Below are 270,905 nucleotides of genomic sequence, written 5' to 3'. Positions count from 1 at the left end.
TCTATGTCGACGAAACAAGGGCTCAGATCGCTACAACCGCATGCGAAATACTCTGAATGCCTGCCAGTACACTTGTTCGGCGTCTCCGTGCTTGTACTGCGGCAGGAGACGTGACGGCAAGTGGGCGCGTATATCACAGTGGCCGCTTTCCACTCTTGGTATACTTTGCCGCAATACAATGCGCATGCTTCATTGCGCGACACTGGTGCCCTGCAGCGAAGCTGGCTTTAGGCAAACGGCATTATGCAACGCTCGAGCCATCTTGTCCGTCACTGCGGATAGAAAACGCATACACGTTCAACCTATTTGAGCTGCATCATTTTGTCGATGTTTACCCCTCTATACTAAATGAAGAGGATAACGTACGCCAGTGTGGGTGATTTAGACTACATTGACAGCGATTATTTGTGGTCGGCAGTGACAAATGCATTGCACCAAACAGTGAGACTTCGTCTTAATCCGCAATGCTTACGTGGCGAACAGGAGAGCAAAAGGTGAAAACAATGTTTTCATACAAGGCAAGTCATCCATGTAGTGGAATTGCATTTATCGTTGGTGTAGTGTTGATGCACTTTCTGAAGTCCAACCTTTAATGCAGCTTAGTTTCCGTTGGTGCAAGTGCTTCTACTGGAAACATCCAAAATATGATTTATCAAATCAGGTTGCCGTCTTGTAATTTTTGAAATTTTCCTCTGGTCTTAAGTCTTTTCTGAATCTGGAAGAGCTGGCTGATTGTACATTTCATCTCGAGATAGTTTACACACTTCCAGCAACACAGGTTACCACACTTTGTTGAGTGCAGATGAGCACTGCAAATTCTATCATTTTGATGAGGCACCGATCTAATGCCACTCACTCTTGCCACAACGCTTTCTCAACTTGTACTGTACTTGTTTCTTCCACCTTCCATTTGCAGCACCAGGGCTAAGGCACAACAGCAATAACATTTCTAGCAGAAAATGCTTGCTCCTTGGCATCTGATCCCCCGTTCATTTGCTACTTTCTTCCAATTTTTTTTAATGTGATGCTCCTGCCTTCACACACTGTCAGACTGTTCTCCTTCATGCGTTTCCTTGTACTCTTTCTGTCCGCTTCTTGCTCAACATACCGTGCATGCCTTCAGTCTTGTCCTTTTCTATCTCTCCTCCAGAACCTGCAACTTTCAACAACCTGGCATTATTTTGCTTCTTTTTGTGATAGTGCCTGGCTATCTGTTGCTGATGCCACACATTCACTTTGCAATGGTTTATTAGACCACATACATAAATTAATAGCTGTATAAAACCTTGACCCTCCAGCACTTCCACAAAATTCATGCAGAAGTGGAAACAAAGATTACTTAATTCCTCACCACACGTTACTATGTCTGCATCAAAGCTTGATATTACCAACATGTGTGCAGTGTCGTTGCCCATGCTTCCTGGACAGGAAAGCCAGTTGCTCCAGTTCACAAGGCTAGAACAACTGCGAAGTGATTGAGCTATCTGCTTGTGCTGCATTTTTTTGCCACAAGCTGTACAAGGTCATGGCTTGTGCTGCAGAAACCGCATCTTTTTGCCTGCTGCATTCCTTTGTGATGCATTGAATGTGTCTGCTTCTGTTTCCCCTGCTATTTTTACAGAGAAGCTGTATATGGCTAGGTTCTGACCATGACCAATAGTGCATACATCGACAGGGTGTGTAGAAAAAAGTTGCGTCGACAAAATTGAATCCACAGTAGCCTGCTGTGCGCCAGCAGTGCTCAGTGGCTCCGGAGTGCATGGCAGAATAATAAAACGTCATTGTGTACCCACCAATGTCTGTGCCTCGTTTTCTTGTGAAGTCGACATCGCTCTAGCGACGTTATCAGCAGTTTTACTTTGGTCCTGCTATGGCCAGGACGCGTCTAGTTCGTACTGAAGAACAACAATGTGCATGTTAAGAGCACCGGTGTGAGCAACAGCGTGAAGGCAACGGGCAGTTGCTATAGCCAGACCCGCCTTGTCTGCAGATCCGTAATGTCGGCTAGCTGCTCTGTGACCGATGAAGAACAGCGTGCCCGTGAGGATCACCTTTGCAAACAGAAGCGGGAGTGGGCACGAAAGCATCGGCGACCAATTGCAGTATATCACAGTGACCACAAAGCAATGGTTACCATGGTGACAAAGTAAATAGAAGATCAAAGATAACGAAGTTGTGTGTATGTTTCTTTATTTAATCAATATAGCAATTAACCATATATAACTCAATATACTTGTCAACAAGTACAGCTTCAGCTGGTCTTCCATCTTCACATAGTGGAAGGGCTCTGAATTGTATTTTTTTTTATCATTTGTCATCAAACTTGTGCATTTTCTTTTTGTAATGCTACAGCCTGTTTCGTGCCTACTGTTTTCTCTGCTTTTGCCTATTCTGCAGCAGTTGCTGGCATTGTCTCTTGCCTAGGTGTTGGTCCGCACAACATGCTAGAGATGCCATAGACAGTTTAATCACAGGGTGTTCAATGTAAGAGAAGGTCAAAATTACTGGTGTTTCTAATTTTTTAAGCAGCGATTTTTGAACTCTTGTGTGATAAAATCTCGCTTTGTTGATAAACAAGTGATTATCTTTGACAAGTTGTTTCCTATGACAACATTTTTTCTGCGTCGAAAGTTCACACATTTGCCAACAAGGTGCACACACGAGTCAAAGAACTTTGAAACTTTATAGGTCTTGCTTCATGCTTTGTCACTTGGTTTGACATTTTATTCTCATTTTTGATCTCATTAACCTGGCTGCTGTGTGGGAATACTGAACTTGCTACTTAGTACTCAGCATGAAACAATGCTTTAAAACCACTGTGTTGTCCACTGGCCTCACCATGCCACTGTGTGGTTTTGATCAGAATTTTCCATCATAAGTACACCGTTACAAACTTGCACATGACAAGTATGTTACCCTATATGCAAGCAATGCACTGTTTAAAGCCGAGCTAAATACTTCACCAAAAGAACTGCTTTCACCTCCAGTCCACTCTTTTTAGTCTGTTGTCTAAACATCCTGCCAAATACTGTCATTGCTATTGCGTCCTGCTGCAAATGTTCATTGTCAGTATACCTTAATTGTGTTGCCTGCTAGCGCAAGTAATATGCCTGAAAATGTACTATGGTGGTGTCCTGTCCTCTTAAGGATGACCAATTTTCCTGGAAACCATAGTAGCCAGAAGAATGGTATTTAAAATGTGCATCACCAAGCTCTGCAGAAGAGCAGAGCTCAGTGTTTGAGCTTTGACATCACTCCATAGAATACCTGCATATAATTTGTGCTCAATTAACCTTGCTGCAAGACTTTTTCCAAGGGCAAGGCCTAGAATTTTAGTCAATTTTTGATGCTCTGACCTAGTTTGATGTGATTTTCTGTGACATTTTTCTCTATTCCTTTCTTGATTATCTTGGATAGTGGCCTTCTTAGGAGCTATTGCTTCATTAGATGTTTCCTAGGAAGGAAAATCTTGGAAGCCATTATACCACACTAGTGCGCATCATCTGTAAGGAAACAAAGCACTGCATGAGCAGAGGTCTGTCTGCGGCAGCTGCTGTGAATTGCGCCCACGCATCACCCATGTGCTGCTCTCGTGGTCTTCCAATTAGCAACGCAGTTGCACCACACCTTGCTTTGTTTGCGAAGTGCCACACGAGATAGATTGTCCATGCTAGCCAATATATTGCGAAATGGAAACCTGTATAGAGCTGCACTCAAATTTCGCATTAGGCAGTAGGCGAAATATTTTGTAAAAGTAACAATTATATAAATACCATGCAATGAAACCAATCAATATGTACTGAACCAAACTTGTCACCTAATCGCACTGCAGGGAACCCCTGATCATTCTAAGTTACACCAAAGGCTTGTCATATTTAAATAGTCTCTTGTGCACGCAGTGTATGAATGGGATATCATTGAAAAATATGTGAATGCCTAACGGAGTGTAATCAGGACTGGCACTTTTTCACTGTAACTGTCAGTTCCCTATATGTTGCTTTGCTATAGGGAGGTTATGCTCTAATAGAAACAGTTGGAAGACGGTTCTGTCCACATTGTCACTTCCATCTATATTTGTGCATTCGTTTAAGACCCATCAACTAGCCCAAATTAATTTACATATCTCATAAAAGCAAGTGCACTGCAGTTGGAGCTTTGGAAATAGGCCTGTGTTTAAAACAGATTCGAGTGGTCGACACATGAAGTGGGCTCGTTCATGCGAGTACCCATGTCAGTGCTGTATTGTCTTTTTTTGAAGAGGATCGATCTATTGTTCCTGCTTTAGATAAAGTCTACTGATCTAGAGAGCATATTTTAAAAGGCTGATGAAAAGGGGAACACTTTTGGATTTTGCGTGCTAACTACTATCTTGTCAGCTGCTACAGTTTTTGTAAATATTCAGTAAATATATTTGGTGCATCTCTTTTCCTCTGTAACACTTTCATGGAGGTTGCGGACGCTTCCAGACGCAAGACTGATTTATGCAGCAGGTGCTCCTTGGCTGCATCTGCAATGCTAGCTCAAGGCGAGAATGCTTTGGCCACGTTGCCATCTGCATCCACAGTCATCCTGGCACAACCGCCATGGTATGTTGGCCACAGAAACGTCACGTGGGTTGACAATATGTGTAGGCTGCTGTGAACACAGTTGGCAGGTGGGCTTTGCTTGCCTTGCATGGTTTAGATTCCAGCTTATGATCTTGAAAATCTCACCTTGTGCTTCTATTGAAGCATTACAAGCAATGGTGTCTGTCCTTTGGCATCATTATCTAAAACTTTTCACCTGTGTTGCCATCTGTTTACAGCAATGTTTCTCTAACTTATCTTATGTTCAAGTGCCATTGTAAGTTAATTCTGGTTCACACATTTGACCCATCCTGTCATGTCTCGGCACCAAATGTTACGGAACCTGTATCTGTGAAAATAGAGGGTTTTCACACCATTTTCTCCTCTAACACAGGATACTGATGATGTTTATAGCATCAGCAAATGTCGATAGCGTCTTGTTTCTGCAGAGAAATCGGCAAGGAAATGCTCTGTCCTGACAGACGCATGTACCGTGATGGGGCCGATAACACCTGTGTGAATCAGGCCTTTGTGAGGAACATAGTTGTCAATTTACCTTTTGACTAGTCTGGCCATGTCAAGAATTGCTGGATAAAACATACTTCTCTCTTTCAGAAAGATAATTGAAGTGTTTTGGAGGTTTTCCTAATTTCCTGCCTCTGGCTTGAGCAGGTGTGCAAGATGCAAGCATTAGGTCCATAGAATTGACTGCACCATTTGAAGGTGCACCACTGTAAATGTTCGGTTTGCCTGCGAGACTGTGAAACATGCTTTGTTAAGAGTCTTGTGGCTTTGGTAAATATTACATCTCAATGTGCAGAAATACGTCTCAAGATGTTGAACTTTAAAGGGGTACTTACATGATATTTTTGACTATTCATTTCTTGCGTTAAATCAAGGTCCTAGACTTCTAAACTCTAGAAAAAATTGTGACAAGCTTCAGAGCGCAGTTAGTAATTAGTAGTACTGACTTTTCTACAGCCAATTTCAGTGTCGTTTTTTTATACAGTGGAACCTCGATACGATTCTGCTTAATACGTTTTTCGAAATGTTTTTTTTTTTTTTCTTGAAAATCCGATTTGGTTGGATAATATGTTGGATGATATGATTTTCCTATGGTACACTTTATTTTCCAGTTCCTGTGAAGATCGTATCAATGAGGTTCTACTGTATTTCAGTTTTTAATTTATTTCTCATTAACCCTTATTGACAATTGTTGCCTACAGGCAACATACCAGAAAAAAGAATGTTTGTCTTGCGTAGTTTCATTATTCAGTACCAAGTTTCTGGCTAGGTGTCTTTGGCCAACACTGAATGAGAGGCAACAACTGTCATTTGTTAGTTCAGAGCAGACGAGGAAGAAGTTTGGCATGTGACTCACTGTCTTTAAAAAGTAAGGTCAGAGGATACAGGCCGATGTAAGATATCCAACTGCGGTGGTGTCACACATCTGAAGTAAAGCAAAAGAAATGTACACCTATGGTTCATATGTGACGAGAGCTGTCTATACAAATTGAAAACAAAGCCTCAGGTGACTTGGGGTGAGGCCCACTTCCAGATTCCTGCCTGGGGCTATTGTATTATTATCATAAATATTTACCCCTTCATATCAGTAAAATCATAAAACTTTCCACATATTTATTCATGAGGTGGAAATGTGCACATCAGCTGCTGTGAAATATAACCTCACCGAGCATTCGACCTCAGTCAACCTCAAATTTGTCCATGAGGTTGCCACTGCCATAGCTAAAAAATTTTAACAGCCAACCAATGTCGCATCACTTAGGGAGGTTGAGATCAGCTTAGGTTGACTTCATTACGTCAGCCGTGTGAACCTTGTGAGGTTGGCCATCTTTGCATGGAAGCCTACATTCTATGGCCCCCTGTAGAATCCTGGGATGCTATAACATAAAATGATTCCAAACTTTTCTATTCCAATTCTGCAATCAGCCCACCACGATTGGTCAAAACTTTTTCAGGCCACTCCAAACTTCACCCGTCTGTCACGAAAACCGTGATGGCTCTCCATCTGCTATACATGTACACACTGAGTATGAATGATTAAACTGCACAAAAGAAAAATAATTATTCCTGATTCAACGCCTTTTCACCATTGGCCCTCTGCTATTGGTTCAATGTTTTTGGGTAACACCCACCTCGCCTGTCTGTCACGCGACCTCACAAAACCACAAAAACTGACTGCATCAAAGTGACGTGTACGTGGAAAAAAAATGCATTAATATGCTGAACAAAACTGAAAATTTTTCTGAATAGCCAGAGACTGCCCCGTTCTGAAAGGAATAGAAGATGGCTGCCCGCCGATTGCTCAGGCCCTCGCTACTCACACCTGCCGGTCAGCATGTATTTGCACATTATAAACCTTTTTGCACGGCAGTAAAACGTTATCGAGCCCTTGCGGCATGTATACAGCATCGCTCTGCCAACTCTTCCTTGCTGAGGATTTGTTTTAGCGGCATTCTTATCCTTCTGTTGCAAGCCGCCGCGATTTTCGACCAGCCACCGCAAGCTAAATAAGGTGAAGCGGACCATTCGGAGAAGCCAGCACCACCCTCTTCATGCGGTTATCTATTTTCACTGTGCTGGCTCGGCCCCATCGAAACCCTCTCCACTAGACCGTACACCTCGCCTCTTGTCAGCTAATTAGATAAGAAAAACCGCTGAGTGTAGGCAATGTTATTGGTTTTGGAAGTGAACAAAGGTGACCTCCTATAAACGAGGAGAGTGTTTGGTTGGGTTGCTCAGACAACGCTGCAAGTCACTGCCCGATGCTTGCGCCGGTGGTTACATAAATTTGATGTCAGGAGATTGGAATCAAAACAGTTTGAAATCATTTTATGTTATAGCACCCCTGAATGTGCTTTACTTTAGGTGCGTTCAATTCGCCTGCACCGCCTGAACCAGTTCACAAGGTGTTGCACCCTGCCATTCGTTCCAGTGGTGCAGCAATGGCACCCGCTGAACCACTCCGTTCGTTTCAAAAGGTGCAGGGCTGGTTCATGATTTTGCTGCACCTACCCCGCTGTCGGTGCCGACTTGGTGCAGGCGTACAGGTGCGACGCAGCAGTGCAGCAGACAATCCAGCACATGGGTGCAAGCACCATTAAAAGCCCGCTTACACACGTCTGATGTGTCTACAAGTGTGGTTTGTAGTTAGGCCCACAAGCTGATAATTCTTGTAGTTCACAATCTTTCAAATGTACGCACTCTGTGCACATTAATCGGGCATAACATAACACCTGCACCGCATCTGCACCTTGGCATTTGTTTCGAGTGTTGCGCTGTGCCTGCACCGCAGAAACAAGCTGCACAATTTCTGAACTTCTCGTGAACCTCCGTTAACTGGTTCACAGTTGTGCAGGTGAATTGAGCAGACCTTTTAAGTGCTTCCACATGAAGCTCTTATTTGCCCTTACGTTGCTTGGTGGCCTGATGGCTGCTTCAGGTATTGTACAAAATGTTCGATTCAACATTGAAAGAAAATTCAAGGATATGAATGCTCATGAAGGCCAAAATTCAGTGACATACAAATGCATTAATTCTGCACATAAACTAAAAATTGTCAAATTTCCTTCTTCCTAGCTGCATTCAGTTAAGCATGCTACTAAGTTGGAATTGCTGGAAAAGTGTAAAAAAAGGCAATTCTCTTTTATAGTGTAGAGTGTCGACTGATAACTGGCCTTACGGCCAGAAATGATGTGCTTACCTTGAGGAGGATGCTCTAGTTCAGTGCCAACTCTAATCTCTTCATTCAAATACATGTAAAATGCAGAAATGCTTTTGAGACTACTGGAATAATTTCAATGAAATTTGTTGCATTTGAGAGAAAAAGTTAAATTTTAGTCATTCTAGGCTGCATAATTTTGATTTAGGACCTTGAATATTTAGGAAAAATTGCTGAGAGTCAGTAAGCTTACAAATATAAGCACAAAGTTTACAATTTCATAGCTTTTGTATCAAGTTGTAAACTTCATACGGAAGTCTTTTTAATTTCACAATTTTCAAAATTTCCTGCCACAGAAAATTGCCCCCTAAAACAGTCTCTACATTTCAGCTTTTTTTTTTTTTACATGTAACCAACCTCATCGAATTCTGCTGCTGGCTTCAGAGAAAAACTATTTCTCTGTTCCCATGTATTCAGATAGGAGCTCCCAAGATAAAACTGCCTCCAAGTCAGGTAAACCATTGTATTAAAGAATATTATAAGGAAGAGGAGGAGAAGGAAAAACATTTATTAAAAGAAAGAAAGGAAAAGCAGGTGTCTTTCTGCTTGTGTGGGAGGCGCCCTTAGTCCAGGACTCCTGCGGCTCTTGCTGTCTCCCGGGCTTGCCACACCTGGTGTAACAAGAATTGTGTTCTCATTTGAATTACTGGAGTATACTTTTTCCTTTGTCATAGGTGGAAAAGTAAAGTATCAGCAACGTTCTCACACCTACACTGTCCTTATTGGTATGTAGTGTGACTAAATTCTGCTTTTGCATTAGTTGTGTTGATAGCATGCTTGTTCCAAATTCTTATTTGTTCCTTTTGCAAATTTTCATTTTGTTCAAGGAACTTTCCAAAAGGGGAACGTATCCAATAAAATAAAGCACTATTTTACTTTCATGCTGAAGATTCATAACTCTTACAAATGGATGTGGTTTCTACCTGGTGATCTTCACTAAAGAGTTATGAGCTAGGTACTAGGGTATCCCAGCAACATCATGAGCAAGCAACACCATCTTCTCTCATCTCTTAGAGAAAAAAAAAAAATCGTTATAACTTTACTTCACTCTGCAAAATGCTTAAAGCATAAAAATATCACTCGTTTTTTTTATTTTTACATGTTATAGTACACAAGCGCCTATTAAACAATGAACAGTACACCTCATTGTCTTCTCCCATCCAGTCATCCCTGGCCCAAGACTAAGCGACTGCCAGGTCAGCAAGCCAAATTAAAGAAAGTGTACCACACATGAAATAGGACGCTGAAAAACTTTTAGATAAATTGTGTTGTAGTTTAACCTAACCCCTCCTCCTACATGACAAAAACTTGTTTGCATGTCAAGGTAGCATCAGAAAATACTAAATTTCTTTTCTGATTGAAATTAAACCTGGAAAGTATTCTATCAAGTGCAGAGGGCAGAAGGGCATTAGCAAATAGCATAGCTTTCAAGATTTTTCACGCAGTGCCTATAGGTTGCCTTGATGCTGCCTCCAATCTCCCTTGTACTGAAGCATGCACACACACATTATACCTCCATTGATACCGAAGTCCCACTCAAAAGTCTCTGGCCAACGCAAATCATCCTGCATGTACCGCTGACGAGGTGTACATCTTTGGCGAAGTTATTTCCGATTCAAACATCTGATGGGCCAGAAAACTATAAATTTCGTTATGTCACCATTAACCAAAACACGAATTAATATTCCTGCTTGCAGGGACACAAATTGACTGCTGTTACTGAACAGCGCTCCGTGGCATTCAAGTGAAGAATGATCTTGATCGTCACTTATACGAATAATCATTCGGTTGTATGGCTGGGATTCCTAGGTCATGTGAATTGTAGTGGAGCTGCTTAGTGTAGTGACTGATTTGGGGCTGCTCAATATTTTTCTTTTTTTTTTTGATGCCACTCTAATGTCCGCCAAATAAAAGAAAATGTTTCTTTCTACATTGTGTCTTATCATTGCTTTGCAATTCGCAAGCACAGTACAGCAAAAAAGGGGCCTTGCCTTACATTGGTTCTATTTGAAATAGGCAATAGCTGTTTATTTCGGCATACATGCTGCAGCTTGTGCTCTCCAGGTCTCCAAGCATGAGTACCTGCTTCTGAGAAGATGACAGCTGTAAGAAACAAATGACTCTGTGTCACACAACTACAAAAACATGAAAGTGCCTGCTTTATGATAAATACAAAAAAATGACAACTCAGGCAGACTGGCAGAGCAGTCATCAATAATAAAACAAGACATTGCACAGTTTATTTGCCTAAGAAATGAGGTCTGCACATCAAGCTTAGCAATTCTCGGCAGCTTGCTCGCTTTATACAATCAGTCCACATTGTTAGCTCAACATATCCGTTTGATGGATTTCACAGTTCTCTTTAACACTCTGCCTGTCCCTTACTTCACCAAATCTGTTGTTGCTGTGAGCACCGCTGAAATTACAGCGGAATCTCATTGATAAGTGTCCAGGAAATTGTAGCTGTCATTCGTTTTAACATCTATTTCAACAAACCAGTTGGGCAAGGGCCTAAAAACCAGCAATTTGGAACCATCAAGTTACAGTGCACAGGGCTGGGCAAACACTTTGAAATTGGGTGCCAACAGCACAGAAGGTTGCACTACCCGCCGTGGTTGCTCAGTGGCTATGGTGTTAAGCTGCTGAGCACGAGGTAGCGGGATCGAATCCCGGCCACGGCGGCCGCATTTCGATGGGGGCGAAATGCGAAAACACCCGTGTACTTAGATTTAGGTGCACGTTAAAGAACCCCAGGTGGTCGAAATTTCCAAAGTCCTCCACTACGGCATGCCTCATAATCAGAAAGTGGTTTTGGCACGTAAAACCCCACAATTTAATTTAATTTTAATGTTTGCACTAACTTTCCAAATGCAGGCAGATTTAGGTGAACAATCACATTTAAGGTGGAGGTTATGTGCTGCTGATCTATGGTGTAAAAACACACATCTTGCTTTTACGTTGGCCTTGTTAATCAAAGAAACATATGTGCCATAGAATCTTGACTGTGGGTAATATTAGTGATAGCCACATTAGACAACTGCACCCGTCCTTCTGGGGAGCTTCTTTGCATTCTTATGAGAGGAACTTTTGAAGTTTAACCATGTTATAGTGCTGCACAGCGAGGGCAATTTCGTTTCAAGGCCAATGAACCAGGAATGCAAAACATTTCTCTATGGAGTGAACAGCGTACCCTACTTTTTTAAACTTACCAAGCTGATTGAGCGTATTTTTTCTGTCCATATCACCAACAGAAATCTGCCAATATCCAGAACGAAGATCAATAGAAGAGAAATAGCTGGAACCATGGAGGCAGTGAAGGACATCGTCTATATTTGGGAGCAGGTAGACTTCCTTCTTAGTAATTTTGTTCAGATGACGGTAGTCTACACAGAAGCGCCACGTGGCGTCCTTCTTAACCAAAACCACAGGTGACGCCCAGGGACTTGAAGAAAGCTTAACGATGTTTTTATCTAGCATTTTGTTCACTTCACTTAGAATTACTCGGCGTTCCGATGCAGAAATTTGATATGGTCATCGGTGAGTAGGCGTAGCATCGCCAGTAGAAATCCGATGCTGGACCGCGAGCGTCTGGCCTAAAGGGTGATCCTTTGAAGTAAAAAATATCTCGGTAGGAGGATAATACGTGGCAAAGGTTGTCAGCCTGCGCAGAGAACAGGTCCACCGCAACCATTTTCTTTATGTTGGCATCGGTGCCCGAGGCTGGTGCAACGGGCTTGCTAAGCTCAGAAGAACCATCGGTTGATAAAGCTGCTACGTGATAGTCGCCGAGACAATCAACGTTGACAAGGCAAATACCTTGCAGTAGGATTTGCTTTCCCAATCAAAAGTTAAAGATAGGCATGCGAGTATGGTTAGCAGTAACAGTCAGAATGCTGTGAGGCACGGTGATGTCATACTGTGGTGGAATGTTGGGCAGAGGAGTGACGAGGTACTCGCCATCAAGAACAGGTGGGCAACACAACAGTTTAATATAGGCTATTGACTTCGGTGGCAGGCGAATAAAGCAGGTGAGGCGTAAGCGACACTGGGGTGCGTTAGAAGGTTCTACGAGAATCGGCAACTCAAGGCAAAGGGTACTGGCAGAGCAGTCAATAAGAGCAGAATGCGCAGAGAGAAAATAGAGTCCGAGAATTAGGCCATGGGGCAATGAGCAATCACGGTGAAGAGGACAGGAGTGTGGCGGCCGGCGATGCTCACACATGCCGTACATATGCTGATGATAGGCAGAGTACCGCCATCCGCAACGCAACCAACGTGTGCAGACACTGGGGTGAAGTGCTTTTTCAGTCGTCGTCGGAAGGCAGCACTCATAATAGAAAGATGTGCTCCTGCATCGATGAGTGCAGTGACAGGTGTAATGGTTGGAGTCGGGCATGAAATAGATGGTAGCTGGCCCATGCGGTCATCGAACTTATCCACGCTGAGGACGTTGTTGAAGGGAGAGACTTGTTCTCATCAAGAATGAGGAATCTGGGATTTATTTACAGTATCTGCATGAGAATGTGACAGTTCATCAGTCTAACATGACTGAAAAAGGAATGCACCCTGAGGAGCCGCCAACGGCTCCTTAAATACACTGTCCTCCCGAAATCCCTAGGTGAGGGAAAACGGCAGTTCACCGCCGACTAATTCGGAGCGTCCAAAGTCATCGTAACCAACCCGCCTTTGAGGGGGAGGGTTTATGCACTCACTTCTGCACAGGTTGCACTGACCACACCAAGGTGAGAGGGTTTTCGCAGACACTGTGCTTGACCCGAGCAGGCGCCTCTTTATTCCAGAGTTGACCCTGCAGTCAGTGGCCGCCGCATCTGTCCATTGATTGATGCGTGAGACGGGTTCTAAGCTGCCTGAGACGGCACCGCAAAATATCTTCCAGGAGCTCCCCTGCTCCAAGCAGACCTTGACGGTGAACACACTAACAATACTTGCTCCGTCCACTGTGTCTAGCCATCTCGGCACCCTTCCGTTGGAAACGAGGCGCATTGTCCTCCTTACAAAACCAGTCGCCGCCACAGCCATGGTAGCGCCGATGGGCTGGGGACTGATGTCTGGTCGTCCTTTCAAAGCGAGTCGTCACAGCAGACCTGGTGGCGCCTTTCCGTCGGTCCCTTCCTCGAAGATCGCCAGCACCTGCTGGTCGAACGTAGTAACACAGGATACCCGTCAACGTCAAGAAAGTTTTGGTTCGTAGGTAACATGAGCAGAGAATTTGAGGGCAGGGTCGACAACACAGCTTCACCTCCAGAAGCTGTGGTGCCTAGTTTTTTGGCTGCATCCAGGAGGCAATAGGCGGCGAGGAGAAGCGACAGGCCTTGGGTGTACGAGACTAATGGCATTGAGATGAGGGCGAGTGGCTGTAGCGAAGGTTCGGAGGTGGGGCATCAGCGGCAGTGGGTTCTAGGCGGGTGGCATAGGGAACAGTAGGTCCAAAGGTGCAGGAATAAGCGCAGGCGTATGTCCGAGGAGGTGGTGGCCATTGGTTGCGGCAGTGACAAGCGACGTGGTCGATGCGACAGCAGTGGAAGCAGATCGGCTTGTCATCAGGGGTACGCCATTTGGACGGGTTGCGATATGTGGCAGAAAAAGAGTGCCGGGGATGAGGAGGGCCGCTGGAGAACGAGGGAACGCTGGGTTGAGACGTGCAACACACGGAGTTCAGACCCATGTTCTCAAATTCCTGTCTGACGACGGCCTGAATCCTGGCAATTGTGGTTGCTGGCGGGTCGGGAGGTGTTGCAGAGAAGGCTGGCCAACAGGTGGCCTCGAGCTGGCGGCGAACAATACGGGTTCGGTCATCACAGGTGGTCGCCTGATGTGGTCGACCCTCACATGTCGACGTAGCAGCAGTGTTGGGTAGCTGCGTGATGTGGTGTGTGATACGGCGGCTTTTAGCTTGTTCAAGGCGACGGTATTAATTTGTCATGGCGCCGATAGGAAAGACGTTGCCGAAAACAAGAAAATTGAAAGCGTCGTAGGCGATGCCTTTTAGCCACCTTATCTGCTTCAGACATAGTATGGTGGGCTTTGTGGCAAAGAGCCAAGACGTCTAGGATGTATCAAACGTATGGCTCTGTAGATGTCTGGTCACGAGGCGCAAGAGCCTTTCTCGCGGCAACCTTGCACCCAGTCGCTAAACAGTTCTCGTAGCTTTACTTTGAAACTGTCCCAGCTTATTATCTCGTCATGCGTTCAGAGTCGCATGCGTGGGGTGCCACCGAGATAAAAGATTACATTAGCAAGCATAATTGTTGGATTTCACCTGTTATTAGCACTGGCGCATTCATAGAGCTTGAGCCAATCATCAACGTCCTGTCCCTCCAGGCCACAGAAGAGACCAGGGTCACGATGTTGGGCAACCATGACGATAAGAGCAGTCGGACAAGCTGAAGCCATTGCAGATGCGGTCTCGTCAATGGGAGGTACGGTGACAAGCTCGATGTACCGACCACTTTGGAGTGCCGTGACGAGGACGGGGATCGCTAACCTCCACCAGAATGTTGCACAGACACAGACGAAATACACAGATGAAAGAGGCTATTTACATGCTATTTACACTGGAGCCAGACAGCCAGGCCGACACTCGCTCACGCCATGAGCCCAGACACACTTCATCTCTTCCTCGCGGCGGCTCATCTCTTGAGCATCTCTCGATGAGATCGTAATAATATGAATGTCTGTACTACATAGTGTGGTGTGTAGTGTGTGACACTGTGCAGCAGATGGAGAGAGACAATAAGCAGACGAGAAAGAATGTGCGCGCAGAGGCGAATTCCGTACTGGATGGAAGACAACGTTGAAGAGCGTCCGGCACGTGAGCACGCAGCACAAGAAAAAAAAAAATGAAAATGCATCCAATCAGAAGAAAACACAGAGCTTCCAGGGGCCAATCAGGAAACGAAAAATCGACGAGAGCAGCAGAAAAGCGAGGTGCGCTGGCAGAAGGGAGAGTTCTAGGAAGCGACGCCAAGAGAAGGTCGGTTACCGGACTGGGAGTTCAAGACCGACCGGCAGGTTGCGGACCCGAGCCACCAGGACTTCACCCAACTGGGACCTCCTGCCAACCCGTTCCTGGGCTTCACCACTCTACCCGATCGTGAACGGCTGCTCGAAACCGGCGAGTTTCTGCGCCCATGAGCAGAACGAGAGCAGTCGGGCTATGGGCCCGAGTTCTACGCCCAGCTGCCTGGCCAGAACGCCATCACCATCTGCCGCCGCCTGCCTTCCCTCTTCAAACCGGAGCCACCACACTCTGGTCGCCTGTTCATCCACCAATCCCATCGACATTGTGGTGAGACATTACATTCTTTTCTGTTTTTCAAATCCCCTTCACCAATGAGAAATTTCGCAGCATCCCCCCTTCAAGTATTTATTGAAGAAAACTTTCAATCAAGAATTCATTCATGCTGATGTAATTATGCAATGAATTACACAACTTCATTCAACTTGCTTGAACAATGAATAAAGAAATTAAATGGAAATCATTAGTCGGTTGGACTACACCTTAACGTGCAACATAATTGGTGAATGCATATCCATAATTTATTTCCTTCCATGTCAATTCATTGCTCTGAGAAATTTTCTAATTTTTTTTGTGCTTGCATTACTATGACCACAGCTAAAGTAATGCAAGGTGGCAAATTATTCACTGCTGCCAAAAATTAAAAAAAAATTTTTTTTTTTTTTGCCACTTGTCGGCAGCAATGCAAGTGGAAAACTGCTTAGCAAGATTTGTATCTAGCAAATATGTATGCAGTTGGCATCTTCATAACAACAGAGAGGTGGATCATGCTACACTGAGGCTGAAGGGCTAACAGGACAAACCTAGCTGAGCTAGACAAGGGTGGACCAGTGCATGGCACTGGCTCAGGTCAGGCCAGGGAAAAGTGTCCATGCAGTGCTCTACTTTTATGCACTGTTTTCAAGTACTGAAATTTCATCCTTAAAATATTTCTAGGTATTGCAAGCATACTATGCTCTTCTATATCCATCACAGCTGCCTCTCATTTTCACAACTACCTAAGCTTTATAGCTCAGAATAGCTTTAAAAATAAGGTATACTGAAGCGTAATGTTTTGTTTACGTGTTCCTGTCGTATGTTGAAAGGCAGCGTTTTGGTTGCAAGGTGACTTTCAGTTGTGTTTTGCCTCGGCACCATGACCATGACGTATTGTCAAAAATTCATTCAACATGAGAGATAGCAGTTGATGCCATAACGTCACGCTTACTTTTTAAGTAGCCGGAACACATTTTTACACAAAATGAATTCGCTCAAGGCGCACGATCACCAGGTCACTACAGATGTTGGTAAAGCACTATTTATTTCACACAACTGTTGCACCTTCCTTGCAACTGTTGCATCTTCCTTTCCTTAAATTCTTTTCTTTTTCACACGGAAGGGGTGGTTTGCATAAAATTAAAATATCCGGATACACAAAAATACGGAGCAGTAAAGGTAAAGCGGCAGATGAGCAATATTCTCACACCAACGTAGTGACAAATGAGCTGCTGCAAATGCTTCTTAACAGTCATGCTTTAACGGTGCGAGTGGTGCCTGCATTATGTTTAGAAAAAATTTACGATGCACTACCGAGGTTTTGCTTCGTTTAACATGTTAAAGGTAAACAGCGGGACTCCGCTGTTATACTCTGCGTCGTCGCAAACTACTGAAAGGCGTCACAACGCATCTACAGCGCGTAAATGGATAAAGTAAGGCTATCAAAAGCTCGCCTTAAATGCAAATCGGAGCGCCGAACCTACGCGTCCTGTTGGAAAGACGAAGCGAGTGCTCTTCAAAACGCAATAAACAACGGCCACACATCGATTTATCAATAAAGATCGTTATAAAACGATTCTGTGTACTGGCGGTGCAAGAAATACTAGCTGTTTGAAGAATTTAAACCATTTAAACTGGGACTGAATCCTTCAATGACACGGACGTCCTGCAACAAACCAATAGAATAACTTATAACTTCCGAGCACTGAGAACAAGATTAACGCTTACAAAAAAAAAAAAAGAAAGATTGGCTTTGCTAGTTTCTGTTTCGGTTTCTGATGCATGAAGCGCCACCTGCTTCCTGAAAAAAGTGCCATGGCAGCTTCCTGTTTACTTTTCAAAGTTGGCGTAACTAACGCAGCTGAGTGTGGCTGAGTCTCGAAGCTTTCGTGTGCCGTTATGCATAACGCAATCTCATTGAATAGATGCTGTGAGTATTTGTGGAGCCTCTAGAAAGTCCTGCATCGATACGTGTGTGTCTTTGTATACGCGCCATCTCTGGAGGTAAGCAAACCCTCTCAGCCAGCTTGCGCAGACCTTCGTTGCAAGGGCAATATTTGTAATTTAATACATGCTTTATCGGTATACGGCTGCATCTGACCGCCACTTTCTTATAGGCCTGATGAAAAGTGGTATTGAAACCACTACATGGGTACTACCGTAACCGTAATCTCTACCGTAATCTACCGTAATCTTAACCTGCGTTTTCATTTGCTTCAGTTCTAGTTCGATTTCAAAACAAAATCCCATTAGTTGGTACTCATCGTACATTATATGCTTAGCATGTTGGCTTCGCCCGATTTGTCCAGAATAATATATATATCATCGCCTTATAACAGACACGTCGGTATCGGAGAAGCTCGCAGGTGGGTGTGCCGTTTTTACTGCCTAAAGTACGTATGAACGACGTAGATAATGACACCTAGTGATTCCTAAATAACCTAGAGTAAAGAAATGCTGTGTTGCTGCGAAATTTTAGTAATAAAGCAAAGATACGCCTGAAATGTTTTTCAGTGAAGTATTCGTGCACATACTTGGGGACGTATTCTGAAACGTTCCACTTCGGCGATAGTTTGCCTAGGCAACAATTTCGCCTTCAGGCGCGCGCTGAGATGCTAAAATTGCATAACAAAATACAAATTGCATAGCAAAATACAGTGGTGACTACCAGCTGATGCTTTTTGCGGGAATTACCAATATATGTAGCAATCAAAATGCAAGAAAAAGTAGCAACAGAAGAAAAAAAATTAAACACCTGTGAGTTTATTCAACCATACACTTGTGCATATATATGTGCTCACAGGTAGTTCTAGCTTTCTTTTATTGTGTGCGTGTTTTGCTGCACTACCCAGATACCATTCCATGATGACCGACCAACAAGCCCATATTGACACCCTTGTCAATTTCATTTCTAGTACAACAGGCTTTTTTCAATATGTTCCTCGGGATTTTGGGCATACTGTTGCCCTCATTGCCACGGCTGCTAGCAGCACGTGTGTCCTAAGGTTCCGTATTCATAACAAGCAGCTTCCACAGGATATAAAATCGTTGTTTACTGGTTTCGTGCTATTCGAATGTCGGTCACGGAAAAAGAATTTTGAAGATTGTATGTGCTAAACGACTTCAGCAGGCATGTCTCCACAGAGATTACCTCAGCGTGCAGATGTTTGATCAGTATGAGCTGTGCGTCGCAAGGAATCTTCTGTGGAGGCACCTGCACTTAGCTGATCAGGCCACCAAGTTCCTTTGGCAACCTCAAATAAGACTACTACGGGCTCACGTGGACAAGAATTGACAGAAAGCAACAAGTGATGTCTACGTTTCTGAAGGTTTCATCCTTCCCAACAGTGTGTGCAAAGTTCTTGGCCTCAGTCCAAAATTTGCCCAAGCTACCAGCTGGACTAAACCGGAACTTCCCTGTCCATCATAAGTAAAGTGTCCAGAAGAGCCCCGCAAGAAGATGGTGTGAGGATGAACTCGGAAGGTTTAGATGCCCTGTTACGATGTAAGCCCCAACCTTCTAAGTTACCTGTAAAATGTGTAGTGTTACCTGAAGAATAATTCATTGTGTGTTATACCAGCTGACAAAGAGGGTGGTTTTGCAGTTTTTTCCTTTAAATGTTTCTTGGAAAAAGCCAGTCAAGCAATTTCTGCAGTGTTGAATGAGCGCAAGCATGTATCACTTATGAAAGCAGCAGCGAAACCAAGTGAAATTTACAGAAAGTTTAATCTCGATAAACTAAGGAAAAGTTCAGAGATGTAATTTTTAGTAAGTGCACAAGGAGGATGTTCCTTTTCAGGTCATAATTTTCAAAAGGAGTACCTGGCAGAAGCAAGCTGCCCTGTACCTGGTTTCAAAGCTGAACGTTAGATTGATGACCAGTTTCTTGTAAAAGGTTCTGACAAATCCTTGATTTTGTTAGGTTTCACGGTAAAAAGGGCTTCAAGGCCTTCTCAGCTAAGGTCAGAGAATTATATTATTCTATCCTGCTCAATGACCTTATTCAATGTGTCGAGGATTGTATTGACAAATATGGTGCCGTAAGGCTTTCACAGGAAGCAGGTTGTTTCAGTAGAAGGGTATTTAGAATTATGGTGTTTTTACATGTCGTCAACATTTGCACAGTGGAACAATAGGCTGCATCTGCAGAAGAAAGGCATTTGCATAGGGTTGTGTCTGGCTCCTGTCTTTAGCAACCTATATTTAGCACAATTAGATAGGCACATATATGACCACCTCACGGGACTAACAGTTTTTCAGCGAGCTTTTAGATTTGTCAACAATTTTTTAGTGTATCTGGATTTCCCTAGTAATAGTTTTCTAGAAAAATGTCCTGATGTCTAAGATTTTTTGCGAGTGTTTGAGACCTCTTGAAGTGCAATACGTTTCAGTTTCTTGACTTTCAGTTCATCTCTACTGATAGTAGGACTTGCTGGGCTTACAGTCCATGAGCTAAGAAACCCCTTCTCCAATTTCGTTCAGCCCATTTGAATTTGGTGAATAGGGGCATAACTAACTAATAGGGATGGCTTTCTGCCCACTGCTGCGCATGTGGATGTAGGCCGAAATTCAAAACATGTTTTATCGTTGCAAAACACAGAGACCATGTTACACGTGAGATAATCAAAGCGGGAGAAATTCTACGTTTACAGAATGGTTGAATCAGCACCCCTCTATTGCTCTCACTGACGAGGAGATCAGACACCTCGGGCTATCACCACGTTGAATTTTGTGTGGCTTTGTCGTGGCGTTCTAAATATGGTTGGTGGGCTATTGTGTGACTATAAATAGCGATGCTTTCTGAAAAGAAAATAAACAGTTGGAAGTTCAGCACTCCGTTCTCTCTTCTATCCCTTCTGGTGGCTTTGCGCTGTTAACCTGAGTTTGAAGCATAATTTATCAACAAGCCCAATCTTAAACCCTTCGTAACTAACATGTGTTTCAAAAATATCCTGATGAAAACCAGTTTCCAGCAACAGGCTGCAAGTCTTAAGGAGGCTGGTTACCCTAACCATGTGTTGGTGTCAATGGCAGAAAGGCTGCTCAAACAGGAACGTTCGAGACGATGCCTCCGTGCAAATGCAAGAGCTAGCAGCCGTGACCAGGTGAAAACCGCTGTGATTCCGTATATACACCAGATATCACATAGCCTGAAAAAGATAGGAAGCCAAGGTAACGTGCGGGTGTTTTTTCAGCTCCAAATAAGCTAAGCACCTTGTGTAAAACCACTAACCCAATAAGGACAAAAAAGCCGGTTTGCGGTAGAATCGCAAAGATGAGTTCGTCGGATGCGCTGTAGGAGTGGTCTATCATATTCCACTGTCATGCGGTAGATGCTACATAGGCCAAACCGGAAGATGCATTAATGAGCACTTAAGAGAGCACAGAAATATAGTGTATCAGGTGATGATTTTCTTGCTTTGCATTGCAATACATGTCCATGTCGCCCTCTTCTAAATGACACCGCTGTTATATACAGGGATAAGCACAAGTGTGTAAAATTAATAGTAGAAACTGGGCAAATCCTCTCGGCCGCTGACCAATGTATCAGCGAACTATCACTATCATTGTCCGTGAGAAAGTTAGATTATTTGCGCATGCCATGAAAGTTGACTGCATTTGCAATGGATCATTTAGGTTTCTTGGTGTTTTCTTGTTGTACCGGTTTTAGACAGTGGTGGCTCTACTCATGAGCCATATATACAATCGACTTCCATTAATTTGATCACCTCTCTGGGGTTTTACTTGCCAAAACCAGTTCTGATTATGAGGCATGCCCGTTAATTGATCCTGACGGGACCATTGAGACTGGTTGAATTGAACAAAAGGCATAAAAGAACATTGAAACATGCCATTGCTTCACTTTACAGTATTTGCCTTTAAAATTAACTTTGGCCGCGTTTCAGTTTAGCGCTACACCTGCAACCATCAACAGCTACCAACTCGCCTAGTTTACTACTTTTCTTAATTTTAGCTTCACTGCAATACAGCCATGTTATGCATAGAACCATACCAAGCAGGGAAAGATGCCATTGTTGCAAGACAGCACGTGTTCCCTAGTTTACGTACATGCACATGTGCAGTCTCCAGTCACAGTATGAGCACCAAGACGCCTAATAGGTGTATGGGCAGGCCTTCAGAGTTTGATATATTCACACTCTTTTGTTGGCTTTTAACATCTCCTCGGCTTATCGCAGTTTTTTCAACTTACTGCCTTCCTTTTTGCTAGCTTTCCCAAAACACATGATTGTTTTCCACTTCTCTGTGCACGGCACATTTACTTAAAGAACACATACTAGGCCTCATTAATGGTCTCATATACGAGACATGCATGGAAGGTGAAAAAAGGACTCAAATCACCACTGAAACGTAAGAAACAGCTCTGAATGGCTGCCAGTATGCTTATTAGGTGGCTAGGTGCTCCTACTGTGACAGGAGACTGCATGCCTGTATAATCAAGGAACACGTGCTATGTCCTGTGACAGTGGCCCTTTTCCATTCTTGGTATGCTTCACCACAGTAAGTTGCATATGCTTCAGCGCTTAACACAGCTGTATTTGGGCGAATCTGACCAGTGAGGTTCGAATTATCTGACGAAGGCCAATTTTGAGATTGAAATAACAGAAGTTTGGGCTAACAGAAACATATTTCATTAAATAAAAAATCAACAAAACTTTACTTAAAAGGGGTGACTGACTACTTCTATATCATTAATATATATTAAAAATGACAAGAGGCCAAGCATGCTGCTTTGAGGAACACTGGAAGTAACTAGCACTTCATGGGAAGGGCAATCGCTTATGCTGACAAATTGTTTGTGCTTAGTTAAGTATGCAGAGATTCAGCCAATTAAGTATGGCAGAAGATTTGTGATTTCGAGCTTCTCAATTAGTTTTGAGTGTCAAACAAGCTCAAATGCTTTTCTGTCTGCAATACAGGAATATAGCATCAATCTGGCCAGGTTTATCAAGAATGCTAGCAAATGCTTGCATGTATAAACCCGTGATCCAACTTCCAATAAATCGTTGAAAGTACCACTTGTGTGTGGTCTCTTCTCTCGTCTGTCTTGTGTATGGTTTCTGCGCTAAGCACTAAAAAAATGTTGTACCAACAATGTTAAAAGTCCACCCTTGCAATGTAAAGTTTCTTTTTTTTTTTCAAAAATATTCCACACTTCTCTGAAATGTGAACATATTTGTTATTCAATATTCAATAGGTCAGTTTCGTCAAATATCCATATTTAATTCTATCCAGAAATATCAGAATATGAAAACCCCTACTACACATGGGCCTTGAGTGGAGCAGTATGGCCTTAAATGCGTGTAATCAATGCTACTTACAGGGGACACAAGAGGTGAGTCTGGGGTTTTATGTGCAAAAACCACGACATGATTATGAGACACACAATAGTGGGGGACTCCGGATTAATTTTGACCACCTGGAATTCTTCAATGTGCACTCAATGCATGGTAAACAGGTGTTCTTGCATTTCTTCCCCGTGGAAATGCAGCTGCTGCAGTCGGAATTTGATTCCGCGCCCTTGGGATTAGCAGCACACAATGCCAAAGGCATTATGGCGGGTTTTGAAACTCGAGAGGTGGAAAAGAAACCGCGGAAAGCTTTAGAAGAGATGTTTTTTAGATTGTTTGACACATGTAATGCCAGTCACAACCAGGCTTCTGGTCAACTGATAAGTTTGTAAATGAGAGTGACTGAAAGGTAATAGTATCTGCCGCACCAAGAGGACATCAGGAACATGTTCACATTGTCCAAATGATAATTTTTACAGCCTCAATTGAGAAAACAAATCTGTTGGTTGCCTAAAGGCGAGGCATCCCTACTGCGCGACTAGAAATTACTAAGCAAAGCAAAAAAGTACCTGCTCTATATGTCCACTCAGGAACTGCAGTTCCCTTTGAGAATGGTCACCACATGCACCTGACTTTCTCCCTAAAGATTCTAGTGTGTGTAATTATTGACAGAAAGGAAGATTTGATAACTTCTAATTGCGTGTTCTCCAATTGAATACAAGTCCAAATGGTCAACAACTATTTGATTTACATTTGACATTTTGAACATTCGCACAGCACAAGCCATACTCGAGAAGAACACCATCAGTGCAGATTGTGAAACACCTGACGAGTAGGGAAAAGAAAGCTTCGTTTTCAGGGCTCTGAAATTATTTTGAGTTTTGTGCAAGTGCACCGTCAGTAGCGTACCTTCTAGTGATCATCAAGGGTTCAGCATTTAATATATCTGCTCTTACCAACACTAACAATACGAGACATTCCTCTAACAATTCTTTCCTTCCTCAAATAAACACTAATTGTCAATGTTTACTGCTCTTTTATGGTGATTAAACACTAAATTAAACCACCCCCTATTAAAGCCTGCCGCACAACATTAACATTCAAGAGAGATATGAAGAAATATTTACTATCGACACTACTGGCTACAGACTCATTACTACGAACATATATTATATACAAATTTATTTTACCACTTTCAGTGCTTCTGTACTTGCCTAATGTATCGCTTTTATTCTCTATATCCCATTGTCTTTATTTTTTCCTTCCATATTTTTAGAAATTTTAAGTTTTTTGTCGCACAATATATATTTCACTTGTACTTTGCATATTGTAAGCATATTTTTGTTTCTAATTATCTCGTACATTAACCCTGTGTTCTTTGATATGTGTCATCCCTATGTTTCCATAACGTGCCAATTACTACATTTTTATTTATTCATACACATAATCTATTTCATTTGCTTGCATTTGTAAGCACCTTCCTTGTATTTGATTACTTGCTTCATTAACTTCGTGTATTCTGATGTGTATCACTGCTATGTTGCCATAATGTATTCATTACTATATTAACTACTAATAGGTCCCACTGACAGTTTTTGTAACTCTGGGACCTCCATCTGTACTAATGATGAATGATGAAATAAAATTTAGGTATTCGGCATAAATTGTGTAATTATTGGGTATTAAACATCACCATTGCTAGATGTCACAGCGGCACCACTTCCCAGGTTTTGAGCCACCTCTAGTAGAACGAACAAGTGATCTTTTTTCATGAAGTGTATTGGCTTCCCACATGACATCATTAAGAATACGCAAAGCAAGCCTCCTCATTAAGCTTATTTTTAGTAGGATATGAAGGCACAGTAATTGATGTACCTGTAAAAGTAAACACACTAATGTAAGACATGTAGATGTTTCTTGAGTCCAATGGTAGACTTGCCTGAGATAGCAGATTGTCTGCCACTGTTGTCTACACACATACTATTGACTAAGAAAGTTTACGGACCACGGGATCTCAGAAAACGCTAAATATCCGAGCAGCCTTTAAAAGTAGCCAGTAAAACCGTACATCACAATGTTCGCATATACTAGTAGAGGCTGGAAATGGGAATACCAGGCTTCGTTTTGAGGCTGCGGAGATATTCAGCTTTTTGTGAGATCCCTCCATTCGTTAACTTTTTGGGTCGATAGTACATTTGTATGTGTGTGGTAGGGAAGGTATGAATTAGAAAGTTTCCCCAAAAAATCAGGGCTTTGCTATAGATGTGCCAGGCTGTAGATGTGCAGGCAAAAAGTGAAAAAGAATGCAATAATGTTTAACAATAGCACAGTGACAACAGCAACCAAAGCAAAGCAGCAGAGGGGTACATGTGGTGGCAGAAACTTGCACTGTATCTATTGCACTTATATTCTTGTACTGCAGGTGAGTGCAGAGAGTAAGTTACCGCGACTGCACACTGTACAAAACATAAGCGCTCTATGTAAACTTCGTTTTGAGGCCTTCATCACCACAATAACAAAAAAAAGCTGCATCTCTAAGTGACACAGGAACACACTAGGTTCAAGTAAACTGCAAGTAGCCAACACTACTGTCATTGTACGATGTTGTGTCCAATGAGGCAGGACATAGCCAAGGCCACATAGAATAAAAGTGACATTGGAGAGGAAAGGCTTTAGAGGAGGGTAATTTTTAACCACTTGCAGCTCTTTATATAGCATGGTGACATGAAGCTTTTTTGAGTAACCATTCGAGGAGAGATACTGTGTACGTGTAGGTAACACACAACTAAAATAGTTTCAGGGACCCTTTGGGTGATGAGGTTAACATTTAGTCTTTTTTTCTTTATGCACCCACAAGGTTCTGTTACACATGTACAGTTTTTCCGTGAACATTTTTTTTCCTTATCAATTTGTGTTGTACCTGTTTTTTCACCAATAAACTTCCAGTTGTGAATAGGTGCTCGTGTGTGTTCCTTACTTTCCTTGTACGATTTTGTTCTGTTTTCTTTAACTTCAGTCTTTCCTCAGCGGCAATGCTGATGTCATTGTTATTGATTTCTAGTGCTTTAAGCTAATATGGCCAGTCCTACACAATAGAGAAAAAGTGAAATAAAGAAATGCGCAAGATATGCAGGCTGGGATGTGAAGTGATTGCTTACGATGGGGCAGGGTGGACACCTTAGGGAATGATGGCTGGAACAATGTTATAATTATTTTCTTTTTCACACTTTCTCATTGGTCTCAGCAGCATTCTGCTTACATTATCATCAGCAGGTCTACCAGTAAATGATAAACAAATTCTGACATTATACCAGCTAATAACTGCCTTGCTCAAGATGGACAACTGAGCTATTTCATGATAGGAGTGTTTGAAAACTTGCATCAATACTGACTGAACGAAATGCTATTTTGCTTCAGCTACCTAGAAAGAACTAGCATTATTGGGGTTGATCTCTTGATATGTCTTATGGTAAATGAATGGAGGTGCATTTGCCCATTTAGAATGAGAATAGTGGAAATTAATGGGACATTGAAAAGACACTTCAATATTCCGACGGTTGTTACAATTATGAAGGGGATGACAGTTCCCGTAGCATTACTGTTCTGCTTACCATTTAAAAGTTACCAGCTTACTGCTGTGGTTTGGACATTAAACTCTACATTCGACCTCACATTGGGTGTTGTTGTTGCACCTGCCTTGAACCCCACCCTTTCCATGCATATGAGGTGTGTTGAAAAAGAAACCGAACTTTTGCTATAACAGCTTTGCTGCTTATGGTACATCTTCAGTGCTGTCCCCTTCAAAGTAGTCCCCTCTACTGGCAATGCACTCTTCCCATCCTTTCTTCCATTTTTTGGAAAGCCTCCTGGAATGCAATTTCTGGAATGGCATGCAGGTCTCTTCTCGCATTGTCCTGGATCTCCTCTAGGATTTGGAAAGGGTCTAGGTCCGGAGAATATGGTGGGTGGGGCACAAAAGGAGTGTGGTGTTTCGCTAAGTAGCTGCAGACAAGGAGCCACATGTGAGCCAGGGCATTGTCATGATGCAACATTCAAGCCTGATTTTCCCACAATTCAGGCCTCCTACTGCACACACAATCTCTCAAACATGTTAGGGTTCCCTGGCAAACTTCTTTGTTTACCATCTAACCATGTGGCACAAATTCCTGATGGGCAATGCCTTTGCAGTCAAAAAACACAACCAACATCACTTTCATTTTTGACCGACTCATGCGTGCTTTTTTTGGACGAACAGAACCTTTGGCCACCCACTGCGACGACTGCACTTTCGTTTCAACATTGTAGGCATAAACCCATGTCTCATCGCCTGTTATGATGTTCTTAAGAAAGTTTTCATCGTCATTGGCAGCGGCAAGCATTTCCTGGCTTATTTCAACACGGGTCTGCTTCTGTGCACCAGACAACAAACGTGGCACAAATTTTGCACTGACACGACGCATCCCAAGTTTGTCACTCAAAATTTCATGACATGATCCTACGCTAATACCCACGTCATCAGCGGCTTTTCAAACAGTCAAACAACGATTTCCACGAATCATAATTCGAACTCTCTCGATGTGGTCATCATCTGTGGATGTGGAAGGTTGTCCAGGCTTGGGATCGTTACCGACCAACATTCTTCCCTCTTCAAAACGCTTGAACCAATCATAGCACTGCGTGCGACTCATATAGTCCTCCCCGTATGCTTGGCTAAGCAACTGAAATGTCTCTGTGAAAGTTTTCCCAAGTTTATAGCAGAACTTCACACACACACACTGTTCTTCCAATTCCTTCATTGTCACTTTGGCACCAATCCGAAGAGCAGCTTGTTCATGTGCTCACTTCAGCGGCTGTAGCTCGCCAAATAACAGCCAGAGCGAAACGCGGCGAATGGCAGTTTGTTGTCTAAACCTGCCGCTACATGCGCTCAGTAGCCGCAGCGCGCTCCCTCTGCTGATTGACACGCTATTTCAAAAGTTCGGTTTCTTTTTGAACCCACCTTGTATATATTACTGTACACACACACACACACACAAAAACCTTGAGTCGTAAGTGAGCACTGTGTCTGTCCCCTTTCCTTTTCCAATCAGTTGACACTGTTTTTGTTCTAAATACCTTCTAGGTAGTAGGCCATCAAGAAACTGTCTTGAAAGTGCCCTATATTATCTGTGTTGTAGAGTCCAGTTTGTCAGTCCACCTAAATTTAGCATTGTTTATAAATTCTGCTTAAGTGCTTCAAGATTTTATGTATTCTGTACACTTCTGCAGGTCAACACGACCACATATTTCATGTAAGTAAAAGTTACTATGCAGAAAATGCTTGTTTTATTTGAAGACTAAGCAGTTTAAGTGATAATGCATGTCCTGACTAGGTAAAGTTAATGGAAAGTGACCAAACATATTTTTCATGAAAGAAAGGCTATGTATATGTACTACAGGTAATACAAACCTCTATTTGCATGCCGCTGCTATAGCTCCCATGACCAGTTTGACTTGCTTTCTGTAAGCAGTACAGGCTGTACAGAGCTGTCAAGTCAGCTAGTCTTTAGCCTATCTAGCTTGCTTTCCTGGTGCTTTCATGTATACAAACCAGAAGGCCGCCTTCTACAGCATTATGCTGAAGATTATAAACGGTTGCCTGACACTTTGCCTTGCAATGTTCACAGGCATTCGGCTTACCAGGAGGCATCATTTGTGTTGGCAACAGTAGGTGAGAGGTAAATAAAAAGTAAAGTACACATTAATTTAAAAGCCTTCATCTTCACTACATTGTGCAACATGATGCCTTTCCAAAGGAATGTAGCCAGTGCCATCTGCAAGCACATTGCTCACCAGCTGCAGTGGCTTCATATCGACACAGGTGACACGCAAAGACATCATTGTGCTTGAAGTGAGGTGCATGTAAAGCACCACAATCCAATAAAACTGCTCATCTTTTATACATGTACTGCGTTTTTGCTCCCACTTTGAGGATGACATGATGAGCCTGAATGCCATCAGCCATCCCATACAAAAACTGTCCCAACTTTCATTCAAATGACTCAACCTAACTGTGATAGGCTAGCAATTTTCTTGTTTGGATATGCTGTTCAGTTTGTGCATGTTATAGTGCAGGCATACCACCAATTGAGTTAAGCATTGTGAAAATCAAGTACACTACATTGCCTGCTTAAGCACATGAACATTAAGCAACAAAATCTTTTTCTGCTCATGCAGTGACCTACAGCTGCAAAGGAAGACACAAAGACAGTGCAGACGTGTAGGTAATATCAAGTTTTGATGCAGACATAGTAAGCTGTGGTGAAGAATGAAGTGTAATCTGTGTTTCCACTTCTGCATGAATTTTGTGGAATAAACCATTGCAAAATGAATGTGTGGCATCAGCAACAGATAGCCAGGCACCATCACAAAAAGAAGCAAAATAATGCTGGGGAGTGGTTGTCGAAAGTTGCAGGTTCTGGAGGAGAGAGACAAAAGGACAAGACTGCATCGATCAATTGGACATGACTGAAGGCATGCACGGTATGTCGAGCAAGAAGCGGATAGAAGGAGTATTAAGGAAACGCATGAAGGAGAAGTCTGACAGTGTGTGAAGGCAAGAGCATCACATAAAAAGAAAAATTTGAAGAAAGTAGCAAATGAATAAGGAGATCGGATGCCAAGGAGCAAGCATTTTCTGCTAGAAATGTTATTGCTCTCCTGTTCGCCACATAAGCATTGCGGATTAAACGAAGTCTCACTGTTTCGTGCAATGCGTTTGTCACTGGCTGACCACAAATGAATCGCTGTGTAATGAGCATTAAAAATTTCTTTTCAGCTCCTACTTTGTGATTGATGAGCCGGCTGTGTTTATATAGGTGCGGATCCACCTGCAGAGGGTCATCACTGAATTGCATTTTTTTTACAGGAGCGTGGACGCCTGCATAAATAGTGTTTTTTGACTGACTGCACATGTTACCAGGCTTTTTATCAATCTTTTAAATCACCCACACAAGCGTACGTTATGCTCTTCATTTAGTACAGAGGGTTAAACATCGAAAAAATGATGCAGCTCAAATAGGTTGAACGTGTATGCGTTTTCTATCCGCAGTGACGGACAACATGGCTCGAGCGTTGCATAATACCGTTTGCCTAAAGCCAGCTTCGAAGCCAGCAATGAAGCATGCGCATTGTATTGCGGCAAAGTATACCAAGAGTGAAAGCGGCCACTATGATATACGTGCCCACTTGCCGTCACGTCTCCTGCCGCAGTACAAGCACGGAGACGCCGAACAAGTGTACTGGCAGGCATTCAGAGTATTTCGCATGCGGTTGTAGCGATCTGAGCCCTTGTTTCGTCCACACAGAGCGCCCCGTATATGAGCTAGACATCGTAACAGCCGGGATTATTCAACGATCTACGGCTCAGATTGCATGGCGACGCAAGTACACACATACACATACAGAGTACAAAATTTTTATTCCCACGAATCTCCAAGTGTGTTGTATGCTCAGTTACATTAAGAACTAATGCATCGGCACGGCAGTTAATTCATAAACTGTTTCCGTTCCCGCAATTCCCCTGCAGTGTGTGGTATGCTGACCTTGATCAACGACGCTAATGAACAATGCATCGGCACGACGTAATGCTTTGCCACTAAAGTCATCCGAGAAGACACCTCACTTCCAAACGTATCCCCTTGCGACTACAAAATTTAATATGCTACCGTCGCAACAAAATAGCAACAAACTCACCTCGGACGCGGCTTTTTCGCCTTGCCGGTCACGCATCCTGTCGATTCTCTGCAGCAAGCTCGGCTAGGGACAAACGGAGCAAACGGTTTTCTTCCCCGTAGTACCTAAATGACGAGAAATTTTGAGCACCTAAAGTCCCCACATTTCTCTCTCGCAACCACTGCTCCTCGCGCGTGCGCAGAAAGAGCGGTGAAATCCAATTTCGATGTGCTCGTTATCCCTGGCAGATCAAAGTACACGGGCGTTTTCGCATTTCGCCTCCATCGAAATGCGGCCGCTGTGGCCGGGATTCGATCCCGCGACCTCATGCTTAGCAGCCCAACACGAACAAGTGATGAACTGTGGGCATGCGCGACTCTCGCGCGTCCCCTGATGTTTTTCCCGCATAGCGCGTCTCCTGTAATCCGGCTTCGCCGCGTGGCCTGCGTGATGCCCGCGGCGGTGGATGTGGTTGGGGCGCAGTGCGAGAGATGGCGCGAGTGTTGCGCTGCTAACGCCGCCTCACGGCAGGGTTACTTGGGGGCGCAGGGGAGAACAGGCTGGCTCTTCCCCGGCGGGTCGGCGAACAGCGTGGACGTCCCGCACGCCGCCGACCCATGCTTCTGCGAGACCGCCTCGCGTGGCCGCCTTGGAACGCGCCACCGTCCGCGTGACCGTACACGCGAATGACCAGGCGTTGGGATCCAGCATGGGGCGAACATATTCGCTCGCTATCCGGTCGCGGTGAGTCGGACTTCTAGATTTGTCGCGCGCCCATCGGCATGTTTTGTGGATAGCAACTCGGCTAGTAGGCATTGATCTATGAAAGGTGCAATAAATGCCCTTGTGATTGTTTGCACTACTGTGTTGTCGTTCCTTTGTCCCAAGAGCACGGAGGAGAACCCCACACAACAAGACCACGACCAAGGAACAGACCCTATACCTACTTGATCACCCGCAGGTCAGTTATAGGAATCGGCTTACTTCGTATTCAGCTGAAGATCCAGGAATCTCGATTGTTAACACTATTACGCGATAGTGAACTTGATCGTTTAGCTCGATTGTCGTTGTCATATCCCCACACTTAGATACCGTACGTTGTTGGTCCCTATAAGTACTGATCATTCTGTTATTTTTATGGGTATATGCGAATATTAGAAATTTCTGTTATGAATCCGAATAGTGCTCGCTGTTCGATACGCATTCGATTCGAGAATACATTATTCAAAGTTGCCGAATATTCGTTGCGTTCGAATACTAAAGGACAAATCCTTTTGTCCTTTTTTGCAGTTTTTTTTTTTTTTTTGCAGTTTACAGTGCGAAAGACGGATGCCAGTGGATTCCCTTCCGAATGACTTTGTTACAAGACAGTCGCAGTTGTGGCGCAGATGAACCAGTTCTTGAGCTAACGCATGGATTAATTCACTAATGCACTATAGTCTCCGGTTGTTAAACAAGCGTGTCTCGGCTTATAGGCTGCCAACAAGAATTTATTGGCTACCTCGAATTAGGCAAAGCTACTGAATTATTATTTGAATCTGTTTGCAGTCCCTTAATATGATTTTCGGTGCTGTAGTATTACATTTAGTGCCTTCAAAGTGCACTACACTCTACTAAGTGCGCCTGGCGATGTGCTGCTTCTTTGTTCCATTACTCATGTCACTGTCATATAGTGCACCAATACGATCGGCATTTACAAGCTTCTCAGTTGAACTGAAACATCTAGTTGATTATATGCCATTATATGCACCAAATAACGCAAATGAGCCCAGACGGATGTGCTGCCAAACAGACTACTCGGAACCTTCATATCTCACTTTGTGTAGAAATTCGAAATATTCGGTATTTGATCCGATATTCGCAGGTATTTTTTTTCTCAAATATTCGTAAGATTCAGAAATTTGGTTATTCGAACACCCCCAGTCATTTTCATCAAAAAAATTAAAAGAAATTGTCACGCGTCGGATAACCCCTGCTCCGCGCTTGACGATCATAAGTCGCACACGTGATCAGCGAGCGGTCCCTTTCAAACGACAGCGTTGGCTCGGGGCTGAGGCTAATTTCCTTGCGTGCATTACTCTAGAGCACTTGACAAACGCACTCGAATCGAAGCCGCGAAGCGCTGCACCAGGGGCCCCGGAAAATAAAGGTATTTCGAGTGCGGGGGCAGGAGCCGCACAGCTTATTTGTGAAACCAACGATTAATTAATTTATTATACTGGAGGCAGGGTGTCGAACCGGAAAAAACAAACAACCAAACCTGTTAAGTTCGGTTTCAACGCACTCTGATTACGTTCCGGTTCGGAGAAGTGAACATTTATAACGACCCATGAACCGGTTCAGCTGTGCAGTCCATTCTACCCTGCACCATGACGATATGCTCCATAGTACCATCGGCTTGTCCGCACGGCGCATGTGCAAGTTTCATCAAGAGGAGGCAAACATTTTATGAATGAATTGCGCAGATACGGGGGAGTTTTCTTGTACTTGCTAAAGAAAAAGGTACCTAGAATCCCCGCCTCAGCTACGCTGAGGCAGGGAAACTTTGTCACAAGTGAGATTCTTTCAGCAAGTGGAAAGTCAACCTCAGCTGTCCCGACATACCCCCAGCTTGTGCGCAATGCCTCAGAGTTGTGTTTCACTGCTTTAAAGAGCATGTATTGGTTTGGATGAGGCAACACTTTGCTCTTTGAGCTCAAGCTCCTTCAAAGAAGAGTTGGCACAGTTACTTTTCCGGTCGTTCCTCAATGCGACGGTCCTTTCTGTTCTCGTCCTCGTTCAGCCACGCGTTCGCCCTATGGACCATTTGAAGCATCATCTTAGTCAGTTTTACATCAACATTAAATTTTCTCGACTGCCTAGGGGCTGCGAAAATGTCAAAAAAAAAAAAAAAATGAATGTCTCTTACTGCCAGTGGCGTAGCGACAGGGGGGGCCGGGGGGCCGTGGGCCCCGGGTGCACGGGGCCAGTAGGGGGGGGGGGGGGTGTCATATACGTCTGAAGACACCCGAAAATTGTCGATATCCGCGCCTTCCTCGACTACACCCGGGGGGAGGGGGGGTGACAGAAGAACTAAGGGCCCCGGGTGCCAGACGACCTAGCTACGCCACTGCTTACTGCCCTCAAAGGCTCAAACTGCCACAGCTCTGAAGGCGTGCCAGTACACTTATTAGGCATATCAGTGCTCATACTGTGACAGGAGACGGCAGGTGCACGCGTGTATAATTAGGGAATACGTACTGTGTCCAGTGAAAATTGCCCCTTTTCATGCTTAAGAGGAAGCTTTAGCTCGGGCCCAACTCCGACGCGGCCTATTCAAATACATGTAAAAACGCAAAAACGTTTTTCTGAGATAACCCCTGGACCGATTTTAATGAAATTTGTTGCATTTGAGAGAGAAAGTTAAATTCTAGTGACCGTTGGAAGCGGAATTTTGATTTAGGGCTTGAATTTTGTTAAAAGGATTTTCAAAAATTCAGACGTTTGAAAAAAATAGAAGCACGAAGTTTACAAGCTAATAGCTCTGCATCAAGAACAGATATCGCGATTCTGTAAACGGCATCCATTAGACCATTCAAAGCGGACAAATTTGATGCGTCAGTTTACATCTTACATGAATTTGTTACGTTGTTTACGAAGGTTCTGCAAAAGTTGTAATTACACATTACTCCATTTTTTGAGGTTCATGTGTAACATATCAATTTTGTCCGCTTTATATGTGCTATCAGGTACAATTCACAGAATTGCGATATTATTTTTTCTTGCTGAGTTACGGAGTTGTAAACTTCATAGTTTCGTTTTCTGAAAATTTGCGATTTTTGCCAAATTTTTATAAAAATTTGACGACCTACATCGAAAATTCGAAACCAACAGTCACTAGATTTTAAGCTTTTCTTTTAAATGCAGCAAACCCCGTCAAATTTGGTGCAGTGGTTGCCGAGAAAAATGAATTCTCCTTTTACGTGTATTTAGATAGGAGCACTCGAGCTAAAGCTTCCTCTTAAGCTTCACCGCTAAACTTTACGTATGCTTCACCGCGTAACATTGCTGTGCTCAGGCGAAGCTATCTTTTGGGAACCAACATTAAATGCGACACGCCGTGCTTTCTAAGATTCGAAGCCGATCGCGAGGATTAGAGAGGCGGAGTCCGCGCCATTGCTGAAAGCGGCGAATTCTTTGAGTGAAAAACACGGCACCGAACGGCAAGAACTTAAGCAGCGAACATCGAAGCCGCTAGGCCTCGCGTTGCCCCGGTGGTGGCCACGGCTGCCAGTGGATATGCGTACGAGACTATCAAAACGGCGGTGTTGCCTTTGATTAATGCCGTTTCGAACCTGCGGTCGCAGAAAAAAAGTCAGGACAATTTGATGGCGAAGAGTGCTTACGTCCGAAATTTCACACGTTCCTATACATTGACTCTACGGGATATGTGGTTGATGCCGCGATGCCGTCCGCATTATCGGACATGTCCCTGAAATCGGGACTGGGAAATCGGTCGTTGACTGTACATTGGCAACTCCTCCAGCCGACATGGCATCAACGACAGTCCGTTAAGATTCCTTTTACTCGAGCAAGCATTAGGGCAACTTTTGTTTCCTTTCAATAAAATGACAGCTTTTTCCCTGATAGAAGCACAAATTCCCGGAGCATTTCCTGCCTATTCAAAATCCCTAATTATTCCCCATTTTCCTGGTTGGTAGACCCCCAGAATCTATCATGGCCAGTTGGATGCAGCATGTACCAAAGAAATCTCCAAATGAGTGCCTTTATAAGGAAGTACTTGGGGACTCCAAAATCATTTGCTGTACAGGTTATTCAGTAGTAAAGGCCGCACACCACACTGCTCAACACAGAACCGGGACTCAATTATTCATTCATTACACAGGTCATTTCATTATAGAGGAGGTCATTGCAGTAGCACTCAACTTATACCTGCCTGCAGCTCCACTAAGAGATAATGTATACTCTACGTAGTGAAATTGCCATTTACGGACTACACAGGAGAAACTCCACATGCGACTTGGCAACTTGCGACGTTCAGGTGGGCCATGCCACACTATTGACTGAGCAGTGCACAGAAGTGATGTCCCGTTATCTCATGCAAATGTTGTGTAAAGGTGAGCTCTTGCGGAGTGCAATTATTCAGAGGGCAGGAATGCTCTTGAACTAGACAAGTAGGTTGCGTACAGCACCATGGGCGACGCCGAAGGTGCTCACATTACTTGGGTTTTTAACTGAGCGACTGACATAGCTACAAAGTGCAGAACGACATTCAGGCCGCGTCAATGTTGTCCAGTTCCCTATAAAAAATGTCCCATAGGAACCTGGCACTTGTCTCAACGGAAAGTTGAAAGCTACAGAAATAGTTGCAAGAACTGTGCTCCAGCCAGCATAGGAATGATAGCACACGGACCTGTCGAAATATCCTGGCTTCAAATGGCTTTGAGTTTTGAGACTTAAAATGATCAAATTTTATGAATTTTAAAAGTATTGCAGAATAGTACAATTTGCACTGATTATATGGAACTGCAGTCTTTATTACTTTTATGCATTTAGAAAATATTCTTTGAAATTTTAAACTAACAAATGCAGACGCAGCATACAGAGGCAGATGAAGGTGATCAGCATGAGATGGTGCCAAAAGCCTGAAGATGTACAAAACCACTTATGCACGACAACTGAATGATCACCAGCACAAGACATCACCAGATACTTAATCGTAGTCTGTTCGTGCCTCTGGGATCATTGCTCCTCAAAAATAACAGTATGACAGTAGTATTGGACTCCTTCAAAAACCTTGCGAGAAGAAAATTGGCGTGAAAGGCTCAGTTGAAGGACGCTATGCACGTAGCTAGGCATACAAGGCTTGCACTTGCGCAGCACTGCTTTAATGAGGTCTTGGAACAAAGCTGGCCACAATTGTGGTGCACTTTACTGCTTGCACACACATACTAAGTACACTTGCTGCACTATCACCTTTGACACCGAGTAGATGCACAAAGCTGCAGGTGCTTCCCTACCATGTTATCTCTGGGGAAGAGAGAACCAAGCGGGGCGATTGCACAGACTAGAAATAAACATGACATGCTAGATTTCAGAGTGCAGACAGATTCCTAAAGGGACACAGAAATATTGAGTTGTACTAGTAAACTACCCTCCAACAATAACAATAAAAAGCCACATTTACTTACGAGGCTTTGCAAGCAATGAAAGATGCAACAAAAAATGGGTAGCTATGCCCCTTTCAAGTTCCTGAAACTGTGGAAGATTTTGACAGCATCTGCCTGGGCCTAGTTAATTCTTTGTTGGTGAAGACTGTCTAGGGCCAGAGTAATTTTGACTCCCAGGTCAATGCACGGTAAACAAGCGTTCTTGCATTCTGCCCTAACGGGAACACAGCCACCACAGTCCAAATTTAACTTGAGACCTCGAGCTCATTATCACACTCGAACTAATTTAGTAATTGCACTGGGGTTTCAGCACGAAATTCAGTATGGACCTGTGGTGTTTATTTCTTCTAACCAATTATTTACGTATTAACGGTAATACAGTTGTGCAATAATTTATCAGTGTAAACCGAGTTGGTGTTTTGTTTAGGGTCCTTTCAAACAACCATATGAACCTTGCCACGTGGGCCTGCTCGGCATATGGGAATCGCAAGGAGGGAATGCCGGGATGAGAAGCTTGTGTGTTCACTCTAGCAAACCTTTCAGGGGTGTGCAACATACCTACTAATAAATGTCAGCATTTATTTACTTCCTTTTTTTTGCTTCAGCAATAAAAAAAAAAAAAGTCAGTTTTCTTATAAGATCATGAAAAGCAACCTGAATCAACAAATTCTGTGAGCAGATATTCTTCAGCTGTGTTAAATTTAGAGTGAAATTAAAAAAAAAGAAGCCTAGTTACATTCAGTGGTGTAAGTGAATTAGAGGCAGGAACAGCCTGCATCTGCTGTCATCACAGAAATCCAATAGTATCACAAACACACAAGTGGGTTTTCAATGAAAATTTATTTTTAGCAATTTAAAAAAAAATTCACACATGACCATTACATGCCATCATGTTTCCTAGCTTACACTACACTTATTGCCTCAATAATAATTAAAAAAAATTACACTTTTAATAAACTTCAGTGTTTTAATTTAAACCCTTACATCAGAACATTTCACTTCACAACTCTTAAAACAAAAAACAAAAAGAACTAAGCAGCACCGCAAGAGCACTGGTGCTAATTTGTATGAATATAAATACAAAAAACAAACACAAGAGGCTGGTCATGAAATGGTTACAAGGGCACAGATGGACACGTTCCTGGCACCAGCTTCCAAACAGCAGGACCAGCTGTGAGATGCAAAGCTAGATGGGCACCGCAGTCATTTTGCCAACTGAAAAACAAACAAACCACCAATACATGCATTTAATTCAATACATTACACCACAGAAAGCACAAGAGAGGCAACAGAAGAGGCAAACAACTGCACGCCTGCCTGGCGTTAAGGCACATGGCTCGCACAACAGCTCTTGGTTACCAAAGCAAGTACAGTAGACTTTTAACATAATGAACATGCACAGGGTTCGTACATAACATTTGACGCAATATTCAATGACAATTCAAGGATGCCGAAGACCAAGATTCAAGGAGGAGGAAACAAGCATTTTGCGTACACATACACAGAAAAACAGTGAAATTTCCTTAGTTGGTTTCTTTAAGCTAAGCAGCTGCTGAGTTGGACCCCCACTTCAAACTCTTCAGGTTGCTTCTTGAAGTTGACTAACATTGTATTAATGTCAATTGCCATTTGGCATGAGGGTTAGTAGAGAGACTTCAGCCAAATACTTGTATTAATGCCAAATCGCTAGAACTTACTTTCTGCCGGGCATTTCTAGAGCTTAGGGCATTAAAGTGGAGCCATGATGGCTGCAGTGTGAACCAGCTAGCAACACAGGCAAAATGGGAGCACGGCTTAATCGCTTGATCTGGCTTTGTGTAGCACTATGATGGAATGGCAACGGTGAATTGAACAAACCTGTCGATTCTGGGCATGCCACATTGTAATCGTTTAGCCACACTCAAAAGAAAATCTGAGAACGTTTCTTGAGAGACAGCGTCTGCAGCGAAGCCACTATGTGGAGCTTGTTACCTTGAATGTTCAAAAGTCGCCCTTGGCCTCAGTTTTCAAGGAAATTTAAGGTGTACAAGCTTTGCATGCAGCTTTCAGCACGTACCAAACACATGCTTATAACAAATATTGGATATAATGAAGTTATCTTTTAGTTGACTGAAACTATTACGACTACGTTTGAATGTACTATAAACACGTGCTTTGAGATCTGCATTACCCATGAGAGGTACACCATGTCAGAAACTAGTGCAGAATAGGGACGTGCAAACTAGATGCTCACTTTTCTCAGTTTTGCAGGCTTTCGATAAGTTTGGCAAGAGCATGCAATGCCTAGCTCTAGCTTGCAGAAAAAGTTGCATGCATCTCATGCATAGCCTCAGAAGCTACGTATAAGGAAATGAAACCCCAGTGCCAGAACCATCCACAAACAGTTAAACCACGTTGAGCTGTATGCTTCTATGTGTGTGTGTGTGTGTGTGTGTGTGTGTGTACCGTATTTACACGATTGTAAGTCGACCCCTTTTTTAAAATTTGAAAGTCTGAAGTTGGGGGGTCGACTTACAATCGAAACCAAAAACATGGCCCCGCCAAAAAAAGCCATACAAACGAGAGCTACAACGTAGTTACAAATTTATGTTTGCTCTATGGCCCTACCCGTATATTTTCGCTATCCCGCGTGTTTGTTCGCATTTCGGAAGGGTTTTTCAACATTTTTGAGAGTCTTACAGTGCATGCAACACTCAGGGGGGGGGGTGTCGATAGTTGATGGAAGCGCCGCTGTTCCCATTTGCGGCGGCACCCTCAGAACGGCGGCGCTTGCGGGGAGTATCGGTAGTTCATAGAAGAGCAGACACCGCTCGCGGGTTTCTTTTTCTCTGTTTAAAGGCATTGGTATTGGTTTGACTAACTTCTTGACGCGCTCCACTTCGGCTACGCGCTACTTCTACGCTTCCCCAGTCGTCATGAGTGCTGCAGGCCCACTAATCTTTCGGCACTCGTTCACAGCAGCGTTCAAGAGGGCTGCCATCCGTTACGCCGAAGAAACTAATCACTGCGCAGCGGGCCGCAATTTCGATGTTTCTAAACGGGTGGTGCGAGAGTGGCGACTGCAGCGAAGCGAAATTTTCACCTGTGTGGCGGCAAGTGGGAAATTTCCCATGTGCCGAAGTATGGACGCTTTCCGGAGCTGTAGGCTAAGCTTGCGGCGTACGTCGCTGAAATGCATGATCGGACCCTGCCAGTGAAGTGCGACGTGGTCATGAAATAAGCCCGGACCTCCGCCTTAATTTTAAGGTTCTGCTCCGCCGTGAGTACAACGAGTGGCTGGCGGCAGAAGACTGCGAAATTACGCCAACCGGACCTGTCAAAAGAGCCTCCCAGACGGCTGCGTGTGGTTGGGTGCATTTGGCGTGGACTGCAGTTCTGCAAGATGTCCTGGTGCGGTCGTTTGCCAAATTTGAAATTTCGCTGGACCACGACGCGCTGTGGGACCGCAGCAACGATGCCGATGGCAGCACTAGTGAAGACGAGTAGTCCAATGACCGTGTCAGCTACTAATAAATTTTCGTTATCGAATGCGCCCTCGGGTTTTTTTTTTTTTTTTCCCGGTCAAACGATATGGGGGGGTCGACTTACATTCGAGTCGACTTACAATCGTGTAAATACGGTATATATATATATATATATATAAAAACAGGGGTGCCCCTGCCGCCTTGACGTTACTTTACTAGCTTGCCATGACGCTGCAGCTCTTGATGCCGTCTTGTTTGAGCCTAGTTAGTTTCAGAGAGGATATCCACCCAACTTTAGCACGAAGCTACAACCGAAAAATAGCACTGTTTAACCCAATTTTTGTAATCTGTGGTCGGTCTTTCACCCCCAATACAAGGGCACTGAAACAAAGGGGTGTGTGCCTTTCTCGCTGACCCCGAACTATTACAGCTCTTATGCAAGTGCTGTCCACCTATATTACTACTACAAATGTTCCGTTTAGCAACTCCATTCCCTACAAATTTGTAGCGATGAAACAAAGCTACTTAAATATCTTCACTGCAAAAATTACGCATATGCCACTAAGCACATCACTCCTTAATAAAGCAAACTGTTTTCTAGAAGCGTCTGGCTATTCACTTATAGTGACAATAATAAAGTTTCTGCACAATTTATTATAAGGCAGACTATGTCGTATTCATCAGGAGCCCATGACTGAACTTGGCAGTAATTTGCTAGACCCCAGCAGGCCAAATACAAGAAAATATAAGACTGGCTTACATTTGCGAAATTAACAAAAACTAAGCTTTAAAAGAACGCTTATTCTAAACTGGTTTAGTATCTCCCTTTACACAGAGCTTAGGACAGCACTGGGTGGCTAATGCAAGCAGGATTGTGACTTACTTTTCTAAGCTGCCAGGCAGTGGTCATTTTGGCAGGAGGTAACGGACATAGGGCACCTCCACATCCTCGCCGTCCTTGTCATTGCAGCACAGCTCAAACACCAGGGCACGCACATGAGGATCGATCGGTCTCTGGGACACCTTTTTCACGACCTCGCTCATGCTGCAGAGGACAAACATGTGCGTCTTTAAAGCATCTCAACACTGAAACTAATGCTTGTCGGAGTACTGCTGCACTTCAGGCATCATGCATCGTACGTCATTTGAACTTCGGAACCTGTGCAAGCAGTAGCCATGGTGAAATCAATGTATAGTCTGCGACAAGAATGCAATGGCAAGTAGACTGCTGTCGAACTCGAAGTACAGTCTTTTAACGGACTGCGCTACAACGGACGATCAGCTACAGTGGACGAAATTAGTTACAATTTTTGTCAAAATCGGCTGTATAAAATGAACCTTTGCAGTGACCTATAAAAGGACCTTTGCACGCGGGCTGCCCTGGAAACCAACTTGCAAGGGTAATCTGATGATCGTCGCACATTATCGCTGATGCGAGGGAGGGAGGGGGAAAAAAGGGAGGCAGCGCAAAAGTGTGTAGTCTTTCGCATGTGAGGCCCGCGAAGGCAAAGAAGAGGGAGTGCTACTCTGGTGGCTACTGCTTACAGCGCGCTCCCCGTATCTTGAAAGCGATCTGTGATGTCGACAAAGTACGCCCAGTGCTGGTAGCTTTGTATGCGATAGACAACGCGAAGGTCAATTCACTCGCTGATGTTGCCGCACTTCCTGACTCCGTTTCGACAGCGACTTTCCACGTTCGAGCGAGACGTGTTCATGTTTACTTGCATGCGCATGACACTGTGCTTGTTAACTTAGTAAGCGAATGTTTACAACTTTATATGGCCGATAAAAGTATCCTTACTTCACATAGCTGTCTACCAATTTGTTAACGAAATTTATGCTTTGCCTTTCAGGGGAAACTGCAGCTGTGTTTTTCCTTTTTACTTGGACGTTCGTCACTCGCTCTTTGCAATAACGCTGCTACACAGAGAGACTGAAGTTTTAGGAGTGAGGAGTTTCGGATATTATGGACTTCACATAAAGCGGACATCTTTTGTCCGATTACCAGGGTCTGTTGTAACGAGAGGCGACTGTATCTGTAAAGGTGCAACAGCTAAATACATTTTATCATTTCTGTGACATCGCAGTAGAAATAAACGCTTTTAAGAATCAGCATCTGTTGTGAACTACGTTTGGGAGCATGGAGGCGCAAAAGTGTGCTGGTAAGCGAGTGGAGCCTGTACTGAATTTTGAGGCTGTCACCGTTCATGACAGCACTCATGCAGAAACCAGATACAGTCTACTCTCGTTACAACGGACCCCGATAATATGACAGAAAATGTCCGTTTTATCCGAAATCCTGACATCCGAAACTTACGTTGCGATGTCTAAGATGACAGCAAAGAGTGAGTGACGAACATTCAAAGTAAAAAACAGATAAAAGAGTCAAGTTTTTCCCGAAAGGCGAGGCATCGATTGCGATAGCAATTTAAGCAACATAAGCATGCAGCATCAGCGATCGAATTTACGTTCATGCCGTCTCTCGCTTCAACGTGAACTGAACGTCGAAAGCACAGCGCATATGAAGCTGCCGGCACTGGGTGCACTTTGTCCACATCGCAGATCGCTTTCAAGATACGGCAGTCGCTGAAGTAGAACCCCCGTCTCTCCTTCTCGCACGCGCGACATTTAGCCGCGATCGTCGGCTGACCCTCACTAGTCAGTTGTCAGCATGGCAAAAGTTTGTTTTATACGCCCAATTTTGACACAAATTTTCGCTCATTTCGTCCCCTATAGCCAATAATTTATTGTAGCGCGGTCCGTTAAACTAAGGCTAAAATATGGCCTGTAATTTCCAAAAGTCTGTTGTACAAGCGTAGACTGTAGAAGGGGTTAGAGCAGCCTAACTATGCAGTAATGCTCCCGTTTGAATGTCCCTTGAAAAGCAGACTTTTCATATGGTTTAATCAAGGGCAGTTGTAATAAAACTAATCATTATGGCTGCATGAGCTCATGTGAAATGACAGGTTAAGACTGCTGACATTGCCACAAAATTCACAGCTCGTAAAAACACACTACTACAGTAAAACCTTGCTAATGCGTTTTGGTGGGGAATGAGGATTAGGCACACTAAGCAATTCAGACATTATCAATTAAGCACAACTGACATATTTGCAGCTACACACTGGTCATTAAAGGGACACTAAAGGTTACCAGAAACTCAAGTTAAAGTGGTAGAGCAATGTTATAGAACGTCTAAGGCGTCAATATAATCACGAACAGAGCTTCAGTAACCGAGAAATTGAGGTAAATGCATGACACGATTTGAGACCCCCCAGCGACATTCCGGTACTAGCCCGATGACGAAAGGACTCCTCATAATTTGTGTTACTAATACTCAACTACTCGTATTAAAAATATCATTTCATTCGATTATAAGACGGAAAAAAATGCTACTTGTCTACGTCTATTCGATTCTAAGAAAAAATAACATTTTGACGTTACCCTTCAGTAATATGGGTGTTCGAAAGGTTTCGTTTTCGCTCGACTCTGCGCGCTCGACTCTGCGCCGCGCACGCTTTGGAGTTTCAGTAGTTTCGTTATCGCGTCGTGCTGTGAGGGTTCTGCTGGCTCGCGAAACTCATTTGGAACAAGCAGCAAGAATGCCACGTCCATGTGATGTCGTGGGAAGCCCGCGTTGCTTTCCCGCTCCGGAGAGCCGGTGCCGAGGCCGCCGTCGTAGTACGCAACGACGCTGGCAGTGCGAGCCCTCAGCAGCAGGTCGCGCTCGTCGGTGCTCAAATCGCTGAAGTTGAGCCCACCATCGCGAGCCAATCTGTCGGTGTCAGGGTCCATTGCGACGAGCGTCGAAGTTAGCGTCATAGAATGAAGTACCAGCTTATGGGCGTCTTGCGCTGGAGTTTGAGGTATAGTAGCGGCGCCTGGTGGCAGTGCGGGAAACGACATCTGGGTCGTGCCAGCTTGGGTCGTATTGAGCCCTAGCTGTGGCGAAGCAAGTTTCTAGGCCGAGTTTTGCGTCGATTCGCATATTTTTATGCCCTGTTGCGAGTGCGAAAAGGCTCGTCGCTTCTCATAGACCACGCCGACCACGCTGCGAGCTCGCCGCAGCCTATAGTTTAACGAAAACGGACTCTCCGTGTGCCGTGGGACGTAATGTGGGACGCAATTCGTTTCTCCTTCCGCTAGCCACCATACTCCCGCTTTCGCTCTGCTGTCGGCTCTGTCTTGGCTCTGTTTCTGGCCGCGCGTTCGCGTTTTGCGCAGAAAAGCCGTAGCGCCGTCTGCGGACGCCGTTCTACTCACCGATGGCGCAACGTCACTATGAGACCATGATGTCAGTACTCCTCGATCGGAGGGCGGGCGATTTGAACTGCGCTAGAGATACGCGGACGCTTCAGAACGCATTTTTTCTTAAAATAAGTCTCTCCTTGGCACGAAACAAGCGTTTCGAGGTTTCTGTGATGGTATTTCAACAGTCCACGTTGACTTAATAGTAACCTTTAGTGTCCCTTTAAGTAACTATGTCACACTTTACTGAAACACACACAGCCAGACAAGTTTTAGTTGTGACCAAGCAGCAAGAAAACCTAGTCTTCACTTGCTGCAGTGGTAGGGTTGGGATGACAGCATCATGAAATAAGGCAAGGCCTGTTTGGTCATCAGGCTCCCCTTTCTTTGTGAACACCCTCAAGATGTCAATGCGTGTGCCAGATACTGAAGGACGATCACCTGTTTCCAAACAGTCATCATTTTCGCTAAAAGCTGCACAATGTGCAAGAAAAGCAGCTACAATAGTGCTATCAACATTTTGGAACGTGTGGGAATTCAATTGCTTAGTGCCACCTTGCCGCTCCAGTACCTCTGCAATGAAGCTTTTGTAGCCTTCGGTGTCCTTGCCAACCTCATTTTCACCTCCTCCACACACAATGAATTTCGTTTGCACAAAGCAGTTCTGCAAGGTATTGGGCCAAACCACCAAACACAAGCAAACAAGCAGGTATATATGGTGCCCAGAAGATCTATAAGCACACCTCGTTCTCCATTGTAAGCTGCATCCTAAGAAATAGCTTTTTTTTAAAATATAGCTATGGTTTTAGAGAGCTGATCATGCCCTGATCAAGAGGCTGGGCAAGTTCTGTAACGCTGGGCAGCAAGCACAGCAGCTTGATGGCTGCCATGCTTTGTAAATTGGCATAGGCCAATGCATTATTGATCCAAATCGGAGCGTTTCTTTTTGGAGAAAGGAAACACTACCTTATACCCCACCCATATGGCAGATCAGCTCCTTTAAGCACTGGATTTCCCTATATGCCGATCACCAGGAATGGCACTTTCTTGTTTCCAGTCATGTTGACCCCCGAAAGCAACAGAGTGTTCTTTACCTGCTTTCTGCCAGTGCTCTGTCCTTAAAAGTCAGCGTTCTGTTAGGAAGCAGGCTGTAAGAAAGACTTGTCGAAGTTGAATAGAGTTAAGAATATTGCTCACTAGGTTAGTCAAGGCCTCTTGTAACTGGCCGTTTTGTCATTCTTTGTCTAAGTCTTCTGCAGAAGCCTCACCGCACACAGGTTTTGTAGCTACATTGTAGTGGATCTTTTAAACCTTGCCAGCCAACCATTGCTACAGGTTAAACAGACAGTTTAGCTGAGCAGCGAAATTCTGTGCATTCTTTATGAGAAAGGGACCGTTTACTGCGAGGTTCAAACACCTGGCTTTCCCGAGTCACAGTAGTGGCAATTCCACTTCTGGAAATATAGAATCTCTGAGGGATACCTCTTGAGATTGGTCACTGCAGTGCTCACCAAATTTTTATGAATATTCTGCACACTGTTCTTAAAGGCAAATTAATCTCATGGCAACTGCCCATTCGTTTGACACATTCTCAATGCAGCAGATAATGTCCTGTTTGTCCCTGCTGTACAGTCCTGTTATGCAACAGCACAGTTTGCACCTCAATATAACTGTACACATGACAGGCAGCTATCACGACGGCCATGGGCCGCGACTGCATGTGCGCAGCATGCACTGCAAAAATGGCAAAGGTATAAAACAAGACGAGCTCCAGTAGGCCATTGGATTGGATTGAGAGTGACTGATCTGTGCACGTGCACATTTCACGGAAATGGCTCTTATACGAGGTGAAAAATGAAGTTAAAAATACACACTAACGATTGGATGTGATAAGTGGCTACAGTATAACCTGTCAGCCACTACATTAAGTTCAATGGAAGCAAGGTGAGGGTTTCACATTTAAACCACTATTACACTTTAAACGGTTATGCATTAACTAGGTTTTACTGTACTAATCAGGCGACAGCTTCAATACTTTTGCTCTCAATTTTGCCTCGCTGCCGATGAAAACACAATGCTCAAACTTAAGCTAACCTATGTGGAAGCATGAAAATTAACTTCTGTTAAATGAACCCATGTTCCAAAGTGCAGGCTAAGGTGGACCCAGACAACTGCACCGAGGTCCACCAGCAAAATCACTATGGAATGTTTTTTGCTGTGCCCACCATGTCCACAGTGCCAGCTCAGGGAGAAAAAGAACAGGCACTTCTACTAAAAGTGGGCTTTTCCTTCAAACACCAAGAGTTTCAGTCAAGCGTGTCATGCACATAATCTGATAACAAGATGCAAGATCAGAGTCCGAGTACTTTATACATACTACTTTTTCATGCATATAACAAGCATGAAGCAGAGATGTAAGCTATATGCAAATTCTGCCTTTAGGTGCAAGTTCAAGGCAATGCAGAGTGCATGTTGCCGTGAAATTGCATCAGATTATGATCTTGCACAAAGGAACCCGCCCTCCTGAATTGCCAAAAAGTACAAGCCCACTTAAGCAGAGAGCAGACAGCAGCGGAAATAATGATTACGCAACACACACACGAGGACAGTTTCAGAGCTTTGCCTTGAGCCAAAAACTGCTGTTCCCCTACACAGATGTGAACATTTTTACACATGGCCATTCATGTGGCTTAAGTGGACTTTCGAATTTTCCCCTCGCTAAGGATTGCAATCAGGTATTTTACAAAGAGGCTGCTTACGCACATGGAAACACTGTGCTTAAACCTAAGCTGGTATTTTACACAGCAATGAAAAACCTATATTTGAATATATGCATTCAGCAGCTGAGTGCAAGGTTGCAAATTGCAATATTTTTAAACTCTGCTACCATTTGTACTTGCACTTACATGGCTGATTATGAGGTTCATAATAATGATCGATCGATGGAGAGAGAGAGAGAGAGAGAGAGAGAGAGAGAGAGAGAGAGAGAGAGAGAGAGAGAGAGAGAGAGAGAGCAGAGGCTAGTAATTAGCAAGAGTTTCTGCACCTGTGCATGGAAGCTCTCAATAATTTGCACCAAATGGAACTGCGAAATAAGTTGATACTACTCACATAAGCTTGAGGCGCTCCTCCACCTTGGCGGCAGGCATGAAAAACGAGTACAACATGCAGACTCCTTGAGACAGCATGGTGATCTCAATCCCATGCTCGTTCTGTGGAAGAGGGGGAAAGCAATAAGGCACAAGACACTTGGGTACCGACACCTCGCCTGGCAACAGCAAAATGAGCATCTACCTTGAAGTAGTCGATGAACTCCCGAAGGGTCATCTCTCCTTTAACTTCGAAGCGGTCCCAAAGGGTAAACTCGTGGTTATTGTACTGCAGAACAACAAGACGCAAATTAGGATCATGCTAAATGACACACATTCAAGCAAGCTACAAGAATGAAAATAGCCACATGAAGCAACAAAAAGCATGGGAAAATAAAAAGAGTGATCAATTGACATGCAGGATAGGGTTTTGCAGATGTACAAATATACCCAAGAAAGTAGATGATGGGACAGTTGCCACTGCAGCTGAACTGATAGAGCATTGCACATGTGGTAGAAAGGTCGTGGATTTGACTCCCACAGGAATAAAGTTGCCTTCCACTTTGCCTTCAACGCTTTCCATACTAAAGATGTAATGAATTAATCAAAGCTCACCTTATTCTTCTTTGCTGCTATAGGCTCTGAGAAGCCAAAGAAAGGTAGCGCCAGATTGACAAAGCCATTCTTGTAGAGTTCAAGCTTGTTGTGGCCTTGAATCAGCTGCGAGGAAAAAAAAAAAAAAAAGGAAAACAGAAAGGGCAATGCACAATTTTACAAGGGAGGAAATACCAGCTGTCCCCACGGCACTATGGTTTAGGACAAGCAAACAATCATGAGCCGCTGCAACAATATGTGCATGGAAATTTAGCCTAACTTTTAGAAACATGCATAAACTTGAGCGAAAATGCTCTCGAAGTTAAATACTATGTATTTACTCGAATCTAGGCCGACCCCAATTCTAAGCAGACTCCCTCAAGTCCGAAGCCAGCAACAACAACAAAAAAATATTACCTCGAATGTAGGCAGAACAAAAAAGTGAGGACAGTGTTCACAAAATGCAAACAGCATTTATTGAATCTGAACGTGCAGAGCTCATTCAACGTCGTCGCTGTGTTCCTTTTCACTGTCACCTTCAAACAGCGCACTATCTTTGCTACTGTCAAGCGCATTAGGTATGCTGCACTTTTTAAAGGCCCGCACAATCAAAGTACTTGAAATGTTGTCCCACGCTGCAGCTACCCAGCCCACCAGCTGCGATAGCGATGCACGTTTGATGCGGCCCATTGCCGTTAGCATGTGGTCTTCGTCAGTCAACCAGTCCGTGTAATATTTCCACAACGATCCTTGAAAGGTTTGTTGATGCAGACATTAAGTGGCTGTAACTGGCCTGTCATGCCGCCCGGTATCACAGCCTTCACATTGTCGGTCAAGTGCCCATGGTAAGAGTCGACGACAAGGAGAGAGTTCTTTGTCAAAAGGACTCCTGGACGCCGTCCGGGAGCTGGACTCTTCCACCATCGCACCCGTCATCCACCCGTTCTCATTTGCCCGCACAATGACATGTCTTGGGAAAGTTTCTTGAGCAGGCAGTGTTTTCCTTTTAAATATCATATAAGGTGGGAGTTTATGTCCATCAGCTGTGCAGCACAGCATCACAGTTGCGTGCTGCTTCTCGTAGCCCGCAGAACACACCTTCACCTCACCTTGGCACCCTTTTCATTCACGGTGTACGCCAGCGACATATCAAAATACACAGCCGTCTGGTCGGCATTGCCGATTTGCCCAAGGTTGTAGCTTGCCGCTTCTCTCTTTCGCAGCATGTAGCACTGAAAAGCTATCCCCTTTTCTTTGAAATTGCTTGGCAGCTTCCGAGTGATTGAAGTGTGACGTCGGAGGCTGAAGCTAGCCCCGGCTGGCTTTGAAATCCTTTGACGTTAGGCCTCGCTCCCTCGAAAGTTCCCTAGCTTTCACTTGGAGCACTTCTGTTGTCACTGGAAGGGCAGCTGCTCTCTGTGTCCGAACAAAGCCGGCCAAAACTGTCTCCACTTCTTGGTGACGGCCTTTCCTCGGTCCGCTAAATGCCATCCTCGTTGTGGCACACGAAAAAGCTGCTGTCGTTGTCCCCTCCAACGACAGACGTTTTTCTTGTCGACGCTGCAGTCCTCCCAGGCTTGAAGGTTAGACGATGCCTCTGTGGCTATCGACTTTTCGCTTGAAAGCAGCACTGCAGTAGCATCTCATGCTTGGTGCCATCGCGATGACACCACGCCACACACCGATACGGCTGACACGACACAGGTCAAAATGGTGACCTCGCTTGCGTACGGTTGGCTACTGGCACGGTTAGTAACGGCTACGATACCGACTTTTCTAGATTGTGCTAGCTATGCACCATATTTAGCAGTTTCAATGAAAAACTGGCGCTTTTTTAAAATCCTTGAATCAAAGCCAACCCTAGGGTTTGGAATATAATTATTTGAAAAAAAAAAAAAAAAAGAACTACCGGCCTAGATTCGAATAAATACGGTAAGTTGAATTCACAGTATAATGAAATTCGACTATATAAAGCTTCCCCCCCTCCGCCCCTCTATTCCTTTGGCCCTTCATTTGCTAATTGCTGGCATGACACCAGGTCTTTCCTAGCACAAGTAATGGCTACTCACTGTGACAGGTGATAAATAAACTGAAAATGTTATATAATATTGCCCGAGGGTGAGTTTAGAATACAAAGCAGCGGTACGTTGACCTTTTAACTGCATTTACCCCTGCTTCCAACAAGGAACATAGGAATCACCTTGTAAAGTTCAAGGCAAACAAGACCAGCGATGAGCGAGGTGGTGGTAGCAATAGCAGGTATGATCTTGCCCGCAATGAGCTTGCTGCGAAGCCGGTCTGCAGGCGCAATCTTGTAGTTTGTGGCGCGCAGGTTGGAGGCTGCCACGATGAAGTCCATGTGGAAGTTGGTATCGTCGTCCTTCTCGAAGTCTAGGGGAGTCAACTTCACGTCTCCAAGCAATTCTGCTGTGGGCAGCTCCCTCTGCAGGATGTTCAACCGTTCCTGGTCTGAAACAAGACACCAGAAGGTCATGATGAGTCTGTGGCGCGCGCACAGTTCAAAGAATGCGACAGAGAATGTGAGAATTGTCTACTAATGCATAAGCATTCTCTGGCTCTGCTGTTACTTCGCTTCTGCTCACTTGCATTTCCTAGGTAATGCATGTCTTACCCATTACTTTTCCGGTGCCAAATAAACGAAAACTGTGTACTGCATGGTGTGGAGACCAGTTTGCAGGAAGCTGTATGGTCCCTTCAAAGCGATCGTATAAACTGAGCCAGAACGCAGTCACAACTGGTTTCATCACAGCTGCCATCGTGCCACACGCTACCGTGAAGCCGCACCTTAAGGGCGAACGAGGCACTTCAGAAGCTTAGTTTTTAAACAAATTTGCGAAGTTAACATATTTTTACAAGCTCATTTTAAAAAATGCTATTTCTGTGAGATCCAAAGCAGGATGTTCTTTTTGTTTGGAGCCTAATTAGCCAATTAAAGGACTACATCCCAGGTGGGTTTTACGTGACCAAAGAAGATATTTAAATGTTCAAATGTTCACAACAAATGAAACTGAGTAGTTGCTTTCAGTCATCTCAGTGCCATTTCACAATAAATGAAGACAAAATCATCCTGTATATTGCACTTATATCTTGAAACATTGCACCTCATAAAAAAAATTTGTAATGGTTTTCTTTTGCAAAACTATAATAGATAGCACAAAACTACTTTATATCAGCATGACATAACATTTGCATGCCAAATTTCTGTATGGAGGAGATAGCTGAAGTGGAAGATTTGAAGACTGAGAAATGCACTTTCCAACGAGACCAAGATGGCTCAGTCGCACCATTCCGGAGATGTGGCTTGAAAAACGCTGTTCTTTATTTCTGCGAGATTTTTCGCCACCTTGGCTGATAAAACGAATTTTTTAGAGCACTTCTAAGTGGTTTACACTGATGATATTTGGGTATCAGATAGAAAAATGGTTATAGAAACTGAAAATGTGATTTAAAAAAAAATCTATTTTTTGGCAATTTTTCGCGGTGCGAAAGCTGCTTTCCCCCCTTAAGTTGTATCACTTTCACTGAGATTGTCATGAACATTTCTAGGCCACAGTGATCGTGCCGCCTGTTTCATGCTTTCCAACAAGCTATTATACTGTACCGGGTGGGACTTGTGGCTTTCCTCCGAGTAACTTCATCCTAAATGAACTCTACAATGCACAAGCACCAGAGCCGGAAGCCATCTGACAGAGCCAGCCTAGTTCAGTTCGCAAAGCACAATGCAGGCAAGGAAACCCAGGCAACAAAAGTGCTTCCAGCAAGACATACCAGTGGGTCCGCCCATAGTCTGCTGGGCCTCGGCGTCTGTGACAGCAATGCGCACTCCTTGCCGTGGCTCGAATGGTGGCACATTGACCCGTTTGAGGACACGGGCTATTTCCTCCCGGTCTGTGCACTTCGGCAGGCCAAACATGGCCGCTCGCAGGTTGGCTGCAGCCACTATGTAGTCCATGTGCAGGGGCTGCATTGCAAAATGCAAGAACATTAGGAGTGAGAGAAGGTCTTCAAAGAGCATGAAGTAAACAAACCTCTAGTGTGCTGTTGGGTATCCTCAGTATCTTAGTCAAAGCCTGTGTTGTGTATCTGCTCGCACAATGAATGAAAACCCACATGAAAGTAATAGCTTATCTTTTCCCACTGTGTGTTAACCCTAAAGTTTGTGCCGCATTTTGTGTGGAAATAAATGCATACATTATGTGAGTGAATATGCAATGTATGCTTTTCTTTACAAGCAAGTCAAATGCAGTCACTAGTGAATGTAAACAAGATCCATGCTAACAAAGCTTTTGAAATTGACTGCTTCACGACTTACATAGTCATGGCACTGGCTACTAATATCTCGAGAACATACATAGAGCCCAATTTGTACTTGCCTCCTTGGGGTCAAACTCTATAGGCCTGGGACAACGTTTGGGGCCTGACCAAAATAGGGCACCGGAACTTGTAGTCTGAAAGAAAGGGGCGCAGGAAAGGAAGATGGAAAAATTACTTTTCCTATGAGAGCTTCTTTATGAACTGAGAGAAACTGCATAGATGACAGGCAAGCAATGTTACAAAATTTAACTATGAAAAATAAAAACCTTCCAACCACCTTTCACCTGAACTTTTTAAATATTGCAGTTTTGTAATTGAGCGATAGCTTGCAAATCACACTGTCAGAGCTGCTTTGATGACTTCACGTGGCAATTGCAGTGCCTCCCATCTATAGTTGAAGCTGCACTTGTTCCTGACCAAACTTTCCGAAAAGCTGGCGTCTACAAGCCAACGAAGGCAACAGGACCACCCTCACCTGGTCTTCTGGAAAGTTGTACAGCAACTGCCGGATCTGGTTGTTGTACTGGTCCTGGAAACGCAGCCTGGCCCAGGCGATGCAGTCGGCGAACGACGTCGGCCGCTCATCCACCAGCATTTGCTTCACCCCTTCGAGCAGCTCAAGCTGCAAGGTGAGCGTGAACTCTTGACCCCACAGCATGCAGTAAAAGTTTGGAGGTCATGCACACTGGTGAAAAAGTGTACAAATCGCAGATATGCAACCGATGAAGCATTTTAATTACAGCCACCGGTATTATATCCGGGATCTTACGACTAGCTGGCGCGACAGTTCGAGGCGTGTTATCTGCGCTTTGAAGAAATGCATTGCTGCAGGATTCACGTCTGACAGTCGATGTGTGCTCATGAATCACAGCACTGATCACTGTTGAGATGCAGCATTTAATCTCACAGCGAGGCACACACTCGCATGGTGTCAGCAGACCCGAGTTCTGTACGAACTAGGCGGGCACGAAGTGGCCTTGACTTCAAATAAATGTGCAATCTCACTTAGAACATGCGGAGTCCATCATTAGCATGAACGTGTTTGTGGAGATGCAGCATGCAAATGTAGATGATTCCTCTTGTTGAATTTAGTTTTTAATGCTAATTTGTATGTTCTAGACAATAATCCAGAATGAATGATTTTCAGCAGTCCCATGAGATTCAAGATTTGACTGAGCACCCTGCAATTTATCTGTAATCTATGCAGTTATCTTTACATCTGTATCTACCATTTTTTACATGTGCAGCTACACACTTATATCACAAGTGCCTTGCGGCACTACTGTACGTACAGGTGTACATAGGCAAGATCTTTGTGCAGCAGAATATAGTTCCAGGTTTAGCTGTCCTATTACTGGCGAGATTAGGGAGTTATTTTTGCTTCACACATGATATGCTACAGTGATACGCAAGAGGTTATGCCTTTTGCGCATGCGCATCGTACATTGCAAGTTAACACAGAAGTTACTACCCGTAAAATTAATAGCCACCCTAGTCGTGATTATGCAGGAACAGGGCAGCGCCCCATGGCGACCAAACCGCCTGCTACGATCTGAATTCAAACTTGTTACTGGCTCTCTGCCCCAAAGCAACAAATAAATGGTAAAATCCATCATTGCTTAGTCTCATCCTACACTGAGCACAAAGCATTAAGTTTGTTTTGTCATTGAGATCAGCTGTTCGTTTTGATGCTGCTAGGACTACTGAGGCACTGCCGCGCCGTAAAAATGGTTTGCTTTCCATTTAGCAGATTGTGCCACAGCATCAGAGCTGGTGAAGCATTGGAAATTCGCAACGCTATGAAGGCTTAATTGTTTACTGCATCATTAACTTAGGGATGAATCTTAGTAGTGCTGAAATAAATCACTTTACATAGGCCAGCATAATTGGACCTGACAGCTGCGACAAAAGCACTGTGTATGAACACACACTAGAAGAAAAATTCAACCCTACACCATAATTGCCCGAGTAGTTCAGCGATCATTTGCAGTTATAGTTCATACCCAAAGGTATAAAAATTGTGCTCCAAGACAAGGAAGTTTGGAAGTTGACAAGGAAGGCAGCAATTAAAAAAAGAAAGCAATATTTCTGAGGGCGTACTGTACTAAAAATTAAAAGGAAAGAATCTAATGAAACATTACCGGCTGGTTTCCTGGAAGCTTCATTGTCTTCTCCATGAACCTTGGGTCTCTGAAGATGACAGTGAAAAAGAAAATAGCAGTTATTGATGCTACAGGTTTGATGCTTTGTATTAACGTAACACCTTCAATGAACCACACCCAAAATTCGGAACACCAAGTCCCAGAGCAAGAGGTTTTCTGTGTCATATTTGCGCAAAGTGCTGCCAAATTGTAACTGCTGACGCCAGCTTCAGTGCGGTTAATTTTTCAGGGTTTTTTAAGGACGAGCCCCAATAAAACAAACTTCTGATATACTGACCACTTTTTGTGCAACTATCAAGCTTGCTATAAATAGGTTTCACTATTTGAAACTGCCTCTCCCACATCAAAAAGTCGAACTCTGGGAACTTGCTCAAGTACGCATTGAAACCGCTTCGACGGTGCATGCACCATTTTGCTTTTGAGCTTCTGACTTGGATTTGCCAAAGTTGCTATGGTCAGTTGCAATGTAAAACATTGCAACAACCCCAACAGCACCATCGTATGCTCGTTTTTATGTTTCATTCTTCACAAAGGCAAAGCTAAACCAGTAAATGTTTATCTTTTAATGAGTACCTTAAGGGGGGGAACAGGGTGTCAGGGACTAAAAATCAGCCCAAGATTCAATATCCTCAATTTTTAATTTTCACGTTCCCGACGCGTTTCTGCGGCCATCTCCGAAATTTGGTAACAAAATGCAGCGTAGTTGTTGCGTTATTGTGATCAAAAGATGCAAATCCGCAAGCGTTGCCCTTTCAATTGAGAACAAATCATGCCCAATTTTCGTAGCACATAACCCAATAACTATGCACCCTGCCAGCGTCATTTTGGTACAATTCGAAAGCTCACGTTTCTGGCTTTCTTTATTCATCAGTTGGCAGCATTGCCGGCACAGCGGTCACAAAACACACACAAAAAGATGTTTGCTGCAGACGCTACTATTGCCCAGTTTGAGCATGTGATCAAGATTGTGAGTGATGATTGGCTCCAAGGACCACGGACGCTCAAATGCTGAAAACAGCCGCCATTTTGTTTTACTCTTGCAACTGCGACGCTGGAGGTCTGACTAAATTTTGTTCCGTGAATCGTTACGGGTGGAAACGTGCAAGACGCAATAAACTTTGGAAAGCAATTCTGTCGTCGCAGTTGACACGGTATACCCGGCAGCTTGCCACTAAAGTCATAACGCTGCCGAACGTCGACTCCTCAACTGCTCTGCCGGACCATACATATCCACCAGCCAGCTACACTTGCATAAGAACTGAACACAGCAGTCATAACTGAAGAGGAAATGGATAAGAGCACATGAGAAAGCTATGCTTGACAAGGTTGCATCTACAATGGCCACTGAGTGAAAGATTTGGCGTTTTGTTGAAGATTCGACTGCCGATAGTGCAACAGCCTCAGTCGCGAAGCTCGCTGCTCCATACTTGTCGTCGGACTTGCAGCAGTGAACAATCTCGGCGTTTTCTTGTTCAATACTTACGGTGGTTCCACATAGCTGGTGCGGAACTACCAAAATTATGACCTCGCTACTAAACTGACTGGTTTGAGAGATCTACAGTGAACTCGGGATGGAGCTCGCGGGGAATTGAGGGCCCGAAAACGTGTAATCCTTTCGAAGTGAATGCACTCGCAGTGCATGCTACGTTGTGGACTGGCAATGGCCAAACGGCCACAAATAATACCTAGTGCCTACTGAACGCTTTCGGTGCCTCTTCCCCCCCTCCAACTTTCAAAACATCAGTTGTGAAATGTTTTTTACTTTCTCAAAACTTCAATTTTGATGATGCCGTTGGGAGTTGCATTATCTCTGATTCTACTAGTGCTATCACAAATTCTTTTTTTCCAGAAAGTCAAAGCTGTGTAGAGTGCAAACTTACAAAGCAACATTGTTGCACTTATTAAGAAATTTTTAAAAAATGTTTTTTTTTTTTAGTAGATGGACTTTTCTCACTGAAGTTTACAATGTTCTCATTTGATATAAAATTGGGCTGGAACACCATACTTGCTTATTTGCACTCTGTTAGTTCCACATTATTTTCGCATCTCAACATTTATTTTGCCATATATAGTTTGGTAGATAGATCATCGTCATCATCATCAGCCTATTTTATTTTCACTGCAGGACGAAGGCATCTCCCTGTGATCTCCAATTAGCCCTGTCCTGCACCAACAGATTCAAACTAGCACCTGCAAATTTCCTAATTTCGTCGCACCACCTAGTCTTCTGCCGTCCTCTAGTGTGCTTCCCTTCTCTTGGTACCCATTCTGTCACCTTAATGGTCCAACGGTTATCTAATTGACGCATTCAAGGGCCTGCCCAGCGCCATTTTTTTTTTCTCTACCGCTCTCTTTCTGCCTCTTAAAAAGTTATGCCTAGCATTCTTCGTTCCATTGCTCTTTGCGCGGTCCTTGTTCTCAAGCTCACCTCCAAGCAAGGTATGCAATAAAGCTGAATTTATTCAATTTCTGGAAAGTCATTCACTCTTCAAGAAAACTGGTTGTATATTTAAAACTAGCACATTGAAATACACAAACTCAGCAAGCTTCACCAAAATCGATCAAGAATTAAAAAAAAGTTTTCAGGCACAGGGTCCCTCCTTAATATTGCTCACTTCAGATGATGCTGTCATTGACATCCCATCAAATGTCATTAGATTTGGATGTTCAGCAGTTCCACCAAAAACAATTCCGTTAGGGGACTGAAGACATTAAAATATTTTGAACATGTGTGCCACTGCTAGTCTGCATGTCTCGTACAATGCAATAGCATTAAACATTGATGTACACAATGGCCTACACTTGAGAAAAGGTGCGTCGGTAAGACCTCATTATTTAACCATCGTTAATTCAGAAATACATAATTTGCACTCACCCTCTAGTCCCCGCAGGCATACACATTTTTTAAAGGGGCCCTAAATAAAAACCTCCCCAAATTCGGTGCAGCGGTTGTAGAGGAAAACTATTTCTCCCTTCCCTCGTATTTAGATAAAAACCCTCCAGCTAAAGCTTTAAGCTGAATGAGAAAGGAGGACGTGCGCTGCTCTGCTTGCTTGGGCTTGGTCTCGCGTCCCTACACTTTTGACATTTTTTACGGTAGACGACAATGCCATAGCTAAGGGTGCATCTAACTTTCCCTCGGGTTGCCTGAAAAGCAGTTCATGGGAGCAAGCAAGTTTTTTCGAAACAACCATCGTGTGGTTGTTACGGAGTCCAAATATGATACAGTTTTTCCTCATACAAATATACTAAGGCCTCTGTTGGGGCGAACGGAGAAGTTCGAATTATCCGTCAACTAAGATTTCTAATTATCACGATTTCCCAACGTTAAATTAACACAATTAAATTAACACAATTAGAGCAACAGGCACTGCAGGATTGTACTCACTTTAAATACTGGACAGCATTGTCAGCACATTGCCTGAATAAGCCTTCGAACTCGTCACGAGCCCACTGAAAGAGAGCGATGTATTCATTCAGTAAGACGTTAACAGGACGCCAATAGTATCTGCGCCCCATATAAAGGATACTCTAGAAAACACTTTTGGATACAACAAACCATATTTCTTTGTTCAGCTGGCCCATACTAGCAATGAAACGTTTCTTTGACAGACCTTGCCATAAGGGACTATTCCTTACAATGGACAGAATTTCAATGCAAGAAATTTTTCAGACAAGCCACGCCCTGGTTTCCTCTTAATTCCTCTTCCCTCTTATTTTCATAAAATGCTAGAAGTATAGAAGTTTCAGCAGCATAGTTATAAGGTGTAGGTGCAATCACAACCTTGATCTCCCGTGATGCAACCAGACTTTCCATTTAACTCTTGAAACCATGCTGCACTTTGCGTGCATTTAGAACTGCTGCATTCTCAAGCAATTGAGGCCTCATACAGTCGAACTCACTTATAACCCGCTTCCTACAATGTCCCCATGCCACATTAACGCTTATAACAATGAAGTCTGGCTGCTGGGTGTACAAGCCGAAAGGTAATGGAATGCAAAATACTTGAAAAGAAAAAGGCGAAATGCAAGTCAATGCACAATCGCCCCCCACCCGAACTGCTGCCGTGTGCTTCTCTCTATGAGAGATGTACACGAGCCTCACACTGGTCTTTCCCGTCGTCCTTCTACCCCTCCGAATACGAATTGGCTGCGCCCATAGCTCTGTACCGCGCCACCCTCCGAAGCACGAATGGACTGCGCTTACTACGATGACAACACTGCCGGCAGTGCTTCCAGGTAGCTCGCTCGACCCTCACAGTTGGTTCTTTATTCTATGGCCCTCATTCTGCGCAATTCTGGTAACGGATTAAATCACTAGTGCTTGTATTTATTCTTTGCGTTGAAGTTGTTCCTGGCCACAATGTCTGTCAGGATCATTTGACTTGCCGCCGAAACGGAAGATGGCTGGTCTGCCTGCTGATCATTGGCAATGCATGACATCGGTCGGTGAAAAGAAAGCGCACCGCTATAGATTTGGAAATGAATGGCTTCTAAGAGATGAGGCGATCATCACAAGCGCACTTACATCGCATAGCAACAGTGACGGTGGCAGCGCTAGCACGGTAGGGCAGGCTGCCTCGACATTGTTTCCACGGGAGGTCCTGTAGATTATTCAGTCCTTCAGGGGCTTGTTTTCGCGAGGGGCCTTCCGCTTTACGTGGATCACGTGGCTGCCTTAAAGAAGGATGTCGGCAAGCTTCGCGTAAAGCGAGCCAGTGGGAAGTACGTGGAGAGATGTTTGTGGCAATCTTGCTCTAGCGTTTTTTCTGGATTTCTCAAGCCGAGATGCTGCAGTGGCAGCCTTCTCGCATTTCTTTAAAGGTGCCTTTTGGGGCCACCAATGCTATGCCTTGGCAGAGATACTATGTCACTTGTGCCCTGACCCTTCTTTGCAGTTGTTACAGCAGTGCCATTCTTTAATGCCGATAGCCGCAGCTTGTCAACACGGGATCAAAGCGCAGGAAGCAGAGTCAAACAGTTTAATAAGTCAACACGATCGGAAGCCAAATGGAGGAAGATGGCAGGGAGGAGAAGTGGCCTCCCCGCCATTAGTTTTCTTGGCACAGCTGTGCCATTCCCCATTCTGATTTTTTTTTTTCATGCAACCCGTTTATAACGAAATTTTTGTGCCACTCAAATATTGTTATAAGTGGGTTCGACTGCACTGCAATTTCCAAGTCCACAGCTACCATTTAATGGAGAAGTCCTTTCACACTTTCAATTCCACAAATTGGTTAAGAAGCATCATGGAAGAGGGTTGTGTAAAATTTTAACCATATTGTCAATACACAGCACACCAAGAATGATTCTTGATCATAAGGTGCATTGCACAAACTTACAAGCACAGCCTCAGTTTTCTAGAGATTCCACAACAGCTCGTGGACACCGAGGACAAGTGCAGAACTGGCTTGAAATTACAGATCTTTCATGGGAAAGCATTATCCATAAACTGGCGCAGTTAAAAATTTTCATGTCTTTCAGAAAGAAAATGCCAGTAACATCCAATACGAATCGAAACCTTAGATCTTTGTGTGTCTGCCTTCTACCACCATCAAAACACGGCTCCACCGCATGCAGCCAGGAAGAAGAAATCCAACCTGTACCCTCAGTTTCCAGCCATATAAGCCCACCGAACAGTCAAAACGTAAAAAGAGGCGCAGACCTGCAGGGTGTGCTCAATGGCGTTGGGGAAGTTCTTGAGCGTGCAGATGGGGATGGACTTCTCGGGTGGGTCCTGGGAGGATGAGTACGACTCTGTCAGGTGAGGGATCACCACCTGCACATTGCCCTTGGTGCCCAGTGTGCCAGACTCCAGCAGGGGCTTGCGGTAGTAGACACACCGCCGGTCCATGTAGATCCCTGCACAGTGCACTCCACCATGTACGGCTGACCCCGAAGCACCGTACACACCAGTACACACACACATCCAAGCGTGCACGTACACACAGACCGACGAGAAGGCTTGTCAGATAAGCTTGCAAAGTTACAACTGCTCTGGTTATCTAGAAGCTGGCAATGCCTTTGCCTCTAAGTTAACAAGAGCCACGTGGTTAGCGGGGTGAACTGGGCGCTAGTATGCTATTTACAATGATGGTTGCTGCGGTTAAAGATAACATGCTGAATTGTGAACACTAGCGACCTCAAGCTCTTCTTGCCACAGCTTTGGTCATTCTTGCCATCTGGGGATCTTTAATGTGTGCTTAAATCGGAGTACATAAGCATTTTGCCCCCATCAAAATGTGGCCGCTGTGGCCAGGACTTGATCCCGCGACCTCGTAATACCATATTTACTCGCATAAAGAACACACTCTTTTCCTCAAAGATGTGTGCAAAGTTGGCGTGAGTGTTGATTAAGAGAGGTAAAATTTGAGTTTTTCCGCAGACACCTCTAAAAAAGTCAGCCTCACTTGAAATGCTAACCATCGATTGCGATAGCAAATTTGTAGACCGCTACACGAAGTAAGGATAGTAGTTTTATAGGCCATACAAGCTTGCAAATATTCTCTTCCACGCAGACTGAGCGGCGAGAACGCAGCACGCACGATGGTCTGAGCCGCCACCGACTTTGCTCCCAATGAAGATCGCTTTGACGATAGGGCGTGCTGCAGTCCTGCGAAGTGCAGTTGCTGCTGGAATAAAATACCGCGCCCACCGGCGCCACGCGCGCGACGGAAGACGCCACGTTTCCTTCCCGCTTTCCTCCCTTGTACGCGGGAGATTGAGGCACGATCGTTGGCACCGTGCAATACGCAGTTGTTGCCCGAGTACAACGCCGTCTTTACTTTTACCACTGCCACATTGCCTCGCCACTGCAACTAGTCAGCGCCGCTTCGTCAGGTGTTCGATGAAATTATGGTTTGCAGTGTCTACACAGTGCTCGGACAGCCCAGAAAAGAGAAATTTCATAAATGAACCACAATTGCTATTATTTTTCACTGTTCAACAGCTAAGGCAAACAATGAATCAATCAGAAGAGTCCTGAGGGCACAAACAAGATGCAGAAATGCACATGGAAAAGCCAAAATAAGTCAAATACATGCACACAAAATATGTCAAAGCTCCTTGATCGCTAGACATGTGCTCCTTCGTCCACCATGATGGCAGTTCCTCCACTGACTCAATTTTGGCAAGCAGGAATACAGTGAAACCTCATTAAACCATAGCTGGCCGGAGCTAGGAAAAAGTGCGTACTAAATGGTAGTACTGCTTAACTGAAATAGCATGAGATTGCCCACTTACCTGTTAAAAACTGAGCTCAGAGAGAGTGCGACGAAAGGGCAAAAACATGCAGTATTTAAGGCTAAACCCCATGAGAGCGATCTTGTGCGCCAGGGCGACGAGTGATGAAACAGGCCGTGGCTTGAACAAATCACTTGGTCTTGTCAGTCGATTGCTTGATTCTGGAAATCTGGAATTTGTCACTAGTCGCCCGGAAGTGCCACAAGCGACTAGCCAATAGCGCCAAGCAGGAGCTGGATGTGCATTACTCAAGTACTACTGATATTTGAATGTGCAAGGATAAGAACCTACCGCAAAACCTTCAGAAGTATTTTATGCCACTTTTTACAGTAAAACACGTTAACTTAAGTTAATAAAGCACGAGTCAGGCCAGTTATGGCATGTATTTGCTGCCCTCATACTGGCGACACCGGGGAGACTGTCACTCGAAGTCATCACTCACATGGGGCACAACTTGTAGGCGATGAGCGAACGCAACAGCCATCTCGATCGTGTTGCTGTCACACGCAAGATCGCTTGCATGGGGTTTATATTTTAGTCACTTCGCATGACAAAGGTCTCGTTTATTTTGGTTTGATGCTGTGGCGGCCTAGCAGCGACGACAATGGCCTCAAACGTACTGAAGCTGCGAGTCAACTTTTCAGCCAGCCCCCTCGTTGGCATTGCATATTCTCTCTGCACAGGTTCAGTAGTTCTGCAGAAGTCGCGGGGCGCCTTTTTAATTGTCGGGTGCCGTTCTCATTGCGACTGCATTCACGAGGCCGACGTAACACGCAGCTTCTATCACTGTCGGGCCTGGATCACCCGTGCTGTCGCTTTCTGTGTCCTCATCACTTGTTAGGCAACACTTTGACAACAGAGGCAATGATGGCAAAAAGTACACTCGTAGCCGACATCTTTCCACAGCCGCAGCAGCGCTGCCGAGCAAATTCTTCGAATTCCAACTGCCATGCACAGTAGTCAACGGTAGATCTCCAGCTGTCGTGTGCCAGCACAGACTTCTTCGTGCCACGTTCAATGGCAACAACGATGTGCCATCTTTTTTATATGCAGAACACCCGGTGTTTTTTATCCAAGCTTTGGCATGATGAGAGTCCTTGCTTGCACGACGCCAACATGATGTAGCTTCATGCGCAAATGCACAGGACGCTTGGAGGCCGTTCTAATCTCTGAGGCTTGTTCTGACGGGCTGCCCGATAGGGGCAATGCACCGCCGTGCTTGCGCGACGAAAAGTGGAAACACTACGTGTTAACCGATACATACACAATAAACTGGTACGGTTGATCCTGATACAAAATGCATTATGTTCAACGACCATCGAGTCGGGGTTTTGACTACTACTTTTAAAATGTAACTGCTCTTTAAGCGAGTATGGTTTAACGAGGTTTTACTGTACGTTAATTTTTAAATTCTGGAGGTCTCCGTGCCAAAAACCCGAACCTGTCTAAATTTCCTGTCTTAACAGGGGACTAAGAGGATTAATTCTGACACCTGTAGGGTGAACTTGGGAGGGAGCGTTTTTGTACTTTGCCACCAGTGAAATGTAGCTGCCGCAGCAGAGATTGAACCTGCATCCTTCAGCTAAGAAGCACACAAGGCCACAGCCACTGAGCTACCCTGGTGGTGTTCCAAAGCACGGGCTAGGGCGGATGCAGAAAGAACAGACAACCGCCAGCAAATGCGATGGAGTGACATATGCTCTACCCACCACTTCCAGTGCCAGTCCAATGGAGTGAGGAAAAGCACTTCTACTAAAGTGGGCTTTCACTGAAAATTCACGTAAAACTGTCTGCCTGCAAATGCCGCCGCGAAGTTTCCCTGTGGTAATGAAATGAGAACGGCCTCTGTATGACCAACAATAGAAGATTGCGATGAGGCACAGTATGACACACTATTAAACTGAAACCCTCACTGGTATTCAAGACAACAGAACTTTACCATTTCTTTAGCATCCAAGGAAAAAGCATGTGGTTCCACAGATATTCCATTAAAAAATAGAATTTTTCAAGTCTTCATACAACAAGCTGAAACTAGTGCAGACATACTACACCTGAGCCTTGTTATAACGAACCTGGAAATAAAAATTAAGTCTGCCAATAGATAGAATAAACTATTTAATTAAGGGAAAATGAGATATCCACCGAGTCTTAGCAATTGCTACAAAGAAAACCCATGATTCGACTCTGCCAACCTTTACTCCGAGTTGTTGAGAAATTCCATTTCGCCCTGCCATCTGCTAGCCGCCTGGTTAGCTCAGATGGTAGAGCGGCTGCCCCAGAAAGGCAGTGGTACCAGGTTCGAGTCCCGGACCAGGACAACTTTTTCTTCAACTGCGAGGCTTTTCTTTCGAGGAACCCATATGGATTTCCTTTGTAGCAATTGCTACGACTGGGTGGAAGTCTCATTTTCCCTTAATTACTTCCCTCTACCTTGCAAGCTTCTGCAGAACTATTACGTCAGAATGAACTCGATTTGTAGTCGCAACTAAAAACATCTACTGCTACGCACCGAGCATATTGTAGTCAAAATTTCGATTGTTGCCCGGAAGCCTGTGCGGTGACTTTTGCCAGGGACGGCGGGATTGTGCAACAGCATGGCAGCAACCATCCCGCCCGCTTCAATCTGAATTCGCTGTTGCAACTTGCTCTGTGCCATAACAGCAAAACATAAATAGTAAGATCAGTCATCGCTTCGTTTCATCTTAAGCTGAGGCGAAAGTATCGGCGTTGTATTGCCATTCTTACTGCAATGAATCCTTTGCTTTGACGCAGTTATGTCTCGGGTGCCACTAAGAGCCATGAAAGCATTGAATTTTGCTCACCAGGTGGTGTCGTGCCACTGGCAATGACAGCATATTAAACCTAGCTTTAATACAGCTTGGTTGAAACAGCCTCGTGGTACGTTTGAGATTTTTTTACCTGTGTACAAATTTACTTATTCGGACAACAATGCAAGTTTGTTGAAACTTCTTTTTGCGACTTGATGTCCCTGTGGTTGCTCCACGCTGCAACGTGACAGGGTCTGCCTGTCGCATAGCTTGTTACTGTCGCTTGATTATCGCGTGCGTGAGGTTGCTAATTTAGACTTAGATTTTCTGACATTCGATTCGATATTCCTCCTCGCAGCCACCGCGCTCCAAGCTGGAGGATGATGTACACGTTCTAGTGCTCCTACGTACACATCACTTCGAGAATTATTAGAGGCAACATCTGTTATTTGTGTAACATGTTGCTAGAAAAGACAAATTAAAGCTTAGGAATGTCTGCATGTTTTTGTTTTACTGTACACTGCAGCAAGACAGATGAACTTCCGTTTCGTCTGCTTGTTCCCACGTCGTGCAGACACAAACTCATTTTCTACCCTGTTCCAGCGTGGGATCACGCTCTGATCCGCTTGTGTCTGCCCCTGTCTTTGTGTAGCACCCACTCATACCGCTAGTCAGGTGTCCTCGTGCACAGCGCGCAAAATCATGTGCTGTGCGAAACGAGAATCACAACTGCTCGGGCGCAACGCTGTCAGCGGAAGTGTGTCGCACTGCAAAAAAGCGACAGGGGGGAGGGGAGAGGGCCCGTGATGTACGCATCACGCCATCCTCGAGGACTGGTATGGGAGAACACAGGGAAGGAATTTTGCTTGCGAAGGCTAGACTGGGCAAGTGGAGCGAGCATCCGCGTTTGCGGGCAAGCTTGCCTCCTGAAATCACGGGTTTGCGGCACTCAAATATTTCTATCTCGGCTATTAGTGAGTCGATTGGAACAATTTTTGCGGCGAAATGCCTCCCTTAAGGGCACACAACTTCCAGTGTATAACCAACATTTGCTATGTGGCCAGGGTGAGGGGCTTTTTTAAGGTTTCCATGACAAGTTTCTTGCTCCCTAATTTTGCCTCAACGATATCATTGCTTTGTCACCTCTGCACAGCTGAGCTAGCTTCTAACTCCAACTCATCTATAACAACACAGGGTCATATGACAGAAACCATGCCTCAAAGAACAAGGCCTATGCAGTGTGCAGACTTCCTTAACTGCACTTGTGCTTCTAAAGGGTAATGGGCAACACTCACGTGTGTCAACATTGTCCAGCGCATTGGCCACTCCGTCCAGGGCCTCAAAGAAGTCGTCCGTGTAAACATTCTCGGTGTCCACCCCTACCCTGTTTTCGTGAGCAACGATTTTGACGTTGGGGTTCATCTTCTTCACAGCTTCCGCAGCTGTGCCCGCCTTCATACGCTGCAGACCAAAAAAATGGGAAAGGCAAGGTCAGGAAGCCTGAAGCTGCAATGAAGACTAAATTTTCTAGGGGTGTGCAAATATTCAGAACTTTTGAAAAACAAATCGGACAGTCTACGCTACAATTGGACAGTCTACAATGGAACCACGCACAACTGCTTTCAGATATAACTAACTATATTTCACCCTCAGTTTGTTCTACCTATTTTATTATTGCAACGAAGTTTGCTTTTAACGGACCGCACTACGATGGACGAAATTAGCCTCAATTTTTGTCAAAATCGGGCGTATAAAACAGACTTTTGCTGTGTCGACACAAACTGGCAACTGACTTGCGAGGAAGGGAGGGAAGCGGGGTGAAAGCGCGCAGTCTTTCACGCAAGAGGCACAGGGGTAAGCGAGAGAAAGAGGGGGTTCTGCTGTATCTTGAAAGCGATCTGCAATGTGAACAAAGTGCAACCAGCGCCGGTAGCTTTGTATGTGCTGTGTCTTTGATGTTTAGTTCACGTTGAAGCGAGAGACAGCACGAAGGTCACTTCGCTTGCTGCTGCTGTGCTTATCTTGCTTAATTTGCTATTGCAATCGATGCTTCGCCTTTCGGACGAAACTGATGTTTCGGATGTTCTTCACTCACTCTTTGCGATAAAGTTAGACATCGCAATGAAAGATTCGGAAGTGAGGTGTCTCGGATATTATGGACTTCGGATAAAATGGAGTTCTTTTTGTCGGATTATTAGGGTGTGATGTAACGAGTTGACTGTAGCCACTATTTGTAAATGCAAATATTTTTCAAATGCCTCAAATACTTATAAGTGTCAACTGCACCCAGTAAAGCATATTAATAAAGCAAAAGTACGGTTGGAGCATGTTACGTCACTTGGGTAGCCCTACTTTACAGGCTATTTGCACTTACTGAAGAATCCTGTGCATGTGAAAAAACTAGTTTGCTCCTAACGCTCCATTCGTGCATTTAATAAACAATGCTTCATAATGCACTATGTAATGACAAACTTGCTAACTTCAAGAATACTAGGATACATCAGTTTACATGAATTGTGATAACAGCTCGGCTTTTCATTATTAGGAAACTATTTGATATTTGATTGGATTTGTTTCTGGCATTATTCGATTCGTATTTGATTCTGTCTCATGAATAACTATTCGCACAACCCTACATTTTCCTATGTCGCTGCAAAATATCCACGCGCCTAACGCTTGTTCGCATAATCTGATGAGTAAAAAGCAGAAAGCTGTAATTGCATTCCACGCAAAGTCAAAAGTTGGAAATGCCATGCTAACACTGCAACACTGCATTACATACAACCACGAGCAACAGTACAGACCACAGGCTCGTTGAAAGCAGAACTTATTTGTAATTCAGATGTATAAACTGAAATCGAAAAGTGCACTGGAAAGCTTGCAATGTCAAGTTTGGACTGAAGCTCTCAATTTCTAATTACATTGATTGGCAAAAAAGAAAATCTGCTTTATTGCGGAACCCCTGGTACGTATACTACTGCTCAAGGAAATTCATCGTGAGCCTCAGAATTCGAGTGTCCTAAGCACAGCAAATGCATTGATGTTCCAAAGTCATTTGAGAAAAATGAAGACACAAACAGATCTGCACACTTGCTGTGAACGCGCCATGCAATGGGTTTATTTACCTTCCTACCCCAGAGGCCCACGCCCCCACGGGAAAGAAAAAAAAAAAAAAAAGGGGGGGGGGGGGGGGGCAGGGGAGCAAGGCCTCATGCCCAGGGGGTTGACTTGAAATAGCGTCACCCAGAAATACTTCGGAGCATAACAAATAAACATGCACATCTGCTTTTGCCACTGATCGAACTGTCAGATATGATTTAACAATATCTAAATCTTTACAAAGGTGGAGATCCAATTTTCAGGCTCACAGAGAAGATAAGCTCTTCTAAAAAAAAGAAATGCCCACTTTGATAATGTATGTAAAAGATAGTGCAAACAGCTTGGGTTCTTGTCACAAAGGCTGCTATTGTTTTCACAGTGGCATATTTGTTTAATGGGTTGGTCTAAGAAAAATCTTGCAAGCTTGTGATCCATTTTCAACACAACATACAAGTGGGTGCAGTAGAAAGAGAGGTAGAAGAGCAGGTCGTTCTGTGAAATTGTTTTTACAATCTTGCGCCGGGGTGCTTGCTACAGTGAACGTAAATTCAGCACATGGTGCAACACTCAGCACTCAGGCTGGTTTGAGGGGAGACCCTGCTCTCTGGAGCCGAAAATTGGCCCAAATATCTTTATGCGTCCCATTGCTCCAGATTGGTGTAGAGCATTCATTCTTGCTTCATTCGATCCTTGTTATCATCCTTGATTGACTTAGCCTCTGCTATAAGCATCATAAAGAGGATGTGGAATGTTTTTCCTCGTTTTATTCAGACAGCATTTCTGGTGGTGTCACTGATTTGGAGTGATGATTTCCAATTCTACTTATCCTATCAAATTCACTTGTTTGTCAGAAAGGTAGACAAATAGAGATTGCAGTGGACATATAATAGACAAATATGGCAGAAATATTTTAAAAAATACTTTTTCCTGGGTATTACTACGAGTGCACACTTTTAAAGTTTGACAAGCTGTAACTTTCATTCCAATCAGTCTAGAGCATTCTCTCGTACCACAGCATACTCCCGATTACTTAAGACCATTTTTATATGTCAATGCATATTACACCTTATACAGTTTGATGAATAGCCCACCTCGAAGCATGTTATGGATTTCTTAAATTTCTAGAAGTATACTTATTATGCAAGAAAACGGAATGCGTATCTTGAATTAGCCCACGGCAATACATAAACTCCTTAGTTTCATCAAAATCGACTCCGAAATAAACAAGATTGCTGATGCAGAGAGTACCCTTAACTTTGAGATTGCTAACAAAATACACTGCTACACCGGTCTGCTACCATAATATAGGAAGCACTAAGTGACCTGGTTCTTGCCTTCGGTTCAATAAAGCCTGAAATGAGTTGGGACATAAAAGGAAAGATTATGCAGCCGGCAGGCAGCAACAACCAGAGACAAGGCACTCACGCCGACATCCCACGGACGAAACAGGAACTGCCGGTTGAGGTTTGACCGCTCAATGACGTCCATGTCCGTGATGTAGATGCAACCGTCCTCAACTCCCAAGCCCATCATGGCAAAGTTCTTGAGGAGCTCGCAGCCGATGGCTCCAGCACCCACCTGCACCGGTTAACCCATTCACTCATGGTGCCCACAGTTGTGAATGCAAAATTCGTTTTGCAATTTCTGTGCAGTAGTGGAAAAAAAAAAAAAAAAAAAAAAGGAAACCAAGGAAACTGAGCTGTAAGTTAAGAGATACCTCACCTTTACTTTAGTTCCCGAGTTCACTTGAGGCTGCAGAGTGTAGCTATACACGTGCCTACTTCACTAAAGACAAACTTAGTTCTATCAGCAATGGCACCTTTGAATCTTTTCATGAAAAAATCCGAGGACTGTGAGTGTGGAAGCATTAATGTCCAACTGAACACCGCTGAGTAGTCTTTGGTGTTGTAACTTCTTGTGGGCACAATTTAGCCTAACCGAGGTGCAGTTAGACTTCAGGCAAGAGTTTTTGCGAACAAGGAACGTTCTGATAACACAGCCTTCTGAGAGGGAGAGACATTGCGCCACGATGTGTTCCCTTTTGCCTGCTCTGCTCTGTCGAGGCCCAAGCCAGCAAGCACGAGCCGGCATCACAGCTGATGGGAAGTTAGGTGCTGTTTCGCTGCTACAGATGCCACAGGCTTTTTCGATCAATGGGCAATTTGACGCTCTTGCATAAAAAGAATGTCTTGTTATTGATTGCACGCTTAGTCAAAATTCTAATGCTTGGACTACGAGGACTCACTAGAAAATGCAAAAAGTGTCTTCCTGCAATTTTTGCTTTCTTTCAATATAGACTGCAAGTGCATGTTAAAATATGTTTGGCTTCCTTCAGAAGCAGTACTCTTCTCTAAGCCAGGAGCTAGCTGAGTTGAAGGCTTAGCTTCAGTGATCTGATACGCACCAGCATAATTGGCTCGTCAAGACCTGCTGCAGTTTATGACGAAAGCTGCGCTTGGCAACCTTAATACTGCACTGACAATGTTGTTTAATAAAAGGGGTAAAACTTGCAGTACAGGCAAATTGATACAACCTAGGCTGAGCAGCAGTGCGCACACAACTTCGGCTTGCAATGAAGAATAGGCTATGCTAACGAAATGCGGTGAACAGAGCCGAAGTACTGCGACCATCCTATTGCAATTCTATTCCTTTCCTCATCTGTGAGTGTTCTGAGCTGTGTCCCCCACATTACAACCACAATTGGCCACCCGAGAGCAGCAGGTGCTAATGAAATAGAATTGCGCGATATACACTATACCAGCTAAGCTTAAAAAATGTTCCCACTATGAAAGCAAAAGAGAAGCTGGCAAACAGCATCGAGAAATGCTGCCCTCACCAGGAAGTACTTCTGGGATCCCAGCTTCTTTTGGACATCAGCACCGAGAACGCAAGCCTGAGCACCGTACCGAGTGTTTGCCTGCACAGAAACGTGTCGTTTTCATCACAATACGGCTCCCAAAAAATTATTTAAAAAAGGAAGGGCATGAATTAAAAACTAAAACACTTACCAGTGAAGTGGCGCTTTCCTCGGAAACTGTCCCCGACTGTGGCAGACACTCCAGTGCATCAAAGTAGAACCACTGCTGGATTGGGTTGAACTTGCCACTGCATGCCTGTGGGAACCGAGGGAGAAGTGTTGAATGTGTTAAAGTGCATTTCTAATTGTGCACTACTTATGTAGCTTTTGCAGTGTTGCCGGTTAGGTATGAAACATTACAGAAGCACTTATACTACAAGCAGCCGCTTCCGGCGGACAGCTCACCTTCATGATCTCCTGCGCAGCAATGCCTCCAATGACTGCCTGCATGGGGCAGAGGGAGCCAGCCGAAACATGGGCCAGAGTGGACAGCAGCTTCTCGTCGAGACTCTCCAGGGGTTTGGCCAATGAGGAATTTTTTTCTTTCACCAACGCCACCAGCTCGGCTGCATCCTCCTGAAAAAGGTTAACCATCAAGTGACCCTGCTTACAACCGAGCGGTACCAGGCCTGCCAACGTTTGAGCAAACCACACTCGCCAGCAGTTATGCTTGAAACATGAATTTAACAGCCAGGAAGCCCTAGAAAACAGCAAAACAACAACACTTTCGCAATAACGCAGCTCCTGAGTGGAACCATGGCACTGGTCAGCCAGTCAGGGGCTGTATTCGGTCAATGACTACCTCCTCTTTCAGGAATACTTTACTTTTGTGCAACATGACGCCTAGCAGGGTGTCTAATTGGAGCGATAGCTACCTGCATGCTGGGGTTCAATTCAAGAACTGTGCCCCAAAAGCGGCATCCCTGCAAGCTTGACTGCAGAATTCCTTGAACTGAGAACACAGCTCCTAGAGGGTGTTCCTGTGCCGACATGCAGATCCTTGTACAACATGCTTGCACATGCGACTTCATCTGCTCAGTTTTGAACAGTCTAGCACCAGTGCCTTATTAAAGGTGAGCGTGGGGGGAAATTATGCAGATCCGATGCACTATATTTTGTAACCTCTGAGAGGGTTGAGCATTATTGCCTCACATGGCACATCGCATCATTATTTGAATTATACGTTCAATCAGTAGACATTCAATAGCCACTTGTTCGGCTTCTGTGATGAGAAGCGTGCTGACGCGTGTTGCCCTCGACTTGTTGCTGGCCGCAGGCATCGCATGCGCGGCTGTAGCTTCGTTAGCTGCCGTTCGCTTGCTGGCGCATGTCACTCTGCTGATCGCCGTCGCTGCCGATTCATCCGACGCCACTTGGGGCATCCGAGAACGACGCTTGCGTTTTTTCCCGAAAGCATGAGCCGTCACGAATTTCCGTCGACCGCCAGCCATCGTCGCATTGCTACGGCGCACTAGACTGCGTCCAAACAATGTCTAACATGGCATCTCGCATTGTCGGAGAAACGAAACTCCCGGTCGTCCAATCAGATCAGGATTTACCCCACGGGGTACAAAGGCGCCAATGCCGTGCAAGTATTCCCCTTTTTTCAAAAGCATGTATCTTCATAGTAGCCAGACTGTGCCCTCTTCTCACTAAAAACAGAATGTAGAAGAATCCAGCTTTCGAATTATTCCAAAATGGCCGCGCTGCGGGTAACGGTTTGCATAGACAAAGGCATCGAATTCGCCTCTTTTCGAGGGGCATTTCCAAGCGAAAGCGATGATGAAGCTGACTTTAGAGCGCAGTAACAAAATAAGTACTCATCAAAACGCATTATTATTGCAGCAATAGCTTCTCTAGGGCGTCTAGATTGCGAAAAAAATTGTTACAAAACGTTGATTTCTAAAAAAAAAACATTTTGGGCCGGAAGACCCGTGTCTCCCCTTAACCAGCACGCTTCGTCAGCAACCAAATTGTGGTTTGGTGCCAAGTCAATCAAACACGTAGTGGCTATACGGTACATGGAAAGTGGAAGAACCACCTTGATAATAAAGTGAGAGCACAGGCAACACTCGAATGGCGACAACTTGGTCCGAGGTCGCCGTGTCTTCAACCCTACATACACCGATCAGTGTGCAAATAGGACGAGACACTGTACTGCATCTGAAATTTTGTTTCCGGTCGTTTTTAAATAAATTTTTATTACTTTATCTGCTTCATGCGAAGATCGCGGGCACTTGGACCATTCACTTTCCTACGTTAATAAATTTCAACAGATGCAAAACTCGCAGTTGCATGCTTTGATTCTCGGATACGTGCAACTGCTTGGTGTACATGTTTTGCACACATGCAGCCTTTGAACACATTTTGGTTATAGTGCGGTACCGCTTATAATGCGGATCGACCGACTTACGCTATATGCAGTCTATGCTGTATAAACTTAACGTGCATCCATTTGTTTCGCAATAAAAATCTGCAAGGGCCAACAGCGTGGTTTCGTCGTGTGCCGAACTGAACGATGACGCAATAATTGAGCAAGTTCTCACATCGTCAAACAGCGACTGATACCACGTGCTCCGGAGCCTTCCGCATGTAGATCTGTCAAGCATTTGCAGTCCTTGCATCCACATACAACGAAACTCAAAACTGGCAGAAATACAGGCGGACTTGGTTGCACATAAGTGTAAGTGTGTGCAGCAAGATGTCCCCCACTTGTTCCGTGCACAGGGGCCTTAAAGGGGGGACGACATGGGTTGTTGAGCTAACTTTGTTATGTCTTGATCAAATCTGATAAAACTGCATATACTCATGCAGTGTTTCGTGCGTATTTTAATATCTAATAATTACCTTCTATTGTTTGTTGAAACAAGTAAAATTTACATGCTAAAGGGAAAGCTGCAAACAACATACAGTTGGGTAGTGGAGCGCATAAGGATAGCAACACTGGAAACTGATTCGAAATTGAACAACTATTTGTCATTTTACAGCCAACTGAAGTTCCGTGTTCACAGTATCAATAAGAAGAGCAAATGTAAATAAAGAAATCTGGAGCTGAAAATAAAAAAAATACATTTAGCTATGTGCCGCAAAAGAAATAATAGCTCTAGCTGTCCCAGATACAAAGATATGGATACAGCAAACAAGCAAAGTGATCAAAAACCATGTTTTAAGGAAAATGCGAAAAGAAAAACTTTGCTCAGTGATGTCCGAGGCATTGCTATTTACATATTTGCATTCAGAAGTTTGTGCTGAGAAAAACAGACAGCTTGGAATAATTCAGGAATATAATCAAATATTTACAGGTTGCCAGTTAACGGGCTAGTATGCCCCTAGCTCATGCCCCAGCATGTATGCCCTAGTGCGAAACATTCGTTATGGAGGGGGAAAAAAAAAAAAAGTTTGCCAATTACCGGTGTTCTGCATTTTATGCGGAGCGAGATTGTTTACAAGGAATGGGTTGCATGTTACACCGCACATTGCGCACAAGATGAATATCTTTAATTGAAAAAAAAAAAAGTCATTTAAGTTCCGATGACAAATGTCAATGACGATTCATTGCGATTCGTCTATTACTGGAGCCAGCATTAAAGGGATACGGACACAAAAATTGGTGGGTGGTTTTCTGCGTCAGAACAAAAGTTGAACTGTTAAAAATGACGAATACAACAAGCTGCTTAGAAAAAAAGAACGAGAAACACCTTTCTTTTGCGATTTTCTGTTGCGCCTTGCCTCCAAGCGGCCGCCGGGAGAAGCTGAAACTTGACGTCATGACACCCCCGCGTGCCCGCGCGCGCGCGGCCAAGGTCAGCCACAGCCGGCGCAGTCTTTCCGGAGTGTCGATCCCTTGCAGCGTTTGTTTATCGCCGTCGGCTATGTTCGCACGTGGTCTGTCTGAAACATTATCCCCGTCAGCGCTCCATGCAGGTGGTGCATCTTACACGCGTGTTCGCACGGTCGTCGATCGGTATTGAAGCATTTCTTCGTAGCGGAAGAAAATTCCCAGACAATACTGCGTCCACGGCTGTTATAACAGCATTATCGGTCGTGACACGCCGTCGCGCACGTCTCCCAGAGACAAGGTGCGTGAACTTTGCATACGTGCCTGTCAGCCACCACACCCAGCATGGCGACTTCTAAAAAATGGCTTCACTTGCGCGGACCACTTCGTCAACGATGCTTATGCGACCGGGCTAACCCGGCTGTGCTCAAAAGCCTTGGCATGCCGCTCAAAAGGCTCCTGTTGAGGCAATGCAATTCAAAGAGCGGGTGCTTAGTGACGGATTCGTAACTGTTAGCTGTGTTCGCCAACTTTTGTTGTTCTTGCAACAGACCCTCTCTCTTTCTGTATGCATGTAGCCGCAGCGGTGACCGCAGGAGTGCCTGTTGTAAGAAGGGAAATTACCCTTTCATTGGCTGTGCAAGAACAGATATTCTCGGCTTGTGACAGAAATTGTTTACCCTGCGGATGCATGTGTTTATCACAAAACAAAATAGTCATGTTGTGTGCACTCTCGCTGCGTCTAATATTGAACGACAGCATACGAGCGCTCTTTTAATTGATCAAATATACAAAACACAGCCAGTGAATGAACGCCAGACAACAGCGTACATGTGTAGTAATCTAAAATGCGCAGCACATTTATCTACATTGCCGTTTCACACGTTGCTTTTCAACCTCAAGCAAAAAATTACGGATTTTCATAGGTCTCTGCATAATCATGCGTCGGGTTTCATGACTTGGTTGTTCGCGCAGCATTTCCCTATTAAATGTCACAGCTAAAGGCTTTCCTTTGTCTATGGCCACAGAATCTATGTAGCTAAGTGATCTGGTCGACGGGTCCCTAGCGCAGCCGCCCATCTAAACGAGTTCAACCAGTAAATGGCTTCTAATGGCGTGAATGTGAAAGTAGCCGTAAACACAGGGCTAGGAAACGGCTGGAAAATTCTACACATGCCGTGCGTCGTCGCGTAAAAACGAAGTGTGCAGCGATCGAAAGCCGACAGCGTAGGTAAGCACAAAGCGACGAGCTACGCTACCTACGATTCAGCCGTAATAGCTCCCTTTCTGCCTCAACGCGGGTCACGAAACTGGGCACTTTGCATCCTACGTAACATAATTTTAGGAACTGCTGCTGCTGCACTTCAAGTTTACTAGAAAAAGAAATTAACATTTTGCTGGCCCGGACCGCCTGACCGGCACGTTCAAGGCCGCCTGCTCTTCTTTGCCGCTTGACGCGGAAGGCTCGTAACCGTAAGCGATTATATTTCTTGCTAAGTTGGAACGGTCCTCATCTACAGACGTGTACTCATCGCTGGTAGAGGCACCAGAACCTGAATCCATGCTCGCGATTGCGGCGGCGGCGCACCTCGAATGACCGTGGCCGGCCGGCTGGCTATCCGACGGGGGTGTCGTGACGTCACGCCTTCCAACTCGCTTGGGCCGGGCGGCGTTGCGCGCGCTCACAAAAACGCCAAAAATAAAGCCATCCGCTGAAAAATGAGCGAAGTGACTACTTGTTTTCGGTGTACTCGCACACTGAGGACTCATTTTCTGTATTATCGTAAAATGTTCAGATTTTGTGTCCGTATCCCTTTAAGGGGGGAGGCTACACTTGAAAGACTATTTTTATTTGTGGACAGATCTGAACGAAATTTTCACACTTTGTGTATTTTAATGTGCAGATTCTAAAAATGCAATTAATTTTGCCATAGGATAAGTAGTTTCCGATATACTCTAAAAGCATTGTATAAGCTGGGTCCTTTGTTTGGAGGAAAATTAGCATCTAAACAGAAAACCCTAACACAGTAATTTGAATATGAAGACTATCTAGAACGTTCAGGGAGTGCCATAAGGTATTAATGTTCTAGGCTAATCTGAGCAAGAGTTAGAGCTCATCAAAGTTGTGAGAAAAAAATGCCATCCTGACGTGTCAAACATGCGACCCATTTCAAAAACTTTTTGAGAAGAGTACTACTTTGAAAAGGGGCATATTGCTTAATGCATACATTTCTCTTTCTGGCAAAAAAAAATTATGCTGATAGCTGAAATAGGACAGAAGCTATTTAACCTCCAAAATCGGAAGTCTGTCAGAATTGTTTTGAGAAATCAAGGAAAAACATTCTGCAACATTTTTATTGGCAACATGCCAATAAAATCTCATGGAAATGCACCAGGGGCATAATCTGGATGCATCCCATCTTTATGCCGCTTCTTAGCCAGCTTCCTTGCGGTCAAAGAGGCTTCTCGTTTCTTGCTGGAGTTGGCACTTCAATGGCAGTCTTTCTCCTTAGCTCGCTGAGATGCAGTGCCAGGAATATTCATATGCAGCTGCTGTGGGATTGCAGTGGACGCAAGCAGGTTCCCAGCGTTGAAGCATAGGACAGCTTCCGCTACAGCAGCTTGCACGGCAAAGAGAGAAGCGTGCTGTTCTTTTGAGACTAAACTCCAAATCAGTGAGTGAAGGCTCATTTGAATTTTGTGTCTTGCCTCGCTGGCATCTCTGGAGCAGAGATTTTTCGGATAGCCGCGTATATACAGGCAGCATTGCTTCTGCCACATGTTCTGGCAAGTTGTAGTGGTGCCTGGGTTCAGGCTCTCCTTTTGCTTTTGCAGCATTGTGAAGACACCACGAATTTTCGCCGTTTGGACACAGGCTGTGATCCGAACGTTCGTCAGTGGACGTGACATGCCTGTACGTCGCCATCACAGCCTTCTGCATGGCGTCCACATCACCGTCATTGGATTTTAGAGCCCAGCCATAATACATGCTGAGCCTGGTGATGAGCTCATTTGTAAGCCGGCCTCTCCCGCCAAGGCATTTCTTCCCCTCACCTTTTTGTTTCTGCACTAAATTACGCAGTGCCGTCCCCATGCGCTTTTGGACGTGATTGACACAGTCCTCCTTCTGGACATCAACAAATCCATAAACTTTTTCTTCTTGGATAGCAGTGAATGTGCGGCTGTCACCATCGCACAAGATGGTCTTGTATCTCAATCCACGGCGCTCTAAGGACCTTCGAAACAGTGTGAGGCCAGCTTCAACTTCCATATGACCAGCTTTGCTGTCAGTATTTTTTTGGCACTGGTGTGCGTCTTTCCATTTTGCATAGCCGTCAGAATCAGGCTTCGGTCCAAGTTCGCACCCTAAATAAAAGTTTGAGAGCACAACATAGTCCAGCACGTACCCTGTGAAGAGCTCTACGACAGCACCGACGCCTATGTGAGAGGAGTGACCACGAGTCATCCAAGTGCCGTCATAGCACACTGCTATGTTACCACTATAACCAAAACATAGGTCCTCATACAGTGTGGCCACTTTTTGTGCACACTGGCTCATAGCGACCTCGGCCGCTTGCGTGGCAGCAGGTTTCAACGTTTGCTTCAAGTGGTGCTGATAAGTCCTGTGATGCATCCCACGGTGGGACAATCCCATTGCCGCAAATACATCATTCATGGCTGTCTGGCCATTTCCAGTAGACATCATCACCCGCGCAGCCAAGAGGTTGATGTCGAATGGGTTGCACGTCTTCTTGCCATCAACTCGGGGCGAGCTCCATCCGGCCGCGATGTCTCCACAATTATTGCACACAACAGTCAGCTTCACTGCGAGGCCGTAGTCGCGATCACCCCTCACTACTTGCGCTGGTTCGTTGCACGTTTCACATCGCAGAACTCGAAGGAGCAAGTTGAGGGAGTTCAGGTTCACTATAATGTAAGGAGCGGTAGGCTGATCTGACGCTGACGCCGTCGCTGCACCGCTCGCCTATGCGAAAGGCTCAACCTTCCGTGCCGTTGCCGGTACCGACAAAAGCCGCTCAAGTGCGGCCTTTTCACGGGCACGCGCCTCGCGCACTTCTCCAACACCGATAACATCGGAGTCTACTCTCACGCGGCCGGAGTCGACATCGCGCGCACCTCGCAGTTGCCGATAGCATCGCTGCTCATCATAACGCGGCCAGAGTCCACGCTGTCAGGGGAAGCAATCCCACGAACCCCGCTGTCGCCGATAACATCGACGTTTACGCTTACACGGCCGGAGTCCACACAGTGCACGTTTTGGGGGGAAGCGTCCTCGGTCACGACGGCGTTATCAGGCGATGTCAAGGCCTGATTGTTCCTCACATCCTCCTGCGGCGCAGTATCAGCTCCAACACGCTTTCTGCCCCTGCCTTTCTTTCGTGTACGACCGAAAGCATGCAGAGATCGGAACTTCTTCGCACCGCTTGGCATAGTCAACCGCATGATCATGTTAGGGAGCGAAAATCACGATCACGTTCGCAAGCGAAAAACCTTTTCATAATGGCGGCATGTATGTAAAACTAGAGGCGGCGTTGGCAACACAAGCTTCCCTAGCCAATCACGAACTGCCATTTTGGTCACGTGCGCCAACCAACCAATAGACGCACACGCTGCGCATTATTTTGTCGTTGGTTTTTTCGCTCTCACGTGGTGAGCAGGGTTTCTTACATGAAAAAAATGAAACGCTAGAAACAGGAGCTTTCAAACAAGACCAAAATGGCGGCGGTGGAGCGCGTAGTTCGCGGGCTACGGATGGTTGAAATAGGAGAGTTTAGACTTCAATTTAAAGGTCCGCGAGCGCGGATTCGCAGTTTTGATCTCTTATAACTCATTAAATAAGCGTAATTTTGAAACCAAAAGTTGCAGGTCGGTGCAGAAGGGTCTCGGGAACGCGAAAATGAAGAGATTGAAAATGCGATTTTCGGGCCGATTTTCGTCTTTCAAGTGCCGCGTCCCCCCTTAACACGACTTTCTTTCCCTTTCAATAAAATTACAGCTAATTTTCCCTGATGGAAACACAAATTCCCTGAGAATTCCCGGTTGGTAGACACCCTGCTATTCCGCAGTCACAGGGGGGAGACTCCCGACGGGGCTTGGCACAGGTAGCAGTAAACTATTGCCGGCATCTTCCAAAACTGTGCACTTTTGAAAGCTTAAAACTCCTTTTCTGTTCACCGAATTTATGGCTTGTAGCAAACTGAATTTGACATCGTTTCGTGCCAAGTTTCGCACGCCCGAGCAGACTGTGCAAATCCGCCACTGGCATGGCGTTATTACGGTCACGTGCCTCACTCAATGAATGGAATTGCGCATGGGAACTACTAATTCGTGGGCTTTCTCTGCATAGCCATTTAGTGGACAGAGAAGCGGTGGTGTGAAAACTAAACTAGAGGAGTTGCTCTTTCAAACAAAACCAAGATGTATGCAATCAGAAACTGAGAACAGCAACTGCGCGTCATGGAAAAAAGCTCTTTCTTGCGCGTCCGTCAGTAAAAATATAGCTCGACGATGCGATATAAAACTCCATTACGACCAAAATATTGGTCCACGATGCGTGAAAATTTCCGAGATAATGCAACAGACACTGTAGAATCTAGAAATAATGTTTTCAAAAGAGCGATTTTTCCGCTATTTTCCGATCTCTAACACCGTGTCTCCCCCTAACAGTGAAGACTTCTTACCTTATTCCAAGGACGGGGCAGCCGCGAGTGCTTTGCCTCAAAGGCGTGAAGTGCTTGAAAGCCCAAGTGAAGCTGGTCCTGGCGATCCATCTTTGCGAAGTCGGAGATGACAAACTCTGGCTCTGCGAGGGCGTCCTTGAGAGACTTCTGCGAAGGCCCAAGAAAGCCAAGGATAAATCACGTGCGGTGATACAGACAGCTTATGTTGTAAACAATGTAGGCATGAATAGTGTCGCAAACAGGGCTACTCTTAGCAAGAACGTATTTCAACCAATGGTAGTAGAAGTTGACGGTGCAACAGCTTCTCAGTGTTAAAACTGCTATCGTTATAAGTAGGCTTGACCGTATTATATAAGGGCCAGTTCTGAAGAAACAAGAAAAATTTTATTCGGACATATTACCGGATCACACTAAGACATACTACATCATAGATTAGCACTGACTGAAGCTCTCACAAACTTCGGCACATGAATATAATGCCAGAATCAAATTTGATGTGCCAAAGCCTAGGAGAAAACTTAGTTTCAAATGCAGGTTTTTACAGTATTAAAGCAAGTTTTGATCATAGGTACATTATTGGTCCAGCTTGGTGCAGCCTTTGATATTTCCCAATTTATGTCGTGATGTACCTGTACCAATTGGACTGTACAGTGGTGCCAATGACATTTTGTTTTGCTGCTCAAACAGCGATAAATGATGTTTGGTCTAATCTTTCACAAGCAAAGACGTCACCACTCACAAACTTGATGTCCTTTGGCATCTTCACTTGCGTTGCGATTCCACCTCTGACGTAGTCGCCAAACTGTGTTGTGTCTCCCACGCTGAACGTGTATGGACCTTGAGAAAAAGAGGAGGCATGAAGAGAGCTAAAAACGACACCTAGAGTAGAACGTTACAAATGTGACCGACACTCTGGGGTGATTCTTTGCAATCACAAGCTCAACTCTCATTTGGCCAACAATGGTACTTACCAAGTACTTTGACTTTCATGGGTGGACAGCTGTTGATCTCTGTCATGCCAGTGACCTCGGAGAAAGTGACGTAGTCTCCATCCTCAAGTCCGTGCCGCGTTTCATCCAGGCAGGTCACTACCGCTTCCTTGTCCTGGGCAAGCAAACCAAAGCAAGGCAATTCATTATGCACAGGCAAATAACTCCTGCAATGTGGCCACTATAATGCTACATTCCTGCTTAAAGATGTGCTCACACACTTTAGAAGTTATAGAAACCCTACCACATGATCTGGACATAAAAAGGATGGCACTCTGAAAGTATGCACGTTAAGAAGCACCCATGTATATGAAATTCTGGGCTTTACATTCCAAAACCACGATCTGATTATGAGGCATGCTGTAATGGGAGGCTCCGGTTTAATTTTGACCACCTGGGGGCTCTGACGTGCACCCAAGTCTAAGTACATCAGTGTTTTTCATTTTGCCCCCACTGAGATGTGGCTGCTGCAGTCAGGATCGAACCTGTGGCAAAGCCCTGCATTCATTCGACATCAGATTGGTCTCAAAATGGCAGACCTGGCACCATCGACATTACTTCGTCATGACAGGACAAAATCTGACGATGTCCATCAACAAGACTGAACAGAGGAATGAAGAGATGAATAGGAGTGCTGCACGCATTTCTTCCGGCTGTGGTTGCACATGGCAATCACAGCAGCAAGCACAGGGATGGAGTGTATCAATGTATCACAACATGATGCACCAAACTCCTTGGTTCCAGAACCAAAACTACTTTGTAGAAACATGTATAACAGTAAAATATTTAGACCACTAGGACTCCAGCATTTTCTTTGTTTTAAAGGGGAGACCTTAAATGGCTTAATTAAGCTTTTAGTTTTTGCATAAATGTGGAAAGTGGAAAGAAAGGAATGTGGAATTTCTACGAGTACTCCTTTCATACCTCAAAGTCCAAAATTTTAAAACTGATGATAAAAGAAACAATGTAGGACATCAATGAATGCCAGAAGCACTGTGTCCCCTGCAACCAGCTCGAAGACAGTGCAGCCAGATAGAACAGAACAGAAAAAAAAAAAAAAAAAGGTGTCACCAGCACAGAGCACAGGTGCACTTTTATTTACTATGCTAAGCAAACTAACAAAAAATGCAAAAAATGCAACAGCAATATGAAATATGTATGCTATCAGTGGAGGGACATTTTTCTTTTGCCACAGCACGCACTGCTACTGAGTAAGCAAATTTGCCGACCCTTGTATTCCTCCCAATACGTTTACCTTGCAAGCTTTCCCATTCACACGGTCTATGCCACACAATGCACAATTCAAATCCTAATAGGGAAGATAAGGTTCACGAAACGGGAACATAAGGCGAATTACCAAAGTTCCAGAACATGCACTGCAGCAGAGCGACAAGAATCAAAGCAACTGAGGGGCTTAAGTTATTGTAACAACCAAATGAAGCCAACAAAGGCCATGAGGCCACAACCTCTGCATGTAATGCAGAGATTGTGGGTTCCGCTCCCACCGGTGACAAATTGTCCGTTCTTCCACTTTAGTTTCACCCCTTTTCATTACTTAGTTACCTCGATATAATGAAGCATTTAACTTTTCATAACCTCTTGTACATGTATTTAGAACCTCAATTTAACGAAGTGTGTGTGTGCGATTTCAATATAAAAAACTTTCGCCGCCGCCGCAAAGGAATTCCAAGACAATAAATGAAAACTTCCTCGGACGCAGATGGTCAAATGATTGAATTACGAGCGGCTGCTTATAAACGAACCTCTCATTTCGCCCCCAAGCGACAATAGCAATGGACGAAGTGGAGCCACATCATGTTCCATGCACTGTGTGCATTAGGTACGAGTGAGAGTGCGCAAGGGTGAGACAAGATGGTGACTTCACGAGTGATGCCTTCCCTCACGAGAAAGGAAAAGAGGGGGAGGGGAGCTCTCTCGCAGTAACGCAATCAAGCACGAGCGAGGTGGCGGAATAAGTTAGGTCTTTATTTCTGGCACGCGTCTCGACTGTAGCTGAGCGTAGCTGTAAATGCGGCTGAGCACATAAACAGCCACTACTGCGTGTACAAAGAGTGGGCGTGGAGAGACGGCGTCGCACCACGTAAGCAGTCTACCTGCGCATTTAGTATGGGGGGTTACGTAATCTAGTTTTTACGACCTGTTGGAGTGAGAGGCAGAGGAAGCATTCGCTCCTCGCTACCCGCATTTTCCTGATAGTGTTGTCCCAATGCGGGTGATGCTATTAGCTGCAGGGGCCAAGTGCCCGCGGAAGCGTGGCTGGCTTCGCTTAACTCGAGCCGCGGATGTGGCGCTATCAATGTATGTGGCATGAAACCGTATCATTCATGACAGACTCCAAAATTTATCAAAATAAATTGCTTTTTCATTCAAATTTGCTTTTTTTGAATGCCCAATAATTTTGAAAAATTCTGTGGCCTTTTTACGTATAAAAAGCATCGATCGGCAACTGTGCTTATTTGCATAAAACGTCGAATTGCAATACAAAATTTTGACGTAATGAAGCAAATTTCAGATTTCACGAGCTTCTTTATATCGAGGTTTAACTGCACATTTCAATGAAATATTTCTGGTTCAAATTTGTTTAATGAAGAGAATTGTATATAGTGCACACCTAAATGAGAAGACTCAGGAAAAAAATAAGGAAAAAATTACCGCTATAGTTTTTGGTAATGAATCGAAGGTTATCCTCATCAACAGCCAAAAACTGATGTAAGAAGCAAGTGGTTCCACGGACTAATTTTTAATGCACAATCAATGGTATGAAGTATGGCCACAGATTATTTGTTGACCACTCTTGTGCACCCCCAAGGCAAGCCATATGCATTAGGCAGGAAGCTCTAAAGATGCAGTATATAGGCCTGACCTCTGCGTGATGTCACACATGGTTATTGCAAAACTTTTGGGAGAGCCACATTTATTTCCCGCCCAATTATGACAAGTAATCAGCATTGCTAATAAATTTGTAGCATTTTTTTTTTATGTCTGATATTTCCAGCAAAATATTTTTACAGAAATTATTTGTCTTAATGGTTTGCTGGCTACAATCGGTGGCACAACACCAAGCATGTTCCAAAGCACGGGCTAGCGCAGATATCACAGAGCACTGATATCTGCTCGCAAAATGCGATGGAGTGTTATTTCTTTTTCCACTCTTTCCACAGTGCTAGTCCGTTGTACGAGGAAAAGCACCTCTACTGAAGTGGTTTGTTCACTGTTGCAAGAGATGCCACAAGACAGTAAAAATGCTACTTGTTTACTTTTGAAATAACTATTCCGATTCAACAAACCTCCTGCAATAAAAATCGCAACCATCAATTTGGACCGCTCTAGACAGTTTCAGACAGCCACACACAAAAGTGGAAGCCGTGAGCAAGCTGGCATTTTTCCACCAACTCGCTAAAGCCAGTGACAAAGAATCCATTAATAAAGGCTACTCATGTTGATATGCTGGGTTTAATGCCCTGAAGCAATGCAGAGGCTACAAGAGAGCTCCAGACTTATTCGGACCATCTGGATTTCTTTAACGTGCATCTGGTGCTAGGAATAGGAGCTCTTTTTCCATTGCATTTCAATCTGAAGGCAGCTGCCCACGGCGAGAAATCAAACCAGTCACCTTGTCTTAATTCTCCTATTGCTCACCAAATAGATGGCCCCCGCAAACTTCTTGTCGGTGTTTTGTGTACCAGGTACTAACCAGTTCAAAAGGTGTTCACACCATCACAAAGAAGGCATTAAAAAAAAAAAGCCCACGCACATCTTTTTTGATTGTTTTGAAAACGCACCTTGCTGATAGAAGCAACCATGACTGACACCGGCTGCTCCCCATTGGTGTCAACCACACGGAAGGTCTCGCCAAAATCGCAGAAGATCTGGCTGCAATGCAGGGAAAGGCAACATTCTCAATGCGCATCGCTTGTCAAAGTTTTTCACACACAAAAAACAACGCTTTCGTGCACTTACCCAAAGAGACCTCGAGTGTCGGCCACAATGAGGGCGATGTTTTGCGCATGAGTGAAAGACGAGATTGACAGCTGCTCCGCCAGCGGAGTGTCTGTCAACACCACCACCTGTCGAAACAACCAGCGGGAAGAGTGATTCGCTTCCTGTGCAGCGGGTGCCATCATTCTCAGTACAAGCTACAACACAACCGCTTTGCCATGTGCTTGCACCTTGTGGCTCACACTGAGCACGATCGTAGAAGCTGTGGCAAGCAGCTACAAAGCCAGGGGCCCCTTAAGACCTTTCTGCCTAGTCCAGAACTCTCATCTGTTCTCTTTTGTCCATACTTGGTTGCAAAGTTTGTGTGTGAACTTTTGAATGTCGTTATCCAGACTCATTTTTGTTCTTTCAGTCGCTATGCATCTTGCCTAGGACATGGCAGCAACTTTCGTGGTAGTCGCATCTGCCTGTTACATGGTGTAGGACTCATCGCCATCACTCCTGTGGACACCTGGATCGTTTTGATATTCCATTAACGAATGTTTACAGACAATCCCAAGCTCCATTAATGAAACGTGGCTGTACAGGAAGAAAAATGCTATTATCCATTACTTCTGAGGTCGCTTCCGCTAATGACCAGCAATTATCTACTGCTTGGGGAGCTTCACTTCGGCAAAAAGCTAACCTATACCCAAGTATAGGAGAATTGCTTTCAAAGTGCATAGCCTTTTCCTGGATCAGGCTGACAAAATGGCAACACGTCAGCAGTGGTAGGCAATAGTAGGCACCTGCATGTTTCAGACACTACAGCGCAAAGTCTTTTTTTTTCCCTTGCAGCTTCCATTTCTGTTTAATAAAAATGCTTACAAATATAGCTAACAGACTGGCACCATGCTGACAACCTGCGAACACTTCTTAAAAGGAATGAGTTCACACCAGAAATAAATCTAGCCTAAGAGCTGTCACAAACGCCTCATCACAAGCATGCAAACAACAAATGTGCCTTTGGCCCAAAATAGGGAAAGCCACTTACACTGAACCGCTTCAAAAAGTCTTCAGTGAGGGGCTGGGTATGGGCTGTAACAGGGACATACGTGTTCAGCTCCGTCAGCGCTCTGAGGCAGGCCTCCGCTCTGTTTTTACCAAGGGCACCCTCATTCAGGTAAAACTGCAAGTACCAAACATCACTCAACATGTGAACTGCGCTGGGGGAAGAAAAGCTCACTTTAGTACTATCACCCTCTGTAAATAAGGTACTGTGGACAAATGAGGTGACAAGTTGGGACTATCTAGATTTCTTTTAATTGCACTTCTGCTGCTGCAGGCCATGATCGCACCATTTCATCTTGTATGCACAGGTGGGGACATGCACAATGATTGGCAACTGCATAGGTGACAGCGCAAAACTGCAAGTTCGTGTTACTGCTCAAATAAGTCGTGCTCTGCACGTTCTTTATTACTTTAACATTGTTATAATGATACTATAATGTGGTTCAAATTAATGCCCAACTTGATAACAATGCCACAGGGGGCATTTATGCAAAGTGGCTTTACAGAAAGAATGCAACGGACCTGAGAGGAGAGGTCGGCAACAGTGCATACACCCTGGTCGTGAATGGTGACAGACTTGACGCCGCTCAAGATGATATTCTTGGCAATCTCCACTCCCAGGCCCCGCATGCCCGATATGAGCACGTCCGACCGAGCCATCCGGAGCATGGCGTCATGTCCGAGGACATACCTGCAAGGTAAGCTCAAGCTTTGCAACATTTCTGCACTGAAAAGGCACTCAGAACTTTCATCAGCTACACAAACAAAACCAGAACTTTGTGTTAACACTGCAGAGAAGTCTTAACAATACTGGAAACCACTGCATTTTATACAACGAGAATACCTACACCACCCTCGAGCAGATGAGCAGAATGACGTAAACATGGCAGCATTTTCAGTGTTCACTAGACTGCCGAGACAAGAAGCATGCCTGCTCACTGGCTCCTCACCCATTGCACACACAGTACAAGCCAACATAGCTGACCTTAGGACAGATTGAGGCAAATTTTGGTGCATTTGCTGTTATACTAACACATTTCTCATTCTTTACATGAATAAAATGGAAGTGATATACGCAAACGCCGAGCCGCTCCAGCGCCCCACAACATTATGCTTCTCGAAAGCCTTGATCGATTCATTAAGTTACAATTCTCAGCATCCCAAAGCAGCACTGCGAATTTAAGGAAGCAGTTCTAGAGGGCTCCAAATTAATTGATCTTGGGTTCTGGCAATGTACACCTAAATCTGCTGGAGCATTGTTTTTTATAATTATTTTATTAATTTTGTTTTTACATTTTTTACTCGCACTGAACTGGCGGGGCAGTGAACAAACGACCTCATATTCAGCGGCAGAATTTCACTCATGGTCACTCAGCCATCATGGCGAGTCTAAAGCCTTCACAGCAGATGTTGCCACAGGCTCATACGTCACCCATAAGATGCATCACACTTACAGCTGTCTTGAGTAGAGACTCTCATCGATGTCAGCCGCGTTTTGGGCTGCAGAGCCATTTTGGGCCATTTCCCCCTGCACAGACAATGTTTAAAAGAAAAAAACATCAGCACGCTTGCTCAGTGTTCTTGACTCTCAACAATGCCTTCATATAGCTTTAACCCCTTCGGGCTAGGCTATACAAACACAAGCAATATATATTCACAAAAAATTACAAAATTTTATTTAAAGCAGGTGCTGGATTTGCGGCAAAGGGACTGATAAATGTTTTCACTGGTAATAGAAGTTGTGCTCTTTGAAATCAAAGGATGTCTAGTTGCTTTCAAAAGGATGTCATACTTTCCTTGTGGTGCTACAGTCAATCACTTGTAGAATGACAGCAAGTATTCTGGCGTGGCACTTGCAAACTGAATCTGCTAACACTAATGCCGATTCACTTTTACAGCCTCATGACCTTAAATTTGTAGCTAACTAGTGGCACTTTATATAGTGTGTGCCATATTTCTAGTATTGGAAGCCCACACAATTTTTTTAGCAACATGTTGCACCAGTCTTGCTGCCAGATAGGACATTTATGCAGTCATACATCAGCCACCAGCCAAATTGGGCCACTGGTAGCATGCTGCAATCCTCATGTGGCTTAAGGAGCAGTGCAGAAAGCCACATAGAAACCCAGTGCCTTCTCATTTATGCAGGTTTTACATGAGAAACTACAGCTTGTAGTATGGCTCACAAAGCACGAATTGTTTCTGGGTCAAGGGTTTACATGAAACTGAAAAGTTGTGAGCTCAACAAACAAGTGAAATGACAAGCTTATTTATCCTCGGAGTAAGTGCAGATAAACTATGCAGATTTTGCATCAGAACTGTCCATCACTTGCGGCACGATTAAAGTATGTAATATAAAGTGTTAGAAAAAAAATCTCTCTAACAGCTTTAATTTCTCAATTGCCTTCTACGTCTCGTATACAGCTACTAGGTAAGAAGGCACTGAAGTGCTACACTTGACAACAAAGGGTAGTTCCGTCCAACAACTATATCGGGCCATTGCCGTTGCGTTAAAATGTTAACGCCAAGGCGCGACTGGTCCAAAAACGGGCGAATTACCGACGACGCTTCAACCAGAAATAAACCTGGTGACACAGCACTTCACGACTCACAGCAGTTTACCAGTTCAATCGCGGGGACGGTCGGGCCGGCGATAGATAAAACTGGCACAATGAGAGCGTCGGGTCAGCCACCCTTCCTGAGCGACAGCATAAAGACGAGGTTTTCGGGACATGAACGTCGAAACCAGAGGCAAGGAAAAGGTGCAAAATGCAACACGAACACACCTACGTGAAAGCCGAGCGGCGGCTCCTACGTAGACGGGTCACCGATCAAAAGTTCGCCGACTCTTCACCGAAGCATCGTCTAGTCACCGTTGCTTTGGCCAGCGTCTGTCTACGAAACTGTGCAGCCGCCAGTTCCAGAGCGCCAGTTGCGTACTACAACAAGCAGTTGCAGACGCCTCATTAGAGCATGAGGGGAGGCCGTGCAAGCTCTTATGCTCTTGCACTTTTTTTTCCTCTCGCAGGGCGCTAGTTCAAAAACTCCATCAGCTGTGCGGAGCGCCCGCGTACGAATCGAGCGGCGCCCGCACAGCGGCTGTGTGACCTCGAAAAGCGGCGTCGCTCGGACACGTCATTCCCGACGACAGGCGCGGAAACCGGCGGAAACAAAGGAGGGGATAGAGGAAAATCAAATGACGCTGACGGCGTCCGCGCAATACGTTGCCTTTCGCAAGTAATGCACGCGGCGGTATATAAGTGAGGCCGGCCACGGGAGGAGGAACGCGAAACGCTCCGTCTGCGGTTGCATAACGCCGGCCGAGCCGGGCTTCGGCGTTTCCCACGACGCGAGGCCTAGCCCTTTCACCGCGGAGCGCGACCCACCTGCCGAGACCGGGGACGTTGCACAGCGCGCCTGGACGGGTTCTGGGTCGGCGTTCGGCAGTGAAACCTGCCAGTAGTGGTCGCGCTCACGGGCGTGACGACAACGCGACCGCCGTTCGACGACGGCCTACGGAACGTGGTCCCCATGGCGACGTCTAGATAAACATTTTTGTCGCGGTCGACGTTTTCGGGTGACACGCGATACGGCGCCTCTACCTTCTACAAGCGAGGCGAGCTCGCGCGCACGAAGAATGCGAGGGGAGGGGTTGAAATTCTGTCGCACGTGCTTAGAGTAACGTGCTCTGCGCGGGGTTGAAGCTAACCATCGATGAGTTGCGCTGAGAAATATTAACCTCGCTGAGAGCACACTTTCACACCTTCCACAGCGTTTGAAAACAGCGGGTGCTTGCCCGCCGTGATGGTTCATTCCGCCAGCGACACTACCGTGTCCGAGAATCGTGGGAGCGTACGTGATCCTTACTATTAAAGATCTTAGAAGTCAACATAAGATTAGAGAAAATTACAAGCCGTTGAGTCTCAGAAAGGGTGCAAGTTAAATCCACAGACGAGGCCTGTTCTTTCGCACAGTGCCGAACTGAACTTCTTGCTTGAATTCCGCAGTCTAAGGCAGGCAGCAGTATCGGTCATCTTTCCAGATATGTTTATCACCTTCGCATGGGGCAAGGGGCGTGACACTAGAACGTGGCCAGCGTGGCTCACTTCATAAAATCGGAGGGTGTGTCGATTGGAATAAACAGTTGGTAGCAGCGCTCGTCCGCGTCTGTCGTGTCTTCATGTGCATGTATTTTTTGCGCTGTATTTGGACTTTACCATGTTAGACCCAACGTTACTACGTTGGTTGGACCGACTGGCCGAACAGACGGTCCTGTAGTGCAGACAGGAAAATTTTCAAGGCACAGCTTCAGTTACAAGTTACTGCTTGTGATTCATCCGATTTTGTCAGTCCCGTCTGTATCGCACTAACATTTTTTAACGTTCCTGAATGCATATCGGAGCCACACAGGCCGATACTTGCACAAAGGTTTTGACAAGAATTTGATGCGGCTAATAACGTGTCTCGCAAGAGCAATACCCAGGTCACGCGGCGTACTTTTGATCGTAATTGGCTTCGTTCACGGGCTGCGGAAGGGAGCCAATCGCTTTTCACAATTTCGATTCCAGTCGAAAGTGCACCGTGTCATACCCGTAATGCTAAAGTGGTAGCTAACAAATGCAGTAAAACTGAATAACTTAAGTATCCTTACGTGACGTCATACATTGTATCGTGCTCTTCAAAACTATCCACTATAATACCGGTGCCACACGAGCCCTTTCGGTCACGGTCGAGCCCGATTCGGATCGAAATTCTCAACCGCGATTGGCTCCCTCGCGCAGGTTGCCAAAGGAACCAATCGCGACCGAGAAATTCGATCCGGATAGGGCCTGTTCGCGATCAGGCTGCCGTGTGACACCCGTATAATTCATTTTACTCCACATTAAGTCAACTTGCTCTAGTTCTAATTCTGTATTACTACTGACGTCATACAAGACACAGATGACGTTACGGATGATCTTTGTTACCACTCGTTGCAGGCATCGCCGGCTATCCTGCCTGGTTGGGCGTATTAAGACTACTATTTCTAGTACTACAGCCAGAATGGTCATTGTAGGGAACAACGTGTTGTATCGATCCGTCTAAATTTAGCACTTCTACGTAGTTTGCCGCTTATAAACCGCATGGCTTCTTCCTCCCGTTTCTCCATCTAGTACACAACGCCAACAACAGTCTCCTGGCGCTTCTGCGTTAAATACATATCGCGTAATTATATGGCTGATTTGCTCGATAGGTGGCGGAGTGAGCTTTACAGGAGCAACTAGGTTGCCGAGTGTTACAGTCAAAGCTATCACAACGAAAATGTTTATTAGCACGCCATGCTTATCCAAAATTTCTTGCCACCAACACAATACAAAGGACGCGACCTACAGACAGCATGAGAAGAGAACTTGTGAATCTGGGTACTTTTTCCACAAGAACAGCACAGGGATTAACATTGTGCACTGGGTGGCACCAGCGCGAGTGTAGAGTCTTTTAAAAAGCAAACGCCAGCGTGATACGAGTCAAATAAGAAAGAAAGGGTGTGAGCTTGCTCACTCAAAATGATGTTTCTGCAACATCACCATTGCCAATTTTCACGAACTTTGAGCGGCAACGCAATTTCGCCACTGTTCAAGAAGTTTGCTGATGTACTCAGTAAAGTAATAACACTTAATTTGTTCACGCAGTGAACTTGGCAAGGACTATGCATACGCAATATAGTTGAAAGCACAGCATGAGCGTATGTGCCAGCAATCAAAACGATCTGTTTTAGCCTATGTACTACGAAAAAAGAAATCGCACAGCTTTATTGAAGCCTGATAGCGCGGAGAACCAAGTGTGAAGTAAACGCGTAATGTTTACGTATTTTGCCACACCGTTACACACCTAGAAGAGCGGCGAAGCAAACTCGCGCAACGAAACAGACCACATTGCTCAAATGAATGGGGAAATTCCCTACAACAAAAACTAGCGGTTGAGCGTTTCAGGATTGCATCTCCTTACCGAGAAAATATTGCCTTCACTTTGGCGTTGATTTGTACTGCAAATTAACACATAGATGTACAGCTGCATCCAACTGGAACTTCCACTTGACCTGACCGTTAAAAAAATTGCACATCGTCACCGCCCTAACGCCAAAGTGTGCACAAAAAATTTTTGCTCGGAGCGAGGGATGGCGAAATGCGATAGAGCCGACGCTTTCTGTTTTTAATTTCTCCCCTTTTCGGAACGAAAACGAAAGCCGACGAAAGCGCAGTCAGCCTGAAACTCCCCCCGCTCACGGAGCGAAGCGCCGGAGAGGCTATTTCTGGAGCGGATCAAATGAATAACAGTCAGTAACTGCAGACGGGCACTTGTATCCGCTACCGCACAAGCACGCTCTCGGGAGCACCACTATAACCTAACTTCACGTGACGAATGGAATTTGTAGTATACTTTTACGCCGGTCAGTCGACTGCACAAAATTAAAAACTAAAGAAAACATGCGGCATGCTTCTTGCGCAGTCTTCAGGCAACCAGCGACTGACCAAGTGGTGTCAAATATGCTACGTGGCGGGGTTACTCTGCAGCGACGTTTGCAATACGATTTAAAGCTTCGGCCCCGTCACGACACACACTACCGCTTGGCACGCAACGTAAATGGCGCTCGCGCAGCACGGGCCGAGAGAACGCGCCTATTAAAACGTGCGTGCGCGTGGCACGCGCTCGAAAGTGCCACACCACAGCTGCGATTCTTTCCAACCAGGCGGTCGTGGTCTCAGCCAGGCTCGGAACAAGGCAAACGAATGTGACGCATATGCAACTGCCAAGAGCTCAACGCCGGCTTGCAACTGTCACGATGCCGCTTATCCCGGGCAGAAAAAAAGAAGCGCATGTGCTGAAGACAACAGTATTACCGTGAGCAATGCAATGGTGAAACTTGAGAAGGCAGAGCAAGTAATGAGGCTGGGTGAAGCCGTAACGACTGTACGACAACCACGAAACTTGGCTGTTCAATGCTGTTAGGCCTAACCGCGTGCCAGTGAGACACCGTAGTAAGCTGAAAATGGTCGCAATAAGCAACGAAAATTGCTTGCGGTAAACTTTGTGGTACTTACAACTGCGTTTCCCGACGTTGCGTTGCCGGAACTATCCTCGGTCCTGCGTTTTTTTGCCGGAGGGCTTTTGGCGTTTTCAGAAACAGTGTCCTGTGCACAAGACATCTAAATATTTAAGAGCCCGGCACATGAATACAGCATAGGATCAGTTTTGCTTGCACTGTATGCTCTCCCCGACAAGACGAGCGTGCCTTCGCTGCAACTATAACAGTCTTGCGACTGCTACAGCAGCAAAAGCAAGACGCCGAAAGACGGGAGCGGCGGCGTCTCAGTGAAGATGGCCGACTCGCACACAATAGGAAGTAAAAAAAGGCGCGTTTCCGAAGCGAGGGGTGCCATGCGAGCAGCACGTGACATTTGCACGCGAACTAAACAATATTGAGCTCATAGTTTAAATTATTTTAACATTATTCTTTTTGCTGAACACTAATACAGCTGAGTTAAGGCAACTAATGTTTTTTAATACAAAAAGACTTTTACGCAGCTGTGAACTCGCGCAATTTGAGTAAGCTTTAACGCCAACATCAGTCAATATACTCTGCGGTCCACTGCGATCCAATCCAAAGCATGAACGTAAACGCAAAACTAGAATGTACACAAAACCACTCACGTGTTCGACCGAATTCAATGTTTACTTGCATGTAAAACCACTGTTGAATGACTGAAGCACGTTTGCCTTAAATTAGTGCGGAAGTCTGTACTCATGGAAAGTAAGAAAGCAAAATTTCACACTGTTTGTCGTACGCAGTACGTCTACATGGATGTTTCACTGTAAGTAGACTCGGATACCAATACATTGCCTTACGGGTCCCGATAAATATCAGAAGCAGCATGCGAGACACTGAAGCGCAAAGAAACAACAGAGAAATAGGTTCCTACACGTGATAAGAACAAAATAGGGTGAAGCAATCAGTTACTTTCGTCTGTTGATAAATGCGCGTGTTACGAATAAACTTCGATAATTTTAAAAAGTATACCGACGCGTGCAGCTCATCAGCAAAACGTTGCAAATTGGACATTATTCAAGATATGTCTGACGTGCTTATGTGTAGGCCAGATCAGACAGCACACCTTCTTGCGTGTTTGTGGTCTCAATTGGAAGAAAATAAAGTTAGATGCGCATGTTATGTTTGGCGTTTGTATTGCTCGAACGGTCTCGTGCATCTAGACACAGTTTCAGTGAGCATCTTAATTTGTGCCTTATAAATACCTTCTGCTGCAAGTGCAGTTCCACTATGCTCAATTTGTTAGGACAGCGGTTACGGCAACGTCGAGCAGTAGAAAACGTGCCATAATCAAGCGAAACAACGAGAAGTGTATCAGCACGCCTTCGTAGTACCTTCTCCGCGAGAATTATTCTATAGACGTTTTTGTGGAGCAAGTTCCCAGCCGAATGCATAGAGCCTCTTAATAGTGTGATCAGATATTTCTTCAGCATGCTTATAAAGTTATTGCGAACCTTGCAATAGTGGGAAAGTTGGCTGCGCTTAAAGATGAATGCTCGTAGCGAATTGGGTTCAGGTGGCACAAAACCTGTGGCTTGTGCTCGTCTTTCTGCACTGCTTTGCATGAAATGAACCAACTTGCTGAAGCCAACGTTCTGGCTTGCAGTGTAAAGTGAACACTGCAACATACGTGTGATGCCCTTGCTCCACGTGCGGTTTTATCTGTCTCGTGCTGTGTTTGCTTGCTTAGACTTTGTGTCTTACCTCGATGCGTCTTAAAGGTACCCATCAAAGTTGTTCTTCCTGTCTGAACACGAGCATGCAACTCTCTACTACAATTGCAGCCGTTTCGAGGAGCCCGGTGAAGAAGTTGATGCGACAGTATTCAAGTTTGTGATTCTGCAAGCATTAAAGAAGTTGTATGGTGAAGTAAGTCCGACGATTTTTCATCTTGCTGCTGGACTTTATTCGCAGCATCGTCACCTGGATCTTACCTTGCAGGTTGGTGCGTCTGTTGCTGTGGATGTTCTGAAGTTCAGGGAGTCGGACCTACGAGCTTACTTGCGTGTTTCGTCCAGGTATTTTTGTGAACCTGCCATGCTGCTACAAATAGCTGCATCCTCGAATGATCACTTTTGGGGACACCATTGTTTTGGCATGATGTAGCAGCCCGTGCGCCAGCCCACTGGAGGCATTCTGTTAATCTGCTCGACAGCTGTGCGACTCAAAATTTATGATGATCGGGAGGGGGGGGTGGGGGTGGAGGCATGCCATTCACTTCGTTGCATCCACTTCTGGCTTCACCAATCAACATGCTTTGAAGGTGACAACTACAAAAGTGATCGGTTGAGTTTATGGTTGTAGTTTGTTAGGGGACACACAAAGATCAGTTTAGGCTGATGAAGTATTCTGTTGAATTTATATTTGCATTTATTTGGCAAGGAAAGGTTGGTTACTAGGAGAAAAAGTGAAAGCCAAAGTTTACCTTTTTGAGTTTTGCATCCAAACTGTGGTGGTGATACGTTGAGTGTGATGTCACAGATTTCGAAGTATACTTGCAGGTTTAGGCCGTTTCCTGGTGGAAAATGTTCTTGGCTCTCAGTGAGGTAGTGTTTAGCTTCCCAAGAATCATTGGAATCCAGTTTTTAAAACTGATAACATACGACGCCACGGGAATATAGAGCTTCAAGGTAGCATTGCCACAATTGATTGTTCTGGTTTACCAAACCTCTGCTCATAGTAAGACTTCCTTGGTGTTCCAGAAGCTTAATTTATCAGTTAAGCTTAACTGTAGTGTTCCCTCAAAGGGACACGAAAATTCAAATATAGGGATAAAGACATAACTTGTGCTCCAAACAAACTTAGAAATTTATATTTCCATAGGACTGGATTAGTGCGACTCCTGAAGATATCTCTCACTTAATAGTAAGCAATCACAGAAAGCAAGTTATTGCTTTAGTTGAACATGAAGAAAATGCAGTTTTACCAATTCTTTTGCATTTTCCTAAAGAATAATTCACTGATGCCATATCTTCATACCTTCTCTATCAGTGCTAACTGTGGGAGTGTGATGAGCTTACTGTGAAATGCCCGACACATCAGAGGCTATAGCAGAACACGACTGCTGGCATTGTCGGCATAGCACAGGAGTCTAATACTACTGCACTGACATGTGGATGAAGTGTCCTTGCCCATTCTCTCGGGCAGCCTGCAACTGTGACTCACACAGAAACTGTCACCCCTTAGCACAGAGGCAAACATTCAGACCTTTAGGACCATATCACTCTATCCAGCCTTAACATTTGTGTCCATTTAAGCTAGGACTGCAAAACTCAACATCAGCGAGAACCAAAAGAACTTCTCAAAGAGCAACACGGGTCACAATTTCGGAAGAATAGTTTCATGTTTTACTTGTGCAAAGCCAGTCTGTCTAGTGTAGGCATAGGCGTAGACCTATGTAAGCAGTTCCAGAAGGCACCAGTTTTAATCATTATTAGTCATGTGGTTCCACATTTCATTATTACCGATGTGGTTCCACATTTATTCTTATGAAGGTTCTTATAAAAGTGATGAGGGATTGCTTCTTTTATATGCCTTTTAGCTCCAGTGAAGACTGCAAGTCGATGCAGCTCTAGCTGCACTGTATAGTTGCAGCCTTCCGGTGCTGCCGAGAAAAGGTAGTCAAACAGGAGGTAGTTCCGCTTTTCAATTGATATAGAATGCTGTTGAAATTCTACCAAAGCGGTTCTCAACATGTTCCGAAAATTTCTTTATGTGCATGAACTTTTACCATGTTATGCTAGAAATTATTGAAGAAGGCGTCATTCTCCATTCATTCTTTAACTATGTCACCAACACAAAACTTTGCGCCTTTCACCTGTAGAATGGACGAGAAGTGACTGTGTCTGCATCCTGAAGTTATTATGAAGTTAGTAGTTATGCAGAATTGAAGTTAGAACAAGTTAAAGTAACGTGACTTAGGATGGAGTAAAGTGAATGAAGACGAATTAAAGTGGATTAAAATAGAGTTGTGAAGTACATGTGACAATGTATGATGTCACGTATCATGCACATAACCAGTTAATTAGAGAAGTCGTAATGCTTTCGCATTCAAATTAGGCAAGGATGCTTAAGTGACTGTCAATTTGTTTTTGTGCCCATTTAAAAGGGCACTAAAGGAAAGAAATAATTTGAGCTGTATGAGTACATTATCCTTCTAAACTATAAAAAGAAAGCCACCTTTACTGGAGGGCAACATTATTAAGCCAGAAAAGACACAAAAATGAAAGATTGGTGGCATTGCAACCTTGGAGTTCCCACACCAGGTTGCCGCGATGTCGTGGATTTTTATAGCACATGCTCAGATCTAGTTAATTTACTATCTGGAAAGGTCAACCGCATTGTATCCTCAGAGTAAAAAATCTCGTTTTTTTTTCCTAGCTTAAAGAATTTTTGTTCAGCCACAACCATCCCAATACGAGAAAATGCTTCTAAATATGTGATGTCATGTTGACGAACCGGTGTTGGGGTTTTAGCGTGAACATAAAAAAAAATATGGAACTTTGAACAGAATTTTTTATCCTAATAATGTATCAGTTATTGTAAATTTAGTGATAAAAGAGAGTTTTTGAAAGAACACAATATCAGTCAAAACTGATCTTGTGTTTCTCTTTAGTGTCCCTTTAAGCTTTCCTCATTTTTTTTTTCTTCCAACTTCCTGCAGCAACGTGGTCAGGCTTTGGAGTTCGCTGACCTTGACCTCCTGCTACAATGGAAGGCCGTGTTCCTTTCGGGTGTACAAGGTATTGCGACACTGCAGCTTTAACGAAATCTCACCGCATAGCTTCATTGTGTGGCGTTCTCTTCTCACTTCAAGGTGTCTCCCAGCCTGGCCTCACTGAGTGTGTCAAGCTCGCACTACCAGCATGTACCTGCTGCAGAAGTGACTGCTGATGAATAAATACTGTGCCATAGTGAACCAAATACAATCTTCATGGCCTTGACTGCAAGGAGTGTGTTGTACCAGAGACTATAGAACACATCTTGTGCATCTGCCTGCAGTATGCCATGGAAAGGTGACCACTGGCAGAGCACTGGTACTTGGCACAAGGTCTCTTAAACATAACCCGGAACCTCCAAGAAATGTTTCTACTGGTCATTTTGAATAGTTGTGCGTACACACACACACACACTAAAATGTTTTGAGGCTACAACATTGGTCGCTACCATCAACTGAGCATTCAACTACAAGAGCAAGAAGATGGCCTAAAACTTTTCATTTTATCTTATATTACAAGTATAAAATATGTACAAGAGAAGGCAGTTCTTTTCTTCCTCCACGTTTGCAAGACTAAGTGTCACTTGAACACCTGCTCTACAACATCTATAAACGTCTGAACCAAGGCCCACTCGGAGACCGGGTCCAAGGGCGGGGTTTTCGTCCTGGACGTGCTTGGTGAGCCCTGGCCACCTCGCCGCAAATGTCTCTGCACTTCAGCCTTGATAGCAGCCTAAAATAAATAAGAAAAAAATAAAAGGTGAAGGCAGAGTTTTATCACACTCTTGAATTTTATCACACTGTAAATGTTACCTCACTGAAATCTCTTATCTACTGAGCTTGCCTTCTCATTCTACAGTCTCCTGACAGACAAAACCTCAATTGCTGATAAAAGTGACCAATTTAGAAGCTAACCAATTAGTTAATGAAGTTAACACCGATTTTAGCGACTGCTTCACAGTTGCTGTGATCATGCCTGCCGGGTGTGACCGGAGCACACATAGTGGAGATCAGCTATTGTGTGCATGACTGGCATCAGGCAGTGGTAGCAACAGCAAGTGTTAATGCCGTGCTAAAGGTTTTCATAGCAGACTTGACAATTCAAAATTATCTATTCAGGTGAACAAATTTTTATTGACCCACCATGTTTTCAAAGCATTGCAGTTAAACCTCGATATAGCGAAGTAGGTAAAATCGGCAATTTGCTTCGCATATCGAAATTTCGTTGTATTGAAATTTGACCTTTTATGCAAATAAGTACAGTCGCCAATAGATTTTTCTTACACGAAAAAGGACTGCAGAATGTTCCGAATTATCAGGCTGTTGGAAAAAGCAAATTTCAATGAGAAAATTCATTTTGATGAATTCAGGAGTCGGCAATGAATGATACTGTTTCATGCCACGTTGACGATATCTTCAGATCGGCGGTACGAATTAAGCGAAGCCAGCCATGCTTTCGCGTGCGCTCAGCCCCCGCAGCTGATAGCGTCGCTTACACTGCGAGGATGCTATCATGAAAAGCACCGGAAGCGGAAAGTGAATGCTTCGTCTGCCTCCCGCACCAACGGGTCAAGAAACCTTCGCACACTTTCACTCGCGCTTAAAGCAAACAGTGCACTGAGGGCGATAGGATCTTATTGCACTTGGACTTGTATAGAACATGATGCGGCTCCACTTTGGCGTACGCTCTTGTTGTGCGGCACGCGATTTAAGAGGTGCGTTTGCAAGTAGCCGCTTGTAATTTAATAATTTGACCATCTGCGTCCGCGAAAGTTTCCATTTATTGTCTCGGCATTCCTTTGTGGCGGCAGTGAAATTTCGTAACATTGACATCGCATACAAACACACTTCGTTATATTGAGGTTCTAAATACATGGTGTTCTATGGACAAGAGGTCACGAAATGTTAAATACTTTGTTATATCGAGGTTTAGCTGTATAAGCTTGCTTATTTCACCTTGCAAAGCCAAAACAGCATTTCACATCAGAATAACTTAACATGTTCACCTTTATTTCTGGCCATGGAGGTTTTATTTGTACCAAAAAAGAAAAACAATAGAACATGCGAGTTTAAAAGGAATTAGTGCAGTAATTAATTAGCAACTCGTTTTCTGAACTATCCACAACTGCTAACCACAACTGTAGTTTCACTCCAGGTATTCAGGTATCTGACATTGCATACAATAAATGTGCTGAACTTTGTGGGGTTAAGAAAGTCAATCAAGAATTTCAATTTACTTATAATTTTTGGCTTCTGAGGTCATGGAGATGCAGCGAAAGAAATCCTGGCAAAGACAATTCATAAGGCACAGATGCTCAAAACGTGTCCAAGTTTGGTATTTAGGCTGCTGTGAACATTGATGGTTGCTACTACTAGACAAGCAATAGGCAACTACGGCGTCGATCCTATGAACGGTAGAGGAGAGATGCTGGTAGAATTGGCAGAAAGGAATAAGCTTCGAATAATGAACACCTTTTTCAGCAAGCATAACAACAGAAAGTGGACTTGGAAAATCCCTAATAGTGAAACAAGAAATGAAATTGCAGCCATCACCTGTCCATCAACCTTCCTAGAAAAAGTTGGATCCCACCTGTCATCATGAAAAAAAATGTTTTACTTTCTCATGTTAACCCCTCCTCTTATGCAAAACCCCCTACAGGCGGTCTTTAAGGAAATAAAAATGAAATGAAATTGACTTCATACTTTCTGCTGATCCCAACATAGTGCAGGATGTAGAAGTGATAGGTTAGTAGTTAGTGGGGTTAGTGGGAAGTGATCATAGGTTAGTGAGGGCTAGGATTCACCTCAATTTGAAGAGAGAAAGAGCTAAATTGGTCCAGAAGAAACAGGTCAACCTAGAGGCAGTAAGGGTAAAAGCAGACAAATTCAGGCTGGTACTTGCAAACAAATATGCAGCCTCAGAACAGAGAGATGATGATGACATAGAGCTAATGAATGAAACCCTAACTAGGTTGGCCTCAGAGGCAGCATTTGGTGAGGGAGGCAAGGCTCCAAGCCAACCAGCAGGCAAGCTCTCCCAAGACACAAAGGACCTAATAAAGAAACAACAAAAAATGAAAGTATCCAACTCAAGAGATAGGATAGAATTCGCATAACTGTCAAAACTGATCAACACGGCGAAAATAAGGGATATTCCAAACTATAACGTGAGAAACACTGAAAGAGCCGTAAGAAATTGACGCAGCCTGAAATCGGTGAGAAAGAAACTTGGCATAGGACAAACCAAGATGTATGCACTGAAAGATAAGCAGGGTAATATCATCAGCAATCTCGAAGATATAGTAAAAGTAGCGGAAGAATTCTATACTGTCCTGTACAGTACCCAGAGGAGTCGGGATACCTTAATTAGAAACAGTAATGAACAGGATACAGGAACTCCTCCTATAACTAGCGATGAGGTCCCAAGGGCCTTGCAAGACATGAAACAAGGAAGAGCGGCAGGAGAAGATGGAATTATAGTCGATTTAATCAAAGATGGAGGAGACATAATGCTTGAAAAACTGGCGGCTCTTTATACGAAGTGTCTATCGACTGCAAGAGTCCCAGAAAACTGGAAGAATGCAAACATTATTCTAATCCACAAAAAGGGAGACGTTAAAGAATTGAAAAATTATAGGCCCATTAGCTTACTCCCAATTATACAAAATATTTACCAAAATGATCTCCAATAGAATAAGGGCAACACTGGACTTTAGTCAACCAAGGGAACAGGCTGGCTTCAGGAAGAGAAACTCTACAATGGATCACATCTATGTCATCGATCAGGTTATAGAGAAATTCGCAGAGTACAATAAGCCTCTCTATATGGCTTTCATAGATTACGAAAAGGCATTTGATCCAGTAGCGATACCAGCAGTCATAGAGGCATTACGTAATCAAGGAGTACAGTACGCTTACATAAATACTTTGGAAAATATCTACAGAGGTTCTACAGCTACCTTAATTTTACACAAGAAAAGCAAGAAGATACCGATAAAGAAAGGGGTCAGACAGGGAGACACAATCTCTACAGTGCTATTCAGTGCGTGCTTAGAAGAAGTATTCAAGCTATTAAACTGGGAAGGCTTAGGAGTAAAAATTGACGGCGAATATCTCAGCAACCTTCGGTTTGCCGATGACATTGTTCTATTCAGCAACAATGCAGACGAGTTACAACAAATGATTGAGGACCTTAACAGAGAGATTGTAAGAGTGGGGTTGAAGACCAACATGCAGAAGACAAAGATAATATGAATAGCTGGGCAAAGGATCAAGAGATCAGGATCGCCAGTCGGCCTCTAGAGTCTGTGAAAGAGTTCGTTTACCTAAGTCAATTAATCACAGGGAATCCTGATCATGAGAAGGAAATTCACAGAAGAATATAAATGGATTGGATTGCATACGGCAGACATCGCCAGCTCCTGGCTGGAAGCTTACCGTTATCATTGAAAAGGAAGTTATACAATCAGTGCATTTTACCGGTGCAGATATATGGGGCAGAGACTTGGACACTGACAAAGAAACTTGAGAACAAGTTAAGGACTGCGCAAAGAGCGATGGAACGAAGAATGCTAGGCATAACTTTAAGAGACAGAAAGAGAGCGGTTTGGATCAGAGAGCAAACGGGTATATATAGACGATATTCTAATTGACATCAAGAGAAAAAAAATGGAGCTGGGCAGGTCATGTAATGCGCCGGTTAGATAACTGTTGGACCATTAGGGTTACAGAATGGGTACCAAGAGAAGGAAAATGTGATCAAGGACGACTAAAGGCTAGGTGGAGCAATGAAATTAGGAAATTCGCGGACGCTAGTTGGAATCTGTTGGTTCAGGACAGGAGCAATTGGAGATCGCAGGGAGAGGCCTTCGTCCTGCAGTGGACATAAAACAGGCTGATGATGACGATGTTGACTACTACAAAATGGCGTTTGCAACTAGGTCACAGCAAGTTCTTTGAGAAGTGCGGCATAAAACTAGGTCAGGTCGGGACTAGGTCAGGTTTGCGGCAATTGAGTATTACACATATTACATCCGCTCTTGTAACTCTTCTCCTTGGTGAACATGAGTGGGTCTGCATATCCGTTTGAGTTAGCAGCCACAATTTCGCTTTGGGCCACATCTTATTCAACATCGACCAATGATTTAAGGAAAAACATGTAGCCTCGTGGACTTTTATTTTGTGTTTCCGTTCAAATCAAGAAATGAAGCTACAGCACTATCCTAACATACTCATTCTGATACCTCTACAGCTGGGTACAACATTAGAAGGCAGCGGTATTTGCCCCTCAACGGCAGATGCACACAAGCCTCCACTAATGGGCGCGCACTCTAGACTGATGTCAAGAGCTGGACGGCCAGTGATCCTGCAGGTGGTGGGGTCAATGGGCTGAGCTGAGTCACGGGAACTTGTCTGAGTCGCGTCAACGGGACAATTCTTTTAGTCGCAGAGGCAATCGGCTGCCACACTTTGGTCATCTGGGCGGGGCCTCTCCCGCCTTCGTAAGTTGTACGTGACTATAGGTTTGCTAATCGAAATGTTCCACTGAAGGGCCATGCGAACTGTGGACGGCAGACAACTCAATGGCATAAAATTGTTTCACAATTCCTAGGAAAAACCTGTATTCTAGACATTTTCTATACATTCTTGTTCGTGTTTACTGCTGTTTTTTTTTTCCTCTTGCACTTCTAAATTTGTCTGTTCAGGCTCACGTTTATCATCATTGTGCAGTTCTCTACATAACCACTTTGTTCAAGTGCTGTTCTAATTATGTTTTCAATAAACATTATAATAAGCAGTCCCATTAGAGATTCACTCTGGAACCTCTTTCTGTGTGTTGTTAACCACGGATAATGTCACATTTGAAGCTAATGAATGGAGATTGAAGCTTGCACACATTACTCTGCTCAAGAGAGCCACGAGTAGAAAGAGGCCAAGCTACTTACCATCTCGCCACTAAACGTCCTGGATAAAAGCTGCTTGTCCTGGAGGGCAACTGCTGGATGCAGTCGATACAGCAGGGCCTGGCCGAGTGCTATCGACAGGCTCATCTCCAGGGTGGCGAATTCCACAAGCCTGGATGTATAGACAAACCATAGCTTTCAATTGAAGCTGTTCAGGGTTTGGCATCTGTGACTCACAAAAGCTATCTCATTTAATTTTGCGATTCTAAGATGAAGCTTTGGCTGGAGCTGTACCAGTGACAATGAGACGGGCACACCCAGCCAGTCGCCTCCTTGCTGCTACTTCCAGCCCAGCCAATCAGCACCTCAGCAGCAGCCGAAGAGGACAGTTCAGTAGGTGGACATTTATAGAACACCCACCCTGTGCTGCCAATGAAACCTAGTGCACCAACGACACAGACTGGCTGAAAGCAGCGATTTAAGCAGTCTGAGAAAACAAATTGAAGACACCTATATGCATGCAAAGGGACATGCTCTTTCTCTGCAGTGTCTTTGACTGTTTGGCTGTAAATGTCTTTCAGAATTACTTGAGATCCAGTGCTTGTTGAACTTAGCCCAGATTGACTTTCAGCCACAGACGGCCATTTACATTGTATGCTGGTCTGAGCATCAGGAAAATGTAGAGGAAATTTGCCCTCTGCTACTTCACACTGTTTTTACACCACTAGTGGAGAAGAGGCCATGGCAGCACAGGCATTGACCGTGCTTTTTAAAGCTGCTGGCTCTCGATTCCCACATAATATAGCGCATGATGGTTCATGTGTCAACAAAAGCACCGCAGCAGCCATCAAGTCTTCTGCCTATGCACATATTTGTCATTTGTGTTTCTTCCACGGGACTTTGCAAAGAACTAGTAAAGACTCTTGACCAATACTTACGTGCTATTAACCTGCACACTCCGAATGTCCGTCAAAAATCGTGTTTTACCAATGCCAACTACTCCGTGAATATTTGGCACACAATTTGCACAGCTCAGTTGACGTGCACAACATGCTTGTTTTGTCAATGTGCTTTATTCAAGTCTTACATTCTCCTCTCTTCAACAAAATTTTGTTGGGAGTGCACACCTGTTTGACTTCTTCATTCTCCAGTGTATTATGTGCTGTTACATGAAACTTCTGATGGCTTTTTCTAAGGAGCATGCAGGGCATCAGCAGTAGTGAATGTTTCTCCGCTACTTCAGAACGGAAAAATGTGATCAATTCGTCTTACGAAAAATGGTACATGTGCCTAAGGGGTTTCGGCATTTCCAGACAAAGTTACTGAGGCAAAACCATGAACTCTCTAGCGTTCAAACATGGCCATGGAAGATGCCAAACACACCATTTCGATACCAACACTGAAGTCCCCCAGCTCGCCCAAGAGTGTTTAACCAGAATGAACTAGTAGCTCCACACTGTGTGCAGCTTATCTTGTATCAGCCTTGCAAAAATTATGCAAGATCGTGCTTTATAGGACCAGCTTTGGGCAAATTTGTGAAATGTATTAGCAGCACAAAATCAAATGAGACACAATGAGCAGACATATAAACGCAAGTGTCTTTGCCATCTTTGTGTCCCATTCGATTCTGTGCTGTAAACACATTTTACAAATCTAGCAGCCAACTAGCCTGTAACACTACTACCTTCAGGCAAGCTAACTAATTCGTACCACAATTACAGCAGGTTGCATATGTGGCTAAACTTGGCCCATCTACTGCATGCAGTTAGATTATTTGTGCCAGCTAATTCAACCATTAAGCATCTGACAAATATATGTACAGTACAGTTTACCCTCAAAAAGAATACTTAGCTAGCGTTAAACCAGATATGTATAACTGAAATACTTCTACCTCATCGAATGAAAATAGATAGCCGATGTTACGTATTAAGCTTACATCTATGCATTAAAAGTTAGTCTAGGCACCTTTATGCCATAATGCAGTTAAATTGGTAGTCAAATATCAATTAGACTTCCTCTTTAACAGTAGACCACACTGTACACAGTCAGCCACATAAGTTTATGAGACACAGGTCCCACGACCAATGTGAATTTCTGTTCTATTAAGGCACGGCACATTTCATTTAATAGATCACCGTGTAGGTTGCAAAAACTACAAATTTAAACTCTGAAAATATGCATGCGGGCTTTGTGCCAATTCAGCTTTTTCTCAAGTTCTGCGTCCTGTAGACTTTTGTGGTTGACCGTACATCCCTGTAACACTTTATAGGAATATGACATATCTGTCACAGGCTGCACACTCCATTGGAGAAACCCTTCGTGTTTGTTATATGTGGGAGTAATGCTTAGAAACGCATACATTACCTCTGTTGGCGGGGGCTCCCAGCAGTGGATGGTTGCCGGTCGACCTGCGTCAGAAAAGGCATCAAAACAAGAACTCAGGGCCAAAACTTCAACCTAAGGAGCCCATTATATGGGGCAACAAACTGTGAACCAGGTTTGACTATACTAGAACAGCCATATTGTGCAATGTGGCACCATGTGCTGGTTTAACCAAACCAGCACGCAATTCTAAGAAATTACATTATTTCTACATACTACTCAACTTAACTTTCAAGCTCCACGGCAGACAGAGTGGATAGAATGTGACAAACAAGTGTAAGGATTAGTTACAGGTAAACAAAAAGTTGCAGTTTCGCCCAAAAGGTGAAGCATCGATTGAGATAGGAAATTAGTAGACAACCATAACAAGTACGGATAGTAGTTTTATGGGCCATATAAACTTGTAAGCACTCGATTATTAACTATGTTAACAAACATGGTGTCAGCACACACAGGCCAACATGCACACATCACACTCAATGACCACGAACGCTCGCTGTCAAAGTGCTGGCGTGAGGAAGCGTGGCAGCAGCAGCAGCGAGCAAAGTGACCCTCGTGCTGTCCGTCACGTCAATGCCGATTGAGTTGTGAGAAGACACCACACGCAAAGCGATGAGCCATCGGCTCACCTAAGCTCTGCCACCAAAGAGGAACGCTTGCAAGATAAAGGCAGTGCAACCACGCCATACGCAGCTGCTGCCGAAGTACAATGCCCTCATATATCCCTTCCCTTTAGCTCCTTGCGTGCAACGGAGGATGGTGCGCTTCCTCCCCGTTTTCCTCCCCTGCGCATGTGAGATTGTGCCGCGATCATTGCTTCCCCTCGCAGGCTTTCACTCGCACATACAGCATATGGCGCGCGGCAACAGCGTTATCGGCCTCAAACTTTATACGGAACATCATGGCGACGACGACGGCAAAAATTCGCCCGAGGTGTCCATATAATTGCTGCTGCAATAATATAAAATCTGAATAACTTTGTGATTACTTATTTATGACATTTCTACTTATGCTGCACAGATGAACCCTATAAATTTACAAAGGTGCTTTTTTTTTTTTTGCTGCAAAAAAAAAAATTAAATTATGTGGTTTTACGCGTGAAAATCACGATCTGATTATGAGGCACACTGTCGTGGGTGACTGCAGAAATTTGGACCACCTGGAGTTCTTTAACGTGCACCTAAGTCTAAGTACACGGGTGTCTTCCCATTTTGCCCCCATTGAAATGTGGCCGCCGTGGTCCTTCTGCTGGAATTCTGGGAGAAGAGCCTTCAACAGCTATCATTGTAAGATTGCAAGGGACACAAGGCTGGGCTGAAATGGGCGAAAAATTTGCACTTTCTGTGTACCTTGGTAAGCGACTTGAGGCATAACTGCGCAGCTGACATGAGGGTTCCAAATGTCAGCTTCTCCTCCTGCTCCACTGATGGTGACTGAAACGACAGATGGGCTATCGGCCGCCACTCGTCAATGTCCAAGGCCTGTGAAAGACAGTGAAAGCACCAGCTAAGCACTTGTGTGAGAATGCACATTTCATTTCACATCCTTCTATGCAAAAGCAAAAACAAAAATCTAGAACAAGAACATATAATGTTGTGCATTAAGAAATGTTCCAGTTGGCAACTATGGCATGTGCTCATTTTGTGTTCCTATTTATTATCTTTTTTTTTTTTTGTAGTTTCAAGATAAACCTGCTGGTCCCAGGTGAAGTTCCTCCTGATTTCTATACCAAGTTGCGTAATTTTTCATTACTAACGAAAATAAAGCGGTTCGGTTTAAACAGATTGACTTGCAGGCTTCAGCAGGCCCCCATAGACGCTTTTCACAGCAATCACGCGGGCGCAGCCATGTTTGATCACGTGGCGGTGCGACCATTGTTTGCCTCCGTAGCTTCAGTATTTACAAAGGATGTGCTTGACGGCAGTGCGGCGCAGCAAGTCTCTGCTCTGGTAGATGTCGTATACAGTGATTGGGTGGACGACACGAAGCTTTGGCCACAGATTCACAGGACATGTAGGTGCTTTTGAAGCTCATTACACCTTGTTCAAACTGTGTGAGAAACATATACGGTGCTTGTACTAGAAGTGGGGCTCGAAATGTATTCCAGGTTGTCCAAACCTTCTGTTTCTGAATTGTATCAGAACCACTGTCTTTTGCTCTTCGTTCTTTACTTGCAGATCATATTGAAGCAGCGGCTTGCCATGTTTCTGACTCAGTAACGCTCCTTGGTGCGGTCACTATTTCATTGTTTATTTACTGCCTAATTGCTCACGGGTATGCTCAGTCCAAAGCAACGTGCTTGCACGTGCGGAGCTTCTGCTTTTGTCTTACTACACCAAGTAGTGTTAACATTTTGCTGGCGGTTTACAGGACCAGGAAAATGACACATGGACACCAAAAAGCCAAAGCTAGGAAAAGAAAGTAATGGAAATATTTTTCCTAAGCAAGCTTCTTATTTGTTATGAAATTAATAATGAACAAAAAATTAAAATAATAATTAGTATGATTTGTTTTACATTATATAACTTCCAGTTGCTCGCATTTGTGGACTGCATGCATATGCGGAGTAAAAAAAAAATGTGTTTCAGCTTCAAAGCTTCGGCTGCGCTGCCACAGAGAGCTGTCACCGGGTGTAGTAACAGCTTGTAGTAATATTCTAGTCGCTTGCTCCTGTGGACCGTCACAAAACATTCAGCTTCGAATATTCGTGTACTGTCGGTGTAGACCGCCAGCCATGCTTCAGCACATTGATTATAGAGTGTGGCCATTCACTTATTCTTGATACGTGGGCAACAGAGCAGGTGTATCTTGGAGTGTAGTTGGGGCAGATGTGTGTAGATAATGTGCAAGAAACTTACTGTGCCAGGAAGAGGCGTGACCCCCTTTGTCACTCTGTAATGAGCAGTACTCACTCTTGCCTACATTTCAAGTTCCATGTCCTTCCCATGGAGGTTAGCAACACAATGCCGGTGGATGAGTAAAGTTTTTTATCGTTGAGGAAAGCCACGTATCACGAAGGGTCGGCAACACTGGCAATTTTTTGTGTAGCAGCGGTCCGTGAACTTGGCCGCACAGATTCATTCCATTCCTTAATATGCCAGTCATTATTTTTGCAGCCAACTACTGCACAAGTCTTCTACCTAGTGTTCCACATTTTGCAGCATAAATGGAGCACAGTGTGTCAGCGATCGCCGAGTTGCATTTCCAAGAGCTGATTGCACAGCACCAGGGTAGAAATGGTAATGGTTTCACATTCGTGCACCCGTGCTTGAGGCAATGTGCAGCGCACCGCCGAAAGAGCCATCTTTTTCCTCTAGAGCAAACTACTCAGTGAAAACACACTAGCATAAAAACCCAGTTATAAAAAACACCTTGCACCAACGTTAAAGATAACGTTACTTTGGGCACCACCTTCTTAATGCCTAATTTTTTTTTACCTGATAAAAAAAAGAAAAACTGAATTATACATACAACTAGTACTTTCTTGAGTTCACAAGATTGAAAATTAGTTGCACAGCATTAACTGCTGCAGGGTGAGATTTGTGGGCTTCTTGTGGAAAATTGAAATTGGCATCTAAAGTTAAAGAATGCCTTTATATACGCACACTTTTTGACTATAGATTCTTTCAGATGGGATGCAAACTGCCTCACATCTCAAGGCAGCCTGTAAAACTGATATAACAGAAACGATAACTCTTAGTTGTGCATCTGAATCGATGTAGCCTGCACAACTTTCTTAAAGGAAAGTCCACGTGCAGAGTGTTGTTATTTTAAGGAGATGGATGGCAACATGGCAACATTTGTCTTTGTAAGAAAAGCTCATATGATGTCATAATCTGGCTTTCTCTCAATAGCTGCATACTGTTTGTACTTAAGAACACAGGAGTGGCCTGGCGTGATATCGCAACAACCTGCTGGAACGGTTTATTGCTATTGCTTCCTGTTGAGGCCCGGTGCAACTTCGTGGCAATGCACATCATCCCCTGCAGCGAAGCCACATTGCAGGACAAAATTTGTGCGTATAGCCTGTGCCCCCGGTTTTTGCCCTGCAACACCTTTTCTTCAAACCCAAGAAACACTCGAACGAGTGCGATGCTTTTCAATGAACATATTTCCGAACAAATTTTCGAAAGAAAGACCTGATAATAATAGAGGCATAAAGAGCACAATGTTTACTTTCCGCATTCTCCATCAGCATGTTTCCTTTAGAGTGATAGCAATGACCTGCCTACTGCTCCTTTCTTACACTTTCTCTTTTCCACTGAGCACTTATGGTAACCATTCAAGGTTGGCATCTGACAAAAGCATCGAAGATCGAAAAAGGCATGTTGACAGGATGGGTGGGACATGTTAACTGCCGCTTTCTAGTTTTCTAGAAAACTGGAAATTGAGTAACTCATGATCATGAACAATTTCCCATTAGCTGTGTCCATGGGCTGTCGAACCGTCTGTGACTTCATCGGTGGCAAAAATAGGGGCTTTGAAATCTGCAAGAGAGACCAAGCGATCTTCATGCAAAGTGGTGGGCTTCCTGCTGCAATACACCGAAAAAAATTATATCCAGCTATGATGTTCACAGCAGCATTGTCTACAGATTGCGAGCATTTTCTCACCATGTTCAAAAAGTGTTGCAGTGCCTGCATATAACTTCCTAAATTTCTACAAGTTACTCGTGTAGTAGTACAAGTAGTGCAAGAGTAGTACATGCAGAAAAATATGGTACAACAGTGGCAGACTAGTTACCTGATCTGACAGGGCTTCAGGCACGCTCGGACTGAACTGTTTACAGCAGCACAAGCAGATGAACAGCAACTCCTGGAGCCTTGGAGAGAAGAGATCACAGACACTTTGCAATGTTTGTTTTGTAGGCAAGTGTAAAAGAAATTGCTTCCAAGTGCGTAAAAAAAGAATATGCAAGTTCAAAAAGCTTGAGCAACTTCTTGGAACACAACGGCTACTGCGTACCCAAGCTTCGATTAGCTTCAACCCTTTCTGAACTGCTGATGAGCATAATTGTAATGAGCAAAAGTATTTTCAGTGTGAACAGACGATTGCATTCGTTTATTTGCTTCCTGTTGCAGTTTTGACACTAGATGTCCTGTGTATAGTCTTTCTCTTTATTTCCGGTTAATTGAATGCTTGCACTGGAAACATGTTTTGTCTGTGCACCACCATTCTGGGTAATGGGACAACTTTTGTCATTTCCTGTGATATGGAAAGGATTAAATAAGTCTGCTGTGTAGCCTTACTTACTCAAGCGTAAGAATAAGGAAACAAAAAGTGGCACAGGTATTGCAAAGTTGCAAGAAAAAACAGGCAGCCTTTTGAGCGAAATTATGGGCTCCCATCTGCATGTGCAGTAGTAGTATGCAGTTAAACCTTGATACAACAAAGTTTGTAAAATCGGCAACTTGTTTCGTTACATCGGAATTCTGTTATATTGAAATTTGACTTTTCATGAAAATAAGTGCAGTCACCCATGGGTTTTTCCTGCACGGAAGGGGCCAGAAAACTCTCGGAACTATTGGGCAATCAGGAAAAGCAAACTCGAGGGAGAAAAAAATTATTGAATTTGAGAGTTGGCGACGAAAGATACGGTTTCGTGCCATGTCGACGATATATTCACATCGGTAGTGCGAAGAGAAGTTAGCCATGCTTTCGTGTGCACTGTGCCCCCTATCTGATAGTGTCGTTTGCAGTGGGACGATGTATCATGAAAAGCGCTGGCAGTGGGATACGAATGGTTCGTATTCCTCCAGCTTCAATGTGTCTTCGAAACTCGCGATTAGGGGACCTCCAGCACTAAACACCTAGGAAGACAGCGCACATTATGCCACGCCATCTATGCAAGCCCGCTCTTTGCACATGTGGAAGATCACCTCTAAAACGGCGCACGAGCTGCATATCCGCTCTGCCACGCTGACAGCCATGCACCGCGACGGCTGCGCTAGAAAAAGGAGACACTGGCCAACCTTCCCCCGCTTCCTCCCCGCCTTTCTCCTTGCTTATGAGGGAGGACGGCGCTAATCAAGCCACCAACCTTCTCAGCTCACTCTCTCACGCTTTCACTCAGATCTAAAGCACACAGTGTGCGCCGCGCGATTAGATATCGCACTTGGACTTTATGAGGAGCATGATACTGCCTCATTTCGGCAGTCATTCTTGGTGACACGGTGCTTCAACCATGTGATCCATGTGATCGTCTGCATCTGCACTACTGTCTCAGTATTCCTTTGTGGCAGCAGTGATATTTCCTTATATTTAAATTGTCTACACACTTCATTATACTGAGGTTTTAAATACATGGTGTTCTATGGACAAGAAGTTACAAAAAGTTAAATACTTGATTATAGCGAGAATTTCGTTATATTTGAGTTTGTTATATTGAGGTTTAACTGTATTTGGCTACCTAGCAGCTAGGCAAGTGTTTTCAATGTTTATAATCACTGTGAGACTTCTTGACATCGACTTCTTTGGCTTCCTCACCATGTACGGTGTGGTGTACTGTTAAGGGGAATGCATAAGCATGCCGCACACATTGTGGGAGTACTCAAGCTGCGAATGCTGGCTAAAGTGGTGTTGAGATGCTGTGCAGATTTGTGGGATCTACCACATCAGCCCCAGCTTGTCTGCTGCAATGACGGGTGCTCCCAGGCCTGTCAAAGAGAAAGTTCTCGTCTCCCACACTTGTGCGTTCCCACTGAACCATAGTGTACGGCTCTTGGCAAGAGCATTCATAAGCTTACTTAAGCTACGGTGATGAGAGGAAATGCATCTCACTTTTTTCTCGCTTCTGTCAGCTTGGGTGATGGATCGGCGACATCGTCGGTAGAAAGCTGCCGCCTGGGCTGGCTGCCCTGCTCTTCAGAATGAGGTTGGGCGGTAGATTGCTTCTTGTACTGCGTTAAGGAAACGGAGATTGCAGGTTTCTAAGTTTTAGTTTCTGAAACAACAATTGGTGGTCCCTTGAAGTTTTAATGAAAATTAAGTGACTGCACTGCCGCGGTTACCTCAAGCATATGCTGTAGAAGGGTGGGTCTGCACAGGTAGGCAACTGCTGAAGACGTCACGCAGCAGATGCTTCTCTGAGAGTATAAAACAGGAGAAAACAAAGTAATTAGTGGTTGAGCGCTGCTAGCCCTGGAAGGAGGATTGCAAGGAATACTAGGATGCAAGCCATCAAGTACAGAGAACGGCAGTGCTAAGCAGATGGCTTACCATGAGCATCATCAAGGGATTCGTTTGGTTGCATGGATACATAGTCCGTAGAGAAGCCACTTTGCAGACAAGCCAAGATGTTACCAAGGCCTCCTCAATTTGTGTTGGGTTGGAACGGACTTGCATAAGACACTGTGAAAAAATACAGCAAAGCAAAGAGAAAAGCACACGTTGAGCTCTAGAGAGACAACAAGAATTAACCTCTACAAGACTAGAGTAGGCCTGCCATAAGCCATGTTATTGCAGAAATAAAACCAGTGCAAAAAAGATGACATTGGCAAGAAAGGCCACATGCTGGACTTACAAGTCCAGGATTTCTCCCGTCACCTTCTTCCCCCTTGTCCTTATCTTTTTTTTATCTTATCTTCATCTTTTTACCATCTTGTTACAACTTGCAAAGATGGTAAGACAAACGCTGTACTTGTAACTTGTAAGTCTCTGGTTTTCATGTTGCCTTCTTCAGCTTTGTCCTTGTCGTATTTAGGCTGATTTCGTATCTTTAATAGCTCTATGGTTCACCGCCGCAGAAGTGACTTTACTCACAGCATAGAGTCGGTCCACATGCAGTGCCATGAACCCCAGGGCACTGTCGAGAAAGAAGTAACGCTGCATGTGGAGCAGCGCCGTCACCAGCTGCACCAGTAGCCGGTACACGGACAGCCAGCCCTCGTCGCTGCCCTGGTAGCAAGCCGACAGGAATGGGCTCACCTGGTCCATAACTCCGCAGCACTGCAGCGCCTCGGCCATCTTGAAAGCCAATGTGAAATAAATGTGATTACTGTACTTCTGCATACATAACCTGCACCAAAACTTCAAAGAAGTTAACAGTAAGGTCTTGTTGTGAGTTATTTGCGAATTTCACCTTGAGGTGTGGCGTGATGAGTTCTCTGCCATTCAGTTTCATTACTTCCTGGGAAACCTCACCCTCTCGCCAACCCTGTGTATTAAAGCTCCCTTCTCCTTGCCAATCTGTGTTTAGTAGTTAGCGAAGTGCACGCAGCACTGGCAAACTAGAACTCGAATCATGATGAGCTGCACTCAACGGCCACCCTTTCGACCACAGCAGAAACTGAAGATTATCAGCATCGCCAAAGAGAGGGTTGGAACAGAGCTACTCGCTGAAGATAAGGCGTGAGCGTTGTTGCATGCACTTATTTTCGAAGGTTATACGTCCAGATTTTTTCTTTCTTTCTGGGCTGTCGTAATTGGGGGTGTGGCTTATACGTGGGAAAATACAGTAAACGAACACAAAAGGCTAACACTTAAGTCTGTTTATGCTGATGAAATAGTATTTCAAAACTATATTTTCATTAATTTCGTGGTAATTGGTTGATTATCAGGATACAACATAAAGTCCAAAAGTTACATTTGTAAAATTTGCTGCCAGAACCCTGGCTCCGGCACGTCAATGTGACGTCGTGAATCTCAAAGTATCTTCTCATATATGGGCCATAGTGGCTTAGCAAGTTTTCGAAACTTGCCACATTCCACATTTGGCCCTAACGCAATACAATGTAGTCCGTCTCTAGGGATCAGCAGATCCTGTCAAAATTTATGACATGGCGAGCTGGTGTGGGAACATCAAGGTGGCGTTGGCACCCATCTTACATTTTTTGCATCTCTTCTGGCTTACCAGGCCACCTCTCACAGTAAAAGTGGCATTTCTTTTGGTATTCTGCAAGCATAATTTACTAATACAGTTCGAACTACCTTTTCTTTTGCTGCACCTTTACCTGGTGGACTGACTGGGTGGCTTTCACGTACCGAAAATGCATGAGGGCTATGAAGGATGTTTTGTCAGAGAAATGACTAATGACTGCAACTTAGTAGTTCTCTTAATGTGTGTTAAAAACATGGAATGTGGGCACTTAGCACACATTTAGCACACAGGCCGCTGTGGCCAGAAGTAACATGCTGAACAGCAGAGCACAAGTTGCAAGACTTGGCGAGCTGGTGTGCATTCTTTCCAGGATGTGCAAAGAATGGAACAAGAAAACGAAAAATATGAGAGAAATGATGCCAAGAAAAGAATAAATAAAAAAGAAAACAGTAGTAGTCGCATGTGCACTCCTGTCTCGGCTAGTAAGAAAGAAAACTAGAAAGACAGAAGAAAGAAAAGAGAGGGAGAATTGCCTGCTCTAATCCTCGGATGATTTCTGAAAGAGTGACAGCAGCCGTGTAAAAAAAAATTCCCGTTCATCACGTGCTATCATCCATTCAGACCGATCGCTGTACTCAAATGATCCTCGGCTCTACGTTCGTCCTCCACTCTGCCGAGTTTATCACAGCATCGCCCCTGGACTGACTAAGCTTCTCAGGATTTGTCGTGGAGTGTCAATGGAACGCGGTGACCACTTCTGTCAAAGAGTGACACTGCTATCCAGTATCTTGTGTCGAGGTGGAGTGTTGTGTATAAGAATGTTATAAAATACGGGGTTGACTGTTTATCCTATCAAGGTATAATCCCATACCTGAGGTATAGCCGTGAGCGCAAGAAAGAAATGGCAGATGGCTTGGGCTAGGCGACTGTCCTTCATTGCCTGCAAGTATAAACGAGGTCATTGTTCATCAGCAAGTGAAAATATCAAGGCAATAAACAAGCCAAACTTGCTAAAGCTATTTCAAAGCTCTTATTAACATACGGGGTGTTTTAGTGATGACCACCATCAATTATGAATTAAAAATCATGATTTGAAAACAAAATTATTTGTAATCGTTGTGATTGATAACACTAGCAGATACATAAAATTCTGCAATAATTATCAGTAAAATGTTTAACTAAAATTTACTCTTTATCTTGTTAACATAATTTATATTTTGGCACCTGTTAGAATAAAGAAAGAAAGGGTCAACCAAATGTCGACGCTAAAGAGGATAAGGTCGACATACATGGTGTCTCCAATGATTCGATGATTAAATGTTGAATATATTTCTATAATCCTATGTATTTCTGTCGCTTTTTCATGTTCATTATTCAATCATCTCGTATCTTATTTGTATCGCATTTCACATGCCATTACGTTGATTTTCTATACTCTAGCGCCGACACTTGGCTAACCCTTCTTTTTTTTTGACCAAGAGGCCAGGTGGGCTGATTCCAAAGAAATATATATTTTTTTTTATTTGAACATACTGCAAGCCTGAAATGCTCCATGCAGGAGTGGTTACAGACATGGGAAAAAATTAATTAATTAATTAATTAATTAAAAAAAGCAATCACAACCAGAAATGAATGGTTTAAACTTGGGTAACAAAAGCTAAGCTGTTCCAATAAGAGATTGCTGAGGGAAATGGCAAGTATTTGTGTGTGTTAACATGGCTTGAATGGTTCTACTGTGGTTAGTTCTTGATCAGGGTAGAAAAAGAGTCAAGTAAATAATGAGGCTGCGGAATTTTTAACTCGCCATGATACAAAAGCTAAATTAATTTTAGCTTTGAAGTTGCTCTTTGCTGCAAAAGTAGTTCTAAATTTGCCTTCATTATTGGATTTGAGACACTGGGCTGTCTTGAATAATCAGACGGTGCAGTCTATGGTGCAATGTGGTTAATTTTCAACTCCATATTGGCGATAACTACGCCCAAACCATTATTTTTACTCACCGACTAATTCTTCCTTCTTGGTGCCTTTCAGACACTAATGCCACACGCGAACCCTGCTTAGACCAAGCGAACTCCCTCCATTTCCCAAATGTGCCATATGGCAACTTTGCCTCAACATGTCTATATTTACGGTGATGCATGTTTTACAGGGGATAGTGTAATGTGGTTAATTTTTGAGTAAACAGGTGCTAATTACATCTTTACTGTTCATTTTACTTAACCTGAGAGTTATTCTCACTGCTTGTCTTGTTTAGACTGACATTTTGACACATTCTGAAACTCTAACGTGCTCGAGGTACAAAAGGGCCTTTTTTTTCTGGGAGTGGTGACAAGATACCTAGATCCCAGATAAGCCGAACCCGTGCGACATAGGCTAACAAGATCTTGCCTTCAATAATTACAGTTTAATGTCCCCAAACTAAACACACACATAAGCTATAAGAGATGCTGTAGTAGAGAGCTCTAGACTTATATTAACGAAGTGGCATTGGGCTTTTTTAAAAGGGACATGAACAAGAAGCACTGCACCAGTTTAGACTGAAGTATTGTTTCAATACTTATTGTTCATTTGGTGGCAATTCGGTTGATTATCAGAATAAGAAATGAAGGTCAACATTTCATTTTTTTATTGTCAGACCGAAATGCGAGCGCTGGTATATCTGTTCGACGTCACCGATTTCAAAGGCTTTTTTTCGGTTTGCTAAATTTCGGCTTGCTAAATTTAGTCTTTGGCTTTTTTAGAATACAGTTCAGCCCAACTTCACAGAAAAAAGTTGACTAGGCCTGATCAGATGCCATAAAAATTTATATAATCACGGTGAGCTTGTGCAAGAATTTAAATGCAGGATCAGCACTTGTCTTCTTTTTTAAATCTTCTTCTGGTTTACCAAGCCTGCTTCAGCAGTAAGGGAATAACTTTTGGTATTCTTGGATGGTAATTTATTTATACAGCTCAACTTAAGCCTGTCTCTTTGGTGTTCCTTCAATGTGCACATGATGCTTGGTACACCAGCATTTTCTTTACTCCTCCCGTATTGAGAAGTTAGCCACTGCCGCTGGGAAGCAAGGGAAGAAACCTGCAACCTCTTGCTGAGCAGCAGGACACTGAATGCAGCAACTGAATGACTGCAATGGACCACCTGTTAGGAGCACTGAACTGGATTTCACAAGTTTGCAAAGCCAATCCTGAAACTAGCAGCAGTTTCAAGATGTTCGTCCTTGAAGCCCGTCATTAAAGAATTGTTGACCCGCGCAGCTTTGTGCTTAAGCAAGCAAGGAAGGCTTTAGTAAAGTGGACTATCAACAAGTATTGTAACAAGTTAGATGATGCGTGTCTCAATATGGGTGCTAAAGACAATAGGGGATTTCGGTTAGACGTCTTATTGGCAATCACTACTACACAGTCAATACTGTGTGCCCTACCAATCATTCTGCCTCACGTCTCTAATTCAGAATAACTGGAGACTGTTGTCAGTGAACCAACCAAAGTAGACTATGGGAATTACCAATTGCCATCTCTTCATGTTTATCAAACCTGACCTGTAGTGACGCCTGCAACAGGTTTGTCAGCTGGGCGACAACCAGGTTCTGCTGAAGTACAGGGATGCAGCCAGTGTTGTTCTCGGAAAGCGACAGGAGATCCTTGAGGAAGGTGGTCAATGTGGTACACACCTGATGGTCACACAGAAAGAACAGCACAACAGATGTGCAATAACATTTTTCAGACTGCAGCTCCTTGCAAACAAGGTTTCAACTCCCAACAAGAAACTAGATAAGCACTGAGGACCTCAGTCACAAAGTGGACTTTACAATGCATCCAGCCTTTCGTTAAAAACTAGGAATGTTGTTTCTTTTTTTGCCTTTAATAGTACTGCCATTCTGTCAAATATGAGAGAAAAAAAACAGGCTAATCGGGGAAATGCACGATCCGAAGTCGCTAAAACAATTTGACATACTCAACAGTACTGGACATCTAGGTAATGCGAAGTGCTGCGCAAATCGTTGCAGGATGAGACGCTGAAGTGTGCCATGCTGATGGGGCCTGAGCGGCCTGAGACGCATGTTGTGGTTTTTTTATTGTGCAGCGTTTTAAGACCGTGATACCGGAATACAATGTTCATGATGCCCATGATGCCGCCAGAGTGAAATGTGACTCTCACTTCGTGCTGCCTGCCGCAGGGAACGATGGCACATTTGGGTTACTGCCTATTAAAAGCATGCAGTATGCTTGCAATGGCAGTACACCCCACGCGCTGTGGAACAGATAGGTGAAGACACTTATCGCAATGAGATTGGCGGCGATACCTGCGAATGCGGAGTGTGACGTCCTGAGAGCAAATTTTCTGGTACTGAAATAGGAAACTGAGCTTGTCTGTGTTTTCACATCAGACGGGTGGGCTAGTAGTGCGGGGAAGCTGCTGTGGCGAGCAGTCACTGCTCTCAATTGCACGTGCCTCGTGCCTTTTCTTGTTTACACGGGATCTAGCAGACGGAAAACGTATCACACGAGAGCGATTTGACAATGTACTGAAAATTGGTGCCGAAAGATAGTGTTTTCTGGGAATGTATTTCAACTGCTTTAAAACATTTTCATGAATGGAATTTATTATTCTTAAAACTTAATGCGATATTCATAAAATTATAGAATGAGCTGAAATTTGCCAACATTACAAAACCTTCGGGAGAGTTGGCAGGTACGTACGAAGAAACCAGCTGCCTTGAAGCAAATGCAGGACATACCTGGACTGTGAGAGAACTTGGTGACTTGAGGCCTTCCTCAACACACTTCCTTCCATAGAAGGTTAGCAGAGGACACAGAGATGCCACCCATGAATGCACGTTCAGCTCATGTTCCTCTGTAAGAAGCAAAAAAAAAGTCACTTGCTTACAAAAAAAATGTCACTTATCTTACAGCAGCAACTTCTAATGCCTCTTTCAGTGGAAGATCTGGTTCTCACTGTCTGTCTAGCCACAAAACCCTTACATTGGCAGATACGCACCTTTACATGACAGGAATTGTGAAAATCTGAAACTGTGATGTGCCTCCAATGAATGCACTACTAGGGTGTCAAGTAAAAGAAAAAAAAAAAAAGAAACACAAGTTAGCCTAGCATCATTACTACCTGAATGCCAGCGGAAAAAGTATTCAAAGTGTTACAGCACTGCATCTCAGCGCGAACTGCAGGCGTGCAAGAGAAAAGGGTAAAAAAAAAAGGAAAAGAAATACTACTGTGTGCATTCATAGCGTGCACTGCCAGCCACTAATTAGCAGAGTGGTGCTGTTGGCATTTCTGGCCTGAAAGTTTACAGGTGGTGTGCCGAGTTACCAGACTGTCGCTGCATGCATGCTGACTGCAACAAATACGCCAAAGAGAAAAGCAACATATAAGCGCAAGTCAATGCTGCTTTAGCATGGCACTTTGTTATTTTCCAAAGGTGGCCCATTGCATTTGTTCTTAAATCTACTTTAGTTACCAGGCCTGAGTTGCGGTTATTCGACTGGCTTGTGCCAGCATTTCCTCGTGCTGCTCATGTGGGCCATAATTCCTTTGCTTCCCTTGCAAAGCTGCTGGTTCCGTAGTTCACACACAGTGTTGCAAGGATATGGGTCATCATCATCAGCCTCTGCACGATCATTGCACCTCCGGGCAATTAACAGTCACCCCTGCTTTGTGTCATCCAACGATGTCCTATGCCAGCATGTTTTCGCACTTCTACCCATTATTTTTTCACTTTCTGAAGCAGAAATGTCTCCAGAATGCCATAAACTGCGATGCATTGTTGCCACTGACTTAGCATGTAGAATAACGCACTTTCATCGCAAACTACGTGAAAACTCATTCTATCACCATCTCTTGATGACGGTGATGATGGCTCTGATGGTCGGTTGTTACGTGGCTGCTGCCCCATACCAATTCTTTACTAGGGGGTGCCAAAAGACAGTGGTTACTTGCATTTTATTCGATTGTCAACATTTCCTTAGCATCAGGAGTCCCAAGAGTAGCGTTGGACAATGGCTCCTGCCCCCCCCCCCCTCCCCCGCCCTGGAATCCTTACGTCCCACAAAAACTTTATTGAAGCAAAAATGCACCCATTGCAGAATTTGTTATGGCACTACTTTTGATGCATCAAGTTTTATGGGACACAGATGGGAAATAACAAAAACTTTGTTATGATGGCAATTTCGATGAACCAGTATACTTGTATTCGTTACGCGGCAATTCTATCGTAATATCAAACGATTGTTAACGTGTCATACTGTCGCTTGCATCCCATCATTGCGCTCCACATCCCACACAATATCCTTTTTTATGGTGGAGACTTGATTAGCCTCGAGCAAGAAGCAAATATTAGGCTCAGTAATCTTCCGGACTGGCTAAGAGCAAATAAGTTGGAATTAAACACTAAAAGCACAAAATCGGTCATTTTTTGGCCTCATAACAAGGGTACTGATGATAGCTTAGTACTAGTACAATTCTGTGATGAAGTCATTATACGTTCTACGTCCCAGAGGTTCCTTGGTGTTAAGTTTGAAGAAAATTTAAACTGGTCCAGTTATGTTGGTAACATTAAAACCACCATTGCAAGCTCCATCACTGTTATTAATAAATTAAAGCACCTATTACCTTCTAGATTAAAAAAGCAATTATACTATAGCCTAGTGCATTCATGCCTCCAATATTGTTCATCTGTCTGGTGTACCATGATGCAAACCAATATCCATAGTTTACTAACCTAGCAGAAACGCATGATTCGTGTAATTGAGAATGCGCCTTAAGAAGCCACTCCGTTCCGCTTTTCAAGAACTGTATTTTAACAATAGAAATTCTTATTAACAAAAAAACAGCCACTGCAATATTTAATGAGGTAAGACTCAATGAAAGTGCCTTTTTTAGAGCATACTTCCCGAATGAACATAAATATAACACAAGGCAATTAACCTACAACAAGGGCAAGGTCTGTACAAATTACGGAATGCAAAAGCAGGGATTCATAGTTGCTGATTTTCTGAATCATCACCCCGGCTTACTCACTATAATAAATGAAAATCCGTCCCTAAGCACTTAAAAAAAACAAGAAAAGTGAACACGTATTTGTCGTTCCTTCAGGTTCATTCTTTTGTACACAAATCGCATTCAATATTTCTGCTACGTATGTCATGTGCTTTTCATTTTTTTTGTGTATGTATCCACTTTGTGTACCATGCTTACCCTGTGTGCTTGAGTGTTTTGTGCACTAGGAAAGGGTTGGGGAAGGGGACTGACACTTAGGCATTCGTGCCTTTTCGTCAGCCTCTTTGACAGAGATACCTTGTATTTTTTTCTGCCAAAATAAACATTCATTCATTCATTCATCACTAAAGTAACTGCAAGGTCTATCCAGCCAAAAGTGCAGTGGTCTAACCTTTCTTGGCTGCCAGCTGTTGCTTCAGTATCTTCACCATGGAAGCACCAATGGCGCTCAGCATGAGGGCAAGCCGCGGATGAAGCGATGTGGTGCCGTTTTCCAGGATGCACAGCACGGTGCCCATGCTGCTGGCCCATTCCGACACCGTAGACGTGACGCCACTATTGTGGAATAAAAAGGAGACATTGCTACGTGTTGAGAATGTGCTGTGAAACTGCACTGATATGTTGTTAGCATAACAGCTGCAAAAGACTGTGAGTGCACGAAAACATAAACGTCAGGAACCCTTCGAAATGAATTAAGGCTTCGTGCCGTGCATCTTCAAGTTTGAAATGATTTCTTTCGAGAAAGCTGGCCTTCACAGACTGTGGAATCTCAGACTGACGCAAATGGAAGCGTTGCTAATGTTTTTGCTGATGATCAAGCAAACTTTCCCAAGGAATAGGTGCAAATGCTACTAGGTGAAGAGAGCGATCATGACAATAGTGCTGTTCCGTGGGTGCCAACTTGTGGCATAGGAAATCTCACACACGAAAATGAGAGCATCCAATCAGATTAAATATGCTTCTACGACAAACTGCAGATTTCTTGTGCACACCACTAAATTTGCATCAACGTCTTGTGAAAAATGCAACATTAATTTAAAAATTACATTCTGGGGTTTCAGTACATGCCAAAATGATGATCTGATTATGAGGCATTGATAATTTACTTGGTCAGTGTGTTATAAAACTGTGGACAAACTAAAAATGTATTAGAAGGGTCACCTGATATACAGGGTATATGACTGCAAGTAAGTGCCACCCACAGCGATTAGAATGATGAGGGTACAAGAAATAACGAGGAAACAGAACAAAGGACAACCTAAGTGTAACAACAAATCACAATGTGCATCACATTTTTCACCTGGTGCATCTGTGTTTACAGGCGCATTAACTATTTTGCCCCCTTCGCCAAGAGCAGTTGAGAATGTAAATCATCACTTAAAAGTGAGCGCAAATATCCATCTTTTGGTTCGTATAGTCGTCAGAACATAAAACCTTGACAGAAGAGCCAGATGTTGACTAATATAAGAAAGGTTGCTTCTTTGCTTGCAAAAAAGGAAACAGGTTCATCTCTGGAGTCTGCTTATTTTCGAAGTGCCGTTATTAAGATATTTTCATGCAAAAATGCAAGTTCAACATTTTTTACAACTCCAGCTGCACAGGAAATTTTTTTACAAGTTCTTGCTCCCTCTTGTGCTTCAGTCTACTTAAAATTGTGTCGTGGCTGAGCCTGCGGGAGTGTTTTGAGTTCACCTGTTGTGTGTCGTCGTGATGCTGTAAGTGCGACCTTGCCTGCGTGATGCCAGCGGTTTATGCTACGTTGCGCAAATTCAGCTTGATGCTTTTCATCAACGTGCGAGCTTAACGCATTTCGTTCTGCAAGTGCACAAATAATTAAAAAAAATGTTAAAACTTATCAGTAAAATCGAGGTGCGGGTTATATGCTAATTCTGACTTGACGTGTCACTTCATGGAAGTTCGAATCGCCTCAAGGTGTGGTGTCATGTCAGTGGGAGCTGCACTGCCGTGAAACCACCTTTAGAGCAAAGTTTACCGTTATCAGCGTCACTGAAGAAATCAGGAACAGAGCAGCTCGCCGAAGATATGATAGGGACGGTTTGTGTATCCAAGAATGGAGACTGTTCTTACAAAGATTCGGGCATTGCATGCCATTATTACTGCAGGTTATATGCGTGGAATTTTGTAGCTCTTTTCAGGGTGCTGTTAATTGGGGGTGTGGCTTATACATGAGAAAATACAAATATTCATTCATTTTGAATACTTTGAAAACTTCGAATACTAAAGTCTGAGCGAAAGTGAATATTGAAGAGCGTAATATTCGACTGGATATTTGAAAATATCAAATGCTTGCACAAGCCTATAAAAGACATGTAGAAAACTCTGGAGTAACATCACCGACAGTTGTGGCTCACTCGCTGTTTAAGAAATGCTTGCCTTTCAGAGCTGCCTGACCAGTTTTGCTGTGCTTGAAATGCACTCATTTGTGTATACAACAATTTTTCTTATGTAATAGGCCTATTGGATGTTTGTGCCCCCTATTCAGATAGCTTAACATTATCCCCAGGCTGTGTGCAGTGCTTATCAAGACATCGACATAGTCAAGTTTTTCTGCACGTTCTAAGACTAACGCTATGCACAAGGGAAGCTTCCAGCATGAGTTAAGCTGCATCGCTTATAACATCTAAAACATAAAAATAGAACTAAAAAATATCTTAATGTGTATGATCCCGTTTACAGACAATTTTTGTATAAGTCACAGTTTTTGTAAGGTCTGCTTTCTAATACATGTAAATAAAAAGGACAGCAAATATTTCATCTACCACAAAATATTTGCTAAATGTCAGACGACGACATTCTGTTGGCTAGGGGCTTTCTTGTTTTTTTTGTGTTCTGTTATAGATAGCCCAGTAGAGGAGTCTCCATAATTTCAGATATCTTCAGGCCCAACCTAATCAAATAAGAATGAAGTACACACCTGCTCCAATGCTTGAGTAGTATGAGATAAAGTTCACCAAGCAGAATGCTAATCTTGAAATTTGCCAGGACACCCTGAAAAAATAAAAGCCACAACAAAAAAGTCTCTCAAGAAATGATAGTGCAAATGAATGCTTGCACACACAAAATGTAATAATTGAACCCTGCATTCACATGCATGGATCTTTTGGATATGAGACTTACAGCTAATGCATGAAAATGCATAATTTATGAGTTTTTACTAAGAAAAAGACAGCCATGCCTTGTCTTGCACGACAAAATTTTTATGCTTTTGGGTAACACCTACAATAACAAGCCACCACCATCTGCAATTTAGCACAGCTCTTCGTGAGAAACGTGGAACTATGGAAAAACATTTCATGTGAAGCAGGTGCTGAAGATATCATTTTAATCTCAAATGCCCAAAAGCAACACAGAGGCATTAACCATGGTTAAACTGGTTATAGATTAGTACGCACTGTTAAAGGAATCTTGGCAAGGCTGTAGAGCTGGTAATTGCATAATTTTCATATGAACAGCCTTCAATAACAACTAACCAGATGACAAGGGCGCCTGGTATGTAGTTAGCAGACAGATGTGATGCCAATCCCAGCACATCGCCTCCAAAATTTTCGTTGAGCCGCTAACCTCGGACGTCATGCCCGACGACTGCTCTGGTTTACAACGTTCCAGGTTCTGTGTAATTTCCGGCAAGCGCTAAATGTGGCAGCTTTTTCAGTTTCGGCGTCAAAATGAGCACCTCTGTTTTTGTAAACTTTCTCGTGATGCTTCCACCGCAATTTCAAACAATGCTTTGCACAAAGGCTTCTCTACATTTATACTATGTATCTTTACACAATCAAAAAGTCTTTTGCAAATGACCTTTACTATGCACCAAAGTAGCACTGGTACATGGATGCTTCTTCCGTTCTGCCCATTGGAAGGCCGCTGCCGAAGTCAGCAATCGAACCTGGAACCCTGCACTCGGTGGCGGAACACCCCAATACCTGAGCCACCACAGAGATAGTGTAACTGCATCCACTTGACAGCTGAGACAGCAGCCAATTAGATTGAAAGGCATTTGGAGTGTCTACAGGAAGTGAGTATCACACCTGCCAGCATTTACGCATTTATTGTAAGCTGCCCGACTTTAAAAGCTTATTTACAAATGTTGTAATGACAGCAATAATTTTAAAAAATTTTAATTTGCATCCACTTTAGGGTAAGGCTGATTTTAAAAGAACACAAATACAGTAGCCAACCGATTTTTTTAGAGCATGATATATCAGATCTGCTAAATTATATGGACCTATCTGCACTAACGTCAACCACTCCATAGGAATAACGCAAATGGTGACTAACATTTTGGCCGCTGTTAATAGTGAATATTTTATCAATTTCATGAATATCTTTGTTTGTCTCTGGCACAGGTCGGTCTATCTGTCGGCAACTACACAGAAAAGAGCCTGTTCACCTTCAAAAAAATAAATACTGCGGTTTTATATGCCAGAACCACGATTATGAGGCATGCCGCAGTGAGGAACTTTAGACTGACTTTGACCACTCGAGGTTCTTTAAGGCGCACCCAATGCACAGAACATGGGCATTTTTGCATTTCATCCCCACTGAAATGCCGCCGCCGGGATTCGATCCTGTGCACCCCTCGGGCTTGTTAGCGCAACACCGTAGCCACTACGCCACCACGGCGGGTCGGTTGATAGTGTTCTCAAAGAACAAAGTCTGTGACTTTATTTTTACAAACACTCAAGAGATTCAGCGATGAAGCAATATTAAGTATTTTTAACTAAATATATTAGTATTTTTTTCCTTGACTATCGTAATTTTGACACTTGAAGGTTGGCAGGTCTGGGGTATTTAATAGGTGGACCAGTCAGCAGGGCACACATTTCGCATAGTATCTATCACTGAAATATAAGAATCAAAGCTGAGCTCACGTCTGTAACCAGGCTGGAAAACAAGTCCTGCAGAATGGCTTTCTTCTCTGCCGATGCAATCTGCATGTGACGGCACTGGAAGACAAACACACAAGGAATGTAAACAACCACTTTCGATGCATTTATGGCGAACAAAGACTGTGGCTGAGAGCGCAGCAAGCACACGTTACCTTGGCAAGGATCACGCAGAAGTCACGCCACCCTGACAACAGCACAAAGCTATCAGCAACAGGGTCAAACATTTCACTGACATCAGCAATGCTCATGGCTGAGGCATTCAGGCTTCCACCACCTCCTGGCTGTTTGGGCAAGCCGCTGGTCACAAGCTGAAAGAGAGTGACGATCTATCAGTATAACAAACTAAATCAGAGTTTTGTCTGTACTATCATGCACAATAAAATCTCCACAAGTTAGGATAGCTAGACAATTATCTTTCACTGGTATAATGTTGGTGAGACTACAGTTTCTGTGCTTAGTTTAAGGCCTAGTACACTATGCCCCAACCAGATCTGAAGTATCTAAAACTGAACTCTCTGGTTGATAGGCAAAAGCCTTAAGTGGCTCATTGCCATGGCTCATGCCCGAAAAAAGCGGCGTCTAGTCCAGTGAGACAAAAATATAACAATCAGGAATGGCTCGCGTCCCCGTAAGCAAGCAAAGATGCAATGGCTGAATATGAATGAAGAAATGAAAGGAAGACGGACAGAAAGAAAGACGGAAAGAAAGAGAGAACGAAAGAATCTTTAGGTAGTGCATTAGGTGCTCGCATGTGTCATTGAGGAGGTCGACCTACCGCACCATATGTTTACTTCACAATGCGGCTCGTTATGTCTAGCTAGAAGTCTGAGCCCTCTGATCTTAATGCACTATAATGCACTATAACTTAATGCACTGCTATGTATGAAGCAGGCTTTCACCTTCACGTGTTGCAGGAGTGTAACATGCTACCGAACTTTTCACCTGTACGAGACATTCTACTTTATGCTCTACTGTTTATGCTTCTACTCTTGGATTTCGAGTTTTTTAAATGCAGAGATACTATATTATATGATGTATTTGATGATAACTTGTGAGGTTTAAGTACCAAAAGCAACACTTGGGCTATGAGAGGCACTGTAATGGAGGGCACCATATTAATTTAAACCGACTAGGATTCTTTAACGTGCTCCTAAATATAAGTGCATAAGTGTTTTTGCATTTCACTCCGAGCGAAATGCGGCTCCAGTGGCCGGGAACTGAACCCGCAACCAGCGGGAGAATGCCACAGCCACTGCACCACTGCAGCAGGTAGATACCACATTTCATGATAGCACCTGATCACATACGTGAGACAGCTGCCATTACCGTGCAATCGATCATACACCGCAATGCTTGCAGCTCACCTTAGACCAGGCCTTTATTGGGGCCCCCTGCTTCGCCTTGTCGAGGACAGCTTTCACGTTGGGATCAAGTTCGCTTCTGCAAATGGAAACAAGTGGGCATTATATAACAGTTACAGCTTCCAAACGTGGTCTGGAAACAGAGATAAGGAGGAAAGAAGTGCTAGACGAAAGCCACCATAGCGCACTCACTGGCAGCAACAGGCAACAATTTGAATTATGTGATAGTTCTGCGGAAACCCGCAGGGTGGAGAGAGGTAATTAAGGGAAAATGAGACATCCACCCTATGGTAGCAACTGCTCCAAAGGAAACCCATACGGGTTCCTCGAAAGAAAAGCCTCGCAGTTGAAGAAAAATTCGTCCCGGTCTGGGACTCAGACCCTGGACGACCACTTTTCCAGGGCAGTCGCTCTACCATCTGAGCTAGCCAGGCGGCTCGCAGATGGCAGGGCGAAGTCGAATTTGTCAACAATTCGAAGCAGAGGCAAGAGTTTTTCACGTGATAGTTCTGCAGAAACCCGCAGGGTGGAGAGAGGTAATTAATTAAAGGAAAATCAGACATCCACCCAACCGTAGCAATTGTTGCAATGTGAACCCATATGGATTCCTCGAAAGAAAAGCCGCAGTTGAAGAAAAATTCGTCCTGGTCGACTTCGCCCTGTCATCTGCTAGCCACCTGGTTAGCTCAGATGGTAGAGCAGCTGCCCCAGAGGGGTGGTGCCCAGAATAGGACGAATTTATCTTCAACTATAAGGCTTTTCTTTCAAGGAACCCATAAGGGTTTCCTTTGTAGCAGTTGGCCTTGCCTTCGCCAGATTAGCCTTCGCCAGATAATTCGAACTTGACCAGTCGGCACGCCTGTGCCTGACCCCTGTAGTGACCCCAATGGTGACCCCCTTAGGGGCAGCATATATCAGCGGAGCTTAGCGAACAGTGAATGCGTTGAACACACGTCATGTTCCGTCAAAAACACCTATTTTTGGCCTGCCCGAGGAGTATTTTCAAGCAATAATCATAGCTCACAATATCTGAGCACGGTATTTATCGCATTCTAACATGCACCTTTCTTTTCCTAGAAAATTGGGCTTAAAATTGCCCGTGCGGTACAATTATAGATGAAACCAAACAGTCTTGGTGGCGTTTGTACGCTTTACCGCATAACACAGATGTATAACAGCGAAGCTGACTTTAGGAACCCGGCTGCAATTGTGTAACGCCCCCTAACCCATTTTTCTTTCTAAAACATCAGGTGCAGGGTAGATTTTAGCTCAGTTTAGGAGCTTTAAAGTCATTTCTACATTAGTTTTCTACCGTGGACACATATAAGGAGGTTGCCCGTTTTATTTGGGGCATGTGACAATCGTACAAATATTGGCAAATGAGTCAATGGTGTGTTTCGCCGTTTTTTTCTGCATCTTGTTTAATTTGACATGCCGGATAATTCGATCAGTTTCATTGGTCCCATCATGGTTGAATTAATGAAATTCAACTGCATTAGCATTTATCCTGTACAGACTAACATTAAATTAAGTGTGCACATGACATGCGTGTGATGCGGTGGTGTGTGTGTCATAAGGTCTGTTCGATTCAGCCAAGTTTCTCTGCACCTTCTGCACCTATTCACGGAGCACTGCACCTAGACCCTCGATTCCCCGAGGTGCAGCAGTGCAACCTGTACCCCCGTGCTCGATTGAACGGGGTGCAAGGCAAGGTGCCGCCGCGGTGCACTGCACCCTTGAACCTTGCAGCGAGTGGGTGCAGCCCGGCACCCCCTGCACTTTTTCGTTTGAGGTGCCGTGCACCTTTTTCTGAATCGAACAAACCTATACAGTAAAACCTCGTTAATTTGAACTCGGTTTATTCGAAATCCCGCGTAATTCGAAGTTTTTTGGCGGTCCCAACAGTTTGCACGCAAATTTTGCCAGATAATTTGAACAGCCAGCGTGCCCATATCCGGATAATACATCAGTTGAAACCATGGCCTCTGTGATCAGCAACAAAAAAGATTAGTGTGCCAGTCTCTGAGGCCAGTATAGTTGCCGGAGTGGCAGCCAGGCAGTACTTTAAATCAACTTTCTGTTTCTGGTGAGCGTTGTGCGCAGTGCTGTGGAGTGTAGCAACTGTAACAGTGAATTGTTGCACACTGTAAGCAGACTGGAGGACGCAGCCAACGGTGCGGGTAACTACCGCGCCAAGCAGTCACACATTGATGACTACGGTACTTCAAGTGACCGTTTTTCAGGCGAAGTAAAGGTGCAGTGTTGACACAGCCACATTTCGTGTGTTTATTTCTCGTTTGTCGTCCATTTTTGATAATTTGAAAACCCGGTTAATCCGATGATTTTTCGCGGTCCGACGGACTTCAAGTTAACGAGGTTCTACTGTATGTAATTGCGAGGTGAGAGATGGCGCGAGTGTTTCAATGCCAGCACTACCTGACGAGGTGGCTAACTCAGCCACGAGAGCAGCTCGCTTCTGTATTTAGGCTGTGGAACGCTGGCACAAGCGGACTGACTGCATGCTCGTCGATGCGCTCAGTGAGACTAACTGGCATGGAGGCTACCTGTTTGGCTTGGAGTGCAGCATTGGCATAGGCTAATAAATCACCCAAACGTGTTTCTGTCCACAGGACTGCACCCGTGACCGACATCGGTGTCCGGCATGGGTAAACGCTATTCGTGTGGTATCCAGGTGTTGTGAGTCGAACTTCCTCGACTGCTCAAGTGTATCTGATTGGAGGACTATTCCTTGCATGCATGTCGGCTAGTTGATATCGTTAAGCAAAAGGAGCAATAAATGTGCCTTTTAAGTGTGCACTCTGCATTGTCATTTCTTCTGTTACCAAGAGACTTGAGACCACACAACATAGATCTGTTTCTCACGTAACCACCCTTTTTGGAATGCGGCTGCTGCAGCTGCCAATTGAACCGGCAACCCAAATCTTAGTAGGAAAATACCTCAACCACTGGTCTATCGTGGCAGGTAGTGATGGGCACTATATGCAACCACACCTACGCTACTGAGGACCACTGCTCGTTTATTCGAGGCCTGCGAGTTACGTGAACAAGGAAAGCGAAGCTCACTCACTTGGACTGGTAAAGCTCCAAAGCCAGTGTCTTGAAGATGAAGGCCACCAGCCTGCATTCTTGTGTCGCCACCGCCTCTCCCATCAGGGGAAAACACACCAGGCTCCAGAACGACTTACTATAAAAACCATGGGAACCGTGCGGTCAGCAAACGATGATAGTACAGCAAAGGCAGTGCAACGAAGACAGTAAAAATAATTTCAGCGCAAAAGAAGCCGATAAGTAAAGGTAGCAAACGGTGTTGACTCACTTCTTACGCAGCAGCTCCATGGCCCGCAGTTGGTGGCATGCCCACAGGCTGTGTATGAACTCGATGCACGAGCAGTGCAGGTCTGCAGGACAGTAGTCCACACCCTGCAAATCAGTGTACTTGTCGTTACATTGCAACGAGCACGTCACGTAAAAGCTACATCAAGCCTCAGGCCAAAATGCTACTGTGTTAAGGGCAGTTTCCAAACACCGCCTAGGAGCCTTGCCAAAACATGCCACCTTACACCGGTCTGCTGCACCTGCTGGGCATGCCTGATTGCACATGCAGTCACACAACACCCTAGGTCGGTGCACTCATTCAAACTCAAACTCATTTCTCAGTCGCGAGTGTGAGCATGAGCAAGTGACGAAGGGTGTGAAGGGATGTGAATATAAATGCGAGTCAAGTGAGTGCCTCCGTTCACACCACATTCACAGCGGGTGCGAGTAGGAATGCGAGTAAGTGCTCACTTATTCTGCCGACTCAAGCACAGCACACAATGAATCTAAGTAACACAGAGCATGGCTTCCGAGATCGGCAACTGCTTTGTATCCCTCGTCATCGTAAAGCTGAACGCTGGTCAAATGTAACTTGGCTTTCGAGATTGAGAGCACACGCAAGCGATCTCAGAGGCCATGTTGCGTGTGATCCTTCTCTGTTGTCTGGCTTGTGGCTGTGTTCCATATGGAATATCCCTGGCAGGTGTGCAATGCAATGCACAGTAGTCCTACACAGCGCAGCAGTTAAACAACTGATGCAGTAAATCTATAAGCATTGCCTGGAGCAACAACAGTGTTGTGAACAATCAACCTGTAGTACAATTGACAAATTAATCAAAGAGCACAAGAATAATGAATGCGAGCAGATTACAGAAGAGCTCACTCACTACTGCTGTTTAGTTTGTAAAGGATGACACGACATACTGATACAAGAGACACATTACAAAAATGGAGTTTGCTTCTGCCGTAGTTCAAAAGTTGAGAAAGCTCACGCTGAAAATTGGTCAGGGTGCAGTTATGGTTAATGCAGTTACTGAGCCATTATGACCTCTTTATCATTTAGTGATGTGCCAACCGGCTCAGCAGACTTTCATTTTCTTTTGTTAACAGTCGTGCCTTCGAACGGTATGAAATTAATTTTGTTTGCCCATTTTGCTTCCTGTGCTTTCACTTTCATAGCTTAAAAATATTTTATTCAAACTGAGTTGAAAATTTCGCTGATGGCACAACCTTATTCAAAACAAATGCGCTGTTTGTTTTACAAAACGAAATTCCTTTATGACTAACTGCGTTTAGGAAAGTTCTGAAGGAAGAATGTTGCAAAACCAGTACCCACCTCTTGCTTTGTCTTCAAGATCTGTAAAACTTCGCCCAAGCACAAACCTAAACCTGAAGAGCTCTGTGAAAAAAAAGAAAGAATACTGTTACGCAGAGGATCTTGCAAAACTCAACACAAAATCAACTTGACATCTGACTGCCACCATGTGTTAGTGCAGATGTGAAAACTTCAAGTGTTCTCATTAACCCTTTAACTGCCATGCCCTAGTACTTGTCTAGGTGCCGTTGCACACTGCTAGACATGCCCGATTAAAGCTGTGTAACAATTTCAAGGCACTCCCTCCCTTTGCCAAGATATAATTGCCGAATGTGAAATATAGGTAGAATGGTTGTGCCATCTACAGAAAAGTTGGTTTAATTAAAATTGTATGACAGGTATTGTTTTTATGCAGCAGATGATGCAACAAAGCTTATCGGTCTGTTAGTGTTGCTTGTGTCCCTTGTTTTCTAACAAGGTAGATCGGCATGAAAAACCTGGACCTTTTTTGGATGGCAGAAATGAAAAAAAAAAAAAAAAACTTATGAACTTTGCTTCAGAAGACCTTGATGTTGATTACTAGCTTTGTTCAAGTGATATTGACTATGATGAAGCGGCCACATTGTCGGCTATGAAACACTCATTATCCTAACTAAAAGCATTAATTATCATTATCATCATTATCAAATATTTGTATAAAGATTAGAAATCTTTGTAAAATACTTTATAAACTCATTGTACTTTAAGTTTATTTTTTGTGAGTGAAGCCAGGAATTTAATGCTGAGATGCAAGTGGTAAAAGAATACTGCCGCCAGCATTACAAGAACCCAAAGATGCCTGCCGCATCCTATCTGTGTCCCAAAGAGCCGCCACACCGCAAGCGTAAGGCAACACTGGGTCGTGCGTGCCACCGCACCACATGCTGACAGACCGGCAGCTTGTACTCGAGAACCGTATGACTGGCACACGACAGGAGGTGACAAAGAAGAGAACGACATTCGAAGAAACGCAGCTCGAGTGCCGTTTTTGTTTGAGTGTTGAGTCTCTTGAGTTGACAGGCACAGGTTTGCCCAGAATAAATCAGTTTTCTTAGAAACGGCTGTCGTAACTGTTGGTTACCATATGCTGAAGCAACGAATTAATGAGCAGCTCTGTTTTGGATCAATTCGATAACAGCTACTGTCGCAAAACAATGAACCAGCAACCCAACCTCAACACTCAGGATGCCCAGGTAACATGTGCTGGTAGCTCCGACACAGCCCACAAACCCAGGCAACGTTCAAAAGCCTACCAATGAGGCATCACCAGAGAAACCAGAGGAGGAGGAGGAGGAGGGCGCAGACGTCGGGGACGGAGTGGTGGTGCCCAGGAGCAGCTCAAACAACCCAGGCTGGGTGCGTGTGCAAACCGCCAGGAGCTGCAGGAGAGCCACCTTGAGACGCACGTCCTCGGTGTCCTTGCTCAACCGCAGCAGCAGCTGGTCGCGGAAGCTCTCCGCATCACGCCCCAGGCACGCCAGCAGGGACATCGGGTACAGCTGCAAATGGTATGGGAAGAGGAATGTTGCTCCCTATGCAAGAAATGCGGTCGCACATCGTCAGACATGAAATCACAGCCAACATGAAAGTACCTCTATTTTATCTGATATTCATTATAAGCATACATTCGTTACATGCCTAATATCGGCAGTAAACGTTTTAGATTTACTTTGCCATGTGCGATAATCTGTTATATCAGAGTTTGTTATATAGAGCCCCGACTGGGTCTGGTGCAACAACATTTAATTTTTTTTTATGAAAGCAACCCAGCGAAACTGTCAGCATAAAGCAAAGCTCCAGGAATAATTTCGCTGTCATTGTTCAGTTGTCACTGGTGTCCTCTGTTCCAAGTGTGGAGGGGTTTTCACAACAATCCAATCCACTATTGCAGTGAAGCCACAACTAAAGGCAAAATTTTCATATCGCCAACACCTGCCCAAACATGCACTTGAATTTAACGAATTTGTGATGGGTCTTACAGGCACCAAAGAAATTGATTGATTGGTGTCACTTAGAATCTGAAAGACATCTGGGCAATAAAATCATGGAAATTTTTGTATTTTTAATCAAATTGATTTAACTTGTTTGGTTCTTTGACGTGCACTTAAATTTAGGTACTGTTCACAAGCATTTAAGCATTCCGGCACGCCAGCGCAATGCGACCACCAAAGCTAGGAATCAAACCAACGACCTTGTGCACAGTATTGGATTGTCATAACAACTACTGAGGTGGCTTGCGTGAAGATACCGGCACGCCAGCGCAATACGACTACCAAAGCTAGGAATCAAACCAATGACCTTGTGCACAGTATTGGATTGTCATAACAACTACTGAGGTGGCTTGCGCAAAGATACCGGCACGCCAGCGAAATACGACTACCAAAGCTAGGAATCAAACCAACGACCTTGTGCACAGTATTGGATTGTCATAACAACTACTGAGGTGGCTTGCGCGAAGATACCGGTAGCTGTCTGGAAATAACACCCACCTTGGCAATGCGCTTCAGCAGCTGCACAGCGAGCGTGCAGAGACGCGGATCAAAGCGCAGGTACAGAAAGCGTGCCACAGAGACGGTCAGGGACGGTGCACCACCAGCAGTCTGGCTGGGTGACACCAGCAAGCGCTGTTCCAGAGGGGAGCCCGCACCGGCGCCCAGCAGCAGCAGGCGGTTCAGTACCGAGAAGCACAGTCGCACAGAGTTGAGCAAATCTTTCGAGTGGCGACTGCATCGGGGTTGCCAAAACAGGGTTGCAAAAAAATGGTTACATAAGAAACTCACTGGTCATCCCACTACACTGGAAAGAGGGTAATGTGGTAGCGTTAAGGCATCTTGTGATTCAATGATTATTCATTGACATTGCTTTATTACAACCACCTGTGCAACATGCTACCACTTCTCCTGTTATGTGCCCGACTACGTCGCACCATTCTTCTGCTCCTCTTTCACTGCTCTGTTGCTCTCACTACGCCGAGGACACGTTACTTGCCTACATTGCCGAAGGTCAAGTTTTGAAACGATCACACTAAAATCCTCGTATGGACGCATATCATCAGGATCGCTCCACCCATGCTTTTGATGACGCTGCCTCCAGGATCGACCCGCTTTATTTTGCGTCTACACCGAGAATGAAGGCCAGTGACTGCATCCTGTACAATGCTATGACATTACAGATCAAACCTATTGCATTCAACAGCCACCTAGCTTTAGTGAAAACTCCACTTAAGTGAAAAGCTTGAGGAATGCAGATGCAACTTGGCAGTGCTACAGGGATTGCTTTAGTACGCTGTTTGTCGCTTGCCAGTGAAGCCACTAGTGAGCAACAGATGTCAATGACATTTCATCCGCCTTTAGTGCGCTTAGTTAGCAAATGTCTCTGTCATCAGCAGGCTCTTAGTTTCCACTCCACCTTGCTTTACTGCCAACAGCTAGTTTACAACTGCACCGTAAGCATCACTTTTGTAAGCATTGCACAAGTAAGATAGCATTGAGGATCAGAAAGTCGTACACCGCAGCTGAAACACTGCTGTGCACTAACCCTTAGGGGGTTGTTTCACAGACTACAGCACGTTTTTCCGACTTTTCAATGTGCATATAATTTACAAAAAGAGGAACAATATGAAGTCGTCATCAGCACATAAAAGTATGACCATCTCCTCAGCCAGCTGTACCCATTGGGAAGGCTTGCTTCATAGCAACCCACCAGAAGGAGCAATGATGTAAAGAATCCAGCTGGCATTTCAGTAGCTAATTGATTAAGGCCATTCATAAGTGATGTGTGATGCTTTCTGTATTTTCAGAACTGAGCAATTAAGCAATAAACGGCGAGCAATCATGCTGTGCCACAACTAAACAACTGCTCATTGCCAATGGGTAGTCATATCATATGCAACATTGGTATCACATGAAATATTAGCCTTGATGCATTACTGTCAAGGCCATCATTCACTTAATAGAGCAACTTCAATGGACACACTTATTGGTGAACGCATTATGATACAACTGAAGGTTTTAAATCGCACCAATGCTATGTGACACTCAACCTTACTGAAAAGGTAAACTGCTGGCAGACTCGCCTCACCTTCCTTCAAATTCAACAGCACGTGCAACAAATTCCTCAGCGGAGACGATAAGCCGAAGCAAAGCTGAACATGACTCGCCGTGAAGCAGGCCATATACACAGAGTTCAGTACTCCTGCAATAGAAACACAGGTGAGGGTATAAGAAACGCAAACAAGCAAAGAAAACACGTACAAGCAAAACAATAAAAAACAGCACAACTTTCTTTTCAAGATTACATAAGTCACTAGAGGGCCTGAACAAGTGTATGTTGGGAAAGTGACAGTGGCAAGCTGCCAAATTCCTTCGTTGATTGGGTGACTGATTGATTCGTGGGGTTTAATGTGTCAAAGCAACACTGGTGCTATGAGAGACAATGTAATGTAGAGCCCTAGATTAATTTTTACTACCTGGGGGTATTTCACATGCCTTTATACCTAAGTGCATGAGAATTTTTCCATTTTTCCCCCGCTGAAATGTGAATGCCGCAGCTGGGAATCAAGCTCACGACCTCACGCTCAGCAACAGAACGCTCTAGCCAATGAGACAGGTTTCAAAGCATAATGTTAAACTAAAGCAATGATGCAGCAAAACATAGGTGAGGAAAACAGCATTTTTTAAATAACTCTTACAAGCCGGGTTCAATGCACGAAAGGTTAAACTACGTAACAGCAGCTACAGAATCACTTAGTAGTTGAAGTGACAGTTCGTTGGAATCATGTGAAACCACCCAAACTCGTAAGCCTATAATAGAAAATTGCTAAACGTCATCAAGGCCCTAGCAGATAACATATTTTTGTGCCTACAAATTGGCCATGCATAAACATGCAGCCACAGTTACACCTTTACTTAGAACAAAAATTAATCATTACAGTATCATTCACTGCTGTGTGAAGAGTGTGAGTGGCTTGCTCTAATGTACGAGGCAACGGCTGGTGGCGATTGATGGGTCCGAGATATTGTGCCCAGGAACACGCACATGAGCGGCGATATTGATAAGTGTCCTCGTTTTGGTGGGTGCGCGCACTGCTTGCACTGTCACAGGGCAATGGTACCAAGCATGCGAGCTGATAATGCGCACTATTCCTCATGGCACTAGCACACCGCTCGACCGAGTGCACATCCGTAAACAAAGGCACTTGTCATGGTTGCCGCTTGTGAAAAGCAATCTGCGCAATTCTGCATGTATATTAGGCTGCGCATGCTTTTGGGTGCACTATTTCGAAGCCAGCAGCTGTCGCCTGCGTACACTGAAACTGGCCGCTTGCATGCTCTACACAGCAGTGAATTGCACTGTATGCTCGTGCACATGACTCACACCAGTAGCAGTGTACATCAATGTTACACTTAAATTATTACAAAAACAACATGGCACAGTTGTTAGTACTATGTAAAGCTCCAAAAACAATCTTATTTTGTATGTTCAGTCACCTGATCTTTGCTCTCACTAAAGTGCTTCGTTGAAATGCAATACAGCTTCACCGTAATGCAGAGGGTCTTCACAGTCAAGTTTTTACTTCAGGCGCAACTGTGTTACAGATGGTATGGTACTGCCGCAAAGCCATGACTGAAGGAAAAATGTGTACAGCCTGCCCTGTGCCACTTTTTATTAATGATGTAATGCGTGTTGAACTTATGCACAATGCTTTGTAATAATAAATAAACAAAACAGTCAGATTACATATAAAGAATGAGTTGTCTAGGTCAAGGACTGACCATGGGCCATCCTGCACAACACATTTCATAAACTCAAAACATAAACAGCAGTAATAACAAACCTACATGAAGTAATTTGCCACTATAGTAAGAAACGTATGAATACACAGAAATGCTTACAAGAGACAAAGAAATTAACATAAACAAAACTTGAATGCTAATATTTCAATTTCAATTTCAATTTATTTTCCCATCTTACAGTACAGATGGAGGGGTTGCAGAAAAAAGCTACACCAGGGTAGCTTGACAAGTCTGCAAACCTAAAATTCAGCAGGGAGGCAGTACTGGAACTTGTACAAAAAGAAAGAACAGATAAGTATATCAAGTAATCACTGAAGGATACACGAAACGGCAATATGTGCACACAAGTAAACTCAAGCCATGTTATTTAAACACATAGTACGAAGCTCCTCGCGCGAACAAGAAAACAAATTAAAATTAATGAGACTATAACCATTAAGAAGAGATGGAAGAATATAGTGAAGGCGTCTAAGTTTAAGTCGAGGTGTCAGTACTATCCATTCCTCGCCATGTTTTGTTGGACAGCTTAAAGTTTTTTTCTTTAGTTCTGCTAATTTCCTGAGATTGGTTATATTATTCCTTATTTCCAATTTAAAGACGACACTGAGACGATATTTATAGAGATTATGTACTTTAATTACTCTAGAATGACTAAATAAAGCTGCACTTGGATGTCGGTATGACGTATTATACACATGTCGGAGATACCTTTTTTGGATTAGGTGAATGCGTTCAAGGTTAGTGAAGGTTGTGGTACCCCAAACTAAGTGGCAATAATTCAAATGCGAGTTGAAGATTGAGTTGTAAACCAGCATTTTAGTTTGTGTAGGTAGGATGTTTTTTAAACGACCTATGGCACCAGTGATTTGAGCTATATTGTTTGAGATGTAATTAACGTGATGGTCCCATGACATATTGGAGGAAAATATAACCCCTAGGCATTTGAACTGCTCTATTATTTCTACAGGACGTGAATTCAAAATAATATCTTCAATATGTCCGACTTAATCTTGATAATGGATGCCACAGTTGAACCCATTTATAATGAACTCAATAGTTCTGGGAACAAAGCGTTTGTTCTATTACTAGTAGTTCGTTATATGTGGACATGCCCTTAAAAATATGGAAAAATTTACAACACTAGCTGGCATCAGCAGATACGATTCGGCACAACTTTGGCTGGAAATTAGGATTTTCAGTAGCTTCATTTTTGATCCTAGCCCTTTTCCGCATCTAACCACAAGTTTCTGTTGAATACATCATCAAAAGAACGAAATGCAGTGTTGTAGTCCTTTCAAAACAGCGCCTGGCCAGTTCTGATCACCTGCCATTTTGAAAGTGCGAGTGCATCTACACCCATTTTTTTCTTCTAGAGCGTGTGATATATTTTACTATCAGCAAGAGACGAGTGGATTCTGCACACAATAGCGAAGTATTCCAATTGGCTGAAAGCTGAAACTACCATAGGGCATTTTGTAAAGGTCTTGCCATAATGGCTGCAACATCAGTCACACGAGTACAGAAAGCCATGAAGTTCTTTAAGTAGCCTCAGCCGAAAAAGTGCGTAGTTCAAGAGGTAGAGCGCCATTGCGAACCAATATCAGCAACAATGTAACTGAAGCGCCGACAAACCATAACTGCCGACTCCTTGCAACTTCGCGTGGCAGCGGCGTGCTGTGCCATGTTTAGACGACTCGGGCTGTGTGAATATCAATAGCAACGCTTGAGCGGCCGTTCATTCAAATAGGTCCAAATTGTCCAAATAGCATACATAACGTAGTGCACATGATACCGCACGAAGATGTGCGCAAGAACGAGAGCGCCACCACCGTAGCTTCTGAGATTGCTTGTGGTGCCACCTAGGTACCGCACAAAGAACTCTGCACTAGTGTGCCGCAGTCATTGCCTCCGAGATTGGAGGTCACGGCTACCGTATGCTGTACTGCTTTGTCCAGAAGCATGCTGGAGACATGCCTTGAGCGTGCATTTGCCCTAGCATGGTTAAAAGAGTGTAACTTTTTTGTGGCTCCTGAAATCCACAAGCAGCGCTTGCTCCATCTCGGCCTTACTTCAAACTGAATTCTGGGGTTTTACGTGCTAAAACCCCTATTTGATTATGAGGCATGCCGCAGTGGAGGACTTCGTATTAATTTTGACCACCAGGGGATCATTAACGTGCCCCCAATGCACGGGACATCGGGTATTCTTGCATTTCGCCCCCATTAAAGTGCGGCCGCTGCTCCTGCTGGGATTTGATCTTGTAACCTCGTGCTTTACAGCACAACGCCATAGCCACTAAGCCACCATGGCAGGTTTGGCCTTACATCGTGTAATTGTCTCTATGCTATTGCCATCAGCCTTTCTGAAGAAACTAAAACTTTATTTTAAAATCTACATCTTTTTACACTTTCTGTGGGCCCTGGCCGGCTGTGAGCACTAGGCGCGGTCAGCCATGGCGTCCAAGTCCAGGCACTGCACGACACAACACATGCAATTCTCGGATGCCATGACTGAGCCATGTCGATGCATTGCTCTCAGCTCAATCTGCACCACACAGGTTGACGCTCATAACTGCACTTTTATGGCCCGACATTCTTGCGATATGTTTATAAGTGCTTATTAACAAGATACGATCCACTCGGAATGTCATGGAAATTTGTTAAGTTGTTATCACTGCTGAAACTTCAAAACCGTGAATTATTGAAATTCGGGATTTAATGAAGTTTCTTGCTGCAAGTACAGCTTCATTATATAGACGTTTTACCGTATATTGTATTGTTTAGTCAGCTTGTTATAAGCGGGTTTGGCTACACAGTTAAAACTCGATTTAACGAAACCCGATTTCACGAAGTTCCCAATTTCACAAAGAAATTTCCATTCACCGACAGGTACCCTTAGTGTTCGATGTTGTTATCTACCCGAATTAACGAAACTAACTTGGCCAAACTCGATTTAATGAAGTTTTTGCTGAAATAAATTAGGAAAAGAAAGAGGTGATTTCTTTCTAATTTTGACCCAGACAACATTTTCTTCGAGCGTGCGCCATAAAGCTAATGAGTTAAAACATCTAGGCGCCCTAATCACGACCCTAGCTTTATTCTGACGAAGCTGCTTTTGTTATTTCATGGTTTATGCGACAGATGGCTGGATTAGTGGCAAATACGATTCCGCAGTAGCTTTTGCGTGCCACTAAGTTACAATTTTAGATTTTGAAGTAGCAAAAAATTTCTTTCTTGATTTGACAAACTTTCCAATTTAACTAAATAATTCGAGCGTGGTAACCACTTCGTTAAATCGAGTTTGGCCTGTATTACTACTTTGTACTTAAATTCTAAAATTTCTAGAACACATTGTGTGTATCAGAGTAGGTATTTCGATCATCATGCAGCACTTACCCTACAGTTTCTGCCTTCAACTTAGCGGAGACGGTAACCAGTCGGTGGAAAATATTTAGGCAGCGATGGCCGATGACGTCCCTATCGTGTGGTCTGTTGTACCTCCACTTGTGAAATGAGGGAAAGATGTCCTGCAGCACCACAGCTAAGCATGCCAGGAAATCTTCATCTACAGTCTCCACAAATGTCTGAAACCAAAAAGGTCATTCAATGCTGTACTTTCTATGCCACAGGAAGCGCAGAGTCACTATTGGCAAGATATGCTCTCTAACTACAGTCTAACTACAGCTACCTGCTCAAACTACAGGCACAAGTTCCACAAGGCAATTACGCAAATTCATGTTGACACAAGTGAGATTATCTGTGAGATGTGTTTCACGTACAAGCATAATGTTTCCTCTCTGGTAGATCTGTAAAAATCCACACCTGCTCTAGGAAAGTGCAATGCTCCTCACTAGATTGCAGCGAAAGCAGTCGTGGAAGAAGGCGAGATTTATTCCAGAATTCAAAGCTGAATCCGTGCCCTCACTGCGGAGCAAGAAAAGAGTGATCTGATGTCAAACAGCCAATGGAAAACGTGAACCCGCTCCAAGCTGACTAATGGGAAAACGAATGTTTTGCCACGCAGACAAGCATTGGTGCAGTTCAACTTTTACGGAGACACTTTTACGCAGAAAGATTAAACCTTTTGTGAAACACAGTTGTTGAGCTTTTCCTGAGGTGCAAGTCTTACTGACAAGCATATGCATATAGGCATGCACTCTCTCCTTGTCCTTCAAGCACTTTCATTCAACACTTCTTTCAAAGGGCCTGCAGTTGTTTTGCTAATACCACTTCCCGTGAAAAAAAAAGAAAGAAAAATAATGCCACAGCAGGCAACTGTACCTCAGCAACAGCAGCAAGAAGCTTCAGAAAGGCGAGGCAGATAGGATGGTCCCCGATAACCCTTTCTTGGGATGCCATGGCTTGACTCAAAATGTTGCCTGTGACCATATAGCCTCTGTGAAACAATGAACAAGTCTATCATGAGACAGGCGTATGGGCAATTAGAATTTAAATCACAGGCAGCTACAGGCACAGGCAGCTACGTAAAACTGCATGCTGCAACAATTTACTGTCAACCTCCCATGGGATCACAAATTGCCTAAAGGGCCCAAAACGACTTCTGATAATTTGAAGACCTTTTCAATAAATACAGTTGAACCTCACTATAGTGAAATTGGCGGAGAGAACGAAAAAATTGGCTTCCTCAAGAATTTTATTATTGCGAAACGAGACAGCACAGATATGTAATGCGTTGCGGAACTAAACATTGCTGTCAAAATTCCGTTAGCCTAGTTTGGCAAGCTCTGCTCGAGGATATAGAACCACATTGCCGACAGTACAAAGTGCGCTGCATGCGTCTATCAGCAGTGGCAGCACTGCCATGGAGCAGTGTTCTCGGTCAGTTGCTTTCAGAGATACGATCACTTTTGCGAGATTTTGTGTAACTTGGCACCGGACAGAGCAACAGTGCTCCACGCATGCAGCAGCATTTCTCCAGTGCACACTGTCGTCTGTAGGTGCCAAAGCGTCCGGTGCCGAGCGCGAAAGTGATTGTATCTCGTATGCCCGAAGACAATCGAGATTACAGCCCCTTCGCACAAATCTACGTCCGGCGCCGAACCCGCACATGATGCCTGTCGGGTGGCACCAAAACCAGCTTTCTTGAAGCAAGGGATGCGTATTCCCGGATGATCGCTCAACCACAGTGCGATGCTGCTGCGACTGCCATCTCAAGTGCCATAAACAATTTCACATAGGTGGGACATAGACTGCTTTGTTTTTGCCGCCTCTTTCTCATCGAGGCGCACATTATGCACTGCACTAGATGTGCAAAAACTGTCGCCAGATGTTGGAAGCAACATGCGTGCTGCTTCAAACGGGCAATCAACAACCAAAATAACCACGCAATCGCTTCCGGCACTTAGTTGCTTTTGTACAAAAAAATGGCAGCACCCCCGCAAGTGTAATGTGGTGGTATTCCACGCAAATTTAATGCACTGCAATTGCATTTGACCACATTTTGGAGCCTGCTAGGTTTGTGCGAGTAGGTAATATGCAGGGTTACGTTCCGGCAAATCGTGTTGATGTGGGATTGTAGTACAGCAACATTTCATTGTCAAAAGGTACGTAATGAACTGAATCTTATGGCCGTTCGCTGGGGATACAAAAATATTTCGTTGTCGTAAGAATTTTGTTATCGCAGGTTTCGAGTGATATGAACGACGCATCGAATACTATGACGATCATCTGTGGAGAACATGGCAGTGCTGCATGCCGTGGGGAACCACAAATCGGCGTGTTTACATTGTTGCTATCTGCTTCTTACTAGCACAACCAAAAGCGACGTCTTTATTTTTTTTATCTGCCTTTCTTTCTTTGCCGGTACATTTTGCATCATTAACGTTAGCCAGCAAGTCACTGGCACAAAGCAATCCATTTCTCACAAATGTGATGCTGCAAACGATTGCGATTCAAGTATTATAATTCATGCGCAGTTCTGCAAGCATATGCCACACAAACAGAATGTGCACACAATCACAAACGTTATAGAAGTAATGGCGACTTCTTTTTTAGAAGTACAGTACCAAAATGGCAAAATTTTTGAGCGACCTGAAATACTTCAAATACACGTTTAAAGAACAAGAATATCCCTGAAAGCCTAGCGCGGCAAAGAATAATTTTTTATTTGCTATTATGAATTGCCCATTTCACTCCTTGGAACTTTGTGGAAAAGCCATTGTAGAGCAAATAAAAGAGACATAGAGACACGAGGCCGGATACCAAGGACACCATAAGTGTCTGGTCTTGTGTTGTATCTGTTTTATATGCACTACAATGGCTTCACCAAGCATCAACCATTAGGCCAAGAACAAGTTATTTCATGGAAAAGATTGTTTGGCCTTTAGTGTTCCTCCATTGATGCTATACAAACTACTGCAAACTACCAGTGGTATAACGCTCAAAACACAGCACTGCGAACTGTGCTTTTTTGCACAACCAATCCATGATTGTGGCTTCCCAGTGAATATTCTTCCCATTGCTGCCCTCTCTCACGCAACAGACAACACAGTAGTGCGTTTCTGTCGGATTCACTAGCAGCCATATAGTGTAAATAAAATCTTAAAGGGCCCCCTCACCAGGTCGAATAACAAATTTTGGTTATACGCTGGAAGTTATTACGTGGCCCCTGAGGACCATTCTAGCACAAGAACTTTTCAAACTGGTTATGAATAGCAGAGACCGAAATATTTGAAGTGTCATGAACCCATGATTTCAGGAGGCAAGCTTCACTGCCGACATAGAACACTCCCTCCGCTTGCCCCGTCTGGCCTCCACAAGCGAAATTCCTTCCCTGCATTCTCCCGTACTGGAGCTGGAGAATCATGTCACGTATATGTCACAAGCCCTGGCTTCTTTTCCTTTCTTTTACATTCAGAAATGCATGAACGAGGTTCTACTGTACTTTGCAAACAGAATTATTAGTGTGCATCGTACACATAGCGCTTGTCAGTTTAAAATGGCCAAACCTGGTGAAGGGCCCTTTAATGAAAGTGCAAATGAAAGAACTGCTACTGCCATGTATATGCTGTGGAAAAAAAAAAAAGCTTTGACAGCATTTTTCTGTCACAAGTCATTCAGGAAGCGGCGAAATAGCAATGACAAGGTGAGCTTGTCATCAGTCAAAAACGAGCTGAGGATGTCAAGCGCCCTTAACCTTTTAAAACCAAGACATAAAAATAATTCAAGGAAATGTTTATTTATTATCAAAATGTGCAAAGTGCACTGAGAATAAGAATATCAATGAAAAGAAATGTTTTTCAGAAAGTTCTTTAGCAGCACGTTTGTTGCCTGTAGGCAACACAAGGCAGAACAGTGAAAGCTAGCTTCACTGCAAGCCACATGTGGCTTTGTGTGCAAGTTGTACAGAGAGTTCTCATCGAATGTGAAACAGAGGAGCACATTGCGTTTTCATTACATCAACTGTGACATCACTGTGGCTGGAGGTACTGCATTGGGTGTTTCTCCTGTGACCATGCTTTCACAAGAAAATGACACCCGTCTTTCAGGGCTGCCACGGGACACTTGGCCACAAACTCAGTGCTCAAAACCCGAGTTGTCCAGAAAATCTTTTGTTTTGTTTGTTGCCTGTAGGCAACAGTCATCCATAAAGGGTTACCTAAGTGTATAGGGTTATACTTGTGTGACCTTTTACAATTTCTTTCCTGCACACTTGGACGCATGAGCAATCTGTAAACCAAATGAGGGACAAAAGATGCGCATACTTAACGAGTTGTTCCACAGACTTGGGCTGGGTGCTCAGTGCAGGAAGCAGACCCGTCGCGACCAGCCGCTTCCAGGATTTTTTGGGACTCTTAACAGCCAAGATGGCTACCACCTCAAGACACTCTCCGAGTACTTCAATTGGAGGGCTCATCAGGGGAGTGCTCAGCAGTATTAGCCTGAAAGAGAGAAAGCAAAGGAGATTTTAAAGGGGTACTAGAGAGAAACAATGATCAGTCTAGATTCCAGACAGATAATACTTTTGTAACTATATATTCATTAACTTAAGGTAAGAGGTTGACTGCAAGAACAAATGCCCAACTCCTTTTTTTTTTATTTCGCACCAAAAACTCAGCACCAGTACATCAGTGTAACGTTAGAAAATTAAAGGTGTACGTTTTTTCTCGTATTCGGGTCGTCGTGCCACATTTATAATACCAAAGGAGTGTTTAACTGATCTAGTTGGTTCATTCTTTGAGGATTGTAGCAGCAGAATTTGTAGAACATAGTCACAGAAAGGAAGACACAGCTGCGTCTACGTCTATTCGTTCTTTTCTGTGTCGGTGTTCCGCAAGTTCCACTACTACAATCCTCGAAGAACTTATAATACAATGTAGTCTATCTTTACCGATTAACAATCATGTCGGCCTGAGCAGACATCGCCAAAATGCACGCCGTCACGGTGAGCTGGTGTCACAACTCAAGGAGGCGGCGCCACACATCTTTCGTTCTTGCATCTTTTCGGGCTTATCAAGTTTCATCTCACAGTAAGAACAACCTTGCTGTATTGCAGAAAGTAGGAGTGAGTGAATACTCAACAGATTTTTCTTTATTTAGATGTAGGAACAATAGTACATTTCATATCAACTGTCGAATATCAGAAAATTTATCATGTAGGTTAAGGTAGAAAGTAGAGGTGTGGGAATACCGAATAGTAGAATGTTTTCTTTTTATTTAGACAAAGTGCGCGCCAGCGCTGCCACCATATTTTGAAAACGATCTGCGATGTGGACAAAGTATGCGGCGCCGCTGTATCTTGAAAGCGATCTGCAATGTGGACAAAGTGCGCCCAGTGCCAGCAGCTTCGTATGCACTATGCTTTTGATGTTTAGTTCACACTGAAGCAACAGACAGAACCAAGGTTAATTTGCTCGCTGCTGCTGTCACGGTTATCTTGCTTAATTTGCTATCGCAACTGATGCTTTGCCTTTCGGGAAACACTGCAACTTTTTTTCCCCCTTGTTTTTTACTTTAGACGTTCGTCCCTTGCTCTTTGCAATAAAATTGTTAGGCATCGCAACTTTAAGTTTCTGAAGAGAGGCGTGTCGGATATTACAGACTCCGGATAAAACGGACGTTTTCTGTCGTATTACCAGGTTCCCTTGTAACGAGTCAACTGTATTAATAACGACTGTCACATGGTCTCAACCCCCTAAGCATACGCAAAGAATCGCTATCAAAAGAATGAAGTTAAAGATACAAAAATTTGAGGTTGCTGTATGCTTGAGATGGAGGGAATAACAGTCAAATTAGCAGTAGAAATAAAGAAACCAACCACATTGCTGGGGGAAATGAGAAGACATGATACTTATCCTTTATATTGTTTGTTTTCCTGCAATAAAAACTTTATTTGACAGTCAGCACACAGTGTGGTGTTCCTTCCTTTTCTTAGTCCTTGTCTTCAGTTGCGCTGCTCAAGCCATGAATGTACACCAACTTGCCAAATTCTCAGTCCATCTGATGGACATTTCGCTTGCAGTTCAACTTCATGACACTGTCAAGTGCATTGCCATGAAGGGGCACCACGGTCTAACAGAGTACATCTGGACATATGAGACACGTTACAGACAAACAAAACAAAATTGATTCTGAAGTTTGGTTCACGAAGATGCGTTGGATAACTTCTATAAAGACTTTAATGTTGTATTTGGCTTACTCACACATGTTATATAGACAGATTTCTTTTCATACCCCTTTCCGAGGGTTATAATATGTTGGAGTGGTTAAGCCTACAAAAATGCAGTATTTTCTTTAATCGTTGCTTCATCATGCAGCTATTTGGCCAGTGATCATTTGAAATTTAGTTTGAATTCAATTATAGCAACTTCCCTGACATCAAAAAATAAAGGGAAAATTTCAAGCGTGGGGATCGCCACTGCGGCAGACAAGAACTAACCTGTGCAGTGCAGCAAAAAGCTCATCGATATTGTGGACCAGCAAGTCTTCTAGTGATGAGTCCGTCTCCAAAAGGCTGCGGATAAGGCGAGCTATGTGTAGCAACCGCTGAAGCCAGCCTTTGTCCGAGTCATCTGTTTTAGAAGCCCAACAATGTACCCTTCTGTATTATTGTTGGCAGATAGAACACAAACAGGAAAGTGTAAATAGACCATCTCATACAGGCAATAAACTTTACAGCATGATTCAATGCCACTACATATTCAGTCAGTAAGGATGGTGTTGGCCCGAAACAAAGTGCACAATCTGAAGTCAAGCTGACAAGACACAAAGGGGTGAAAGCAAAAATGAGGAATTGCATCTTACTCACACCTAATTTGCTATCTCGTTTGTCCAGAACAGTACATTTATCTCAAGCAGCAAGTTCACTATCCATGATAGCACATTTAAAATCCAGTCAGACGCCATTTGTAATGAAATGAGTTGATTGTAATGAAAACAAAAGAAATAACGGCTGTAATGAAGTAATCATAATTTCACTAGAAATTTTCGTGGAAGCCTATGCACGTAAGAATCTCCTTTTAATGAGGCAGACATATCATTTGAATAGATATGACAACCTCTTCTTTGTTCAGAATGAAAGTTTGCCGCAATTTTGTGCCTATTAGATCAATATCTGGTGATCTATGACCCTAAATTAGAGAAAGCAGTCATCTCACTGATGAAAATGCGGCAGAAAATATTTAGCGATCCTTTGCCGGTTCACAGCAGGTTTTTGCATTGGGTTAGCCAGTGGTTAATAACAGTATACCCTGCCCTCCTTTTGGAAATGACCTGGTAATGAAGTAATCGATATGAGGAAGTAAATTAAGCTTCCCCTCTAACTTTGTCATGGTGATATTTGAAAATGTACTGGAGTACATTTTCAATATGATCACCTCTTAGCTAACAGAACCAGCTGAGTGCTGTTAGCAATGCATCCAAGTCGGTATAGTTTATTATTGTGTCTTGTTAAAGTTAACTGCTTTAGCACTGAGGTACAGCTAAACCTTGATATAATAACAAACTGCAATATGTATAAAAAATCTCTCGATATAGCGAAGGCAGTATTTAACTTTAACTTCTTGTCCATAGAACACCAAGTATATTGAACCTCAATATAAGGAAATCTCACTGCTGTCGTGAAGGAGTACTGAGGCAATAAATGGAAACTGCCAAGGGGCGCAGATGGCCAAATGGTTGAATTACAAGCAAGCAGTTCGCAAAGGCACCTCTGCAACAGTGCGCTGGGTGACAGAGAGTGGTTGCCAAAGCAGAGCAGCACCTTTGCCAGCAGTGACGAATTCAGCTGGTCGTGGCTTTCAAGATCGTGCAATGCGTGCCGTGCCTCCTGATTTCAGAGGTTATAACTGGCGAGTACAATGTCGGCGCGGCATTTCGCTGATTTGTATTGATGCACTCTACGCCACGTATAGTTATTCGAAGCACGCAACGCGCAGGTGCCCAATTCGGTATTTTTTGGTCAGGGGAGCATGCGCCTCCTTCTCACTCTAGCTCGGCCGTGGCTGCCTGCGCATGGCTGTCAGCGCAGCTGAGCCCATACGCGGCCTGCGCGCCCTATTTTTAAGGTAATCTGCGGCAGGCACAACGTCAGGAGAGCCGAGCTGGCCGTGGCTTCATGTGCACCGTCTTGCAGCACATTTAGTGCTGGAGGTTGTGTAATCTGGAGTTTCGGAGATGGATTGAAGCGAGAGGCAGATGGAGCGTTCCCTCCACTCTGCCTGCAGTCTTCGTCATAAAGTCAGTCCACTTTGAGTGACATTATAGCCGCCGCGGCAGGACAGACACGTAAGTTTGACAGCCTTCGCTTTGTACCATCGATGGGAAGATACCGTCGACACGACGTGAAACGGTATCTTTAGTCCCCAACTCTCAAATTCAACAAAATGAAATTATTTTTCTCATTCAAATTAGTTTTCTATTTTCGACTGCCTGATCATATGGAAAATTTTACGGCCCTTTTTGTGTAAGGAAAATCCCTTGGCGATTGTATTACTTGCATAAAACTTCAAATTTTTATATAACGAAATTTCCACACAGTCGACTTCCATTAATTTGACCCTGCAATATCGACAAAACATCGAATTATCTGGTGGGTCGACTTAAACAAGATGCACAAGAAACGCAAAACAACCTGCTGATTCATTTGGAAGTGTTTGCCCGATTCTAACACACCCCAGAATTAAACATGTGCCCACTTTCTATCTGTCCAAAGTAGAAAACGAACATAGAAATCACAATAAAGCAACCAAACAAAGTAGAAATTTAGCACGTGCCCAATCTTGTAGCAAGAAAAATGGGCAAGGGTCTAATATGTGATGCACAATGGCGGCCGCTTTTTAAAGTCAGCTTCGCCGCAATACACCAGTGTTATGCAGTAAAGCATACAAACGCCACAAAGGTGGTTTTGGTTTTGTATCCGTTTGCACCGCACAGGCAATTTTCGGCCCAATCTACTCAGGAAAAAAAAAAGGCACGTGTCACAAACTGCTAAAAATATCGTAAGCAGGCATAGTGAGCCACGGTTATTTTTTGAAATTTTTCCTAGGGTAGGCCAAAAATAGGCGTTTTTGATGGATGATTTGATGTGTGTCTATTCACTGTCCCTCAAGCTCCCGACAAGACCAACGCCGCCATTAAGGGGGCCACCATAGGTGTCGGGAGCGTCCGTTGTGGCTAATAAAGTTCGAATTACCAGGCAAAAAAAGAAAAAGCCAGACGAAAATATAAGTAAGGTCCCAAAATCTTCAATACACCATATAATAAGATGCACACACATTGTAACTCAGCAATTTCTAAAAGATGTGGCATTATATCATTTTGGTGATGTATGGCGTGTTACCCAACAAAAGGTTTCCGTGCATCGCCCATCCTAGCAAATGCATTTTGTCATTTATTTGTCGTTAACTTCCAATGCTCATCTAAAGGCCAATAAAAAAACTTCATTTATATATCATCGGAAGAGGTGTAAGAGGTCACTACCACCATATATTAATGTTCGTTTGTGACCATAAAAATGACAATGCAGGAATGTATTTGAGTCATTTGTACTATCACTGGTGCCACCAGAAACTTGGCAAATAAGCAATCCAGCAAAACACACAAGTAAATCTGGAAAAATGTCAAGAAATGCGTTGCAGATGACACCAACTTCAGTTTCTTGGTAAAACAAAAATTCCCATGTCTAATCCTGTAACAACACTATTATTGCCCACAGGCTGGTAGACACCTCAGCGATCTGCAACTAAAAAGCTGACTTACAAGGCTTGCAGAGTTCGCAGACGATGACTTGCCAACCATTAATCTTCACCCGCCAGCGGACAAGTGAGCTATCTGTAGCAGACGACCCCAGAGAGAACAAAGAAGAGCATTTAGGTACACTTCCCAGTGAACACCAAAAAAAAATACAGTAAAACTAGAATGTTTTCACGTGACTCACTTCCAGATTTGAACACAGTCCCTTCTGTCCCAAGTGGAATGGACAGTGCATCTGCATGAATGCAGATGTACAGATGTAATGCACTATATTAAGAGCAGGTTTGCTAAATATGTACAGGGCGATTCATTCTTAGCACGCATCCTGTGAGTGCATGGCTTCTGCTCCATAATGTGCTTGCCATCGGTGCCAGCATGAGCAGAATTAGCGTCACCATGTCGTCTGCTACACAGGCACAGAACAACATGTAGCAGACAAGTCTTCTAGCTCACTATTGTCAATGGCCAGCTGTCTTATCAAGCCCCAGAAATGACTGTAAATGTGCTGTTGTCCAGGAACAGGCTGCCACTGCTGTGAATTAACAAACTTCCCTTCATGGAAAGTTGTGAAACACACACTCCTGTAGCTGACGACGTGTTGCAGCACATGTGCTCTGAAGCAGACAAGGTATTACTTGTACCACCTTGCCCGCTACAAAAAGTGCTAGTTCTGCTCCCTCTGCATGCAAAAGTTGTCGAACCCACTCCTAGCACGACATGGTTCACAGCATAAGCCACGCACTGGCATGTTTACTACAATAGAGTGCCACTCTGAACATGCAGAATATTACTATAGTTCAGACTCACGGATGCCGTAGGGATATCGAGTTGTTCTCAGCGAAACACGCAAGCCATCTTCTACAACCTGCAACACGTCACTTGGCACACTGTCCAGAGGTTCCAAAAAGCAAGGCACACCTCCAAACCTGGTTATTACCTGCACCAAAAACAGGAACGTTGATAAGCTTTCCATAACTTGAAGCTGTCACTGCCATAAAAAAAGAGGAGTGAGAAATGTGCTTGCCACGTGAGGCACCAACACATTTTGTAAAAAGGAAGCTAAAGCCCACCACATTTTTCCATACATGTGCATAGTGTTGCGTTTCGCCTGCGACGCGCGGTTTTGCCGGCGCGACTGCGGCGGGGCGGCAGACATTTTGGCCCGTTCGGCGTCGCCGCAACGCTCCCCGCCAGGCGTTTCCAGGCGTTTCCAGGCGTTTCCAGGCATGTTCCGATGCCACGTGTCTTCATGTGCGTGTGTGAGTGTATGTGCCATTGTGCCCGACCGGCGGCGATGCGACAGCAGGGGGTCACCCTCTCCTTCCAGTCATTGTGCCCGACCAGAGGCGCTACGAGAGCCGAAGTTACCTTCTCCTCCCAGTCTTTGTGCCCGACCGGCGGCGCTACGACAGTGTGCGTCACCATTAGCCCATTGTACAATCACGTGCTAGTCTATTGAGGGGTTCCTTCTTGCCCTCAACTGCGAGAGTATAAAAACAGCTGCCCCCGGACGCCAAAAGGAGGGCTCCGATTTCTTCTGTTGAGTAAAGTGCTCTCCCGTCTCTCTACTTCGGTCAACCTGACCGCCAACTCTTTGCGATGTTAAAATAAACAAGTTGTTTTGTTGTTACCAGTCGACTCATGCTTTGCCGGGACCTTCGGATGCTTCCAGTTGTACCCCAGGCCGCCAGGCCAACGCTACCCTTGGGGCTTGCGACCCAGGTACAACCACGGGCGTCAGCGCCGAGTTCCCAACAACCGATGCCATCGGTGGGATCCAAACAATAGCTTTGGAGCTATATGACCGTGTACATCAATAGCTAGCATGCACAATGTAAAGTTTACCGGAAAAAGCAGCCCAACCAGACGAGATGAAACAAGGAGCACACCAACTCAGCGACTGCTTCGTCCTATCTCATAACGCCACATTTCTTCTATATTCATGAGCCATCTTGCCCAACAGTCTTACTTATGAGTGGTAAGTTTAGCTGAAACATTTCTTTATTAGTTCAGAAGCAGCATACAAGTGTTACAACAGAAAGCTGTGGCTGCCAAATGTGTACCCCAATTTCTTTCGATTCCATAGTAAGAGTCATGCGTTATAACTTGCAATACACATGACAATTCCGTCACCCCCACATTGGTAAGAGTGACCATTCATTCAAAGGTTTTAAACAACAAAGAATAAAGGAAGGCTCATCCTTCTTGACTGGTTATTTTCTTTTGACTTTTCTTGGCCTGGTCCTTATTGCTACAGTACACTTCTGTTAATATGACATTGGCTAATTAGGTTTTTGGTTAATTAGATCCAGACTGAAGGTCCCGGCCAGCACCCACACATTTCTATGGACCCGTACTTTCGTCATTTTGACCCTAAAATTGGCTTTCACCGGATAATTCGCACTTGACTGATCAGCACACACGTGCCTGACTGCTCTATGGCGACTCCAAGAACGACCCCTTTACTTAGGTAGCTTTACTTGACATAGCTTAGGTACTATGAATGCATGAAACACACGTCAATTCCCGTTGAAAACGGCTATTTTTGGCCTGCCCCAGCAGTATATTTAAGTGAAAAGGGTAGTTCGCAATGAATTGCTACAATTTTTACGCGATTGAAATTTGTCCAAAAATTGGCTGCACAGTAAATCGAATACAAAACTAAAACCGTGTTCGCAGTTTTCACAACAGTTTACTGTCAAAGCCAGCCTAGGCAGCATCATCGCCATTGCCATCACAAGATGGTGAGAGATGAAGTTCTCGCATAGCATGACGGTGACAATACTCCCCTTTCATTCTTCAATTACAAAAGCTCATTTAAAAGGTAACTTATTTTATATGCTAAGTTGGCAGCAACAAGTTGCATCACGTCTTTTATGGTATTCAAAAGAATTGCATATGTTGCAGAATGAACTAGTGAAGTGGTTAGTCTAGACGAGGGCCACCCCGTTTGGGATTGTTCCAGAGTTGTTGGATAAGTAAAGAATGTGAAACATGCAATGGATCGTATGGAGGACATATTGTGGTTTATAGACAGCAATAAAGTGCTGTCTGAGACTGTCGAGGGCGAACATTATGTGTAAATAAATTTACATACTGTGAAGGTAAAGTTTGCTGGTTGCATCTTTTTGTTCTTGCAAGAATAAGGCATGCTACGTATTTCTTGCTAAAAAATGAAGGGCATGTTGGCTTTCTACTATGTTAAGGTGCTTTAATGTCCTTTTTATGTTAGTTTTCTACATTGATAACATAGAGGTGCACATTCAATTCAGGATTGTGTTAGAACTGGTCAAATACTGCCAAATCAATCAGCGGTGTGCTTTAGCATTTTTTTCTGCATATTATTTAATATGACCCGCTAAATAACTAGATCAATTTTATCAGTCCTGCCAGGGTAGAATTAACGGTACCTGGTTAGTCAATACCTGATTAGTCGTGCCATTTGGGTCGTCTGTCTTGGGAATTTTACAGTACTAGTTCAAAGTTCAGATGTTAAAGTTTTTGACCAGACAGCCTCGGTTCATCTTTAACGAAGCGGCATACTCACATTATGTGAGCTCTCAGGGCTTGCCCTAGCTAATGCAGCTAGCATTTGGATCAGTGGTTCCGCCTTCAAGGGAAACATTTCCTCTGCTTCGACAAGCAGATGGCCTAGTCCAGAAGTTTCACCCTGCGATAAGAAGACAGTGGGAAAGGTCAGCAGTGCGTTCGAAGAGTGGCATAGTACAAGCACAGTTTTTTACCATGTCACTAGCAAGTCATGTATTCTTTCCTCTCTGTTAGCAGTTTAGTTCTAAGTTCTTTGGAGTGTCTTTTTTCTTTTCTCCAGACACAGTGTGCAAGTTTTTCTCAAGAACTGTTGACACAGAATGCACAAAACAGTTTATTTCAAGATTAAGGTATAAAATGTGAATAAAGTATTTCAATACTTCAGTCACAGAAAAATCCACTTTTGATGTAGGTACTTCACCCATGACAGGCTCTGAATCAGAAACACCTATTACAAATCCTTCATCCAAAACGTTTTACTGCGCTAAGCACTCATGAGCTACAAATCAGGATTTCTCTGTAACATCACGCTCAAAGCTTTGGAAATGAAAGTAAAGCAAGAAAGGTTCATGGATATACATGGGTGTTAATAAAAAAAAACCACAGCTCTAAAGTGGGTGCTCTACCATCATGCCAAAACCACATTGCATATTCAGTGAAAAAAAGGAGTTGCATTATGTATTTGAGTTCACAAAACAGTTTTAGTGGGTCACATTAAATATAGCGCCCAAAGACACAAAAGTTTGTTTTTTATGGTTCAAATTGAACCTTAAAACTTATAAGTACCCAGGGCGTCACCGGGCAAGCAACACTCCTCCTAGCCTTCTCCCATTTCGCAAGGAAAAAAGTTTGCTTTATAATCTTACTGTGCCCTAGAAAGTGTGCTTTGTAGGTCACAGTAAAGGTAGCACCAAAATTTGAAATTCTTTGCTTATTTACATCAAGTGTTTCAAAACTTTCTAGCATACACTCATCAGTACTCTAACGCTTCCCAGCAATGTGCTTATTCATGGCATCGCGATTAATAGTGCATTGAATCAGACAAACAGCTACAGTAAAAGCTCGTTAATTTGAATTCTGTGGGGACGCCACGAAAATTCGAATTATACAAAATTCGAACTAATGAAAGTCAGAAAAACTGCTCGGTTAAAGTGCATATATAGTGTGACGTAGTGTGAGTGCACACGTGCGCACACACTGCGTCAGGTTTGCGTGAAAAACATATATAGTTCGACACACTGGTGCACCCAACGCGACCAACGCGGTTCGACATGCCCAACGTCAAGATAGCTCTTGCGCCATCCGCGCGTTCATCACGCTGACCCACAATGCATGGCACGGAGAAAAAATCATGACACACTTTCGCCCGAAAGGTGAAACATCGATTGGTGATAGCAAATTAGTAGATAGCTATACGAACTAAGGATATAGTAGCTTTATCAGCATTAGAAACTTGTAAACATTTGCTTACTAATTAAGTTCACAAGCACGGTGTCAAGCACGCACGGGTAAACATGAACCCATCTTGCTCAATGACTGCGGAAACTCGCTAAAAATGCTGGAGTAAGGAATCGCGGCAGCAGCAGCTAGCGAACTGACCTTCGTGCATCTCTTGCTTCAATGCGAACAAAACGTCGAAGGCACAGCGCATACGAAGTTACCAACACTACACACACTCTGCAAACATCGCAGTTTGCTTTGAAGATGAGGCCCACGCGGGCACACACTTTGGCCACATCGCAGATCGCTTTCAAGATACGGCACCTGCACGGCCGCACCTTGAGCAGCAGCTGCCAGAGAAGAATGCAGCCCCTCTCTCGCCTCAACCCCTTGCCTCGCGCGTGAGAGTTGACAGTTCATTATGCTGTACTTTAAATTATTGAGAAAGAGGGATAAAGTGTAAATCATTGTACATGTCCTCATAACTATTTTGCAGGTGACCACGTTGCACATAGGCATGTTTTTTTCTTATGTTACGAGTTATTAGGGCGTCAATAACACAAATAAAATGTCCAGCTGCCGGAGAAGAATGCAGACCCTCTCTCGCCTCAACCCCTTGCCTCGCGCGTGAGAGTTGACATTCCATTATGCTGTCCTTTAAGTTATTGAGAAAGAGGGATAAAATGTAAATCATCGTACATGTCCTCATAACTATTTTGCAGGTAACCCCGTTGCACATGAGCATGTTTTTTTTATGTTACGATCAGTAAGACAGATAAAATGTCCAGAATGAATGCCACATAAATGCAAGGCAACAATAACCCAAGCAGCACCACCACTGCCATATGAGCCTTAGGCCTCCCACAGATATGGTTCAGCGTGCATTACCCTTAATCACAAAGACAATTGCTCACAATAATACATAAAAATGTGAAACTTTTTCTCCCCCCTGCCACTTGGAACATTGCAAGACAGCATGTGAAGGCCATAAAGATGCCGCTCTACGTATCACGTGCCATGAAAGTATTGACGAAAATGAAGGCAAGTCACTTTACAACATGTGTACAAATGCTGCAAGTCATTCGCACTGTGGCACGGCCTTCAATATAAAAATTGCAATGCTAACCCTAAAAGCTGACATTGCCTGGCTGTATAAAACTGTGATACACCTTGCGCACGCTTCTAGCCCAGATGGGGGCATGCAGTGGTTTCGTTAAATCTAAACTCCAATGCTGGATCCGAACTCACCCAGATTAAGCTATATTTCAATTCAGGACAGGACGTCAACAAACACTCAGAGCAGCATTGTGGTGCTGTAAATACACAGCCGAGGCCATCGAAGAGTCAAGCATGCTTAGAAAAAATTGCAGGGCGTGACAAAATAAAGCACTCCACAAAATGGAATATTGGAAAAGGAACATCCCGAGGAAGACGGGGAAAAACCAACAGCAAGTAACAAACCTCCTTCCAGAAGTCTTGGGCAACAGTTGGGTACTCAAGAAGCTTCTCTGCAAGATGAAACAGTGGCTGCAATAAAGAATAAAAGCAAGAGCCATCGAGTACACTCGCAGCACCCAACAAAGCAAGGCAACAAGTGCTTCACTGTTCCTTCAAACATGAGCAAAACAGTAGGACGTGGTGTGTTCTCTATACACACAACTGTCAGAAATCATAAGAAAAAGAAATCAGCAGACTTAGGTGGTTCCTCGAGCTCATTTGCTGTGACAGCCATGGGCTCTCACAATGGACACAGGCATGTTATAAAACAGCAACTTACACTTTGTGATGCCCGCAACGTCAGCCTTGTTTCCTGCAGTATTGACTATTATTACCTCTGAAATACAGTTTATCCTCTACATAACGAACATGTAGATAGCAAATTATCGGCTATAGTGAAGTAAATCTCAAATGTTTCTTGTTGTTATCAGCGGGTAACAAATATATGCTTACAACTAATACTGGATATAATGAAGGCATTTTTGTATCATATGCGACTTTGTCATAACAAGGTTGAACTGTATATGCACTGAGGCCACCACACTCAGAGTCTACGTGGTGTATGGTTGGTAATATCAATGAAGGATTCATCGATTAAATGTATCCCGCAACACGATTCATCTTCATCGATGTCCGCCTTTCATTTAGTTGACCTGATCGCTTAGGCCTGTCCGATTAATCATTTTTGAGTTTGACAGGAGTTACGCGAAGATTTTCAAATCGTACTGGAATGGTGGCGCACGGGCAGTGACTGCGTTGCTGTGGTAGAGTGACTGTCGACTGTTTTTCCCAGTGATGCTGAGCCGAACACTTCCCTTCTCTGAAGCTGGAGGCTTGAGATGCCCTCGCAATTACAGGCATACTACAGCAACCTAGTCATTGATCTTTGTGCCACTGCCAGTCCACTAAAGACATGGTGCAGCATGCCTGCCAGTTTAGAGCATGTATTTGACATAGCGACGGAGTTCAAGTCGATTCTTGCAAATCTGTAGCATCCCAGCATCTATTTTCACATGCTGGTTGCATGGCCACTCGAAGGAGGTGTTGGTTTCCCCCAAACATCCCAGCCAATTGACATTCCTTCAGTCAGTAGAAAAGAGCATGTGGTTTAAAATCATAAACCAGTAATTTTCTTTTCCCTGTGCACACAACAATTTCTTGCACATAAGTTGGACTTCACCTTGCACTTTTACCATTTTATAATGTATACTGTTTATCTTTTCGAAAGCCAATAGTGCCAACTACATTTAGTCTTTAACAAGTTAAAAGATTATCCTTTATCAAACGTTTAAAAATTTGTGTTTCAAACTTAGTTCTATCTCTCAAACATCCATAATAGGGTCTTACAAAAGTAAATAACTGTATTTCACACTTTTTAAGTGTGCCCTGCAAGACTTTTGATTATTCAATTAATCCATGAAAAACCCTGCATCGAACCCAATTAATTGATTAAAGGCTAAAATGATCTATGATTCATCGTTAATCGCATAAAAAAATTAATCAACCATCCACAGCGCAAACAAAACCACGTAGAAATCGCCAAGCATGAATGTGGTATAATAGCTCCGTGGTAACCTTATCTAACACCAAACTGAACAGTGATGTTGGGGCATAGGTGTGAACCCTGATGAAACCGGTGGCAGCCACCTGAGCGACATGGGAACCAGAGCCGAAGAACGCTTTTGTTTACTCCTTTGGGTTTTTGGGTGCCTTTTTCAAAGTGCAACAAATTACATTACTGTCCAATTTCTGTCCAACTGGCAATATACTGATGAATGTTCTGAAAATTTTAACAGAAGTTAAGGCATGCTAATTAATTGATTTAATTAGATATAAAACAAACATAATTAAGATAATCAGTGTTCCTCAGCCAACATGGTGTCCTCGTCATTGTCTCGTCAAGACACCTCATAATCAATATCAATGTCCTCTGAATCGGAGTTCATAAGTTCATGAAGGCATGCATCGGTTAAAAAAAAAAGTGCAGCCTTTTTGTGTGGGTTTGCCATGTCAGAAAAGACATGACAAACATGAACAATTGATATAGAATTACTGTATATGGCTCTCTTTAAAGGGACACTAAAGGTTACCAGAAAGTCAAGTTAAAGTGGTAGAGCAATGTTCTAGAATGTCTAAGGCGTCAATATAATCGCGAACAGAGCTTTAGTAACCGAGAAATTGAGGTAAATGCATGACACTATTTGAGACCCCCCAGCGACATTCCGGTACTAGCCCGATGACGAAAGCACTCCTCATAATTTGTGTTACTAATACTCAACTACTCATATTAAAAATATCATTTCATTCGATTATAAGACGGAAGAAAATGCTACTTGACTACGTCTATTCGATTCTAAGAAAAAATAACATTTTGACGTTACCCTTCAGTAGTATGGGTGGTCGAAAGGTTTCGTTTTCGCTCGACTCTGCGCCGCGCACGCTTTGGAGTTTCAGTTGTTTCGTTATCGCGTCGTGCTGTGCGGGTTGTGCAGGCTCGCGAAACTTCCATTTGGAACAAGCAGCGAGAATGCCACATCCATGTGATGTCGTGGGAAGCCCTCGTTGCTTTCCCGCTCCGGAGAGCCGGTGTTGAGACCACCGTCGTAGCACGCAACGATGCCGGCAGCGCGAGCCCTCAGCAGCAGGTCGCGCTCGTCAGTGCTCAAATCGCTGAAGTTGAGCCCAGCATCGCGAGCCAATCTGTCGTTGTCAGGGTCCATTGCGACGAGCGTCGAAGTTTGCGTCATAGAATGAAGTACCAGCTTATGGTCGCGCGTTTCTCCTTCCGCTAGCCACCACACTACCGCTTTCGCTCTGCTGTCGGCTCTGTCTTGGCTCTGTTTCTGGCCGCGCGTTTGCGTTTTGCGCAGAAAAGCCGTAGCGCCGTCTGCGGACGCCGTTTTACTCACCGACGGCGCAACGTCACTATGAGACCATGATGTCAGTACCCCTCGATCGGAGGGCGGGCAACTTGAACTGCGCTAGAGGTACGCGGACGCTTCAGAACGCATTTTCTCTTAGAATAAGTCTCTCCTTGGCACGAAACTAGCGTTTCGAGGTTTCTGGGATGGTATTTCAACAGTCCACGTTGACTTAATAGTAACCTTTAGTGTCCCTTTAAGGAGCCAGTGTTGAGACCTTGTTTTCCCAATCGCCCCTCGCACTCCCATTCTTCGAAAATAGTCAAGTGGTTCCAAAGCAACCACACAACACAAAGAAGCCATCACTCTTGTCACCACAGTTCCATGCTTTCTTCAATGAGCAACGTCCAGACGACTGCTTCCAAAATTTGTCTATATTGTTTTTTTGTGTGTGTATGTGTGTGTGTGCAGACATCACACGATAAAACCCTTATTTTTTCCCGTATTTTGAAGTCGTCCAAGGTTTGCATGTGTTTCGACACATGGCGCCACTAAGCTGTGTGCAATGAAAGATTTAGCACTAGGTAACATCATCTAAATGCGTGCAATGGGATATTTCTATTCATTCAGAAGAAATCGAACAATTACCATAGCTAATATGTTCAAGTTTGCAATAAAGTTGTCTTAAATTGTCCCACATAAAGCAGGTAGGCCACAAGGGGGGGGGGGGGGGTTAGCATACATCAAACACAATCATTCACGTCATAATGGGCTCGACTCCTGTAAATGTGACGTGTGGCTTTCCCTCAAAAACATGCTTCGTTTTGCACACAAGATGGTGGACCTGTGCACAACCTTGGCTCCTAAAGGAGCCATATACAGAAACTCTAAATCAATAAGCTTTCTCACTCCATCTGTTGTATAAGAACAAAACCTACCATAAAATTTTAGTTTAACCAACTTCTGGTTAGATAAGAACATTAAAGAAGCGCGAGCTGGACATGGACAAAAAGAGCATGTACGTATATACACACACAGCCGTGACTTCCAACAGTTTATTCTTGTGATCCTGTTGCTACTTTATACACAACTGACATCAATTTATACTTAGCAAATCAGTGCGAAGATCTGAAAAAATGCAAAGGCTTGATGACCTATCAATTCTAAGTAGTTCGTGCTGGCACACCCAGAAAATCAAATTATCTTCCTGTTAGTGCAAAAGGCACAATGGTGCAATTAATCTACAGATGTTTCACGTTGAGAAATTATCTTTGGAATGGCCTCTTAAAGGGCTAAATCTTCTCACCTCAATAGGACCAAGGCTGCGATGATTGAACGATGCAACCAGGAGAAAGACGAGCTCGTAGACAATGGCATGAACCTTGTTCGGAAGGATCTGCGAAACGATGTCAAGCAGTGTACATGCCTCGGGATATTATTATATGTTTTAATAGTACAGCACTTCTCATAAATCAACTAAGTATGTTGGTTTTGTGCCTCTTTCTACCCAAACTCAAGTGCTTCCAAAACAAACCGTGTCTGGACTTTCCTAGCACATCTTGAGCTGTAATGTCTTCGAGGGCACAGGAAGCTTACAGTGGTCTGACCCTGCTTCCGCACTCTTTACCATTTATGAATTCATTCATTCGTATTAAGCATAGAAAGAATTTAAAGTCTCATTGGAGCAGCTGATTACAGCACATCTGACCTCGGTGAAAAATAACTGTAGTAAAATTCATACGTGTATTTGTTCCCATGTTAACAGCTGAAGTCACTAAATATATCATAACATTGTCACACTGTGCAAGTGACACTATTAGTGAGGCTTCATTACAACCTTGTCTGTTGCTTCAAGAAACCTCAAACACACAAACATGATCAGTCACAAAGTGCAGTTAGTTTTGCCCAACAAGCGTCTATTGTGAGGTCGTCAGCAACTGCTGTCACCACTGAAACAAAACATTTAATATTGCACCGAAGGTATAAGGTGGCAAGTGTGCCGTGCAAAGACTCCCCCCAAAAGGATGTTGCAAGAAGCGACATCAGTTTATTCGAGAAATTGAACTAAAATGCCCTCTGATGTCATGCATTTCTTTAGGCACACTGATTGTGTGAGGCACACCAATGAGTAAGCATGACTCACAGAAAGATGCACTGATTTAGGCACAGCATTCACTATGTGAGGAATCACAAACAAACTGGATAATGCACAAGCTCATGGTTTGTACAGTATTGGGCACAGCGCCAAAGACGTGCACATGTTACTGTACTTGCACAAGACATTATTGTGATCATACTGTTCTCTGGCATGCCAAAGCTGTACTTTTGGTAAATGGCAACATCTGTAGTCCTGGTCTGATCACCTGTCAACTCAATCATGCTACATCATCATCATCATCATCAGCAGCAGCAGCAGCAGCAGCAGCAGCCTATTTTATGTTTACTACAGGACCTGCGATCTCTACACCTACACGACCTAAACGATCTACTCTCCCTGCGATCTCCAATTACCCCTGTCCTGTGCCAACCGATACCAACTAGTGCCCCCGAATTTCCTAATTTCATCACCCCACCTAGCCTTCTGCCATCCTCGACTGCACTTCCCTTCTCTTGGCACCCACTCTGTAACCCTAATGGTCCACCGGTTATCTAGCATGCGCATTACATGACCTGCCCAGCTCCATTTTTTTTCTTAATGTCTGTTAGAATATCGGCTACACCCATTTGCGCTCTGATCCAAACCGATCTCTTTCTGTCTCTAAATGTTATAATACCTAGCATTTTTCGTTCCATCGCTCTTTGCATGGTCCTTAACTTGTTCTCAAGCTTCTTTGTCAGACTCCAAGTTTCTGCCCCTTATGTCAGCACCGGTGAAATGCACTGATTGTATGCCTTCCTTTTCAATGATAATGGTAAGCTTCCAGTCAGGAGCTGACAATGTCTGGCTTATGTGCTCCAGACCCATTTTTATTCTTCTGTGAATTTCCTTCTCGTGATCAGGGTTCCCTGTGGTTAATTGGCTTAGGTAAACATACTCCTTCAGAGACTCTAGAGGCTCACTGGTGATCCTGAACTCTTGTTCTCTTGCCCGGCTATTCATGGTTATCTTTGTCTTCTGTGTATTATTCTTCAACCCCACTCTTACATTCCTCTGTTAATGTCCTCAATCATTTGTTCTAACTCGTCTCCAGTGTTGCTGAACAGGGCAATGTCATCTGCAAATTGAAGGTTGCTGAGATATTCACCATCAATTCTTACTTTTATGCCTTGCCAGTTGAATAGTTCTAATACTTCTTCCAAGCACGCAGTGAATAGCATTGGAGAGATTATGTCTCCTTGTCTGACCCCTTTCTTTATAGGTATCTACCTACTTCTCTTGTGTCAAATTAAGGTAGCTGTGGAATGTCTGTAGATAATTTCGAAGATATTTAAGTAAGTATCCTGTACTCCTTGATTACGTAATGCCTATATGACTGCTGGTATCTCTACTGAATCAAATGCCTTTTCGTAATCTATGAAGGCCATATAGAGAGGCTGATTGTACTCTGCAGATTTCTCGATTATGTGCACCGATACTCTACATGGATGTGATCCATTGTAGAGTATTCCTTCCTGAAGCCAGCCTGTTCCCTTGGTTGACTAAAGTCCAGTGCTGCCCTTGTTCTATTGGAGATTATCTTGGTGAATATTTATATAGTACTGAGAGTAAGCTAATGGGCCTATAATTTTTCAATTCTTTAACGCCTCCCTTTTTGTGGATTAGTACAATGTTTTCATTCTTTCAGTTTTCAGGGACCCTCAAGGTCGATAGACACTTCGTAGAGAGCTGCCAGTTTTTCAAGCATTATGTCTCCTACATCTTTGATTAAATCCACTGTTATTCCATCTTCTGCCACTTTTCCCAGTTTCATGTCTTGCAAGGCCCTTCTGACCTCATCGCTAGTTATAGAAGGAGTCTCTGCAACCTGTTCATTATTGTTCCAAATGGAGTTGTCCTGAGTCCTCTGAGTACTGTACAAGTCAGTATAGAATTCTTCCGCTGCTTTTACTATACTCTTGAGATTGCCGATGATATTACCCTGCTTGTTTTTTGGTGCATACATCTTGGTTTGTCCTATGCCAAGTTTCCTTCTTGCTGATTTCATGGTGTGTCCATCTTTTACGGCTTCCTCACTCTTTCACACATTGTAATTTCGAATATCCCTTATTTTTGCCTTGTTGATCAGTTTTGACAGTTCTGTAAGTTCTATCTTATCTCTTCAGTTGGACACTTTCATTCTTTGTCGTTTCTTTATTAGACCCTTTGTTACTTGGGAGAGCTTGCCTACTGGTTGTCTTAGTGCCTCATCTCCCACTTTAACTGCTGCCTCTGAATGCAGCCTAGTTGTGGTTTCATTCATTACCTCTATGTCATCTTCATCTCTGTTCTAAGGCTGCATATTTGTTTGCAAGTACCAGCCTGAATTTGTCTGCTTTTACCCTTACGGCACCTAGGTTGGCCTTATCTTCTTGACCAATTTTACTCTTTCTCTCTTCAAATTGAGGTGAACCCTAGCCCTCACTAACATATGATCATTGCACTTTATCCAACCTAACATTTGCACTTTACCCTACCTAATCATGCTACACGCAATATTCACTCAATATTTTCAGGGTAAAAGAAGGTCTTCAGGACTTCCCTATCAGCAGAGCACATGGAACTTGTCTCAAATCATGGCAGTATTCTTTGCTTGGTTAAATATGTATACAAAATTAAATTAGAAGGTATTTTCATTAGAACAACAAGGCAATTCTGGATCAGGTAACCAAGAACTGGCATAGTGCAGTCTACGCTCGTTACAATGGACCCAGGTACAACAGACTTTTGGATACAACAGACCATATTTCAGCCTTAATTTGTTCTGCCTAATACTGCAACGATGTTCACTCTTAACAGACTGCGCTACAATGGACTATCAGCTACAGTGGACAAAATCAGCAGCAATTTCTTTTCAAAATCAAGCGCATGAAACATACTTTTGCAGTGTCGACATGGGCTGACAGCTGACTTGTGTGGGTCAGCTGACGATTGTGGCTCAATATCACAGACACGAGGGAGGAAGGCGGGGCAGAAATGCGCCATCTTTTATCGCACGCAAGACATGGAGGCGAGAGAGAGAGAGAGGGTTAGACTCCAGCAGCTGCTGCTTACGGCGCGGCCACCTTATCTTGAAAGTGATCTACAATGTGGACAAAGTACGCACCCATGTAGGTGCTGTATTTTGATATCAATCTACAAAGTGGACAAAGTGTGCCCGGTGCTGGTAGCTTCTTATGTGCTGTGCTTTCGACGTTTCACTCGCACAGCGGGAAGGTCAATGCGCTCGCTGCTGCTGCTGCGCTTATCTTGCTGAATTCGCTATCACAATTGATGCTTTGGCTTTTGGGCAAAACTACGACATTTTTAATTTGTTTTTTACTTGGAACATTCGTTACTCACTCTTAGCAATAAATTGTTAGACATCGTGACAAAAGTTTTGGAAGTGAGGCGTTTCGAATATTACGGACTTCGGATAAAACGGCCATTTTTTGTCGGATTATCATGGTCCGTTGTAACGAGAGTCGACTGTATATAGGTAATTGTAGGTAACCATTTTCAAGTGCCTTTGTTTTGTATAACCTCAACAACATGCACAGCCTTAAGTAAGCGAAGTTCTTCAGCGCTTACTGCTGTCCAGGCATAGTTGAACAGGTTTTTGTTATAAGTATGTTGCACCTCTTGCATTTTTTTTTTTGTTATGCAACTATTTCGTATCTTTCATATCCTTTATTGTTAATTTCTTTTTCTCCTTTATGCCATTTTTTTGCAATGTGAAATGCTGTAATAATGCCCTTTGGGCAAGTGTAGGTATATGAATAGACTAATTCATGAAAGGAGCACCATGAAACAGCACAACGATAAGGAGCACCACGAAGCAGCAAGCAGCGATGAGATAAAGATGTCGGTCCCGATAACCCTAAAACGTACCCCATCCCCAAAGAAAGCGGGGTGCCGCAGCGCACTGTTGAGATAGCCAAAGGCGTCCATTCGGAGAGCCTCTTTTCCCAGTCCGGCTGTCCGAGTGCCCGGCAGGATCCAGGAGCGAACGAGAAGCCATGACAGCAGCAAGGGGCCGTGGGCTGGGTTTCCACCCAGGCAGGACATGCTGCGGTCTAGTTGCTGCACGCAGACGGAAAGGACAACGCTGCTGTGCTATGGCGCCAACTACACTTGCACACATAGTGAAACAGAGGCGTCACATTTTGTAAGGAAGTGTACGCATCCAGTGCAGAGGTGCTTAGAAATTAGTTGATAGATGGTGCAATTGCAATTCACACAAGAAGCCCATACACACACACAGAGCACTACACTTGCAACAGAAGGGCTTATCTCCATGACTGTGAAATAAATATGGGGGAGAGAGACAGAGAGAGTCGAATTCCAAACCAAAAAATTTAAACAAGCTGACGCGAAAAAGATAGTATATATACATACAAAATGCACAGAAACATATGTCCCACTGAATGTTGTCTCACCTGCAGTGCGTCCGGATCTTTCAGCAGCTGATGGTCTGTCCTGAATGGGGGGGGGGGGGGAGGAAGAAGAAAAAGGAAAAAACAAAAAAGCTCAAGTTCCCAACTCGACTCCCAGCTTTGACAGTGAAAGATGAAGACACTCACATCATGCTCCCCTGGTGGTATCGATGTAGCCAGTCAAGATCAAGGCTCTCTACGAGCACAAGGCATTCTAAGTAACTGCAACAAAGTGCAACGAAAATTATAAGTGCACATACGCAGGGAGTCGGCATTTTCTGAGTACAATGCGCTGCACAAAGGTAGGCTTGCATTACCAGAACGTGCTTCTCGTTGGCGGTCTCAAAGTGCACTTAAAATGTAATGACCCAATCATCAGATTCACTTTAGTCAGATGCAAGTGCGAAATTTTGAAGCTCGATTTATCATATGTCCACCTCACATACCTTATAAGATCCAGCATGGGCCTGTGGCTGTCACCCAGAAGCTTCCTGAAAGAACGTCGCTGCCCAAAGTTGTGCTTCTGTTGGAGAACGAACAATGAGAATCAATGTAGAACACAAAGAACAGAGAACAAGGAATGAGAACACTAAGTGATTTTATTTATTTATTTATTTATTTATTGGGATTAATGTTACAAGGTTGACATTCGGACAAGTTTGTAGAGATCCATTACAAAACAAGGGTAGCGAAGCAGACAAAAAAAAAAAAAGAAGAAGAAGAAGAAGAAGAAACCACAAATCCTTTTGGCATCTTTATTTTTGTCCTTGTCTGCTGTGCTACGCTCATTTCATAATGGTTTCAACATTTCAAAGCGACACTCAGTAGGTGAAAGAGAGCTGTAAAGAGAGGAGGGGCTTTAGTATTTTGACCACCTGCATTCCTTATAAGAGCACCGACAGAAAATGTATGCCTCATTTTCATTTCTTTATCGGAGAGCTGTTGACCCACTAATTACACTACGGAGCCAGAATTCCTTGAATGTACAACAAATAACTAATTATGTTACCTTTTAATGCAACTAGTTGAAGACATGCACCAGGTGTAGCGTGGATTTGAATGACAAAAAGGAGATTATCCACATCACCGAAACCTGATGCGGCAGTCTTGCGGTACTAGACACCATTGATGCATACACAGTACATACACCATGACCATGCTGCAGAAAGCAGAGTCTATTCAGCACTCAACAGGACAAGAGGAGAAAGCAGGTTCCCCTCCCTTTTTGATTAGAAAGGCTAATTCGGCAGCTTTCAGTGACAGTCGTTATATGGGCTTCAACCATTACCCATGTTGACTGGCACCCTCTCAAGTTGCTTGTAATACCCCGTGACCACCACCTCCGCTTTTCATGATGTGAACAGTCTCCCTTTTCCCATCTGACAACAAGTGTATTCTGAACTGTCTGCGTAAAAGGCACCGTAATTAATTATTTGTGGTGCCCTTGAGCCAGTGAGGCTTCATACCGTAATCATGGAGAAAACAGCCAACTAACAAAGAAAAAGAAAATAATGAAAAAATTATGCGGATCCCAGTCACTGCGGGAATTGATGTAAGTGAAGCTTTCTGAGTTGTTTGCTATGAGCAACGATTATTAGTGGTGACGCTGATTGCAAATGTTTAATTTCTTCAACATTTTGTCCAACACGAGAGTGGTGAGTTGATGTTGAATGTTACCTTACGTGCACCACTGCTGTTTATCTGTGTAGTACACAGAACACACAGGGGAAGGTGTTCGCTTGAGGCATTGTTGTGTGCCACACTTCATAACCTCTGAGGGTTGAGCATATCCATTTCCTCACATGGCACATCGCATTGTGGCAGAAGTGTTAAACTTTAATTGAATTCTGGGGCTGCATGTGCCAAAACCACAATCAGATTATGAGGCATGCCATAGTGGCAAACTACGAATTAATTTGGCACCCTGGTGTTCTTTAACGTGTCCCTAAATCTAAGTGCATGAGCATTTTTTATTTCACCACCGTCGAAATGTGGCTGCTCCAATCAGGATCAAACCCGCAACCTTGAGAAATGCCATAGCCGCAGGGCTACTGTGACGGGCAAAGAAGCGTTCATCTGACGTGCGACTGCTGCCGCAGTGTTGCCTAGACCCTACAGTGCGCTTTAATTTGGCTCTGCCTCTGTAAACCCTGCGTTAAGTTATCCACTTTGCATGGTGTTTATTTTTCAGAAATAGCAAAAACATACCGTACCATACCTTAGACTCAAATTTATCCCATTTCCCTGCAACTGCTGTCATGTCTATAGTAGTAGTGTTTCCTTGCCTTCTCAGGAAACCTTTTCCCTATCACTGTTGTTTTTTGCAGCTCAGTAATGTGCACCTAAAACTCAGTAAACAAGCACTTTTGCATTCCACCCTTTAGAATGTGGCCACCATGGCTGGGAATTGAACCTATGACCTTTAACTCAACAGCAGAATGCCACAGTGCAGGGCTTTTAATTTATAAATTAGACTATGTGAAGTTAATTAAAGTGCAGTTATATCTAAGGACAGAATAACTCTTGTACATTGCCACCACCAGAATGTGGTAATATGGAAATGCCACAATCAAGGTTCCCATACCTGAAACACGTCGAGGAGCTGAATAATGTTTTCCAGCTTTGGCTGCATATCCTTATAGTAGAGAAGGACGATCTTTAAAAGCTCACACTGAAAGACAGCAAATAAAAAAATATATATTAAGGAACCACAATAAGATGTAAGAGAAACGAGATTGAAAGCGGCATGCTCAGAAGCACTCACTTGTTCTTGCAGTGTGTAGTTGACCCATTGACCAATCAGGGTGTTCGTCTGAAATGAAGCAGATCAGATGCCCTGAACAGAATTACGTCACCCAGCCCAGAAATCGTATTGAGTTGGTAAGTAAACCAGACAACTGTAGTGTAAAAGAAACAATGTCCTTGAATAACAACTGCCTGACACGTGTCGCTGTGTTCATAGGTTCAGTCAGCTGACCTTGAAGTACTAGTGACTTGGTCATTTTCTATTCAATTTTCTTTCGCCTAAAATGTAGATCCAAGCCTGAGCAATTCTAGAAAAATAAACTGGAAAGTGTCAGACTGCCCTAAATAATTTATTATACTTGTTTTAACGAATCAGTTTTGGTTTCAGTACCCAGATGGTGGATATTGTTATGACAGCATGATACACTGGCTTACTCTGTTCCTGCGATCGCAGCCATAAGAAATGTGCCACAACATCTTTTTTTAATAAGAAAAGTTATCATATCTAGCCTTATTGCTACATGACATTAGCAAATTCTGCTTTGTGCCATGTCAATGACGCCACGAGCATTTGAAGAAAGCTACAGAAATTCTGAGAATTGGCTACTAAAGCGTAAGCATTATTTGGCTCGGCTGTGACTTCGTTTTTGCTCATTTTTGCTTACTTGCCTTTCCCAGCTTATGCATGTCTACTCATGGCCTTTCCGGTTGCAAAGAGTGGTTAGGCTTTAGCGTACAATTGTCAGATTGTCTCGCCGGATCCGACCCCTTCAATGCAATCGTAGCAATTCAGCCAGAACACCGGGCACGAGCGCACTTCAACGGAGCAGAGCGGGTGAAAGGGAACACCAGCTGCCGCAGCATCGCGTGAGGCATTGCGTGAGGGGAGAGTGTATCACCGTGATGGTCACCGTGATGGTCGCACCGTGATGGTCGACTTTCACTGTCGCTCTTGCAAGCCTGTATCATGCGAGCATTCCTTGTCCACACAAGCTCTCACCTGCATTCTCACTGCACCTCAGCAAGGCCCAATGAAAACGCGCCCGCTCGCCCACGACGTGCTCATAACTTGGACCACTCAGCAGCATTCAACTGGACATTGGGCCACCCCAAAATCTCAAGTAGGCCCGACCCTAAACTTAAGTTGCCCCCCGCCCACACCCCAGATTTCAAGTTGGCCTACCCACAAATTTAACTTGGCCTACCCCTAGATTTCAAGCTGGCCCACCCCCAAATTTCACATTAGCCCACCCCACATTTCAAGTTGGACCACCCCCAAATTTCAAGGTGGCCCAGATGAAAATTTCAGTTGGCGCACCCCTACTATAAGCTTCTCCATGCGCTTTTTAAGAAGCCCTATGTATCTCTATGGGCATGCTCTTATATTTTTTCTTGCTTTAAATTGTTCTTTATTGCTTGAAAAAAGTTACCAATCTCCTACTTTTACACTATCATAATGATTAAATGTCTTAACTTTGGAAAATACTACGCATTTTTGTCCAGATACAAGGCAGTACACATTTCGCGTGACAGAACTGGGGAGCTCGCCAAAGGAAGCTTACGCCTCAAAACCCTAACTTCAGAATCAAATTACAATAACTTGTAAGTGCTTCCCAACATCCTTACACACGTAAGAAGCACATGGTAAAGTTTTAACAACTTCAAAAGTATGCGTCAGTACTCGTTTAAAGCTGTGTTCCACTGAAAAAGTCCAAACCTACCGCATGCATGTTCCAGGAGCCTCTCATCATCATCATCATCATCAGCCTGGTTACGCCCACTGCAGGGCAAAGGCCTCTCCCATACTTCTCCAACAACCCCGGTCATGTACTAATTGTGGCCATGCTGTGCCTGCAAACTTCTTAATCTCATCCGCCCACCTAACTTTCTGCCGCCCCCTGCTACGCTTCCCTTCCCTTGGGATCCAGTCCGTAACCCTTAATGACCATCGGTTATCTTCCCTCCTCATTACATGTCCTGCCCATGCCCATTTCTTTTTCTTGATTTCAACTAAGATGTCATTAACTCGCGTTTGTTCCCTCACCCAATCTGCTCTTTTCTTATCCCTTAACATTACACCTATCATTCTTCTTTCCATAGCTCGTTGCGTCGTCCTCAATTTGAGTAGAACCCTTTTCGTAAGCCTCCAGGTTTCTGCCCCGTAGGTGAGTACTGGTAAGACACAGCTATTATATACTTTTCTCTTGAGGGATAATGGCAACCTGCTGTTCATGATCTGAGAATGCCTTCCAAATGCACCCCAGCCCATTCTTATTCTTCTGATTATTTCCGTCTCATGATCCGGATCCGCCGTCACTACCTGCGCTAAGTAGATGTATTCCCTTACGACTTCCAGTGCCTCGCTGCCTATTGTAAATTGCTGTTCTCTTCCGAGACTGTTAAGCATTACTTTAGTTTTCTTTGTTTATTTTCGAAAAAGCTGTCAATTTGATCAAATGCACACAACACGGCAGGGACACATGATATGATAAAGCATGACACAGTCTGCTAGCAGGAGGAATGAACTGGGGCAAAAGTGCAAGTCACTGTGCTTCTAAAAGTGATGCTAGCTTACCATGTAAGGTCCATGAGACTCTCTTGAGGGCTGCTGGATTTCAACTATCAAATCCAACTGCTCAATAATCTGTCGGGGTAAGTCAGAGTTGACTTCATTGACCGTGCATTCCATGAGCCAGATAAAATGCTATAGTCAACACAACGGCCGCAATATTCCAAACACGAAGAGTAATAATATGATGAGTTCTATTAAGGCAAAGTTTATGCAAACAATTTCTGTTCATTCAAACTCTATGAGGCATGTAAATTCTGTTTGAATGGTATGCTAGCAAAAAAAGGAAATTGAGAACCTTTTGCAGCTTTCGAACATGGCTGAATTAGGAGAGAATTCAATTTAAACAACGCAGAGTTGAAAGAAGTTAGCTATAGCAGAAACCGCACAGTTGTACTGCACTTTTATGAAGTTACAAAGTAAACAATGAGAACTGTCAGACAATCACATTCAATGTTGAAGTTCACTTTTCATGCAACCAAAGTGACCCTTATCACTTGAGTGGATTCAGTCAGATGAAGCCAAGTTAGATTTCACAAGAAAAAATGAGTCCAAGTGTGTGGGAATAATTCTTTTTGAATACTATGCCCAGCACAATCATGCCATACACAAACTGACAGTCAGAGTCTATTCACTGACATTTTCATAAACACTGTTTTACAGGATGTTCTACTAAGACAGATGCTAAACTTAAAAAGATCAAAAGTGAAATTGGTACCTTTTTGATGATTATCTCATTTTCATTGAAGCGCTCCAAAAATCCATCAAACAATCTCTAAACAGAAACAAAAGACATTAAGGAACATTCTCTTCAATCAATCAAAACATCAAATAAAAAAAGATGATTTAAAAAATCATAGTTTCAAATTTCGAGTTTTAACAGTGCAAATAATTTTATACATTCCCATAAAGGTACTGTTGGTCAACATGTGCCAATGTACTAGCACACAAATGAGTACACAAAGTTTTCAACAATACTGGAGCTGATGCAGTCAATGCAGCTTGCCAAAAGTGACACCTTGAAGAAAATTAAGTGTTATAGGCATCAAGTTCACCAATTCACATCAAACACATACATGATGCTGGAGACCAGCGGAAAAAGCTGCCGACACAGCCTAACGAAGCCACAGGCCCCCTCAAAATACCGGCTGCACAGCTACGTGATGCCATATACATAAACCATAGTGAAACTTACAGAAACTTCTTATAAATGCGAAAGTACATATTGAATTGCGACAACTTTATGAAGAAGAGAAAAAAATAAAGACGATTTACATTATGGAAAAAAAAAAAAAAAAAAAGCTAATGTCACACCTAGAGACAGCTGCAGTGGTGCGAGACAAAGGTATTAAGGGGGTTTGAAAAAAATGCGTAATTCCTTGAAAGTTATGCTCTCTAATGTAAGCTTGTTTCTGTGTATTTAGTAATCTGGGTAACTTGTTTTGTAAGGTTTATTGACCGTAAGTTGTTTTGTATGTTTGCACTTTCCAAAGTTCATTATTTCTTGTGGAATATATGGCTTTGTTTTCTGCCAGATAAGCCAGTTGCTGCAGAAAGGGCATACCAGTTTTTAGTACTTTCTTATAAGTTTTACAAACTCTATAATCACAGATCCTAGTGACTTGTAAAATATCGTATTTGCGGAACAAAGGAGAAGTGTGGATGTAATTGAAAACACCCTCTATAGCTCGTAAAAAATGTTTTTGCAATATGTGTAATTTCTGGAGGTTGACTTGTGTCATTCCCCATACCATATGGCAATAGTTTCACCTAGATAGAAACAAGGTGTTATAAATAATTTTCATAATGCTAGAGGGTGGGATACTGCCAGTTTCTGGAAAATTAGTCCAACAAACTGCGACAGCTTAGCTTGCCTAGTGTCAATATGTGTATTCCATAGCACATTTTGATAAAAAATTATTCCTTATGTTTTAAAGCTTGGTATGAGATATACTGGAGATCCGTCAATTGATAGAAAATTATTTGTTGTAACACCTTCGTTTTTAATGCGAAAGAGTACTGCTTTGGTCTTCGAGACGTTTATTCTTAAATAGTTTTGGTTAGCCCATTCTTGTAGTGCTATTAGTAACATGTTTCCTTCATTAATTAGTTCAGTAGATGATTCTCCTGTTAGAGAAATGCTGGTATCATCAGCATAAACAATTAATTTAGCAGATAATATTAGAGACATAATATCATTTATATAAATGTTAAATAAAAACGACCAGAGAATGTCACCCTGAGGTATACCAAACGTAAGCCGCAACGGGTCGGAGTAATTACTATCTACGTTAACAATTTGAGTTTGGTACTGAAGGTAAGATTTGATCAGGATGCAGCTTTCCCTCAATAATCGTAATGTTCTAATTTATTTATTAGTAAGTCATGATTAAGGCAGTCAAACACCTTCGTAAAATCTACAAAAATACCAAGAACTAGTCTGCCTTCTTCAAGTTTTGTTAAAAAGTGTTCTTTTTGTGTAAGTAATGTATATTCTGTACCAAGACCCTTACGGTACCCAAACTGGGTGCCTGACAAAATACTGTTTGTTTTCAAAAGTCGTAAATCATTTTGCAATAACTTTTTCTAGAGCTTCTGAAAATATGGGAAGTACTGATAGCGGTCTATAATTTCCGAGGTCGTTTCTATCATCTTTTTTTTGTACAAAACAGTTACACGTTCAATTTGCATCTGACTTATGAATACAGCCTGGGTAAGACAAAAATTAAAGATATGAACTAAACACGGACCTAAAAATTATATACAGCTTTTGATGGGTTCAACTTGAAAGCCATCAATGTCTTTAACAGAAATGTTTCTTAAGCTTAAAAAATCCCAATTACTTCATTTTCTGATACAGGAGTAAGAAAAATTGAATGCTGGTTAAAAGGAAGGTTATTAATGGGGTTTCCACACTTAAAGCTACTACCTACTAAAACAAAGTGCCTCTTAAAAGCATCAGCAAAGGCCTTGCCTGTAAACTCTGAATTATTGATAATAGGCATGTGTACATCTGGTGAGAAAGTCTTGCACTTTAACACTGAGTTAAGTCTTTTCCACGTTTTATCCATAGATCCAGCGGCTGAAATAAACAAATTCAAAAAGTAATCGCGCCAAGCCTCTTTGACGTCTTTATCCAGATGATTTTGGTAAGTCCTGTAGGCTTTGAGTAAGTCTGGATCCTTGTTTTTGATGAAGTCATTGAACAACCTGTTTTTAATTTTAATTCTTTTTGAAAGTTGAGAAGTCACGCATAATTCTTGCGTTTCTTTATTTAGTTTAGAGCAAACATAAGGAAAGCTAGCTGCTCAAACTGGCTATAGTATTCTAAAAAAATTCTTCGTATGCATTATTTGCATCCTTGTTGTGAAATAGTATGTCCCACGAGGTTTCAGCAATTTTGTTGTGAAAGATAAAAATGTTGCGTTTCGTGACATGTTGTATGACTTGGAACAAAGAAATATAGGCAAATGATTGCTGATGTCAAATGCGAAAACACCAGTTTTAATTATATCAATGCCTAAGTTCGTGTGTCCATTAGAGACGGTGAGCTTTCAATCGCTCTCCTCGGAAGACTGATTTCAACAATCATAACATAAATACCACAACCACATAATTCTCATTTACACCATACTCGCAAGCACTCTGATAATTTCTTGTAATGCAAGTCTAAAAGCTTGCATGGCCCAGCCATTGAACATCAGCGAGTACCGGCAAATCTGAATGGACCTCAGCAAAGCCTCCATGAGCGTATTTTCAGTGTGGGCGCAGGAGCCAGGACTCATTTCACTTGAACTATTTTTGTTGCTGTGAAATCGTCTTTCGTCTTCTCAGTGTGCTTCAAAAAAACTTCTTAAACTGCCTTGTCCTGTCGGTTCTTTGTGTTTTTGTCTTCTTGGTGCACTTCAAAAAAAAAACTTCTCAATGTGAAATCAACGCTTAATTTGCTATATTTTAGGAGGGCCTGCACTCAGGGTGTGAGGGGGAGAGGGGGGCAGTGGCATTGGAACATGAGGTCTCACCTCCCCCCCCCCCCCCCTCAGTTTGAGAACCCTTGGACATGAGTACAAATGAGAACAAGTGCCAGTGTGTGTGAGTGAAAAAAAAATTAAGAAATTGGTGAGTAAATGCTAGTGATTGTTTTGTCATTCTGCCGATCTATAGTCTCTGATAAATGAAAATTTTTGCTTGCTTGCGCATGAATTTTTTGCTTGCGCATGAATTGGCAATACAGTCATTAATTATTTTGCTAACTATATTTGAATTTAATGACTTTGGAAGGAATGTTGCAATTGCAGAACTGTAGTCAGCTCGTATTTAAAGGACAATCATCAATTGTTACAAAGTCTCTGCACAGGAACTTTTGAGAAATGAACCATGTAATGAGCTGCTGTTCTAGTTAGTTTGCTGTGCTACATTTATTTTGCAGTGTGGAAATGCGGAAATTATTGACTGCATTAACAATTATCGCACAATTTACAATGTCTGCCATTGTTATAAAGCCTACTCAGCAAAAGCTAACATTTTGTCTCAGGTCGTCTATATTTATTAACCGTAGACCGTCATCTGGGAAAAATGTGTGGATCCTGACAGATGCTGAACCAACGAATAAATAGCAAAACAAAGCATTATGCTCACCATTACCATGTATTAGAGAGAATGCCAATATGCAAATACTTTGATGAAAAGAAACTATAGCAGAATAAAGCATTATGTCACAAATTGAGAAAGCAATACACTGTCATCTACGGAATCATTCTAAGGGAAATGTAAACTGTTAGATGATGAATTTCGTTTCATGCCCTACATTGCACATAAGTTTCCTTGTGAGAGTTTTCTCCGAGTTTTGTTCTTTCACGACACCGTAAAAAATACAAATGCAGGGTGCGCTATTAATGGCATATGGTATTTAGTTATTTCAAATGCTGCGACAGAAGTGTAAAAGTTTGCCTTACCACATAGACATGAGAAGGGTTCTGCCAGTGCTCAAGAATGTACCTCAAACAAAACAGGCTGAATAGGCGTTCCATGCGATAGTAATTCCACACCTGCAAGAGAAAGCTGAATATGAACACTTCAAAGAGAAATGAAAAAGAAAAAAGAAAACAAAGAAGGAAAAGAAAGACGGCAGGAGCAAAAATTTGCTTCCCCTAAGAAAAAAAAAAAGAAAGAAAAAGAAGTTACCTCATTTAGTATGTGGGGTATATTCCGCTCACTCGCCACTGTTGCCTTTGGTGACGTGAAGAAAAAAAAAACGAAAAAAAAAGGGAATCAGCACTGCACGCCAACACTTCAGAGCTCTAAAATTTGGGGAACTTGCCCACGAATGCGGCACACACTCACAAGCTTTTATGAAACGGTCGGAAAGAAAACATGAGCTGCACTTACCTTCAAGTCATCTGGAGTGCCTCGATACTCGTAGATTAGGTAAGAACAAAACAGTTCATAACTGCGCTCTTTGTCCAATCCCTGAAACAAACTAGCCCATTAACTACACCTCTGGGAAAAGCGGCAACTTCGTAATTAGGCGGCCACGCGCTTATTTAAAAAGATACACTCAGTTTTACTTACGAGAAGAGTGCTAAGCTTGGAAAGCAGTTCTTGGTTAAAGCTTTCAGGTACGGTCGTCTTCGACTTCCTAGAGTACAATGAAAAGCGATAATTCTATCAGCACTAGTAAGTAGCAAAACTACAAGCATATCACCTTTGGTCAGTGAAGTAAAGAAGTCCATTGAGAACTTGATCGGCATTTTTCGTGAGCTCGGTGCCAACCAATTCCTGAGGGCAAATACGAAGCGGTGAGCAGCGGTTACTTTACTCAGGTGCAACGCACATTCCAGAAAGGCTACATACGTTTGATCTGAGAAGAGTGTTTCCGGAAATGATGACCCAAAGGTCCTTGATCGATCTGCAAAGTCAATTCATCAATTTGCATGCTACAAGCATCCACGCCGGTGTTGGTGTGAATCGAAGTTTACACTTTGCCTCAGTGTCAGTAAGCACAGCAGTAGGGCAAAGAAGGGTACTTGCTGTTTCACTACACTTTCGTCAACAGCCTGACGGAACGTTAATCGCTAACGAAGCAAATTTGTAACGCAGGCTGCGCAGAAACCGGCTAAAGCGAAAAAAGCATCACGCACCTTTGAATGTCCGCCATTTTGCCACACAAGTAACATCTACGTGGAGCGATGACATAAGTGATCCATCTCCATGGCCCTTTAGTTCAAACAACCACAATAGAAATTAAATAAAATTACAACATTACATAACGAACTTTAGAATAATTCAAAAATATGACGGTGAAGTTAACTATAGAGTACGCCATAAGATTCCTTTCTCTAGTTTTATGAGTTTAGTGGCGCTTGCCAATTTTCTGATTCAAAGGTGCTTTTTTCATTTGTCTACGGTTTCATGTTCACCTCGTGCTTTTAGTTTGTTTTGGGCGCGCACAACTTTCGCGGTGCTTTCGTTTTGACCTATGTTTTGACGTCCTTAAAGCCGTGCCGCGATATTTTTCTCTCGTTATTTATTGGAGTCGTAGTCGCCATGGCATCTTTCACACCGTTCGACATGGCTGTCGACGACCTGAAAAGACTAAATTGTTATGTTGTGCAAGGGCTCGACGTCATCCTCGGTGTTGCTGCCGACGTTTGTGAAGTAGGCGAAGGTATATGTTTGTAGGCTGGTTTTTCTTAGTGATCTGCCGTAACATTGCTGAGTGTAGCGTATGTAGACTGTTGCGAACTTGAGCCGATGTGCTCAGGGGTCTGTGGTGGTGGAGTTCTGATAGTCCTCCAATGTTCAAAGGAATTAGTTGGGGCTCTCCAATTCAGTCAGCTCCCCGAAAAAACCTAACTCATTCTCAAGAGCTATAAAGCGGTTTGATATTCGATGAGAGCCTTGCGACACGACCCGAAGCCAGCTCTGTTTACGCGAGCAGTAATGTGCACGGTGTACCGCTCGCGGAGTTGTGTGTACACTGCACGTTTATATCTGTTGACGTGACATTGTTTTGATCGTATTACTGCCCTGTGCCCAGGTGACGCTTTGAACGAAAGCGTGGAGGCCTTAAAACTTTGCGCGAAGGGTATGATCAAGGAAGAATATGACGCCGACAGTTTCGTGGTAGCAGCAACTGCACTGAAGGCACAGGTACGTTTTGCTCGTGATTTTAATCTGAGCAGCTGTAATATAGTATATGAGAAAGTGAAGCCGTTGTTTACTACAGGGACAACCGATCCTAACTTGGCACAACAAAATGTTCAAAATAGAAAAAATTGCACTATAGTAAACTTGCGTATCCATGAGCGTCGTTTATGCGTAGTCTTTTTTTCCTGCCTTTCTTTTTTTTTTTTGTGTGTGTGTGTGTGTGTGTTTGTGTGTGCTCTACAATGGGGTTCAGTTATGTTTATTGATGCGTAGGCGTCCATGAGCTGCAGGTATAAGTTGAGCGATGATGAAGCAGAGGTAGCGTTTTTCATGAAATAAAATGTTAATGTAGGCCTATTGTTCTTAAAAATGTAAACAAGCTCTTATAAAGTTGTAGTACCATCACTATCATCTCTTGGCATCGAAATGTGGATTCTTTAAGTAGTATCTATCATAAAAAAATCTCAATATAAGGGGCACATAGTTGCCCGTAGTAATAAGGGCATAAGTTATAGTAGTTGTGGTTCTGTGTTTTTGGATTAATTTAATACCTGAAAGACGTTTGCTGGTAAAAATGAAATACGATTCGAATTTATGTGAAAATTTTAGAATTTAGGTGCCCTCAGTCAAGATCCGTCCAAGATATGAGAAATTAGCATTGTGACTGAGTATCATTTGGGTCCATGTAATTGGGATGCTGCGACTACAAGGTATGCTGTGTCGTGGTATCATTTCGTATTGTGGTTGGCAGCAGCATTGCCACTCTGTGTGTCTGCTGATGTGTCCATGAGGTTTCGCGATTCACGGTTTTATGAGGATATGCAGCAGGTTACACGAGGAAGCTACCACTGACTTTGGCAATCATCTTCGGTGGTTTCTGCCACAATTTTTTGCCTTCAGGCCAGACAGACTGCCGAAGCCAACCGACAACTAGATTGGAAGCAAGAGCTTGCCTCTACATACGAAGCTGCAAAACAGCGTCAAGGAGACCCAGAAAATCATGTGGCATTCAAGAATCTCCTTAGGATTACAAGCAGAGTAGAGGAAGGTAGGAAAACCTATGTTTTACATTATCAAATTTTGCATTTTGTATGTTCCTGTGAGTTGCTCAATCACAACAGTGTTTGCACAGGAATTTATACATTTGACAGGAAGTGGCCTTATGGTGTATTCTACCGAGTGGAGAAGAAAGACAGATACTGCATTGAACTGTTACTGTGTTTTAAGGGTTAAGGAAGAAAGCCAGGCATTCTCAAAGTAGTACAGGCCTCAAATCTGTTAACAATAACACGGGAGCGCCTGGCCAGAGATACCATCTGTGTCTTCTACTGCCACATTGGCCTTATCAGTGAGATTACGTGCCGCACTTAATTGATCGCACCCTGAGCAGCGGTGCCTAATCTTCGTGATAACGCCAGTGTGCCTGTAGGAGGTGAGGATGGTATGCCAGGCTACGGATTGACACATTCAACACTTCTGAAGACTGTACTGACGTGTCATTTTCATTTTTTGTTTTAAATGAAGGTCTTTGACATCGAAACCTTAGAGTAATTATCGGTAGTTCTTAGAGCACCTCAAATAATTTTCTACAGTCGCCAAATGATAATTTGGAGTCTGAAAACTTCCAAAAAGTTCGAATAATTGTGAGTCAGAAATAATGAACTTGCCAGAAAATAAATGACCATTTATTTGTGTTCGTATTGAGCATTACGTCTTCGCATTACGCGTGTGATGCTCTACCAATTAGTAGCTCAATTGGTAGAGCATCGCACGCGCAATGCGAAGACATGGGATTGTCCCCCACTTGCGCAAGGTGTTTTTTCATCCACTTTCATTAATTTATAATTTCTTTATTTCACTTAGTAAGTACAAGTAATTTCCCCTGTGTTGCCCTTGGTGTCCTTGTTTGTTGGCTTCTTATGACATGATTAATAAAAATCGGGCCCCTCGGTTAACCCCCTACTCGTTTATGTTAAGTGTCGTGACACTGGTACACTAACTGGGAAATTGAACCAATATTAGTATGTAGAAAAGCTGTTGCAGTAAATTACAGCTGCTGTGAGGCTTCCGAGTGTTTTTATTTTTTTAAGCATTAACACTTTTTTACGTCAAAGAAAGTAGAGGGCCAGGAGAAAATGGCACCATACAGCAGCTGACCAGGTCTCTGACCCCCTATGTTCTGTAGAAGAAGGGAAAAGGAAGTGGACAATGACTCTACAAAGCACTTAGCTTGGGCATTAAGTGGTGCAAAAGCACAGGAGAACCCTTCATCTGACATGGACTGAAAGCTCAGCAGCAAATTTATCAATCCAGGACTGGGATAATGTAAATGGTTCTATTTCAGATCTTTTTCCATGGTGCACTTTGTTGGTGGCCTGAGCAGAGCTCTGCCTGTGTTATCACCAGTACCAGCCTGTCGGGGATGATACGAAAGGAATAGGATTGAGTGAAAGGAATCCTTACGTTATGCTTTATCAAGTCGCAGTCTGCATAACACCTGTAGAGCACCACAGCTTCCTAGCACATCATCATCAGCCTATTTTCATGTCCACCGCAGGACGAAAGCCTCTCCGAGCGATCTCCAGTTACCCCTGTCTTGCGTTAGCTGAATCCAACTTGCGCCTGCTGATTTCCTAATTTCATCACCCTCTTAATTTTCTGCCATCCTCAACTGGCACTTCCCTTTCCTTGGCATCCATTCCGTAACTCTAACGGTCCTCTGGTTATCTGCCCTATGCATTCAATGGCCTGCTCAGCTCCATTTTTTTCTGTTAATGTCAACTAAAATATTGCCTACCCCTGTTTGCTCTGTTATCCATGCCGCTCTCTTCCAAACACATAATAGTGCCTAATTCAAGTTTGTCATCGAGACCAGTGTCTGTAAGAAGTAGCACACCAGACATGCCAACAGGCAAACCTCTTCAGTTTTTATTAACAAGCCTCTATTTTTCTCTCAGTGCCTAGTTATCGACCACGAGTAGAACGTTAGTGATCAAAACAGAGCAGAAAATCACATCAAAGCTGATATTTCAAGGTCTCAGTTATCAAGATGTGTAATGAATAAACATGTTTTAATATGTTAATGTCATTGTGGACTTAATTATTGCATTATTAATACATTAGCTTTTATATAAATGGTTAGGGTTTTGGTACATTAAGGACTGTGTCCCACAAGTACTTCTTACCTATAGAGTTCTGTACATATCTATTCTAAATTCATAACTTTCATTCACTAAAGAAAGGTTTGCTGAATTATGTGACCATTTTCCTTCCTTGTTTGCATAAATATAAATGGCAAGTTCCATCTTATAAATCCCGCCTCTTCCCTTTGATAAATAACTTGCGCAATGTTAACACTTTTCGAAGTATTTGCTCATTTGGACTGCTCTGTTCTGAAGAAGTTTGAGAAACTCACTAGTTTGAGTTATTGTCTCCTGTAAAACACAGTATTATAATCCTTGTCTGTAAATAAACTGTTAACTTGTTCCAAGCAGACATTGTCGAGTAGTTGTGATGTAACAAAAAGTTAGTGCATGAACTTCAAGCCACAAAATAAAGCCATATGGAGCGAGGTCAGGAGAGTAAGGGGCATGGGCACCTGACTTTGCTCCGTGCGATTTTTCTTTTGTTTCCTCGGATGAAGAAAGATATGAAAGGACTGCAATTTCACGACGTAAAAGAGGTGAGGGAGAAAATAACGAGAGAGGAGCTATTAGGCCATCAAAACAGACAGGTTTGAAAAATGTTTCGAATAATGAAATTGCAGATTGGATAAATGTATTAAATGTAATGGAGGGTACTTTCAGGGTGATGAGGCTGTTTAGTAACAAATAAATAAATACATAACTTTTTAAAAATAATTCCAGTTACTTTGGGTACCCCCTTGTATATTTACCACTATAATTTGTGAGCAGGACTTTTGCAAATATTGTAACTTTCCCATAAGCCGTAAACCTATACATACATATCAGATTTGTAAGTTTCATGCTTCAGTTTTTTTTGGAACCTGCTAATTTTTGTTAACTCATGTAAAAACTAGGACGCTTAGTCTGAATCAAAATTCTACTTCCTGCAGTCAGTAGAAGTCAGCATTCTTACTTAATGCAGCAGATTTTATTCAAACCAGTTCAGCAGTTGTCTGTTGAGAGCATTTCATCATTTCACATGTATTCGAATAGCGTAATTGGGCTTCATCCCAAGATGAAGCCTCCTGTTATTATTATTCTTTAGTTTTCAAGATTTGTTAATCCTTGTAACTACTTTCTGTTATACCAGTGCCACACGGGCACATTCTATTGTGATCGAGCCCGAGCAAGATAAAAAGGGAGCAGTGTGACACCCAACAATCAGAACTGTCATATAATCGCAATCAATGTTGAAGTGCCCTTCTCATGCAACCGAAGCGAACCTTATCACTTGAGTGGATCCAGTCAGATGAAGCCATGTTAGATTGCACAAGTTAAGAAAAAGTGAGTCCAAGTGGGTGGAATGTTTTTTAGATACTATGTCCAGCACATCATGGCATACAAACTCATGCAAACCGTATGAAACATAAGTATTTGTCACATCGCCCCCTCTTTAACTGCGTTTTCTCTCTTTGCAGTTTCATCATCCCAAGACCTCGAGGACAGCATGACCGTTACCGAGGACATTGAGAACGTTCAGTGGAAGGACCCCATCACCCAGAAAGACATTGAAGCACCTGTGAAAAACACGAAGTGCAGCCACGTCTATGACAAAAACAGCATCAGCCAGTACATCAAAAGCACTAGACATCCAAGGTATGCCACCCACGCCAGTAACAGAACGAGTCAATTCTGACAAGAACACTTTAAAGGCATTGCAAAACAAGAACGGTAAAGCAGTTTATATTGATGAACCATTCTTTCAAAACTGTATTTTTGTTAATTTCATGACGATAGGTTGTTTATTAGAATAGCAAAATGAATGTCGAAGTTTGTTTTCTTTAATTTTTGCACCGAAAGCCTAGTGCCACTACTTTGGTGTAACGTCACACATTCCAAAGTGTCTCTTTTTGTATTTGGACCATTGTGGCTGAGCAAAAGCTCTTGAAACTTCCAAAGTTCATTCTTTGGTTCCTTTGGAATGCATTGCAGTCCATCCTTGCCGATAAAAATTTAAGGAGGCCCAAATAGACACTTCAAGATCCATGACCTCACAGTGAGCTAATGTTAGAACTTCAAATGGGTGTCACCACCTGTCTTTTGGATATGCATGTTTTCTAGCTTACCAAGCTGCTTCTTGCAGTAAAGTGGCTTTTTTTTGTGTTGTAAAAGGGTAACTTACTAATACAGCTCAAGAAATCCATGCTTTGGGTGCACGTTAAAAGGTAATCCGACTTAATCACTACAGCGTCTCTCATAACCTGCAAGTTGCTTTGGGATGCTGAACCTCATAGTTTAATCTTAATGTGTGTCTGTTCCTATTCATATCCGGTCCTTCTCACGCAGTTTAAATTCTTGCAGAAATAAGTCCCTTCTTTCTTCTTTTTTTAAGTGTTTCTTTGAGGCCTGCTACACTGACCTAGGTCCCTCCACTGAAACTCATTTTCATTGAAGAATACAGGAAAGGGCTCAGGTCTATGTTGCCCCTCAGTTCCAACCTGCCTGCTTCACTGTTGCTCACGTTGGGGCTGACTCGTTGCGATGGCTCGGTTGCTATGGCATACTGCTGGTGAGCAACACGGCTGCGAGTTCGATTCCCGGCTGCAACGGCTGCATTTCGATGTGGGCAGAGAGCAAAATCGCCTATTTTCTGTGCTTTGGGTGCACCTTAAAAGGTCATCCGACTTAATTCTGGGTGCCCCTCACTACAGCGTCTCTCATCACCTGCAAGTTGCTTTGGGATGCTAAACCCCATAGTGTAATCTTAATTTGTGATTGACTTATAAGACTCTTCCAAGTTTGTTTTCTTTTCTTACATAGCGGAAGAAAGCAAAAAAGATGGAACAGAAGAAAAAAAACTCACGCAAATGTGGGAGTGGATTTACAAGTGAAGCTTTCTTTGATGTTTGCTGAAATGTTTTCACTTCTCCATCCTCATTTGCATGTAGCTCAGTGCTCCTCGCACAGTGAAAAGTATAGTCCCATTTTGTTTGCTTAGTTCTTTCTCCACCTCAGTTGCTTCTGTTACCAAGTTCTTCTTCACTTCTTTATAACTGACTTCTTCAGTTTTTTTGTCACAGACTCCTTCACTTGTTGCCTCTTGTTCTACTTGTCTATTCGGGCACTTGCCATTTAACCAGTGGCCCACATATCCAGTGGCCGAAGTTGTACAATCATCAAGACGCCAGAAACCAGCACCAGCAGAGTGGGAGGAAGAGGCAAATAAATTTTCACTTTGAAAATTTGCTGGTGGCCGACACATGTTCATGCTCCATATTTCACACCTTGGCAGTGCTCTCCACATTGTTGTCACATGCCATAGTGACAACTAAAAGAGGCTATGTTCTTAAATATTAAAAAAAATTATTAGCTTGCATTTCAAAAGAAAGAAAAGGCAATGTAATAAGTTTCATAGCCCTCCCCTTCACTGAGAAAGAAACAGTTAATGCATTTCAACCTTCTGTCCGGAGCCAAAAAAAGGTGACTCACCCTCGGAGAGAGGAACCAGTATATATTTTTAAAAAGTCTTTGAGCTTCGTAACACCATGTGGTAGTGCCATCGTTGTCACGGTTTGAATGTGGGAGATTTTGAAGAAGTTGAGGCTCATCATTTGCGATTTTCTACACTAACAAATCCACATCTGCCTAACAAGTACCAAACAGACTATCAAAAGAGTAATAAATTAATCTCGCCTCTTTTGCTAGTTGCCCTCCGTCTTAGAAGGGTAAACTGTGTAAGTTGGTTGCATTCACATTGAAACTTCAGCAAGAAAAGTCGACAAGAATGGGTAAAGACTGAGGAAATGTCACGTGGTCTTTTTTCTGGCCTACTGTACTTTTTGGGCCAATTTGCCTTTTGTGTCTCTTTAACTTGAATGAAAGATCACTGAATACAAATGCTAAAGCACTAATGTGCTATTGTTTTGGGGTTAAGGCACAAAATCACCCGTGCCACCCAAGATCAGACTTGTACGCATTACAGAAAAAAAGTAACTGATGACATCTTTCAAAATGTAATTAATTACTGTTACCAATTACTGCCCCACAAAAGTAATTGAGCATTTACTAAATAGTAACAGATTACTATAATGTTACTTTCCCCAATACATTTGTTAACATTGCACAAACACACTAAATAGAACGGGCTGGGCTGGCTTTTTCAGTGCGTCCTCTGCACCTCTTCACACATTGTTTATCTTCACTAAGAATTGCTTTTCAGAATTTTATTTCGTAATCTTCCCTAATTTTCTTGTGAGGACATCTGCAGCGACACTGAAAACTTGCTCTATGAGCCCTCTGGACAGAAGGGTGGTGCTATAGTGTACGAACACCTTGCCGAAAAGATTGTGGTCACTGAATGCCACGATGCTTGGGTTTGGGTTTCCTACAGAAGTCCAGCGCTTCATTGTTGCTGGGGCTAACAGAAGGTGCTTCCGATAGGGAAAGTGAAAAACTGAAAAATCGTATATAGGTGGTTCTCTCCCACCAATGTCTGAAGTGGCCATCGCCATCGAGCCACAGAAGCAACGTTTAAACTTGTCAGCCAACATCTGGTGGACCTTCACTCGCTACCAATTTAGACTTGAACGACTAATCGTGATAGACGCCAGCAAATGTTCACGTTCCTTGAAAAGGTAGCCAAGCCTGTAAAGTTTTTATTATAGAAATGCATATTGTTCAGCCCTGAAGCTGCTGTGTGTTACAGACACAAATATAGGTGTATTTGAGTCTTGTAATATCAAACAGACATATGCGTTTCACGACCAATTGGGGAGTTTTCGATTTTACGCACCCTAAGTTAGGGAGTGCAAACTGCCGGGCTTACAAAAAAATGCAAAGGCCCTACAATGAAGTTTTGGTTTTTGTGTGCACTAAGTCGCTTAGGCATGCTATTTCTAAAACCCCCTATTGACCAGTAGCTCTTGCTGCCGATAAACGCTGCCTATAAGCACTTTCAGGAGAGAGGGATAGAAATTTGCAAGAGAAAAGCTCAGAGGTCGAACTTCCAAGAGAAGTGCGCAAACAAGCAAGCCTGCCACGTTGAGGTGATCGATGTGTAGCTGCAAGACGCTGGTAGTGTGTAGGACGTAACCCATGTACATGTTTTCATCCCTCGAGACACTGTAGTTTTCACCAAATGCAAATGCTCAAAACAGCGTCGCCTGTCAGAACGTGTTTTGTCAAAAATGTAACTGGTTACATGTAATTGATTACTAAAAAAAGTAATTGAATTACTGTGAACATTACTGTGTAAACAATTTAAAGTAATTGTTAAATTGCAATATTACCAATAAATGTTATTGGTTACAAGCAACTATAATTACATGTAATTTGTTATGTACAAGTCTACCCAAAATCACCCAGTTTGCCTTTCGTTTGGCTTCATAATTTTAATGCTGCATGTTGTGTGTGAAATTACTCTGCTTATTGGTTCTCTTATGGTTGCAGGTGCCCGTATTTGGGCTGTGCGAACAAAGCCACTCTGAATATGAGAGACCTGGTGGATGACCACTTTGTTGCGAGAATATTGAATGAACGATCCAAGAAGAAAGACTGAATTCGTTGTCATCACCATACCTCATTTAGCGTGTTCTATCACAAATAAAATTAATATTGTGTGCTGCACTCTGCAGTGATAAAAACTGCAATCTGTTTCAATGATGCATGCTTATAATTTCTTCTTAATTACGTGTGGTCATAATTACTCTAGCTGTGAGCCACCGATTACCAGCATCCACGCTCTTTGCAGTCTGGTGCAAACATTGGTAGACTGATAGGATAGCAGAAAGAGAATGAACACGATTTTAACCTGGTTCTGACCAGCTGCAGTTTTTCATTAATAACTGGTTATCTTGTGTTTGTATAAGATTCTTTATATGTGATGTATGCGTAAGACAATACCAGTTGCGTCTGCGGCGCACAAAGGAGGTTATTGTACCCCCTCCGCCAAAATAAAATAATCATCTTTATAGCGTCGCAACATCTCCGAGCCGCGGGTCAAGGTCACTAATAAAAGTGGAGCATACCTCGTGGCGCGAGCTACCGGGAAATGCTAAGAACAAAAGCGCGCTGCATTATTCTTCTAGACGGCAGCAACGAAATATTGCAACAGGCAAGACCTGGTTATCGCATGGAACCTTTCCGCACGCGGAAGCTTAGATCGAAAAAAAAAAAAAAAAAGTAATCGCCGATGCCGCTACGTGGGCACACACGGGTACAAGCTGATCGGCGGGGAGCGCTGTCTGTACACAGACACACGCACGCGTGAAAACGAGCACCTCTTAAATCGCCAAGCACGGGCTCAGAAAGACGTGTTCCGGGAAGAGCCGCTTCCTTCCGGAAAGGCGTCGTTGTTTTCGATTTGAGTTGCGTAGGCGAGGGCGGAGTACATGGCGAGACGCGCAGCCGCAGCGCCCTGTGGTGAGCATCAGCGGAAGAAAAACGTAAACAGACGTGGAAGCGAGCGGTCGTGCGGCCCAGCCAGCGCCGTGATTTCCTCAGAAAAAAGGAGAGGCAGGATCGTTAAAACGCAGCGTTGACGTGTCCAGCCGAGGGATCACCGGACCGAGGAACCTGGCTCGCGAGGCTGCGGAGAGACAAGCTCTAGGTGAGCGACGTTCTCGAGTTATTTGCGACGCCCGCTATCTGACACGGGCATGGGTCGCCCCTGTGGTGGTACGGAAGGCAAACTCCGAAACGAGGGGAGGTGGGGGGGAAGCGCACAGTTTTTGCGGGGATTTGATGGCGTACGCAGGCTAGCATCGTCACCCGATGCAGGCCCGCTGGTGCGATTCGTGTCGCAAGTCTTTGTCAGGCGACCGTCCGTCCGTCCTTCGAAAGCGTGGACTGTTAACGATCTGCGAGCCGTCGACCGAGGCGAGCGCTTTTTACCACGTGACAGCGCCATTGCTGCCGAAGGGTCCGATTAGGAAGCGCCGCGGTAAAAAGCGTGCGTGTCGCACCGATTGTTTCGCGCGAGTGCGGCGGCGTTACGATCTCGGGCGTCTGAGAAATGTGGGCCAGTCGGCAGTGTCGTGGCGTAGCCGATTCAACATGGACATCTTGATCGTACAGGGGAAGGCGAGGTAGCGGAGGAATCGCAGTCGGGAGCGCGAGGAAAGAGAGCGAGAGACGGAAGAAAAAAAACAAGTGCTCGTACCAACACGGAGCTACTATCACGTTTTCATCTTTCTTTCCCTTGCGTTCGGTTTCACGTTTATCGGCCTGCATTTTTCGCATTCCGTGCACGCGCTGAACACGCCGTCTGTCTGAGCGCACTATTTCCGCCGCGACAGACGGATGGAATGGCGAATGACATTTTTTTTTTTTTTTTTTTAGCAGCCTGTTTGTTCCGGCGTGGACCCGGAAATCTGACCGTAATTTTCCTTTCTGTTGACCTCGATGTCTACTTGGATTGCTTATGACGCGTTTATTAAGCGCTTTGCTTCTTCAGCTAGTGTTCTATGTTTTCTTTTTTCCTCAACCGCACAGTGCCAGCAAAGCGGCTGTGTAGCTCTTTACTCAAGGTCAGGCGACTTGTTTACAATGTCTCGCCTTCTGTTTGTCTTTTGACCCGCTACAGCTACGTCACCCTACAGGAACACGCCGTTATCGCGGTGTTGTGACTCGTAGTTGTCGCCGCGCTGTTGCAATGTAGTACTTTTGGGGGGAAAAGCCTGTCAGACGCTAGAAACGTGACTGGGCGTTTGCTGCCGCGATCATAGTGAACGGAAATGTACTGCAGAAAAAAAGAAAGAAAAGGCGTGCGGCTTTGACTTCCTTTGCTGCAGTGAGCACCACCTAGCTGTAAGGATGTTAAAGACGCGCGCGTTTTTGCTCGTGCGCACTAATTGGATTGCGTTTTGTCCGGTTTTCCGCGCAGTTACAAACAAGTCTGTGGTTTGTGCTTAGCTTAGTTCGCGTTCGTGACCGGCGGATCGATTGATTTTAACACAGCTTCCTTGACCAGTCGGGTGCGTTTGTGTGTGCGTGCTTGAAGCCAGTAGGCGTTCGGAGTTGGCGCGCCCCTTTTGCCGAAGTTGGTGGCATGTTTACATGTCCATTAACACTTATTTTGATAATAACTAAGTCAACAGTTCAGTGCAGCTAGTTACGGGTGGTGTTAAATCCTGTCCACCATTAACCAATGCGTTAGTTTGAGCCATGAAAGTAACTAATTAGTGCTGCACTTTTCGTTGAGCTTTAATTTATTATTCGAAGTTCTGCTACTACTACAGTAGTTGTGAGGCTTCATTGATTTAAAATTACAAGTATTCACTTAGCCGGAAAGTGTGATGCGTGTGCACGATCGGTATATCTTGAATATGATTCCAAACAGAAAACAGTCAGTTGGAGAATTGGCACTAAGCATTTTTCGAACATCCTAAAGAATGTTTTCTAGTAGAATTGATAGCAGTGCTTGTAGTTCATTATTCAAGCACGCTTTGAAAGAGCATTCTAACCAAAGACAATTGAAATCCGCAAAGCCCCTTTGGCTACCTTCCATAAGTTTGTGCTAGAGCCAATCACATTGAAAAATTCCATCTCAATTAAGCTGGATCAGATCCAAAGTGTCCATGTGTCACTGGTATTACTCTTGAATATTGGCACCTTCTAATTGTTGTTTTTTGACAGGGTTTGTTTTCTGCAGAATTAGTGCTGAAATATCAACAAAAAATTATTAGTTTATTTCGTCGTGACTTTTTCTGAACATGCAGCCAGTCTGTTTGTTACCCATATGCATCAAATGTGATGACATTAATCATGTCATGGTGGAATTGGAATTCTTTGGTCAGGTGCGATATAATTTATCTCAATCACTTAGTGCATTCTTTGCTGGCCTTAACCTGTGAAGTGTTTTTAATCCTAAATTGCAATAATTTTTGGTCTTCACTACCTCCATGGCTTGGCATTGTATTCATTGTTCTAGCACCACCTTGCGACAAGGCTTCCAGTAAGCAAGCCTGAAGATGACTTGTCAATATTATTTGGAAAAACGGGTCACTGTGATGCCATACCACGCACTACTTTTGTCATGCAGATATGGGGCAGTACGCCCGGAGACACACGCTGCAGCCTAAACATGTAAAATCTGCAGTAGGATGCAGTGAGCTAGTTGGTCCCATTTCTTGTCCAATTGTCTTGGTTTTCCTTTTTTTTTCTTTCTTAGTGATGACGAAAAACCTGGATCTGCCATAAAAAAATATTAGAGCCACTCATGCTTCTATATTTCTTCTTCTGTGACACATTTATAAGTTGACATATTGCTCTTGTGTACCGTATGATTTCCTCTGGAAATGGCCAATCTTGGCTCCACCATTGTTCTCGCCCCAGTTAGGCGAGCGCTCTTATCGGGCCCACCACCCTGCTCCTCGATGTTATCTTGCAAACATGCGTGTCGTATTGATATGTGAGAGGGAGAGATGGTGTGCACAACGCTGGCGTCAGTCAGCCGGTCGATACATCGTTCAGCTCTACACAATCAACACTCGGTGCTGCCGGTGCAAAGTGCGTCTCAGATGTTCTTGAAGCGATGATCAGCGTAACGTGTGGCTCACACTTTTCCTGTGGAAAATGGAGAGAGAAACTGGGCATCTCAGTCGTGCCTTGAACAAATGATGTCATAGCTGCCGAATGCCCTCCATCCGGTATAGAATAAACTTAGTGCTCATGCGAACAAAGGAAGGACGAAGGCTGCGTGCAACTCCTGTGCTGCCTCCCCGTTGTGCTGTGGCTTGCAAGCTTTGTTTTGGTGGCAAATGTGCAGCATGACTTTGGTGAATTTCCTGTGGCAGGTGGTTGAATATGGGACCAGACTGACTGAAGCCATGTCGACAAAGATGAAAGACGCATCGCGGGGAAGCGGGGTGGTCTCCCTGGCCGAGCAGGCCATGGACATCCAGAAGACGGGGTACCTGAGAAAGCTGAAGGTGAGAAATTGATGGTGCAACAGATTATATTGAATGATAGGCTACACAAATGCTTAAGTTAATGACCCACTCTGCCTCTTTCGGCAGCAGCCAGTTGTGCTTTCTTCTGCACGACCTGTTTGCTTTACACCCATTCTTTTATTTTGTATAAGGTAAACAAGTAGGCTGTCTCAAACTTTTTCTCTCTCTCCTCATTGTGTTACCTCTCTGCTGAATTTATGCATTGTGCATTTGGATGTTCCTTCGTGTGGTAATTATTTGCTGTGTTTTTTTACACAGTATTAGTGCAGTATGTTTAATTGCATTGTAACATGGCTCCACAAGAAGAACCTCATCTGCAAATTACCATTAGCAATTTCTGCTATATATGTGGGTTGAATCTAACTTGTGTAATGAATGTTAGAGGCTTGATCAGGTAGCTAGCATACCAGTAATGTCACCTTTGGCTATTTTGTCACGTTAATGTTGTGACCTAAATTATTAAATAACTTTTCTTTCTTTCTTGCTCTTTTGGTTCCTTAATCCTGATAATAGGTTATTTAAGAGTTGATTTGGAAGAGTTGTGTATTTGACTCCATTGAGGAACCATACTGAATGTGGCATTTGCTTGTTTCTGTCTTTTTTCTTGAGAAGGCATTTTGCCTGTTGTGTTACTATCGAAAGATAGTTGTTTTATATTGAAACATGCGAGCAGAGGTTGGATGAAGAGATCGAAGCTGGACTGACTCGCGGGCGGTGCTGTGAACTTTTGCTGAGCGATATGTTTGCATTCTTTACCTTGTAAATAAACGCGATCCATCGTCACAATTGTAGTGGAGGTGCTGGATAAGCCAGCTGCTACCTAGTGCTACCTGAGGGACACCGTCTGCCAATGACGGAAGCATAACAGTATGAGCTTCGCCGCATCCGATGACTTGTGGGCTTGGCACGACTACCTCAAGAAATGAGTTCAAACAGAGACACCCAGCAACCGTCCGCGAGGGCATCCCCTTACCACTACAGGGAGCCACGGACCTTCACGGGAAAACCCGGTGACGATGTGGTTGCATGGTTCAGCCACCTTCAGCGGGTGAGCCGATCCAACGGTTTGAATGCTGCTAGGCAGTTGTCTAATGTGGGGTTGTTCCTTGATTTCACTGTGTTGGTATGGTTTGAGAACCATGAAGACACTTTGACAACGTGGGAACTATTTGTGGAGGAAATTAATGCTTTGGAGATGCAGAAATGAAGAAGAAACATGCAGAGCAGATGTCGCAGAGGGCTCAAGTCACGGGGGAGACTTGCAGAATATACATTGAAGAGATACTGAAGTTGTGCAAGTCGGTGGACGTCTACATGGCAGAAGAAGACACGGTGGGCCATATTCTCAAAGGTATTGCCGAGGATGTTTACCACATCCTCATTGGCAAGGAGAGTGGAATCAGTGGCAGACATGATTCATCCCTGTCGAACCTTTGAGGCCCTTAAAACGCGTCGCATTATTTCGAAGTTCGGACATCTGGCCAACGTCACAAAGGTCGCCACCATCGATGTATGCCATGATTCACTACCTGCTGACCTTTCCTCTATCATTCGTCTCAATGTATGCAAGGAACTATGTCGGGCGTGCTGTGTCGGCAATGGCTTCGAGTGCAGCTACTCCAACGGCGGACCTCGGCTGCTGGCTCCACTACCAATGGCCTCTAACGTCGAGCCGCCTCCGTGACAGTTACAGCTACAACAGCTGACCATCTCCTTTCGTTTCAGAGCGGGAACAATGTGTGCCGAGTACACTCACAATACCGTGACTTTTGGTATGCTGCATGAACGCCCGGTGTGTTACCGGGGCGGTGTGTTCGTGGACACAACGCCTGGTTCTGCCCAATGTGACGTCGCCTACGTACGACATTTTCCGAGCGATCTGTGGCATTCCCACGGCAGCAGCAGCTTTCAGCTTTGCCACATGGAAACTAGCCTGTGCGGCTGATGGAGGTGAGGTCGCTGGACGTACTGCATTGCACACAAGTATGCCTCCACCAGTTTCGATGCTTCAAAACAAGGTTCATGTACTTGTTGACGATGTTCCTGCAATGGCTTCGATGGACACCAGAGCAACTGTTTCCGTAATGAGTTTAGTTTTCAAGGAACAACTTAGCTGTAAAGTTATGTTTTATTGGGACAAACATACTACCTTTCGGGCAGTGAGCGGCATATCTTTGTGTCTAGTCGGTGTATGTACCATGTCTGTTTGTGTCACTGGCAAGGCCTTCAAGGTAGAATTTGCAGTACTTGCTCATTCCACGCATGGCGTTATCCTTGGCATCAACATCTTGCAAGAGTGTCATGCAACCATGGACTGCGGAGCAGGCAAAGTTCTGTTGTCCATTCTTGCCCAGCAACCTGCGCTTGAACGTTTCACTGTGTTCATCTTTGGTCAAACATTCGAAAAACATAACCATCACCTTAATCTTGTTCTAACCTGTCTGGAGAAAGCTGCACTGACATGGAACTCCAAGAAATGTCGTTTTGGAGGAAGCGAAACACTGGTTCTGGGACACCTTGTGGACAAAAACAGCATTAGACCGGATCCGCAGAAAGTCACCGCTGTTCAAGAAGCCTCAATCTCTCAGGGACCTACGAAGTTTTCTGGGCCTATGCTCATATTTCCGCCACTTTATTCCAAATTTTGCTGTTGGGTGCAAACGCTGACTGACTTGCTGCAAAATGATGTGCCCTTCCACTGGACACTGGATTATGACTGCATTTAAGTAGCTAAAATTCATGCTGACATCGGGGCCGGTGCTCTGCCACTTTGATTCTTCGGCTCCTACAGAAATTCATACTGATGCCAGTGGAATCGGCCTCGGCACAGGGCTCGTCCAACGCCATGACAATGCTGAACAAGTGGTTGCCTATGCAAGTCGTTCATTGAGCAAGGCAGAGCACAACTACACAGTGACAGAACAGCAGTGCCTGGCAGTCGTTTTTGCCATTCACAAGTTTCGCCCACATGTCTACGGCCATCGCTGTTCAGTCATCACTGACCATCATTCCTTTTGTTGGTTGGTGGGCCTACATGACCCCTCTGGCCGACTTGCGTGATGGGCCCTATGCTTACAAGAGTTTGACTTTGTAGTACGCTACAAAAACATTAACCGCCACGCAGACGCTGACTGCCTATCGTGCCTACCTCTACGTACGACTGAGTATGACGCTGACAACTTCGGTCAATATATCGACACTATCGACGCCTCATTTTCTGGTCTCGTGACATTCTGGAAAGCACAACATGACGACCGTGGCTTAGATCCTGTGTTCGCCTCTGCAAATGAGCTCGCCAACCCAAGCTGTTTTGTGGTCCACGATGACATCCTCTACTAGAAAAGTTATTCAGGCCAAGGAGGTTCTTCGCTTCACGCATTGTGACGCAATCTGCTGTCACATGGGCTTTGCCTGAACATTTCATCGCAATCCACCAAAGGTTCTACTGGCCCAAAATATGACACGACACGGAAAAATATGTGTTGCATTGTGAACAATGTCAACGTCACAAGCGTCCCACGACTACGCCACCTGGACATCATCCTGTACCGCCTCCTAAATCTCCCTTCGAGGCTGTTGGTGTTGATCTCCTTGGCCCATTTCCACGATCAAACTATGCCAATCGATGGGTAGTTGTCTGTGTCAACTATCTGATGTGCTACGCAGAAACTGCTGCAATACCTGCAGCAATGGCTTTCCATGTATCACAGTTTATGCTTCACTTTGTAATTCTACGCCACGGTCCTCCACGAGACATCATCAGTAACCGCGGGTGCCAGTTCCGCCATGCTACTTTGTATCGCCCGTAGACCGATGGACTCGTAGAGCACACGAACAAGACTCTTGCGAACATGTTATCCATTTCGTCCAATTCCAAGCACAAGAACTGGGACGAAATACTGCCTTATATCGCTTACACTTACAACTCTGCCAAGCACAAGACCACAGGGTAAACTCCATTTTATCTGCTCCACGCTCGCTCTCCTCGCAGCTATCTTGACACAATTCTTCCTTTTATACTAGACGTGGCAATTTCGGTTGCCGAGACATGGTGCTAAGCAGAAGAAACCACACACCTCTGAACACTGGTGTCTCAACAGCATTCAAAGATGCGTTACAATACCCGCCATCGGTCCATGTCTTATACTAAAGGTGACCTTATGTCATTGTGGGCACTGGTCCGCAAACGTGGTTTGTGTAGGAAATCCTTGGCCCGCTGCTCTAGTTAATTCGTCATTGTCAAGCGCCGCAGTGACGTTACGTATGTAACCTGCCACATCACAAGCAATGTTCGCTGCTCTCGAAAGGTACAGTTGACACATGTCGCGCACCTTAAGCCATTTTACAGCCGATCTTCTGAATGACTCACCCAGTGGGCATCGTCTGCCAGTGGGGTGGTGAAACATGAGAGATGGAGGTTCGATGAAAAGAACAGAGCTGGACTGGCTTTCATGCGGCACTGTCAACTGCTTTCGCTCAGCGATACCTTTGCATTCTTCATCTCTTAAATAAATGCGATCCATCGTCACAATAATTCTTCACTTGTTACTTTCAGAAGGTTGATTTTTTTTTGTGTATTTAAGCAGTCTGTGTTATCCTTGAAAGGCCTGTTTAGCATGAAACACATGTAGCAATGTGTGTGTACAATAAGAACTACAGTGCATTGGAAACACGGTAGCTCCAGCTATTTTAACATGTTTTGACTTGTTCAGTGCAGTTGTTGGTATAGTTAGTATAAGTGCAGTATCATAACATGTCTTCTTTTTAGTTATTTGGCACAAGGAACCGACAGTTTTGTTTGTATCTTTCACTGCTGATACACAGCACGGGAGCAAGCTTCATTGAAATTTTTCTTGAACGCTTTGAAACTAAAATATTAGGTAGCATTATGATATTCAAGGTTTCAAGGACTGTGTCAATATGGAGCATGTATTTCATTTTGTAGGCAATACCGTATTTACTCGCATAATTATCACACTTTTTTGTCAGAAAAATTGACCCAAAATCAGGGGTGCGATCATTATGTGGGTTAAGTTTCCTGCGAAAAGAAAATTTTTTTTCGTCCCACATTTGCTGCGGGACACCAAAACAAAAATGGCGGCCGGCGGAGCAAGCCAAACGCGCCGAACGCGATTTCTTTTTCTTCTTGTGAGTACATTACGTGCATTGAAATAGTATCTTCCATATCGGTAATGAATAATATCGGCAAGCTTGCGGCAATAACGTAGCCATGTCCACTTTGAGGGAACAGAAACAGATGGGCGTGCTTAGCTGCCAGTGACATAGAAACACATGGCCGGAAACTGCGGCATCTGTCTTCACTACTATCCTAATACGGCATGTTTCCGCTAAGGGTAGGTGAATATCTTAGCTGTGTTACAAGTGTCAGCGTATTAATAGGGTACACTTTTAACGTATCAGTGTAAGCGTGGCTACTATCGTTGCCGCTTGCGATTTGTTGCGTGCCCACGAGTGCAGATTAGAAGAATTGAAAGACGCCTTTTTTGTTGTTGTTGACCACAACCATTATAAAGCCTACACATAATAAAGGCAAGTTTGGTTGCAGCTTTTTTTTTTTTTTTTTTTTTTTAGTCATGGAAGTGCAGAAAGTGATGAAAGTAATGAAATGAGGCATCTACTTAAGAATGTTTGGTGCGTGCAGACCACTTGGTTTGTCTTGGAGAGTCGTTCGCGTAGCATTCGACAGATGGTAAGCGCGATCAATATTAGCTAGACTTGGCACACGACATATCGCTGCAGCAAGTTCAGGGTGTGATTATTACACGGGAAATTTAAAAAAAAAATGAATTTTGATGTCAAAATTCATGGGTGCAATCATTACGCGAGTGCGATCATTATGCGAGTAAATACGGTATTCTTGGTGCTTGTTTGCAGCAATGAGCTCAGGTTGATGTAGTGAATGGAGCCGATACCCTTAAAAGGACACCTGGAGGTCTTGCACTTACTGATATAATAATTAAGCAACGTCGATTAATTGCTGTTCTATTTCTTTATTAGTGAAAAAAGAACTTACATTTAGTATGTGAATTTGAAACAGCAGTGCTGTGTGAATCATTTCACTGAGTTGTGAGCATGGAAGCGTGTTTATAAATGAACGTTACTGCTGGTAGCGTCCCTCTGTGTAGCGTGAGTTAGCAAATGCCTGGTTTAAGAGACATTGTGAGCGTTACTCGATGGTGCCATGTTCTAGTCGTAATAATGACATGAGAATCTTCCTCTGTTCTTTTTCCTTTTTTTGAAGCTCCAAGACTCCACAGTGATGCTGATATATGAGAAGTTTTATACATATCAATATTTGAAATTGTATTTGCCAATTTTTTGTATGGTGGCACTGTTGTACATTCTTGAGGCCCCTTCAAACAAGGACACCGTGTTTCAGCTCATATTGAATGCAACGGTACTATACAACTATGCAGAAGTTATTATATACTATAGAGGCAATAGCAATTTTTATTAGCAGTCATTTTCAGTGTGCTAATTCCTTAGGTAACAGGTGTTTGTCGTAAACGTTTAAAGGAACGAAGAGGTAAATTATGATTACTTAAGTGGTAATCGTTACTGATCGCTTTCACTTGGTTATGCAATTTTCAGAGTTATTGGCATTCTTATTGCTGCCTCTTTAGTCTTATTTTTCTGTTGCTCTTCATCCTTCACTCCAAACAGACAATGAAGAAGAAGTTCTTTGTCATGCGGAAGGAGTCGGAGGCGGGACCCGCCCGTCTCGAGTGCTACGACAGTGAGAAGAAGTGGAAGGCCGGGGTGCTGCCCAAGCGCACAGTAGTGCTCCGGTCCTGTTTCAACATCAACCGCCGTGCCGATGCCAAGCAGCGGCATGTCCTGGCACTGTACACCCGGGATGACTCCTTTGCGCTGGTGGCTGAAAATGAAGCCGAGCTGGATGAGTGGCTCACGGAGATGCTCCGACTACAGCACGGTTCAAGCGATGTTGATGGTGATGCCAGGCCCAAGCCCCTCTTTGGTGAGTGGGCTAGTGGAGTATGTGCGACGCTTGAGCGTGAAGTCACATTGCAACGCACTCAGCGTGGAAAAACTGCGGCAATGACAAGCGTGAGCAGTTGATGCTGATAACATTACTTTTTTTTTTTGTTTTCAAGTTATTTACCTTGTTATATTGTCACAGGTCCCATTATTAGAAGAGAAAATGAAAGTAAAATCTTGCTCCATTCTTATACATATTGCACTGGAACCCCCATCGCTGGTGCATCAGTCTGACATCATGGGCTTCAAAGTATTAGTTTTTCGGTGTTCAATCTTTGGCTCCTTTAGAATACAGTGTAGTCAGTCTTTCCCAATAAAAATAAGTTATGTAGACACCATAAAAGAACATGACGTCACTGCTTGCTGGTCTCAGAAATTCAAGGTGGTGTCGCCATCTGTCGTTCATCTTTGCATTTTTTCTGGCTTATCAAACCTCCTCTCAAGGCAAACATAATTGGTTGGTATTGTATAAGGTTGATTTACTGATGCACCAAAACATGTCTCTTCTTGAGCAACCCTTTAAGAACATTTCTGTTCTTGTTCAATGTTGATTACTTTGTTTCAATGTTACCGGGCTATGAGACGGGAATGCAGCAGTTTGGATTAGTCAGCTATCGAGGTTAGCCAATATTCCAAGGCAACAAATGGTGTTGGGCAGGTCATTTAATGTGCAGATTAGATAATCAGCTATTTGCCAATTGATTGATTGATTGATAGATCGATCGATCGATCGTCTACTGGAGTTAGAGTGGGTGCAATGGGAAGGAAAAATGCAGTAAGTGAGCTGCAGCAAATTAGGTCGTGTAAATAAATTGAGAAATTTACTGGCATAGGACTGAGTTGGCGGACTCAAGACAGGTGTGATTGGAGAGGACTCTAGTCCTGCAGTAGACATTGTGGTGTCTTGGGGTCTCACAGGAGTACTGACCACCGCAGGTTCGAGCTTAGCGAGCCACAGAGCCGCCTCAGCCATTGCCTCTAGCGTGCTGCTGCACGCGAAAAAAAACTCAGGCAACCTCGTTCGGCTTGGGCCTCCTGTAAGTGTGACTCAGCCTGGTACAACCTCGTGCAATCATTAAACACACATTCTTCTGCTTAGCATCTGGAAAAGATAACAACAAGTATGTGCTCCCCACACGGGCAAAGGTGCTATACACGAGCTCAAGACCTAGTTGCAAAGGCATCAGAGGATGAGAGGAAGCATGTACATACCCAGTGATGTCCTAGAGGTAAGAGAGCCATGCTCTGCCATGGGTAGCTGGACGCGGCCCCGGCGTGACGTTAGCGCTCCATTCCAACCGCAATCCATGGCGAGTGGGAAGGGGGTGAGGTGTAGGGATGGCAGAACAGTTGAATGCCTGTGCAATGGCGCCAGTGCATGTGTCAATCCCCACAACATGAATGGAATCAAATCATCCCGCTTGAGTACTGTTTGTGCAAGCTTCAACATACATGCCAAGGCATTCAGTGGTGTACTTGCGGGCTTGAGAGTGTACTGAACCATTTGCTCTGCACATTCGATCGAATTATGTAGGCCTGTCTGTCGGGTGACAACATTCACTAAGTTTCTGATACAACAAGCGCATCTTGTTAGGAGGCAATAAAATGATAACGGCAACAATTCTGGGAAAGGGATCACTGGCAAAAGGTAAAGTAATGCACATGGGGCAGTATTATATAAAGTTTCTTTCTGACCTTCTCTGGGCTAAAGACAAACATGCAAATTTATATCGAAACCCTTCTGTGTGGTTGTTTGAAAGTTACTTAACTTGCTTTGGCTGTGTTTGCAAAAGAGAGATAGGGTGGCAGTAGTGGTTATTTGTTTACTTAGTAGGGAAAAACAAAAAAGAGGGAAAGAGGAATTTGCTGCTAGGTGCAATGCAGTGGCCTGTAAAAGTAGGTTGGGAGTATGAAAGCAAGGGACAGAGAGAAAATAGCAGGAAGGATGTAATGTGACCACTGAAAAGGTATGGAGCTAACTGCTGGCCAGGGATCTCAAATGGGCACTTTCTGAAAAAGAATGGCATAACACCTAGCCTGCACTTGCTGTCCTTGACCGTTAGGCCATGTTGCCCAGCTTAATTTTTTGGAAGCAGCACAAACTTGATTCTACCATTGGCAAACTTACACAGGAGAAATTAATTTTTCTGTACTGGGGCTCCACATTATATCTTGCATTTTTTGTTCAACATTGTAAAGTTGTAACTTGGTTCTAATGTTAACTGGGCCATGCTGTGGGGTCTCAGTGACTGTGGCATTATGCTAGCGAGCCTGAGGTAGCTGGGTTGGTTCTCAGCTGCCGCAACTGTGTAGCAGTGAGAATGGTACGCAATATGCTCAATGTACAAATAAACAGAGGCAGTCAAAATTAATCTAGAGCCCTCTGCTGTTTATAGTGCTTGGACATAATATTCGAGCAGGTATGACTGTTTTGAACCACTCAAAGCTGTTTACCTGTGCCTTCTTTCTTGTAGCCTGTGCATTGGGTTGGCTGTGCCAAGCCTCTCACTAGTGTTTGCAGTGGTCTTTGAATTCTCTTGAAGATCTTTGAATACCTAAATGTCATTTTCAAGGCATTGAGCACTGTTGAGGATTTTATGAGTTGCTTAAATATCCTTCAGATTTCGTTTTTCACGAAGCTTACTTGGTCTAGGTGTACATCCGGTCACAGTTGGCACCATCCAGAAATCACTTTATAGTGCTTGGTGACAGTTTGCACTCCGAACCTTTCACATGCATCTTGATTGTGTGCCTTAATAAACAATAAAAATCTTGCTTATTCCCGAAGATGTTCCATTTGCAAGCTGTCGAAGATAAGTGTCACTTTAATCCTTGAAAATGCACTGCCATGGTCTTGGAAAGCTCTTGACACTCTTGAATTCTTGTAAAAAAAAAGAACCTGTGCCAGGCCCCCCTTTATTTTTATCACATGGTTACTCAAGAGTACCTACCCTCTGTTTGCATCTGTGCAGAACATGTCTGGCAAGTGAATGTGAAGACGAAGGGCCTGGGTAGCAGTCGCAACATCACTGGCCCCCATCGACTCTGCTTGACGGCCAGTGCCCTCACATTGGTCAAGATGCACACGGACGAGGAGAACCCCGAGACACTCGAGTTTCCTGTGAGCATGGCGTGCCCTTTACGTACCACAATGGCTGACAACTTACCACAATGGCTGACAACTTACCACAGTGGCTGACAGTGCCACAGTGGGAACGTATCAGAGAACATATCTGGAAACCACACAGTCAGTGCCTGAATAGTAGCACAGCAACATAAAAGGCATAAAAAGAAACTCAGGTGTAAAAAGCCGTTTAGATGAAGAATTACATGACATTGTAGTGCTTGTGAACATGTACATATGATTTGTTGGCGTTTCGTAAAGCCATGAGCTTCATGGTGGTACCTTGTAATGAGTCTGACATTCTATGCATTGCCCAGAGAGGGTGCCACATGTGAGAGCAGCGCGAGTTGTTAGCATCGGTGAGTTCAACTGGAAAATCGAGTAACGCTGACTAAGGGGCATTTTCTTTTGCGTGGAAATTTAACGTAATTAACTGATTTATTATCATTGGTTTACTGCAACTTACCTACTATAAATGGGAAAATTTGTGTCATGATAGTTGGTAACACATGTTCACAGCAGTAGCACTGTGAAACAATTCTTTGGGCAACCTTGAAGCACTGATGTACGACTTGCTATTTAAGGTTCTGCTAATAAAATCATAGCCTAGGAGCATTGTGAGGTGCACTGGTCGCTCTCTATGAGCAGCAGCATTGTTGCCTCTCTGAATACAGTGATGGAGGTGCTGGTATTGACTCTACTTGAAGTGGCAGAGAGAGATAAAACAGGAGGCCTAATGTTTCGCTTGCTGTGTCACAAAATGACTAATTCTTAGGCATGTGGGGATAGTGATTTGGGACAAATATTTCCTAATCAAGTATTGAATAGCGGTTTGTGCAGAGAAGTGGCTGGAAACTTGTACTGCATGTTGAAATTAATTATTCGATCTGTGGAAGAATGAGACCGAAATTTCGTGCAGCAGAACTTGTTGACTAAATGAATGCGAAAGATACATAGAGGTTAATGAATAGCAAAGCATGATGCAAACTGCCTTTCTGCGTGTAGGAAGGTAACGAGAATGTCATACCAAGAGTTTAATTCTGCTTAGGCGTCTTGGTTACACTTATTAGACGTTTCGGTGAGATGGCGCATACGCACGTGTGTAACGCATACTTGGCCCCGTTACAGTGTCCCCTTCTAATTTTGGTATGCTGCACTGCATGGCAGATATAATTCACCGCATAACACAACTGCATTGCGGCAAAGCGGAACATATTGTTACGTGTAGCTGATGCACAAGGCTATTTACAATATATTTACAAGTAGGCCAACAGTGGGCAAGATGGTGACCCTATAGCAATGGGGAACACGTCATCTTCCTCCTCTTCAGTGCAAGCCACACTGTGGCGGCTGTTCATATCGATGTGGAACCGACCATTGCACTTTGAAAAGTTGAATATTAAAGTTTTTTTTGAAGCAAAGATAGAACAGCACAATATTTGAAACTACTATTCAGAAATTCGGAGATTCGCTTGACATTAATCATTTTACGTTTGCGAACTGTGCCCTTGGCTTTCCCTCTCTCCCTCTCTTTGTTTCAGCTGATGAGCATACGGCGCTGTGGCCACTCCGACTGCTTCTTCTTCATGGAACTTGGCCGTTCCTCGGTCACCGGCTCTGGAGAGCTGTGGATGCAGACGGAAGACACGGTCATCGCTCAGAACATGCATGAGACCATTCTGGGGTGAGCAGACTGAACTGCGAGTTTGTTTTGGCATGTCTGTAGTTTTGTCTTGCTTGCTTTCTCACTGTTCTGTATTTCATTTGAAGATAGTTTCATGAGACTCTGTAAAGGCGGAGCAGAAATTCTGGTTTTTAATGCTTTTGTCATGATACTCCACAAGTCGGCAAGCTCACTCGTAAGTCAACTTGCTCAGACTCGGAACCACACCTGAGTCCGAGTGAGGTCAGCCAAGTAAAAATTACGTGAGTCTGAGTGAGCCTGGCCTAGTAGAATTTCGCTGAATCTGCGTCCGAGTGATCCTTAAGCAAAAAATAAAATTTGTGAGAGAGTCTGAATGTCTTTCGTTAATTTTGAGGACCTATGCTTATTTCTATGAGCCATAAACTATACGAATGCGTAGATATTTGTTCTTGCAAAAATTGTTCCCCCCCCCTCTTTTTTTTTTTAACCTTCTGCTGTTCATTGTTGTAAGTTTTTACATGAGTTATCTGTTGAATTTCACAATGAAGACGTTGTGTGGCTCGTGTCACTGTCGGGGCAACGTGGTGGTGCATAGTAGAGTGCTTGCTTCAGTTTGAATTCACGTTGCTGATTTGCTATCTGTCACATTTTCAAAAAGAAGTATGATAAAATGCACTTTCGTTTAGTTTCACCCGCTCTGACAATGAAGTAATCATTCGTTACTGTTTACCTGCTGCTGCAGCTCTGCGACTTGAGTCAAGTCTTTTGCTAAGCACGAGGTCGCATGTTTGATTCCCAGCTGCCGCAACCGCAATGAGGAAATGCTCGTGTACTTAATTTAGGTGCAGATTAAGAATCCCAGATTGTAAAAAATTTGTTTAAAATTCAACACTTCGCTGTCTCTTGCAACTGGTAAGTTGCTTTGGGACGTCAAACCAAACAATTAGCTTTTTATTCCTTTTTACTGTTTGATAATTTGCTACTGTTATCGACATAACTTGTCTGGTTTGACCCTTATAAAGATTCCAATTGATGCCACCATTGCTGTGCTCCCTACCACGGCGTGTGGCATTTAAAATTAGCCACGAGTTGGTGACGTGGAATTGTCTCCTAAAACTCCCTCTTCGAGGTCATGTCTTGCGGGCTGTGGCCACCGTGCGTGTGGCAGCACAGGCAGCCAACAGCCTAGGACGAAGAAGTGTAACGAACGAAATGATCTTGTGCAGAGCGATGAAGACCTCGCGAAACAAGGAAGAGCTCGGCCCCTTCACGCGCCCCCGAAGCTCGTCGACGAGCGAGAACAGCAAACCCATCACTCACAAACGGCCCGCGCACGCCGTGGCCCCGACAACGCACGCTTCCACGAGCTGCCGGGACCGGTGCGACTCCATGCCCACATCCCGCAGCCGCAACAGCAGCGAGTCCCATGGCGAGAGCAGGTCAGCTTGCTGCCCTGTTGGTTCTGCTCTCTCTCTCTCTCTTTCTTTTTTTTTTTTTTTTTTATGTAGTCACGGATTCAACACTAACCTCTCCTGACTCCTGTTGAAGGTAATCAAGGGTTGGAAATAGCGGTTGCCTGCCATGGTGCATTGATGGCCGTGCCTTTTAGCAGCTAAATGTGAGAGAAATGTGTTGCAGCATTACGTTGCACCCTACTGAGGTCCCGGATCCATTATCTAAACTTCATTCACCACATTGCAATGTGTTTTTCTGGAGCTCACTCGACACACGTGCTGCCCCTTCAAGGAGCAAAGTCTAACTGACGATGATTCGGAGCAGACCACCATTCGTCGCATTATATATGCAAGGTGTCCCAACTATCATGCATCAAGGTTTAAATATATGCAAATGTCATGTAGCTGGACAGAACCAGGATAATGTTGTTTGCCTATGCATGGAGATACTCGGATGATATTTTGCATTTTATATAATTACATAATCAGTCTTAATTAGGGAATCAACTTCTCAAATATTATAATTAGATTGAAAGTGTTAATGAGAAAATTGTAGAGCAACACGCAAAACTCCAATACAGCTTTTGTGTTGCTGAATACGTGCTGCATAAAAGTTTTTTTTTTTTTTTCCAAGCTTGAAAGAAGCCTGCGAATACATGCAAAGTGCCTCGAGCGACGATGCCCCAACAATGCCCTGACCACACTGGCAACGGAACACGAGCGTATACCCAGAAGCTCAAGTTCGTGGGGCACCGCCACCCCGCCAGCATAGGAGGCTAGATAGATAAATACACTTAAAATGACGAAGTTCTGAACGAATGCTTTGCATTAAAAGATGAAGCTGGGCAGGCCGTGTAATGCATAGGACAGATAACCGACAGACGATTCGAGTTCAGAATGGGTGCCAAAGAAAGAGAAGCACTGTCAAGGATGGTAGAAAATTAGGTGGGGTGATGGAATGAAAAAATTTGCAGGTGCAAGTTGGAATCGGCTAGCGCAGGACAGAAGTAAATGGGGATCGCCAGTTTTAGCATGAGCAAGGAGGCTGGGTATGTTTGAACGTGCATAAAAACAAAACATTGGTTGCAGGTTGCCTTGTGTCACTTCTTGCACGAATTGTCTACAGTGTCGTATAGATTTTGACACTTTCTCGTTGTGGCTAGTTAATTGTTCGTTGATAACAAAAGGTAAAAGCCTATTTAGGAAACCGTGAAATCACTATTTGTGGATGCTTTAGGCTTTTGCAGTGCAAAAAAGTTAAAAGGAGAGCCAGGTACACAGCAATACCGTGAAGTCTGGGCCATTATCCTGATGCCAGAAGCCCCATGTTTTTTGTAGTGAAATGCAAGAAGTTTGGTCTCTATTTCCTTAGTTAATGAGCAGTCCTGCATAGCCGGAGAAAAAAAGATTAGATGCGCAAGAGGAAAGAGCTTTGAAGGAATAAATGACCAGTATATGTCCGAAGAAGACATGAAGAGGTCACCAGGAATGAGGGAAGCTTCAGACCAGCGCTCATGTTTCTAGAAGCATTTCTGCTGGTTAAGACTGATTTACTTGTTTTTCTTTGGTTTCTGTCTGAGATATAAACTCTGTTAAGCTGATTTTTGGATAAACTGAGTAGTCCTAGTTGGGTTAGACTTCACTTTAAGATAAGCTTGATAAGACAAAGGATTTGTGTGGTCCTGTCATGCTCACTTTAAAGGTCATCTTCTGTATACTCGTTTCTACACTTGTCAGTGCAGGGGTTGGTTATTTGTGAGAAAAGGCGACACTTGGGCTATACCCAATATAACAAAAACATTGCCCTGTATTGCTGGCAGGCATATTGAAGCCTCTTCTGCAGGGGCATGGTTAACATTGCAAATATGAGCTTACCTGCAAAAGATGTATGTACTGCGTTCACAAGCAGTTCATATGTCTTTATATTTGTGATTCATAATTGTATTGCGTTTAGTGTTACACCGACAAGAACTAATGGGCAAACATAAAGGAACAAAAAACATGGACATACTTGGTGCACTGTAGGTGGTGCTTGATTGTGTCACGTACGTCCATGTTTTGTTCCTTTATGTTCGTTTGTCCATTAGTTCTTCCGTCAGTGTAACTCTAAGCGCTATACAGCCATGAATGTCCATCAACTAACCCCATTCATTGGTTTACGAACAGTCTTTATATATTTTTTAGAATATTGTTTTAAAAGAAACACTCTGCAACTTCCATTTGATGTTATTCAGTGTGCTTTTTTCCCTTTTGGCCACTCATGATTTCCATCATGTACTGTTACAAACAGCTTTTGCCTGGCTTTCTCATGTACAGTGCTGTGTGAAAGGACAGTTGTGTGTGGAGTTGCACTTGACACGTATCCCTTGACTGTAGCTCTTACTTATAAATAAGCTTTCATATCGTTTGTCAAGCCCTAGAATAAGCACAATGTCAAATTTGGATGAGGGCACCATTTTTGCTTCACCTTGTGCGGCTGACATTTTTGCAGCTGTGCGTTGAGACTCAGCACAATTTTTAACCAGACGTGAGCTGTAGCAGTGAGCCAGTTTATTATCATTTTTTAATGAATTGAAATAAACCAAACTGTGTTCTTACATTCTGTTGTCTTACACTTTTAAAAAGAGTTCACACCCTTTGGGGCTTATCTTGGCCCACAACAGTAATTGTCATCAGCCTTGCTTGCATTCTTGAAAACTCTGCGCTCGCAACTTTTCTGTTGAGAATGCTATGTCACAGATAGCGCCGCATGCTCTTCGTGACCTGGAAGTAACGGGCTCACAGCATTAAAGCTAAGAAATGCGGGCAAGATAGATGTTTTATTATTGTGGGACAAGATAAGCCCCAAAGGGTGCAAACTTTTTGAAGAGTGTAAATTATATTTTGCTCGCACTCTTTCTTTTTTTTTTTTTTCAGGACTAGGAATGAAAGGGAAATTGAGTGGCAATTACAACCTTGATGTAGTGGCATGGCTATGAATTGCAATTTGATTGTTCTGACCTCTTAGAGCTCTATGAATACAGCAAAGAACTAACCCATGCTATCAATTGCCTTTGATGACTCTTTACTGCAAGTGGCATGCCTAATTTAGATTAGTAATGGTTTCATGTCGCAGATATTAAATGCCTGCCATTCTACTGCTGTTAAATACGCAGGCAACTTCCAGTCGAACTCTCCTATTGGCCTATATTCGACGTCGATGTAAATAGGGTGCAGAGCTTACTGATAGACAACCACTGTTACTGCTTTCATTTATATTTTTGAGAAAGTACTCGCGGAGTACTGCCTCTTCTCTTATTTTTCCGTCCCTCTACTTTTTTTCTTGTTCTTGCAAAATGTTATATGTACAAAGGCATTGAGTTATATTTTTAAAAGTCCCAGCACTCAAGTTCGTCACTAAAATTATAAGTAAATTTTCATGCCACCTACAATTATCTCGGAAGTCGTTCGGAGAAAATAAAATTGCCTTAGTAGCACCTCTGCATATACTGTCGGGAACTACAACTTATGAGAGCTAGATATTGGGTGGATAGGTTGCATGATTACCTGATTACACTTTTGCATCCACTTTCTGACACTTTATTGTAGCTTTAATTGTAGTGTCATGGCTCGCAATGATTTAATATTTTCCTTTCATGTTCACTTTCGCACTGGCTCTAAAGCGTTTCTTGTTTGACAGATAGTGTAGCTTTGAACAGCACAGTTTTGTTGTTTCTTTGCGTGCCGTTTTCTTTTGCTTTTTGAATTGTTCAAAAAATTCCTAAGGTGCACTGTTTCTGTGCATTCGCCTTGCTTTTTTTTTTCCCTCTCATTCTCTGCTGGCCTAGCCACCCACTAAAATTTGCTACCATGTCCTGTCCCACCAATGGGTGGCAACTTGCAGTGGGCTCTCTTGGACCCACACCGCTGAGTCGACGGCCAGGCCCCATAGCTCTTATGGGAGGACCTATTCGGTCTCCCCACCATCTAACAACCCCATCACGTAGGTCCCCACACATGTGTGTGTGTGTGTATGTGTGTATGTGTGTGTGCGTGTGCGTGCATATCAGTGTGCATATGTGCACATGTATGTATATACAGTAGAACCTCGTTGATACGTTTTGGGAAAAAAAAAGATCTTGTGGGAAAAAAAACGGAATAACCGGGAAAACGTACGATCCAAAGTAACTAAAAATGTTGAAAGACTCAACTGTAGTTAGCATCTATGTAATGCGAATCATTGCGGCAGGAGACGCCGATGGGCAGCAAGCTCGGGCGGGGTCTTCTGCGGTCCAAGAGGCGTTTTGTTGTACTCTTACAGCTTAGTGTTTTAAGATAGGGAGGGATGGGAAATCGAAACGAAATCGAGCTGGTGGGCAACGCTGGATGCCTTCAGAGTGAAATGTAACGCTCACATCGCACCGTCTTCAGCAGGGAATGGTGGCATATTTGGGTTAACGCCTACTAAAAGCGTACAGTACGCTTCCCTCGTTACTATGCTCCACGCGCGGTGAAGCATATAGATAGGTAAAGATGCTTATCACAATAAGGTTGCCGGTGACAACTGTGAATGCGGCATGCGACAACCTTGATGGAGATTTGGTGGTAGCGAAATAAGAAACTGAGAGTTCGCCGGCGTTCTCACGTGAGACAGGCGGGCGAGTATTGCGGGGGAAGCTGATGGGGCAGGCAGCTACTGTTCTTGATCGCGCGCAGCTCACATATTTTCTTGTTTACATGTAATCTAGCAGCCGGAAAACTTATTATACGATCGCAGTTTGCCAATCTACTGATGCTGTTGCCGAAATATCGCATTTTCAGGGAACATCTGAACTGGTAAAATATAAGTATAACTCTATTGGGTCAATTTTCGGGTTCTTGGTCGCAAGTGCTAACACCAGGAAGTCGTAGATAACGGGATCGTCTCAATGAGGTTCTCCTGTATGTGTGGACCATGGAGGAAGATGCAAAGTTCAAAAGCTTTAGTTCATGTGCTTTTTTTCTTTCAATAGAAAGGAAAATAAAGCATTGAATTGTATTATCACATGTGGCTGCCATGCGTTTGCACGTGGGAAGGTTCAGGATGTCTTCTTTATGCTAGAGTAAAACCACCTGACATCTCAAAAACCATAAAAAATGGCTGAATGATTTTGCAACAAACTTTGCCTAAACAATAAGCCTAAATCCTCTTATATTACATACTGCGAGGCATAATCGCAACTCTTGCTTTTTATCATAATATAGCTGTCAGATGGAGCTATTCACTCGGAGTCATCAAAACTGGAGCTGCAAATGAGAGCAAGTCAGGTAGATGAGTCAGGTAGATGAGGTGTAAGCTTCAAATGTCTCTTGTTAATGTTTCATTATACCATTGTGTCTGGGAGAGGCACTGTTGGTCTCAAATTGTTGTCTTATTTGCGGGACGGACTGTGAGCTAATTCAATTCATTGCCCATCTTCCTCCATGGCGAGTAGTCTCGCTACTTTCGCAGCACAAGTTCGGCATCTAGAAAGAAGTTGCTGTGCAATTAAATTTTTTTTCCTCTTCTTTGTAGTAAATATAGGTTGCAGGAGTTGTGGAAGTGTATGTCTGTTAACAGCTGTGTCTGTGATGTTATGGTGCTTCTGTGGCACATTTTCTGAACATGGTAACTTGCATAAGTTGAGAACCGACAACTTCACCACAACACTTCTGGAGTTATGCAGTCAACGACCGATTTTTTGGACATGCCGGATAATTCGGGCGCCACTGCAGCGCTGCCACAAAACCCATTGAGCACATGTATAAGGACGTCCGAAATTTCAGATGCTGAAACACTTCACCATCCAATTTTTCTGGCTTTCTGCCATGACTGCAGGCCCAAAATGTTAATAATGGAAGCCAGCATCATAGTCGTTTTGATTATGTTGTAGCCACCCACTCTCGCACGCCGATTCACTGGCAGGCGTAGTAGTCATGTTGTGTTGTTGTGAGACCTAGCTGCTTTGACATTTACTATGAAGGTTTCTGAAGTTCAATGCCATGTTTCTCATTTAATGGATCTACCACTGTCGGCAATGGCACTGACTTTGCCTTTGTTATCCTCACTGATGGCGTCGAAGCGCAGAAATCACGGCAACGGTCTAGAGCATTGTTTAACGGCGGTTTTCTAAAGTCAGCTTTGTCACAATACAGCGGTGCTAAGCGGTCAAGCACATGCAATGTAGTACTGCGCTGAAGCTTATCAAGAGTGCTAAACAGCCATTAATATGTAACACCAAATGTGTTATAACTTAATTTTACAAGCGTGTACCTGCCATCTCCTGTCCCAGTAAAGTATGAGCGTCGAGACACCTAATATGTGTACTGGCAGGCCTTTAAAGTTGTTTCGGACATGCCTATGGCGATTCGAGCCCGTGAGGGCAATTAAAAGCATAGTTTCATTTATTTTTTTATTATTTTGACTGCCCAATGTTTCGAACATTTTCGGGGCCCCCAGGCAGTTCAAAAAATCGTATGTTGACTGTAAGTGCAAATCAGAGGACCCCTTTCTGCTTTGGACAGAATCAGAATAAAAGTGGTCATCAAATTCAACAAAGCTTAGCAGCAGCTTCTTGTGTGACTGTCCTTGCTTATATATATTATCCTGCCAGTTGACAATGTGTTACTGTAGACATCCCATGTGTAAATTACCTGTCTTAATTAATCCTTTGAGTGGACATTCACTTGTACCATTTTGTTGCCTACCCTTAAACTATTAAAACTGTGCCTTGCCTTAGATACGCTATTTGTTTATGTGGCTCTGTTATCGTGTTATCGTTTGAGGGCTGTGTGATAATTAGCACTGATTATCTGCTTTAAGATTCGTGCTTTCATGTGATTCATTTTGTGTGTATGTTAGGCACTGCATATTTACTAAACGCAGTTTATTTTCAAATTTAACTGAATAACTGGACAATACAAATAACTATAGTTGGGCTTCTGACCGATGTTCCCGTTTTTAACTTGGCGTGTTTTAGTGTGATGTCTGGTGAGCTGTCCATAAACTGATGTCATCAGCTACCGGAACATGCCATAAGAATATGTTATATAGTTTATTCCTACAAAATAATCTGTTTGGAAGCCAAAAGTATGAAACGACAGTGCGTATCGTTTACATTAATTTTGACTTTTTTCCCTAACCGCTGCATACTTTTGGAGTTAAAACAAGAGCCAGAAGCCTAACTACAGTATAAGACAAAGGCATGTGATATTGAAAACTTTTATTGCGTTGCAAAATACTTGAAATAACTGTTTTCAGAGCTCACTATGCATTTTACACAGGTCTCATTAATACCGTACATTTGCTGCTATAACTCGCACCAATTATTTTAAAAGTTTAACAGTAAAGTTGGGTGCAGGTTATATGTGAATTTCACCTTAAAATGTGCTCAAAGCAAGGTTCTCTGCCATTTAAAGTTTTGTTATCTCCTAGAGACCCCCCACTCCCTCCCCACCAGTGCATGTTGAAACTTTCTTTCCTCTTCTTTAGGGTCGCCCATTCTCCTCCTCTCCATTTTGTGTTTAGTAGTTGGCGAATAGGTCACAGCCGTGCCTGCGAACTAAACCCTGATCACAGTGAGGTGCGCTCAGCGGCCATCTTTTTAGCCTGGATTCACACGACGGACATGTTCTCGAACAAACATGTCGCATGACATCTGACATGAATCTGATCACTTCGCAGCTAGCATTCACATGACAGAGAGTGAAAGCGTGGGCACAGCAGCCCTCGCATGGGCGACGGTGACGAAGCAAAAGTGACCAAGGCGAAAATTCCAACTGTGGTTTGGCTCTCTACCATCTCATAACGCACTTCTCAGAGACCGAGAGAGCACCGCGGGAACAAGCGGCGTATCATACCATGATATGCAATCCGCAAGCTCAAATTGTGATTTGCTGCGTCGTGCGAATCTGCTTTACAGCGCAATGGCATTGACTTTGCCTTTTCACATGGAACAGATATATACGAAATAAGAAATATCAGTGTGCACTGAACAAAAGAAACATAGCAAGAGCAGAAATGTCAGACAGTGAGATGACGTAAATGCGTTGGAACATAGTCACCACACACAAATGTAGAAAAGAAGACTCATAAAATATGTCACATAAAACCTACTGCAATGCAAAATCAACTCTCGTAAACACACTAAATACAGAAAAGATGAATCTAGGTCGCATAAGTTTAGATGAATTCGGACACAGAAAACTGCAGTCAATAATTTCCAACATTGCTTGCTTCCAGAAATCGCTAGAGGTCCACTAGAGCTCAACTTTGTAATGTACAGTTAAACCTCGATAGCTTTAGGGTCACTAGAGCTCACCTCTGTAATATACATAGAAACCTCTGTATAATGAACTGGTAAAACTGACAATTTGCTTTGTTATAGCGAAATTTAATTATATTGAAATTCAACATTTTATGCAAATAAGTACAGTCGCCAATGAATTTTTCTTACATAAAAGGGGCCACAATATTTTTTAAATTATTGGGCAATCTGAAAAAAAAAGCAAATTTGAGTGAAAAACATTTATTTTGTTGAGTTGGAGAGTCGGCGACAAAAGGCATTGTTTCAGGCCATGTCAACAATATCTTCACATCAGCTGTGCAAAGCGAAGCCAGCCAGCCGTCCGCGTCCACTCCATTTCTGCAGCTGATAGTGCGGTCCCAAAGCATACGTGGCCACAATATCGCACTCAGACTTTATCCGGAATATGATGCTGTTCCGAGTCGGCAGTTGCTCTTGGGCGAAGGGAAATCCAAGACGTGCATTCACAAACAGCTACTTGTAATTCAACCACTTCACCATGTGCATACTCAAAAGTTTCCATTTATTGTCTCGGTATTCCTTCAAGGCGGCAGTAAAGTTCCGTTATATCGAAACTGTGTGTAAACACACATAGTTATATGGAGGTTCTATATGCATGACATTCTATGGACAAGAAGTTATAAAAAGTTAAATACATGGGTGTATCGAGAATTTCATTATATTGAAGTTCGTTATATTGACGTTTAACTGTATCTGTTGGCCATGGGCATAGAATGTTTTTAAGACTTAATTGCCTGCGGTCTGTTGCTTTTAGAGTGGATATCAAAGGATGTCTTTCAGTAACTTCATGTGCAAAGATGCTGAAAGTATCCCCACGTTTCAGGGTCGGCTCATTCGACAGCACAAGCAGCGTGCTGTCAGCGGATGAAACAGATGGACAAGCCGAGTACTTCAAGTAAGGCCCTTTTCACTTGCTGCAATTTTGCTGGCAGTTCTTTTGCATGTTACTGAAGCATGTTATTTTACTGTTCTCTCAAATAAAGGCTGGACTAATTAAAATTTTTTATTTAGTACAATCTGTGCACTCGTGTCCCAAGCTGGGTGGGCATATCATAATAAAACAGATAGTACAAAGCAAGCAACTTCACAGTAGTATTCAGCAAAATGTTTGCGGTAAGCAATTCCAGTCAGGTATTGTATTTGCAAAAAAATAAGATGTGCATGGTCACTAAGGGTGACAGAAATGGTGAGAATTCTTTACTATATTAGCATACGAAGGAATGGTATTCTCAACATAGCATAGCCTACCATCCTGAGTGCAGTTGCAGAAGGAAGGGTTGAAGTTGAGCATGTTCGACATGCAAGTTTGGTTGAAATTATTTTTGTCATCCGCAGCCGGTACAGCCACTCACTGCCAATGGACATCATGGCTGGACCCAAGGAGCCAACCATCAAGGAGGAGGCTGCTGTTGACGAATACTTGATGATGTCGTCACCAGTGGGTTCGTCCCGTTTACTCGCCCACAAGCTGTCACTTGATTTAAATTAGATTGTTATGCCCCTCAGCGTCTGCCGCTTTAGACATTGCTGGTGGCCTTAAATAAGCTGAATCGCGTTTACGCTGTTGCCGGCTGTGACATTGAACAGCCGAGCTCAACGTTGTGGGTTCTATTTGTTGTTACGGCAGCCATGTTGTGACGGTGCAGAATGCAAAAGCGCTGGTGTTGTTGCGATCAGGTTTACACCTTAATAAAGTACAGTAAGCCGTAGTGCCCAAGAATTTTAAAATTTTTGCTAGTGATTTAGCGGTAAATGCGAGAGAAATGCTTCTGGTGGTGATGGGGTAAGGAGAGGCGAATGACGTTGCACCTTTGAGGTCCCATATCCAGGATTCTAAGCATGTTCGCCACACTGCAGAGTGTTGTTGTCGAGCTCCCACTGTGTGTACGTGCGCATACACACATACACACTCCTCTGAGCTCTCCCGTCCCATCTTTGCCTCTACCATGTGGCTAGCTTCCCACACTTCACACACATACTTTTTTTGCACTTAGACACTCCTGATGCTAACGCGTTGAAAAAAAAAAGTATAGGTTACATTAGCTATAGTTTGTAAAAGGGAACTATTTTTTATGAGATGAGGTTGAATGTTGACTGATCCATGTGCCCATTCCTTTTTCTTGTGCGGTTTGCAGGCAGCAGTAAAAGTTCCCACTACTCTCGCCCGACAACTCTTGTCGGCAACCTCTCCACGCATCAACAGACGAATGTGTCAGAGTCCAATGACTACCTGAAGATGTCCATGTCTCCAGCATCTAACGTACCTGAAGGAAATGGCAAGTATTATTTGAAGTTTATTTTGTGAACAAAGGAAACCATCGTGTGTCCTTTCCTTCTTGTGCATTGTGAAAAGCAGAAAAGCAGTCAATGTTAAATTTCCAGTTAACTTCCATTTGATCCAGTGATCTTGGACATTATAAAGCAAAGCAACACTCCAGTGATTGATAATAGTAAGGGGAAGCACAGTTTGCTCTCATTAAATTGAATAACTCTGCTCGAGTCTGTTCATTATCTTTACCTGCAATGTCATACAGTTAAACTTCAATATAATGAAGTTGTTAAAATCGGCAATTTGCATCGTTACACTAAAATATTGTATTGTAATTTGGTCTTTTATGCAAATAAGTACAGTCGCCGACCGATCTTCATTGCGCGAAAAAGGGCTGCAAAATTTTCTGAATTGTCTGGCCATCAAAAAAAAAAGCAAATTTGAATGAGGAAACAATTCACTTTGTTGAATTTGTGAGTTGGTGACGAGTGGCACGGTTTCATGCCACATTGTCGATATCTCCACATCAGGGGTACGAATTAAGCGAATCCAGCCATGCTTTCGCGTCTGCTCTGCCCTCGTGGCTGATAGCATCGTCCGCACTGGGACGGCGCTATCGTGAAAAGCGCCAGCAGTGGGGAGCGAATGCTTCGTCTGCCTATTGCACCAAGGGGTCACCGAAACTAGAGATTACGCAACCTCTAATACGAAACACGTGGGAAGATGGCTTACATGACTCCACATTCTCGGCATGCCCACTTTTTTCACACGCGGCAATTTACTTCTAAAGCAAGGTGCGCTGCTGCTTGTGGGCTCAGCCACGGCCGAGACGCGTTGCGCAGCCAGCATGCGATTTGAGAGGTGTGTTCACAAGCAGCCACTTGTAGTGCAGTCATTTGACCACTTGCATCTGTGGTAGTTTCCTTTTATTCTCTCGGCATTCCTTTGCGGCAACAGGGAAATTTTGTTATATTGAAATCGCTTATAAACATACTTTGTTATATTGAGTTTCTAAATCCATGGTGTTCCATGAACAAGAAGTTATTATTATTATTGGTTCTTTCTAACGAGGTTTAACTGTATTTCCAGAGCAGTCATTAACATTCATGTCAATTTGAAAACGTAGTGCAGTCTTCACGACAAGCATGCAGTCCAATTACCAAGCCCACCTTGCCATTGACGTGGTGACAGCGTCTGCAAAGATTTTGATACACCAGGCGCACCTTGTGTGTGGGTGTTTAACAAGACAATAGCAGCATTTCGATCAAAGTTGCCAGCAAAAGTAAAATAATGTATGGCACTGTATTTAAGTTCATTGTGAATATTCTTTTCTCTCTTTTTTTAGTTTTTTTCTGGCACTTTAAATTTTGTTGTCTTCAAGAAACACATCTGTGCCTTGACTCCGTACCATGGGAGAAACTTCCATGTTTTGAAAAAACCGCATGAAATACATGGACAAAGAACGAGATGTTGATGAACGAGAGAGAAGTCTGCAATGCACCTAGTCAAGTTGAAGGGGCTAGCAGGAAACATGAATTTGCCCCGATTAACCGAGTCAAAAAACAAAATCTCCCCCGTGGAGCAAAAAAAAAAGTTGCTTGAAGTATGCCGGTCGAGTTTGGCTTGTGCCACGTCGACTGCTTGTTGACCAGCTCTGGTGCCCTCCCCATTCGCGCCCTAGGAGACGGCTACATTCCGATGAGCCCTGTCGGGTCAATGAGCTTGAGCAGCTCCCTGGAGAAGGCTGCGGCGCCCTCGTCGTCGGCCGACACGGGCTACCTGTCCATGGAGCCGCAGGGCGGTGCGGCAGGCAGCTGCACCACCATGCGGCCGGTGAGCCACGCGACCTGCTCCTCTCCGACGGTGGTGCACGCGGGCTTCCCCACCACAGTTCTGTCCGTGCCTCCGTCCGAGTACCTGGACATGGCTCCACTGTCTTCGTCGCTACCCAAGTCTGGTGAGTTAAATGGGGACTCTTAGGCAAGGATATTAATGGTACGTTCAACTAGCTATCAGTGCACTCTAACTTGGCTTGCAGCAATGTGAGGCCTGCCTCGAGCTGAATGTTCAGCTGCTCCCTTAGCGATTGGAGGCGCCACATGATCAGAATTCCGGTGGAGCGCATTCGCGCTCCCAGCTTGAATCTGAGGGCACTTCCGAGTACACACAGAACTAAGCCTTTCTCTCTCTTTACGTCCATACCGCCATTTTGAATTGTAAGTTCGCCAGTTTTGCATTTTTGAACGCATAACAAAACTAATGCGAGCCAGCGACATATCCTACCGCAATTGGCAGACTTTACCGGGACAAAGAAATGCACAGCTCGTCGTCGTCATCAAAATGAATGCAAACCACGTGTCAGTGAATCAAATCTACGTCCTTCTGTAGGAGCGCTTCCTGTGTCCATATGGCAGCAGTAAGAAATTGCGATGCTTGTCTTTTTTTTTTTTTTTTCATTTTCCGTTTGCTTATTTAGCTGTAATTTCTGCATGGCGAGATACGACGCTGTGGCTGTTTATCTGAAGCTTGGATCTCTCACCTTTACAATGGTTCCAAAATGGTTTCGTGCTTTCTGCGGTGCAATGGCACTTCCCGACACCCAATTTCCTACCTTATTTTTGTTGACAGCGCACCAGAAAAGTTATTCTTTTGCATCTGTGTCAGATTTCTTTCTAACGTTTCCTCGGTGTGATAAAGAACAGCCGAATATCAAAAAGAAGCTGAAATTCTGACTGGCCAACCGGAGCGGAGGGCAGCATTTCCACTGCCGCCTGCCGTGAGGAGAACCCAGTTACCTACGCATTCTCTCTTTCTGGCCACCGCTTTAAAACTCCTAGACTAAGTATTCCTTCATCTTTTTTCAGTGGCAATTTCATTAGCTTTCACTGACACAAAGCCCTCTTTGTGAGGCATACACACCTCTGATAGTATCCCCGCCCTCTTTTTTTCTCTTTCTCATTGTTATTCAGTTGGTGAGAGCTGCACTGACTTTAGTGGCAGCTGGTGCTCGGCTCATAGCCTTCAAGATGTGCCAAGTTCTTCTTCTCCACTTTCAGCTAGCCTAGAGGGTTTTCATTTGGACAAGGTGAGTGGATTGGATTGGTTATCGACAGTATGTAGCTTTGTGTAGATGTGTCCGCTGTGGTTGGGGACAAGTCTGACGAAGGAGGTGCAGGTTTAATCTCCTTAGAACCTGCCCGTAATTGCAAAATGTAGTTGTATTTTGAAAGTGTGCAGGTTGTTGTTGCTGATCATTGAGCGCAAGTTTCAGATTCCTTTGTTTTTTGAAAAATGGGTGGTGTCCATAATTGCACTCCTCGGCAGCCTCAGTGTAACATCACGCTCCTCTACAGTTCCCCCAAAGTTATGCAAATGAATCTCGGAGGCCGTGCTTCTGATTATTGCAGGAGCTGGAAACATTTTTACAACCGATATGTTTTGAACACCACCTATTGTTAAATGGCTCTATTGGAGACTCCTGGCAGTTTTACACCTTGCCATTGTGGAGCCAAAGCAAGCCAGTAAAGATGGCGTTAGGCATATTGGGAAGGATTGATCGGTTACCTCGCCTGTTTTTAGTTATGATTTGGAAAACAAATTCGGTGTTCCCACTCATATTGCTCACGACTATACGCTCGTAGACTAATTGCTCAAAAAGTGTAAGTCTTAGTGGTAAGCCTCCTTTGTAACTGCGCATGCTACGTATCTATGTCATTCATGTTGGGAAACATGTAATTTACTGGGGTACACTCAAAAATATTATTTCTGAAAGTATTATCACAACCTGTGGGCATGCAGTGAAGAGCCCATATGTTGCAATTTCTTGGTTAAAAGAGAAATCTAAGAAAGAAGTAGCATGTCATGTTCCAGCTTCCAAGATTCACTCTTTCTTTTTGACTGAAATGCTTGTTACTGAATGCAGTTGTCATCAAGTGCAGTAGTGTGCAGTTCTAGTTGAAAACTTTCTTGTAAAACATCTCGTGTCTTCATATTATTGAAGCACAAAACAGAAACACACAGAGAGACCGACACAACAAGCGCTGCATGTGCCTGTTTGCACTTCAATAAAATGAATGCATATACAGACTACGTCAACTGTTCACCGTTCTGGATCTCGTGTCTTGCGTACATTGAAGAGAAAAGTTTTGCATACCTTTAATGCAGGTCAAGTCCTACTTTTCTCCATCAGAAGATGATTCCGAAGCATTCATCAAGCCTGTGCGGGCTTACTCCATCGGTAGTAGGCAGCAGGTACGTGTGTGCAGCATTTTATTCATTCATTTACTTACTCTCCCAATGCCCTTACGACATGCAGCATTCCTGTCATACCTGCCACAGGGGCTTAGCAGGTATGGTGTTGATTTGCTAAGCACGAGGTCGTGGGATCGAATTCCAGCTGCTGCGGCTGCATTTCGATGGGTGCGAAATGCAAAAATACCCACATCCCGTGCATTAGGGGGCACGTTGAAGATCCCCCTGAAAAGTATTCCGGAGTCCCCCCCACTATGGCGAGCCTCATACTCAGATCGTGGTTTTTGGCACTTAAAACCTCGGAATTCATGACAGGAATTTATTCCTGTCATAGATGTGACAGCATGCCGCAAGGGTGTTGTTCACCATGAATTGCATCTGGGTCCTACAACACATTCAGAGCATTGTAAATAAACTAGCCCAGTTTCTAGGCAGTTCTGTCACATGAACATATTGGCCAAGTTTTTTTTGTTCTTACATGTGCAGCTGCAAAGCAGATATTTTGCTTGAAAAGCTGCCTGTTCTTTTTAGGCGTTTGCTGTATACCAACCCTATACTTAACATTCTGCTGCTGAGCGAAAGGTCGGGGGTTGGATTCCTGACTGCCATGCTAATACCCCGATAGTGGCGGAATGCGAAAATGCTTGTATGACAAGTGTTGCATGTATGTAAAGGACCCCAGGGTGCCAGAATTTTTTCATTGCTCTCCATTACGGCAGTACATGTAGCCCCTGTATTGCTTGGTAGAATAACACCAGTTACTAGCTTTCAAATGCAGCACGTCCTGAAGGGTTCAATTTAACGGCGATCTTGGATATGTGAATACATTATGTTCGTGTAGATGCTGATTTAGATTACTGTAGAACATTGTGTTACGCGTTCACAATAGAGCACACCAAAGCCATGCAGTGTGCTTATGCTTGTTCTTTACCAGTTTCTATGTTCATAGGTGATACAATTCACCAGTAAAATTCCTGCAAAAATGCCTTGCTCGAAGAAGCTGCTGACCCAGCACAAATGTAATCTTGCTGACACCGCAACAATCCGCATATTAGACCGCTCGTGGCCCACCAGCTCGGCACATGTGAGCATCTCGTGCTTCAACGATTTGCACAACGCTTCGCATTACATAGATGCCAACTGTAGTTGACTCTGCCAGATTTTTAGTCACTTCAAGTCGTGCGCTTTCCTGGTTAGTGTTTTCTCATGTGTGTGTGTAAGTGTGTGTGTGTTTGTTTTTTCCCTCCAAACCGTATAACTGAGGTTCTATTGTATTAACCAAGGAATGTGTGTCATGACTGACGGAAGCCATGTCAACAGACAGGTGTGGTAAACCTAGGTGCTTCAGAACAAAGCAGGCACGGCTCACGTGACATCATGGCTGCTTTTCTGCCATGAAGCTCTAGTACCATAAGATGTGCAGTGCTGACACATTTCCTTGATGTTGTGAATAATATACCACATGCTTCTCACAAATAAAAGGATCACATTTAGCAAGTACGTATGAAGGTTGGAAAGCACTTGTAAGATATCTGAACTTAGTAGTACTAAACCCTCAGAGTACGGAAATCCTGACATTACGGAAAACCTGGCATTACAGACATTATTGCAACATCATGATACAGAGGAAAATTCGCTGTCTAGCTATAAGGCTTGGCGTGATAGTTTGTTCATAAAGAAATAAACAAGATTGCCATGCTTATTTCTTTAGGCTGCGTTTGTAAATGACAGCTGCTGTGATCCCAGAAACGTAGCAAGCCAATGTACCCTGACATAGCATGTGCACTTCATGGGTACTAAAGACAAGACTGATTAGTAGAAACAGGTACATATCTTAGTAAATAATCTATGACTCTAGCCAGTATTTTTTCTCAGGTTCAGAGGGCTTGGACTTTTAATTAACATAATGATAATGTTGAAAAGTCATGTCAGTACTCCATTGAAGAAATAGCGTTAGCCTTTGTTTTTGATGCCCATTCAGCACTACCCTGTGTGGATGAACAGCCATTTTGCGTGCTTATGTAATTTACTCTCCTGCTACCCTTCTTCCGGCAGGTCAAGAAGACCTCCTTCGCAGGCCACCTAGAGCAATCTCGTGTCCGCGCGTATTCAGTGGGAAGCCAGGTAGCTCCAACTGCCATGCGGCGTCGCATGAAGAAAGACACCGACACTGATGTGAATGCCATGCAGCGATTGGAGGGTCAGAAGTCGTCCAGTGTGCCCACTCTGCAAGAGGACGCCTCCCACCAGGCACCGCGGGCACTCAACTACAACGAGGACCTCATGGAGATCAACTACGACCGCAGTGACCTCGGTCAGGGCAGTAGCACCATCTCCATGACCGATAAGAGCAGCGTCCTGCCTCCCACCAGCTCAAAACAATCCGAAGGGTCCGAGGCCGTCAGAAAGCTAAGCACTGCTAGCACTCCAAGCACCACCAAGACGTTTGACGACTACATGCTGATGACTGGCTCAGAGTCCAGTGCTGGCGTGGGCAGTACCAGCTACCAGCACCCACTCACTAGTCCCACCAGTTCGGACCAACCAGAGAGGAAGGTGAGCATCTCTTCTAGCAGCAGGCAGCGGAAGGAAGACCTGGGTAAAGAGAACCATCCTGGTGGTCGGAGCAGCAGCTACACTGGTATTGTACGGAGGAGCTCTACCACACAGCAGGCCCTCAGGGAGGACAACGCTGTGCCTGTGACCAGTCTGCCACCATCAAATGGTGTGAGCCAGTCTAAGACTGACAATGACTACGTGGCTACGGAGATGACCAAGAAGGGTGTGGCATTTCTCAGCACATCAAACGGCACGGTTTCCAAGGGAAAGTCTGGTTTGTCTTACCACATGGGAGTGCCTTCGGTGACGACCGCGTCGCTGCGTCCTGCTTCACCCGAGAGCCAGCAGCTGGGAGAATACGTCAACCTGGACCTGAGCAAGACCATGAAGTGGACACAGCCCGTGAAGATGCCAGTGTCCAGTGGGGACACAACACCGACGACATCCAGTGCCAACGGATCCTCTTCGTGGAGCAGCGGCCCAAAGCTGCCAGCCGAGAGCTCCGGCAGCTTTGCCAGGGCGGCGCCGCTTGCTGTTGCAGAGTCATCGTACGTGCAGCTACGAGGTCTCGCAGACCCATCTGTCGGTGCGGCACCCCAGCAGGTGCCGCCCGAGGCCAACTACGAGAACATTTCTCTCAAAGGAGGTGCCGCCGAGGCGCCCGCTGAACGAGTGCTCAATTACGCGTCGCTGGATCTTGCGCCACCCAGCGGTGAAGATGGAGCGCCGGGTGCCGTACAGCGCTCTCCACGTGCCGCTGCCAGCACCCCCGTGGACCCGGACACCGAGGAAGGGCCCACTTTTTCCTATGCGGAAATAGACTTCACCAAATCTGAGGGACTGCGCAATGTATCTGGTTACCGTTCGTGAAGGCCACCTTTTGTAGTCAGTCTTACCCTGTCCTGCTATGTTTCTTTATTTTTTTTCCCCTCTCTCATTTTTTTTTTTCTTGGACTCACTAGTCAAGTACTGGAGCTTCTAGGTTATGTTCAGGGCAGCCTGTCACTTGGGGTTTAGGTGGTACAGAAAGGGAACTCTGCAGTGACAGCCAGTGGGACTGGTCCACTTCCTCGGCGGGGAGGTGACTTGTGTGCATTGCATGCATGCCTGCCTGCTCATAACATGCTGCTATACTGTAAACAGTGCGTGGTTGACTCTTTTATGTTTGTTCAGAGTGTAATGTAAATTGAGAATGTGTGCAAGTGTGTGTGTGCGTGTGTTGCTCCTGGTCGTTGCTCTTGGTCGCAGTAGTGTAGACTCCCCATTTTCATTTTGACCCGAGTAGCTATGTGCGTGTACAGGAGTGCATTTTGTGAATTATTCCGGGTAGCAAGCACCAAATCTGCGGCACGCTATGACGTGTATAGAGATGCTGCTCGAGTATCACTGACTACAGGCGTTATTGGTTCTGTACGTATGTACTGTGTGTATATGTGCATATCCACCTTAGGTGTCAGAGCTTTAAAAATAATGTGGGTGTGTTCTATATATATATGGGTATGTACATTTGTTCTTTGTTTTTTTGTGATCTATACCTGTTGTATATGAAGTGGCATTCATTGCACGGGAGTGAAATAAGGAGACCAGGCCTTGAGAAGTGGCCAGAGATGTCAGGCTTGAGCTGTTGGTGGTGTGGCCCCCTTTCTTTTCCCTCCTTTATTACATTCTTTCGTTTTCCTTTCTAAGCTCTAAAACAGTAAACAAAAGATGTGTCTTGGTTACACTGTTGAAATTGATACTTAGGGGAAGTAAAAAAGGCCAGGATATTTGAACACCTTGTTGGAGAGGTGCAAAACGCGTTTTTGCACACTTTTGAACTTTGTCTTTTTGTTAGGAGCTGTGATCCCTTGCTTTCTCACTGAATAGTGGAAGTAGGAAATTGGCGAAAGTGTCAAAATCATCACTTAATGGGGAAGGCGTGGCATCACCAAGTAGCCGCATCCATAATCTTAAGTGCTCTTGTTGGCGTGAGGGACGGAAATGTTATGGCAGCCATTTTTCTGTCCAGTGCCTAATTGATGCACTTGTCACATTACATTGACATTTAACGTTTAGAGGTCTTGTCATCGAGAGAAAAAAAAAATAAAAAGCCACTGGTGTTCTATCATGGGAAAAGTGCCGTTCCAGACAGCTTTGAAAGTGCCTGCAACTTTTGATGTGGCATTCCCATTTCCCGGTCTACGCTGGCGACCGGTTAAAAATGCTTAAGTTAGTTTCACTTCCTTGCACCTGTCACCTTCACTTGGATCTAGAGGTGTTTACTGTTGTGCTCATAATTATCACCCCCCCCTTACATGCTGTGGGTACCCGTGCTCTCCTTGTCTGGATGAATCTTGTGGCCACATCTGACGTATTCACTTTCGGTATGTTGAAATGTTTGCTCCTTTGTTTTAATATGTTTTTGTTTGTTTGTTTTCCTCAATGTAACGCAGACTAGGATTTGCAGGAAGGTTTAGTCAATGGTCACAAGAGGGCGCCAGGAGATGATGTCCCTTGCCACAGCGTACAGGACAGGCACCCCGTGCAACTCCGCACCTCTCCTTGACGCTTATTAGCTTTGCTTCTTTCGCATCCTTAAAGGATTGCCATGAGCTCCCTGGCGGAGCAGCGTCCTTTGCTTGTTTTCTCTTCCTGTGGCTGCGTTTTGCATTGGGTTTAATGTAAGGATTCTGAATTCAATTTTCATAATTTGGTTCTCACCCTCATTGTTGTATCCAATTTTCAGAATTCGGTTCTCCTCACCCACATTGTTGCTTGCTGTTGCAGGTGTTGTTAAATGTATTCTGGTGCTTACACACTTACACGGACACACTGAGAAAATAAAAAAGAAATATGGCTGCGGTGCTTCTTCGAAGACACAACTCTATTTTGTTGCCCGGACTTCTCAGCGACAGTCAGTCGCCTAAGGTTAAAAAAAAAAGAGACAAAACCCTGCCTTGGAGCTAAAAGTGGACTTCAAGCTACCAAGCTACCTAGCCTGAAAGTTTCAAAGATGTACATAACTGTGACGTGGGCCGTGTGTATCCCTTGTCAGTGCACCAGTGACTGGCGTGTTGTAAAAGGAAAGCGTTGTGAATGCTTACAAGTTTCCGTGGAAGAGTCATCTCTCAAGAAGTGTCCCTTCATCCGTCAAGACCTAGGCAGGCCTCGAGCTGCCACTCTCTCGTGTCGACGGCGATGGCACGTGCGCGGCCATTCGAGAAGCATCTTTCAACCACTCGTCTGTGCTTGCTAAATCAGAAATCTTAAATGTGTTGGTTTTTGTCAAGCCATTGTGTGGTAATTTACATGCAAGTGCCACCGCATTGAAAAATATCCTGTGTTGTAGTTGAGCATTGTGTACCGAGCGTCTGGCATTGGCAATTCATTCGACACTTGAAGAAAAAATGCAACTCGACTGACACTGTGGTGTTGGGCTGTCTGCCACATGCGCCAAAATGTAGCGTATAAGAATTGGCTTGTGGATTGTAGCACAGCCATTTGAACTGGCATAGGAATGCACTCTCGAAGAAAGGGTGTGCTAGCGACGCTCGCGGCAAAGTGGCAAGCTGGAATGTGACCAATTGTGTCAGTGCTACACCAGAGGCTTTTCTTTTTATGTTGTTTGTTTTTCTTGCACGCAAAATTCTTCACAATTTCCCCAGTGTCCGTGCCTTTCAAGCATGTTTCGGCTTGCCAAATAGCCTGCAGCGTCATTAGCACTGCCATCTCGTCACGAGTTGACTCCGGCGCCTTGTTTGGCGAGTGTCGAAGGCAATGCCTACGTGTGTTGCAGAGGTATCAAGGGAGTTGACCTCTGATGGATACTTTATTTATGTACAAATGAATGGCCTTTAGCATTTACAATGTGAACAAACCAAACCCCCACCCCACCCCCAGGCATCGGTGCATTGCAGCTTGTGGCACATCGTAGCCTATGGTTTGAAGGTGTGTGTGTGCTTGACATCTATGCGATTGTTGTCATTGGATGGGAGCTGCTCCTTTCTGTTGCTCTAGCCAAATAAAAGCTCTTTGAATGTGCAGCACGAGGATGCCTGGTCATTATCACTATGTTGCCCTCATGCCATAGAGTTCCCTACAAGAATCACTAAAGAGAACTCTTGCACTAGTGTCTAGAGGATCCAAGTACGGCAGCTCAGCCAGAGTGGGAATGATGGTCAGTTCATAGATTTGCCGAAACTTCATCCTGGCTTCAAATGCCTTTGCAAGGGGTTTATTTCAAACAATATGTTGCATTATAGATGCAACTGTTTGCAATGATTAAGCATGTGCATGTTTGTAAAGCTATGCTTGGAAATTTAGAAAGACTAAGTGTGATAAATGTCATGAGAAGTTAGAAGCAACAAGCGAGAAGATTAGACATCTGCTAGATTTTTGTTGAAGACTCTGCCTATCAGTCTTGGTGCTTGCTAGGGTATGTTATTTCTGATAGGAAGCACCTGCAAACCTAGGGAGAAAGAAAGTTTAATAGACTGACACATGCACTGGAAAAAAGTTAACACTTTTTAGCTGCAATTTCTTGCACAATTTCTTGCAACTAAGCAGCTGCCGAGTTGGACGGGTGCTTCATGCTCTTCTAAATTGCTATTCAAAGTGGACTTTCTCATTGTAATAAATTCGATTGCCTTCTAGCATGATAGTTGGTGTCCAGCTGAAGCCAAAGCTAACCGTTTCGTTAAAGCCAAATGGCTGAAACTTTCTGCCAGGCATTCCTAGAACCTAAGGCTTTAAACGAGCCACGATGGTTGCGGTGTGAACCAACTAGCGAAACAACAAAAATAGTGGTATGGCTTGGACCTTTATCTGGCTTCGTCTAGCTTCACAATGAAAATGATAGTTTAAAGAAGCCTGTCGTTGGTGTCAGTGGACACGCCACACTGCTTAGCAACACTGAAAAGAAAATGCCTAAATCAGCAACCCCAATGCAGAGCTTGCTACCTTGATTGTTCTTACCCCAGTTTTCAGGAAATTCAAGAAGCAAACTTATTTTAAAGAAGTTTCAAGGGTCCTTGAATATCCATATTTAAATATAAGGATTTCATGGAGGCGTACAAACCCTCATGTTCTATTGGGAAAATTTTTTCACAAATGTGCTCAGCGTTGACCTCTTGCTAAAGTGACGGCATTGAAAAACAGTACTGAAAAACAAACCAAGCTGTAGAATACAGTATGAAGGTATGTGTGTAACTACATCGTAATTACGATCTCCGTTTCCTGAAACCATACAACACTGAGAAGCCTACCCGCTACTCTTCTTTACAACCTCTTGACACACAATGGATAATTGTAGCTTGTTTGAACGACTTCCGCGCTGCCATCACAACAAAACCTGTACATCAAGTTAGCATTTTCTTAAGATTTCTTGTTGTGGAGTTAAACATTGCAGTACCTGCACTCTGCAGACGAGAGATGGGAAAGTGATGTACTTGTTGGAAAGTCTGTGGGCATTTCGAGTGCGGTGCTTCTGAATAATGATGTGGGTAATGTGTTAGCATTAGAAATGTCCAAGTGGTAGAGGCTGAGAAGGGATGGGAGACCTTCGAAAAGCACATATATATATATATATCTAGTACAACTGACAGTGGTCTGCTCTGGACCACCATCAGTTGCACTTCGCTCCTCAAAGAGAAAGAGGTGCAACATGCGTCGAGTGAGCTCCTGAAGAACACTTTGTAATGTGGTGACCGCAGTCATGGATCTGCGACCTCAAAGAGGTGCGACATGAAGCTTAACACGTTTCCCTCGCATTTACCGCTAAATCGCCTCTGAATTAATTTTTCTTTTGCTTCAGCTCAAATTGTGTATTAAGCAATACTACTATATTTACTCCATTCTCAGGCGCCCTCACTTGTAACATACACCCGATTTTTCACAGCCAGAAATGGAAATTGCAGTGCTCTTGATTGCAACAAGTGCCCCAATTTTCAATATCCAAGAAAGTGCCATAAACTTAATTTCCCCCCTCATCATATTTTTATGGTAAGAGAGAAAATAGCAATTTATTCCGACTTGGGAAATGAAAATTCACAACCCTGAGGCCACTGGAGGTGCAATTTGAACATCAGGTATAGGTGGTGTCCATTGATGACATGCTTTGGGGCGCTCGCAGGAGCTTCCAGATCCCATAGCATGGCAAAACACAAGCTTAGAGATTGAAAGGTGGGATTCAATATTGGGGGGGTGGGATTTGAATACCACATGTTGCAGTTTTCTATTGAATTCTAATAAGCATGTCGTATTTTAGTGGATATTTTAACAAAGTACGCATTAGCATCGAGTAAATGTCGCACTTCTTCCATATTCATGAAACAAGGCCTTGGCACCACAAACTGCTGTTTAGAAAATGTGCAGGAACTGTCATGGCGGCTCAGTGGCTGTGCTACTCTCCTACCGGTCATGAGGTTGTCGTTTTGTTTTCTTGTTTTGGCGGATGCACTCCAACGGGCGCAACATGCAAACGACACTCCTGTGCCATGCTTTCGGTGCATGTTAGGTGGCAAAATTAGTACAGAAATCTCTCCACTAGGGCATCCCTCACAGCCCATTGTGCAGCCTCTGGACGTTAAACTCCACAATTTAATCTAAATAGAAAATGTCAAAGGCGCACTGAGCAACCCTTTAAGCTTCGTTAAAACATTCTCTAGGTGCAGTATAGAGCCGCAAACATCAGAGCCAAGTTATGACAACCACTCTGGTGCATAGGATACACAAGCGAATCTTGAAGTTGTTGCCCCCCTCTCCAACTCGTAAAAATATGTGCAACTCCTTGCTACATTTGCGTCTGCTAATTGATGCGGGGCTGCAGATGCCCAATTACATCTCATAGGCAGAGCAGCATAAACAGCTTGGAAAGTGATACAAGACGGAGATATTGCAATCTGCTCAGTGACTGCGTGAGGAGGCAAATCAGTCGTGAAGCAGACCCTTGAATGCCACTAAGTTGGCCTAGCCAGGTATGCGCACTTGCAGTAGTCCCAACGTTTGAGAGGGTGACAGTGCCCCATGGTGGGATATGAAGAGTTAAAGGGGAACTGGAGTTGTAAACGTCACACTTACTGTTGCTCTGCTGATATTTGACCTTACCAAGTTACTTCAGGTACATATTTCTTGCAAGGCACACTATTCACTCCAAGGTTATACATGGGCTTTACAGATGGGTTTCAGGGCCCCTTCAACCTCCCACAAGTTACCCTATTCATCGATTTCAAGGAAGCTTCAACATAATTAGAGCATTGGTGTATACTTCTAGACTGAGCCCCATGTTCTGGCACTGAATTATTCAAAATGCTAAAAGAGCTATGCACTACAGCATTCCTGGAGTAGTAACAGCTGTGTCCCGCAACATGAACAGATTGTAGCCTGCATTTTAGAATCACAGGTGCTTCTGTGCAAAATGAAGGCACAGCTTTAACGTAGATGAGCTTCATGTCGGACAGGAGATTCTGATGAAAATGATTCATGAGAAAAACTGTAAAGTTGCATAGGTATTTGTGAATACATTCAACATAATAAATATACAACACTGTAATGATGAATGGCATCAAAATTTTTGCACAAGTTTCACATAATGTTCTTCCGCGACCATAAAATGTGACCAGTCAGTGAAAGGCAGGTATTCATTTTAAAGATGACTAGAATAATTTACAACAACCCAGGCACGTAGACAGGTTACAGGCAGACCGGGGAAAGAGGAAGAACGAATCCGCTTGCCCGGTTGAAATCGCCGACAACCTCACAACGCTGCACCCACCTACCAAGGAACATAGCTGCGATCAATGCAAGTTCCGAAGACTCCCGACATGCCGGTCATTTCACGGAAACAACCATCCCTGTCAAACCGGTGTGACGCACTCGAACACTGGCGCGCGCACTATATGCATACGTTCCGTTTGGGACCAGCAGCCCATGTTCACAACGTTCACAATGTTCGCGCGTAAATATTTTTTCACCCGGCAGGCCGATTCCCACCATCAGAGAGCTTGTAGCGGAGAGATCTGTCATGCCGTCACTCAGTCCGTCGTCCGAACACACAACTTCGGCCGTCACCACACCAGTCGCCAATCTTTCGGCCGCCAGCCGATGTTCGACCGATGCGATCCGACAAAACCGCAGATGAGGTGAGCTTATAATCCAGACGTTCTGAAGCTAAGCAGTTCGACGGCACCATCTCCCCAGAGAGTGGGTCAGCTCTGAGACACCAGATGCACGAGCACATTGCACGAGACACCGAGCAGGAGAATCCACAGCGGCAGCGCCACGAACACCCACGGGAAGCTCGAAGTGTACTGTAGTCGCGTGCAGAGGCATATCTGGAAGGCAGATTTCAGGAGCAGGCAGCACAGGGCCCACAACCTACGGCGTATCTCGCGCGAGTTTTCGTGTCGCCGCTTGCACGACTTCATGAGGCGTATGGTTAGGTAAAGGAAAAGCTTGATGTCAAACGCCCACATAGGGACGAACACGATGAACCAATTCCAGTCGGTCTTCTCGTCCAACCTCAGCGCGAGCAGGACGAGAAAGACGGTGAACAGGAACCACGCAAGTAGAACCTTGTGAAGCACTGCCATTTTCGATCAAAGCCTTCGCAGCTCGGCCATTCTCGGCAACTGAAAGCTCTCGGCAACAGAAAGCGACCGACGACGTCGACAGTAGCGCCAGCAAAATGCCAAAGAAAAATGGGAGGAAAAAACAGCAACAAGGGAGGTGACGGCTAGGGCTGAGTGCGTTTACTGTTCGTATTAAGAAATATTTTTTTTTCAAGTCACTTAAATGTAAGTAGAGGTTTGGCGCAACTCGGCAGATTCAACTCGTTTTCTAAACAAACTGGCAGTGCATGCCGGGCCGGGCGCGTCGCTGGGCGCGTGGTTCAAAGCATGGAATTTCGTTCAAAGTTCAACCACGGGACTCAGCAGTGCGGCGCAACGTGCAGTAAACGGTATGCCAGCGTTTTATTTTGGTTCAGGATTACCCCATTTATTAACAGCGCGGAGAAATGTGCAAGAGTTCAATGGGAAAGTTTCGCCCAAGAAAATGGCGGCCGCGAAACGGCAGGATGAGAGTGAAAAGTAAGGTATTCTGCCCGCGTGGTGAACGTGGGCCTCCTTGTCCCGTTATAGTGGGAAGAGAAAAAAAAAAAAAAAGGTTTCACCCCCGTAACATTCGTGATAACGTAACAACTATATTCCAATTCTTTTCCTTTTTGGCTCTTCATCCGTGGTGTAGCTGGCACTATGCCAACGTTATCACCGTCAGTCATGCATCGGCCGTGAGCGGCTGGTGATAAAGGAATAGGACCTAGCTAAAGCAATACTTTTACAGTTAACAGGCTCTGCGTTATTATTCTGTCATATTCAGAAGAGGGATGCGCGCCTATCGGGGCTTTGTTCGCTCTCAAATTTCGCATCAAGATCACGCTTTAATTTTTTATCCGCATCATTCAGAAAGCACTTGGAACCTTTGCTTACCTGGTTCGTCCAGAAAATAAAAGGGAAAAAAAAAAGAACTATCGCTATATACGCACCTACCTCGCCATTGAAGAAGTGAGCTGCTGATTTAACGAGGACTGGTTTGCCGTTGTCGTCAAGTCTAAGCAAACCAATCAAACAAAGATAAATGTTTATTGAAAAGTCTGAATAAAAAGAAAACGTTGTTTTGATATTTTTGCGAAAACAAAGTAGCACTACTAGAGCGAAACGTGCTTTTCAGGTTGTTCGAATGAAAGTATTTTGTAAATGCCCGGCAATACATTTGCCCGCACAACGCATGTGAGTAACTGTTTATTGCATAGATCCCACACAATCGGGGATCTGGATAAACAGGTCCTAGACTCCATATATATCGCGACGATCAGCCTGTATGTCTGCAAGCTCTGACAATCTGCGTAGTTACATATCCGAGTCTGCTCTTCCTTGATTAAAGCAGTGCGTTCGACATGTTATCAGTTCTCCCGTAATCTGATATCTTAATTTCAAACGGTGCCGGACATTTCTCTACTCAAGTTAATTGGAACACGCCTCCGATCAAAAGGATTTTATCCCGGGCGAAGATTTTACGGCAACGATATCTGACCTTGGACATGAGGTATTCGCATTGTTTCACTTCTGCTTTTTGCGTAAAGGTGATTACGCGCATCTTAACAGGCGAGCAGACAAACATATGCACAGAAAGGAAATTAACTGCTGGCGAATGCGTAGAGAAAAAAAAAAAATAGTAGGTAACAAAGAACTGCGAGTCGTTGCGCTTAAGAAACCAATGTTAATGGGTGTCACGTGATATCGGAAGAGAACGCACGCTCCGTTCGGCGATTGTTCTCGCCGCCGATCAACTCACAGTCGTTTATCAAGTTTCCAGTCGCATAGATATCTCCAGTCGCGCGGACCCGCAGCCCAATTTCTCAGTGTACGTGTTATCACGATGTAGTCTACACGTACATTCACGTGCTCTTCGTTTATTTTTCTCAGGAACACATCGAATCGCGTAACACACAAAAAGTAAGAACAACAAATCGTTGATTCGAGCAGCATCGATCCTTTGTCAGTGCGTTGTAAAGAGGCTATTTCGCATGTCGAGGATATACGGGCTATCCGCACCGGCGCAGGCGTATGTGCCGCAATTAGGGAGCGAGCAACGGGTATAGTGTGATGCTATAGTATAGTATTGCGACACTGGCGCCGAATCGGAACGCGCGTGACTTTTATTTAAATCACCGACTGACTGTATTCTGTTTACGTGCTGGCTAAACACGCAGGCAGCGATGTGTTAATCACGAAAACATATGTTATCTTTGTCTTGCTTTTTTTTCATAAAGAGAAAATGTGTGTGACTCAAAACATTCATTCATTCATTCATTCATTTGCAGTGCGGGACTGGGAAGGCTAACTTTGGACACTGCGGAAGTGAAATTCCATCACGATGCTGTCGAATTTCGCCATGTTGTCGTTTTGAGCCAATTCGGGGGGGGGGGGGGGGGGAGGCTGCGTTGCAGCCCTCTCAACCAATCAGAGCTGACAAGACGTCAAATTCAACAATGTGGCGACATTTGACAATCCAGGATAGAAACGCGGGGGTATAGTGACGGGAAGTAGAATTTCTAGCGCGGTGTGGTTGACCACAGCGCCAAAGCACATCGTTGCCAAGCGCTAGTATAGCTGTCCCCGCTATGCAAAAGCTAGCTATAATTGAAAAACGTTAACCCAACAAGGTCGGCATTCTTTCTTTCATCACTGTTATGGAAAATTTTACCTTATGAAAAAAAAAGATAGAAATATAAATAAAAGACGCCCCGTATTCAATAATCTCATGGATATGAACATATAGGCAGGATCCCATATAAAAACCCGCATGTTGGCATATATAATATGGGGTCATGTCACCATATGATCACATGAACGTATGCGGATATCCCATATAAAGAACCCGCATGTTCCCACATATGACATGGGGCATGTCCCCGTCTTACTATACATGGAAATATACATTTTTTCCCCCTTTCTTTTAAATGGGACCGTCATATACATTCACGTGGGAATATTGGATATCGGGGCTCACGGGCTCTTCCTATAGCGTAGCATTACAACAAGGCCGCTGCACCGTATAGTCTCACGTTCAAACTTGTTTGAGCAAATAATCAGGTGTGTGTCTCTGGACAGCTTTTATTAAAAGCCTCGCGCACCATTCGCCTCACGACCGCGCATGCGTCCCACCGCGGGCGTTGCATGCCGGCCAGACTCTTGTCTTCACAACGCACTTCGCTCGAGTTCTCGATTCGTGGCCATACGACCGGCAGTCCGTCTCGGCCATCACGCCTTGGAGAAGGGATACTTGAAGGGTTGCTGCTGCTGCGGCACCTGTCCGGTGGGATAGAAGGCGGCCTGGGCTCCGGAAGCACCCGCCGGTCGCGTGATTACGCCTCCGCCGTGGACCTTGGGGGCGGTGGACCTGCAGCAGGGGCCAGAATTAATCGCGGGAAATTGCCCACAGAGAGAGAGAGAGAGAGAAGATACTGGAAACATCTGGACTTTTATGGACGTGTGAATGGCTGAGCGTATACCGGGTGTTTCTGCTGAGACATTAAACAATTTTTTTTAAAGAACACTTGTAGCAGATAGCACAATTATAATCCTTGAGCTGGTTTTCTCAAACGGCGGACATTATTTTGCACGAACAACCGAAATGCATAACTGACTAATTAACGAAAGAAATCACTAATTAAGTTTTGTAATTAAGTAGCACTCTACAGCGCATGTTGAAATTTACAAATTGTAGCCGGGATGTTCGTAAAGCGGATCATTCCACTTGGATCGAATTCTCAGGATGACACCAGTTTCGAGATAGTATTTCCCGAACTTTGCGAAGAACTGCGTAGGTGGTCCAGTTAGTTTCGTGCTTCAGTGCGTAAAACGGCGTTTTGTTTTAAACATGTATACGTGGAACGACAACGCAGTTTTACCGCAAGTTTGATGGCGTATATCTCGAAAATGTTGTCATTCACGTAATTATATTCAAGTGAATGTGCCTTGCAGTCTCAGCGGCTACAATTTGTACATTACAATATCTGCCGTAAGGCAATTATCTAAACTTAATTAGTTATTTTTCAATTAGTCGACTGCGTATTTTAATTTACCGAGCAAGTAATGTACGCGTCTTCGAGAGGGCCAGTTCAAAGACTAGAATTGTACTATCCGCTACGGCTAGGCGGTATTGTTTTTCGATTGTTTAATGTCTTCGCGGAAACCCCTGCTATATTTCAGTAGGGATGGCACATACATAGGTAGTACAACTCTAGCTGAGCATTTCGATGACGCACAATGTGTTCAGCAATATACTGTGCGAGGGCGAGGCATCTGTATTCAGGGCTTTAACCTCGAACTTCACGCTCGCATACGCACCGACCGATTCTCGGCATGTATTAGTAAAATTGTTCACGATATCCCAGAAGTATAGTCATCTAACAGGGGTACGTCTGCCAAACGTGTAATACAGCTTAGATTCTGCAACAAGAACACACTGTAACCATAGCTATTTACTCTATCCAATGTAGTTTCCCACTAAGCTTGAACTTGTTCTTTACGATATATATACGGAGCTGCCCGCAGGATAACGTTGCGCTGCAAATGAACAGTGATGCCCAACCGAAAGAGAATTATTGAACTGACCCAGTCAAGTGAGGGGGCCGATGTGCTTCAAATCCCACGGTATGGCTTAACTGTTCTTTGTATACCCTTTGTGGCACCCCGCACTCACCGCGGCATTTGGCTCGACGGGCCTTTATTATCATTATTTTTCATAGACCGCGGTGCTAAACGATCGTGTGAACGTAGCCTATTCGCAAAGAGAACCCACCTGAGCCACTATAGAGTTGCAGCGAATGCCCGTGAGACGGTATACTCCCAAAGCTCGTGACGGGAGCTCACGCACCGTGTTGCATGCGGGAGGCGCCGTGGCGTTATCTCAGGATCCGAAAGACAATGGCCCGCCCTAACCCACCGAAGCGTATCGTAACGGGCATGAAACCGTTAACGCAGCGCCAACGGTCGCCTTGTGTTCCATCTAGCTATAGTTAAGTGGACGCTGAAGAGGACTCTTAGCGCATTGGCGGGGAGTTGGTGCCTTGTGTCGCATCTTGCTATTATAGTTACGTGGACGCTGAAGATGACTGTTAGTGCATTGGCGGAGAGTTTGTTAGCCAGGCAATATATATATATATATATATATATATATATATTAGCACCATCACTTGGCATTCCATGTTAATAGAGGCGCGATTGGAAGGGCTGGATAATATATTGGGGGATCCCACCCTTCTGTCCTTCCTTGTAGAGCCGCCCTTGTATGTCGAACATACCTGTATTGTTTTGGGATGTTGCGTCCGATGAGTTGAGTCAGGTACAATTGTAGTTGCTGCTATTAATTGTAATTCTAAATGCACACTGTTCTCGTGTTTGCAGCAAACAAAACAGATCGCGCAGTGTGCGGCTTGACCAATTTCTTTCTAACCCAGTAGTCACCTCCAGACGTCGCATCCGTGCAGTCCGGAAGTCCAGAACTGCCCTCTCGACCACTCGCAGTATAATTCGGTCTGTGCACAGTTTCCCTTTCTTTCCTTTCTTTCGGGTCGCTGCTTCTTTGTTCGTTTCGGGCACGTCTCTGTTCACGGACTCCCCGGATTCGCGACGCGTGCGAATCCAGGAACTTCCCGCATATTGAGCCAGTCTAGCAGATTTGAGGACGGGGAAAAAAATGGCTGTGGCTTAGCTAAGGTTAAGCCCAGGATGCGAAGCATACTAGCCTTTATTTTAGTTGTTGAACCACTGTTTAGCCTGGTGAACTGCTGTTGCTTGGCTATATTTGGTTCGGCTAGACGAAGAAACAACTCATGCAGGCGAGCGCACGAGCTGAGACCCGGCTATGTAGCTACGCGGCCGCAAGCGAGCGCACGAGTTGAGCCTCCGCTTTTGCAGATGTTATGACGTCATATGGTAGCTGCGCGGCCGCGCGCGGGGCAGCAAGGAAGAGCGTGGTTGTGCGGCTAGTATGCTTCGCATAAAAAGAAGAAGAAGAAGAAGAAGAAGAAGAAGAGAGAGAGAGAGAGAGAGAGAGAGAGAGAGAGAGAGAGAGGGGGGGGCACCCAACGCTCACCTCCAGACAACGTCGGCCGGCGCCTCGTCGGCGGTGCCGTGCTCGTTGGTGTCGACGGTGGCGCGGAAGCCGTGCTCGTCGGCCACGTAGCTGACGCGGCGTCTCGAGCCCTCGGCCGTGGTGAGGGTGTAGAAGCCCGTGACGCGGCCCTGCGCGTCGCCGGACTCGCTGCGCGTGCTCGAGCCGTCGGCGCCCAGCGCGTCGTACGCGAAGCTGTAGGGCGACCAGCCCAGGGGAACCGGCCCGGCGCCGGTCACCACGGGCACGAGGACGGGCTTAGGCAACGCCTGCGGAAGCTGGGCAAAGAAAAAAAAAAAGAATGATGCGCGAACTTTAGTGATGTACATTTAATCAGATTTTTTTTCAACACGGTGGACATCACAAGACGCTTGCAGACCCCCCCACTGCCCTCTTCTTTTTTTTTTCTTCTCGACACGCGTATAGACACAAACACGAGATAAAGGCGCACAAATAGTGTCACTATACGGGCATCAGCTCCGGCAGAACAGTCCAGTGCCCGGGACAGTCATCCGTCACGCAGGAGGAGTGGAGCGTACACAAGTATACTTTCGCGCACAAATGCACATGCAGCATCCACAATTGCACATAAACCTGACCGCAAGGGAGAATACGGACGTAACCTCCTATATGTTGGGAAAAAGAAAGACGAGGCGTTAATACGTTGAAAAAGAAAAAAATAGACACATTGCCTCGGTTACTTGTGCGCCGGAATGAACTTTCCCTCCTTTTAGCTTTTCCTTCTTTCAATCCCTCACCCCAATTTCCTCGTGCAGTCAGGGTAGCCAACCGAACGTCCGTCTGGGTTAACCTACTTACCTTTTCTCTCCCTTTCTCTCTCTTGACCAGGTTAGACAATTTCGATGAACGTCGAAACACGGGCACACATGCATGCACAGTTGTCCATGCGAACTGCTTGTCGCCTACAGGGGGACTTAGGTCTGATAACGGTGGAGCGTTGCCGTGCCACAGACACCGCGCGTATACAATACAATTCAATAAGCCGTTACAATAAGCGTATACAATAAGCCGTTATGTGTTGCGAGGAACTGGGATTATTACAGAGATATCACGATGTCTAGCTCGTATCTGTTTAGCGCGGTATTAAGAAAAAATCGGGTGTAGATCTCATCCGCGATGACTATCCAAGCACGCGAATATAGTCGAGACGTGTCATATATGAGGCGTTTACTGGAGCGGGGCTCCTCTCGCGCCTTCTTCTGGACACGCTGCGCCTTCTGGCGGCGCCGCCTTGAAGTCCGCGCATACTCAGTGGCTCACACTACCCAGGTTGGCATCAAAGAGGTTCATGGAAGAGCGGAACATACAGCCAGTGGCACATGGAACGTACCCGCGTGAACAACCCACATTTTTGACTTCGCTACCTTTGGGATCGGCCCACATTTTTTACACTGCACTATATCTTCGGGATCGGCGCTCACTTTAGTTGTGAAAGCTAGACAACTAGATAACCGAAAAAAAAATCTGGTCTTACATCGCCAAAAAAAAAATGCTATTCACGTTTAAAAAAAAGTAGCTCAGGCCCACGGCATCCTGGACTAGGGACGCCGCCCACCTCGGACGATTTTACCGTCGGCTCATTTCAACTAATAAAGTTTATTCCTCCTCCTCCAGCCCGTGACAGCCGTGTTTCTCGTGGACAGAGATTATACGAAGAAAAAAGGGAACTGTGTAACGTGCTACCATACAGCTTTAATGGACAGGAACATACAAGCAGTAGAAAAAAGACACCACAAGCGTTTTCTTGAAATCTAATAATTATGTACCGATAAGGAAAAAAGGCCTAATAAAAATGAAGATTATGCACGGACGAAATAGATGTGTTTTACTATCTATCTATCTATATATATATATATATATATATATATATATATATATATATATATATATATATATAATGTCAGAGAAAAGAATATGGAACCCGCATACAATGAAGTAACGGAAAGCATATGCGATTGATATCTTGTTCTTGTGGTTAGTAATACTCACGAATCACGAATAATACTTGTGCGGTAATACTCACGAATCGCTGCGGGAACTGCGGGAACTGGCAGCTGGCCCATTGGGCAAGGCACAACGCGATGACGGCCGTCTACAAGAAACAAATATGCACAAAGTTGCAAGCGCCACTGCAATCAGTACTCGCCTATCGCCCTTCCGGGCACACACTGGGTGCCCATTCATTGTCACAGCACCTGTTGTAATACGGGGACGTATTCCGCGACGATCATTTTCAGCGATACTATTGCCTCGGCCATTAGGCGCGCGCTGATTGGCTGGCTGAGCAAAACCGCACGAGCTGATTGGCTGGTCGAGCACACGTCACGTGAGGGCCATATAGTATTGTCGAAAGTGATCGTCACAGAGTACGTCCCATGATCTTCAACACTGAACCCTCCTATCAGCAAACACCTGGGCAGATTCCCGCAAAAGTGTCCACGATGTACATTAAACCCTAAGCATATCTTGTGCCCAAGTTCTGTTTGGTGGTTCGACCTTGACTATTGCATACCTTGCAAAGGTGTCCACACAACGCGAATCCCCAAATATTAAGAACTGTGTTCCAGCGTGCGAGCTCGAGGTTTCGGTTTCGGCTGTACCCAGGCGTTTGCCACATTCCAGTTGAGGCGGAAAAAAAAAAAAAAAAACGCCGCTCGTGTATCGTATACATTGTGTGCGCGTTGAAAAACTTCAGGTGGTCAATATGGTTCCAGAGCGTACGGCGTCTTTCAAGGCCCTCGTTTCTCTGGGACGTTTCATGCCACCGCAATCTTCATCATTATCATCATCATCATTAGCGATTGCGGTGCACGCGTTTCGTCCGCAGCGGTGGATAGCCGTCTTTGACGTGCGCGTGTGCCGATCCCGTCCGCGTTTCGTTCGTGCCTCACCTGCTTTACTGAAGGCAAGGAAGAAGTGCCGTATAAAGCACTGGGTGCGCAGTCGCACGATGTCGCAGTCGCACGAACTATTAACACGATGAAATAGCGATGAATTGAATTGGTTAAGCAGAAGTGGTAAATTGTACACTTAAGGGAAAACCCCCACAAAAAAAAGAAAAAAGAAAAGAAGGAACCCATCTTGTCTTGAGCGGAGGCTCTGCAAGACAGAAAAGACGCAAATACCCCCCCCCCCCCCCAACAAAAAAAAAAAAAAAATTTTGTGGCGGCGACGCCACGTTCAAGTTCCCGTACTACCGGTTCGTGAGGTCATGAGCAGTAACAGAGCGTGCTCAAGACTGGTTGCATCATTTATCGATAAACAAGAAACGACAGTCCGTTCTAAAGTGGCCAGTGCATACGCTTTGCACGCTTTGCACGCTTAGCAATTTTTCATAACCTTTTTTTTTTTTGTCTATCTTGGACGTAAAACGGCTCGAATACGTGTAACTACGGGTCCATTCGATTCACCCTGCTTTTCGTGAACCAGTTTTTGCCAGTTCGATCAGTACCGGTTCATGCTCGTGCAGAACCGGCGCTGCACGTGCTGCACTAACGTTGCACCATACCCTTTTGACGCGTGCAGGGAATGCTGTGAACTGGTGCTGCACGAAGGGCCTGCACTGAGTAAAACGAATAGCGAAGTGCAGCAGCTCGTTCAGGAAGTGCATGTGAATCGATTGGACCTTACACTGAACTTCGTGACGTCCCGCTGACGTATCGGTGACGAGGTTGCGGTGCGGTATTCGAGTAGGGGAAATCTCGGTCTTCACTTTCTCTTGCAGTGATCAATATTTTTGCGGCTAAACATATGCAATGGTGTCCTAAAAGAATTCTTAACCAGTCTGGCGTGACACTGTGTTGCCCTTCGGTGTCTGTATAAGCTGTCTGATCGGTACAGTTGCTGACGTTGAACAGACCTGGCCCAATTTTTTCTTCGCCATTTGACCTTTGGAGTTAGCAGAGCGACTTCGCGCGAAATTCGTGCTTATTGAATTTTCATTTCAATGTGTTTCCGCCCGTTATCGAACGTATCGAGCACGCGAAATTTTTTTCAACTCTGCTTTCCTTGCAAACTTGTAGACAAAAGCTGCGTTCCATGTTTTCCTTACCTTAATTGCTTTAATTAATTTCAACGTTGTTTTGACGTTCACTTCAAGTAAACAAAGCAAACACAAACAAACGAACAAGATAATTCGTGCATAACTTCCTATCTTGTCAATGAAATGGTTAAGATACGAGGTTACAGGTGCCACTGGGGATCCAGAAGGAAGCCCTGGGGACCCAAGCCAACCCTCCGCCCAATACATGACTAATTCCCGCATTTTAGCGTGGTATAACTGGCTGGGTTGAGACAAAAGAAGCGAGACGTTAGAAGACAAATAGCCATTAATCCGCGCAAGCTACTCTAACCACTGCATCTGAAAGTATTTAGCATACTTATTCAGATATTTTGACACACCCTTAACGCTCAACCTAACCGAAGGAAGCGTTATCACTAATCAACTGGGTAATGAATTCACAAAACTTTTCGTTTGTATGTGTCGTTCTTTGTTACTAGGCCGGCCGCTTTTGCTAGTTGGCTGGAAAATTCTCTTACGAAAAATTATGTCATAAAATCTTTTTTTTATGAATACGCGCCATGAAGTCGTGCTATATGAAGGTTAATGTTTTCCATTGACTTTCTGCTCTGCCAAAATCGCCTGGGCGCACGAACTAACACATGTATGCCTGTTACTTTCGTTAACGCGCAGCACATTCGGTAAGCACACCACTTCGTCTTCACAGACCACCACCATGACTCGACGGCTTACGCTCCCTCAAAACCGGATGAATGTAGTATAATAAAACGAAGCGACAGCAGGGTGGGACGTCTCACAAGCGAAACCGACGACGACACCGACGATATCCGAGGTCCTTAAAGTTGGCATCGACGACACCTTTTCCGCCGCTGCGCAACTCACCTTTATCATGATTCGCTTGTTCTCTTTACGCCAAGCACACGTAAGACGGGTATGCACCAAACCGCGACGTGCCGATACAAAGCTGCGTACTGCGGAACGTGGATGCCTGTGCTGGACTTATATAGGAGGTGTATCGCCGCGACTGGTGAGGGGGCCGACTCCGGAAAGGCAGCGCGTACGACGCTCCGACGCGATGAGGGAATGCTAGGGCGGAAGACATGGCGGCGCCTGCTTTGGCGGTCCTCGCCGAAACAACAGAGAACACCGTGGAAAAAAAAAAGAAAGGAAGATACGCCTCGCAGCGCGTTCTCGGTTCTAGTGGGAGAGACGCCACTCCTACGCCCTTTGGCGGCCGATGTCACGACGCCGCGGGATCGAAAAAAGAAGCAGCAGAAGAGGAGGAAGAAGAAAAGAATAAAGATGAACCATTGCACCGACGCACACACACACACGCGCACAACATGCGCGTACAGGCCTGTGTACGCACGCACAGACACGATCACACACGCGCGCGCCAAGGAGCGCTTCTCGCACGCGGTTGAGATGCGCGGGTTGCTGACAACCAAACAAACAACACGCAATACTGGCGGCAGCGAAAGACACACATTGTTCGCAGCCCGCTACTCAGACACGGAGGAGTTTCCAGCGGGCGTACGGATAGGGTGTGTGCGCGTGCGTGCGTCTGTGCATGCCTGTCTGTGGTTCGCGCGTTCGTGAGCAAGCTACCTTCGCTTTTCATCCCTTTTGTAGCCCATCCTCGAGGCATTGCGCAGGTCCGCGGCAGTGATGCTCCTCTGGCTCCGCTCTCCGGTGCACACATTCTTGCCCAGAGTGACGAGCTGTCCGCAGGAGCAGGAGCAGCAGCAGCAAGCAGCGTCGTCGCAGTATATACCTGACCGAGTTCGCGCGCTCCGGTGACGCAGCGTCCTTGAGATTCCCGCGTAGGGTTGTGCTCGCTCGAACAGTCTCTGGCTTGTGATGTGAGACAATCGGTCTTGTCTTACTCCCCGCATTCAGAAGTGCATCTTAACTTGAAGCCTATATACATGCTTGACTTATTCCAAATGACGCCTGTCGTGGACGCGCCGAATGAAACGCAATGAGCGTCTTGGGCACGTTCGTGCCAGGCGTCATTTGAATCAAGTCGAGCGTGGGCTTCAAGTTAAGATGTGTCTGTGAATACGGGGTTTTAGAACGGCGTTGCGAAGCCGCGGAAAGCTGATCGTGCATGCTTGTTCCCGGCGCCTGGAATGGCAGGCTCCGAAACCGTATTAGCCACGGCTGTACAGCGTAGGCGGGGAAACGGCGTAGGCTCGCTACTTTCGTCTTGCTCATTCACCGTACATTTTGTAAAGAGCAGCCCGCTCTTCCGAGCACGTGATTGCGCTGAAGAGCTGACGGTTTACGGTATAACAACGTCTGCAGCTCTCGGAGTCTGAACGTTCAGGATTCGATACTTGGCTGGACCAGCACCAGTTGGAGAATTTTCTTTGCTCTACTCTGCAGCGAATTTCGCCATAGCAGAATCTCGTACGCGAAGTTATCGAAAAGTGAAGTATACTCGTGCGATGGACAAAGCCGACACCTGGCGGCATACGCTCGCGCTTCAACTTCCTGCGGATGCCTGCTCGAACTCCCTCGCAAGAGTAATTTTCGAACGCTTTTGTATTCTCCTCCTCACGCGGTAATCTTTGCCAATATGGTGTCGACGAATACTGCTGGGGAACATGTACCTCTGGCGAAATAGGCCAGTCCGTGGGAGCATGGCTGAAGCCCGGTTTACGCTTCTTGTAAGTTTTTCACTCCTATTACTCAGTGGTAGGCACCGATAATTTTGTAAGAGGCATAATTCAGTTTGGGACGATATATACTGCATTCGATCCCTGTCATCGCCAATACACCAAAAGTCGCAGGTGTGTGTCATGCGAGCGATGTGCGCTCGGCGAAGGCGCCAAAACGAAAGGCAAGCAGTTTCCGTTTTCAACACTGGAAGTTCGTTTATTTCCCAAAGACAGTGAAAAGGGGAGGACCACACCGCGTTTGTCCCTACACCTCGAGCTGCAGCACCCCAGAAGCGGATGTCTTCGGAAGTCCAGACAGCGGTTTCAACGAACACACGACAGAGCACCGACACCTGTACAGGAAACGGAGGTGGGGGGAGAGGACTCGTCCAAAAGGGGACGCACTCTCGTGCTAGTGCTGCGAGTCCCGCACAAAGGACGACGAAGACGTGTAGACGGGCCTTCTTTCATCGTTACTGCCAGCCGTGGCCGTGCTTCCCGTGCCCTCCGACGCCGCGGAAGACGCCGGCTCCGCCGTAGAGTCCTCCTCCGACGCCGTAGCCACCGCCGACGCCGCCGAGGCCGCCGTAGCCGCCGTAGCCGCCGCCGTAACCGCCGTATCCGCCTCCGTACACTCCACCGTAGCCGGCTCCTCCGAATCCGCGGGCCCTGTAGCCGCCGCCGGCTCCTCCGGCTGGGCCGTACTTGGACGCCAGCACGGAGGCGTGCGGCTGGGAAGACCGGAGGGCCACGTCGGCGGGGCTCTCGTTCTGCGTGCCGGGCTCGTTGGTGTCCACGCTGGCGCGGAAGCCAGCGGCGTCGGCGGCGTACTTGACCGTCCTCTGGCCGCCTTCGGCCGTGCTGATGGTGTAGACGCCCTGGACGGTGCCACTGCCGTCGGCGACCTCCTGGCGGGAGCTAGTACCATCGGGGCCCTGGGCTACGTAGCCGAAGTTGTACGGCTTGGGCGTCTCGTCCGCGTACGACCTGTAGCCCTGCGGAGGCGATGAAAAAAAAGAACACTAGTTAGAAATACACTCCGTGTAACTCCGTGGAAGAAGACTAACCGGTGGCTTAGAAATGATGTGTAGTTTTTTTTCCCCTTCTGGGCGCTTACTGTGCGTGTGAGTCATGCATATGGCCATCGATGGTTATACGACAAATAATCAGTGCTAGAATTTCTAATGTGACTCTATAATCACAACGGCCTTTTTTGTTTCCTCTACTTTGCTTTTTTTTTTGCTATGGCGGACTGCAGAGACAAAGCGATATACTCTGCTCTTGGTGACCCCTGTACGTTTAGTCTCTCTTTTTATTTTTCTTTTTTTTTGCCATCTTCTTTCCGCCTTTCTATCGAAGGTCATCTCTCTTTCTGACCTGCGGCGCCGAAGGGGACGCGTGCGCAGCTTGCCCATCACACACATGCGGGCATGTTCTGACGTCACTTTTCCTTCTGAAGTCCACTTACTCCGCCTCCGTAGTATCCACGGCCGCCGCCTCCGTAGTAGCCGCCTCCGAGTCCCCCGACGCCTACGAGTCCACCTCCGACGAGGCCACCGTAGCCGCCCCTGTAGCCACCACCATGGCCGCCGTATCCGCCTCCGTATGCTCCACCGTAGGCGCCAGCTCCGAGTCCAACGCCGAGTCCAGCGCCTCCGAGTCCACCGCCGCCGATGCCGGCCAGCCCGACGCCACCGAAACCACCGCGAATGGTGCCGGCGTGGGCCAGGACGACGAAGCAGAGGGCGGAGATCGCTACCTGCGATTCGTGGGTAACCCTTCCTCACTGACCAACCATTTTTAATGTACCGGATGACTAGGGTAGCAGTTGGAGTAAATAATAATTGATTGCTTGGTTCCTATTGATGACATTCGATATGTTGGTAGTGGAACTGTTTGAACGTTATAGATAGAATAGATAGATAGAATTATAGATAGGATAGTTGAGCTCTTCAATCTCAGGAGTAAAAGTGAGATAGTCCTGCTTGCGTCACCAAACATTTTACTGACTATTGCCGAGTGTGTAATTAATGTTACCGCACAGTACATCGATCGTGTTAAAGCTGCTTTTTGTTTTTCAATTCTTAGGAATGATTCCTGATATTTGCTCATGGCACCTAGCCATCCGCCGCTGATGTGCAGTCCGGGAAGCCTGCATCGAAAACTGGCACACCGTTTCTTGAGGTATCACTCTACTGTTGGGCTCGCTAACACGCTACTCATTCGTGCCACGACTGTGGGTAGAGGCGTGTAAAAAAATTCCACGTGGGTGGAGGCGTGTAAAAAAAATGCTTCAAGTTACCAATTGAGTTACACAGCATACATCGCACAGCTAACTGCTATACGTTACATACATATCCCAGAGAAGCTCCACTTACGTTGCGGCAGCCACGAGGCTTTGCACTTTTGCAGCAGTGCTGCTTTTCCTAACCTCCCCAAAACTAACGCTCTGACTAGCTCTGCAGTATACTGCAGAGCTCCTATGCTTTCAGTTACCGCATGTGCTTATCAGTGGACATGGCTTCCTTCTAATATTTGCTGACCATCATTAAAGTTGGGAATGTCGCCGCCTTGGGCTGTGCTATAGCATTGTCCCTGCTTATAAAATGTTCGAGCGCGTGTTACACTGCAGCTATAAGACAATTGGCGTCTATGAGTGGCCCAGCTAGCTTCTTCGTGCTTGTGGGAGGTGGAGCGAATACGCAAGGCCTTTCGTTCTCAAGTGCTATTGCCAATGCAATTGCCAATGCAAGTGCTATTTGCCAATGGTCAGCCGCCTTCGCCAACGTGCATCATCAGCGTTGGCTCGAATTTTGCCTTACCAACGAGCCTAGCGTTAAAAGCTTTTCGTGAAGACACGGGAAGCGCTTCGTACTACGCTGAACAAATGGTTGCCGCATAAATGAGATATCGCGATAGAGTTTTCGCGATAACGCTGCTCGCAAAAAAAGGCGTGCCCGACTCGAGGAGGCGCACGATAGTCCTGGTATTTCGTCGCGTCTCCAAAGTACGGGCCGCCCATATGCGAGATCGAACGACTCACCTTCCACATGGCTTCGAGATGCTGCTGCTTCTACTGCTGCTGGGAGCTTCGGTGCTACTGCTGCTGCTGCTGTGATGAGATCGCTTGTGTCCAGACCGACGGCCGGCGGCTCTTTTATACGGTCCGCGCCGCTGAGACCACACGCCGCTTGGCCGGGATGCATGCAAAAGCGGCGAGACGGTCCAGATGCACTGTGATCACTCCCTTTCTGCTTGCCTTTTTAATTCCTTTCATTTCCGGCCTGCCTCCGCCCCGTCGCCGCACTGCCGCCCCGCTGTCACTTGTCCCGCGTAATGGGACCAGGCTTGGGCAAGGGCGAGTCTGTCAGGAGAGACGCCGCTCACGCTGTCCTGGAATCATATCGTTCATCGAACACGCTCGCTGGTCATCGATACTTTCAACGCCGCTTTCGAGGAACGCGAAATGGGGACTGCGTGCGCCGATCTAAAGCGGACAGAAGCGTCTCGGTGCTCGCTGGCGAAGGTGCTGGGACCTGTGGTTCTCCTCTTCGCCGACGGCGAAGTCCTTGTCGCCCGAGTAGCTTTGCAGGGAGATTGTGGTGTTAGTGGACTGCAGCGACGCGCTGTTGCAGCATCTCGAGTGTGGACTTCTCCATGGGCATCTTTAGCAGACCAGCGCGCTGGCGCTTTCGAGGTTTGCTCTACGCCTCTTCTTACCCAAGACCACGGTGCTCGGGATTTAGCAGTGGCCATCGAAGTGCAGGAGTCGTACGCTTACTCCGGACAGCTTCTGGTAACGGGCAAGTTATTCAGCCCATGACGGCTGCGCCATCTGTGGATGGGTAACAGGCCGTGATGGTCATATTGTGGCACCGGTCGCTTAAAAATTAGTGCTTTTCTCGTATATACAGGCACTTACAAAAAAATAAAGAAGGGAATTATTTTCTATTTCTTTCTTACTGGGCTAAGCTTCGCGTCAGTAAATGTTCCTGATCTATCCGGGGGTTTTATTAACGGTTTCCAATTTCCCGCAACTGGTCTCCGATTGCGCTCTTGTTTTGAGCAGGGGAATGCCATGATTACGACGAGCTATGCACTCATGCCCAACAAACCGCCCTTCTGGTTGCACGCTCTGTAACCGTTTGTGCGTGATTGTGTTCCGACAGCGCCAGCGCAAAGGCACCGCTATGGAAGATGTTGCGGAGACCATGGTTATAGTGCAGTTGAGCAACAGCCCGTAAGCCTTCAAAACGGAACACGTTATTCAGGACAAAACGAACAGGTACTGCCGGTTGCCGACATTCCTGGTTGGTCCTCTAAGTAAAGCAAGGAACTGGTATCGCGCAAGTGTGCTGATGGCGTTCGAGATTGGTATTCTCCGTTGATCACTGCCTGGGTTATATAATTTTGCTTTTACCACGGCGTGATTTTATTTTCGCGCTGCTTACGCATCAACTCAAGCGCCGAGCATTCCTTCAGTGCACTGGAGAAGCGTACGCGACACGAAGAGTGAACCGATGAGACGGGCACGTCAACCCGTTCGCGTGATCTCAACCTCGTTCCACTTACTCAATGAAACTCTATATGGGAACGATGATAAGAGCGATGTACAGCAGCAGTGGCCGAAAGCTCGACTCACTAAAAGCGAAACGTACGCAGGACGAATCAGACGAGAATGTCATCGACTTCCGCCGGTTCAGTCAATCGAACCCTGCTCCGACGGCGACGATGCCCGAGAGGGATCGATCGAGAATATGCCACCTTTGTGAGTAACAGCGGTCGCAATGAGACGTTTTACTGCGTCGTTTGCGCGCTCGCACTACGCTTCGCTCGCGACGAGACGCAGGCCGAAGCGGCCGTATACGGGCTGCGTGACCTGTCTTCGAAGCCGTCCGACGTTGTACGTCGCGAGCGCGTCGGGCCGGCGCTGGCGTGGTCTCCTTCGGAAGCCGCTGTCGCGCTGTCGCGTGGCCGTGTCTTCGACGGATCGCCTCCCCCCCCCGCCCCCTTCGATCGCGCTGCGGGGGGACGTGGGAAACGTCGTTCCGGTATAGCGAAGGCCGAGCACGAACATTGCCTCACCCCTCGCCGACAGAGTGCGCAGTGAGACGCGTGTATATAGCGAAGAATACAAACACGGCGCGACCGCGGATTAAGACGATGACATCAGAACTGCGTCGTGACGCGGCAGGTTTTGGAGGGCGGCGGGAGTGGTGCTGTGCCGCTGTGCAGCCGCTGGTTTCCCCTAATGTATTCAGCATGCGATCGGTGATCGTGTGCGCTGCTTGCATTGGGGAGGGGGGGGGGGCAGACACGAACGCGCTGTGGGATCGGATTTAAAAAACGCGAACACTTTTTTGAACGAGCGAATTTGAATGTTCCAGAGGTGGTACTGTAAGGGGGCTCATCACGACTCGCCAACGAGCGCATACCTCCGCGTCGAGAAGAAAAGGATTGCCCTTCGCGTTCGCCGCAGCTAACGTGCCCACTTTTTCAAGTCCATTTGACTACATATATAGGGTAGGCCAAAGAAAACGCGCACACGTTCCACGCGCCTATAGATCATCTTCGTATATACTTCTCGGCGCTCGACGTCGATTCGGAGAAGCACGAAGACCAAATGCTCATAACACTCGCAGGGTCCTCTTCACTTTTTCAAACCACAGGTTTCTGGGACACTTGAGGTTCTGTATGTGCAAAATTGGACACAAGCTGCGCCACTAGAAGATTCACCTGGAGACTCACAAGACATACTAAACCATGGGTTGTTCAATTTGCGCCGAAGGCTCCGAGCCACGACACATTGCCTGGACTTGGTTTCACGAAGTTCCGGCGACTAAAGATTGCCGCCGATATTGCAACTCGCGGCAGCCACAATATGCACCATGCCGATCTGCCTCGCGACAATAGATGAACAGCGCTTTTAACCAATCGCGCGCTGCCACAAAGTGGGAGGGCGGGCCCGTCGCGGTAGCTTCGTGGTCTATAGCTTCGTGTCATTGCGTTGCGGAGCTCGAAGTCGCGGGTTCGATCCCTGCCGTGATAACGGCCGCGGCTGCCGCATTTCAGTGGGAGGCGAAGTGCAAAAGAATGCTCGTGTACTTAGATTTATGTGCACGAAATATACCTGGAGTCTCCGTTGCGGCGTTCCTCATAATCAGATCGTAATTTAGGCTGCACGAATATTCGAACTAACGAATTGAATGTTATCCTATTCGATTAGGTCCTCCAATCTTATAGTCACTATTTGATTAGGTCAAGCGAATTGAATAGTCACCGCTCGAAAATCCGAATGTTTTTTTTAATAGTTCTTTATAGACTCTACACGAGCAGGCATGGTATTGTAGGAAAATTGCGATAACTTTCATCCCATCTACAGTGGAAATATCGTATGCTAGGGCACGCTGGATCGCTCAGACAGGGAGACTTTTCAGGTTAAACACGATCACTCGCAATAAAAATGCTGTTTGCTGTACGATGTATGCTAAGTGCTGTATGGTACGACCCGTTGGTCATTGCAACGACGACGATGCATCAACGACGGTGGCGACATGGCATGTCGTTGACTGACATCCAAGGCAGCGAACAGACGTAGAATACCGTCAACGACCGCTGCGCTGAAAGCCGCCTTGTGAACGACTGCTGCGAAGCACACCGACTATGGCCGCTCGAGCGTTGTGTATATAACGTGGCCGCATCGAAGCCCTGCCGTCAACCGGGTTTCTGTGCAGAAGGCTGCCGCAGCGGAGGCTGCCATCATCTGAAGAAAAGTTTCGCTTTCGTGATGTACACAACGTCGTCTTCGTACGCAACAGCACATTGCCTTGCTGCTGGCACCTCGGAGCGTAACGTCAGATGCCGTTATACTCCGAGATTCTGTGTCGATCCTGCAGAGCGAGACGCCGCAAGAACTGCATCAAGCGGGGAAGTTGCGCGATAGCTCAGTGGTTCCGCGTGAGCCTAAGTCGACGAGTCCACAAGCCGACGTAAAGCTCAGTGGGTATGAGTGAGCTTCACCGAGCGCAAGTGGGTGTGTGTGAGTCTGAGCCAGCGTATGTCGAAAAGAATCTTCATTGGCATCAATCGATGGCTCTCCTTCGATAGGGAGTAGTGCGAGTGGGTATGAGGTCTGAATTGGAGTGAGTTGGAGAGATTAGCCTGACCTTCGTATTCTGGAACGTTCCTCCACTAGAAACTCCACCTCGAGAGAATGATGATGATGATGATGATGATGATGATGATGATGATGATGATGGTTGTGGTGGTGGTGGTGGTGATTTCTAATGGCATCCGCTTTGAAATGTTGCAGTGACAAATAGCCACCTTAATTGACCTGCTTGAACTTGTCAGGCTGGTGCTCAACTAGTGCGCTCTCTCTTCCCTTCTTTCCTTTCGCCTCTTTATTCCCCATCTCTCAGTGCCTATGCCAGTAACGACCCCGGCTTCATCTCTACCTTGCTTTTCGTCCACCAATACTCCAAACGGACGGGGTGTAGTAGGCTCATAATCAGTCGAATAGCCTACTCTACACCGAACCTCCCTCTTCGTTCGGAAGATTTGGGCATGCTCGACCGGCTTATACGTAAGGCGCATACAGCCAGGCGCTAGGGCTCTCACTCGGGGAGGCGACACTCCGTGTGGAAACACTCGGCGTGCGCAGCACTGCTCGAGGGATCATCGACGCCCGCCTTGTAAACCAAAGAGAACACCTTCAACGCTCTGTAGTTGGGCATTGCGTTTACCAAAGCCTATGCGTTCCGCATAGAGATGGACGACACCGCAACCTGTGACCACTGCAGCCATGAAGAATCGATTGGCCATATTTTGTGCGCCTGCCCGCAGTACAGTCCCCAGAGGGAATCCCTTCGCCACGAACTCAACCGGTTGGACTACCGACCACTATCGGGAGAAGGAATTCGACACAATCGACAGGACCTAACGTCACAGAAGGCCAGGCAAGCGCTACTGCGCTTCTTGCTATCTACCGGCCTTTGTGAACGTCTCTAACTGGAACGCCCCTTATGTGTGTTTCTATGTGTGTGTGTGCTTTTTTATTTTCATTTTTAACCCTTTCGTCTCTGTCCTTTTTCTGACCCCTATATCCCAACCCCAGTGTAGGGCAGCAAACAGGAGACTCATATCTGGTTAACCTCCCTGCCTTTCCGCTTCATCTCTCTCTCTCTCTCTCTCTCTATGCACCACCGGCAGCCAAGTCCTCAGGCCACTCGGACACCCTCTACGCTTGACTCAAGCCCCCATGCAAATCACCACCTATTTTCGAGATCAACTGTGTGTTTCACCTATACCCAGGGATATGCACCCCGTTCACCACGTTGCACGACGCCATGCCAGAGCAATGGCCCTCGCCCGCCAGTACGGGAACCATCCTAACACCTTCTACGTGGAGACAGCCTGCATCCACCTCCTCACAGCGCACGCCGTTAGCGTCGTCGATAATCAAGGCTGTGAAGTCATCGCCGCCGCCACTTGCCAAACCACCACCACGAAAGCAGAGGCGGTTGCCATTGCGTCGGCCATAATTGCCCACCTGTAATAAGGCGGCGCCGCCCCCATCGGGCCATATGGCCTGACGTCGCCTGCAAACAAGCACCTGTCCTCATCTTATTCTGTATATCGCATTACATCCCACTGTCTACCCTTACAAATGTCCGCACTGCAATGAGTGCGCCTCTTTATACCACACGCTAACCCCCTTTCTGATGGTGGTGAGTGCGGCTGGAATTACGGGCTGAGGAGTCTACTCGCTGGCAGGTGAAGAAGCAAGACCAGTGTTGTCGATACCATCCCTTGCCCTTTAAGGCTTTAATAAAGTTTCATACTACTGCTACTACTAGAAATGTGTCTTGCTTATCCCGACGACTGAACAGTTAACGATTCCATCACCTTTGAATCTCAGCGCTTCTGGAAGTGCGCGCTCGCTACGGCTCTGGCTGAGTGAATATATTGGCGATCCATAAGTACGTGCTGAGTAGCTTCCGTTTTTTTTTTATGTGCTGCAAACACATGTTTCGTCATGTTGCGAATACTTGGTTCTGCAGTGCATGCTTTTGTCCTTAGCATCCCAAGGCAATGAATGACGATAACGGAGATTTATTCGCATCCCCTTTGGAACGGGGCAGTGAAAGATAGGCACTTAGCCTGCTTGATTTAATCAGGTATGCTATACATGAAGAAAGTGGAGATAAAGTGAAGTACCAATACATCACGCAACATTACAAGCCAACCTGCAGAACGTACGCACCCACACACAACTCACCGGGCCCCCGCCAAGCCGACGCCGAGGAATCCGAACCCGAGAGCATGCAACCTGTGTTCACGTACCAATACATCACGCAAGGTTACAAGCTAACCCGCAGAACACATGCACCCCCACACATGTCACTACTGTTGCGACTGGGGGTCCGAAGATGTGGAATGTGCTTTGCTCGTGGAGGAGTAAGGAAACGTGGGGCTGGGCCCGATATTCGGGACGTTTTACACACAAGTTTATATTTACATATTTACAAGAAAATTCAAAGTAGCGCAGGAAAAATTCACGAAGAAGTTGTAGCAGCCGCTATCTCCAGGCGTCCGTCGCTCTTTCTATCCCCTGCGGGGTCATTGTTCAGTCGCCTCCCCCAATCCGACGTCAGGAGATCGATCACTTCAGGTCCCACCAATCCGGAGGTTTGCTGCCCTTTTCCTCCGAAGGGAGGTTTGTCCGAAGCACACGCACATCACTGGGCACAAACAGGGGATGGGGGATAGTACACTGCCTCCGTCTCGGGCGTGGACGGGTTGTTTGGGCGGCTGACAGGTGATGGACCGTATCATCGCAATGACCGCGTCTCCGGCGTAGACGTGCAAATTTGGGCGGCTGAGAGGTGATGGACCGCATCCTTGCACTGACCGCGTCTCCGGCGTGGACGTCGTGCCAATTCGGGCAGCTGACAAGTGAAGGACCGCATCCCTGCTTATTGCCCAAACCTCTCCTGACCGAGGTACACTAGTGGTGACCATACAACATCCCATTTGAGAACGACCTTAACGAGGCCGTCGGCCCATTTCCCATAATCGCGTTATCCGGGACCGGAGGTTGTCGCGGGGTGAATGGCAGGTCACAACACTACCTAGAGAGCAGGTGGTGCCAGCGCTAACGTTCGCAAATGCCATCCTTTGCTTAAAATCAGACATCGTGTTGGGATTGGACGTTACCCAAAAGGCCGGCAGGCCTGTTGGCCTTGGAGGCCCACTGTTAAACCACAAATGAGGCAGTGAAGCGCAGTGAAGTCAGAGAAGTACACAGCAAAATTATCTTGAAGAATGGCTCAGGAAGTTGGATGAAAATAAATGGGTGGCTAAAATGCACAAACATTTGTGCGCCAAAATTGGGGGCACAGAATGGAGGAATAGGTCAAAAAAGTTGGCAACCAGGTACAGGGTCTTTGAAGTTGTAAATAAACAACCAGGGGTCATCAAAAAGCAAGTGAGAGAAACAGAGACAGTAACTTGTGGGCAATGTATGGAAACAAATAAGACCATGGGGATTTACAGGAATGGCAAGAAGGAAGAAATAGAAATGAAAATCTGTATTATAACACAAAGGGCAGTACCTTGCTATTTGAGGTGCGAGCTGGTTGCCTAAGGACAAAAGACATACTGGAACAAATATTCGTAACAGGGTGAGGCATGTATCTGCTACAGAAAAAAATCCGTAGGCAACTCAAGAAACCCTAATGGTATGCGAAGGTATTTACCCAGTGAGACCAGTAGGTAACGTGCGCGATCCAGAAGCACTTGGATTTAACGTGGGCGGAAGCATCACCGGTCAGCAGCCGAGATAAGCAACAGTGTATAGGGTATATTGTATAAAAATATAGTCAGGGAAGAAATTGATAGCATTGTATCCATTACAGGCATGGGTAACTATATAGGGTGTTTTACAGCGAAGCTGTATACCTCTACCGTCTAAGGGAATTTTCGTGTCATTGTGGTAAGCAAAAAAAAACTCCCCCTACGTGGGCCGATCCCGGAGATAGTGCTCGGTCGAGGTCTAGGTGGGGAGGCGGGTACACGGGTCGAACACTATCTCCGGGCTTTATTTAATCACTGGCGGGGATTACGACCCCGTCTGTACTAAGTGCGACCAGGGAATGTTCGCCACTCGGGCACACATGCTCTGGGGCCGCAAGGGTAACCCTCCCCCACAATCATTACTGCCAGCTCCCTCCGAGGGGGGTTGGAACCAGATGCTGACAAGAGCAGACAAGAAAGCACAACTGGCACTTGCCTCGCGGGCCCAGGACGTCGCCCCCACTTGGGAGCCACACTAGGCCTACCTGCCCTAACTTCCTATCCTGCAGTGGCAAATCTCTCTCTCTCTCTCTCTCTCTCTTTCTCGAAGAGGCGGCCATTACTTCTACGAAAAATTAAAATGTGTAATTAAATAATTAGGATAATTGCCTAATTAAGTTTCCGGTAATTACCTTATGACACATATTTCAATCTACGAAACGTAGCTAGTGATTGGTCAAGACATGTCGACTTAGAACACATTCTGAGAATGGCACCAGTTTCGAGATATGCGCTGTCAAATGGGGTGGGGGGGAGTTAAAAATGCACTGCTGCCTTACTTGCATATTCAAGAAAACGCAGTGTTGTGCATTGAGGCGCAAAAAATAACTGGAAGGGCCAATGCATTTCGTCGGACTCATTGAAAATTATTGTCTCGAAACTGGTGTAGTTCTGAATGTATTGGTTCCAAGTGGATACGTCTTGCGAACTCACGGGCAGCAACTCGTAAATTTAGATATGTCGGTACAGTAATAAATTAAGAAGTTGATTATTGTAATTGTGTTTATTAATAAATTAAGCATTCCGTTTTCTCATTGAACTAATGGCCACCTCATCGAGTAATTTTGCTCAATTGTTAGAATTCTGCTATCTGCCATAGGCAACATTTAAAAATTTGGTGCAGCTAAAGAACAAGCGCCTGGCACAAGGTAGGAATATAGGGGGTTTAAGAGAGAAAATATTGGCACGTGTGCATGTTGATCTTTCTCGGGTGACCACGTTTCACCGCTTAACAAACGTTATCGCACAGCGCAGGACGCGCCTGCATGTATGAGAAGTTTCTAGAATGTTATCGACGCTTCTGTCCGCTGTCTGTTGTCGCCGAACCTTGTGGTATCTGATTTCATCGCGTGATGCGAATGGTGTAGAACTTTGTGGAAGACACGCAGGTCCCAGCGATTAGTCTGGAACATTCGACGACTGCTGTATAAAAGCCGATGCGCTTGACCCGCTGATCAGATTTTCGACGATCGCCAACTGTGTTCGCCGCTGTCGCCGTTCTTTGAGTGTAGCCTGTTTTTGAGGGCACGAGTTAGCCTAATAAAACGCTAGTTTCGTGTTTCTCAGTTTGGCTGCTTTTTTCACAGTCACTCACCACGTGACAATATGAAGGAGTCATTGGACGAGATACTATAGACTGATAAATATTTATAGATTGCTCGATTCGCTCGAACAGGCTAGGCGAATACTTGTCGCCGCCTCGCTTCGAAGGGGATGCCAATAAATCATCGTCAGCATCACCATCATCACGGAGTGGAGGAAGAGCTTCGAATCGAGGATCGTTTGTGAATACTGAGGGGGGGCCGGGGGGTCAGTGCCTCATGGTGAGGCAGACTGCGCATCAGTTGGGCGCGTCCTGCTCCCGTCTGCACATTCGATCCAGGGCCACATGCGTGAATTCGAGTCTCCAGGGACGGGCAAAGTTTGGTTTTTCTTCTCCGTATGGTGAGGGTGAAACTAAGGACAGTGCTTGTCGATGACCTAGACTCATGTCTTCTCTCTCTCTCTCTCTCTCTCTCTCTCTCTCTCTCTCTCTCTCTCTCTCTCTCTCTCTCTCTCTCTCTCTCTCTCTCTCTCTCTCTCTCTCTCTCTCTCTCTCTCTCTCTCTCTCTCTCTCTCTCTCTCTCTCTCTCACACACACACACACACACACACACACACACACACTCCCCCTCCCCCTCCCAACGTGTAGAACATAGCAAACTGGACAACGTTCAGTTGACCTCCCTTCCTTCTCCCCCCCTCTCTCTTTCTGAGGATGAGGAGGCGGTGAAGTAAGGAAGTGGCCTGCAGATACAGGAACGACAACGCGACGGTGACAGCAGTGTGACGCCAAAATTAAGCGTAACAGATGAGAAGAATGGGTGCATGGACGGACGCAGCAAAGCCAGTTTCTCGCTCTTAGCTGCTGTCACAGTAAAACGCTTTCGTTATTTTTTTTTTTCGTTTCTTTACCAGGACAAATCAGAGGGGACGGTCACTTATTATCCCTCGCACAGCTGGCCCCAAAAGCTTTCGGGGGCATGGAACTAGCGGAAAAAAAAAGAGAAATGTCCACGTGACTTCGCCACGTGGAATTCATTGGGTATAATTGCGGTGGTTGATTAATTAATTCGTGAGTCTTAACGTCACAAAGGCACACTGTGGCTATCAGAGACGCGTATGTGGAGGGCTCCGGATGAAGTTTAACACCTGCAGGATATCTTTAACGCGCACTTAAACTTAACTATACCTTAAATTTCAGGATTTCCACGGTCCGGAATCGAGCCCGCGACCTCGTGCCTAACAGCAAAACGCCATAGCAAGTGAGCCACCGGTGGGTGTCAACATGGTGGTCGTACGGGGAAGTATGTGCTACAAAAACGTTTCGAATCGGGTAGCGTATATTTAAGCTACAAAGTTAACTCGCTTTTTCTTCTTTTCTTGAATCCCCCGCGCTCCGAAAGCTTTTGCGGTTGACGTTATACATAGAGATCTTTGGCCTCGCGGAACTAACTGCGGTGCTTATAGCAATATATGGTTTTCTTCTTTCTTTTTTTTTCCAGGTTCGTACTATAGTAGTTGGCAAATCGGAACTTTACAAGAACAGCCACCAACTTCGTTGCGCTTTCTTCTGGGTCCCGGAAATATCCGAGTATAGCGTGTGCAACAAGCCCTGCATGCACGCGGAGCGTTTCCCACACGTTGTTTTTCTCAAACTGAGAAGAAGAAGAAGAAGAGAGAGAGAGAGAGAGATTCTAGTTGATGGGAAGGAAAGGTTGGGGTAAAGTGCAGCGCAGTAACTGTCTCTCAGCAGAGGACACCTCAAAGAAAAGAAAAAAAAAAAAGCTCGCCATCACGCGCGGTGGAAAGGAAAAATACGCGGGCACGCATTTCAGCGCGAACGCGCCGTGGACAATTACTTGACGCGCATAACCGCGACCTCGTTGGCGGATGTAGGTGCTTCCGATGGCGGACGCGTGCGGAACGTCGGTGCGCACTCCTTGCACTGACGCTCGCGTCTGGTTGCGTGCCATCCGATCTGTCATCCCGCGCTGCGCGCCGGCCTCGTACGCTTCTATAGCCGAGCACCGTCCAACGATCCCCTGACCTGCCAGCCGAGCGTTGGGTGCGCGCACTCGCGCACCGTCGAAATCGGTTGGATCCGGCGCCCCGGCCGTCACTCCGCGCGGGCCAGTCGCGCGCGAACGCCTTGCGCCCCTACGATGTCCATGCTTATCGCGCTTTGCTCCGCTATATACGAGCGGAAGTTACTCTCTTCCTGATTAGCTCGACGCGGAGGGTTCCGAGACGGCTTAACAACGCTATAGATTCTCACAAAGGGCTCCCGAGTCTGCTCGTTCCTTCTTAGGAAGGAACGGGATCGAATGAACGAGACAGTGGATGTGTGTTGGTCCGTTTGATTCGCCGGTTGCGCACTTTCTTTTCGCCTTCCTTTAATCCTGTCAGCATCATCGCGCGGCGTGGTGATGCTGGAATTCCACCTCATCTTGGCCTCCGCGCTTTTGTCCATTGTCCTGTGTCGTTGCTCGGGTCCTGTGGCCAGCTCGGCCACTGCTCGGACACGCGTGTACGTGCAAGCGCGCGGCAGCATTCACACGCAGTTTTACAGGCGCATGAGCCAGTCAGGGTGGTGGTCGGTGGCACTTGCGATTATGATTCATAAGCCATACGTAACGAATCCCTCTATTATAGTGCTGAGAAGACGCCCGATTGACATTGGTCGCAAGCTCAAAATCGATAGCGTAGTGATTTCATTATCATGACTGTGGCCCTTATCTTTATTCGATGCGTTAAAAACACCTTGCTATTTATCTCACTGATGATGAGCGGTGGTCACGCTGTGTTTGTCTGTTCTGGAATGTTCCGAGTCATCTTGAGTGATACACGTAAATCGAAGGAAAAATGCGAGCCCATAGGCTAATCCAAAACGAAGGTTGAGCGATCCCGATTCCAACGAAAGTTAAGGGGGCCGCAGGCTTGAGATTTCTCGGCCCAGAGGAATTGTTTCCTGCAGCTTGGAACATCTTCGCCCCGTGTCTTAGGTTCCACTCAATTTACATATCATAGTCGTCTTTCTCGAACCCCGTTGCCATTGACCGAGCTTTACTGGGTCATAGCCGTGCCCGCAGGCTGCCGTTTTCCGGACCCTGTTCCTGACCCCGTTGTCGATATAGGGTCAATATCAGGGCCACGAAAGCGTTGCAGCTTTTTTTTTTCGTCAGCACAGATTGTCGCCAGGAGAGGAAGTAAAAACAAGAACATTCATTGCTTTTTTGTCAACAAGTAACGTTTATTCCTCAACGCAGCGAAAAAAAGGACCACACCACATTTATCCATACACCGCGAGTTGAAGAGCCCTGCTTGCGGGGCTCTCCATAAGATCTGACCCCGGTCCCACGCACACAACGAAGCACAGACACGTACAGAGGGGGACAACAAATACACAACGACGACGACGACTGCAAGCACGTCCTCATGCACGCGCACACAAAGTCTAGCACAGACACCATTCGGGCTTCTCCTCTTCACCACTGCCAGCCCGCGCCGCCGCCAGCACCGCCGCCAGCACCGCCACCGTATTTCCCGCCGAAGCCTCCGGCTCCGCCGCGGTATCCGCCGCCGGCTCCGCCCAAGAATCCACCGGCGCCTCCTCCGTATCTGCCGGCGCCGCCGTAGCCACCAGCGCCTCCTCCGAATCCTCCGAGACCACCGGCACCGCCGCCGCCGTGGTGGACCTTGAAGGTCTGCACTCCGGCTCCGCCGCCGAAACCGCCGACGCCGCCTCCGAATCGTCCGGCGCCGCCGCCAAATCCTCCCTGGCCGAATCCGCCGACGCCTGCGCCGAGACCCCCGCCGAGACCGTAACCTCCGGCTCCGTAGCCACCGGCACCACCGCCATATCTGCCGGCACCTCCTCCGTACGCACCGCCGCCGTAGCCGCCGCCGTATCCGCCGCGGCCTCCGTACGCCGAAGTGGTAGGGCCGTACTTGGCAGCCAGCTGGGAGGCGGGAGGCTGGGACGACACGAGGTTCACGTCGGCGGGGCTGTCGCTCTCGGTGCCGGGCTCGTTGGTCTCGACGGTGGCGCGGAAGCCGCCGGCGTCGGCGGCGTACTTCACCTTCCTCTGGCCGCCCTCCGTGTTGATGGTGTAGACTCCCTGGACGCGGCCGCTACCGTCGGATACTTCCTGGCGAGAGCTGGAACCGTCGGGACCCTGGGCTTGGTAGCCGAAGTTGTACGGCTTGGGCGTCTCGTCGACGTACCCGCCCCTGTAACCCTGCGTGTGCCCCAAACACCAATGTAAGGAGTCATACGGACACTGATATTTTTTTAGCCCTGTTGTTCAGTCAACGTGTATTGGTATATATCTACTGCTCAGCGTACAAACAGTGGTTGCGGTAAGCGTCTAGGCTGCTGAAAAGTCACGGAACAGGAGGGATCGGCACCTCATTGTTCACGCTATCTATACCTGCGTCCCGTAAGTACAGTTCGCTTCTATCAGGACCTTCAAGAGAGGCGAAGTTTGTGGTTCTCCTTCTTTGAGGGTGTGTAGATCACTGTTCCACCGAAACTATGAGCGATTACTGATTGCTATAGCTGTAACCAGATGCATCTAAAGCAGGTGATCTGCACTACGTGTAGAACTTGCCATTTCGATCAAAACCACTTACTCCTCCTCCACCACCTCCGTAGTATCCACGGCCACCAGCACCGCCGCCGCCGCCGCCTCCGAGGAAGCCACCGCCGAGGCCTCCGCGGTATCCTCCACCGAGTCCGCCACCGAGTCCGCCACCGAGTCCACCACCGAGTCCACCACCGAGTCCGCCTGCACCGCCAAATCCACCCCTGTAGCCGCCGCCGCCGCCGTGGTGACCACCGTGGTGGACAGTGAAGCTCTGTCCTCCGATGGCGCCGCCGCCGAGTCCGCCGCCGAGTCCACCACCGAGTCCAGCGCCGAGTCCAGCGCCGCCCAGGCCTCCGCCGAAGCCGCCACCGCCGTGGTGACCGCCGAAACCGCCGCCACCACCGCCGTGGTGTCCGCCGAAACCGCCACCACCACCGTGGTGCCCACCAAAGCCGCCGCCGCCAAATCCACCAACGCCTCCGCGAATGTTACCGGCGTTCGCCAGGACGGCGAAACAAAGTGCGGAGACCGCGACCTGCAAGTGAAACGTTGAATGGGGGTCGTTTAAAATACTGGCCGCGGATCAACTCGCATGATATCAGCTTTTGTGCATTTGGATGTTATGCATCTGGTGGATGCTATAGATGCACTGATGCATCTTCAACATCCACCTTGCCGGAACGAGATGCTGTTTCGAGGCCCTGGCGGTCATTTTTAGCCCGTGAAGAAAGGACATCCTGCATCTGCGATCCCAACAAAAGGCATTTCGTGCATCGAAGACATCAAAAGGCACTTTCCCGTGTGCTTGGTAGTCCAGGAGGGCACACCTTAGTGGGTCTAAGCTCGGAGGTAAAACTAGCTGGAGCTGCGGTCCTTGTCATTATTCTCGAAGTGCATCATTGATAGTGATGATAGACTTGTCGACGACTCGTCCTTTATGCAAACTTGTAGGTATACATTGTATATTCTTTTAAGAGCTATAATGTTGTTCTATGCCATTTCGCATGTCTGAAGTCTGCTTTCTGAATGTATGACATGGTTCCACGCCATGCGTGTAGACCGGATTGCTTTTTCCATCTAATGTTGCAGCGGAATAACAGTAACCGACTATCCGTTACATTTGTCGCGTAAGCGAATAAGTTTGTAGCCGATTAATGTGGTTCACCTGCAGTTTGGCTACTGCTGGCTAAACTTGTTCCCGAGAGCCCGTGTGCGGGATGGCCCTGACCATAAGCGGCGGCGTTCACTGCTGCTGTAAGTTCGCTACAAGAATTCCTCGTGGCTACTTGAAACTCTCTATCGGTCCTGCAACACTAATTAGGCTCCTCATTAGCATAAGTCATGAAATTAGCGTTTTGCTACACCAGTTGCAAATTGCCCAATAATAGCGCTAGCAGCGGTGCTTACAGCGAGGTGAGGTAGCTGTAGGTCAAGCTCGTTGTCCCTGGCGTAAGCAGATCTTCATTGTTTAACTACATGTAGCAATTATCAGCGGGCTTATAGCGTTACGTTTGCCAGTGCGGTATAGGATCATTTACGTGAAATTTAACCGATGCGCATTCAGTGGCTATAGATGTTGGCTGAGCCACATTTCGCTGAAGCATCCTTAGCTGCTCTGCACATACGGTTAATAATGACATAGTAGTGGACAGCATAGGTTCTCTTCCTCTCCTAACTTATTGCTGAGGACGTGAGGCTTTAGGCTCAACTGTACTCTGCGTCTTACATGATTGGCTGTTCGCGACGTTGTCACCGAAAGCTGCCTGTATACGTATCCCACTGCGTCACGGTGGCACGCCTGTCACCCGCAAACGGCAGGGCCGTCCCCCTCCCCACGAATGCATCCGATAGTCCTGGGGTTTCGATCCGAGGTTCGGGCCTGCCGTGCGAGTCCGCCGTGCTCCTGCCGGGACGCGGGGTCTGCGGTCGCGCCACGCCGAGGCTTGCGGCTCACCTTCCACATGGCTGTGTAACGCTGCTGCTGCCGCTGCTGCTGCTCGTGCTATCACACTGGGTGCTGCTGCTGCGGTGGTGAGATCGCTTGTGTCCAGACCGAGAGCCGGCGGGCCCTTTTATACGGGCCGCGCCGATGCGGCCGCGTGTTGGCCGGGCGATGCATGCAGAAAGGCGGGGACGATCCAGATGCAGTGATCACTCTCCTTCTTGTTGCGCATTTTTTTTTCCCCTTCCTTTCCCATTCTCATTTCCGGCGTGCATACCTTCCCAACTCTCCCTCTCTGTGTACACCCTCCTCGGACGAAGACTCTTCCGCGTAGCGGGACCCCGCGTGCGCCGGACGGCGTCGTCGGCAAGGGCGAAGTCAGTCAAGAGAGGGTGCTCCGGACTCGTTCGTCAAACACGACGCCGCTCACTGGTCATCGATGCCTTCAAGGCTGCCTTTCACCCGCCGAGAGCAAAAGCTTTAGCCGAGAGTGGTGAGCAAGAAAGCGCGCCGGTGATGCGAGTGGACGGTTGGGGGGGGGGGGGGGGTGCACCCTCCTCGGCCTCCCCGGGGGGACCTTACGCGCAGCCCCTTTCCGCATCCATCTCACCCCCAACCCGCATCACTACCGCCACTCTCGCTCTCGATAGACGCGGCTACCTCCTCCTCGGCGGCCGCACTACGCAGGGATTGCCTTGGGCCAGCGTGCTTGCGTGCGTGCTGTGGTCGCCGGCATTGCGAAACTGTTAATTGTGCACCGCCCGGCTCGGCTTGGCTAGGGGAGAAGACGCCGCTCAGGATGACCCGCGCGCTGGGCGCTACAGCGCGCGTGCGCGGAATCCACAAGGCCTGGAGTTTCTTCTTTCTTTCTTTTTTTTTTTTTTTTGAAGCGTCGGGCGTGAAGAGTGCGCGTGCGCCCACGTGCTCTTGACGAAACTTTCGCGCTAGTTGTTGTTGTTGTTGCTGCTGCACGCGCTTTGTCGTCGTTTCGTCGTTCCGCTGCTTAGAGCCCGCGGAATGCGCTTTGCAACCATTTTCTTATTTCCCCCGATTCTCCACTTTATCTCGGCAGTTCGCCGCCGCGCTGGTGAAGTTGTCGAGTGCCTCACCTGCGCGCTGGGACGTGGTGCTCGTAGCGAATTATAGGCGACTGCTCCTGAGCCATGGGCGTAGCACGCACGTTTACAGAAAGTGTAGAACCTGGAGACAGACGCGTGTTATCTCTATATCTCTCTCTTGCTTGTTTTTTCTCTCTCTCTCTGTGATGCACAGGAGTTTTAATCTACTGAGGGTCAATATTTTTTGTACTGTAGATCCTCGAGTGGGTATCCCCATCATTCTTTTACATTCGTGAGGCAATCAGCGACTGCGGTAAAAAAAGACGAAAGTGTATTTTGGTGTGTGGGACTGAAGGATGGCTTCCACCGCAGCAACGGCGTTTTCACCCGTGCCCTACGGTTGTGTTCTATAGAACGGCGACACGGACCAAGCATCATAACAAAGAAACGTTCGTTTTTTAATGTATCTCTCTTCATGTCAAAAAATATACCGACCATTTCTTGACCGCAAGAATACCCGTGAAAATGCGCACTTTATTGAACTTGTTTCCCTTTCAGTGCGCGATAGCAGGCAAGCTTTGATGCTTCTTAAACCGCGTAATTGTCCCGAAAGATCATTTGAAAGCTTAGAATTTGTTTGTTTTTTTTTTCATCAGACCCGCAATGCCAGCGGTAGGAGAGCAACAAACGTGCACCGAAGGCAATATTTCTTGCCGCTGGTGAACAAGTAGTTATTTTGGCTGCTGCTGATAGCAATGGGATGTGTATTGCTTGTTATTAGGGGCGACGCTTCGTAGGGCTTCTACTCCATATTGAGCGACATGGGCGTCAAACGGGCATCCTTAAAAGGACCGACGGTTGGGGTTTCGCGTTGCAACTATAATGGCGGAATAGAGACCGACACAAAACAGGCAAGGAGGAGCGAAATACGCGTATTATGAAATGTTTGATAACAGTTGGTAGTACACAGTGGAGGCAAACATTTTAGGCAAGAGAAACAACCTCACCGCTCGAGTGTCATTTCAGGCGTTTCTTTCTTTATTTATTTTTTAGTCTAATTAAGGTGTCCGATGATTACGATACTCCATAATGCGAAATTTGAGCGCGTACGTGTTTTCGTTTCGCGATATATCGAGGCAAAGAATGGGAGACCGAAGTCACCGCACCGACTGGGAGTGGGGCCGTTGCAGCAGAACTGATAGTTGGGCGAGTTGGTAAGAATTCATAGTAAAATATTTTTGCGCGCACAATTGACAAGGACACAGTGTGTGTGTGTGTGTCCCCCCTTCACTGTGTCCTTGTCAATTGTGCGCGCAAAAATATTTTGCTATGGGGCCGTACTTGCCGTCAGCGCCTTCGCAGAGGGAGGGGCAGCATGGGAACGGCGGCATGATGAGCGGCAACGGGGCCAGCCGTGGAAGAGAGACGGGCGACGACGAACGCGCAAGCAGTGACACGGGCGCGTTCGCGCGGTTAACGCCGAGGGACGCCGACGATGAACCCCAGGAACGGGCGCCTAAGTTCCTGCGCTTCTATAAGAGAACGTCTCGGATATATCTGTATCAGCCGGGCGTCCGCAAACTTGTACGCTGCGGAGGTGCGAGTTCATGAAGGTCGAATTTCGTTGCGTGGTAGTTTTATTGATGCGATAGTATCATAGGCTTACCTCACGCGCCCACTTTGTAGGTATAGCCGTCTGAGGTAAAGAAAAAATGTGGGCCGATCCCGACGGCAGCGCGCTGGTCTAACGCAGCGTTTCAAAGCCGCGGCCACACCCGTCACTGGCACGAAAAGCGAATCGTGCACTAGTGCAACACTTGAAGTGCACCGACGTAAGAGACCGTTTATGGTGCCCCTGTGCATAGTGTCCCGCCCACGCGCTCTCAGTGCTCACTCTCTCCCCTTTTCCTCTTTCTATTCCCCTTTCCTCCACCCCCAGTGTAGGGTAGCAAACCGGATGCTCTTCTGGTTGACCTCCCTGCATTTCCTATTCTTGCTTTCTCTCTCTCTCTCTCTCTCTCTCTCTCTCTCTCTCTCTCTCTCTCTCTCTCTCTCTCTCTCTCTCTCTCTCTCTCTCTCTCTCAAAGCTATATGCTATATGCTGTAAGCTATATGCTATAGCTATATGTAGCTGTCGAGGCGGGTGAGAATCGTCACATTCCAAGTACGGAGATATAGTGGGGGTAAATTTCTGGCCTAAAGTTGTCGTTACGCCGTGACGCCATGTATATGGCGGGCCACATTAGCTCCAGGTGAGGTGAGATACACTCGTGCATCGACGGGTGCTGTTCTGTTGCGTACAAGCCCGCTGAAAGTGCGTTTTTCCTTTTTCCTCGGTTTCGTGCGTTTTGCGTTTGTGGCTTGTTACAGCACTTACGGGCCTAATGTGGCCGCGTTAGATTGCTTCTTCCCACGTGCGTGTACGCTCAACGGCACCGCAACGAACCGCTACGCTCCAGAGCACCGTTACATGCGACGCCTGCAGGCCGTTGCTCTTGTTGTATAACGCGCGCGAGCCTATCTGCTATGGGACGGATGACGTAACGAGTCGGTTGTAAAGACGAAGGTTACGACGAAAGCCAAAGCACTTGCGAGAAGGTTTCGAGAGCGGGAAGCTCGTAAACGGTCGAGCTATAGCCGCCTCACTCGCGCCCGTTACAGGCGTTTCGAACAAGGCGCACGCCGTGTTGCTGAATTCTTCGAAGTACATAGTTGATGGATGCGCATTTGCAGACTTTGTGCAGCCTTTTGTGAGCCTGCGCTGTGTTAAAGAGCCTCACCGCCCCTGCTATCGGTGCCGGTTTGAACATTCTCTGTTTTCTTTTTTTTTTCAACCCTGCGGCGACCACTCATATATACGCACTGCACAACATTTCATTCGCGGATAGAAGCGCACCAGCGCACCGTATGTATACGGTCCGTCGGGTATACGTGCGCCATCTGATAAAGTTCCCGTTGCAGCTGCAGATAAAGAAAGAAATCTACCGGCCGCTTTTTCGTCCTTTTTTTATTTTTTTTTTACTACGACTACTGCGCCTGTATACTACACTTCATTCGCATATCCACGTAGATACTTCGCGATGCGCCATGATGTCGTTCAGCTTATAGGTTAGCAGAGTTGATTGCGAAGTGCATAGTTAATGATATTCTGAAGTCATTGGCAGTTAACCGGAACTCTAAGCTATAGGCGTTAGACTCGATAAAATCGTAAAAAGAAAAAAAAAGGAGGTATACGCCCACCGAGTGCGAAAACTAATTTCCTGCGGTTTATCACAAACTGCAAAAGTATATGCCGATTACAAATTCCCACAGCAACTCATTCAGACGCTGCACATTGTGTGAACGAATATGTTGCTCTCCGGAAAGCCACAACTTTGATACAATATTCCGAGACAGTAATGTGTAAGAATTGTTGGTTTGAACGCGATAACTGAAATGGCTGATGGGGTTAATAATTCAATAAATTCGTCGCACTCGTTTTAGTGCAACATTTTTCCTAAAACAACGACTGCCTACTCATTCACTGGGTGAAAGAGATGGTTGAAAGCAATGGTTTTTGGTTAAATAAACTTTGTTTAAAGGTTATTTGACCAAAAACCATTGCTTTCGACAACAAATGTCTTTTGACCTTTGAACCCTTACTTACTGAGCGAACTAACCACACACACACACAAATATATATAATTGCTTTTATTATTGCCTCAACGCCATAACCTACGCCTACAAAAGGTCTCGTCCGTTCCGCTCGCCAGCTGTCATCACTAATTATTAAACTGAATTTTCCATACGGTAAGCCCCATCCAGGTTCTTACAAAGTGAGAGTTCGCAAGCAACAATTACGAAACGCAGTACAACCGAGGAAAAAAATGCACGAAGTGCAACAGGAAAGCTTACAGCGAGCGTATAGTTAGGATCAGGAAGAAACTGTACGTGCTCTGCTCAACCACCTGTCGTCTTCTTGTACTCTCTCTCTCTCTCTTGTCCGGTTGACACGCATTACGTAAAGAAGGGCCACAGGTCTCGCGTCTCCCGTCGACCCCGCGTACCGAGACTGTCTTCGCCGCGGTGCGTTGCGCGTCGTCCGCCGCTTCGCGCGGCGCGTGGGAAGCGCCACTATCCACGCGCGGCATCGTGCGGTGAATAGCTAATTTGGGGAGGACTCTTCTCGGATGCCTCGTGTCGTCGTACACAGCGAGCGAAGAGAGCTAGGGCAGCATAGAAGCAAGGCCCCGGGTCGGCCCGCCCGCCTTGCCTCGCCTTTCGGGTCGGTCGCGCCTAATCCCTCCAGATGCGCGTGCAATTCCTCTTCCGAGCACGAGCAGGTGCTCGTGAGGGCCCGCACTGTCGTCACTTTGACTCGTCGGAGACGTGCGCATCGCGCAACGGCGCCGGCGGCATTCTCGGCCAAACGGAACACGCCTGACCGAGAGCGCGGAATCTGCGCGCGTGCATGCTGCGTATACAGACGCACCGACGGGGCATTTGCGAGGAATCAAGACGTTAAGCTGCAGCAGATAGGCCTTGCAGCAGCCCACTTCTTAAGCGCCGTTGCCTTTCGCCCTACCGTGCGCGCGCGCGCGGGTGCTCGCGCTTTCGAGGAATGCGGGGAGGCGCTGTTGACAGGTATTAAGCGCTAGGGAAAAGTCGGGCAAGGGGGGGGGGGGGGGTAATGAGGAACGCGAGAGAGCGCGATAACTTTCGACAAACGGTTTATTCGAAGCCCATAGGGGGGAGGCGGGGGTCACGCGTAACGATACATTGACGATGCACACATGCCATCATGAATGCGCCATGCATGAGCAGAGAGAGACGGCATTTAGCTTTCAGAGCGCAGCTCTTGGGCGCCCGTTCCTGGGCTGAGCGTCGGCGTCGGTGTTAACTGCGCCAACCCGCTTGTGCCAGTGCTCGCGCGTTCGTCGTCGTCGTCGTCGTCTACCGCAGCTGTCATCCGACGTTGCTCATCGTGCCAGCGTTCCCATACTGCCCCTCCCTCTGCGAAGGCACTGACGGCACTGGCCCCACTGCCAGTCGGTGCGGTGATTTCGGTCTCAAATTCTTTGCCTCCATGTATCGCGATTTGAAAACACATACGTATAAAGCTGCGCTCAAATTTCGCATTCTAAGGAGTATCGTAATCCTCGGACATTTTCTTTTTCATTGGGATGATTCAGTCACTTTTTGATACACGTACGCATGCACTCTCGAGAAAGGCACGGTAACAGGGCGCACACTATATACAAGACACATTCAAGAGAGAGCAAAAATGATGTATAGAAAGGCAGGGTGGTTAGCTTCAAAAACGACAATTGTTTCGCCGACAGAGATAGGCACGAAGTGTCTAAACAGACAGGGCCCAGACATTCAATTGCCGCTGCTTAAGTTACTAATATTTTAAGCTTTTCCCTGAATATCGACAAAAGCAAGGTCCATTGAGAAAAAAAAAAAAAAGACAGTGAGCACCAACA

The 270,905-nt window shown here is 44.9% G+C and overlaps 9 protein-coding genes across 15 annotated transcripts; 3 read left to right on the top strand and 6 right to left on the bottom strand.

The window, feature by feature from the left end:
• Nucleotides 1-37,616: 37,616 nt before the first annotated feature.
• On the bottom strand, nucleotides 37,617-93,513 carry Uba1 (ubiquitin-like activating enzyme 1). 3 transcript variants are annotated; one of them, XM_075696172.1, is made up of 26 exons: nucleotides 93,212-93,513; nucleotides 87,587-87,660; nucleotides 86,655-86,823; nucleotides 86,116-86,250; nucleotides 85,104-85,210; nucleotides 84,926-85,016; nucleotides 81,105-81,237; nucleotides 80,873-80,970; nucleotides 80,134-80,280; nucleotides 71,059-71,229; nucleotides 70,805-70,909; nucleotides 70,633-70,713; nucleotides 69,222-69,374; nucleotides 65,993-66,158; nucleotides 60,353-60,549; nucleotides 58,076-58,140; nucleotides 54,667-54,715; nucleotides 53,001-53,147; nucleotides 52,585-52,659; nucleotides 51,980-52,172; nucleotides 50,391-50,659; nucleotides 48,212-48,316; nucleotides 47,802-47,885; nucleotides 47,619-47,719; nucleotides 41,143-41,304; nucleotides 37,617-38,010 (listed from the first exon to the last, which is right to left on the bottom strand). In XM_075696172.1, the coding sequence occupies exons 1-25, from the start codon at nucleotides 93,314-93,316 to the stop codon at nucleotides 41,166-41,168; spliced, it is 3,159 nt and encodes a 1,052-aa protein (XP_075552287.1). In that variant the 5' UTR covers nucleotides 93,317-93,513; the 3' UTR covers nucleotides 37,617-38,010; nucleotides 41,143-41,165. The 3 variants fall into 3 exon arrangements, with proteins under 3 accessions (XP_075552287.1, XP_075552286.1, XP_075552288.1); XM_075696171.1 differs by lacking the exon at nucleotides 93,212-93,513 and adding an exon at nucleotides 89,519-89,680; XM_075696173.1 differs by lacking the exon at nucleotides 93,212-93,513 and adding an exon at nucleotides 88,919-89,063.
• Rpp14a (Ribonuclease P/MRP subunit p14 a) lies at nucleotides 92,860-98,358 on the top strand. 2 transcript variants are annotated; one of them, XM_075696176.1, is made up of 5 exons: nucleotides 92,860-93,011; nucleotides 95,001-95,085; nucleotides 95,158-95,234; nucleotides 97,880-97,958; nucleotides 98,033-98,358. In XM_075696176.1, exons 1-5 carry the CDS (start codon nucleotides 92,911-92,913, stop codon nucleotides 98,114-98,116), a joined length of 426 nt encoding a protein of 141 aa, XP_075552291.1. In that variant the 5' UTR covers nucleotides 92,860-92,910; the 3' UTR covers nucleotides 98,117-98,358. The 2 variants fall into 2 exon arrangements, with proteins under 2 accessions (XP_075552291.1, XP_075552292.1); XM_075696177.1 differs by lacking the exon at nucleotides 92,860-93,011 and adding an exon at nucleotides 93,755-93,982 and having other exon boundaries at nucleotides 98,033-98,301.
• Nucleotides 98,359-98,428: 70 nt separating this feature from the next.
• Nup188 (nuclear pore complex protein Nup188) lies at nucleotides 98,429-179,402 on the bottom strand. The gene is made up of 48 exons (XM_075696170.1): nucleotides 179,366-179,402; nucleotides 179,079-179,133; nucleotides 178,930-179,003; nucleotides 178,797-178,863; nucleotides 178,614-178,694; nucleotides 178,410-178,454; nucleotides 178,181-178,273; nucleotides 173,944-174,000; nucleotides 173,232-173,300; nucleotides 170,676-170,723; nucleotides 170,496-170,582; nucleotides 168,358-168,434; nucleotides 168,059-168,133; nucleotides 167,915-167,954; nucleotides 167,367-167,558; nucleotides 162,666-162,755; nucleotides 158,463-158,528; nucleotides 155,560-155,682; nucleotides 152,820-152,949; nucleotides 152,197-152,247; nucleotides 152,019-152,090; nucleotides 148,699-148,831; nucleotides 146,525-146,701; nucleotides 143,082-143,196; nucleotides 142,197-142,384; nucleotides 137,087-137,200; nucleotides 135,496-135,730; nucleotides 134,260-134,505; nucleotides 132,989-133,051; nucleotides 131,654-131,757; nucleotides 131,405-131,521; nucleotides 128,320-128,395; nucleotides 127,108-127,263; nucleotides 126,938-127,012; nucleotides 124,984-125,057; nucleotides 122,440-122,603; nucleotides 119,776-119,891; nucleotides 118,576-118,707; nucleotides 115,908-115,976; nucleotides 113,980-114,183; nucleotides 113,437-113,568; nucleotides 113,229-113,303; nucleotides 112,999-113,117; nucleotides 110,962-111,040; nucleotides 107,568-107,699; nucleotides 106,201-106,244; nucleotides 103,879-104,008; nucleotides 98,429-98,666 (listed from the first exon to the last, which is right to left on the bottom strand). The coding sequence occupies exons 1-48, from the start codon at nucleotides 179,380-179,382 to the stop codon at nucleotides 98,514-98,516; spliced, it is 5,031 nt and encodes a 1,676-aa protein (XP_075552285.1). The 5' UTR covers nucleotides 179,383-179,402; the 3' UTR covers nucleotides 98,429-98,513.
• Nucleotides 179,403-179,648: 246 nt separating this feature from the next.
• Nucleotides 179,649-189,151, top strand: LOC142585416 (E3 SUMO-protein ligase NSE2-like). Its single transcript, XM_075696175.1, has 5 exons — nucleotides 179,649-179,892; nucleotides 180,265-180,377; nucleotides 181,275-181,422; nucleotides 184,978-185,155; nucleotides 188,948-189,151. The coding sequence occupies exons 1-5, from the start codon at nucleotides 179,772-179,774 to the stop codon at nucleotides 189,054-189,056; spliced, it is 669 nt and encodes a 222-aa protein (XP_075552290.1). The 5' UTR covers nucleotides 179,649-179,771; the 3' UTR covers nucleotides 189,057-189,151.
• Nucleotides 189,152-189,776: 625 nt separating this feature from the next.
• chico (insulin receptor substrate 1 chico) lies at nucleotides 189,777-228,117 on the top strand. Of its 4 annotated transcripts, none has more exons than XM_075696154.1 (14): nucleotides 189,777-190,106; nucleotides 193,294-193,428; nucleotides 200,134-200,449; nucleotides 203,442-203,590; nucleotides 205,135-205,277; nucleotides 206,465-206,677; nucleotides 210,576-210,674; nucleotides 215,840-215,911; nucleotides 216,352-216,458; nucleotides 217,152-217,292; nucleotides 218,967-219,242; nucleotides 220,255-220,370; nucleotides 221,450-221,536; nucleotides 223,592-228,117. In XM_075696154.1, the coding sequence occupies exons 2-14, from the start codon at nucleotides 193,327-193,329 to the stop codon at nucleotides 224,963-224,965; spliced, it is 3,195 nt and encodes a 1,064-aa protein (XP_075552269.1). In that variant the 5' UTR covers nucleotides 189,777-190,106; nucleotides 193,294-193,326; the 3' UTR covers nucleotides 224,966-228,117. The 4 variants fall into 4 exon arrangements, with proteins under 4 accessions (XP_075552269.1, XP_075552272.1, XP_075552273.1 ...); XM_075696158.1 differs by lacking the exon at nucleotides 189,777-190,106 and adding an exon at nucleotides 191,286-191,305; XM_075696155.1 differs by lacking the exon at nucleotides 189,777-190,106 and adding an exon at nucleotides 191,343-191,472.
• A 3,449-nt stretch (nucleotides 228,118-231,566) lies between these two features.
• On the bottom strand, nucleotides 231,567-232,874 carry LOC142585408 (transmembrane protein 60). The gene has a single exon (XM_075696160.1). It carries the CDS (start codon nucleotides 232,660-232,662, stop codon nucleotides 232,279-232,281), a length of 384 nt encoding a protein of 127 aa, XP_075552275.1. The 5' UTR covers nucleotides 232,663-232,874; the 3' UTR covers nucleotides 231,567-232,278.
• A 2,856-nt stretch (nucleotides 232,875-235,730) lies between these two features.
• Nucleotides 235,731-243,914, bottom strand: LOC142585405 (uncharacterized). Its single transcript, XM_075696153.1, has 4 exons — nucleotides 243,675-243,914; nucleotides 240,795-240,863; nucleotides 238,733-239,028; nucleotides 235,731-236,032 (listed from the first exon to the last, which is right to left on the bottom strand). Exons 1-4 carry the CDS (start codon nucleotides 243,681-243,683, stop codon nucleotides 235,894-235,896), a joined length of 513 nt encoding a protein of 170 aa, XP_075552268.1. The 5' UTR covers nucleotides 243,684-243,914; the 3' UTR covers nucleotides 235,731-235,893.
• Nucleotides 243,915-245,651: 1,737 nt separating this feature from the next.
• Nucleotides 245,652-248,507, bottom strand: LOC142586316 (uncharacterized). Its single transcript, XM_075697562.1, has 3 exons — nucleotides 248,499-248,507; nucleotides 246,924-247,214; nucleotides 245,652-246,450 (listed from the first exon to the last, which is right to left on the bottom strand). The coding sequence occupies exons 1-3, from the start codon at nucleotides 248,505-248,507 to the stop codon at nucleotides 245,929-245,931; spliced, it is 822 nt and encodes a 273-aa protein (XP_075553677.1). The 3' UTR covers nucleotides 245,652-245,928.
• Nucleotides 248,508-261,085: 12,578 nt separating this feature from the next.
• On the bottom strand, nucleotides 261,086-264,476 carry LOC142585407 (uncharacterized). Its single transcript, XM_075696159.1, has 3 exons — nucleotides 264,395-264,476; nucleotides 262,487-262,975; nucleotides 261,086-262,092 (listed from the first exon to the last, which is right to left on the bottom strand). Exons 1-3 carry the CDS (start codon nucleotides 264,401-264,403, stop codon nucleotides 261,340-261,342), a joined length of 1,251 nt encoding a protein of 416 aa, XP_075552274.1. The 5' UTR covers nucleotides 264,404-264,476; the 3' UTR covers nucleotides 261,086-261,339.
• Nucleotides 264,477-270,905: the final 6,429 nt, after the last annotated feature.

This window comes from Dermacentor variabilis, chromosome 6 (genome assembly GCF_050947875.1).
Source record: "Dermacentor variabilis isolate Ectoservices chromosome 6, ASM5094787v1, whole genome shotgun sequence".
NCBI classification, from domain to species: Eukaryota; Metazoa; Arthropoda; class Arachnida; order Ixodida; family Ixodidae; genus Dermacentor; species Dermacentor variabilis.
Note: the sequence above shows the minus strand (reverse complement) of the source record. Positions and strands in the feature narration are given on the sequence as shown.

Excerpts from the sequence above, each read along its gene's own strand:
- LOC142585408 (XM_075696160.1), bottom strand. The coding sequence starts at position 232,662 with ATGGCAGTGCTTCACAAGGTTCTACTTGCGTGGTTCCTGTTCACCGTC.
- Nup188 (XM_075696170.1), bottom strand. Across the intron at positions 168,134-168,357 it reads CCCATGCTGGATCTTATAAG|TTACTTAGAATGCCTTGTGC; the intron begins GTATGTGAGGTG and ends ACTTTGTTGCAG. Across the intron at positions 131,758-132,988 it reads TCTTGAAGACAAAGCAAGAG|GGTGTGGACTACTGTCCTGC; the intron begins GTGGGTACTGGT and ends ACTGATTTGCAG.
- chico (XM_075696154.1), top strand. The coding sequence starts at position 193,327 with ATGTCGACAAAGATGAAAGACGCATCGCGGGGAAGCGGGGTGGTCTCC. Across the intron at positions 203,591-205,134 it reads CCGAGACACTCGAGTTTCCT|CTGATGAGCATACGGCGCTG; the intron begins GTGAGCATGGCG and ends TCTTTGTTTCAG. Across the intron at positions 210,675-215,839 it reads CCATCTAACAACCCCATCAC|GGTCGGCTCATTCGACAGCA; the intron begins GTAGGTCCCCAC and ends CCCACGTTTCAG.
- Rpp14a (XM_075696176.1), top strand. The coding sequence starts at position 92,911 with ATGCAACTGCCAAGAGCTCAACGCCGGCTTGCAACTGTCACGATGCCG. Across the intron at positions 95,086-95,157 it reads TAAAGAAGTTGTATGGTGAA|GTTGGTGCGTCTGTTGCTGT; the intron begins GTAAGTCCGACG and ends CTTACCTTGCAG. Across the intron at positions 97,959-98,032 it reads GTTCCTTTCGGGTGTACAAG|GTGTCTCCCAGCCTGGCCTC; the intron begins GTATTGCGACAC and ends TCTCACTTCAAG.
- LOC142586316 (XM_075697562.1), bottom strand. Across the intron at positions 246,451-246,923 it reads GTGGATACTACGGAGGCGGA|GGCTACAGGTCGTACGCGGA; the intron begins GTAAGTGGACTT and ends TCGCCTCCGCAG.
- LOC142585405 (XM_075696153.1), bottom strand. Across the intron at positions 239,029-240,794 it reads CGCAGTTCCCGCAGCGATTC|CTTCCGCAGGCGTTGCCTAA; the intron begins GTGAGTATTACC and ends TTCTTTGCCCAG. Across the intron at positions 236,033-238,732 it reads CCGGCCGACGTTGTCTGGAG|GTCCACCGCCCCCAAGGTCC; the intron begins GTGAGCGTTGGG and ends CCCCTGCTGCAG.
- Uba1 (XM_075696171.1), bottom strand. The coding sequence starts at position 89,665 with ATGGGGACCACGTTCCGTAGGCCGTCGTCGAACGGCGGTCGCGTTGTC. Across the intron at positions 71,230-80,133 it reads TGCCCCGTCCTTGGAATAAG|GAGGATGCAGCCGAGCTGGT; the intron begins GTAAGAAGTCTT and ends AACCTTTTTCAG. Across the intron at positions 52,660-53,000 it reads ACAACTTTCCAGAAGACCAG|ACTACAAGTTCCGGTGCCCT; the intron begins GTGAGGGTGGTC and ends CCTTTCTTTCAG.
- LOC142585416 (XM_075696175.1), top strand. The coding sequence starts at position 179,772 with ATGGCATCTTTCACACCGTTCGACATGGCTGTCGACGACCTGAAAAGA. Across the intron at positions 180,378-181,274 it reads CAACTGCACTGAAGGCACAG|GCCAGACAGACTGCCGAAGC; the intron begins GTACGTTTTGCT and ends TTTTGCCTTCAG. Across the intron at positions 181,423-184,977 it reads TACAAGCAGAGTAGAGGAAG|TTTCATCATCCCAAGACCTC; the intron begins GTAGGAAAACCT and ends CTCTCTTTGCAG.
- LOC142585407 (XM_075696159.1), bottom strand. Across the intron at positions 262,093-262,486 it reads ACGGAGGTGGTGGAGGAGGA|GGTTACAGGGGCGGGTACGT; the intron begins GTAAGTGGTTTT and ends GGGCACACGCAG.